This window comes from Lepisma saccharinum, chromosome 11 (genome assembly GCF_977018435.1).
Source record: "Lepisma saccharinum chromosome 11, izLepSacc3.1, whole genome shotgun sequence".
Taxonomy (NCBI): domain Eukaryota; kingdom Metazoa; phylum Arthropoda; class Insecta; order Zygentoma; family Lepismatidae; genus Lepisma; species Lepisma saccharinum.
Window position 1 is genome coordinate 21,775,822 of NC_139239.1, and position 288,358 is coordinate 22,064,179.

Genomic DNA, 288,358 nt, shown 5'->3' on the forward strand with positions numbered 1-288,358 from the left:
GTGAGGCGACTGTCAAAAGAAATGCAGTGCAACTTAATTTGATTTTTGTTATTAAGCGTCGTTTTATGCCACTTGTGGCTACTCGCGAGAGGTGATAATATGATTAAATTGATGGGCTTCGCACTCGGTTTATGCAAACCAGAATTTTCATATGGTTAGAAATAAGCGACGGCATTTTTTAGTTTTCCAATAAAGGTAAGGTAAAGTTCCCCGTGCATCGTGCCAATTGATTTGGTGCTGGGTGAGCCCTGAAGCCGCTTTATATTTAGATCACCCACCCAGGAATCGAATTCAGGTCTCCCGCGTAGCAGTCAGACGCCCTACTGACTAGACGACCGCGGTTCACTACCTTCCAAGAGCACAGTTTTAGTGTATTCAAACTACAAATGAAGGGGTGGAGCATACGGATGTGATTCTAGTTACTTCTAATAGCACCATCTGTAGCTAAAAATTGTTAACGGAAGAACCGAAACTAAAAAAAAAAGTTTTGAAAGTAGCAACCGAAAAATGGTTTCACGAAATAACACTTTTTTTTTTTTCACATACCGATTTTCGATACACATAGCAATAAGCCACCCCAAATTCGTACGCCTTAAGGCCAAAATCTGGCCCTAATTAACACACAACCGTAATATATAATATTATGTAATATGCATTATATTATACGTATATTATATTGAAAGAATATACTGTAAAATATATACTTTTATAGAACTTAAAACCATACAGGACAGTTCTGTAAATGCAGTCTGCCATCCGTTGACTATGGACATCTTTTTACTCGTATTTTATTACTGTTTTGTGTAATGTGTAATAGAAATTGAAATCAATAATTTGTGTTAGAAATCGTTAGTTGATGCTTTCTCGAGTCATTAGACTGTTTTAATATTTTACACCGTACTTTAGATAGTTTAGGAAGTCAAGTAATCAATATTTCAGAGTAAGAAACAAAGAAAGTTCACCTTTTTGGTGTCCCGACAAAATGTGCCACTTGGGTTTTCTCGACGAAACGTACCACTGAGATAAACAGCTACCTGTGAAGGATACACTAATAACTTTAAAATATTTACTCCGCGACAAAACGTACCACTTCAAGGAAAACGCTTGAACTTGCCCTTGGCATGTCAGACATTACAACACGGTGCGCTATCCAGCACCCAGCTAGGTTATTCGTTTTACCTCATTAGTCATTAGGACTTTGATCTCTTAGGTTGGGTAATGTTAGGTTAGGTTCGGTCGAGTATCGAGAGAATGAGGAAATCCGTTTGCATACGCATGTGTGCCGTTCTGGACTTCTTAAAAACGGAGGAATTTTATGATGGATGGCTGGAAATACACTCTCAAGCCCCAGAATCTGTGAAGCTAACTGTTTTCTTTGATTACTTTGTGAATAGTTGGTTCCAAAACGCGGAAATTCCAATAAGTGTTGAACTGTCCAAAGCCTGGATAAAGTGTGATGGTAATCAGGAAAACTAGAGAAAATCGTAATTTCGGGAAATGATTTTTGATGCCGTCCCATCAAGTGGTACGTTTTGTCGCATCGCAAGTATTTCAAGACTCATCAGAAGACCCTTCGCAGGTAGTCGCACAGGTGGTAGGTACGTTTTGTCGCGTATTTCACCTTTTTAAGACCCACGGTCCTAACGGAACACACCGACAGACAGCTAGTGGAATCCACTACTAATTTCTGTGAGAGATATGAAGAAGATGCATCTTGCACTGTAGCTACAGAAATTGTTTGTTTTCGGAATGTAGTGTCAGCTGAAATCAAAAGAAGAAACATGTCAAACATCAGCGAACGAGCGAAGTTGCAGAATTCCTCTTGATTGAAAACAAAATTCTGACTATTAGTTTTCCTGACATGTGCACTGCTTATACGCTGTATTTGACACCACGTGTGTCGTCTTCATCAGCTGAGAGATCGTTTTCCAAGCTAAAATTAATAAAACATTACTTGAGAAGCACAATGACCTGAAGTGAGTAAAATGTGCTGTTAAGCATCGAAAGCAATCGGGCTCGAAGACTGACTTGGATCAAACTAGCACAAGAATTTAATACCATCAAAAAACGCAGAGGACTGGTAATGGACATTAACAATGTCGTAATTTTTGTAGTAACAGTGTATTTTATAATATATATATATTTTTTAAAGTTTGTCTGTTGTGTTAACCTTTCGTACCAGTTTTTATATTGATTTAAATTACATGTATGTATTTGCATACGTGTATTAACGTAGGCGTGAATTAATATTTTAGAAAATAAAGTTAAAAAAAAACAAGTAGGGGCACACAACTGAAGGTTGCGGGGGAGTGCAGAGCGTGCTAGTTATGCTACTGATACCAATCATTATGTAATCTTATCTTATTCAGATAAGAGACATAAGTGCTGCAAGTGCCAAACACACTCTCCCCCGTTTCTTTCTTGTAATTACCGCCCTGAGATAATTATTGGAAACAGTGACATGGAACTTTCTGACGTCATAACTCAAAGTTTAGGAAATCCGCAAACAAAACATCAGAATCACCGCCCTCTTTTGCTGAGTGGTCAGCGTAAAACGCTACAAGACTGGAGTTCAGCGATTCCACGTCTGTTCATTCACGGATATACGTAAATCAATGTGTTCCTTCCATCAACAACTCAATAAATTCATCGTGTTATTCCCATTGTTTCGATTAACCCCAAAAAGTAGAAAAAAACGACGTAAAATAACCGAAGAAGTAGGAATATTCTGAAGATAAATGGACATTACCAGTAAATTAATACATAGTCACTCCTCTAACTGCTTGATTCAACTTGTTTATTTTACTTCGCATTTCTGCCACTGTTATATTTGCTGTCAACTGTAAATGCAGTGGATTTCAGTGTTTTTAAAGAAATAATTTGGAGAGGAAATGTGTACCAGTGTAATAGAACTAGAAACAGTATAGTCAGTGGCGGCGATTGGATTCCAAAACTGGGGGGGGGGGCAAAGACAGTATATTTCACCTCTGTAGCATAGTTCGGGGGCAAAAGCGGCGAAAAGTGTGGAGGGAACTGCCCCCTTAATCGCAGCAACTGAGTATAGTGTGTGTGAAACAAATGTAAACACTACAAAGACAACTGGATTCAGTGATGCGCTCGGAATTTTCGAAAGGGGATGAGTTATGTAGTATATACGTACTTACGTACTTGTTTTTAGTAGTCAGTCCTCATTTTGCTATCTTTCCCAGATTTTCTTTTAGGAATACTGGGCAAAAAAGGGGGGATTGTTCTCTTGTAATTGATGAATATAGTGGATGCATATCATCAATATAAATGACTAAAAAATTAAACTCGGATAAGTTTGGAACAGCGAGCACGGTGACCAGATTTCCATCACGGAACGTGGTTGGATGAATAAAATATCCGTCTCCCCCATCAACCAACAGAATACATGTATTGTTAATTTATACTGTTAATGTACCACATATCTGTCTTGTGCATTATCGTTTGTAATCCGTTCTATTTCAGCGCGAATCTCTCAATGGTATATTCTCTGCGTATCGTGCATGATTCGCGATGGTACAACTGTAAAATTCCACGTTAGCGACTAATGTTATTACTGGAAGATTCTCACAGAAAAACTTTTCAAGTTGCTTCGAGTAACGTCAATAACAACTGTCTACGGGGGTTGAGAGCCAAGGAAGGCTGCACTTTCCTCCTGGGAGGTGATCTGATCAACGGAGAGCAGTACACGGTGGGTTTTTACAGCTCACAGTCTCTCCCCTCCCCTCCCCCCACACCTACACTTTGAAAGGAACTTGGATCTTCGAGACTGCTACGGCAATCTTCAGTCAAGTACAGCAGAATTTATCACCCTCCACCAGCCATGAAAAATCAGCCGCCAGTTAGTCCAAGAAGTACAAAGTGCACTCGCCACGTACACATTTTCGTATGCTGTCCATGCGAGCACAATATTGTTTTCATGGATCATATAACAATATAATTAGTTCCGAAATCCAATAAATATCCCACAGCACAGCAAAAATTAATTATAATTTTTCTGGCAGCTCTATTACAATTTTATTTCGTACATAGCTTGATTTTTAATGCCACGACAATTTTTTACGTGTTTCTTTGTGTCTGCTTGGGAACTGTACGTGGCGAGTGCACTCCGTGAGTCCATTGCGCTTTGCTTGTAGGAGGCCCTTGCCTGTGGATACGCATTGGGATGGACGCAACGCGACGAAGTAGGGGGCCATGTCGGGAAGAGACGAAAATTGCCGAACATTTCCGAAGCTTTCACGAGGAGGACTGCGGGACTGTAATCCTGGTAGTGTTAGCGGACCTTACATCTTGTGTTATATGAAAAGTACTGTGTAAATGGGACACCAGTAATAGCCACCGTATTTTTTTAAAGTATTTTTTTTCTTTTGGTGTGTTACTACAAGCCAAGAACTCTGTGGATAATATGCAAAATGGAGGCACATGAATCACGTATTTGGAGGTTGGTGTTCGCTTTGCTATTATACGTAGCTACAGCTATCGTGTAACGTTACCGTGTGTGCTTAACACAGTAGTTGCCTGTATTGTTTTCTTTTTCTTTGAAAAAAGATATATATATATATTTATATATATTCTGTGCGTCCGTTCCTTGTGTTCTTCTGTTGCATTGTGTTTCAGGTGGATTATGTGTTTGTGTGTGTTTTTGTGAGTCAATGTTGATTAGTACATCGAGGTTTGTTTTACTATTCAATCTTTGTGTTTCCACTATTTATATTGGATATGGTGAACCCTGATAGCTGTGGATTAGGGTCAACTGTGATAATTACCAAGAGCAATTACGGATACTTGGTCGTCCATTTACGAGGAAGGAATAGCTAGCTAGCTGTGTACCTACCGTGCACTGGCGAGTGAAAAAGTAAAATGGCTGGAGCGGGCCGAACTTGGATAGTGGTGGTTCGTCGTGAAAGAAAAGTGTAAAACACCTAAATAACTACCAACACAGTGAAGTGAAACAGAATTGTAACAATACTTGGTGTCCAGTGCATAGGAAATACAACATTTTCACAGTACGTTTGTCCAGAGAATATACGGTTCGGGAAGTGTTTTTTCAGTGTTTGGCATCAGTATTTTATTTCTGATGTTCGTAAAAAACATTGCTGGAGAGGAGAAGGTGAGGACAGCATAAAACTAGTGATTGGGATATCTTCCAGTGATAGGAAGGAAGCTGCTTCGTGTTTGAGGTGGAGTGAAGACGTGGACGCCACAGGGTATGTGTAGATTTCCTTTTGTGTGCTAGAACATGGACGAATCTACGTCCGTTTAGAGGGAGACGGGTAGTTTATTCTGACTCTCCCCCTCCTCTTTGTCTTTGGATCGCACGACCCGTAGAAGCAGTTCTGTTTGATTCAGGGAGCAACACCAAGTAGTTAAAAGGCAGTTGAACTTGTTAATTCAAGAAAGGGAATGCATAATCAAGTGTGGGCGCGTACGTAACTGGTCTAACGCCCTGAATTGAACATAACCTGCCAGGAGTAGGGAGTCGTCAAACGTTAAAAATATGAGGAAACGAAGTATAAATTTTAATTGCATGTAAATTACACAAGTACAACCTTCTCTCCCCCCTTTTTATATATATATATATATATCCCTTGTGTATGTGTGATTGATTTTCCCAGCATTTTGCAAGAATTTATATTACTCATAATATCTGAATGCTATTCACAGAATGCATAATTTGTACCATATATAAAGATGCTGAAACTCGCCAATTACAGGAATCAGGTAAAAGGTACATATTTTTTAATGTACAATTATCAAAACATTGAAGTGGGTAAGTAATGAAATGCTGATTGAACGCTGTTTCAGGGAACTTGTAAATTGTAAAAATGAAAAATATGTACCCCCTAAGAATCATTGCTGGAACCTCGCTGAAGCATTTGTTCATTTCATGAGATTTGTATTTGTTGTGTATATTTTTTGTTGGTTAGATTCTGTTTGGGTGCAAATTTTTCATTCTCAACCCTAAATTTGTTTAATTCAATTTCTATTATAGACACAGGTATATTGCTGTTTGTTAGAGTTTCCACAAACGTCTTTGATTATTAGATTTTCCACAATTGTTCTATTTTGTTCCTTAGATCAGCATCAGAATGAATTTTGTAATAATTAGTGATTCAGGTTCAATGTTCATAATGTTCTTGCATCTTGGTCGTCGCGACTCTCGATTAATTTACGGAGCTAGAGTAGTGACGCATAATAAGAGTGAGAAATTAGATATGATCCTTGGTAGGGGCTTGGCTTTGTATAACATGCTGTAAATTCTGTACGTCTCTGTTGGACCTTGGAACTACCGAGGGATTTTTTTATTTCAAAACTGCCTCGGATGTCAATAACCTTAGAATTGCTCTATTTCATTCATTTGTTGTGCCTGTTTAGATACTTGCAATAACTTTCTGTAGTGTTTCAATAACCACATCGATAACCCCAGAATTTCTAAAATGCATTCAGATAATTGTTGTTGATGTTGATTGTTGTTGAGTTGGTGTTTTAAGTCCACTTTACGCACAGTAAGGCTAATCGGGACTGGACCTACAGTTTAAAGTGGGATCCGAACCACTTGTGCCTCTACCGGGTATCGAACCCGGGACCCCTTGATTACAAGGCGACGACGCTACCACTGCGCCATCGGAGAGGCCCTCATTCAGATAATTTTCGTGTGATTGTTGTGCCTGTTTAGATTATATGTAATAATCTCCTGTAAAGTGTGTTCATGTTCTTCCAAACATCTAATCAGGCAGAACAATCAAAACGAAAAATTCTGTGAATGGAATAGAGCAATTGTAGAGTTATCGACATTAAGGCAATTTTGGGGGGAAAAAAAAACTAGGCAGTTTCAAAGGATAATTATTTTTAAATGGATGTAATTTTTTTCAGATTGTAGAGTATCAGTGAGATATTTTATCGAAAAAGTGATTGCTAACCCTATTTCTACTACGTGATTTATATGAGCAAAAATATGTGCATAAGGACGCCAAGGGTCATGGGTTCGAATTGCGCCCTGGGTGCGGATGTTCTTTGTAAGTGTCCCTTCATCAATTTCATAATATATCATCACTCGTCATCTTCGCGATGAGCCAAGGGTAGAAGAAATGCGAAGTAAAATAGACCAAATCATATGTGCATAAGAAAACTGTGATGCAAAATGTTCATGGTTTCTACTGGCCAAAACAAACGTTTTCAGAAACGGGGGATATGTATGCACATGCTCATACAAATCTCATAGTTGAAATGAATGAAATTATAGTTTTAGAGGCAAGACAAGCAGAATCCTAAATGACTGATAAGTGAATATTGACAAATCATGACTGACAACCAACCCCTCCTTTTTAATGACAATCAACAAGAGTCCTTGTAGTACCTCACAAACAATTCAACGTCTTTGTTTAGAAAGCCTCTTCGAAACACAATTGTCTTGACTCTCCTATGCTGGAGAAAGGTTGGTCCTCCCAATACAATTGTCATTTGCATTTGAAAGTCAGGCTCTGCTAATTATGATGTCAGTACCTTCTCTCAAAGGAAAGCCGCCAGGCCTCTTGTCTTGACATTTGCCAAAGGGAGGAGGGAATAGAAGAGCAAAGGCAGAGGGGAGGAGAGCGCTTTTATTGACACTGTTTTTAAGGCTTATGAAATCCAAGGAAGTATTTCACGGTTCAGAACTATGCAAACTACGTTTTCGTGTTCATCAGCCTTGTTTCATGACACATGTTGAATGTAATCAGTTGTGTGCCCAGGAATATAACCAATACTAACTTTCCTGTATGTTGAAGAATTTGAAACTCGCAGTCCTGAATATGTGTCCTAGGGAGGGTCTCTCCTTTATTTATTTATTTCTCTCATTTCTCTTGCCTACCTCTTTGACGGAGTGGTTGGCGCATTTCGCTGCAAGGCCAGAAGTCCCAGGGTCGAATTCATCATATCCTCACTCATCCTCCCAATTAGCCTAAATAGCAGATATCAAATCAAATCTGTTTTCTCTTTCGCTTCATCTCCTTCTCTCTCTCCTCCTTTCGATCCTTTCTTTTGTTGATGCTTAAACATGACGTCATTATATCCAAATGAATGACAACGGTAGCCGGACAATTGCGATGAATCAAATTGAAGTGTGCCTTACCTCTCCCCCACCCCCTTCCTTTTCGGAAAATGTTCTCTAGGATGCTATGTTTATATAAAAATGTGCGATTTTATTAAACAGTTTGAACTTTTTGTGATTTAAAATGCACAACAGTCAATAGAGCTGGTGGGGAAAAGTGTTCGCAAATACAATGTATGACATGTTTTATTTGTTCATAAGAGTATATATGTTCCTGTCAATGTTCAGTTCACAAATATATCTGTCTGTAAATGTCAAATTAACTTGGATTTACAGTAAAATTTGACTTTGTGAAGTTTGCCTACAATACACAGTCAGTGGCGGCGGTTGGGTTCCGAAACTAGGGGACAAGATGCCAAAACTGAAGGGAGGGGGTCAAGGACAGTTAACTTTCCCTTGGTCGATAAGGTTTAGCATAGTGCAGAATTAGTGACAAAAAATCGCCGCCACTGCACACAGTTTAGTCGAAATAAGAATATTTCGCTCACTGATAAAAGGGAAAAATGTTGCCTAGTGGGGTGGTATAAAAATAGTTTTTTTCACCGTAGATAAAATTCCTCGTAATCACGAAACCAACAGGACTGAAAAGCAGTATAGCTGGAGATGACGCGGCATAATGTTTCACTGTTTCAAACCTTTTGCTTGTTGTCTTGTCCGAACGGTGACTTCAAACTCAAGTTGTGCTACGATGCCCCGAGTTCCGTGGTTCAGGTTTTCTCGATGGTGCATGAAAAGAATGCGCATGCTAATTATACACTGGCAGAAAAAATCATCCAAGGGAGATTCCAAAGATCACGTGACTGGCTACGTCAGCGATCGCAGTGGCAGGTTTGTTCGGTGTGAAGCGCCTGCAGCTAATTCACTCGTGACTTAGCACTTCTCCTGCTCTTTTTCGACGTAACCCAATACCTCGTTTACATGCGTGCTTGCCTTGAGATGAAAGAATGCGTGTACTCCACTCCCGAGCAACCTGCAGGCAAACGTTGCCTCTTTTAATTATTATTTTTTTTCCAAATAAGCGGTACTTGCATTTATTTTGAGTCTAGTGTCTGCATAATTTGTCGAGAGACAATGACAAAATAAGCAGTACGTCTGCTGAGATTGCATGGGAAACCAAGTGGTCTTTCCTTGCAACATTATCAAATACCAGATCTCTCGAATTTTTTGTTGCCGAGCTTTTTCTAGCAACAAGAAGAAAAGAAGCTTGGTAACCGGTTTTCAACAGTGGGATAATAAGCGAAACCTGGGTACACATTTTTATCTATCCTGCACTTAGAACGAAGTGATTAAACTAGAAACAGACTGACCATAGTCCGAAAGCTGCTCGTGATAGGCATTCATTTCCTTATTTTTTTAATCAGCGAAATGTAGGCGTTTCATGCCAAGTAGTGCCTAAAGGCGTGCTTTTTAAAGTACATGTGTTTACTTATTTCCTGACTTTTGTATATTTAATACACATTTTTAATGACTTCTAAATGTACACTAAGGAATGAATGGCTCAAAAGAGGCAGTCTTGAAATTGTTTATTCAGCAGCCGCTTCTCTGGAAACTGTGGAGCAGTTGGAGATGAAATGAAAAAGAGTTATTCCGTTGTGGAGAAAACCACAGGGTGCAATGTAATTGTATCTATCAACAACAGTGCTTAGTGGAGGCAATAACTTAGGTGCCTTGGAAGCTGAATGCACACCAGAGGATTTGTTGGAGTTAATTGTACACCATTACTTCATGCTAAGTGTAAAGATAATTTAGTAAACACAAAGCCCTATTACGCGATAAGAGGAGAAGTTTAATTTTTGAACATTTGAAACACATTTTGTTCCTTATTGTTAGTGGAATTATGGTTTGAAAAAGTAAGTGAATATGTCAAAAATTGTAAAATATTGTATTTGAGATATGCTTCTGTTGGTTTCATCGACTTGAGCACTCTTTCAAGAAAATAGGACGGAAATCATGATTTTTGATGGTGCATATTTTTTACTTTTTGAATGGTTTCAGTACATAATTATGGATTTTTTTAACACGCATGTTTGATTGCTTTTAGTACATAATTATCCAGACAATAAGACTCATTGAAACTCCAAGCAGTTATATGTTTATTAATAATAAACGTAGTACTGCACACACTCAGTTTGCGAAAAACAATTAAGATATCCGATAGTTCCAAAATTGGGTGGGTACCCAGGTTCTGTCGGGAGGAAATTGCCATTCTTATGAAATTACTATCTGATTGCCCGGCGTTGCCCGGGTATTTATTTATCCCAATCTTCTTCTATTAGACAGGAAAGTAATGAATTCTAACTATAGTGTAAAATGAACTTGGAGTTGAATTGCATTAGGAGTGTCACTAATCATCTAAACGACCCCGAAAACTATGATTCCACACTAATATCGGTCGTTTTACATGTCTCCCCCCCTTCCCACCCACTACCCCTAGGGGTGTCTTACCCCCACAGTATTTCTTTCCACATTGTAAGTAATATGTCTACCAAGTTTGCTTGAAATCGCTCGAGGCGTTCGAGAGTTATGCCGTAACAAACAAACATACATACATTTTTATATATATAGATTATAATGCAGACAGAAATTCGTATAATTTATTTGTCTCGCAGGCCAGGCAATTGTAGAAATCATGAGCATTACACGAGCCAAGGCTGCTTTCAGCATAAGGTGTAAGTTGTGGGAATTTCAGGGTGTTATTTTAATGACTCCTTAACAATGGAGCACACACCATATGTGATTATGAATTTCGAGTTACCGCTTGAATTAGCCCCTCTCCAACACAATTATATTTGATTTGCACACACTGGTAAATTATATCGCATTAGAAAAAAAGGGGGGTCAGTGTTGCCAGACACTTATTTCCAGCGAAGTTTCTCTTTTCTCGGAAGGAACAAAGAAAGCCAGCCTACTCATCCACTGTGGTGCACAGATCAAGAATTGAAACAATGGAGATTTGGTCTTTCCAGAGGATAAAAAAAAATAATTTCAATCAACTTTCACCTTCCTCAAGGGTTGGTTGCTCTTTAAGGTTCTTGGGATGACGCTGAAGCAGACTTGCCCAAAATGGAAGTTTTATGATACACAGAATGCTCCCAGGAAGACATACCGTGACGGAAAGTTTGCTCGAGGTTCAGAGATAATGCAGGCTTGTTTGCTTCCTTCTCAGTCCTCTCTGTTGGTTTAAAACCAGCCGCACCCACAGCAAATATTGTGATTTCACTCGACCTGCTAGGTTATGTTTTAAAGCTTGTTCATTCACTTGTATGTATTTGCTCATAACGTGGTTCATAACTCCCCGAACATGTGTGGTCTTTCCTGTTAGGTAAATACGTCTTTGAAAGATAAAAAAAATAAAAAAATGAAGCGTCCGGTTCGTGAAAATTATAAATGCCTTCCTAACAAGTATTTTGAAAACAGTCAAGCGAAATAGCAAGTACCGTTGTGACATTTATTTTTCAAAATAGTATTGCATTCTCGAAAGAAAGTTACTGTTGATTGATTGATTTTATTTATTTTTCTTCGCTTTTCTGCAACTTTTGGTTAATCGCGAAGGTGTGGATGAATGGTGATAAGGTGACATTGATGAGAGTAGGATTAGAAAACCCACATGGCTTCAACACGGCACAACTCCCACCCCCCAGAGGATGATACTGGTTGAGAGTCCAGACGCCAGAGCATTGTTAGCTTGCAAAATGCAGTCCAGGGTGTACTGCATCTAAGAGAAGTTGATAGTTAATGACGTAGAAAGAAAACAAATAAATTATTATTTGAAATACCATTGTTTGCAGTACAGTGGAAAATCATGATGTATCTATCCATTGTAAATTCAACGGCACCGGTCTTGTGTTAATCAATCAATATTCAAGATGAGCATATTTGACCAAGGCGTTTGCAATATAAGTATGAGGAAACGCAACACTGACATATCTGAATTGTATCGTGTAATTACATCCTATGCGTTCTTCCTTTTGTATTAGCTGATTACAGAGTCCACGTTTGAAGCGTAAGTGGTATCGTCATTATGTGCTACTTCCACAGCACATTAGACTGCTACATGATTGATCGGAAAGAAAAGAAACTGCCAGTATTGGCCACACAGACACAAACTAGTCTCTGTTCGCAATGCATGATGGGTAATTTATGTGTGCAACGAGTTATCTGGGACAGGTGAATGAACTTTCAACACAAAGAACTTGGTGGGTGATCTATGAAACGATGTGTTTGCAGCATAATTAACGACGAACGCCAGGCGTTTGTTTTGGCACGGCTACGCGCATGCCTACGCTATCTATGATTTAATTGTAGCCCCCCGATTCCCCATGTTCTTTTAGATAGATACTTCGGTATCCTTCCGGACTGTGCCAGGTGCGATTCTTGGCCGACATCCGCCAACACCAGGTGCAGCTTAATGTTCTCTCACTCCTCTCTACTTCCTTAACACGTCCTCATAATCATTCACCTCCTCTTTTTAAACGTTTATGTTTGGTTTCCAAGCAGAAATGTTGGAAGTCTCTTAGCTCGAAAATATCCCGCAACCATTTCCCTGCAACAAACGGTTTCTGTGTTCTACTAATGACTGCTCGCTCTTCGCTTCCTTGCACATTTCCGTATGGCGACACGCAAAAGAGGCATTTCGGAATGCAGTTCTGGCCGTACCTAGCTTGATGAATGCTTTCCTGGACGTTTACCGTACCTTTGTCCTGAGTTCTTTTTTTGTCCCCAAACAACTGAAGCAGTGTTAATTTACTCAGGTTTGTCGACAGAATGTTTTAGTACAAGGGCTTAACAAGCTTGCAGCATCAGTAGGCTTTACAAAGACCTGTGAATGGAATTTTGCATTTAACGTTCCTTTATGAATACTTCTCGAATGTCGTACAATACTTTTATACACAGAGGTGGAAATTAGTCAGTGCTTTCATCTGTAATTTGCCAGTGTCCTTTAGATGGTTCAAGTTTTTGTGTTCATGACAATTTTTTTAAAACTTGCATTTTGGGTACCCAGTAAGGTGACATCTTTTTTCAATTGTTAAGACATTTTTTTTCATAACTGTAAAGTGTTGAGCATTAGGTTTCCACAAATGCTGAAACATTAAAATATTATGCTTTGAGAGTCATGTTTTCCCCTGCTTCGTACTATGTTATTCACCACGTTGTTACCAAGCTCACCTTTTCCCCTGATTTTTTTTAAAGTATGAAATAAACATTGCCTTATCATAATGCCATGACTGGTTATGGTGATGTTGGATGTCAGTTTCAATTAGTATTTTTTAATAAAATGGAATAGCAGTTTCACATTTAAAATACTAACTTATCGATAGGTTATAATTAAACTGGCCAGTTAACTCAGTAATTTTTACCATTTGACTACTTTCCATTTTTGTATACATCAATGTTGTGTACTCCTAGGACATGGAATTCAAAATTACCAAAGCTATGCAATAAAATGCACATGTTAATAAATCGTTGAGACATCTTAATAGATTGGGATTACACAGTTTATGGATTTAATCTAAAGGAAGATAAAGGTCTTACACGTTGAAAGTACACCTATACTTTACAAATCCTTATAAAAGTATCTCACTGGTGAGATAATGTCGATATGCTGAAAATGCGCTTTCAATCAGCTCGAACTCGTTACTATTGCTTGGTGTGGCAGTTCTTTTTATGCCAGAGAAAATACTTCAAGCACTGATAACGGCATGTATTAATTATTGATCTTTGCAGAAAAAGATCATGATTTGATGGATTCAGATTATCCAATTTTTGCGAACAATGTGAAGTTTTATGTAACTTTAAATTTCTAGAATCATCACTGTATTTAGTCTTATAAAGCCATAACTCATATTTGGACAACCTTCTGCTGTAGTTTGTTGGTATAATTTGCTTTGTTATACATTTGCAGTACTCCATTGGAGGCAAAGTTTCCTGTTTCAATAATAATTTGGTCACTTTCAAACGACCAAATTTTCGATAAGAATTTGTGTATTGTGTATTGAAATATATTTTTTTTAAGTATCAAAGATTGAAGAAAGTTACAAAGTTGTACTTGGTGTATACGTGGTAAAATGGAAGTAGGAGCTAATGTAATGCTGTTTTGTCCATTTATGATAGTATGGATTGTTCATTTATCTTTTATTCATCCGTCTTACCAAGACTGGTAGTGACCGAATCCATTTTGTGCTTGCGTGGAAATTAAATGGCAAATAGGCACCTGCCAAAAGAAAGGATACTGAATTTACTCCCTTGCAGCTTTTTCCTGTAACTTTAGTGTAATGCGAGGCAGTCGTTTTTGTATATAACAGTATTTTTCTACGGATATTCTAGGCATTGAGGAAAACTTATTTTTGACTTCGGGCAATGTGAAGTGGGAAAGGATTTTATAGTATCTCAGGATAGGTGTAGATTGTAGTTAATTTGACGTGACAACTGACAAGAATTTCCGCATTTTGTAAAATTAATACTTTATTGACGTTAGGCATTTGAAAGTGTTCGTTCTTATCTTCTGGCAAGCTCGTTAAAAACGGATGGCGCTGGTATCCGTACACTAAGGTGCTATAATTGTACAAGTCTTATCGGAAACTCATTCCTTTTAATCACGATAGGGTGAGGGACCGCGCCCAAATACCGAATCCAGTTTGGAACATGCGGGATTACAATGTGCAGGTGTAAAGTTCATGTTTATTATAATTTGGCAACACTGGTCTGCTGAAAACTGGTCATACCAGTGTGTGTGTGGGCGTGCCGAGTATCCAGTGGATGGTAAAGTGTGTGACCTGTTGAAGGTCAAGTTCAGCAGTCCGTGGGTGTTGAAGAAAAGGGTGCGGCACGTTGTGTTCCAATCAACAAGCGGCGTGATAAACAACGGAACCCCGCATGTGATTACGGGCCTCATGGTAGGCTATTGTAATGTTAAACAACGGCATTTAACTTTAACAAGCATGTTCCTTCTATTCGGTCGTTGATGTAGAGGCTCGGTATGTTTATCTGTTGATGGAAAGGGGATTTGTTGTTCATTCTTGAAGATATCCACTGTCTAGATGTGGGTGCTGTTGTGGGTTCGAATATGGATCAAGTCTTGAATGCTTATCAGTTTTCTCAATTGTAACATCGCAAAGCTACATAATTGGCTTTTCAAGATTTTTTTCCAGTGTAGCCTAATTGAGGTCGTCTCACCTTTGGTTTGGGATAACTTTGGTTGTGTTACCAGTATGATCTATTGAAAGATTGTCATAGATCCTTGAACGAAAAAATACTGAATTTGACGAACATTCTCGAAGGCCTTGTTAATTGATTGAATTGATCAATTTTTGCGTCGCTTTCCTACTACTTTTGGCTAATCGCGAAGATGAAGAAAGGTGATAAGAAGAGATCGATGGAAGGACAATTGCAAACAAGCATGGACAGGACACAAGTCCCACAGATGATTATATTGGATGTGCATACAGACGCCAGAGCCTCGTTAGTCTTCCAAACAGCAGTTCAGCGTTCTCATCACTTAATACAATAGTTGTACACCTTCGTTCAAGGCAAGTTCGACCGATATTGTTCGATTATAACTTCGTGTAATTACTCTTTAATTTTTCTTAATGAAAGTGAAAACTTTTCTTAAAATTTCTCAAAATGTAAAAGTTTGTGCATAATAGTTATGCTGTATTAATTAATTCATTCCTTTATTTGGAACCTAACAGCCTTTATGCCGTTTTTTGTCCATAACAATACACATATAAACTGTACACAATTGTTTTACATTAAAATTACCAGTCTCCCCCCCTATTTTATAGATATTAATTTCTTTTTAAAAAAAGAACACTTTGCCTTTTACAATTGTATGTTACACTTCCTTAAAAATGATGACAAACTATAACCAATCCGCACATCTGGATTAAGAACTAAACTTAACAAATTTATTGCAAACTGAACCTTTAGATTATTTAAAGTTTTATACAAGATATTTATCTCTCTATTATATTTTGAGCATTCCAGTATTATATGTTGTTCATCTGCACTTATGCTTTATTAATTACACGATTTGTTTGATTTAACACAACACGTTTGCTGAAGCTATGTGGTAACTAAGTCGCCCATTTGAACAAATATTTGGTTACGAGAAACTATTGTTTGGTCATTCCAAACATTTTTTTCTATGTGTACTAAATTTGTTGGCTGTACACACCACTTACTATTTTACATATCGCGAACTTATACGTATTTTTACATGCGCCTTAGTGGTATTTGTTTATGTAAGGATGGTCATTGACACATTTCTATCAGTTTAACGCGCTGTTTGCCAGAGCGTAAAAAGAGCTTCAGCCCTACCCAGTTGTACACTCACCTCACTTAGTACTCCGGCAGTTTCTTTATACAGCATATTTGCAGAACATACAATTCAACCTACAAGTGTATCAATATACGCTGAATAAAACACACTTTATTAGTAACGTCGTTGAGCCTGTACAAGTGATGTGTAAATTGACATGTTGTCCAAACAGAAAGCAATTTGCTGTCTATCGTGATTGCTTGAATATTGTTGGAACTATTGTTTTGCCGTTGCTGTCTTTAGTCTGTGGATTCTGAACAGTAGCCGCCTGTTCATTAACGCTTAATTGCCAGTTTCGCAACTGTTCTTGGGACCGAGTTGGGTCGCCGCACAATGGATTTCTTCCGCCACGAATCCGGGATGTCGAGTTTCTCGTTAAGTGTTTACTGCAATAAAAAAGAAGTCGTCGTAGAATGTGTCAACCATTTCTTTGTTGCGACATGGTCATTGAATGACGTGATCAACTACCTATTGTCCTGTGCATTGTGTGACGAGCACAATCTTCGTTTTTTTTTTTGTACTACTTCTCTCTTGTTGACCTGCTACACGTTGGCCTTAAAGATTTTATTTGTGTGGACGATGGGTAATACCAGGGTAGTAATCGAGGTAGTAAAGCGTGAATTACCACTGTTTGTGTACTTGGCCTGAAGAAGTCGCTTTCCCCAAAGTAAATTTCTGTGCTTTCTCCATCCACTGAAAGAACGAAGTTAATGTAAACAGAACACGTGATTTTTGAGAGATAATTTCTCCTTTGTCGTAGTTATTTTCCCCATGAATTGGTGGTAGCTGTACAGATTCTAACATAAGATCCCAGAACTTCAATCTTATCGTATGCGTTATATTCCTACGCGCTTGCACAAATGCCACTGGAACAACCAATAGCATTTCTTAGAAGCTACGTTTATTTGTTTATATTGACTTCCTTATTACAACGGACATAGAATAGATGTAGTTGTGACATTGCTGCTGCCAGTATACATCTACAATATGTAGCATTAGATACCCGATTCACGGTCATTCGTTCTTCACTTTGTTCAACATTTTTTTTGCGTATTTATACTTGTTTCACGTCATTTTCTACTGTCTCAATACAAATCGTGAAGACGAACAGACGGAATTACAATGCATTGGATTCCAACCTTCTTCCGACATTCATTCACTGTTTCTTTCTACTTATTCTTTTGGTTTGTTGTTCATTCTTCCAGTTCAAGCAAGGTTCCATTCGGCTTATATTCGCGGTTTTCCGTTCGCCTTGCCTTTGTGCCTTCTTCAGATTCTGGGTTTTAGTTTCCAAAGCCTTGTGCACATTCTTTCATATTCTGTCGTCCATTATTCTTCCTGTATCAGTCCCAGTATGTGCCTCGTGAAAAGAGGTGGACATTTTGGTGACGAATTATAGATTTCAAGAGCTCGAACGTAAGTAATCGTGTGATGTAAATGTTTATTACACGGTTCCCCATTTACTTATGAATAGAGCCCGGAAGTTCAGGCATTTATTTTCGTTAAAATAGGCAGGCAAAAAGGCATTTATAATGTGGAAAATAGGCACTAAAAATGAAAAAAAGGCAAAATAAAGCGAAGAAAGGCACATTTGGAAGTCACTTACTTTTATCTATAATCTCTGGCAAAATGTTAAAATCTACATTGGGAAGAGCATTTCAATTTTCTCCGTCTTGATTACACATAACTACAAGCTGTTTTTTTAAGTTCTCAACATTCATTGATAGTCGTCTGTCAGAGAGAATGTTTTTCATAATAGAAAATGATCTTTCTACTTCGACAGAAGTTATTGGAGCATACATAAAACAAGCTAATGTAGCTGGACTCATTTTGGTAACAGCATTTTCACCTTTTAGAATATCACATTGTTTTCAATTGTTTCAAGTCCTTATTTGCACTCACTACACGTTTGCACTTTTCCGCAACAGCTGACCCCTTTTCTCCTGGCACTTCCATCATCTGCTGCATAGATTCCTCGAAGATTTTCATGGATGCTACAAGAGTCTCACCTCTTTTTTCTAGCTTTGTAATTGTCTCTGGCAATGCACAATAATGTGCAAAAATAAACGACAGTTCATTCTTCAGTTCTGAATAGCACAGGAGTTTTTCACTTCACGAATTGAAGCCTCTTCATTTTCTGGAAGAGGATCGATCACCTCACTGATTTTTTCAAGGTTGTTAGCATAATATATAGCTGCTGATATCCAGGTTCCCCATCTTGTCAAGACTGGTTGCGGAGGTAAACTAAGCTCAGGCGCAACTTCCTGAAATTTTCGGGTTCGAGAGGGAGATTTCAGAAATATCTTCTTTGTGTTCGAAATCAACCTGTCCACTTCAGCAGTCAATCATGCACAAGGAAATGTTAACCGAAAGGCAATATCCTAACTGAGCATGAAATACTTTTTTCTCACACTTTTCTCCTTCAGCAATGTTGAAACATGCGTGAGTTCAATATTACTTAAATAAAGCGAAAATTATTCACATAATAAAGGGAAGAAAAATAAATGGTCAAATTTCATTGAAAAAGGCAAAAAAAAAAAAGGAATTATAATTAAAAATAGGCAGTGGGGTCCCAAATAGGCAAAATGAAAAGGCTTCTAAAACATTCGAAACAACATAAAAAACGTATATCCGGAAAAAAATTATCAATATATGCAGTTGATAAAAAGAGGCATTTTGCCAAACTTCCGGGCTCTTACTTATGAAAAAGTACTTCGGAATGACACGTCTAATTAAAAAATGCTTTAAGTTATTTGGAAGTTAGATTTGTAAATTTAGATTCCAGTGTGATTCATTGTATTTCTCCATATTTCTTCCAAGTCCTGCTTTAATCTAAGTTTCGAATTGTCAACGGGCTTTCGGAAAGCGTAGTGGCTAACAATGTCGCCTTGGAATTGAGGGTCCCGAGTTCCATTCCGGTGAAGGCACATTGTACAGGTCCAGCCCCAAGTAACCTTTCTGAACATAAAAGGGGCTCAACACAAATTTTAGGTATTCATCCGAGTATTGATGTTAAATTATTGAGAAAGAAAATGATCAAATTGGAAAATTGTCTATCTCTGATGGTAACAGGAGTGTGTCCTTTACTATACTTTGTAAAGAATGGTCAGATTGCAAACTTCTTAGCTGCCAATCGGGAGAAATGACTTCGATTCTCGGGAAGAGTGATCCAGCTCGGATTTTTTTCGGTCGATATTACGCGGCGTCAGGACGCCATCTCCACCATGGACAAGATCGAGATTGTTTGGAGCGTTACTTACAACTATACTATGATAATCATTGCAATAGTAGGGATGGACCATGGTGCTCCACATAACCTTACAAAAGCTTTACTTTTGTTGCAAAGTCATAACTAACTAACTAACTGTCTAGCCTTCTTAAACCTGAAGGTTCATGGCTGCAGCAACACAGGCATTCCATCTGTTCCTATCTTAAGCAAGATCTATATACTCTTTTCCATCCCTACCGATTTCCTTTAGGTCTATCTCAACGTTGTCCCTCCATCTTCGTCTTGGTCTTCCTACAGGTCTCTTACCATCAGGTTTCCCAACAAGAATCCTGTAAATTCCTCTTTCTTCTCCCATTCGTGCCACATGGCCTGCCCACCTAAGTCTTCTTGATTTAATCATTCTAATAATATCTGGACATGAATACAAATTATGTAGTTCTAAATTATGTAACCTTCTCCACTCACCTGTCTTCTCATCCCTTTTAGGTCCAAATATTTTCCTAAGGATCTTATTTTCGAATACTCTCAATTTATGTTCCTCTTTCAATGTAAGGGACCAAGTTTCACACCCATATACAAAAATAATTCATACATAAGATGCAAAACAATTCGTGTAAGAGACTGTATCCATGCGCGCCTCAATTCATTGCTTTATTAGCTGTATTTCACGTGAAAATAACGTGAGTCTTATACGTGACTTATTAAGTGCAGGAGGGGAAATAAATGTTTGAAACCCGGCCAAGAGCTCTGGATACGTATATGCGACACGTGATACAGGTAAATCTCATACTTAAAATGTTAAAAAAAGAAGTAGCAGTCGACAATTCGTTTTGCATGACGCGTTCATTCATTTTCATTTACGCCACCGATTATTATCTTGTTGTGAATGTTATTTTGTGCGTGTGTGTGTGTGTTTCGGCCAGAATGCTTTTCTTTGTTGTGTAGGTTACGATGTCGTTTCAAGGGTATTTGGTTGCACATGTAATCGCCTCCCAAGCAGACAGTCGCTCGTCGTCCGACACGCAATGCACGGTCTGGCGAGGGAATTAAACCCAGGCGTTAATAATGATGTTCTGCTTCACGCTGGCGTTCAAGCCAGAAGAGCCAACATCAAAGAGACAATGGAAAAGCCGGGCTGCTGGTGAGAGAATGGCTTGGGAATTAGAAGCGGGCGGGCATGTCGCTGAACTCTTCGTGGGCAAGAACAGGCAGTGGAAGAGGTTTTGACTCTTTTACAATAGCAGACATCCGTGGTCTAGCGCAGTGTTTCTCAACCGCCGAGCCCTGGCATCATTTATACCGGGGCTCCAGAGCCTGACATTTCTCGTTTTAATTTGGGCAACATTAATACTCGAAGGATCCCGGGTTACCCGGTGAAGGCACATAGTGGTTCGGATCTCACTTTAAACTACAGGTACCGACATCCGTGGCGCAGTCCGGGTTCGAATCCTGGTATAGGCATGGCGTTCTTTGTGTCCATTCATCAGTTTCATCATATTTCATCATTCCTCATGGTCGCGATTAGCCAAAAGTGGCTGAAAAGTGACGCTAAATAAAAAATCGAACTACGGGTTCAGTCTCAATTAGCCTATCTGTGCATAAAGTGGACGTTAAGGAAAAATCAATATTTAATTTCAAGGGTACATATTAATTAGTGTATAAAGTTAAAATTGTTGGGATCTGGGCATCGACTTTTTAAAAAAGTTCTAGCGGATATTCTAGCTGCTCCTACCTACAGTCGTGGACATAAGTATTCATACAAAGACATTGTCTGAATGAAACATGTTATTATACAAAGAAGACCGTAAAGGCAAATCAAGTCTGTAGCACATATGCTCCATTGGAATGGCAAGAATTGGAACGCAAAGCAATTGTGTGCATACAATTGAAATTGTCGTGAGAAATGTGGATAATCCTTAGATAAACTGCTTTCTGGATGGTCATAAGTATTCATACGCCAGGTTATAAACCCCCAAAAAAGTTCGTGAAAGAACCGTTTCCATCATTCAGTGCCAGATATGTGTTTACTGCAGTTGCACCTGTGTAAGGAAGTGGTTGGTTTGGTGTTGGCGTGCTCCAGGAAGTCAAGTGGGCCGCAAAGGGAAGGAAACCACGATCGAAGAGAGGAGAATTATGATATCATTATACCACAATAAGAAATCATATTCTGAAATCGCAGACATAGTTGGGAGAAGTCGTGCGACTGTGCAAAGTGTCATCAAACGATATAATGACACAAACGTGCTGATTAATAGGGAAAGGGTTGGGCGTCCTCAGAAACTTACTTCGAGAGAGAAACAAGGACTGTTGAGAATGATCAAGAAAAACCCAAAATTAACATCGTCAGCAGTGTTGGCACATGTTCATGAACACTTGGGAAAACAAGTGTCTTCAAGAAGTATTAGAAGGCTTTTCAACCGAGCAGGGTACAGAGCTAGGGTACCTAGAAGGAAGCCATACATCAGTAAGAAGAACAAGAAGGCCAGATTAACATTTGCAAAGGAGTATGTGAGTAAAAGTTTGGACTTCTGGGATAAGTGTTGTTTACGGACGAGAGTATATTTAATATTATCCATAGTGATGGTAGAATTTTGGTGTGGAGAAAGGCCAATACTGAGCTTGAGTCTCGAAATCTCTTGGCCACAGTTAAACATGGAGGTGGTGGCGTTATGGTCTGGGGCTGTATGTCAGCCTCAGGTGTTGGAGAACTCGTCTTTATTGAGGGAACTATGGATAGATTTGTCTATTTGGATATTCTGAAGAACAATTTGCAGCAGAGTATCGATCATTTGGGTCTTGGGAATGATTTTTACTTCCAGCAGGACAACGACCCTAAACATACAGCTGAGATTGTCCGCCTTTGGTTGTTAGATAATACTCCCCACACACTCAAAACTCCACCTCAGTCCCCCAACCTTAACCCCATTGAACATCTTTGGAGCCATTTGGAAACCAGACTCCGAAAACATGACATAACAAGCTAGAATAGACTGAAAGAGGTCATTTTGCATGAGTGGCACAGTATTACATCTGAAATAACCACGCGTCTTGTTCATTCTATGCAAAAGAGACTTGACAGCTATTCTCCATAACAGAGGAATGCATAGTAAATTATGACGACATGGTATTTGTTTCTTTCTTTTCTTCAAAGTGAACTTTTATGTTGGTGTATGAATACTTTTGTCCAGCCAAAGAAGCGGGTATTGAGAATGTTTTGTATTTTATTTTTCTACAAGCAGCATCTGTTATTTATTTTTGTTGTCAATATATCGTTTGGTGCATACATGGTAAATCATTAACAGTTTTGACTTCGTTATTGTATTCCTAGCTGCTGCAATTCGTTCTTTCTTTCTGTCAGGTCCACTGTATGATTACTTTTGTCCATCACTGTATGTATGGCATGAATATTCCTCTTATTTCATCGTTCGGTCTTACATCTTCATCATAGCGCGCAGAAGAGACGCCGTAAAAAAATACAGAAACTGTTGAATGTGTGTCCAATTAGAGCATAGGTAATTTACTTTTTTATATATAATACTATTTACTAAATCAGTTGGCTGTACTTGGTTATACACCACGATATTAATACTTGTAGTAGTTCTTGTTTTCAGAAAATTAAATGATGGTGTGGTAGTTTTGGAGTCTGGTTGGTGGTAAAACTGTTTTTGGAACAACCACTCTGTTCCTGAAGTCTCCTCCTCGCTTGGATTCAGCTGCAGGGGAAAGGCTAGCAAGAACGGGGAAGGGAGGGGGTTAACACGTTCCACTCTCGTAGCCCCTGCCAGCAGCTTGTACTCTGCGAAGAAAAAAAGCCATGAAAGCGGGAGGCCCCGAAGATCAGAGAGGAGACGTGGGCTTGTCTAAATGCGTGTTGGCTTTGTTACTGTTCCCGGGTTGGTTTTCAAAGCGGAACAAACCCGCCTGTGAAAGTTTGCACCACAAAAGAGCCCCATTCGCCGGTTTTGGAATGAGGAGTTGGAGGGGAGGGAGGGCCTCCACTCGACAATCCTCGCCTGAAGAGCACGAGGTTGTGCTTGTGCCGAATGCGTTTGCCAGCATTGGAGGTAATTGTGACAGTGTTGCAACAATATGAGAGCATATTTTCCCTTTGCAAGGACCGAAATGCCTCGATTTCGACTATTTTTCCCCCTCATCTAAGAAATAATAATCAATGACTAGAGGCATGCATATTTCGTTTTTGACGAAAACACGATATGTGAAATAACACATTCTAATGTTAATTTTTCATGTTTCTAAAAGGTGTGAGGTGCATTTTCCCACCCTGTTTTGTCACGAAATGATGCGAAATGAACTGCAAAATGCGAAATAGACTCTTAAAGACGAAATTTACCGTTTATATACCGACGTGACACTTTCTGAAGTCTGAAGTATCCTGTGAGTTATGCAATGCACGGAAAATTGATTAATTCTGCTGTAAATATTTGAGAAACAAAAATGGACTTCTTTATGCAGGAATAAACTTAATATTCTGGTAATGATTTAATGTGCTATTAGAAGGGTTATGTTTATTTTGTGTAATAGAGCAGTTTTTAAATCAGATTTTGGATTACATTCACATCTTTGAAAACCAAAATGTCATTTTATATGGCGCTTTTTCACCGCTATAACAGCGAAATTTCATTTTATTTACCGCTTTTGAACCCGAAATTGACTCTGTTTTCGTACCGAAATTTTGCTTTTTTATTTACCAAAAATATGTGCCTCTTATCAATGACACATGCTTATAACCAGCCTCACAACCCTGGTCAGCCATGAATGTTAGACTTGCGCGATGAAAGAACCAACCCAGACTTGTCGTCTCCAGGTGTTGTAGTGATGTGCAAAAGAAAGGGGTCACACTTCATATTTAAAAACACTAAAGTTGCTGACCAAGGCAGTTTATTAAGAATTAAAAACACTTTACAAACGTTTCTACCCTCTATCAGGGTCTACCTCAGACGAAGAACTAAACTAAAAAAAACAACTTGGTTTTTGCTCAATCGTAAATGACATCCATCTCCTGTCAAAACACACCTTCCTTCGCAGTTCACGGGTTAGGCTAAGCCGCGGCTTGGATTTCATACTGTTGCTCTGATGCATAAGTTTGCAATGTAGTATACAACAAGAATTTTCTGTCTCCGTGACAACTGGACTAATCTGTTCTGTTCAAAGCTTTATGCCTTCAGACGAAAATTCCAAGTTGGTTCTTTCATTGTGTGGGCTTTACGCCTGAAATTGTGTTTGTTCCATCACCAACTTCGCAAGTTTATCATCAATCCTTATTGATATGGTGAAATCAGTGGTCGGAAGTAGCGTGCTATGTGAAATGAACAAAATATAAATAATAGGCTTGGAAATAGGCGTAACTTGGCGGGAGCAAGTTTCTGGCACCCTCGCCCCCAGTTACAAATTTATTAAAATTTACATGTTAAACCTGCTGAAAACCTGAGTTTCATATGGTGCCCTCATCTCTCTCCAAAGTTAGGTCCGAAGTTAGCTGCTGAGCTTGGACTCAAAGGAGTGGAAATAAAAAGTAACAAAACAAAATTATGGATTTGAAACTGGAACTAATGTAGTCTGTAGTAATACTGAGCCTGGTGGCTTTACATTTCCATTAAGTTTTGGTATTTTTAGTCGAATTTCCTCAGGAGGGAAATTTCCCTTCGAGTTGCGACACTGCGTCGTGGTTGTAGAAGGACTTCCAGAGTTGCAGGCCTGGTATTGCCACGCGAAGGAAATTTTTGTTCTTTGTAATATTTTAAACTGTAGATCCACCAGTCCCGATTAGATTACTTGAGCATAAAGTGGACTTGGAAGGCCGCTAGAATCTTTGGACTTCATTTTCGTGAAATAAAATAGAGTAACATACCTACTTCAATCCTTAACCCCTTCCGTCCCTATTTTTAAGGAACGTCAAGTAGGGGCAAAACGAATAGACGTATCTTAAATGCATCGAATTTTATTACATATCATAGTGATAACGTTGTCTCCTTGTAATCAAGGTGTCTCGAGTTCGATTCCCGGTGGGGGCACATTTCACAGTTGGTCGGATCCCACTTTAAACTGTGATACAATAATTCAAACAAACAAATCATTAGACACTAGTTTACTTTATCGATGGCAAATAACTAAGCAGCAGTTGGTTGCATTTTAGCGGTGTCAAGCGCATGAAAGTATGCGTGCGAGACTATATTGTCTGAACACAACCTCGTCACCCATTTGATGCCAAAATTGCGCGTTTGGAAGAAGTTGCCGTGCTGGTCCCAAGCCCTCTTGTTGAAAGAGCAGGCAGGACATTCCCTCTGTTACGTGCCTCGGGCGAGGCAAGGGCGACATCAAGGTCAGCCGAGCATTCACGTGACTGGTTGTAGATGTGTGTGTGTCTGTGCGTTGAGGGGGGAGGGGAGTGCAAAAGTAGCTCCTCGTGAAGATAGATCATTCAATCAGTCTGGCGGCATATTTTCTGTTGAAGAGTCGATACGCCATGCATTCCTACTGCGAGATGGGTGTGTTACCACCATCAGTGAGTGGAGAGAACTGGTACCATTATGCAGAGTATTGATGTGATACGTGCTGCATGTAATAAAAACTCTAGGAAATTGGTTTGCATACTGTTGCGTATCGCAATATCCAAAGTTGGACGTTTATGCACGGATAAAACAGCTTAAAGTGGGACACACACGCTGTTCGTGTAGTTAGCCACCTCGGTGGCAGAGAGCGTTCAGTTGTCTACTCACGATTTCGCTTCCGAAGATTTGAGTTCTTCCCAGACAAAGGCGTTTCGTTAATAGTGTGTTTCATAAATGTAATGTAATCTTCATTGAGTATCGCCGCGATTAGCCAGAACTGACCGAGAAACAACAGTGCGAGAGAGAAAGAAGGAAGAGGCGGGGAAAGGAGGAGAGCTCCCCCTTCCCATGATCTTTATGAGAGAGAGGGGAGGAAGGTGTCTCCACTTCCTATGCCCCCACATTCTCTATATTTCTCTCTGCTCCCTCTTTCGTGATACGTGTGTGTCTTATTGTTCCCACCCCCATAAATTTTCAGTGGTACGATATTTTAGATAGGGGATCTTCCCTTCATACACTGAAAGGTGCTACAAAATGGCCATGCGCGCCGACGCACCCCAAAATTTTAAATCAATCAATAAGTAAATGAGTTTGTACCTTGCCTTGGAGTAACTATTGCAATCTACATGCTGACTGTAAACCAAATTTTTTAAATAGAGAACGTGAATATTCGGAATATACACACTTTATTTTTGTTCATTTTCCGGGATATACTATGATGTATTTTTGTTTATTTTCCGGGATATACTATGATGTGGTGCTTCTCCAGGCTTGGTAACTCTGGGAAGTCAACCTACGAGTGAAAAAGTCATGGACTTTTGAAATTCGTCCAAAAACCATGAAAAGTGGAGAACAATCAAGTGTACTTTAGTTTTTGTACTTTTCAGCATGAAAATGAAAATAAAATCCACTTTTTTCTTGAACCAGCTTCTTGATGGGAGACATATTTTTTTATAGTACACTTTTTTTTTCATTTTCAACAATATTGAATAAACTTTATTTTTATTCTCTTGAAGAGAAAGTGCAGTTTAATACTCAAAGTTTTGTTGTTTACATGTTAAAATGCCAAAGTATAGTCAGGAAATTTCTTTCACAATTGCCTTGGAAAGCGGGAAAAAGCGTTTTGTCTTGCTAGAATGAGAGGGACCCGTCTTCAAAACACCATAGAAAGGTGTTCCCCTCTACGAGGGTCACTATTTATATTTTGAGCTTTGGCAACATTGATTGAAGTTAGCCGCGATTTGACGTTTGCACGGAATCGTCTGGCATTATTGACCATAACGTACTTCAAATGTTTTGTCAATAGCTTGATTTGTGTTGTTTATGTTGCCTTGGAGATTGCGCGACAACAATAAAATGGAATTAACTCGTGAACATTTTCGTGCGATGATTTTTTACGATTTTCGACGTGGATTATCAAGACAAGAGTGCATCGATCAACTTACTTCCACATTTGGCGATGAAGCCCCATCCTTTGCCACTGTGAAACGCTGGTATAACGAATTTAATCGTGGCCGCCATTCGCTCACCGACGAGATTCGCGAAAGTCGTCCAAATATCAGTTGTTGTTCAAGAAAACATTGATGCTGTGCAAAACCTAATACTGCAAGATCGTCATGTGATATACTGTGAGATTGACGCAACCATAGGCATTAGTTCCACCAGCATATATAAAATATTACATGATCATTTAGCTGTGAGAAAGGTATGTTCTCGTTGGATCCCACACAATTTGACAAAAACTCAATAAATACAATCGTGGTGCTTCAAAAGACGTATATAAGATTGTAACAGGTGACGAATCATGGATATATGCATATGAGCCGGAACGTAAACAGCAGTCGACTGTATGGGTGTTTCAAGATGAACCCAATCCAACAAAAGTTGTTCGCGCTCGAAGCACATCGAAACAAATGGTCGCCTGTTTTTTCGGGAAAACTGGTCATGTGGCAACTGTGCCTTTAGAGGAACATAGAACGGTCAACTCTGAATGGTACACAACAATTTGTTTGCCAGAGGTCTTCGGTCAAATACGGAAAACAAACAAACGCCGTCGGATCATTCTTCATCAAGAGAATGCCAGCTGTCACACATCTCGTCTAACAACCGAGTTTATGAACAGTCAAAAAATCGAATTGATGGGTCATCCGCCGTACAGTCCTGATTTGGCACCCAATGACTTCTTCTTGTTCCCGAATGTCAAGAATAAATTGCGTGGACAACGATTTTCGTCGGCGAAAGACGCCGTTGATGCGTTCAAAAACCATATTATGGAGGTGTCTCAAGAAGATTGGAAAAACTGCTTTGACAAATAGTTCGAACGAATGCAAAAGTGTATTGACCATAAAGGAGAATACTTCGAAAAACAATAAAGCAGTTTTCAATGCCAAATTCCTGTTTTTTCATTGATAGGCTCAAAATATAAATAGTGACCCTCGTACATGTGCTATCATTGTATATATTCCAAATGAAAGCGACAATTTTCAGCTGTTTATTTTTCCACAAATGAACATTTTATTTGATTTCGGTGCATATTACTTACTGTTCAGCCCTGCTTAGTGTGTGCGAAAAAAAGATAGTGTGCGTTTCGTGACGAATTTCGACGTAGCTTTCTATACTTTCTCCTATCTGTTCCTAACCTGCTCTGGAGTTCATTGGGTACAGAATGTCAACAGTCGTATCACGTGTCAGGAGAAAAGTGGTTTGCCTTTAATTGTCCATTACTACTTCTTACCTTTCTGTAATTCATTACCCGTCGTCCAAACGATGGAAGAGAAGTCCTGAAAGTGGCGGTTATCAGCTTTCAATATCTAAATAGCGTAAATAGAACCTCATTCGAGGTTCCAAACTGGACATCGTAAACTGTCAGACAATTTATTTTATTATATTTTGTTTTGTCGCTACTTTTGGCTGTTACACATGTTGCGATGGGGCACACATTTTTAGTTAAAGGAATGTTGAGTATTTATTGCTTTTAGGTAGGGCTAAAGTGTTCAATGTGTAACTTCGATTCATGGGGCAATCAATATTTGAGGCTTTAACAGTTCATTGAAAGTTTAATTCACTGGTTAAAATTAAAGTTGAACGATGTCTTTAATATACTTACAATCACTTATAAGCAGTATCGACTAGTTTTGTTCGTTTATGAACCTTCAAATAGATGTATGTAATTATCATGATGGTCCTTTGCTTTTGTATTCAGTAGTAGTAATAATAATAATATCGTCTTTATTGAGTGGCTGAATTCTTAGCCTAAAGACTTGAACGTCATTTGATAGGTGCTATAAATGAACATCCAGTCGTTTTTCGATTTATTTAGAGGCCAATCCATGAGTTCCGGGTATGACAATCGCACACTTCAAATCTAAATATTTTGTGAACAAAGACATTGAGCTCATCCATATCATCATTATAGTTCAGAATGACATTTTTACTGTCCTGAAGAGTGAGGTCTGTGAACAAGGTTGTTTTTAGGCAATTCAAGAATAACGGGAGTCCCGGGTGTGACTCACATGGCAGTAAAAGCTTTACCTACCACCACAAAACTTTAAAAACTCTGTGAATTTTTACAACTTTTTTATCCATCATATTTTTGGGGGAAATGTAGGTTGCAACCTTTCATCTCATGTATTTTATTCCAGTGAAAACATTCTTATATTTACTGTTATCAATTTTTTAAAAAGTTCCGGGTGTGGACTATGTGAATACCTCATTAATTAACTCCATTTAATACCATATTACTCACCTAATACTGTAGCTGAACAATATCATAGGGGAAAAGAACCTCAACTCGTAAATTTTGATGATAACCAAATTTATTTGTGAAAATTACAAATTTATTGAGTATTACTTTACACTCCAGTCTTAATGTAAAAAAGACAACCTTTATCACATTTTCCACTTCTCTTTGTTAATCTGAATTCTTAAAGCCATTAAAGGACAACAAAAAATTTAACTATTTAGTGTTCCGCACTAAGCTAAAGGTAATGTTTAATGCTGATTAATTGCTAAGCTGAGAATAAGTGACGATTATATGAAATTGATGGTCGGTCAATCACAGTTGAACACACTCGGACGGTATCCAACAACAGTGCTGAGATCGCGAGTCGAGTAGTCTGTGCTCTCTGCCACCTAGCGGTGAAGTTGTGTGGTTGCAATCAGGAAATAATATGCACCCTTCTCAATAGAATACTTCCCGGAACTGATTGATCTTGCCGTATGACTTTTACTGTCAACCAGTCAGTACGTGGTTGATGCACACAGATGAACCATGTTAACTTTCCAACGTGCCACGCGCCTACTTACAACTTTCACTTCACCTTCACGGTTAATTGAATTCGATATGAAGCCATGGTGTCTCGATTGCTGCTGCGATTACTGGCCTGAAACTCATTATGTGGTCATTACGTCAAAAGTGACGACTTTCAAGTCTTAACAAGCCAATAAGCATGTTCATTTTTCACTGAATAGCCGTCGTTCTCAAGCCTTATTAACGTATTCGTGTTTTTTATGGACCTGCCGTTCCACAATCTTGACCCTGTTTAAAGCGAGACCACAGTGAAGCGGAAACATGCTGTTCGCTTAAGTTTGTAACAGGGTTCGAAATTAGCGGAGTGACCTAATAATATAGTCGTCAGTAATAATATTTTAATATTTAAGAACGAGTTGAAAAATTTGCAAGCGATTATGACCATTTCAGTGTAGGAATATAGAGAAATCATTAATTTCAAATGACTTGCCACGTACATTTTTTAAACACTGAACTAATTTATTGTTTATCTTTTTGCACTTCTGATTTTTTGGAGTGCTGAGATTCTAATACATAGGGTTCGGATCAATGGCGTGCCCAAAGGAGACAGGGTTTGTGGGTATCATAACCCCCCCCCCCTTCCATCCTTTGTCCCAGTATTCCTATAAAAGAACGTAGGCTGGACAAGATGGTACAATGAGAACTGATTACCAAAGAAAGTACAAGTATCTTCGAAAATCGTAGGCATGCTACTGGTTCGGATTCCTATGACCTAAAATGTTTAGAAATATGCGTGTATTTATGCTGTAGAATTTCCAAAATATCACATAGAAACATATTTACAAGGAACCAAATATTGCTAAAAATTACAAACTTCAACTTTTATTAAGCATTTCACAAAATGCTTTTCTTTTGCAGTAAAGTCCTCTTTACAACATATTGTTGATCCTGTGAGAGAGGAAAGTTAGGAAAGAAAACAACTTTCACACTCATGCTTTTTCACAGTCCATTCCTGGCAGACTTCGTTATGTCCTGTAGGTTAATTTAAAATAACACTTGTTTATAAAAAAAAGGAAAAAGATCAAGTAAAATTCCTGTGTATTAGAAACACAAGCATGATTTTATGAACAGTATCAACTGAAATATTAAAAAAGGAGAACGCTAACTTGACCAAAAATATGTATTTGTATCTTTTTGACCAAAGCATTACCTCGAGTAATGTACAATAAAACAAGCGTCATTATGCTTGCAGAAGCTAGAAACGTGTCAAATTAACTTAAACACGGAAAAAAGGACCATGATAAAAATATGAGAATGGCGTTAGCTCCCTTCACCCGAAGGTCGGGTGAGAACGACGTTAGATCCCTTCTCCCCTGAAGATGAATGTGACATTAGCTTCTATCTACCCCGAAGATGAGAGTTCTGAAGCATATTTGACCTGGGAGAATCTCTTCAGCATTTGCCGCCACAAAGCGCCAGTGTTTCAGTTAATGTTAATCATGCAATATACAATATTTATAACGTAGTTGCTTTCCCTTATATAGTGTACAACTTACTCTTCAACTGTACAAGGCATACATTAAAACGCTGTTAAAAATTATTACCGAGTAGTAATTGTTTGATAAACAGCGAGATAAGAAATCTTGCAGTACAATCTGCAAATTGAAGTTAGACAAACTCAATTAAGATTGAATAAGATGACTGCTTCTAGGTCCCATGTTCGGGATTTGCACTTTCGAATGTCTTTATTTATCGTAAATGACGTGTTAAGTTACAACCAGGTCTCATATTAGAAGTTTTAACACTTAATTTCTCTCATTCTCTGTTTCATGACCCTCTAATGGTCTTGATTAATGGCAACGAGTCATGGCATTTATTCGAAATCGCCATAAGGATGAGTTGTAAAACCAGTTCTTTGTGTTGTAGAGGAAAATAAAGATGTCAAGGTGAGCTGATAGTTTCAACCACTAATTTATTTTTCAATAGTAGGCACGACCTTTTTTTAAAAAAGTCTTGAGAACAACATGTAAATTAGGTTTGTTAAAGGAGTGGAACAATTTTCATGGCTGCAATGCAAATTATATTAGTCTTGTTTTGCATACTTAGCGTGGCTGTGCGGGTCGGCGGTTAAAGTGACAACTGGCCTAATAATGCTTTTAAAAAGGTTTTGTAAAGACTTTATTTTCTAGATGTGTTGTCAAGGGAAACATCTGCAGTATACAACGTTTTATCAAAGTGCAATAACCCCCTTCGCCTCTCTTACCTTCTAATTGTAACTTGTAGAAGGCTCAACTTCCAATATACTTTTTTTTTGTTCGCAGAATTTTAAATTCATTTCTTATCCTTCATATTCTAGAATCAAAATACTCCATTAAGCCAGGCTCACACGCACTTCTGTACGTCCTTACTTCCTGTCGACACCCAGCTTGAAATTAAAGGATTTTTATGTCTTCTGGAAGGCAGCAAGAGGGGTACCACACGGTCCTTAAAAATGCAGTCTTAAAAATTACGACTGCACAAACACGATGTATACAGCATTTGTGCAATGAGCGCGAGTATATACCAAATTTTATTTTTAAGTTGATATACCACTTACGAACACAGTAGTATAAAGTTGTTTTATTATGTATTACGATAGGCTTTGCTCCCCAATACGAACTAGTCAAATAAACGGGATAACCTTTAATGCAAATTGTATAAAGTAAAAATAAAAGTTCCCCGTTCATATAGCACAGTGCCTTGAAGGCATATTTAGGGGATGTGGGGGGTAGGGCCTCGCATATTCTCGATGTCTGACATTTTGGAGATGATGTGATCAGCACCACTCTCCGGCCGCCTTTTCTCCCCAGGTTTGCCCAAAGTTACCCATTCATTTGAGGCTGGGTGAGACCCAGACCCGCTTTGTACGGGAACAAAGCCGGAAAAATTCCGACCGTAGATCATCTACTCCGGGAATCAAACCCGGATCTCCCGTGTGCATTTAGACGCCATACAGACTTTTTTATAAGGAACATCCCTATGCGGTAGTATCCCGCGACAAACACAAACATCCATGGCCTAACCGGGATTCGAACTTCGTAAGCTACTGTGAAGGTAAACAGCAGTAGGAAATTTATACATGATGAAATAAAAAGTCGAAGATGCACTCTTCTTCTTCATTTTCCTGTTTTCAGTTGACTAGTGCACTCCTTATTTCTGGTTGGTAGTTGAATCGAATTGAGGATAATTTTAAAGACTTTCAAATTGTGACGGGAACTGAGGACATGAAAGCTCTCACACGGATCCCGAAATAGGAAACTTATAGGGTTTATCCGGAATTTAGGACGAACATGAGTACCGTGTTTATCCAGAATTTTTCCTCTTGGGGTGTAAGTGTAAATTTAGAGCCAAAATGACCATAAACTGCCCCTTTATGAAAAATCTTACGGAAATTTTGCATTTTCATGGATAAACATTAATTTAGAGTGCGCTCTTTACGTTTTTTGACAATTGTAAAATTACTGAAATCACATTGAGATAAAGAGTAATATTACAGTGAAAATTATCACTGGGTTTCCGCATCAATGTTGGGAATTGCGGGTACTACACGTGTATATATGGGTGAGCCATAAACACCTGACGTTCTTGAATATAAAATAGCACTTCAGGGGAAAGTGTAAAAAATTATTTATTTTTTCACAGTTACATTCTTCTTTTCATGGAGAATTAGTGTGTATCACTATTTCTTGAAAATAACATTTTTTAAGTGTCCACCATGCAGATTAACACACTGCGTAGTCTGTCCGGAAAAGACATCATAACTCGCCGCAACATGTCGTTTGGAATCTCCCGAATGCCATATTTTAGCTCGTTGATACTGGCTGGGCGTTGCACATAAACTTTGTGTTTCAAGTAGCCCCACAAAAAAAAATAATCAGATGGTGTGAGGTCGGGCGAGCGAGCAGGCCAGTTGACGTCCCCAAAGCGAGAAATGACTGCCTGGAAACATATTCTTCAGAACTACCATGGAAAGACGTATAGTATGGGCTGTTGCTCCATCTTGCTGGAACCATAGGTGACAACAGGGATTGACCTCATGACGCAGAAATGCAACGTGGCTGTGTAGCGCTCAGCATTTACTGTTACAGTACGGCCCTCATTTTCAAAAAATACGGACCGATAATGCACTCGGAGGAAAGGGCACCATACTGTCACTTTTGCCCTATGCATAGGACGTTCCGTCAATTCACCTGGGTTGTTTGCAGCACAGAAATGACAGTTCTGTTTGTTTACATACCCGGATAAGTGGAAATGGGCCTCATCTGACGATCAGTAACCTGTTCACAATGTCATGTTCAACTTGCAGAAGCTCCATGAACTCGTTGCAAAATTGAAGTCGTCTCGTCTCGTCTTGTATTGTTCAGTAAGCTCATGGACTACTTGGATCTTGTAAGGATGGTAGTGAAGTTCTTTGTGCAAGATTCGGCGAACGGTGGGCGATAGCTTGCCGCCGTGCTGACCGTTGAGAACTACCATAGACATACTACTACCGTTGAGAACTACGGACGATCGCGTCCCATACACCGATTCGCATTTTCCGGTGTACGTACCGAACGAGGACGTCCTGCAGGTTTGCTGTCCTTCACAGTTCCGTCTTCAACGCCATTTCGATACGCATAGCAACAGAATAATACAACTAGGGGCAGAGGAGATTCCAAACGACATGTTGTGGCGAGTTATGTTATCATTCCCGGACAGACTACGGCAGTGTGTTAATCTGCATGATGGACACTTAAAAAGGTTACTTTCAAGAAATAGCGATACACACTAATTCACCATGAAAATAAGAATGTATCTGTGTGAAAAAATAAATTTTTGCTTTTTCCCCTGAGGTACTATTTTATTTTTAAAACCGGCAGGTGTTTATGGCTCACCCCATATATAAACTTTTTGGTAGATTTTTTTTTCACTTACCTAGACTTCAGAGAGACAGTATTGCTGTTAGTCGTTATTGAGTAGGCTGAACGTTTTATTTCTGACGTGCTCAAGAACTTTAAAAAAAAACATCAGAATATGTCCCTGAAGTTTACAATAGACAGTTGTAAGCTTGTTGCACATCGTAACCAGGTGTCCAGGTCGACCGTAACGACAGGAACAATGGATAAAGGCTTAAGAAAGCTGAGGCATTACATCCATTATCCTTCATAATGAATATTCCCAGCTATTCTCTTGTGTTCAGCGTACGTGCATGAAGAAGAAAGAGTTTGCACATAAAAGAAGTGAAGACCTTTTGTTCCTCAGAGGAGACAGATTATGAAGGGATTACCATGCACGCTTTCAATGATAAAAAGGATGGGAGGATAACAGCATTCTTGCGATGTGTTCCTGCGAAATGTAGCATTACTAGTATTCAGCTCTAAGTAAGCTACCACTTGCTCAGTCAGAACACTAAAAACACACAACTACTTACATATATATAGAATGAGAGTTACAAGATTGCTGTGCTAGACCTTTACACCGTGTATGTTGAAATCCTTGAAGTTACAGTATACCTGGCGTGTACTGCCTTGTATTCCACAAAGAAGCAGTAGACACATTCCTTTTCGGACACCATGCGTAGAATAAGCTGGAATTTGATGCGGTCGTACAACAGTGAATATTTTACGTTTTACGTATCCTACATTACTCCACATGGAACAATTGCTCGGATTTCAGTAGATACCCGCAGGATAATTAAAATTATTTCGGGTTCATAGAATATTGCTGCTTTAACATTTTAAATGCACCCAATTTTACGAGATAGAAAACATTCACAGATTCACATTTTTTACCACCATTTGTGCTGCAGGTTGTACCATTTATTGATACATATAGAAGGTAGAATCGTAAAGGACTCGAATCCCAGACCTCCATACTACTAGGAAAATATATATCAATTTCAGTTTGTGTTGAACAATATCATTATTTTAGTGCATTAAAGACACTGTTCCCCTTATAAATAGCATAAGCAAGGAATTTGATCGAAATGTTCTACTTACTTTTCTAACCTAAATATTTAAAGTGTGCTTAAGTACCCCCAAATTGAAGTTTGAGCTGGTTGATCGTGGTTTAGTCTGAAGTGAAAGTTTTGGCTCCCAATATTTATTTGGTTTACTTTCGTTAACATTTTACTTTACTGGATTATTAAGCAGAACGAAGACTTTTATATCGGTAACACAGTGTTAAATAATGAAAGACCACTATAAAAGTTTCGTTAGAAAACAATCGGTTCATACCCAATTTACATCTCGACAAATGATTCAGTTACAGGAACATTGTTCGAGTAAGTTCCGATAAACATGTAAGCTAAGATTTAACGACTTCCATAAAAGCAGAGTTCTATTCGCCGACGCTATGCTATTGTACAGTAATATTAAATTTATAGTCAACATGACATCATAGAATTACTATGGAGCTCAGACTGCTTTTTACAGCGTCTCCAGGTGCGAACACACCACAATACAATCGAGTTTGCTGTAACTGCCATAGTTTTAACATGCTGTGGACAACTTTTATAGGACTGCTTTGCTCTTATTTCGCGACTGTTTGATAAAATACACAGGCGCTCGAAAGTTTGACGATTTAATGGTATTCATGGTTTTGTCGGCCATAACATGTAAATTACAAATGAACCTGTCGTGAAATGTTTGCGCAGCCAGCCGATGCGGCGGTGGAAAGCCAGCAGGATTTCTCAGTGTTGATAGCTCGTGCGATAACAAGGTACTAAACTACTAGAAAAGTTACTAGAACTTCGAATCGAGCATCCGTTATATATATAGAGCTTAATTAGACAGTGCGTGCTATTAGGTACTTATTAATTACGTGTAAGAGTTAATATGTTTTAGTATTTATCTAGTTGTGTTACTGGTCAGTATGTAATATCCTCATAACGTCCTTATGACGTGTAGGGTAAATTCACAGCTATGCCTTATAGAGAGGAAATAATAGTGATCGATGAGTCTCACTTTTAGGACACACTATTGAACTTTGCCCCGCCCTTCGTTACAAATAATTCAGCGTGTTAATGCTAAGAGCCCCTAACCAATAATAACACAACGAATGCACATACCGTGACGTCAGAAAGGCGGAGTGTGGGGCTTGTGTTAGAAAAGTGGTGCGACCAGTATACCTATACTTTAAGGTATATTATATTATCATTGCTTGTTTGACACAAATAAGAATGACGTTTTCAACGAACACTATTTCTTTGCAATGAATGCAGTTTCAATGAAACTAGGGCTAGACAAACATTGCTGATGCAACTATTGTAGCAATAGCAATAATAATAATAATAATAGAATAATGAAATTAATAATAGTATTGCAATTAGATTTAACGATATTCAATTTACAAATATTTACACATTTCCATGAAATGCCTGTAAGGGCATACAGCCACAGTTTGCATTTGCAGGCTGGTTAATTTAGCTATTTTTAGTTGTACGCGTGTAGTTGTATTTGTAGGTTAGTGTCGTGAAGTCAGTTAAAGAACTTTGATATATCGCTGTTAATCGAACCTTGAACCCATGCTTTTTACAGAATGTTAACTGGTTGCATGGTTTATTTTCATTTAAGCTAATTCATTAATCTGATGGTGTTTTTGGATGTACCGAAAGTACGCTACTGGATTCAGTTCCAAAGACACCAAGTTGGCACGTATGGTTTTTGCTGCCGTGATAATGTTGAATTCGAATGCAAAGTTGATGCTCTCTTATGCAAATTGAGCGAAGCGTGACTTTAGCCTTCGCATGAAAAAAAAAATGTGGAAAATTACGATTTCTCTTGTGTGACTGCCATTTGAACTGGAACAGAACACTCCCAGGGTATTGAGTAATATATGTGTGACGACAGCATCGCTGAACAAAATATCTCGTTTCCCGTTTGTCGTGAAACAAACAGTTCCGTGCTTGGAAAATCGCAGTTTCCGATAAAGCGCAGATTGCGACAACGAGAACGGTTCATGCATGTCGTTAACTGAGTAAATGGGGGTGTCTGGAGAAACATTGAAACGTTAGTTGTAGTTCCAGAACACCTTATGACAAAAGTTAAAACATATCTGTTTTGCTATGTAGACTGTCTGTTGAAATGTAGCGTAGATCATGTACAGAAGAGGCATATAAAAATTAAGAAAATAGTATATTGGCAGTGTCGGACAATACAAAGGACTAATTACAGCCTGTCTTTTTCTCTTTTCAGTATAAATATTTTTAAATGTTCGGCTTAAAGCAATTGCTTCTTAACATGTTGACTTTTTATTAGTCTAGGTTTCTATATAATCATTTCCAGATAAATATTCAATTTAATATCATTATCATGAAAGAAACATTGTTATTGGCTTTTAATGTAAGCGTTAGATTTGATGTTAGCGTCAGATTTGTTTCGCAAATCGACGCTAGACCGTTATTATACTTCATTTCTTATCATTTTTTTTCGTTAAATGGATATTTCCAATCTTGTTCACGACAGTGTAATGTTTTTACAAGATTCCTTGCACACACTGACATTCACTGGCATACGCAGGGTTTTTTCGGGAGGGTTTGTAATTGTAAAGGTGGACTGCTTTCTAAGAGGACGATGTGCTCAATAAGATATTTCGTGCATGTAGAGGTTTCTACTCTCAAAATGGCAATCGGTGTTAAAATAAAGAGGAGTTTGCATTTACCACTATGCCCCCCCCCCGAGTTCTTCAATTCTTTTATTTGAAAATGTTGATTTCTGAGTGGGCTGTAGCCCCATCAACCCCCTCCTCTCCGTACGCCAGTGTCAGAGTTGGCAGTCTACCTGTTACGGAACATGCCAATCGCAGAAGGAGGCCATGCGTTAACGGAGTAGCTTGTCAACATGTTCAGCTTTCACACAGAGTCTTGTCATGTAGCATCTGTGTCAGCTCTTTCTGCCAACATCGTTTAAAAAAGAGAAAGAAAAACAATGCTGCCATTGTTCGTGAGTCAGCGACTATCATAAACTTGCAGCTGGCAGTCTAACTATCGGATGTTGAAATGCATGTTTCAGTGCTATATGCATGTTCAACTGCCATTTTATACTTCGTAAACGTGCCTGCTGCGACACGTTAAACACACATTACTCTTGAAAAGTCATGCATAAGGGTTTTTCTCCTTCGACAGCGAAAAAAAATAGTACACGCATGCTTAATGCTTTCCGGTCTGTGTGTAGTTCCCTCAACTGCCTGCCTGGACAAGGCGATAAGGCGCGAGATAGTTAGCCACTCAGTGAGCATAATGACAGTGCTTAGCTTTACGATACTGTACTTTTAGATTCGTAGTCTTTGTTCGTGCTTCAACATCAGCCTTGTAACAAATGTGCTTTCGTGATGCTGCTTTTAAACTCTTCAGTCAAGTCACTGTGCGAATGAAGCATTTTGCTTTGGGGGTGATGTCTACTCTTAGGCGTAGCGGTATTTGTGATTTCATTCCAGGAGTTTTTTTTGGGGGGGGTATGCAAATTATATGTTACCACTCAGTAAACTAGACTATTGCCTTAAGGGTCTAGGTACTTTAGATTAAAATGCCATTCTCGACCATTAAATCTTATGATAACGTTTACATATAATTTAGAAACACTTAATATATTTACATTCTAACAAAACACAAACTCATACACAAAAAGAGCTATCGAAGTAATAAGACCGGATACTTGACCAAATCTCTATTGCGGAGTTCAAACTTAAATGTCCATCTAACCTGCCTAAAAGATTCTTGTGAACTCTTTAATACATGTAAAATATGAGCTGTCAGTTGCAGAATGGTGTCCTCTTCTCTAATCCACAATGCATACTTGTCGGCAGCGAAACCTTTAGACATCTGGACGGACTATTAATGGACATGAATGATTTTTCAATTGTGTTTGCTACATAGTCAGGAAATCTTTTATTATATGCTGTCAATTCCATTTTCTTTGAGTGGGAGATGAAGAACACATCACTGGCAGGGATATAAATAATTTTCTTTTAACGGGGATGTTTATTTTTTTTTGCGGGGGAAACCCCGGCATCCCCCTGTTAATTCGCACACTGAGTAAAGTATAAACCTAAATAACATTTAATCAAACTTAAATGACTTGTGCAATAAAACGAAGTCCGGGAAATGAGTTGTCGAAAATCCTGACTACCATATTTATCTTCGGGAAGAGCTTTTCAGAAGTCGCCATATTTCACTTGAATGCGCCTCGAGCTCTTCTTCTCCCACTCAACATTTTCCTGACTGCAGCACAGCAGCTGCTAAGCAGGCAATTTGGCAACGGAATGTGGCGGACACAAGATAAATAGGAGTGGGGAATCTTCGCCAAGTTGTTGGCGTTGAAGTGCACAGGCTATTTTAAATGTCGTTGTAATGGTTTCTTGTGGCCTACTATACGCCAGTGTGTCTTTTCGTTGGTGTCAAAGGGTATTTTCCAAGTATTTATCACAATTTCACCAATATATTTCCGTACAAGTGAACTTTCAATGTCGGTAAATGTAGTATTTTATCTTCAGGTGCTGCATCTAAATTTGTATCGGCCTTACTTCTTTGTATTTTTCAGGGTTGTTAAAAATGCAGGAACAACCATAAATTCTAATGGGTTCTATTGGGTTCCGCTGTAGGACCGAAACCTTTTTTCTCGCACAATTTAAATTCGGTCCAAGTTGCGTATTGTTTCATTGAAAAAAGGTTCCTGGACCGAATTGTAATGCCTTAAATATGAAAAGGTTAAACACTGTCTAGAACTCATTTACGTTTGCTGATTTTCTCTTCCAGCCAGGGATTGAATTTATTTACAATTCGTAGACCAGGATTGACCGATTGAAAGTTGTCTTCTAAAAATGTCCGCGAGTACGTTTACACTGGAATGTCACACTGCGGTTGTAGAAACCGAATCGCAGGAAATAATAAATCATAACGCTGTTGTTCTCTCGTGGGCCACGTTCAAATACTCCCTTGTCGAAGAGTTACTGTACATTGTACATAACGCAATAGACTATATAAGTGTAGCGTCACATTGAGTTCAAACAAACCCGTCACGTGTTGCTTCGGCATCCGATCCAGGAACCGCATCCAATAGAAGTCGTCGATGAGGTAACGTGCTGCTGCTGTGTTCCCAGCAGATATCACAACAGGGACGGAAAGTGTTGCTACAACCAAGGGAAGGAACGCGCGCGATAGAATGGGACTACATGGAGACGGGTAACGTGACTGCAGCGTTTGCGTTTCGCTCATTTCTACCTTGTACCTTAGATTTTCGAGACAGCCAGCACCTGGATTAGTCTTTCATGCTCACAAGTGGATAATTGTTTACCGTCAGATCCGTATTCGATCCCAGTTGCGTATTGTTTCATATCAATACGGAACTTGGACCCTATTTAAACTGATTCTGAAAAAAAGGTTCCTGGACCGTATTCAAATTGATCCTGGAATAAAGGTTCCTGGACCGTATTTAAATTAATCGGGGAAAAAAGTTCCTGAACCGAATTGAAATACTTTACAGATAAAAAGGTTCTTTACGATCCAGAACCCATTTACGCTTGATTTTCTATCCTGGACCGGAATTGAATTTATTTAAAATTGCTGGACCTTTAACAACCCTGCTTTTTTTCACTTGTTCCCATGCGACAGTATAACGCCTCCCCGTTGCGGGCAAGTCGTATCAGCCTTTGCTTTGTTGTTGATGCATATATTAAATGGTGTGCGAGCAAACTCGTTCATAATTGTGTAAAATATGAATTTGTGTATCCTAGAGAACAGCGTAAACTGTCTACACTAGGACTCAAACCCGGGTCTCTTGGCATACCGTGCCATTTCTACAAAGCCATCCCTTGTGTGGCCTGATTTTTCGCTGTCGCTGTTTTATTGCAGTGCTGGTACATCAGTTGGTAGATATTGTTCGAGTCTACAATTTTCGCTGAAATGAAACTGGTGTATCGCTAGATTGCTGAATTATTACCCTAACAAAGGCGCCTAGGCTGTGACTATGCGGTTAGAAGTTTTGTCGGATGCATTTTGAGAACGCTGGGGGGAGCAGTAACAGACTTCCGGTGACCACCCAACCCTTCCCCCACACAAAAGTTTGCTGTACCCTGGAGTTGACCTGATTTTTAACTACTGCGAAGGTAATAATTTTTACATAACTCTTTGCCACATTTTGTATGTAAAGGATATATGAACTGAATTTTCGTTTACCTATTTTCCGGTCCCCGTGGCGGAGTGGTTAGCACATAGCGCTACGACGGCAGAGGTTCCGGGTTGGATGTTTGTGACTATCCATTCATCATATCATCACTCATCCCATCTTCGCAAATTAGCTAAAAGTGGCATAAAAAGCGAAGTAAAATAAAGCAAATCAATCAATTTGTTTACATATTTAATATGGTAATGTTTAATTTTTTTTCCCGGCGTATCGTTAATTCATTATCGAGATGGTTTTGACGTAAGTGATGAACCCTAATTTCAGAGTAGAATTCATTGCGTTCAGTCGTTCTGTTTGGTGTAGCAATAAAGCAGCAACTAGATAAATAACTATTAGCAATTAAACCAAAAACTTATTAGCGCTTTTCACGAGAAGTGATTCAAACTTTACTCCTTCGAAGCACGGAGCGATCTCGAAGTTTCAGCTACTTGGAAATCGTTCCTGAAACACCACAAGGTAAGTTGTTTGCGTTAACAAACGCCCAGTAGTCCCTCCCCTCAATTCCCCTCCCGTTTAACTTGAATTCGTGCTAAATTTGCTCCCCAAGAAGTTGTATTTTGAACGCGACCGCTTGATTTCGCCCCTTTCATCGAAATTAATGGCAGACTTTTATTGGAATAAACGGTGATGTTACCGGCGAACGTAATGGGTTGTTTTTCAACGGGTGTTTTTAGGCCACCGTCCAGATCGCATCCAATTTGTAAGCACCTGTTTACATTATCGTGCCAACAGGGTTTTTTCACTTGAATAAAAACCGCCCTATGCCGTGCGTCAATGGATTATTAGTTCAAGGCTCTACGAGTCCAAATGATTGGTTTAACACGCGACTGCGTCTGTAATCATGGATGATGATTTCAGACAAGAATTTACCAAGGAAAACTGACAGATGGCATCCTATGTAAACTGGCTGTCAGGAAAGTGTAGCGATGGTTTTTCTTTGTCGGCAATCGTTGTTTTTCTCATTAAACTTGACTGGGTAAGAAATGCTCTCTGGAAGCGCGAACAAATAAGACGCACACAGTTAAATCTTACATTGGTCTGGCTTCACAAAGTTTAGGTGCTATGATCAGGAAACTTCCACCTTCCCCCAGGTGTCCATTGATCAGAATTTGGGGGTGGGGGTAAGTGGTGACCTTCCACGTAGTACACCAAATTGTCAACCCCACTTCCACGTAGTCTGCTTTTCGCAGTCTAACGAGGCTCTGGCGACTGGCCATATGGCCAGTATAATTCTGTGTGTTGTCCTGTTTTTTTGTCCTTATGTGCTGAGTGCCTCCTTACAATCTCAGCTTTTTAACCTAAGTCAAAAATATTTTAAGATTTTAGTTATGCGACATTACAGTTATGTTATACTTTATGGTAAGGGGCTGGACCCCGTATAACGCGACTGGTGCAAAATAGCCTAAGTGCTGATGCATCCAAAATTTTAAATTAAATCAGAAGTTGGGGTGAGCCCCAGAGATGCTTATCCAGAGATCAAAGGAAAATGGATTTGTTTGAATTTTTTTTTAAAAAAAAAAAAAAACGTTTCCTTAATCTTTTTGGTAACCTCAAACCAAAAATTTGGTTACTAAAAATATTTGGTAACTAATAAACAAATACTTGGTCACGAGAAACTATTTTTTGGCTATTCCAAACAAACTTTTTTTCTCTGTGCGAGGAGATGAGAATCGAACCCGCATCTGTTATGTGACCATGCGGTTCCCGTAAGTAGCAAAGTATGGAATCGAACTCTGGACCCTTTAAATTGAACACGAAAACGTTTCGAATATTGACTTTCCTTCCATGCCATCCAAGATGGATATAGGTGGCGAACTGAAAACTTGAATCCCTGATTTTGTAACATAGACATTTCGAACAATATTTTGTTCGTGTTTGGATAATAGGAAATACAGTCACTCGAGTGTGGAAAAAATTGAACACAATGGTTACCAAATACCGTTGCATATAATTCGTTTAGAATATAAACCCCCATTAACAAAAAATATATGGTAAATGTGGTGCTGCAATACTCTTAAGACAACGGGCAGAAGAATATCCTTGTTACAGTATTACTTTTGTTCATGTGTATTATATTCTAAACAAATTTAATTATATGGAACCGTGTTCGGTAATCATTTGTGTTCAATTTTCCTCCACACTTGAGTGACTATATTTCAATTTTCCAAGCCCGAACAAAGCATTGCTCGGATTGTCAGTCGTTCCTTCTCACCTAAAGATCTTTGATTCGGGCTCTTCCAGCATTCAGTCGATTTTGATAAAGAGCGATATCTCTTAGTGTTAAAGTATCTTTGATCTCATTATTACGTGTTTCGAGACAGAATAGCAGTATGAGTAGCACATTTGTTATGTGAACTATCTCATATTTTCAACATTTCCCCCTCACCGTGAAAACACGTTGTAAGCTTTAAAAAGATAAACGTGTAGACCAAACTTTTTCGTTTCACGGCGCCCTTAGTGATAAATGAATTTTCCGCGGCGCCTAAGTCAGATTGTAGGCCTATCTAACTCAACGCTTACGCTCAGTTAGTGTGATTAGTTATAGGTTGCTTGCCTTACATTTGTTACGTTCCCCAGTTTATTCTCAATTGTTCTACTTACTTTTATTCCTCGATGGCGAGTATGAGACTTTTCAGCCTACTTTGAAGCCCTCAGGTTGTGGGAAATCAGAGAAGGATATGTTTACGTAAACCTTACAAACTCTCGCACACAAAAAATATATTTAGATGTCAGTTAATGTTAATATATTACACTTGAACTCGCAATTAAACTCCTTATTACAAACAAAATTGTATTAAGATCATAATTGTTCTTGACTACACAAATTAACACATTCACATTTCCAAAATCACTTCCATTATCCAGCAACATTTATAATATCTCTCACCTCACAACCCACAATCAAATGTTTTAAGGTTAGTCCATAACCATAACAGACTACCCAATTGAACAAAACAAATTACGTCATCAGACAATCAACATATTAAACACTTAAAATGATACAATAAGTGGGTGCGTATCACATTTCAGTGAAAATGTTCGAACATTTGGCTGCGCACACTTTGGGAACCACTGGTGTAGACGGAAAAAAACAACAGACTCATTTAGCAGTCGTCAACGGAAGGGAGTTGACCTTGGATTTCAAAAGCCCGTTGTGCCAGTATTTATGGAATCCCTTTACAATGGTGTCCAACAATGTACGTTTCGACGGATGTCTGTATTTCATATCCGAAGTCAGTTTTTTAAGGGACAGATCTGGGTGACGGATAAATGAAACATTTTTGTGTAGGTACAATTTTATCTGGATTTAGCCATCGCTTATTTTCGAAGAGCTTTTCGCTAGAAGATCGCTATCGTATATCATCACATCACATGTACTCTATGTGCAAAGCCATGTATTTGTGGTTCGCATGTAATCAAAGTATTCGTGTGACTGCCCTCTTTCCCCGGAAATTACACGTCAGTTAATTGTCCTTTTTACATATTTTTTTCAATCAGATATGCCTTCGTCAGATTTTATTCTAGTTATTTTTGTCCACCTCGGTCTGATGTTTATTCAGCCAGGTTTCCTGTTGCAGGACATTTTCCTGATATAAAAGTGGTAAATTACTTTAAGGAAAAATACAGTATTGTGATGGTTCCATCATATCAGGAGTGGAAAATGGGTCAGTAATGTTGTTGTTGATTTGGTGTTTTAAGTTCACTTTATGCACAGTAAGGCTAATGGGAACTGGACCTACAGTTTAAAGTGGGATCCGAACCACTATGAGCCTCCACCGGCTATTGAACCCGGGACCCCTTGATTACAAGGCGGCGACGCTACCACTGCGCCATCGGGAAGCCCATCAGTAATGTCAATAAAATTAATTTTACATGTTCGTCTGCAACCTGTCAGCTTTTTAATGGTCAGTAAAGCCACTATTTTTTGTTGTTAACTGCAATTTGTTTTTCAATATTGCATTGTGAGCGCTACTTTGCAGTGAGACGGCATTTTTTCCGTTCAATTAAAGATAAGACGTAAATACTTTTTTAAGCCATTTTTTCTAACCAAGAAGTAACTGTTATTGTACAGGGGATGCATAAGTAGCCTACTGCCAAGCAAATTGTCCTGTTTTATGTAATGAGAGCTTTAAGAATTGGAACAAAAGGCCAAACAAGCTGCTGGCAACCTCTTGTCCTTAAATCTAGTCCTTAAAATCATGTACGATGGAAGATAAAAATGAATGAAAATAGTCATGGGAAATTTGCCGATGAATACTTGATCCCATTGTACTGACAAAGCAGTCCAATTATGAAAGCACTTCATGAGCAATGACCTTTGGTTTTTGCTGAAGATTACTTCGCATACAGGTCATCTTTGTTTAGACTGCACAAATCTTGGATATTTGTAAAACAAAATTAAAATATACAGTACAATATTGATAAGTCTAGTCTTAATTTTCATAAAATCAATAGTTGTGGATTCCAGATGATAGTTTTATTTTAAAAATTCAATCCGAGTTTCACTTGTAAAATGTTAATTTATCGATAGATTGTAAGCGAATCTTTGCATATGTGAGTTATGTTCAGTTCGTTGAGTTTACCACTGACATTCTCATTGCAACTTGTATTTAATTGTTCCGTGTGGACGCCCTTTCTGTTTACGCACACACATTCTACACGAAATGTGTACATTTTTGGAATTTTGTTGTCACTAAACGGTAAATGTTGAATTTTTTTACACTATAGCTTATATTAACAGTTATATTGTTTATTATGACTTTTTATAACTGAATTACTGTTCACGCAAGGCTCATTGAACTGTTATTATTGAGAAGAAAAGGACACAATTACTTTCAGTACAACAGCAAAACGTAAAGAAAAGCTTAGACGTTTCTGACACCAACCTTCCCCACCAAACCGTTTATGGATTGGCTGATTGCCTCTTCATGGTAAAGAAGAAGAAGAAAAAAGCACCATCTTTACGAGCGAATTTCGTGGTTCGATAATCTCTGTATTTTCTTGCCTGTCGATAGGAGTACCATGTTGAATTCCACGAAGGCTCACCCGCCTTGTTATTAACTGCAGCCTGTTATTTATCGCGTCTAACTAGGAACTGCAACGATTGCCGAGTTCTTTGTGTGGGCTGGGAAATCGTAGCGGTGAAGGAAAGGTGCACTTCGCTTGTAAAAAGAATGAAATTACATGCTTCGATAGCATAACAAGAGATTTTTTGTTAATATATAAATAAGAGCTCTTTCGTCTCTGTAATTGCAGTGTTAATAAGGAAACAGATCCGCTCAACTTCACGCATTCCATTGTCTTGATTGTTAATTTGTCCAGCAGGGAAGAGAGTTTTTTAAGTTGATGTCTAGAGTATGCTTGTTTTGGGGAGAAGAAAAGTAACTCACTTTTTAGATTTAGAAGTATTAGCCCCCCTCTCTCACGCACTCCTTATTGTTTCTAATTATAGTTTAGTTTAATATAATCATTTTATGTAATAAATGTAACTCTCTTTTTAATTTAAATTAATACACACACACACGGTACATCACCGACACTTCTGGGTTGTAACATTTTTTGGTTGGTTGATTGATTGAATTAGGTTATTCTATATAGTTTTCCTGCCACTGTAGCCAATCGCGACGATGAGGATAATGGTGATACGATGAGAAGAAAGGGATAGTCACAAACACACATGGGCGACATAACAATGTCATGCAGAGGATAATCAAAACTGCAGGTCCAAGCGCCATAGCCTCGTTAGTCTGTAAAATGCAGTCCAGGGTGACTATGTGGAAGAGAGGCTGATTCATTGATTGATTTGTTTTATTTTACTTCGCATTTCTGCCACTTTTGGCTAATGGCGAAGATGAGGATGAGATGATAAGAAGAAATTGATTAAGGGACATGCCCGGTCCGGAATTCGAACCCGGGACCTCTGGTGTCGTAGTGCGATGTGATAGCCACGGAGGTCGGCAGGAGAGGTTGACATTTGGTTGACGCCCCCTTACACCCCTCTGATTTGCAACAAATCCATTGACTTTCAGTCGGAACATTAAAGCCCAGAAGTGTTCGTGACTACGACATGATGTTTATAAATAGAGACGAGATCGCGAACGAAACAGACACATAATATGCAACTATGCAGTAGAGATTCACAATGGCCACTGATGGATTGACTTACCAGGTAGATGCCCAGTCGTATAGTAAATTAACTTGGGATAGGGTAAAATTTTCAATGTCATACCAAAATCTCGAACGAGACTGAGTGTCTCGGAAAAATAAATCTCGGGTCTCGTCTATGACTACTTCCCCGCCACAAGACCGTGATAAAAAAAAATAAAATAGAAAGCAGGAGGAGGAGGCTATTTATGATAGTCACGGTGCCTGGTTCTTCTTGCGTAAGGGGCTGTCTCCAGTAGAAGAGATGAATTATCTGCGAACAATGCCCAGCAGTGCAAATTGCTAGAGAAAGTGCACAAAGACTTTTAGGGTGGATAGTTTCTCTAACAACGCGAGAAGGGAACGTGGGCATTGGCACGGCAAAGTGCTCAACGACATGGCGACGTTGTATTTGTGTTCTTACAAAGCGTTTGGTACACAAGCTTGTTTCATTTGGCTGACGGCCAGGTTCATGCGAAGAAGATAAAAAGGATAGTTTGTTTACTCCATATGTGCTTTGGGAAGCAAGTGCGTTTCATTTGCCAGGATGACGAAACGTAATTTGTATTGGTGAAGTGGTGCAAATTTTCAAAACTGAAGGAATAATAATTCCACAATTGTAATCTTGGGATGAATTGCCTGCCCACTGCGCACGCGAAGTGCAATGCCCTTGATATATTGAACTTGGTCCAAAAGCCCTTTACAACCTTTCTAGATTAATGACTGACTGCTATTAAGATGAATGGTGAATTAGTGAGAAACAATGAAGAAACATGCCAAGAAAGCTTTTGGAAAAAGTGATAGGCGCTAATACAGGGTGTCGCGGCACTACTGTAATGAACGATACATATGATGTGTACTGGTTTTATGCGGGGCATCATGTATTTTTATTTTATGCGAGGTGGTATTAGGGGTGTTCTACAAACGGCCAGCAATTAGGCTTAAATAGGGTAATAGTTTTGGAAGCTCCATTTTTACTGATATTTTTCTCTTTTACGCCACTGTCTACCATGTCCCCAAATAATTCAGTGTGTTGTAGATTGTCTTGTCTTTCCCGAGGCGTTGCCCACCCTCAAGTAAATAAAACTGCATACGCCTGAATAACCATTTCCTTAATGAGTTAGTGACTATTGTATTTTTAATTTACTTACATAACAAGCCAACAAGCACTACTATGTTTTTCGTAGGCCATCATGAACTTGTTTTGCAAACTAATTCGTCACAACAAAAACATACAACTGCTGCAGGGTTGTTGTTGAGTTTAATCATTCTAAACATGCTTTAACGGTAATTTATAATCGGCATATTTATCTTCAGGTTAGCAGCGACACATGCCAAATGCAAGTAGACATTAACCATGCTTTGCGTCAGTGATTGCTGCAGGAAGAAAAAAAATAATGGGGAGGCAAAGGTGGGGCGAGAACATTTTCTTTGATAAATACAGACTTTAGTTTTTATCTGGAGAAAACTAAATACGTACGATGTATTATGTGCAATGAAAAATACAGTTATATATGTTAGTACGATTACGAAAATATAACGAAACCAGTATACTAATTTGTACATTTTATGTAATTTAATGCAATTTTGAATTAACAATTTGTTACTTTTGTTTAATTTTTATTGCATTCTGAAATAATCTACAAGTGAGGTCATTCGCCACGAATTGCCCTCCCCCCAAAACTGGCATTTGGAGTGGCAGACGCCAGTTGTGCGATTTGTTTTGTTCATAATGCTTGTGGAGAACTAATAAACTAATCACGCGTAGCTGTAAAGCGGAATAAAGAAGGTTTATATGTAGTTTGCGTACACTATATAACCAAAAGTCACCGGACACTCAAGTGAACATGGCGGTAGTGTCATGGTCTGGGGCTGTTTTTCCTGGTTTTGGGGTCGGGCCATTAGTTTCGGTCAATGCCAACATGAAGAGTGGTGCTTATGAGGGCATCGTGGACAATAGCATGTTGTCCACACTGTGTCAACAGTTTCTCTATCAGCACGATAATGCCCCTGTCCATAAAGCAGTGTCCATTGCATCGTGGTTTGAGGACAAGCAGGTGGATGTGCTTAGCTGGCCCGCTCAAAGCCCCGACTGGGACATCTTTGGGATGAACTGGAGCGTCGGTTGCGTGCCAGACCCATTCGACCGAAAACCAACTATGAACCATTCACGAGGCTACATGACGAATGGGAAAAAAAACACCAGTAAAAAGCCTGTCTCGAAGAGTAAATGCTGTAATAATAGCGAAGGGAGGTCCGACAGCTTATTAGTAACCTGGCTGGTGTATTTCAAATGAACAGCACTGGGTGTCCGGTGACTTTTGGATATATAGTGTATATCTGTGTTGCCTTATGTTGGATTTTTCTCACTATTATTGTCTGGAGTTGATTTACCTTGAATTCGTATTTCCTTGTACACCTCAATCTGAACCAAGTGTGTGTGTGCATCTCCCACGCGACATGTTATTATAGGACAATTTCGCACCCGGTCTCTATTTGGTCTCAATAGAAGCTCAAAAACATTTAGTTATTTGGAAACTGGGCTGCAATCTACAAAGCTAGATAACAGCGACAGTGGGACTGTATGCACTGACCACACCTCAAAAAACAGTTGGGGCATGGAGATTTGTTAAGTTTTATTATAGTGGTTGTATTTTTAAAAAAATCCACTAAGTTCTGTACAGATCGCCCCAATGGCGCTGTCCCCTGGAAGGTTGCAGCATCAGGTTTGATTCCATATAAAAAAAATGAAAAGACTGTTATGGAAGTCAATACACTGTGTACTCTATAAGATACACGCTCGCTGCTTTAGTCGTGAATGGTCCGCAGCACCACGGATTTTGGTTTGTAGGCTGGTTTTTTCCCCTAGAATACAGATTGCAACACTGACATTAACTGAGATCCATCAGTCTCGGAGGAACATGTTTTCTGTCGTTAATGTAAACTGTAATTACCTTGGGTTAATTATGAACCTAAGGTTCTGCCGGGAGATAAATGTTGTTATTGATTAACCCGAGGTTCAAGGTTGCACTTGGATGTTCAAACAGGATTCTGGGTAGCACGTCGTAACTGACTTAGAGGCTCGTGAATCGTGAGCTACACAAATAAGGTGTGTTGATTGTTTGAGTCTTTTCTACCTCACAAGAAACTAAATTGATGTGTTCATATCAAGAGCTACGCTCCCATTTGGTAACTCTGGGATAACTTGAATTGTATCTCCAAATGTTGGCTTATCGATATTCCTTTAGCACGTACGCTATCAACGACTAAAACATTATACGTATGTTTCGTACAGTGGGATGCACAAATTATACATGACTAATTTAATTAATTTTTCTTATCCATTTTTTAATTTTTTTTATTATTTTTACGTAATCATGTTTGTTTGCCGGTGCAGAAGTTGTCAGCAGCTTATTTGGCGTTTTGTTTTAATTCTTGAAACTCTCATTGCGTAAAACAAAGAGAATAAACATGGGGCTGGACAATTGAATGGTATACTTATGCATCTGTATTGTATATTGTATTTATTTTTGAGATTACACCAAGCAGCTACTTATCCCATAACTGTTATTATCCATTAAATAAAGGACATTTTTTTTAAAAAAAGTAATCTCAGCCTGATAAGATTGAACATAAAAATATCTAAATATTACAAATTTCTTTTTAAAATACTGTAATATATATTACATAGTATTTGAGTTGTTAAAATTAATTAATTTACAAACTTTTCTCCCATTTCCTTTTAAAAAGACAGCATCGTGTAAACATCTTGTATTGGGACTGAACCTACAGTTTAAAGTGTGATCCGAACCACTGTGTGCCTCCACTGTTTATGAATGATAATGGACATATTGGTAAATTATTAGTTTTGATTTGGGTAGATGTTGAACACTTCAAAGATGGCAGGTCCCAGATCTCTATTACATTTTTGTACCACTTAATTGATGAAAGCAATGTATTTTATTGTTGTAATTTTACAATAGCTTGTCCATGCTTTTTGTTATTCTGATCGACACGAACTTTTATTTCGACTCTTGGGTTAGTTCAGTATATAGTACTGGTAGTTCTAAAATTGAGGACAAATCGGTAACACTTCTGCATAATTGCCCACAGTACTGTAATGCATTCCTCAGCTTAAAACTCGCCCAATTACGCTTTCCTGACACAGATTCGTTACTGCAAGTTCACAGATTATATAGAACTTGAACGTGTTCTACAATTATTCAAACACTATTAACAGCAATGTAATGACCGTATTATTTTTGTACATTTACATTCCATACACAATTGACGACGTTCAGGTTAACTATTTATGTTCCATCTTCAACCACATTCTTGACAATTTATTCAAGATTATTAGATGTAGAGAGAATGGGTCGATGGTTTGTTTTCTGTAACGTAATGGCTGTAGAAGGTGGATTCATCCATGAAAACTAGTTATCTGTCAGCCAGTGTTGTCTTCCAATCGTTGGTGGCGCTAGTGATTTCCACATTCCCTTTTTCACATACTGCTTGGGCATCCTGACCTTCTTGTTTAGGTGTTTATATTGCAACACTGTCGTTTCACATTCCAGTGATATATAACTTTGCGGCCATTACCTCACTGTGCACGACGATCCAAAAATGTTACTTTGCAGATAGGCAGGCCAGGGTTGAATTACCCTTGAAAATTTTGTCAAGGTACTAGTCTGTGTTTTATGTTAACGTTGTTCAAATGTTCGTTCATCCAGCATGCAATGGATTAATAATCAATATCGTTGTATTTTATATGTAGTATTTATTTACAATGTGTTTCATTCATATACTGTAAGTATACTGGACTGTACATCAATAATTCGCCAATTGTTTGTCGACTATTTAAACAAATGGTTGGTTTACCTGAAACTGTTTTCTCGTTATTCCAAACAAACATAATTTATGTGTATGGAAACCAATATTTGGCCTTTTTTTTGGTTATTGCAAACATAATTTTCTTACTGTGTATTTCAATCTTTCTTTTAATGGTTTTTCGAGCTACGCAGCGTAAAAAAGACAAATACAGGGTAATTTCTTGTCCGATGCCCTGCTGTTTCTCTAGGTTAATAATAATGATGTGAATGCACTGATGAAAAGGTGAGAATTGTATTGAGACGATTACTCATCTTGTCTTATCTCGAGGGGGAACAACAGAAGTCCGTGCTTAGGCTAGATCGAATCCTGGATCTTGTGTCGGCTACATTACTGTAACCGCTAGACCACGGAGCGCAGCTGGAAGAAAATTGTAACATCGTGGGGGTGAATAGTAATGGAAAGGAGGGAGGACGTGCATCATAATACTTTTTTGCACTTATCGCTACGTTGCACACATACAAGAAACATGACTTGCTAAAGAAAGACTGAAGCAATGACACTTTTCTTTGTAGTCACAATGCTGGTAATTAACTTCAATTTTATTGCCCGCGAAAAAAAATACCTAAGGTTTCCTTTCATGAGATGTGTTGGCAGATACGTGAGGGGAAAAAAGCAAATAATAAATACATAAAAGAAATAGGTTGTCGAACCTGTTAGCATGACGAACATGAAACTCGTGTTCCGCTGCGCATAATGATCTCCCTTCCTTTCCACTGTTTCATCCGAGACTTTTGAAGTCAAGTTAACGAAGCGAATTTCAAGTAACTTGTACTTCCTGCTCGTTCGGACAGCTAAGGTAAAGACAAACAATGGAGACGCCACGCAGCTTTTTTCGCATTTCAATGAAGCAATTTGTAAATACTTCTCTTCAGGCATGCCAAGTTGAAACCCACGAACGGCCGGTTGTCGCGACATGCTCGAAAAATGTGCACTTGTTTTTTGTGGCAACTTGAGTGTGTTCAGTTTGAAGCGACACATTTTAGCGAATTTCATTTATGCTTTTTAGAAAAAAAATGTCCCCCCCCCCCCTCACCTTTTGCTGGTACGTTTATCACTTGCAAACACACACAAAAATAAATGCGCAAATTTAGAGCATTTGTAATGTGTATGTTGCAATCTTGAAGTTAGGTCAATGCTGTCGGCGCTAATTTTTTTTACAACAGTTTATATCATATTATTCTCCATCCACTGCGAGAACAAAGTTAATGTAAACAAAATCACGTGATTTCTGAGAAATAGTTCCTTCTCTATGTGTTAGTTCTGGTGGTGTTATTTTGCCCATGAATATATTGCTCACAGCTGTACAGCTCTATAAGGTCCCACAACTTCAATATAGCAGCTACGTTTCTGTGGTATGGCTTTGTCACATGCACTTTATTCGTACGCGCAAGATTCCTGCACAGCTGCCATTCCTACAACCAATAGGATTTCTCAGAAGCCAGGGGCATTTGTTTACATTGACTTTATTGTTGCGGCGGACGTAGAATGGCTAATTGAAACCAGTAACTACTCAGTACTTGTACTGACAATGAGTTCTATTTTCTTTTCTGACAGTGAATTGCAAGATTTCAATGCTAGTATTGACATGTTCTTTCTCCATTTAACTAGTTTAACAACATGTGAGTTCGGAATGTAGTAAACAACAATCAGTATTTGCGTACGTATCATTCCTTTGCATTCGTTTCTATTCGGCAATTTACATTAATGTATATAAAGGGCATATAACGAACATATCGTAAAATGTTTTCACCCTAATTTTATAATATCCCAATTCGCCCTTCACCTTATTGTTTATCTGTAAACTTTCAAAATCAAATTCAAATTCTTTATTTGCTTGGGCGAGGTTCAGCCTGAGGCTGTTTTACCACCTAACCCGTGTCATTTCTCCTCATTCACTATGGTAGTGGTATAGTATAACACAACCTGTACAGTACATGCTTCCTTCCTCCTCTTCTCGCTGTTTCACATTTCCTACGTTTTATTCCCTGTGATTAAATCTCACATAAAACAAATTTCATGCCATATTTTAATACAATATGAATAAAATGTGAAACTATATTGAATCAAATCTGCTGGTCTTTATTTTTTAAATAATTATGAAATATACAAAGAATTAAATAACCCCAGTAACTTGACAACCAATAAGTGCCAATGACTGTAAATTCAGTACGATAAAGTGTGTTGTTAGAAAGATGTATTTTATACAGTGGCGACCGAGAGCCTTGTTCTATACACTGCTTTATTGTTGTATAAATACGAATAGTAAGTACTGCTTCAACTGTTATCTGTATGTCTTTGTGAACACAGTTTTACTTTCGCAATCCTTACTGTGCCGTTCCTGGTGCAGTTTTGTTTTTGTGTCAGATCCTGAAATGATGACGCTTACAGACCTGGCACAGCCTCGTCTCGGCAATGAAGGAATCTGTCTCGTTGTAACACTGAAAGAGAAAGCACAGAAGATAATTTCTTGTTGGCAAACCGTTCTTTTTTGTAACCACGACTCAAGGTCGTGTGGTTTTGATGATAGTGACGTGAGTTGCCTGAAATGAAAATAGGCTGTCTTCAGAATCTTCTTTCCTATTGTCCTTGAATTTATTGCTACATTCCTCACCTTGTCATCGGCACAGCTAACTAATCGTCAGATTTGAACGACATTATGAGATCATTTGATAATTGAACGTTGTTGCAGAAGGCATGCTATTTATTTTATTTTATAAGTACCTAGACAAGACAAAATAGAAGACATCTTGGTTTTTCAAATGTATAAGTGCTCAGACAAATGGCTTTGTGAACAGAAACAATGTCCTGCAGCAGAAGACGCGTGCAAGCTCAATATTATTTTACTATTTTTTCTAACATCATTCTTACTATTGTACTGAGCAACATGAGTGGCTACAATAGTTACAGTAATACTGTATATTCCACTTTTTACGAACTGTAGTTTTCTTGTTATTGCCCCTTCCGATTTTCCCTAGTTTATTCCGTACAGTCAATTTTTTTTTGCAATTCGAGGTAATCTCGGGCCTCGTTCATCTCGAATTATCAGAACTCTACTGTAATATTGAGGTGCATTATCCTTGGCTTGATATATTTGTGTCTAACTAGATAGGAGTTTATTTGAAAATGTAGGAGCTTTTGATCAATTATTTGAAATTGACTGTCGCTATGTACATTCTTTCATTCTCCATCATACGTGTTTTAAGAAAATGTGCAGAGGTTGTTCTGATCCTTTGCTTCGGCTTGGGCATGGATGTTCCTTTGTGAGTGGCATTCGATCATTTTCATGTAATTATCACTCATCCTCATCGTCGCCATTAGCCAAAAGTGGCAGAAAAGCGCCAAGAATAGTACAAATTCAAGTGATTCTGATTTTATACCGATTTATGGAATATTGTATTGCATAAAACAAAGTGAATGAACGGACAAATTTGCTACTATTACCATTGCACCAGGGTGTCGAACCGGTCAGTCGACCCCACTAGAAATTGGTTTTGGGATTGTTCATTCCAAGTTAGAAAACAAACTTACTATTTTTACAGTTAATGACAGAAACATATCAGTTAATTAATATTCCAACAGAATAACCAAAATAGAAAAATGTGTTAGATCGAGATTTTGACATAAAATGGCAACGAGCAGGTCAGAATTTCACAATCGTTCCATGAGTTTTAAAAAAAATCGAAATATGAGATTTGTTTGCGACAGGAGGCTTAATGTAAACGTTGTGACTAGAATTTACCCCTAATTTTCAGATTTTTCTTGAACAAGGTATACGAAAGTTAATAACAAAATATGACAACTAAGCATTTCAGTATATCAGCCCTATGAAATGTAAAGAGAAAAATATATATGTCAGGTATTCATTTTTTGAGAAGTATCTCTCCCAGTAATAACTATAAAATGGCTGTAGAAATAATAATTTATTATTGGTTTATAATAATTTTATTATGTCTACTGGTCAATTTTATGTCAATGGAATTAACAACCGTCCTACAAAAATTTATGTGGGCGTCCATACGTTGCACACGTTCAGTTAACGGCAAATATAATGGTAGGCAAATTGTCCACCGCTATTTTCATTATTTTTTTATTCTACATCCTGTGTTGTTTTAAGAAATGAAACTATGTTGGATCGAAGCAGGTATAGCCCTCTGTTTATTGACGTCATTGTTTCAATTCATTGTCATCACATTGTGTAATACAGACCGAATGAAAAAGGAGGTGGACAATTCGCCTACTGTTTCTTTCGCCGTTGGGTGTACCAATCTAATTCTAATGGAGAATCGATCGATGTTGATTAATTGCAAAGGAATCGATTTGCTCATGAAACTGCCGGCGCTAAGTTGTTTTTTCCGTGTCCAAATTTCCTTCCACTCGTTTCCACCCAGAACCACCTGCAAAGAAAGGACTGTGACAATCAGTAACCATTGCGAAGCATGAAGAAGAAGGAAAACAAAACGACAGGGTCTATGTTTGTAGGAATAATTGCATGCCGTTAAGATGTTCATTATGGTGTGTTATCGTTCGATCACGAACCGTGTTCCCACCCCTTCACTCCCTCCCCTCCTCGTAGTCGTGTCGATCACCGTCGACTTCCTATTTCCTGCCATTCCTCCACGTTCACCTTCGTGTAATTAATTTCCTCAGCAAACCTTAGTTTCTCTTCATTCGGATTCTTGTTGCGTGTAATAGTCAACGCAAAACCAACAACGTTCCCAAACACTTGGCTCTATTCCTAAGTCCTTTTATTTTTTCCTGGCTTCGTTTTGTCTGGTACAGCTGCGGGTGTTTTATGGGGAAAAAATAGCGGGAGGAAGCCGGGAGAAGGGGGAGGCTCGTGTTTGTTGCATGCGGGTCATTCTTTATTCCTCTTTCCATCTCTCTTGGTACGACAGGAGAAGAAAGGCCTTTGTCACGAGTTGCGGCATTTTGTAAGGCAGCCAGTACGAATGTCTTTTCTTTTGCTGGTGTCTAATTTTGGAGCTCTTTAGCGTCTGGTGGCAAACATCTCGAGCGATTTTTCTCTGGCACGATGGTGCTCTACCGCATAACCTTACTCCTCGCTCGCGTTGAATTATGAGAGGGAGGAAGAAAACAGTTTATAATTCACCAATATCGAATCATCTTCAAATATAAACTTCACCACTTTACCAATGTCCCATTGCACAAGTTTCCAACGCGTATATTGTACGAATTACTAACTCTATATACAACACTGTCAGTGACGCCAACTTCAAATTTTAAAATTTCTGACCGTAACACTAACATATTTTGTAAGTGTTCCTTGATTTAATCTAATGATCATTCATTTTCATCGTTGCGATTAGCCTAAAGAGGCAGAATTGCGGCGTCAACCTAAGAATGCATTCCGTAGAGGGCAAAAGATTACCACAGATTATGGTATAATTTTTTGCGAGACGCAAACAGGCAGATCACATATTCCAACATAAAGTAGCCAATAATAACATCAGAAGTGATCGCAGAGTCTTTGTGTCTTGTCATTAGTTTCATCAAATGGCTTATCCTAATCGTCGCGATTATCCAAAAGTGGAAAAAAGCGACGTAAAATAACAAAAATTCAACATTACTAACCCAAATATATTAAACAGTATAAAAGGATTCTTGTCTGATAAAGTTTCTACGTAAGAAGAACTGGTACCATCTCGACGATGAGTTCTCACATGACAAAATGCCGAAAATATTGTTCACATCTGCCTCTGCTGGAACTTGTAGAAAATACCAAGCATCCTTCGCATCCAAAACTTTTTTTTCCTACCACGACACGTTTTTTTTTTGTCAAATCGAAGAAGTTCACAGAACAAACATTCCTCCAGCCACACAGCGAAAAATGCAGACTCGACCAGGACTCGAACCCGGGTCTCTGGCATACCGTGCCATTGCTCTATCACTTCCCCCTACGCGGCAGGCAGCCCTCCCCACACACCTAATTCATACATATCAATATAATTCAATTCTCATTTTTCATCAGGACAGGCGAACACAAACATACATGTCCGAGCGGGGATTCGAACCTGGGGCCTCTGGCGTCGTAGCGCGCTGAGATAACCACTCTGCCACGGAGGCCGACAACCACTGAGCTACCGAGCCAGCCTGGCCTCGCCGGATTTTTCGCTGTCGCTGTTTTACCTGCGTGTAATCGTCTCTTGTCAGTGCTACTGCAGCGCGATCTGTTGACTTTGAAACACGGTAGACGTCGACGTTGCCTGGATCCTCCCAGCGTAGAGATGTTATTTCGAGTACATCTCCTTTGTGTGCCTAATTTAAGAAAAAAAGGAACTGCTAATAGTTCGAAAATTTGAAGACCTCTTCATACTTGAAATTGTCCTTTCACATGCCATGCAGTTCTCAAATGGCAACAATTTCCGCTGGCCTTGAATGCAGTGCTCGTGGAACAAATGACTGTCCTCTCGGTGTTTTACAATTGCTGTACTAGGTTGAATCAAACCATTGTCGACATTCCTGCGTACATTTTCTTCCTCGTTAAAATTTCTGAATTATCTATCATTCTTAGTATTTGGATAAAACAATTTTCATATGAAATATAAGCCCCATTCTACCCATTAACTTAATTTTGTTGTCATAAGATGTAGTAACAATCTAACTATGAGTAAGGCTGTCATTTTACGATTTTGCTCATGTTTTCTATTAAGTCTTTGTATTTATTCGAAATATTTATTGCCACTTCCATTCTCCAAATACATTTTACTTCTACCATTTCCAGTTTATAGTAACGCATTCACAACTGCTGTTAAATTTGTTTTAAAATCCAACGTGATAAGTGTTATACACTACTAGACTATTATTTTCATGTCAGTATATCATTGTTTTTGGGTAAATATTTGTTCTTTTATTATACACTATGCCTAACATATGGTTATTTGCTCAACTTTACAACGTGACTCGTGCTAGAAATATCAACCTGAAAATGCCAGGTGTGCATGTTTTGAATAACTTGCATATCAAATAAGGATAATATATTTATTCGAGATACGAGTGCCAGTAATGCAGTTTTCATTTACATTGCTGTATAAATAATTGATTTGATTTCTATTGATGTCTTATTGCCTTTTACCTGAAAGTGTTTTGGGCTTCTCCAAAATTTTTGGCTCACTTGAAAATTAAAATTATTTTCTATTTATGACCTGACACGTAGGTAATCCGTCTGCGCAATGGCGTGCCCAGGATTTTCTAAAGGGAGGGGTTATGTATACTTTTTCTTGGTAGTCATCCCTCATTTTGTCATATTTTCCTGCCTTTGACGTTCGTGTTTTAAGGAATACTGGGCCAAAGGGGGGTTCTAACCCCCACCAACCCCCCTTGTGCACGTCAGTGCTTCTGTGTGAGTGTGCGTATAGTAATGTTAGTAACTACAGAGTGAATCTGAAGATCACACATCATTCTCTTAGATTTGTCCAATGTATATTGTATTGTTGCTGTTGTTGTTAAATATATTGATCCACTGTCCACTGGCGTACGCAGAGGGGAGCTGATGGTGCTACAGCCCCTCCAGAAATTTTGAGAAAATAAACATTTTCAAATGAAAGCCGTAAAGAACTATGGAAAACCCAAAGTGGTAACTGAACCCCCTCCCCTTAAAATGACCCCTGATTATTTTTTTTTTGTCCTTGAACACCCTTAAAGAAGAAACTTAAAAATAGTTGTCAGAAATATTTTATGGACTATTCCGCTCCCCGCCCCCAGAACGCAGCTATGTACAATACAGCCCCCTCTGAAAAAAAAAAAAGAACCTGCGTACACCAGTGATTCGTTGATTAGTCAGTTGTCTCATATTTCAATGCCCAACTTTGAGACAGGAAATATCCTACGTTGTTTTTTCGACCAACAGGAATAATTATTTACTTTCGAAATTTACTACTCTAGTACTATAACCTGAATAAATTCAATGTATTGTTCTGAATGTGTAAACTTGTTTATTTTATGTAGAATTCTGGTTAAAGTCACGATGGATATACCCTTAGCCCTCATGCCTGTGATATTTAGTTGAAGTCTGGGCAGAAAGACAATACAAAAGATGAAAGAAAGAAATAAAGCGAAGCTTCTACACATATAAAATAAAATACACCTCTGTGGTGTACATTCCTCGAAAATAACGTGTTCAGTCCAAAAGCATTACTTAAAAAGGAGAAAGTAATTTGCTAGTTAAAACTAAAACTGATGTATCCACTGATTTTTATGTAAACAGTGTGCTAATTGCCTACGTGACTTCCTTCACATACGATGACGAAGCATACTTTCTTCTTGACGTTCACTGTTTCATCGCTTGAAAGAACGTGATTAGGCAGGAGTCTATATGTAGCCTAGCATTGTCCTCCCAACAAGATTACCTCCGGAGAGTCTTCCCTTAACAAATAGTAAACGCAGGATCCGCCATACCTTACAGCACCCAACAATGTACAGAATGCAACCTTACGGGTTATTGCTTCATTCTAGTCACTGAACGAAACCATTCGACCTAGGGGAAGACTGGCTCTTTCATTTGACTTGTCCTTATAATTGGTTTCTGTGAATCATATACTCTTGGACTATTCAATTAATCGTTATTGTTTTATCCATTTCCAAAATTAGTCTTACGGTTATCGACTTGAGAAAATATTAACTGTAGATTTTAAATTTTGATTCACAGAAAGATTCGATCAATTTAATGAAGTAGATTTTGACAAGTTTGTTACTATATCCAGTGCAGTACTTCAGTCTGTGTAGATAAGGTATACCTGGGTAAATCTATTTATCATTTAGAGAGTTCGAAGAAATTGTCAGTTACGTGTTTTGTTCGATTGTTGTGATTTTAAAGTTTCTCATGTCATCAATTTTTTTTTCGTGAATGATAGTTATTTGTTGCACTGAATAAAAATGTATACATACACATTGTTGTAACAATATTGTTGAAATAAAATTGTGACAAGAATAGCAGTTTGTAAGAAAATAGCTTGCTGCTAAAATTGATAACGTGAATGTTTTTCGTGTAATATATTTTATAATAGGATAAATTGTTTCTTTTTGTTATCTTCAATCTTAGGTGAGTTATGTAGTGGAAGTTGAATGTGTTGCAATCGTTTCAGGAACATTTGAAGTCTTTGTAACCCGTAGGATTATTTATATTACTGCTGATATTCCAGCGTGCAGAATTATTTTCGGAAGGTTTCTCCCATACAAATAAGGGCATATGAAAAATACATGTCGATAGTTTAGATTGTTGCGAAGACACTAGTTATTTCAGTATTTATACTAAATACTGAAATGGTACATCTGTTCTAGTTACTGTGTATAAAATGTATAATTTGTTTAAATTGACTTCCTACCCAAGCTACTAGGGACTGGAGTACAGTTTAAAGTGGAAATGAAATCGCTCTACAACCAAAAATCTTTATCACAAGATCCCAACGTTAGCCACTACGCTATCGGGATAGCCCTTAGATGTAATAGAAAGTTGCACCGCTACGAAATACCTTGACAACAGTAAGTACAACCCAGCACGTACTTTCCTCGGAATGTCCTAAAACCATAGAAAGTCTAGGGTGGGCAAAAACATTTATGTATTCTTTGAAACATACATGTAAGAAGGTTCCAGGTTGGGGACCTGGCCTGGAGTCCAAATGTTTGTATACCTTTTGACACTCTTACGCCTTAGATGTTAGTTGGGTGTAAAAGCTGACTTTTTCGAGCGGCTCTGGAGTCTGGTCTCTGGGCCTCTGGGGTTTAGTTGGTCTCTGGGGTTTGTATTCTCTGTGTCCACGTGTGCTTGTCCCCTCACGCATTTCATATAATCACCACTCATTCTCATCTTCAAGATTAGCCAAAATGGCAGATAAACATGGTAAATCAAATCAATATTAGACGCTAGCTTGCATTTTTTGTTTGTAGACTCCTTGAGGCGTAAAACGACTGGAAGCTAATTTCTGTCAATCTTGCCTTGCAGGGACTAACATGGTGGTGTGTTGCGGGCCGGGGCACCCCTGGACCGGGTTGCCACGGAAGCAGTTTGTGTACAGCGGCTCGCCGCGAACATTGGCGGCAGGGATCCGCGGATGGCTGACCCAATGAAAGAGAGCCCGCTGGACGGCGGCCACCGAGGAAAGGTGGCAGATCCGAAGACGACGGCGGTGGCAGCGAAAACGGAATCGACGACCAACTTTGAATACGACGACAATGAGTGGGATATAGGGATAGGAGACCTCATCATTGACTTGGATGCTGATATAGAGAAGACTAACGAAAAGAGTGGCGGAGTGGGGACAGGTGTGTCTGGGGGTGGCGCGCTGCAGAGTGCCAACTTCGTGATGTCGGGGGCCGGCGGGAAGAGTAACAAGATGGCCGCCGCGACGGTCGAGCACTCGGCGACGGTGGACAAGGGATTGAAAATGAAGATAAAGCGCACGAAGCCGGGAACCAAGACTTCCGAGGCGAAGCACGAGATCGTGAAGTCGGATGGTGTCTCGAAGCCCGGCGGTAGCGTGCCGCAGCAGCAGCAGCAGCAGCAACAACAACAACAACAGCAGCAGCAGCAGCCGCAGCTACAGCAACAACAACAGCAGCAGCAGCAGCAGCAACCGCAACAGCAACAGGATGGTGTGCAAAACGGTGATAGTGGCGGTAGTGGTGGTGGTGAGGCGAACAGGGGGAAGCACCAATCGAGCAAACGTGGCTCTAGTGGACATCGGAGAGACAAGTCTCGGGACAAACATGGGGCTAAACCGGCGGAGGTGAACGGCGTGCTGCCTCCCCAGCAGCAACAGCAACAGCCCCCGTCGCCCGCAGTGAAGCTGGTGCCCGTAGCACAGCCTCCACAGAGTCAGGCCCAGCAAACGCAAGCGAGCAGTGGACCTGCTACCACGGTCCCTGTTCCCACGACACAGACTGTTGTGACGTCGTCGGGGACGGGGAACCATTTGAACTTCACGGGCCCCACGTCGACGACGGCGGGCCTTTGTAGTGGTTCACAGACTAGTGTTACGACTACTACCACTCCTGTCAGTGTTAAACTAGAGAACAAATTACCGATAACGCCGGTAGTGAATAACTTTAGTAGTGTGAAATCAGAAGACAGCCCCCCACCCAAGAAGATGAAAGTGAGCAACGACAGTAACAAGGTAAGGCTCGTTATTTTTGTTAATATTTGTAACACTAAATGCTATCCTTGATGATAGCTATTTGAACTAATTTTGTAACCATTTATTGTCAGACGTAGCAATACCTAGCCTGCTGATATCAGTGACAGCAAACGTGAATATTGGCGTAACAGTACTTTGCATATGTTTGCCAAATAGTAAATGTCCCTATTTCTCCTCTCAAAGCCATTGTTATATAGGGGAAAAAGCAGAAGTTATAACAATGTGATGAGACACTCGACCCACAATTAATTTCGGATAGAATTTTCCGTTTCTTTTTTCCCGTCTAGTAGGCTGCCTGCCTGTATAATAGAATAATTACTCATGTCTTGTGATATTTATGTTCATCATTGTGTTTTAATAAGCAATAAGTGTCTGCTTTGAAATATTTACTCCTGCAGGGAGGGGATCTATCTATTTATATTATTTAACTTTGATGGTCCTCCCGAACCCTTGTAAAGATGGAGAAACCAAAGCGACTCGCAAATAAGAAATCTAGGAGTCACACTAAGTACGGAGCATGTAAGCTATGTGCACTTAGGTAACTCATTACTGTTTTGTAAAGTGAATAAATAAATGGAAGCATTCCTCCCTTTTGCAAAAAGATATCACATAATGCTTTCGATCATTTTCACACTTCAAGCTTCTTGAATTTGTTCTCTGAAACTTGACCCATTCAAAGAACCTTAACAAATTTTATAAGTTCAAGGCATAATCCAATCAAGTAAGAAACGTAGATAAATATTTTCATTTCCGTGGTTAATTTTGCTGCAGTAACATGTTTGAAATCTTAAACCAAGAAGTAAAAAAAAAGTGATATTATTGTAACACACGATATTTTGCTGCCCTCTGGAGGTTCAGCACGGCTTTGAGTCTATGTATCATGTCCATGTTTTATGAGGGGATGCTGGCTGATTGAAACTACCTATACCAATAGGAATAATTTTAGCATCTTTCGTGTAAACTATAGTTCTTGTCTGAATATTTCTCAAGTATTTATTTTCTTAGTTCAGAAAACAAAATTGTATATTCACAAGTAAGCAGCCAACTAGATTAACCTACAACCGAGGAAAAATTGTGTTCTGTTGTTGGTACCGTGGGATCCATAACTATTACCGTGTCCATCACCATGTTCGCGCACTTTATTTGACCCAATAAGAGCTTCAAGAATTAAACGAGAACTCGAAACAAGCTGTTGACAACTTCTGCACCAGCATACATAAAAATCCATCGCTTAAAAACACTTAGGATGTAAGAGAAAAATTATTGAAAATAGTCATGGACAATTTGCACGGTAATACTCGTGGATCCCACTGTACAGATAGTATAGTATACACTCTGATTTCCTTGAAAGTTAGCGAAATTTATATGTGGTAGTAGCATACTTTCATATCTCTCTTAGGGCAAGTTTCCGTTTACTTTTATCACACATCGCTGAAGAGGTTTTGAGGTAAGATATGAAAAACCGAACTTCCGGTCAAGAGAACGTTCAAACATTACTGTGTGTGCTAAATTTTCTGCATGCACTTCTTGACACTTCCACGTTATCCTCTTCGTTACTTTTTCATCGTGATGCATTTATATTGGCGAGAAGTGCAGGAGGACAGGCAGGAGTGACCATCCCCTTAAGGCCAATGGCGCATCCCCCAAATCATATCATTCGCGCCCTCAAACCATATCGTAATCCCCACAAAGTATTTAATTACGACAGCGTGTCTACCCAAAGTAACTTTTTTCTAAACCCTACTTGATCTGCCCCTCATCCCTAAAAAGGGGTGCCCATTACTCAAGACCGCCCCTAAAATTGTTCATCATAATCCCCCCAAAATAGTTTGGATGAATATGTAATAATTGATGTCTATTTGAATGAAATACCATGTTAAACAGTCCATATTTTTTAAGTGTTCGATTTTCAAAAAAACTTAAAGCTAGCACCTTGATTGGTTAAATGTAGTAAATTATGTAAATATGCATATAAATAGATGTGGGGGTTTATAAAACTCCCAATTGAGTATTTAACACAAATTGTTACACAACCGAAGATAAACGTTTAATTCAGAATCCCCCAGAACCCACGTGTCAAGGATTAATATGTAAGAGTTGGATATTTCTCCCCCCTCCCCTTTCGATAATACCTTAAACACTTCCTTTTCTTCATGTAATGGATTAAATATGGTGCATGTAAGGTGTAAAATTTTTACATATATATTGAAAAATAAAATGTTGAATTTTATATTATTTGAAGGGACCCTCCCAAATCTCGATGGCGCAACCTGCGCCATAATCCCTCCATGTGGGCACCCCTGAGGAGGGGACCAATTGGCTTGTGATCTGTTGACATAAATGCAGCCTAAGAGCTGCCAGGCTACATTCCAAGGGTGTGCATGGCTCACAAGCTAAAGGCTACATGGCTCACAGACTACACTCCAAAATTGATACATGGCTCACAGAATGCACTCCGGGGTGTAAGGGGTGATTTTCCACGTAGTACACCCAACTGTCAACCTCACTTCCACGTTAGTACACCCTGGACTGCGTTTTGCAGACGAACGAGGCTCTGGCGACTGGCACTCTGGCCAGTATAATTTTGTGTGTGTTGTCCTGTTTTTTTGTCCTTGTGTGTGCTGAGTGCCCTTTACAGCCTCAGCTTTTAATGGAAGTCAGAACATTTTAAGCTTTTAAGATTTTACTTATGCAACGTTCGAGTTGTTCTTTGTAAAGATAAGGGGCTGGACCCCGTATAATGTGACGGGTGCAAAATAGCCTAAGTGCTGACGTACCCAAAATTTTCACATCAAATCAAATCAAGAATGCACTCCAAATGTGATACATGTCTCACACACTACGCTCCAAAAGGGTACATAGCTATCGGGAAACATTCCAGGGATGGACATGGCTCACAGGTAACATTCTGATGGGGGAGTTCAACAATTATATCAATTGCAAAAGCGTAGGAACGCTGATGATGCTTCTTTTTTAAAAGTGAAACTTTTTTGTTTGCGAATCCCGTCCTCGAAAGTAAATATTATTGCTCCCTTCGGTTCGGGTTCTGTAATTGCAGAAACGAGTAAAGAACCAGGCGTATAGAGAGGGAGTCGGTCGGTTATCTTGTTTGTTCCGCGAAAGCGCTCTTCCGTGTCCCTCATCCTGTCAACCGCGATAGGGCGTGAGTCGTTCCACTGTAGCCTCCACGCAGAGGGGGGGAATTATGCCATGGCGGGCGGCGGTGGAGCTGTATCCACGCTACGCTTCGGTGAACACGAACGTTCACTCCACTTGGTTTTGTCTCTTCATGATGAACAACGAGCCCCGGGGAGACTTAATTGAACAAACATGTCCCGCGGCCCCATGGCCAGCTGCACGCGCTTGAAGGAACGCATTAGATAGCGCTTTTGGATTTGCTTTATTATCGCAATTGCTTCTGAATTTTCGAAGTGCTTTCCTTGAATATTTATATTAATGGCAAAGGTCGTGTAGATTATATTTATTTTTAGATTTGTCTCATTTAGAAGCAACAATACGAGGACGTAAACAAATGCCACAGTGGTTCAGTCGTAAGGTGTCTGCCACTCGGGAGATCCAGGTTTGATTTCGAGCTGGGCAGTTGTGGGCAGACATTTTCCTGTCGCCTTGTAAGCGTCTTTGGGAATCGCCCAACCTCTCATCAATGCGTACCTTAGGCTATCCTGGGAGGTAGCGGCCATTTCTTTGCTGCATTATCGAGAACGCGAAATGCTTTTTTTGTTTTGTATTTTTATTTCACGTCGCTTTCACGCAGATGTGTGGCTAATTGCGGTGATGACGGAGAATGATTATGGTTAGGTGAAACTGTTGAAAGGGACATTTACACAGAAACACCCATGTTCGGGCTTGAACCTGGAAACTTCTGCAGTGAGACCGACCACCAGGGCCGTTTCAAGGTTTGTGGAGGGCCCTGGGCAAAATGTTTCGTGGGGCCCCCCATTTTTTTTATTATTTTTTACTAGGAGCTTTATTAGCTCAATATGTTGATCACCAATTTTCAGCAGTTGAAATGGTAGACCTGATTTTAAAATCCGTAGTCATTCACAATCGAACATATCGCAGATAGGTTTGCAGGGAGAATAGTGCAGTAAAATAAAGTTACAGGACGAAAATTCTGCGTCTAAATGTTTACAGAATATTATGAAGAGAACTCCGTATCTACAATATACAGGGTGTCTCATAAGTAATAGACCAAACTGACACAGGTGAAAGAAAGTACACGATAATAGAAGCAAAAAAGCCTCAGTAAACATGGCTCCGCAAACGAGCAGTTTTCGAGATAATTGCGAATGTGTTGTTACAAGCCGCCACTGACCTCATTGTTTGTTATCGTCGTCCTAGTTCGTAAAATGCTAATAATTTGTGCGAATGTGTGGTTAGAAGCCGTCACGGATTGCATTTTGGAAACACTCCTTGCGTGTTCCGAGGTTTGCTCTTTTCTTACAAAACAGAACATTTCGATAGGTGGCAAAACAGAACATTTCGATAGGTGGCGTTGTAATCAAGCAGGATGGATACAATCAGTACATATAATTGTACGTACATGCTTGTGACCAATTCCGAAATGAACAGGGGTGTTCGAAATCATTTTACCAACTAGGACGACGTTTACAAACAATGAAGTCGGTGGTGGCTTGTAATCACACATTCGCGATTATCTCGAAAACGGCTCGTTTGCAGACACATGTTTACTGAGACTTTTTTTCTTCTATTATCGTGTACTTACACCTGTGTCAGTTTGCGCTATTACTTTTGAGACACCCTGTATAGTAAATACTAAGGGGGTTCAGACGGAAACAGAGAACTGAGCAGTAGAATGTACTTCCGTACATAATTTATTATAAATGATATTTACAATTAAGAGTAAATATGTCGCTACATATGCACGGTCCATCTACTGGACAATTACCGGCGGGTTCATTGTAGAAATTGTAGTAACTACACTTTCTTCTAGAAAATTCCCAAAGGCTTAACACTTATAGTATAGTGGAACCACAAGCAAAAAAACCTGCGCAGAAGCACATCGCGCCGGCGGGTGCGGGAAAGGGCAGGGGGGAAGGAACATTCAGCCGGCTCACGTCAGTGTTGCCAAGCCTATTGATTTCTCGGGAGAATTCCTTAATAAACTATTGCTATGGAACATCCAACGGCCAGCTCAAAAACAAGTTTCCTGCTCATCTTTACTCGAACATGGAGGGGAGATGTGGAATGGAACTCCACTCAGCCGTGAAAAGTGCTGTTTGAACTGTGGAATTATGTCAAACGCTACTAAATTGTGCTAGGAAATTATTTTATTACTTTTACTACATTACTATTTTTAGATGGCTGTATTTTATCCCACCCTAAACTCTATTTCTATTTTAGTTATTTTACGTCGCTTTTGTGCCTCTACGGGCAAGTACGACAATATGGATGAATGAAAAACTGATGAAATGGATGAAATGACACACACAGTGAAAAACGTCCTTGCCTTACTAGGTAGAAACACTGACTTCGTAGCGGGGGCAAATTATGTTATACATGTATGTGTTTGTGGGTGTGTGTGTGTGTGTATTTCTACCAGATGGGGAGGATGGGTGGCACCCTAGCATAAGCGTTGCTATCTTGAATTATTGAGGAAGACATGCTGTCTAATTCACCAAATATATTTCACATACGTAATGCATTTTGTCATTATGGTGCAGGATGCGTGCCCACCCCTATCGATAGCTGTACACCGAACACCAGCAGAAGGGAAATTGATTTGTTATTGTTAGCATTCGACTTGAAAGATTGTGGAAAATCGCCGACAACGAAAGGCGACACGTTAGCTTCATCTGTGAACACAACTTTCTACCATTTCCTGTCATAAAAAATCCTCGCGATAATAGAGGCATCGCAAACCCCTTGTGTCGGTGCTGAGAAAGGGCAAATTTGAGGGTGTTTTCCAGGCACCCTCTAACCGGAAAATGCGGAAGAGATGAAAGATGTTGGACGGTTCCTTCGGGCGGTTTACTTTTTGTTTGAAACATGTCCACTCCTGAAATGGAGATCTTCGGTATATTTTCGTCAAACACAGGGTGCTGGGTTTAGCACCATTGTTACAAAAATATCTGTGACGTTTACACCGTAAACAATGCGCGCCACTCCCCTTGCCCCCCCCCAGTGCGCACAACTATGCCGCCCCTCCCCCCAAGAACGTCGTTCATCCGCTACTATTAGATCATCTGATTTTGTAGCAGAACTTCTGGTTTCCAAGGAACAATCTCCCGAATTTTTCAAATCTGACCTGGCAACCCTGCCCCGAACACCGATAACGGCAGGGAAGTTGCGCGAACGCTTTGGACGGAAGGTTTTTTTCCTTGTGGTCAAGCTATAGATACACTTTTCTTGCCTTTTTCGCCGAAAATTCATCTACTATATCATCGAAGTCCAATTCACGAAGAAGTTCATTTTCAATGCTTAATAAGCAAAGATTGGATAAGCGATTCTGTCCCATGGCAGCACGAAGCATGTTTTTTCACTAATTTCATTTTTGAGAAAGATATTTCTCCGCTGCAGTTTGTTATCATTAAGACCAAATACATTCTAAAGAGAATTTCGACATTGGGAAATGTACTGCGGAACGGGTCCTTACATACAATATTATACATAGGTACATAGACAGTTCCATTGGGATGCCTTCCTGATGTTTGACATTGCTACTGCTTACTAGGTGTGCAAACTGTATCAGCTCATTCTCTAGCGGGGGTTCCAGATCCTCCTCGTAGATGCTGACAAGCTCGCGAGCTGCAGATGTAATTTCTAATTTGTGATGGAGTTGCCACTGCAAGTTCATTTAGAATACTGAACCTCTTTGCGACAGTTTCGTGGGGGAAAAGTCTGTCTGTGAGTGATGAGGGGATTTGATCACTCACTGGTAGAAAACTTTCCACTCTGAAATATTCACTACGCGAGATGGATTTGAGGATCAATTGGATCCAGAAGAGTGTAGACATACGACAATATTGAAGTCCTTTTAATTTTTAAAATACAACTTCTTTATGTAATTTTTCACAAGCATAGCCAGCTGGTTAAAATAATTTTTTGGTGGAGGCCCTTCAGAGCTTCCTTTTGGTGGGGGTCCCGGGGCAATTGCCCCAGTTGCCCATAGGTTAATCCGGCCCTGCCGACCACGCTTGTATTCCCACATCCTCACAGTACAATGAACAGGAGAAAACTTTTTTTAAAATGAGGTAGGTACTTTAAGAAAAACATAACTCTAATTTATGCACTTTAATGTGTTACTGGAGTGAAAAGAAGGAAAAAAAGTTGGAGATATTTGTGCCAGTTGACACATTTTGAGTTCTGCAACGAAGTTAAAACACTACCACCATAGACAATGTAAAATCCTGCTATGCGCGTTGTAGAAAGAGCCAACCGATTGTAGGACACTTTCTGGAGATCAGGAAACTTCTGAAGTATCAGATCAGCAGATGTTCCTGTGTTGTTTGGCACAAAGACACCCCCCCTGATACGTCACGCGCAGGAAGTTGATTTGCGTGGGGTCCGGTATGTTCAAATATAGCACGCTGCGAATAAACTAGATTCCTGCACCTTTTTTATGGCTGTTTATAATACGTCCCCGTGCAAACATTCCCAGCGAACGTAAAATAATCCGCGCTTTTCCTGCCCGCAAGTATACAGCGTGTTTTTAATTACACATTCCACACTCCAAGATGGAATTTATAAATATAGGTTGGACCGTCGACGGTTTTTTTGTTTGCGATCGAGAATTTTCCTCTGGTGTGAGTTGGAAGTACTTAATGAATTTGCACGAAACCATAGCTCTGGAACGGAGACGTCACATATTTTCGATGGTGGTTGGTTCAAGGGTATCTGATACATTTACAGGTGAATGGATGTCATTCTTCTCTATCTTCCTCTTTGTTTCGCTCTCTGTTCCTCCCTTTTTAGTGTCATTTTTCTCGCCGACCTCCGTGGCGGAGTGGTTAGCACAGAGCGCTACGATGCCAGGGGTCCCGAGTTCAAATCCCGATCTGGACATGGGCTTCCTTTGTGAGTTTCATCATATCATCACTCATCATCATCGCGATTAGCCAAAAGTGGCAGAACATCACCGAAAAGTAACAAAAATAAATCAATCAATGTTCTCTTTTTTCCCACCTATCTCTTTCTTCCCTCTCTCGCTTCATTCTCCTATTCTCTATTTCTTCCAGGTCAACGAGGGGTCCTGGGTTCATGGACACATTGCACAGTAGTTCGAATCCCACTTTAAATTGTAGGTCCAGTCCCGATTACCTAATCTGACCCTAGGCAAATATATATATATATATATATATATATATATATATATATATATATATATATCCCTCCCTCCCTCCCTGTCTCTTCCCGCTTTCCTTCTTCTCGGTGTGTGAATTTAGCATCACTATAAACGCGACGATTGTCGCATTAAAATGTTGTTGACGTTGTTTGAAAACCTCACGCAAACTATTTAGGTCGACAGGGAAATTAACGATAAGTGTATTTGACAGTGAGCTGAGCCAACCTTCGCCTCTACCTGGGACGTGCTTTTGCCCAATCAACCTCGTAATGATAATTCAGCACATGTTATTGAAAACATGGATTTTTTTAAAGTGCTTAAAGTTGGCAACATTATATTATTATTCACAAACGCATGTCACAGGTCTCACCTCTATGAATTCTGCCATGACCATACTCACTGTGCTGCAGAACCAACTTTCACGTAGCCTACATGGCTCGTTGGCTACCACATTATCTCTATATCTGCAACGACAGCAGAAAGTGCCTTTAGACTTTCCGGTGTGGTTTGTTCACTGGCTTACTGTCAAATATTTGGGTGGGCCACATCTTCACATAAAATATTTTTTGATGGTAACAATGTTGTTACGTGATTCAAACGAGGATTTATTTTCCAGTTTTAGGAAGTTTAAATAAAGGAGTAAAAATAAATTACACAAATTTAAACATTGTGTTAAATTTCGGCCCGATTACATTTCACAACATGATATAATAATATAATGGTGAAATATGGAAACGTGTTTACATTTTACTGCAGACCTCCATGGTCTAGATATGATCCTGAATTCCGAATATTCAATGGTTCCCACCATACTTTCAATTTTCATTTTATTTTTATTACGAAATTTGCCTCTGCATTTTGACTGTCGAAATGATAGCCCACTTAGAGGAGACGGTTTAAGAAAGGATAAGTCATGAGCATCCAGGCCAGTGTTCGGTCGCAAATCGGAAAATGCGATCAGGGGCCTCCCCTATGGCGCAGTGGCAGCGTCGTCGCCTTGTAATCAAGGGGTCCTGGGTTCGATACCCGGTGGAGGCACACAGTGGTTTGGATCCCGCTTTAAACTGTGGTCCAGTCCCGACTAGCCTTACTGTGCATGAAGTGGACTTAAAACACGAACTCAATCAATCAATCGGAAAATGCGACCACAATTTTTAGTGTACGCCAATCTAAAGGCATTTAGGAAATTCTTATGCTTATAAGCACGTCGGATTATTAACTCTTCATGTATGAACGTTAACTTTTGATGTTTCCCGAGTATTTTGTGACTTATAAGTCCACTTTATGCACAGATAGTCTAATCGGGACTGTACTTACGGTTTAAAGTGGAACCCAAACAACTGTGTACTTCCACCTAGTGTCGAACCCGGAACCACTTGATTACACAGTGACGACGTTACCACTACGTCATAAAAAAAAAGGTAAAGTGTTCCCCTGTGCTTAGCACCACGCCATGAAGGCGTATAGGGGGTGTGGGGGTAACGCCCCACACTTTCTTGATCCGGTCGTGAGTGGGGGTGATGTGATCAGCATCACGCCCCTGACCGCCTTTACCCCCCAGGGTTTCCCCCAGGTACCCATGTTATTCGACGCTGGGTGTGCGCCGGGGCCGCTTCCATCGTTAGAAAAGTTCCCGGATTTGAACCGGCCGGGGATCGAACCCGGGACCTTTAGCATGGTAGTCAGACGCGTTACCGACTGAGCCACCGCGGCCACGTCATCGGGGATGCTATTTTCCAGATAGCCTAATTGTTTTTTTTTTCCCTTTTCGATCTCCATGTTCAGTCTCAACGCTGTAGATTGAATGCAAAAGAGAAAAGAACAAAATCAATACATTTTCTACATATGTGTGTCCGTCACCTTACCATTTACTCTATTTGGGTTCCCATCTATTTTGCCACACCGGGGCCTTCCTGATAACATAGTGGTAACGTCGTCAACTTGTAATCAAAGGGTCCCGAGTTCGATCCCCGTTGGAGACACACTGCACCGGATCCAACTTCAAACTGTAGGTCCAGTCTCGATTAGCTTCTGAGCATAAAGTTAAACTTTTTAACGGGATCATATTCACTGTGGAGTGTTGTGAACTGATGGGTTTTGAAGACACTTGGCGTGTTCACGTTTATTCTGTTTTGTCCCGTGTTCCTATACAACGCACAAGAGATTTCTTTTAATTATCCTCGCATGTAACTTCAACTAATTGGCTCAAATTTTGACTACGTTTTCACGTTTGTCACCCAACTGATATGCAGTAGACGCCAAAGGCATTCGAATGTCAAAAAGTTCAGATTCCATCCTTGGTACTGGCTGATTGTGTGGTATCAAATTACGCCAATCCATCAAACATAATAATATTATTCATTACAAACTGAAAAATGGAGCTTTTTTTGCTAGCGATCATGGAGTTATGTAAAGGAAAGATTACAAACGTCCCAGTGATTAAAGTAGGCTGTGCTAGTGGCGTAATAAATGTGCAATTTACCTATCTCTTTTGGCATCCGTTTATTTGTTAATGATGTACAAAGAGAAATGGGATTTTCTGCGTCGATGTGGGCATTCAATGTCAACTTTAGTACGTTCTCTATCTTCTCTATTTTCCCTTTCGGGAGTTATGACCGTTGCTCGAATAACAGGATGAGACAAGGTCGAAGTTTATGGTGCAGATGACACAGATCCCTGAACAAAGATAAACATGCCAAGGATACGAGTTGACTCCAAGCATTATCCACCCCCCACCCCCCCCCAGTGGAATGTTTTCCGTTTCTGCTTACGAAGTGCATTTCCAGGTACAGTTCATGCCTGTTCTTCCGCTGTGTTACCTTGGGGGAATTGTGAACTGTTGGAAAGCAAATTTTACTGTATTGTTTACACTTAACACGAACCCCTTCGTCTATTTTATTCCTGCCGTAAGGGTGAGGAGGTAAGCAATGTTAGTCCGGAAGGGGAGCTAGGGTGGTGTACCTCCCCTTTTAAGTCAACATAAAATATAGGACGGAAGGAGAAATGGGTTGGAAATTTAAAAATTTAGAAAAATTGTAAATTCATTCTTATTCGAGGATGGTTCTTATAGTTGTTGGTTCTATTTAGCATCCACCATATCATTATTGTTTCGGATAATCTAGCCATTTTGAGCGGAATTTCGATTCACTTATACCGATTGGTATCGAGATTTTACAGAGAGCTCGCCACGATCTTCATCCAACTTCCTTCCTCTATTCTACGAGATGTTCATCCTATTCAGGATATCATTCATACCCTCACGTGGTCTTTCTTCCAGTCTCTTCATATCCAATCCTCCTATTCTTGCCTCTGTTTACGTATTCGATATTCAGGCATTCTGTTGAGATGTCCAAACCATCTGAGTTGTTCTGCACGAAATGCATGCAGTTAAATTAGAGAAGGAAAAAGGGCCGATTTCATTCGTTAATTTGTACCTTGATTTCGTCGTGAGAGAACGTGAGAGAAATTTGCACGAGAGAGAGGAGATAATGTATTGTTAGGAAGATAAGAGTCAGTAATTTGGAGATCCGTGACTCCATCGTAGTGCTAAGTACATCGATCTGATTCTAAATAGAACTCTTCAGGGGATATTATTGAAACACAACTGACAACCGCGTTTTTGGAGTTACGCTCGTCTGGTTCTCACACGATTTGAAGTCTGGGAGTGGTTGGTTACCTTGGCGATACGACGCCAGTTGTACTGGGTTCGAATCCCGGTATGGGCGTTCTTTGGTAATTTTCACTCATCGTCATCTTCGCAATTAGCCAGAAGTGAAAGAAAAAGCGAAGTAAAACCGAATCAATCAATGAACTGAAGTGTGTGAAATCCCATGTAAAATAAAAGGTTTTAAACCAGATTTTATGATGAAGTTGGCTTGGTTTGCTTGTCGATCTTAACGTTAAAATTATTCCTTCTTGGGGGTTCCTTTGAAGCATATACTTAAAATGATGTTGAGTATAATTTTTGTATTTTATAATTCCACGATGCCATTATACCATTTTTGGGTAATCACGACGACGAAGATGAATAATATTGAGATGAAAGAACACTCACAAGGACAGGGGTTTATCCGGAATTTTTCATTTGGTGGCGGATGTAACATTAAGTGCGTGTTTAGGTGGTGTAAGGGTATATGTAGAGTGGGAATGACCCTAGGGCATTTTTGAAGGATTGTATAGGGGCGTTGAGGAAATTTGGTGAGTTTGGTTGAGTTGTTTTAAGTCCACTTTATGCACAGAAAGGCTAATCGGGACTTGGCCTACAGTTTAAAGTGGAATCCGAACTACTCTGAACCTCCACCGAGCATGGAACCCGGCACCCATTGATTGCAAGACTGCGACGGAGGGGAAGGGGTGTTGGGATGTGTGGATAAATCACTTCACAAGGGAACACGCGTGATATATTATTTGACAGACATTAATTGCTTACGATGAAGATGTGTTCTCGTTATAAAACCAGATGATTTCCGGATAAGCTTCAATCCTTGAAGATGAAAATATCGTTAGCTCTCGAAAGCTCGGAAGCCTATCCGGAAATTACCTGGTTGATATCTTGAGAAAACATCTTCATCATTCGTCGACAGGAAATCTTCAAGAATTGTTTCATTGATTGCTTACGTTTTTATACGCTTCGACGCTAGCAGGCCAATAGCTTGGCTTTGCAACAAATGCATTCGACATCATGTGAAGGGATTTTTGTCGTGGTTCGTAGATAACTTCAGTTGAGCTTTTGTTTCATGCTAATTGCAAACCTTTGTGAGAACGAAACGTGCAGACATGGTAATTAATGGTTATATATTGTGCCATAGACATGTAATTACCTAGGTATTATTAGACAAAAGTGAAGCAGTGACTCGCATTTCAACAACGCCAGCCTCATTGTCCTCAATAGTATCATTTGTGTATAGGGATTGTACGTATACACAGTTTGTGTTCAAAGGCACTGTTCACATGCTATTGATAACGAAGATAATAGTTGCTTTCGAAATTCACATATTGTGACGCACGACCAATTGATATGTTGTTTGGATTCCGGAGATATTCATTGGTTTTCATTAATGAACAACCTATCATAATTCATGATTGTCAGTGACGCTAAAGCATACTAATTTTGATATTCAACACATTCCATATTTCCATTTCTTGTGCACAAGATAATGAATCGTCTTGGATTTTTTCGTCATATTTTAAATATTTTTTCCTTCCACCTATATAAGGATTTTTACTCAAATTAGACTTTTGTACTTGATACAGAGTCTGAAGAAGACCTTGCTAGAAGGTTGAAACGTTACGTTTAGTTTATGTTTTTAATAAAATAAATTACTGCCTTGGTCAGCATATTTAGTTTTTCATACTCAAATTAAGCATATTGTAGTACTGTACATTTATTGCGTCAGTAACTAAGGAGCATATGCGATATGTGTATGTGCGTGACTTAATACTGGCCAAAGTGAACTTATCCAGGAAATGTGAAAGACCTGAACACATGAATAACACACACAATGCCCGGCACGAAAAATGTATAGTATGTTTTTGAGATCGTTAACAGTTAAATGTAACGATTTAAGTAAATGTATTTTAGCAATTATTTTTTGTTTCGTCCGTTCAGTTGTGTAACATTTTTATAAGATCTACATGCAACACTGCCGCATAGAATACCTTTCCAGTTATCGTTGGTAAGTTTACCTTTGGCTAGGACTGCGTCATCGGATCACAACCATATAATTATACATTTATTCCGTAGTAATGACTTTTTTTTTTTTTTAAAAAAAAAGGTATGCATAAAACTGGTTAAACTTGTTGACAGTTGTAATAATGAAAAGGGCAAAATTTAAACTTCCTTTCGAAAGAGCAGAAAATACGATTTCCGAATCAAACATTTTATGTACAAAAACACATATATATTAATGTCCCGTAACTATTGCACTTATTTTGATAACTCCGTACGCAAGGAAAATGTTTTCCTACGATATCGTATTTTGTTTTATAAATTCTTAATATGCAAACTCGCACTCGCCAACACAATTTTTTTTTCAATTAATTGCAGACTGATGCCACAAAACAACTTCATTATGTATGCAACTGCCTTTTTCTTTGACTATACAAAGCAGAACTTGGCATTTTTCATTGCGTTTATAAACAGCTGCGAGACAGATTTTACATTTTATCCAGCTTATTTTGAACCTCTCTTGCTAAGTGCTAAGAATAAGAGGAAACAATCAGCTGTTACCATTCTTCTGTTATTTGTTGTGGTTATTTGTTGTGGGTTATTGAAAGCGATAAAAGAGTATATCATTATTGTGGCGATTGTTGCTCTTGTTTGAGAAGACAGCGCAGCATTCGTACGTGGCGTGGCGATATTTTCTGGGTTGGCCTATTCAGTCGTGAGTTCTTGATGTGAGAGGTTGTGTGAAGTGTTTTCATAATGGTCCGAAGGAGGGGGAGACCCAGGAAGGCCGGATTGAGACAGTTGAGGCGTGTGTTTGTAGAGGTGAGTGAAGTGTTTGTCGGTTGAATTTTGTTTAATTTAGTCTGGATCTCAAATTAGTACGTTCATACTTACTCTTGTGCGAGGCTACTGATTTTTTGTCTAGTCTTCACTGTGAAGTAGTGCAGTTTCTAGGTACTACTGTTGATCAGTTTTTGATGTTGCCGAAAGCTCTGATACTTTCTTGAATAACACACTTCAGGATGATGTATAATCAGTGAAAGACAGGCTGGTATTTTTGGGGGGCTACAGCTCCGTTTAAAGTGACCTCCACTTAGGAAAAAAAAGGGCTTTGATCACAGTCTATACTGTAGAATGGCAACGAAATGATAACATGTGATATTTGAAATGTAAAAGAATATATAAATATTTAAAGAAACATAATTAACCATCTGACATAACTTTGTCTGAAAGGTAGGCAGGGTATCACTGAAATTGTGCGCTGACTCAGATGTGGGCAGTTGCAGCCCTCCATATATAGTATAAATGTATTGATTGAAATACGTTATTTTACGTTGATTCTGGGCCTGATCTAAATAAATGTAGCATTTTGATGGATTTATAAAAATAAGGCTTGGCTTTAACAAGATATTGTGTGCAATTCTGGGGTTCGAATCATGGTTAAGAAATGACGTTGATCACTATCCCATCCAATTTATCATTCTTTGTCATCAACGCAATTTGAAAACAATAGATTCCCTCGGAATAAATATATCGACGGTCTGCTTTCGTTGCTCGTGCCAAGTACTGGTGCTACCAAGTGACAAAAGACTTTTCTTTTCTCGATCATTTTAGATCCAAATTAAGCAATCATCTTCTGGAGTTGTCTTACCAGTACTGAAAACAGAAAAATTCAAGAAAATAAAGCCTTATTTATGTCCAAACTTGTACGAACGTCGTTGTCTTTTCTGTGTATTGATTATTGTCTGTTATTGTTCATCTTATTTTTTTAAATTTTTTTTATTTAATTTAAAAAGAAACCTTCCTCAAACTAATAGGAATTATATTCATCAATTTGTAAAACCTAAAGTACAAATGGCTAAGTAGAAGAAAACATTTTTACCTTAACTTCGCCATTCAACTCCTTTTTAATAGCGACACAAAAAATGGTGGGGGATAGATAATTCGATTGTTGGAATAGCTAGGATACGTGGGCGTAATTATCAAAGCATTCGCCGAGGAGGGGAAAGGGGGGGTAAGTTCATTATCAGGTGGAATTTAATGAGGTCTGGAAGCCCTTGCTCCGGCGACTTGGGTGTAATCGGGTTTTCCATGGAGGAAACTTTGTTGCCCGGAGGAAGTCTTTCAAGCGAGACGCGGAGACTGGTGGCGCAGATTGAACTGGCCTTTGCTAATTCAATTCACGAGTTTCTGCCACGAGGGGGCGGGGGTATGAAGTTGAAACTTCGCAGATAACTGAAATGGCTTTTGTGCAGTTGGAGAAATGTTGAGAAGTATAGGGGAAGTCTCTTTGTCTTGTCGTTTTTTATGCAGGCGTTATCATCCTAGGAATAATTCCGTGAAGAGTGAAACCCAAATGTCAAATTCTCAGATGCATCCAAGTTAGTAACGTTGACTGCTTTAATGTCAGCAGATAAGTTATCTCTGTACCGTGAGAAGTGTTACGTACGAAGAATTTTGATTGTGTTACGTACGAAGAATTTTGATTGTGCTGTAATTAGGACATAAGAACAGCTGGTTATTTTTATCATTCCAATTTATAAACGCTTGATCTTTTATCATTGTCGCGTATCAGAAGTTTCCTAGTTTATATCACAAAATTATGACAGTTATTTAGTGAAAGTGTGTTCTCTTTTGATTTTTGAGTTACGTTCGTAATAGTATATTTGTATCAATATATTAAGAATAATTACAGCATATTAGGAATAATTACATCCTAAATAACCAAACTAAAATGCATCCCAGTGCTCAAGTAAAAGCTTTCATAATAATCACAAATTGCAGACGCAAATGATGCAGGGAAGAAAAAATGCTTACAGAAGCAGTGAACTATTTGTGAAATGAAATAAATTTTCTGGCAAAAAACAGTGTAAAATAGAGAAGAGTTACCATGCAGTAATTATATTTTTTCTTAATATTTTGTACCATAAATATTTTTTTGTGCAATAATGAAAGCACATTTTTATCTTCATACAAACATTAGTATTGCGTTCAATAAAAGGTGTACGAATGATGTCTACGGAGAAGGGGAGGCAAGAAATATATATATTTTTAATGGAATTCCAACTTTTTCTTTTAGTAATTTGGAACCGTTGACTAGTTTTCATCCTCGCATTAGCCTCTCAACAAAGGCACATCTAACCCATGATACACGTATCTTATCACAAGGGAACAGCCATCAACACTTGATCTTCTTCTCATGAAGGACTTTTGTATAGTCGAGTCATATTTTAGTTTTCGTCTTCATATTTGATAAGGTTTACTTTTCGAATTCTTCTCTCTTTTGATCGAACTCGTAGCGTACATATGTTTATGGTAACATGTATTATTAAATGAGTGTTAGTTTTGTCTACTGTAGATATTATGCACCTTAACATTTATGTCGTATGATCAAGTACAGTAGAAGAGGAGTAAAGAACACGAAAAAGAGAGAAATCCACATTTTGCTCTTTAGAGGAAAGGGCGGTAGCGAAACCCTACTGTTGTAGACCTCGGTGGAAGCAACGCGAATCGGATCGATAGAAACGAGCTTCAGGGCTGACAACTTCCCGGTGATCAACCCCACGTTATTTCCTCTCTCTTTTTTTTCCGTTACAGTCGTTTTCATTGCATAATCGGATTAGTCGGAACTCCAAAAGGAAGGATCTTTTTTTTTTCCTGGCCACCAATTTTAATCTAGCCCCTCTCGTTGTTTTTAAAAATGCGTTAAAAATAGAATGTGAAGATATCACCCGTGAATTGTGAAATCCGCGTACATTAAGTGTTATTAATGGCGTATGCTTAACGGTGGTTGTGTGCAGATTTAACCGGTGTGTAAATGAACGCTCGTTTTCGACCGCGTAATGCCACACATTGCAAAATATATGTTGTCTCTTTTTATAAAGCTCCTGCGGTAATGTAAAGCAGGATTCAAGATACCCTTCCCCTCCTCATTAAAGTTTATCTCAGGTTTCCACGTTTTATTCATTGGCGATGCGTCATACTTTGGGCATTCGTAGTGTAGTATATAATTTGGTCGTAATATTTTATACACGCTAGCGAACATGCTTCAGTGATCAGTAAGGTAGTCAGTCATCCGCAATAAAAGTGAGATACCTAGATCCTGATTTAGTTGCTGTTGAAGTCGGCTAACAACGATGCGAGTATTTCAGGATCTAGGGGTCTCACTTTTCTAGCGGATGACTGCACCAATTAGCTCTAATTTCTGTTCCATATGGAGCGGGATGCAGTGGCGTATGTTGAGCCAAAGACGTGGACTATCTCCCTATTACACGTGGTTCTAGGCTATGAAAGAAAGAAGAAGAAGACTAGGTCCGCGTAAACGCCAGTATAAGTGATTAGACACATCCATTTTGTTCGATTTCAGCGTCTTTCAAGAAAGCTACATTGCCATAACAGCGGCAGCCAGGTTACAAACTACTAGTAAATCAGGTTTATAACTCCAGAAACTCCATTACCTTCTTCTTAAAATGAACAATTTTATTTAACAATTTATATCTAATGTTCCGTACTCAAGTCTCCAGACTTCAGGCTTTGCAGATAGCGTAGTTAGCCTAAAACGCTTCTGGCCCATTGCTATTTTAATTCACTTGATTTTTCGCAATACTAGGTGCAAGAATTGAAACAGAACAGTAACGAAGCAGTTGAAAACCTGTCCAGAAAAAGAACGATATAAGAAATAAATAAATTAAAGTAGCAATGTACAATTTAACTGGTCATTACATATAAATATTTTACGTACCACACCGTACAAGATGTTTATCTTTCGTTATTCCCTTCGCATTCGGTGCAACCGACATTTAAAAAGGCAATGGTACAACCTTTTATCAGGAATGTACATGTACCTGTGATCTCGTGTATGGATGTGTAATAAATCGCTGCCCGCCACAAGACATTCTCAGCCTTATCCGCCACCCAACTCGCATTTTCAAGGCGACGTTATTGTTTGCATATGTGCGCCATTGTTAGGAATAAACAGTGTCTGGTTTAGCATTGTTGGCTTGTACCTACGTCTAATAATTGTTAAGACACGAGTTCATAGGCAGTGGCGGCCCCAGGATTATTAATCTGGGGGTGCTGAGAGGGTGCGGAATACAATTTTGGGGGTGCGATGTTGAAAATAAAGCATGCATGTTTTAGCAGAGGCGCAACCACGATTTTTTTTTGGGGGGGGAGGGCAAGTACCAGGATAAACGTGCCAACAATAATTTATAATAATTACTAGGGGCCGGATTTATAAGCACAATCAAACAGCAAAATAAGCAAGTTAATAAGCACAAAAGAAAAGCATAAACAAATACAGAAAAATCTAAAAAAAAATATTTGTTTATTAGATCTCTTATCTTATTCAAAGCTGTTACAGTATGTAAGGAAGGTCATCCTGAGATTTTCTTGTGTGAAGCTTCTGTTTCTGTCAGTGAAGAATGATTTGTACAGTGAAAATGTTCTTTCCACGTAGCATGACATCACAGGCGCATGTAAAAAACACCACAGTTCTTCGGTGAATTGCTCTTCAATGTATGTTTCTTCACCAGAAATATTTTTTATAACATTCGGGCCCTCAATGTGACTACGACATATGACACTGTAAGAGTTAATGTTTTCAACCTAGGTTTTGAATAGGGGGTGCTGAAGGGGGTGCGGAAGAAAATTAGCCCCTTCGCCCCCCCCCCTCGTGCCGCTCTTGTTCATAGGAAATAAAATCTCTGGATGTGCAGACGCGTCGAAAGTAGTGTGTTCTTTGTTTATAATAATAATAATAATTTCTTTATTTGACGGGCGAGGTTCAGCCGTAGGCTCTACCTGGTTACAGTTAACATCCATCTTTCTCATATAGAAATATCTATACAGGGTGTTTCTAAAGGTCGTTTACAACGCTTGGGAGGTGATTCCTCGCACGAAAACAAGCAAAAATTCTAAGTTCCATTTTTACGACTGAGGCTTCGTTTCCGAGATAGGAGCCTCGCAAAAGGTGACAAAGTGAACGTCACACCTGACTGGGACGAATACTATAACAGATAGACAGGCGGTTCCAAGGGAATCATAAAGGAATCGTATGTACTCAGTCCGGAAGTCACTATGAAAAGTTCACTGCACGCATGCGCAATGGAGTCCTCAAAGGAATTGGGGATTTCCAGCAAGAACAATACATGGAAAGGGTATGTAACGCAGCAAGAAAGACCGTGACAATGAGAAATGCGTTAAAGACAACACATCCCGACCTCAAACATCAAAACATGAGCACGGAACACAAAATCCGAAAAGTTGAGCACGGTTGCATACCCCAGTTACACGCGAGGAATGAACGAATCATGTCATGTGGCATACGAGAGACACACTACTCCACCAGGAGGAGGGAAAGAAAAACACAATATCAGATGATTGCGACAACGTGTATTTTTACACGCGACAACTACGTAATATCCCCCCACACACAACAAACAACAAATGCTACAATATCTTACGCACAGACAGTCCTGTCACTGTACACCAACTGAAGATGTCACTTTCACCACACAAAGGGGGTGGGGAGCAATACCAAGAGTGTTCTCACTGAGATTGCCGAGGATAATAATCACAGACGGTTTTCAAAATGTCTGCCGTTTACTTCTACGCAGAGATGACAGCGACGAATCAAGGATTGTCGAGTACGAGCAAACAAGCCAGGTGTATCTGCTACCGTCGCGGCGGCGACGTTGATGCGAGCAACGAGGTCCTCAGCTGATGTGACAGGTGTGTCGTATACGAGGGTTTTCATTTCTCCCCAGAAGAAAAAATCGAGAGGGTTGAGATCTGGCGACCTCGGTGGCCAAGGCACAGGCTCATCCCTACCAATGAACGTATTGCGAAACACGTCATGCAGGAATGTCGTACATTACAATCGAAATGAGCTGGTGCACCATCGTGTTGGTACCACATTTCTTGCCAAAGGTACGGTCTCCAACAGTTCAGGCAGAACCTCACTAAGAAATGCATGATACGTGCGACCATTCAGGCGAACAGGGAGAATGTATGGTCCAATTAAATGATCATGTACTATCCCGCACCACACATTCACTGAAAACCTGTGCTGGTGATGGGCCACAAAAAGTGCATGTGGGTTGTCAAAGTCCCATACATGACTGTTTCTACTATTGAAGACATCCATCCTGGTGAAAATGGCTTCATCTGTCCACAATACGTTTGCCCCGAAGTGAGGGTTTGTGTCCAGCTGATGCAACAACCATTGGCAAAACTCCATACGAGGGCGAAAGTCACGAGGTAACCGTTCTTGTACTTTCTGCAGTTTAAAAGGGTGCATTCCTTCCTCTGACAACACTCGCCACAAATTCACATGAGACGTGTTTCGTGCCCGAGCGAGCACTCGCGTACTGGTGCCAGGATGTTCTGCGACCGCTGTTAACACATCTTCTGCAAACTGATGTGTGCGTACACTTCGGGGTCTTCCAACTTCTTGCCGCGGTGGTAACACTGACCCTGTTTCACGCAGTCGACTGTCCACTACCTGTACTGTCCACTACCTGAAAGAAGGTGTGAGACGGTAAACGTCTATGTGGAAAGCGTTCTCCATAAGACGCCTTGCCTCACGGCTATTACCACGTGCCTCCCCATACATGAGATGCATGTCTGCTAGCTGCTGGGTCGTATACGCAGCCATCTGTGTAATAGGGAGCTGGAACTGCAAAGTATTGTTTTTGTTTAAGACTGGCCCACTGCACAAATTGGCCGTATCACCGTACGAACACAACTGCTGATCATATCCCAGCACCTGCAACACGACTGGAACGACTGCCGGAGAGAACCAACCCTTCGAGCATTTGTTGTTTGTTGTGTGTGTGTGTGTGGGGGGGGGGGATATTACGTAGTTGTCGCGTGTAAAAAAACACGTTGTCGCAATCATCTGATATTGTGTTTTTCTTTCCCTCCTCCTGGTGGAGTAATGTGTCTCTCGTATGTCACATGACATGATTCGTTCATTCCTCGCGTGTAACTGGGGTATGCAACCGTGCTCAACTTTTCGGATTTTGTGTTCCGTGCTCATGTTTTGATGTTTGAGGTCGGGATGTGTTGTCTTTAACGCATTTCTCATTGTCACGGTCTTTCTTGCTGCGTTACATACCCTTTCCATGTATTGTTCTTGCTGGAAATCCCCAATTCCTTTGAGGACTCCATTGCGCATGCGTGCAGTGAACTTTTCATAGTGACTTCCGGACTGAGCACATACGATTCCTTTATGATTCCCTTGGAACCGCCTCTCTATCTGTTATAGTATTCGTCCAAGTCAGGTGTGACGTTCACTTTGTCACCTTTTGCGAGGCTCCTATCTCGGAAACGAAGCCTCAGTCGTAAAAATGGAACTTAGACTTTTTGCTTGTTTTCGTGTGAGGAATCACCTCCCAAGCGTTGTAAACGACCTTTAGAAACACCCTGTATAAGCAACATACACAGCGTAAGGTTTTGTTTTACGCCTCGGTTCGAAGCTACGAATCCTAAAAAATAACCAGACAGATATTCTCTTGGTATCTTTGAATACTGTCATAGTAAAGTAATAATAGCTTATTAAGGTCTCGAACTTACTACCCGTAAGCATAAGATGTGGCGTTATGTAAATATATATTTTTAAAGTTCACATGGAAGTAAAAGTTTTGAGTGGTTTTTAGTCCACTTTATGCTCAGATAGGCGGTAAAAGTTGCCAATCGGCCGAACGGATTTCTTCATTTTTACACAAGAAAGTACTTACTGGAGTGACATTTTCTAGCATTTGGATACTTCGTGGAGATATTTTCTGTCATCGTAGAATCTGCTGGAGCTGTAAATTATGCGTTTTTCACGATATTGCTACGACCACTATGTTTGTCTAACCTAACCGAACCTTGCCGTGAATGGTTCGTGGGGCTATCCGTGTATGGTTCATGGGGCTATTTATAAATGGTTTCTGGGGCTATCGTGAATGGTTCGTGGGCCTATCCGTGTATAGTTCATGGGGCTATTATTGACATTATTTACGTCACAAAACGTCAGAAAAGCAATATTTCACCTTAAAGAATGTTTCGCAATACACAATAGGTAAGTACCAATATAAAAAGTGACGAAATAAACGAGTGAGAGGTGTTCGGCCGATAGACAACATTTAATAGATAGGGCAACCGGGACTGGTTTGAATTGGGGTCCAAACAACTATGTGCCTCCGTCGGGTATCGAACCCGGTACCCCTTGATTATACGGCGACGATGTTACCACGATGCCATCGAGGAGGCCCACAAGAAAAAGCGAAAATAGTGATAATTTGAAAGAAGAAACAATAATATTTTCAGCTTTCCACGAAATAAAAACACTAAAACGAAATTGAAATACAACATAGTACAGAAGATCTATATATACACTAATATTCAGTTACAGAGACACGGAAGCGTTGAATGATACGCTTATAGACTTAATAAATGTTTCATCGACGTTTGAATAATATGCATTATTGCGTGAAAACTCACAAAAGCTCTTTCATAATGCAAAACGGAGATAGGTGTTGACGTAATTGCGAACGATCTCTGATTTTATTTTTCCCAAGCCAACTCAATCTGCCGCGCTGTGCCGTCTCCACCTCCGCGGAATCATGACGGAGATCTCAAACACTGAAGTTGGCAGCCGTGCCTTGCGACACGAAAAAGGGTCATCAGGAAGGGAGGGATAAGAGGGAAGAAAATGGAAGGACAAGTTCCTTAGATATTTGCGCGGGTTTGCAGTCACGTAGTCCTATGCTTCGTTTAATTTTGTAGTGACAGGAGAGGGGAGGGTTCGTCCCATCATGGGATTTAGCAGAGGCTAATGATGAATTTATGGTGAACGCGGTAGTTGCTTAATGCCCCCAACGAAGTTCTCATTGCGGTATTCCTCTGTTGCAGGGGTCGGACAGTGAGCAATAAAAATCGTTGTTAGGGATGGCCTAACGATATCCGGATTTTAAATTATCCGTTTCTGATGCAACGGATAATCGGATATGCGAATACGAATATCAGGATAATCCACATATCCGACTGATACGGTTATTCCTGATAACTCAGTATTCAGATAATCTGTGTATGCAGATCGCTATTTACTTTTTGAAGTTCAGTATGTTATTGTGGTAAGAATAATGTCTGAAATTAAGGAAATAATTACCAAATAAATTATGGGGACACTAAAGTGAAAATGTTATGTTTGAAACTGGATCTCATTTTTTTTTTTTTGGTTATGGCTGAAAACTTAATGCATTTATACAGAACCTAGTAATGCAGAGGTTTTAGGCCCAAAAAAGTAAACATTTAAAAAAATAGCGGGGAATACGTAAAACGGAAACAGTAAAACTCTCCGGATAATGCGCATTCGGATATTTCAACATCCGATATCCGGATAGAAAATTATCTCATATCCAGATAAAATTTATCCGGATTTGACTCTTTTTTATACACCATTTTCCCCTGTCGTGGAAGAGGATGATGTTCACGAGTCCTCTCTTGCTTTTCGTTATACAACATTCTCAGATTTTTCAACACAACTTTATGCTTAGCCTGCAAGCACACATAAACTTTGTTGCTACAACACAGTGTTCATTATTGCCAGAGCTACTAAGAAAAGGAAGAACATTCCAGGTTCGAACGCCTGAGACAGCACGAAAATAAAATTTCATGCAAACTCGTCAGGCAGTAAACAAATCGCAAGGAAAGAAAAACTTTTTCGTGTAAAGCGCGGATTAAGAATTTATGGCCACCCTCAGAAATAGAGGTGTTAGAATGTGGAGAACAAATTTTCCTCAGTTGGTGGAACTTTTACAGTTTTCGTTGCTCCTTTTATAATCCGTTGCTCCTTTTATAATCCATTTCTGACAAAACGTCTCTTGAAACGTAGAAAATGTCCATAAAGAAAATTATTACCTAGAAAGAGAGCGTTTCGAACTAAAAAGGTACCACTGGGACATTCACGGGACCCTTGTGAAAATTAGCTTCCAGCACTAACTAACTTATCAATCATGATTAATAAAGTGCCGCTGGGAAGTCAAAATATATACGGGGCTGTTGATGACTTAATTCATGAAGGTAGCTTTTGGTTGATGATTCTTTATTAGTGAAACAACGCGACACTGTAACATTATTTTATTCGAGAAAAATTATCTTGTGTTATATTATACTAATTATCTCCCTCCCCCTGCAAGCAGGGCCGGATTAAGACGAAATTGGGCCTGATGCTTGAAATCTTCGGTGAACAATAAACACAACGACGTTATAGTTACGTCACAGCGCAAAGAATAATAGTAACTGTATAATAAGTAACGCTGTGTCTAGGCGTCCGAAATTTGGGCTCCAAATTTCATTCTAAGATTTATTTTCAGGTTAATATAGCAAAAGAAAACTGTTCAGCTTTCGGAAAATTCTCGTCTGTTTTCATCTGGGCCTATTTCAGGAATGGGCCTAATGCTGCAGCATCAATAGCACCCGCCTTAATCCGGTCCTGCCTGCAAGTAGTACACGGAAATTACTGGTCTATTATTTTCGACATTTCATAGTCTTATTGACAACATGGAACAGAGCCACAGCACAGAGAAGGAAATAATTTGTTCCATTCGTTCTTTTCTGCAGTGAGTTGCCAACTAACTGTCACAGCACAACATATTAATTCTTGCAACTTCCCTCGTGTTTGTGTCACTTCAGACACCGAGTGGATATGACAATTAGTTCAGTGTCAATATCTCACTTGTGTTAGGATTGGGTGCTCGTTGACAGTTCTTAATTTTTGAAAAGGATATTGGAAGGATCAGGTTTTCAGACGTATTGTATGATAGGGGGCGTAATGGCGAACTGAATTAACGGGGATTATTTATTATTTAATTATTAACAAATCCCTTACAGCCCGTGAATTCGAAAAAGACTGAAACCTCGGTAAATGTGTGAACTGATACGAGGGTTTCAAATGCGGTGATGGATCTACGAGTATATTTTCTGCATAGCAGACAGTGATGTGTCGTAGACAAGTTTACATGTAATCTAAGCGTGGTATATGGTTTACGTAAATTACACTAAATATTAATTAAACAACTTTTTTTTAAAGGGAAGTGTATTTTTTCAGTTATTTTGAATCGTTTTCAGCTGAAAACAATCCTATATGCAACAAAATTTCTCCCATTCTCTTCAAGCAAAGTGTTTGTATGATTGATTTGGCTTGTTTTACTGCCACATTAAGCTAATGACAAAGACGAGGATGAATGATGATATGATGAAATTCTTAAAGGGACAGTTACAAAGAACGCCATGCCCAGGCCGGGATTCGAACCCGCGACCTTCAAGCAACTGTTGAGGAAAATGCAAACTCGTGACAGTCGTGAGATAAGCGTAATATTCTCCAATCACGAGAATAATAAATTGTGTTTTAATACTGAGCAGAAAATTGTTCATAATTGCAAGAGAAGTGCCTGCCAGTTTTGAAATTCCTTCAACAAAAAGCAGGTGACGATGTGTTGCGTTTTAATGCATTACTGGTGTAGCGTGCCCTTTTTGTTGTTGTTGTTGCAGTACGTGTGTTAGCTTTGTGCGAAGGCGCATGTACTGTTAAATATGTTGTAAAATGTACACGAGGTTTGCCTCCCAATTCTCATGCATACAAAAAAAAAGATGGAGAACGTTATTTATTTACCTTGCTGTATCTGATTTCTAATTACAACGCGAGCTGATGTGTTCATTTAAAAAGAGAAACATTTGCCAGGTTGGGGGGGAGGGGGAGAGGGGACTGCAGGCCATAACACACATTTCCGGTTTTAATTTCTGCACGTTGTTTACAAAATACCTTCGTATCGCGTGTTTATTTTAAATGCCGATCTCATTCCCAGTTATTCCCGGACGAATGAACATGTACGCAAAGAGAGAGAGTTGGGAGAAGGGGGAGGAAGCTGCAGCATCAGTAAAAAATGCACATTGTAATATCCTCTGTCGAAAAATTGATGATATGAACGTGCAGAGAAACCGAGGAAGGCTTTTGTTTATGCACATTTTTTGGTGGATTGGAAGTTACGCATTCCTCCAATGGAATGAGATTCAGCAACGATCAAAGGGGATTGCTTTCAGCTGAGCTTGTATCGTTGGTTATACATTTTACGTAGCGTTTTGAAACCCACAGCTCAGTTATTTTAATATGTTGTGAAACTGTTCATGTGGTTCCCTACTGCAGTGGGCAACTTGGGCCATCTCCCTCTTCCTCGTTTTCTGAAACGCCAATCTGTTTAAGCGCCCGTTATCTTCAGATAGGCTAATCGGGATTGGACTACAATTTAAATTGGGATCAGATACCACGGTACAATTTGCCTTTAGCGCGGATCGAACTCGACTCCTTGACAAGCCCGGGCAATTGTAGAAGTATGAATTATGCTGAATTCTCTGTTCTTGCATTGCGAATTGCAAAATAATATGTATGAACAGTACTCGCAGTTCTGCGTATCCTTTGTATTTAAAGACTGTAGAGCGACCACGAGGAAAAGAATCTTCGACCAAAAATATCCGCGCACCATTCCCTCCTCGGGCCATAAGTAAGCCTACTCCACTCTGCCCCTCCCCTCTATTTTACGTGGGAGTACGATGCACAGGAGTCTCGGGTTTGCGCATGCGCTTCCACTATAGTACTAGTTTTGCATGTCCAAATTTGTTTTGTAAACAAGATATCTGGCGTGAATGCTTATTTCGGGTCACTAACGACATCACATATATGGTAACTTTTCAGTTATCATTCAGTGTCGTGTGTGTGTGGTAGTTTGAAGGGGGAGGATGATATGTGAAAGGTCGTACACGGAAAGCTTTACCCCCTCATTATATGTTATTTGCGTGTGTGTTTTTCGTAGTCTCACAAAACAAATCTTTCAATAGAAACACCTTATTGGTCCAGATATTGTACACATTGTGTAGAATAATTTGCACGTCAACTTGATTAAACAATCTTTTGCTTACATATTGCTATCATGAGTTTTACAGTTAACATACCACATTTTTGTTAAACACAAATGATGTGGATATGATTTAAACATACATCTGTTGCACGTAAAATTCTTTTGAAATGGACCGTACTTTGAATAAAAATACAGTAGAGCGTCGATTATCCGGAGTAATTGGGGGACATGGGTGTTCGGAAAACTGGTTTGTTCGGATAATCGAACTGTACATGTTTATTTGCCAAAAGGAAGTACTGTACAGTAAATTTATTAAAAAAAACAGGCATCTCTTTAAGTATTACAAAGTAACGTACAAAGGCAACTTTAGTAGGAATATATAGTATGTGGTACAGTTTATTAAACAAAAATATGTACATATTACATACGCATGGATGATGGACGGTAGGGTGGGAGAGTAACAGGTGCGAGCGAGTACACAGTTCGGTTAAGCGGTCGTTCGGTTGACCGACGTTCGGATAATCGACGCTCTACTGTACTATCAAAAATGATTTTGCCTGTTGTGAAACGTGAATAGTTGTATATTTCATTCCATGGCAAGCGTTATTTAATTTTCTTGCTTTGTATTTTCAGGAAGCACCAGGGGTAAAACCAGAAATGCTAGATGTGTGCGTTGGAACGAGTGTTGGCACGATTACGGAGCCAGACTGTCTGGGTCCGTGCGAGCCAGGAACCAGCGTTACTCTCGAAGGAATTGTTTGGCATGAAACTGAAGGAGGTGAGTGTTATTGCAAACTCCCATATTTCTACAGACACATGATACGATTAGCACGTTCCTCGAGCTTTTATGTTAACGCATTTCATGCCATGTATGTTAAGAAATAAAATTACATCAGGTGTTATTTTTGCTGCGTGCACATAATTGACGAATTATGAATTTCCCATTGTACAGGAATGGGAACTATTTTTACCCCCCACATCGTGAAGTATAAGAACTTATTCACTCTACAAAGCGTGGAAGCCTGGTAATTTATCGTCTGTAAAGTTGTTATTGTATCAACCAAGCACATCAAGAATTTGTCAACGAATGAATGTGGTTTCTGTCTTTAGTCAGGCTTCTGGCACGCAAGCAGATATTCTTAGATCAGCTATTTGTGGATAGAAGTCTTCTTCCAGAGGGCGGAACAGTGCTGCCAAACTCAGCAGGAAGTTCTCACGTGTTGCAGGCTACGCATAGGACTGACTTAATTTTACGATTTATTACAGTTGGTAATACTTGTGATAATTTTTAAGACAAGTGGTTACAACTGTGCTTTTTGGGTTTAAAATCATGTGCTAGGAACTTCAACTGGCGTCTTCTAACTCATATATTGGGTGGCAGTTATGGTAAATGGAAAAACGTGAACATCTTTACACTTGGTTTATTCCAGATATACCCGAGATATCAACATGTAGATGAGGAATCTCGGAGATCCCTGTGCTGCTTCATTGCTTATTTTTCGGCCTTCTAACTGTTCTGGGCAATGATCATTGGTAGAATGCAATAAATACTTATTTTTGTGTGAAGACTGAATTGGAACTAGACAATCTCTTAATCTGTTTATTTGGCAGAATTTGAGGATTCCTTTGAAGTACATCATCTACTTATTTAAGTATTGTTATGCAAGTATTCATTCTGCGTGTAGTTTTTATTTCAAACAAGGCAGTACTGAAGTGAAAAATTTTAGGTGGGGGTATTTGCTGAAGCCTTGGGGAAAGCAGGGGATGCTTCTATGGTTTAACTTACTGACAGTGAAGATGGGAGGATGCTTTGTGTAAATTTTCCTAGCTGCGAAAAATCATTCTCCACCATGAACACTGAAAGTAATTTAAAAATATGTTGTTGAGGCAATTTATGTGCAAATGAGTGGTTTCAAATTGTTTATAAACTGGGCAACGAGAACAACCCTTACAAAAGGAAACAAAAGTAGTTGATTGACACTTATAAACCAAAGGTTTACACTAAAACAAATGTAAATTTATTTTTATGGAAGATGAGCTTGTGAATAATGAATCAGATTGTTTCTTTTCTTGTATGCTCGTGAGCATTTTTATCTGGAGTCTCTTTAATCAGAAAACTCCTTGTAGCACAGAACAGAGAAATACTAGGTTCTGAAGTTAATTCATGTAATTATGAGCTAACAAGTAAAATTATTTCAGTTGGTGGCTTGCTTGAACAGTGTATTCCATGTAAAAGTTGTTGACATTTAATATAAAATACTTTATTTGTAATCAGAGAAGTAATGTAAAACTTCATAATTAAATTGACAAGCGCCATACAGCTGGAATGTTTAGGTGTTGTAAGGGTCCTCCTTTCCCCTTCTGAGCACCTGATGGCGACGCCAACTCCCGTAAAATCACGTGCAATATCTCTGCTAGGGAAACTGCTAGCTTCGAAATGACTTCAAGTAATTACAGTTACAATTACATTCAAAATAAGCACGTTAATTGTCACGGGGGTGTGGAAATGTTATCCTCGTTGTCAAGATACAATATAACTCACGTCTGTCTATCTCTCTCTGTGTGTGTGTATTCTAGATAAAATATATATCGTGTAAAAGTGGGTTACATGGTGCAACAGCCCATGAGGTCGAGGGCCTACCTACCAACTGCCGGCCTCACTCCCATCTGCTAAGGTGAGAGATCATCCAACCATTTACAGGGTGACATGTAGTCAGCACGACGAACCTCCAGAACCCCCAGTTGTTGTTGTAAGCTTTCCATGGAGATGTTATGCTACTCATTCATATCTCCCCAATTTCCTTATGATGGTGTGTGGCCAACGGTCCCATACACAGGCTGAAATCTCAGGAGTTGTTACACTTCCTCCAGGAGACTGTACGTGTCCCGTAGCCTTAGCCCAAAGCATAGTGCCTTAGACTGCACGGCCATGGTGTAGGACATATATCTTGTGAATTGTAAGGGGCTGCTTTTTTTTTTTTTCACTGATGGTCATTAACATAAATTTCCTTTCAATTGATTAATAATATAATCTAAAACATAAAAAATATAAAGGTAATACAATTCAAAGTAATAAACCCATGTAGAAAATGAAGATTTATATTTTAATTTATTTTATTTGACAAACCATAATTTTGTTCATTACTGTTGAAGATAGAAGCTGTGACATGTCTTAAGATTATTGTCTGGTGTGAGGATGATTGGGAGGGCAGCACTATTAGCTCTTGTATTTGTTTATAAACATGAATACACTTGGGACACACACAGTTCAGATTTCAGTGATAAATTTTCCCCTCCAAATTTATTAACCAACATGTCCTTTGAGGTAAACATTTTGTAAAAGATTAAAAGAGGGAGGGACCTGAAGAAAATGTCCTTCAATGTGAAGATGTAATGAACAATAACTGTAAATTTTGTTAAAAAAAAAAACAAAAAAAAAAAACGGATTACAAGTAACTTGTTAGTTAAAAAGATCTGTAATACATAATTAGTTTGAAGGTGAATAACACTTTCACAACTTTCATCTGCAAATTGTGCATTTCATAGATCTTGGATGCTGTGTTTTTATGTGTCCATTCTTTTAAAGTAACATATAAGGCAATGCATTATAAGTAGTTTTAATAACTCATTACTTTTTCTTACAGGTGTTCTTGTGGTGAATGTGACGTGGCGAGGGAAGACATATGTGGGAACTTTGTTGGATTGCACAAAACATGACTGGGCACCACCAAGGTAATTATTTTCCATCATTCTCTTGCCTAACGAAGTATGAATGCTAGATAAGAATTGTCACATGCCCACTGCATTATTACAGATTTTCATTGCAAATCCTATTATTCAGAAATATTTATGTTTTTCCACATAATATTCATATGCTTGTTTGACAGGACTTTACACAACAACTGTAGGGGAAAGTGGGGTAAGATCGGGTAGTGGGGTGAAACCGGGTACCTTGGTTCTGGCGTCATTAGTTCTCCTCTCTAGCTGACAGATGGTGAACTACACTCCACTAGTCAAGAAGAAGGAGCCGCCATATTGGGATGTTGTTTCTGTTGAATTCACCGCTGTGTCTGTGTAGGAGAGCTTGTTTTACGATGTGATCTCTCTAATATTCTTTTGTTTTTAAACCATCCTTATTGAATAGTCACTACAGTTATATAATGCTCTTTAGTCCAGCTTATTATATGTTTACTAAGGATTTATACACTAACAAACATCTACGGATTTAGTCCAATAGTAGCGTGGTTCTGTTTCTTTTATATAACCTCTGCATTTGGGGTAAGACCGGGGCAAGACTGGGCACTACCCATCATTGTCCCATCCTTTAACACTAAATTATATTTTTTGTAATGATGCATTTTCTAACTCAGAACAAGGAGAAGGGTGGATCCAATGTGGAAAGTGTCTTGGCTGGGCCCACGAAAGCTGCAGTGCAGCGGAGTAAGAAGACAACTACTTTACTTGTGATTTCTTTAACTAATATTCTTGAATTGTTCAGCTAAGGCATGAACCAACTTGTCATAGGTATAAAATAATTTTTTTTGCTACTGTTCCACTGAAAATCTCTTTTTTTCTATTTTTCCATAAAGTTAACATATGCACCCAGTCTTACCCCACTAGTGGGGTAAGACTGGGTGATTGGAATTTTTTCAGAAAAAAAGTAGTGAAACTATGACTTTCCAGGAATGATATATAGTGTACTCAGTTAAACAATGCATATTTTACTTAAATCTGACACACTCTAGGTCGAATAGTTTAGCTCCAGCAGGCCTTCGAGTGTTAGCTACCTGGTCTTACCCCACATAATTTTAATTTCATATATGTGCAAGATCTGGGAAATGGAAAGATAATACAATTTGGTGGTGGTGGTGGGAATGGAGAGAATGCATGCAATCTCTTGAAAATATTTCTATTTATGTGGACAGACATCCTTCTATAGTGAATTGTTTCTATAAAAAAAGAAAAATTTAGTTTAATATTAAAAAAAAATGTCATTCAATAGGGAGCAGGTGCTCTGTAAGTGAGCATAGTTTACAACCTTGCAATTTCTCATTCATTTATCAACACTTTTGTGGCCTGTTCAAATTCTGAGAATGTACTTTCTTTCATATCAGGACATCTTACTGTGGGAACAGGTATTGTGTTCACTTTGTGAACCTTTTTATTTATAGGACCCAATGTCTATAGCTCTTGTTGAATGTGCTTACAAAACTGATGCTGAGTATATTGATGCTACTTTTGAGGATATCTCCCCATCACCACGTGGTAGCAATCCCCCCCCCCGGGGGGTCTCTTGTTTGTTTTTAAGTCCACTTTACTTGTTTGTTTTTAAGTCCACTTTATGCACAGAAACGATAATCAGGACTGGTCTTACATTTTAAAGTTGGATCTGAACCACCATGCGCCTCCAATGGGTATCAAACATGGAACCTCTTGATTACACAGTGACAAAATTGGTTCTACATCATCGGATCTTGTGGGATCCAATTTTTTCTTCAGTGTAAATCTTCCATTGTAATTTTTGTAAAATAAATGTACTTTTATTTTGAGTTATTTATTTGCATGCAGAAAGTAAAATCTTTCATTCAGAGGAAACATATGCAAGAAAAATATTGAAGTTTGACACTGTCTAAAAAAAATAAATTGTAATTACAAATAATCATAATTTATCTGAGTAAGTGTTCTTAAATAGAATATGACTGCAATTGTTGCTTAAAATACACAAAGTTACACAAAAAGTTATTCTCAAGAGCAGTGGTTCTCAACAATCCTGAGACAACAGCTCAGAATTATTATTATTATTTTTAAGTCAATGCCCCAATTCCAATAATTTTTCTACCAAATACCTTTCTATTTTCTGAACTAGGAAATAGTAGTAGTAAATAAATTATGACATAATCACGAACAGTAATGGTTCGATTATATGGAGGATTGTTGACAAATATAAGATTTAAATTAGTTGTCAAGTATTGGATCTAGTGAACCTCTCAGAGCCTGGGATGATTGTTGGCAGGGCCTGATGGTTGAGAAACCCTGCTCTAGAGAAGTTGCAACACATTCAGTTATAATGTTTTGTGTGTATGTTGTCTCACTCATCTCATGCCAAGCACTCTGGAAAACAATGAGGGCTTTTCATACATGGGGCACTTGCTTGATGAGTGACAGCCTGAGCTCTTGGAGGAGCACCTGCCATTTCTTTTTTTCATTTTCGGCCATCAGGCTCTGTAAAATCATGACATTGAGTATTCCGATACATTTTTCATACCATACCATCAGTGACCAGCACTTGTGACTCTAAAAAGCTTTTACATCCTTAGCAGACCCTTTGTACCAATTAAATGAGTTCTTATGGCTCTTCTTCCTGTTTGCTTTTATTGCAGTCATTGACACCCATTCTTACCTCTAATTATAATAAGAGATACTTCTAGTTTCCCGGTTGTGTTCATCCTCTTCTTCAATACTGATTGCACTTGACTGTTGAGACTCTTCTACAACAAAATGAGGATTCTCATCTGTGTCATCCTTCCCCACTACAATTATCATTTTGAAATTACAAACTTTGTATTGAATTTGTATTACCTCCTCTGCCACAGAGTGAAGCATTCTGAGGCAAGTCATTATATACATGCCTAATGAGTGCTGTCAATTCCATTTGCATGGGGGAGAAAATCCCGCCACTATGTCACGAAAGGAAAAAAAAAGTATTGTGGGTCTAACAGAGCCAAGTGTGGTGATAGCAGGTTAAATGTAGTTGCATACATTACATGGAAAGTACACGAAAGAACAACAAAATGTGAAATATTGGAAAAAAATAATATAATGTTCCTGTAATACAAATTTAAATGGATTTGGTTTATGAAGTTCTTAGTCCAGGTAACAATCAGGTGGTTTCAGACAAATACACCAAAATCTAAAGCACTGTAGCACAAACAGCAGTTGTTTGAATCTCGGTGTGTTCTTTGAAGCCACTGCAATTTGGCAAGTGCATGAAGTTTCACCAATGCTTTTTTGTATGCATTCCCAATTCATTTTTTTAAAAGTTTTATGTAGTTTAGTCATATATTTTGTCCTATAGATAAAATTTGTCATATATAAAATTTACATTATCTGCACTATACACTACAATATCATAATAAAAAAAATGATTATGAATTCATTCATTTTGTTTTTGAAACAATTTTCTTCCATGGAAATGTGTTTTACTATTTTATGCTCTGTACAAGCACAACTTAGACAAAACAATGTTAAATCAGTTTGAGTATAAGTTGTGAGAATTTGTTCATACAGTTGGAATGAAACTGTTCTGGATTTGAGATCCAGGTCATTTATTCATGATTCTTGCATTCTGAACTTAGTCCAAATCCAGAAATTTGTATGACATGACATTTGAATCAATTTAGATTTGGATTTTTGTTTGTTTGCATTTGAGTTTTGAAAATTTTAATTTGTTTGGTATACAGGCTTTTTCTTACTTAGAAAATTATGCAATTTTTCTTTTCAAATTTTCAGGTTCTGTGATTCCCCTACAAGTGACCTTGAAGCGCGGACACCTAAGGGTAGGGGCAAGCGAGGCAGGGCTGCAGCAGCAACACCTGTGAATGATCTCAGTAATTTTACAGAGACGAGGTCGTCTGTACATAGCAAGTTGAGAAATGGAGCAAAGGGAAGGCGGGGAGGTGGAACCACCGGCACTGCATTTGTCCCCCCGCGGCCTGAACCTGGCAAAAGAAAAGGAAGACCGAACGAGGTGGAGGAAGGAGGGAAAAGGAGCCGTTCTGCTTCCAGAGGTCCAACTTCGAGTCCTCCATCCTCGCCCGTGCTGCTCGAATGTCCGGAGCCAAATTGTTCGAAGAAGTATAAGCATATCAATGGACTTAAGTATCACCAGTCTCACGCCCATGGTGGTAATAATTTGGGTACAGAGGAGGATTCGTTGGACGTGAAGGATGTGAGCATGTCTGAAAACGACGAGAGCAACATGGAGGCCACACCTAGTCCATCTCCTGAGAAGTCTCCACGGCCGAAACAAGCAACGGATAGAAAGGAAGACGTAGCGCCAGCATTGTCCGAGTCAAGTACACCATCTGTACCTCCCCAGGCTCCTCCGCCATCGTCATCTGCAAGCACAGCAAGTACTAGCACTGTCACAACAACGGTCACTGTGGCTGCAACTTCAGTTACAACTACCACTTCCACAACAACAACAACTGCAACCACAAGTCCGGTAGTTGCGACGCCATTGTTGCCAACTACTCAGACGGTGGCCCCAACTCCGATAGTCACTATGCCAAGTCAGCCACCCGTGTTGCCAACAGAGACTGTGTCGACGCCGCCAGTGTCGGTATCCGATGTGAAAAGTAGTGGAGTGAAACCTAACAGTGGGACTGGAGTTTTGAGGTTTGGCCCATCGGAGGAATCTGTGCATCCACCATCAGTCATAACTTCCACGGCTAGTGTTCACCATCATCATCCTCAGCCTCAACCGCAGCAACAAGCACCCCCACCACCACCTGCCCCAATACAGGCTCAACAGCCTCTGCCCCCGACACAGCCACCCCAGCAGCCAAATTTCCCAAGTACATTGAGTGTACCAGTGACTTTATACTGTGCACCCACGACCGTGAACGGTCTAGCAAAGACTACGACTGTGTCAACAATACGGGCAGTGAACGTGCCAATAGCCAGCACGATGGCTTCCAATCCTCCTGGTGTGGTGACAAATGCCAAGCAGGATCCAAAATTGAATGACAAGTACAAAATTAAACCAAGCACAAGACCTTTAGTTCCTGTACCCTCTCCTGTAGTGAGCTTGCCTGTGAGTGTGTGTTCTTCAGTACCAAGTGGTGTTACTACAACCAGTCAGAATCCAAACATCAAGCCAATTCATCCAAAACCGCTGGCTCTCATCAGCGACGCCTCTATTGTGGATAGTGTGAAGAAAGACAAAAACAAACACAAAAAGAAGAATAGGGACAAAGATCGTAAGTCGCCAGCTGCAAGTCCAGGACCCCAGCCCGAGCCGGGTCTTGTAAATGGAATTGTGTTTGGAATGGATGCAAGTAATCCACATTCAGCCTCTCCACTGCCAAGTGCTTTGCCAGGATCTGCACCCCCTACTCAGGTGCCCCCACCCCCTGGTGACGGAGGAGGTCGAGAAGATGTACAGAGCCCTGCGTACTCTGATATTTCAGACGCGAATGACACTGCTCCTGTGTTAGAGTCGGAAGTTGGGGACAAAGGTCAGCAAAAGGGAGAGAAGAAGAATGAGGGACAAGTTTCGTCTTCACATAATTTGGGTCATTACGGCATTTATCCATTCTATGGACAACCACCGTACTTGGTACCATCAGTACCGACGTCAACTGCGAACATGGTGGCAGAAAACAAAGTCAAAGACGGGGAGAAGAGAGAGATGGGAGATCCAAAGATTCCTGAACGAACTGACAAAGACAAAAAAGACATGCCAGTGCCTACTTCATCTTCCTCTAACAGTGGGGTCAATGATTACCAACAGAAATTGATGCAACAGCACTATTATCCATATGGATATGTTCCAGGTTATCCATATAACATAGATCCAAATTATCATGTGTCCATGATGGCGACAGATCAGAATCACAAAGCACCATATGAGAAATATGTTGAAGACCATGAACGGATGTACAAAGAGCAGTTGGAAAGGCAGAAACAAGCTGACAAGGAAAAGATGGTGAAGGAACCTTGCAAGGAAGAGAAGAACACGCTGACTCCTGGACCAAGCCCAAGCTCCATATCCATACAAGGATCTTCGATAGGACGAGGTCCGAGCCCTGCACAGAATCCAGTGGATCAATCGAAAACAGTACAACCAATTCCTCACCACATCTCGCCAAGCCCAGTCAAGGAGAGACCTCCAACGCAGACCATCAAGACAGAGCCAGGTGCACCCACTCTCAAGGACAAACAAAACGAAAACCATCAAATCTTAAAGGAGAGCATTGAAATGAAAAGCCAGATGAACGACAAGAGTAAATATGTAGCGTACGATCCATATTTGTATCAGAGGCAGCAGGAAGAACTCAGACGATACTACCTTTATCCTGAACACAAGATGGGAGGTGACCCACGACGCAAGGAAGGCCAGCCTTTAGATGCAACAATTTCTAAACCACCTTCTGAGCCTAAACCGCAGCCTGCAGCTGTTGTGACTTCTCGGGAACCGCAAAAGCCTTCCACACCTGCAAGTTCAACTATGCAAAGTCCGAAACTCACAAGTCATGCAAGCAATAGGGAGCACAAGGACACCGACCGGAAGAGCGAAGATAAAATTGAGAAAAAGGAACACGACAAAATTAAACAGGAAGGTGTGAAGCCGACGATGGAAACTCAAGGCCCACCACCTCCGACATCTTCATACGCTTACATCCATCCAAGCTATATGCAGTCACCGCACTACGGTGCCATTCCATTCGACCCCAATCATCCCATGTATCGTAGCATTAACCCAATGTTAGTGCCTGGCCCCTATGGGGCTAATCCGTATCTTCCTCCACAGATGCGGTACCATGTGCCTCCTGGAGGGCCAGAGGACTTATCTCGCCCAGGTGGTCCAAAAGCCCTAGACCTGCTACAGCACCATGCAAATCAGTACTATTCTTCCCATAAAATCCACGAGCTTCAAGAGCGAGCCTTGAAGTCACCGACTCCAAACCCTGCTGTCCGCACTGCGGCGTCACCATCGGCTCCAGGTCCAGGCGTAACGGTAGGCTCCAGCAATTCGACAGTCCAGGTCCCTGTCACGACTGTGCATGCAAAACAGCCCACAGATGGCAAAGAGCCACAATGTGGAACCGAACGGCTGCGTTCTCCACCACCTCAGCGCCACGTCCATACCCACCACCACACGCACGTCGGGCTGAGCTATCCCATTCTGCCGAGCCAGTACCCCACACCTTATGGAGGTAAGCCTCTACTCAGGCCCTGACAGTGCGGGATATAGTGGGGCACTCTCTCATGCAATAGTAAGTGTAGGATCTAATCATAGCATGTGGTCGTTGTAGTTAGATGTATGGTTCATAACTTGATCTAGGCACCAAGCTTTAGACTGTAGTTCTGTTTCTTTTTGAGCCAAATGAGGTTATTTTTTATAAAGCACACAACTTGATTATGCATTATTGATACATATACATAATTATTTGTTCAGATAATAGAATTTATAATATTGCTTAGTGTTAAATTGATTGTAACAATGTAATCATCAGTGAGTGGTACACAGTCCACATTAAATTTGTTAAAAAAAATAAGCATAACTTCAAGATATATATTCATTGAACTAGACAACTTTGTTGTTCATAAAAAGATTAAAAAATATGAAATTGATCAACAGTAGCTTCATTTCATTTTAAGATCTGAGCCACTCATTATATAAGAATGCAATCCAGAGCTGCTTTCTGTAGAGCATCAGTTCTGAAACTTTAATTTATCACAGACTCTATCAGTTGTTGTTGGGGACCCATAGAGCTTAACTTGATATCTAAAGTCCTAAGGTGCATCTTTTATTATAATTATACTCAACCTTTTTAAAGGCTGCATTCTGAGTTTGGACTCTACGTGTTTGATCTATATTTATAAATGAGGTGGAAAATAATTTTTCACACAAGTATGGTCGTGGGCACCAATACCTTCAGATCCCTCTAGATATTTTGGGAAAGTCTTCTTGTAAATGAACTCAGAAACATGGAAGGGACTTTTCTTTGATGTTCAGGAAATGTGGATTTTGTAGTAGAGCATTTTATATGAATAAGTTTATTGTAAACAATCTCCAACATCAATAAAAAATGACAAAAAAATATTGTCACTTTGACCTATAGCAACCAGTGGAGAAAATATATTTTTAAAATCAGACTAATATAACATTGAACAGCCACTTTCCATGAATTTTCAAGGCAAATATAGAAGTCTGGCTCCCTGGGAGTCTGTGGACCACAGGTTAAGAACTGGTGCTGTGTCATGTAAATGTAAGCACTGGGCATTAGGAGACTATATTTATAAGGCCCCTTTTTATGAAAAAGTTGCTAGAACCAGTTAATCATTTCCCTGTATCAAAAGTGGCCAAAAAGTAATGGTGTGTCAGTAAAAGTACAGATAATTTTATTGATCTGATATAAATTACCTGTAATCAGGTGAATAAATCTGACAGTTTGGCTCATGGTAATATCAAGGTGTAAGTCAGTTTGCCAGGTTTTTGTAAAAATACATGCAGGGAAACATGCAAGTTTAGATACACGTGGGACATAAACATTAATTTATTATTAATTAACTTCGACTGAATCAATCACATGCATTCTTCAGAAGATGATGTCTATTTTATCAGTATAAATTGTGTATAAGTTTTCAATCATAATAGTTTGTATTCCTCTTGAACATGCATAATTATGATGATAACATAGCATGGTATTTTCAGTTCACATTGTATAGTAGTTACACAATCAAATATTTCTTAATACCTACAAGTTGACAATTAAGAAAGCAGAGTGTTTCTTGTGTACTGTCGCTACAAGTACAGGTGGTGTGGCAGTCATGGGCTTATTTTTCATTAATGTTTTTTTTATATTTTAAGTGCTATCTGTGTGGTCACTATTTTTTCCTGCCTAATCCTGAAAATCTGTCTCCTCAGTTTCATAACATGTAGCATAACAACAGAAAAACTTGCTACAAAAAGTAAATTAGAACACTACGAAGCTCACAGGGCATTGTAACAACTAAGATATGTGTATCAGAATTCGCAATAGCATCTCATTATTTCGATACAAGACATTAGGAAAGTTTCCCCTTTACAGTTGTATGCATATGCCGACATTTCCCTTACCAGTGATGTTTATTATTTTATTTGTTAAATTGTACTTTTTAGTAGTTAAATGAAAAAAAAAAGTAGTGCCCCTCTTTGATGGCATTATTTCATAACTAAACCCTGTATGGTCAGTAAAAACCTGTTGTTTTTCCCTTTCTTTTCCTACTCTTCTGGGAAGTTCAAATTGGTATGGTATCATGGGCACACAGAATGAATTGATTTTATATCTAGAGTTGACAGTTTTTTTAAAAAATCTTTGAAAAGGAATGAAGACATTTCATACTTCACAGAATAAATATTGGGTCTCTAGTTATATTTGTGATATTCTTACTACTAAGCTCCATGCTTGATTAGTATTCTACTCAAGTTATGCAAATCTAAGTTTGTGCTTTTTTTTGTGTTTGTTAACTGTACATGGAGCTCTTTATAATTACAAAGCTATAATATTAAAACTTTTGTAGCATACTGGAATTTCTTTGATTTGATAATGATATCTATAATATTTTTGTAACTACATTGAATTTTGGCAGTGATTTAGAAAAAAATTAGAACACATACTGTGATTACAGTGATCTTTGATATTGTTACATGTCAAAACAATGTGTCTTATTTTCATATAGCTCCCTCTTCGAATCTAAAGTTCTTAATATAAATATTTTCTCTAATTTTGATACAGGATATCTATGAAGTCTGGTAATGCTTTTCTTAATGTATTGCAGCAAGACTACAAATGATACAGCTTCAGCATGCATATCATATGAAAGAGAAACTTGCAAAGTTTTTTTGTTTTTTTTTCAAATCGCAAAGATTCGATGTGGTAATCATGCGTTCACATGGAAATAAAACTCATGCCATACCCTTTCCAGCATATTGTTAGTGGTGGCACATGCTCATAATCTTTGATGCAGCTCCATAGGAGGAAGTTGCAGGAAGCCGCATGCAGTGACCTTGGGGGGTATTTTTCTAAATTATCAATATCTACAGTTTGTCTGATCCAATGTTGAATAAACCCAGTGCCCAGGCAAGCATGAATGAAAATGGAGCGGAAAAGGAAATTATCAGAGTGTACTGTTGCTGCAACAATCCATAAAGTTTTGGCATGATAATACATACAAAGCATTCACCTTAGGTGAATTATGCTCATATTCAGTGATTTCATTATGGTTTGGGGCACCCCCAAATTCAAGAGTTATGTCTGTTGACTTTGCCATTTGTGGGAGTATCACTTTGCCACTGAGAAATTAGTGATAAATCTTTTTTTTCTTTCATCCAGTGTTGACTTAGACACACAACTGGCAACACTTTGTTTGTCACCTGGTTGTAACTGGTGCAATAGCTCCAATTTATGTGGCTTCATACAAGTCTCACACGCTCTATCTTTCACTGTCATACATAGCATTTGGAGCTCGAACTGATTTTTCAGGTTTCTTACGAATATGTCTCTGACCCGGTGAACATTGTCTTCACTCATGCTAGGATGGCTGCTCCTTTTCTGAGGACACAAGCATGAATTTGGTTTACCAGGCATTTCTCCACCTCCCTTTGGAAGCAAAGTGAAACAAAGGAAGACAGAAGGGTTATTAGGGGCCACTTGTCCCTCTGACATATCCGGAAAGTCTTCATATAATTCAAATGTTGAAATTGTAGCGCAAGAACATCAATGAGTGCTGTGAAAGACAGCAGATTATGTGCCTATGGAAATTATCCTAGTACTGGGATGCTTTATGAGAATTCTCTTAACCTGGAAAGCATCACTCCAAATTCCTCCCCCCACTTTAAAAAGAATCTTGCTGGCGGTCTTGTCACACACAAAAGTATTTGCAGGCGAAAGCAAAAGACTTCTTTATGCTAAGAGATAGTAGCTCATTTTAAGCCGATTGTTATAGTTAATGTCATTGCCTTGTAATCAACAGGTCCCAAGATCGATACCCAGTGGAGGCACATAATGGTTCGGCTCCCACTTTAATCTGTCGGCCCAGTCCCAATTAGCCTTACTGTGCATAAAGTGGACTTAAAACACTAACTCAATCAATCAATCAGTCAAGTTATTGTTCACAAGACTTAAATAGTTATCACAGATTTCAGCAATGAATAATGCAATATTTCTTAAAGGCACTCTACAAAACCTACGTAAAGCTGATGGTATACGAAACCAGATTCTCAGACACTATTGAAATATGTAATTACTTGTATATAAAAATTCCTAGATGTTCCTTCATGGCACGGTGCTTTATGCATGGGGAACTTTACCTTTTTCTTACCTTATTGAAATTCCTCAAAAGAAAAAAGTCTCTCTCTGACTAAAGCCCGATTGTATAAAGCAGTTGATCCTCGATTAGCCAGTAAAATTGATCGATCTGCAGTCATGCTGAACTCTGATTTTGTGTTGTATAAAAGTTGAACTGAGATTAAGTCCATGGGATCTGCGGTGAAAGTTGACCCGCGATTTTTCTCCGATCAGCATTGACCGTTGTTCAGCTGTTGTAACATGGCTGAACTAATAAAATGTGTTGCAAATGAACGTATACGGCAAGACGGGAGAATGAATTCATAAAATCCTGTTTCCATAATAAAGAACAAGCATGCACAACGAGGTAAACGATGATAAATATTTCTTCCATTTTTCTTTCTTTCCATATATCGTGTGTCATTGTTAATTACTGTTTGAAATACCATGTATTTTTTTCTTGAAATTTGCCTTAAATGACTGCAAGAGCATATTGTAACATTGTTTGATTTCACGATCAGAGAATGGTAACTTGAGAACAATCAAGTGTTGATGGATACAAACAGAAAATATGACCCGCTTAAGTTTTCTTGTTGATGTCATTGTTAAACTTGCGTTGGGATGAAGAGGGGGGCCAGGTTCATGGACGTTAAAAATATTACAATTTCGTTTTACTGCATCCAGGAAAGTGTCATTGCAATTCAATTTTGTCCGCAGAATGGAACAGAGCATGTAACTTTGGCTGTAGTGTATATACTGCTTTATGAACCGAGCACGTTGCATTTTAGTTGGTAGAGCTTTCTCTCCTCCTGATATATAAATAACGCATATCTTATTTTATTTAGAATATTATTTGTTTTGGGCATAATTTACATCTGAGAGGGCAAACGCCATTGTTGTTTCAATATTTATTTCCATTCGGGAAAACGCAAACACATGTTACATTTCACAAGTCAATGTAGGTTATTCAATTAAGTGCAAGGAAAATTTTGAATACTACTTACAGGAACTAATGGTCCACCTGTAACACGTTATTGTGTAATCACAAAATAAATATAATAGACATCTCCTAACATGAACAATAGCTCCAAATCAGAGTATAAGAAAGTTTTTATATCTCTTTTTAGCATTAAAAAGAAATAGATTTTTTTAAAAAAAAAATCAATTTATGCAAGCATATTTTCTCCCCTTTGCAACCGAGAACCGATAGTTGCTTTCGTTGTCAATGACAAATCATCCACGTGAAACTCACACAAGCAATAAATGACTGTCTAGTATGTAATTTACGTGATTTAACTAAATTTGTAACATGTTCGAATATTTAGTACGTTTAGCACCTCAGATTTATTCTTTATTCAAATATTAAATACATGCATTTTCCGAAACCGACTTTAAAATGTTTGCTGTTCAGTGCTGGACAATTGGCAACATCACAGGCACACTAGCGACATGTCTGGATTTGCCACATTGCCAAACGTATTTCTTTGAGCCAAGATCAGGATTTGATCTAAGATCGACAAATCGACAGTTAGCTTTATACAACATGATAGAAGCTTGAACTTAGTACATTCCCGGATCGTAGGTCAAATCTGATCTCCAGTTAGTGATGTTTATACAACCGGCCCTGACTAGATAATACGTAACAAAATTAAGTCCAATTCAAATCAAAAGGGGAAGAATTCAAAGTACACTTTGCCCCTTCCTTGACTCACTCGTCAGCAGCAAACTGTAAATGTGGTGAATGCAGTGGGCAGGCTAACCTAATGCAGAAGATATCAGGCTTATTTCTGCTCAGTTAATTGTGTCCGAGACTGAGCTACGTGCTAAAGTCTGACTTCTTCTAAACAGTTGTAAATCGATTTCCATGGGGAAATGCTTAAGTGATTCTGACACTTCCTCAGATGCAACATATATATTCTTTTGCAAAGTGCTGAAGATGTTTTCTGTTTTTCCTGTGACAAGTTGTTCGTGCAAAAGAGTTTTTTCTAAGATGTCGCTTGTAAAAAATAAATTATGATCAACATGAGTTACCCTTGTCGTGCAGGTTTGCGTTAGTAACATAGTAGCATTGTTTAAAATCTTGTACTAACAAAAAGGAGACACGTTGTATTATAGGATATTTTTGTAAGACTGCAGGAGTTCATTCTAAGGTTCAGAAAAAGTGTTTACGCTATTATACACGTGTGTAATGTGTGTATAATGTATATGTATGCGCGCGTGCATATAGTGAAAGTTTTAGTTTAGAAAGAGCAATTATTTACAGATTTGGCTTTCCTTTACTAACAAATAAATATGAGTTCCATTTCTAAGTGGGGGATATGATATGACACATAAAACAATAAGATGAACTTCCATATAGGCTTTTGCCCCCCCCCCCCCCACCTCCCTAATCAGACGGTCTGCATATGCATATGTTCCTTTGGTCCAATTATAAAATACTGCTTACCATGCCGAGACTCCAAATATGATAAATTTATTAAAATAATTACAATCAATATCTTAAGGTATTTTACTTTACAAGACAACAGTGTAAATTACCTTCCGGCTTGGTGCTTCTTTGCCATAGTTAGTCTGGAAATCCCATTGCAAATCTGTAGCACTCTTCTTTTTATCAAATTCCAATACACTCCCACACCAGAGGCTGCCATCTTTACAAGAATGCCAACTGTGGCGAATGGAGAAACTACAAGCATTGGCGGTAAAATTCAGATAAAACTATTTCTTTCACATGACATGCATATGAAAGCTCTTGTCGTTCATGTAATAAAGCAAGGAAACTGTTACCGGACTTTATGGACACTGGCTCATGAGAGAAAACAAACTGGTCATAATGTATGTGTAACTTTGTTATTCTTTACATGTTTTTAAGCACTTTTTGAATTTTCATCTACAGCTACAGCGACAGCTGCTGTTCTGGCCAGCCAGCAGGCGGCTGCCATAGCAGCTTCGACAGTCATCAACCCATACACACCAAAGTGAAGTCCTGGGGCCAGTGTGCGGTATTGTTAGTGTAGATGTAGTGTTGATGTGTTGCGAGCAGCCATCGTAAAGGAGGTGTGCGAATACATAGGAAGGGATGCCCAGGGGACTTAACTAAAAAGAAAAAAAGTGTGCGATTGTGATGGAAAGTGCTTGTTGCAGGGGTGTGTACACGTCCCCTTTTGCATCGATCGCAACAAGAAGCACCAAAGTGGTGGAGAAGCTCAGGGCATTTGGTTCACAGACACGATTCCCACAGCGACAATGAATTGTGGTTGCTGATCTCATGTGAGTGCAAGACCAATTTATGTTGGAGAAGAGAATTTAAAGAAAATTATATTTGCTTAAGTGTGCATGTGTGTGTGCATGCGTGCGTAGATGCGAGTGTTTCCGTGATCATATGCGTAATTGCTGCATTGAGTGGTGTGAATTTCGTTGATCAAAGACTTCTACATAGTGTTAGGGGCTTGAAAGTTTACCTCTCCTTAAAGTTCATATAAAAAAAGATGTGTTATTTAAGGGTGCATAATATGAATGTAACCTAGTATTAATCTAGCAAAGGAAGTACGGGACCTGCTTGATATGAGCATTCCATGTGTCCCCCCTGCCCCTCTGTTCAATGAAGTTTCATTTATTTTAAGTATCTCACAGACTGTCTGTTTTACATTGCATATAAATATTATATATATATATATAAATATATATACAAATTTTTGTGTATATAGTGTAAAGACAAAACTTGTCTTTTTAAGTCATAGTGTGGGTAGGCACAATGGGAAATTTAAACTCAATGTGTATTTTTAATGTTTTTCAACTTCTAGAGTGAAATATCAAAATGTTTATTTGTGTTTTTTATGATAAAAAAAGAGAAAGGAGTCTTTCTGTATTGAAATTGGCATGTATTAAGCTATTTTGAAGGGTATAACCATTCCAGTTTTAGTGGAATGGAATTAAGTTTAAAAATGACATTGTAGGTAATAACTGTGCCCATTTACCTCTTAAGAATTTAAAGTAAAAAAAGAGAAAGAAGAGCCTGTTTGTTGTTACACCCCCCTTCCTGTCACAGTGTTCAGAAAGAGCTATTACTGCCCAGGTTCCAATGTTCCAATATCTGCTCTATGTGCGATCATATTGTATAGGCAGAACATTGCAATTAAAAACTACATGCTGGTACAGTGACTTTTTATGTATTGCTCGTTATCAAACCTGGTTTTAAGTTGCAATTCTTACTTGTCAGTTGCTCGAACCTCAGGTATTTTCGATGTCAAGACTACAGAAATCCTTTGATCCTTTTGACAGCATTGGAAATAAATTCAAATGGCATTGTATCTTTAGATTATGCAATTTAATTCTTGTGGAAGAGCAAAATGTGTGAGGGATTTCACACTGAAGTAGCAAGAGAGAGAGACGTGGCACATCACTTGGGAATAAACCAATCGGCAGCAGTACTGCAACACCATCACAAGTGTGAATTTGATGGGTGAAATCTTCAAGGAATACACTATATTATACTATACATATTGCTTTGGTGTGAAGTCTACCTTGAGGTTTTTGTGTATTTAACTATAACATATTACTACTGTCATTATACTACAGCCGGAAAGGAATAACCTGGCAGTGACGTCACTCCCTGCTAAGTCAGCGTTGCCAACTACTATGAAAGGAACCATGGCACAAGTAAGAGTACGAGCAGTAAGGATCACGGTGCAAACTACCAATCTTCAATTTCATATGTTTGTTTATTTTAATTATTTCATATAATTTGGCTTTCAGCTAACCTTCTGCATACAGAATATTGTGAGATGACAGCCACGACTTCATTTCATCCTTCCTGCTATTTGATGTTGGTATTTTTTCCACTAACTTGTGGTATGGACCATTGTCACACACAATAACAGAGTTTGGGGCCAGATTGGGAAGAAGCTGTTCTTCGAACCACAACATAACATTGTTAGTGTCCATCTCCCCATGATAGTCCCCAGAAGTTGTTTTTGAAAGGAACACTAACTTCGCCCCCTCCACAAATCCACTTTCACCACTGGCATGCACAATAATCAACCTGTTGGCACTTTACCTCCCCCCCACCCGAATCTTTGGAATCCAGCAACACTTTGGGGACAATGTGGTGTGTGTTCACGAAACTTTCATCCATGTAAATGAAAGACTGTCAGTTTGCTCTCTGCGCAGTTCTATAACTTCACGCAAAAATGATCACCGCCCGCAACGCAACGACGCTGTTTCGTTCAAGGAGTAGCTTCCTGCTGCTTAAGCTATGCTTTTTAAATCTGAATCCTAAATTTCTTATGATCATACGCAACAACCAACGCGAACCCTTAAAGTTAATATTTTCTTGCAGTTCCTTCATCAGTTTATGTACGGTGACAACAATGCCTTTCGTGTATAAATCATGGATTGTTCAGCGCACTACTGCTTTATCAAAAGAATCCGGATTTGTGACACGTTGCTGAGCGTTCGGGCAGTTTTTGCCCACCGTTGAAAAAGGTTTCCCGCTCACACTCGCAACACTTTTGTCTTTCTCCTTCAAAATTCTCCACACAGATCTTTCACTGACACCTGTCACCACGGACGTTCTGTGAACAGCTGTGGTTTTGTTTTCATCGCAATCAAAGTTCTTATACACATTGGAAACTTATTTCTCTTGCATTGCTATGCAAGGGCTTATCTTTCTTTACGCCACTGCTCATTGTACAACAATGACAAAACAGCAAAAAAAAAAAAAAACCTCCCTAACAAAGAAACAAAATAGCCTGCAATCCCTCGCTCGTAGCTGCAGTTTGTTAGACTAAGGTAGCAGTGTGGGGGTTTGCATGCCTGCATCACCCTTCTCGGAATGATTTCGATTGGTTTGCACGTTACCTTGTCGTCTGCTCTAGCGAATGAGCCTTCGCTTCTGCAAGGAGAGGTAAAGGTGGGAGATGACGTCACTGTCAAGTTATTCCTTCTTTGCTGTAGTTGACAATATATCTTGGCAGTGACATACTAGCAGAATTGCCAAGAGCCCACCTTTAAAAATGTGCATCATTTGCATTTGTAAATTTTTTCAAGTTACCGTATTGGAGTGATACTTTAGGGTAATTTTATGTTAAAGAATTTATAGCATACATAGGAAATTTTTAACTAGAGTGATATACAACATTATAAAATTATCGTGAGATTGCGATAGTCTCTTGCATCCGAAAATATAGTTCCGCTCTTCGAGCTAATTGCGTAGCACTATGGGAAGGCTTTCTACATTCATGTAAAGTACAAGGGTGTGCTGGATGGTAAAAAATTGCCATTTTGTAACTTGGAAAATTTTTCAATTGTACATACCACCCGAAAGTAGTTGTTTTTGGATGTTCGAAATAAAAACTGATAATTTCAAGAAGTTTCAAACAGAAGCAGAAAACATAGATAATTTACCACTTTTGAACAGGATCATTTGGAATTTCCTGACTGATTGGGATGGGAATTTTTTTTTTCCAATCCTGCAGGTCCTTAGGCACTAACATTTATTATAATTCAAATCATCTGCTAAAAGCCTCAGGATCATGATTTTGTGCCATTCATAAACCCACTGAAGCAATATACAAGGTGAGCATAATGTTTTCCCCTGATTTCAAACATTTATTACACAAAAGGTATGCTAGGTAGAGACAGTAATGCTTTACAAATGGCACCAAAACTCAGTTTTTCTCTCTTTGTGGCTCTACAGCCCTTTGTGGGCCTTGGCCTCCTCCACAATCAGCCTCCATTCCAATCTGTCAATTCTTCTCCTCCATCCTTTAATTTTCATTGTTCACAAGTTTGCAGCGACGTCGTCTATCCATCAAAGTCATGGTCTGTTCTTTCTTTTTACATGGTGAAGCTTTTATCTCAACATTCTTCTTGGCATCCCCATCATTTTTTCCACATGCCCCAACCACACTATTTTCTGAGCTTTGACGAATCTCACTACATCCTGGCCTTTTATTAAATCACCTAGCTCTGCATTATATCTTATTCTCCAGTCTTCATCTTCCCTCACAGGTCCATATATCTTTCTTAATATTCATCTCTCAAATATTCTGAAGGAATTTTCATCTGACAATTTCAAAGTCAAATTCTCTGATCCATAAGTGACAACTGGTCATATTAGTCTCTTATAAATTTTAAGCTTTGTATTTCTTGTGATCAGTCTATTTCTGAACAGCTGCTTATTTGCAAAATATGCACGATTGCCTGCCCGTATTCTTTCCTTTATTACTTTACTCATATCATTGTCCCCAAATATTTAAAACAAGGGACTCGCTCAAACTTATTCTCTCCAATTGTCAGATCTTGAGATGCTCTTCTGATCTCAGAGTTAGACATTCTCATGTACAGAGTGTCCGAAAAGTCACGCAACCCGGTGTTTACGACCGTATAACGGAATAGCGAAACGGAATGAGAAAAAACGCTTTCTGCCAAGAGAATGCCTTGTATATTGGGAAAATTTAGAGAGACAAACATATGTAAGAACATGCATGTTTTAATAACAAATAAGCAAAGTGTTGCCAAAGGCGGGAAAAAAATATTTGCAAATCGTGTATATTGATGCACAGAACTCACTGAGGTAAATTATTGCAACATTTCACAATACCAACGAACAATTTGGATGGCCATCTAATGAATTTGACAGAAAAATAACTTTGACGAAGTTTCAAAAACATTGCAGAAGGGAATAAATGGGCTGTTTCAAAAATCGATGTTTTCACAATATTACGAGGGACACTGGCAACACTGTTGGTGTCACGTGTCACTAACAGACGTGTTTCACCTCAGGCTATCACACTAAGGCACTTTTAACGACAAAGGAGAAAGTTGGTTATTCTCGAACATATGCAATAAATTACATACACCTTGCAACCCTGAAATGTGGTTTCAATTGGATAGGTATGTCTACAGCCAAAATTCCAGGCATTGGTCGACAGAAAACCCACATCAGTTGCATGCACTACCCTTGCACTCTCCGAAAATCGGTGTATGGTGTGGAATATTGCGACGTCGTATTGTGGGACCGTTATTATTTGAGACAACAGTGGATACCGCTGTGTACGGGGATCTCATAATGCAATTCGTTGCTCTCCTGGAAGAAGACGAACGTGATGTTTGGCTACAAAAAGATGGAGCAACTTGCCATACATCTAATGAATCTCTTCGTATGCTGAGAGAATTTTTTGGTGATCGTCTAATATCCAAGGATTTATGGCCCAGTCTCTCGCCCGATTTAACATCTGCAGATTTTTTTCTGTGGGGTTACTTAAAGGGGAAAGTATACCAAACGCGACACAAAACATTGGAGGAGCTGAAACGAAAAATTACACAGGAAATTGATAATATCGATGCTGCAACCCTCAGGAAGGTATCTGAGAACATGATCAAGCGAACCAATTTATGTATCCAAGAAAATGGTGGACACTTCAAACATTTGCTTTAATTTGTAGTGATACCAACATTTCAGGGTTGCAAGGTGTATGTAATTTATTGCATATGTTCGAGAATAACCAACTTTCTCCTTTGTCGTTAAAAGTGCCTTAGTGTGATAGCCTGAGGTGAAACACGTCTGTTAGTGACACGTGACACCAACAGTGTTGCCAGTGTCCCTCGTAATATTGTGAAAACATCGATTTTTGGAACAGCCCATTTATTCCCTTCTGCAATGTTTTTGAAACTTCGTCAAAGTTATTTTTCTGTCAAATTCATTAGATGGCCATCCAAATTGTTCGTTGGTATTGTGAAATGTTGCAATAATTTACCTCAGTGAGTTCTGTGCATCAATATACACGATTTGCAAATATTTTTTTCCCGCCTTTGGCAACACTTTGCTTATTTGTTATTAAAACATGCATGTTCTTACATATGTTTGTTTCTCTAAATTTTCCCAACATACAGGGCATTCTCTTGGCAGAAAGCGTTTCTTCTCATTCCATTTTGCTATTCCGTTATACGGTCGTAAACACCGGGTTGCGTGACTTTTCGGACACTCTGTATATTTTATTGTATCAATATGTTGTACAGTTTAGATCTGATTTTTGTGTGAAGGATAAATCTTATTCGTAGACCTAAAAGCAACATGAGACTTTTCGGACACTCTGTACTTAGTCTTCTTTTCATTTACAGTAAGCCCCATTTTTATTGCTTCTCTTTCCATTTGCTTATAAATTTGTTTAGGTGTACTTATTGTTCTAGAAATGATTGTAATATCATCTGCATGGATTTCTCAAATATGGTTCCCTTCTGGTCAACTACTTGTATTACTTTGTGCAATGATAGATTAAATACTACTGCCGACAGCCAACCCCTTGTTTCACTCCGGTGTTGAATTCAATTCTTCACTCAGTTTACTATCAACTTTCACTCTTGCCTTAGTACCACTCATAGTCATTCTTACTAGTCTTATTATTTTGAGTGGAATATTCCTCAAGTACCTTAAACAGTTCATTCCGATTAACACCGTCAAAGGCCTACCTGAAGTCAACAAATAAAAAATGCAAATCCACGTCATGTTCATAAAACTTCTCCATCTTCTGTCTAATAATAAAAATTCGATCAGTAGTGCTTCTGCCAGGGCGAAATCTACATTGGAACTCTCCCAGTATATCTTCTGTGTAACATTTTTTTCTCCCATATTAAATTAATCACATTTCTTATAAATTGTGCATATTATTCCAGATTTCCATTTCCGGGGCATGTTTCATTTTCCCCATATCATTACGATCAATCTATGTATTGCTTCCAACATGTGTTACCACCAAGTTTAATAAGTTCTATTACCAATTCATCCTTGCCTGGAGCTCTATTATTCCTAATTTTCTTCATTACAAATTCAGCCTCTTCCATAGTAAGTACTTGTACCTCATGATCATCCCTATTTCCTATTATACTGCTCTTCTTGGTCTCCCACTTTATTCAAAATCTCTTTTTATTGAGTATCTGATTCTTTTCTACAATTACTTCCCCATTCTTATCTTTACATCCTTCTATTCTTGGCTCAAATCCTATTCTCATTCTATCTATTGCTCTATAGAATTTTATTTCACTTTGTTGATTTAATTATTCTATTTCTTGCATCTTCTTTTTATACATAATTTTCTTCTTTTGTTTGAATACTCTGTGCTTTCATTCTTAATTCCTCATACCTCTCAGCATTACTTTGAGTTTCCCTCTGTAGCATTTTCTCTAGCTTTATTCTTCTCATCTGTAACCTGTCTGCACTCACCAAACCACTCATTCCTTTTAGTTTTCTCTTCTCCAAAAGTTTCTTGTGCTACCTCCTTTATCACTCCTTCCCATCATTTCCCATTCGTGCTCAACCACTTGTATTCTGCCTTTCTCCTTCAGTTTACTCTGTACGTTACTTACATATTCACTAATAACTTCATCTTTCATTTTTTTCATGTTCCACTTCTTTCTCTTGGCCATCTCGTTTCTTTGAACCGCTATCAATTCCCTTATTACTGCTTTTACCAGGTAGTGGTCACTATCACAATTGAGTCCTCTGCAGCTTCTCACATCAATAACTGATGAGGCATGACACAAAAAGTATGCTAGGTACACACACATGGCATTTTACAAATGGCTCTAAAACTCAAAAGGTTTATATCCCTCAAAATCACAAGTTTGTTGTTTTATTCATAAACTTCAACACATGGGCCATTTGTTGTATGGAGAATGTACCTAAATGTAACACTTTTGTTCATCAATATACCACCCAATTTCTCACTTAACACGTTCACTGCTGATCTAAATTTGAATTTTTTGTTTTCCACATTATGTACTTTTATGGTTCCTTGTAGTTACTAGACAACATAAAACACGTTTTTCTTGTTATGGATGTAATCATGAACAAATATGGCGGTGGATGCCTTTCAGCGCCATTAGCACACAGCATCAAATTTCCTTGCTCTGTGCTGAAGATGCCGAAAGGCGCCCACTGATACTTTTGTTTTTATCTACATTCACAACATTCAATTCTGAGGGAGTTGTTAAAAATTATTATTTATTATGTTATACAAATAATTGCTTTCGTTTTTAGAGATAAAAATTTTACATACGTATTACTTGTACATACAGCAAACAAAATATTGGTACATCAAAACTTCTACATATTCTTTACATGACATACAGACATTATTTTCAAATCATTACTTTACTTGTTTGTGATAATTATAAAAACATGGATGCAAAAACAGTCCAGGAGTACCAGGACAGATTACACAGTTGTAAATAGTGTCGGTTCTCTTTCCATTTTTCTTGCATTCCCGACATTTCTTCCGCAGTGTTCTTCCCTTTGGTCCTTGCTGACACTTTGTTGGTAGATGATCTGATTTTCTTGAAGGAGTTGGAAGAACTTCTGGTCTGGCTGATTTGAAGGACAGCAAGTGTCTAATTATAACCAATGTGAAATCATATAGGTTCACCGTTTTGTTTACAGTGTATTTGTTGTGGAGGTGGAAAGCATTTTGAACCATAAGCTGTGCGTAGTGGACAAACCGTTTTTTATACCACCTTAGTGTCTTGCGATCACTTTGGTAGTAAGCCATCATTTGGTCCTGTCTGTCTACTCCCGACATGTAGCAATTGTACTGTACAATTGGAAGTAGTTTCATGTGTTTTTCATTTCTTTTATTTATGATCTCAACTAATTCATTTGGAAATTCTGTAGATATATAAAGCACTTCTCTTTTATCGCGCCACTTGCCAATCATGATGCCTCCATCAGAGTATTTCCCTGTGCTTTCCCCCTTTTTGAGTTTCGCTCGTGTGACTGTCTGTGGGTTGTTTTTTTCTGTTAGCCCTAAGGGTACCTGTGGAATAAGTTTTTTTCTCCAGGAGAACCTGGGATAGTTCATGACTGTTGTAGAAGTTGTCCATGTAGAGGGAATTGTAGAGGGAATGTCCATTGTATAATTTTCCCTCCATGAGATGCAGGACTACTTTACTGGAGTGACCCTTTCCACCTAGTTCATCATATGCACCACTGTATACAAAAGGCTTTAGTACAAGACCATCAGGTTCTGTTAGTACATATATTTTAATACCATATTTATGTACTGCCTAAAGAAAAGCCTACCACGCCACAGAAGCATTGCTTCATCTAAGCTGAGCTCCTTTCCTGGATAGTATACCGAGTGCATCTTATTGTTAAAATGGTCTAACACTGATCTTATTTTGTATAAACGATCATCAGGCTCATCAGAACGAGGATTTCTGCAGAAATGTAAACAGCGCAGTATGATCAAAAATCTGTCTCTGCTCATAAATTGAGGAAAACAACTCAAGAATAAGGTATCAACTTTCCAATAGTCCTGTAAACGAGGCATAGCGACTCTCCCAGTATGTAGAAGAAGACATGAAAATACTTTTAGTTCTTCCACAGTCAAGTCCCTCCACATTGAAATACGTGAATTAACCTTCATACCTTCTGAAAGAAATATCTCTTCAGCGTAGTTGTTTGTATATCTGACAATTTCCTCAAGAAATAAATCATCAAGCAATAATTGGAAATAATCACATGGGTTATTGTTACCAGGCAGAGGAACTAGAAGCACATTACCTTTAGTAAAATGAATTAGCCTTAGACGTGAAGGATCATCAGTCCAAATGGTCGTGTCTGCTTCGTTTGAATAGGCATCGCTGGCACCTTCTGTTGCAGATTCACTTTCTGATGAGCCATGCTCACTATCAACACACAAAACACAATCATTTTCAGTCATTTCACATTCATCACTAGAATGTTCAAATAAATCACTCGAACCTACAGATATATTATCCAGTTCACTAATCGTCATGCTCTCGATATCAATATTTTTAGCCCTTGATGAAGTAAGAGGCCGATTCATTTCCCCGCATCTTTCACGATTCATTTTCTGCAGTACTTCGCAACGAATGCAACAATGAACTAAATCTAAACTTCATCTACCGCCACATTCAGTACGACAATGGCTGCAGTAAAACGGCAGGCTGATCTCCTGCCAAAATCAACTCTGCACGAAGCGAATGCTAAGCGCCAATCGGCATCCAACGCATATCGGGAGAAATCACCCAGATGCCGATCGGTGCTTTCAGCAGTGAACGTGTTACCCAAGTTGTTGAGTGGTTAGTTCCTTACTACTACTACTTTAGTACTTCACTTGTTAACTAAATTTAGGTGTTTTTAATTGATTAAGCATTCACTTTAGAAGCAATTAATTTCTATGCATGTCTCAATTATCTTTTGAAGTTTTAAAACTTGTTTTTTTGTTTCTCTCTTGTACGGTGGCTTAAACGAGATCAATATTAACCTACGTACACAACTTTTGATATAGAAGAGATACAGTCATGGCTTGTAATAGTGACGTGGCAAAATGACTACCATCGGATTAAAAATTATAGAAAATAATTTGGACTTCTATTAAAAATTAACCAGTAGACCTACATAAGAACGAGTTACATCAAAATTTAACTTATTCAATTCTGCGTTAATCTATGCTAACCATTTTTTTTCGTGTGCCTTATATTTTTGCCATGAGAACAAAAAAAATGGCCTTTTTTATATTTTTAAAATGATCACTCTCTCTGAAATTCTATAAATAAAAACAGATGGTCTGATTGTGATGAAATTTTAGTATGGTGCAGACAAAGGTTTTAAACACAATTCTTTTCAATTTTGCGAAACAATCTTTTCGTAGTATTGGGTAGTCCTATAAATAAAATAATAAAATATTGGCCTTGTTTTGAAGCTCTTTGCTTCAGTTTTTAAAATCTTGTCAATTCACATTGTGAACCTTATTTTATTCAGATTTTTATACAACGGAATAAAGCTGTACGTGGAACATGGCAACACAGCAAGCACAGACTTCCAGTGCTAGCCCGCAGGTTCTACATTTCAATGAATATCGCTGTGTGCCGTGTTGCCACCATAGTAAAATTCTATCACGATCGGACCACACATCGACAAAACATATGAGGCACACTAAAATAATAAAATAAAATGGTTAGCATAGATTAATACAGAATTGAATAAGCTAAATTTTGATGTAGGTCTACTGGTTAATTTTTAATGGAGTCCAAATTAGAGTATCTATTCTTCTTTTGTCCAACTATAAAATAGACTGTTTACCATACTGAGAGGATGAGAAATACTCCTTGTTCTGGACAACCCCAACATTAAGTCTCAGGAACAACAGATACTTGGATAGATGCTGTTTTATGGGTATGTATTTTGTTAACTGAAAATTTATTAAAAATAATTACAATCAACATTTAAAATTATTTTACTTTACAAGATAACAATGTAAATTGTTCCCAAAAAATTAAGTACAAATGTAAATAAATGCAAGCAAACAGCACATAAAATTTCAGATCTCACTTATGTACACTGCTCAATTAATAATAAATCTTTGTTTACAAAATAGTAATGGTGTGCTGCAGAATAACAATCTTTAAAATATATTAAAACCAATTTCTCATATATATATTATTCAATGTAAAAAAATCACTATAGGTACATAGGTTTCATTCCCCTTTTTTATATATATGAAAATAATTAACCAGAGTGTTGACAGCATACACTGGACAATAGTGGAAGCATTTATGATAGCAGGATTATGCAGGCACAATTTAGAATAAAGAAAACATTTTTTTCATAACTACATAGAAGTAGTTAGCATGTAAACAATTCCAGCTGACATGTGAATTCTGTCCTTGCAATTTACACATGGACATGGAGGATACTCATTCAAAGAAAGGATATGAAACCAAATTTATAAAGAAGGCATTTCTTGTGATGACCCACAGCAAATATGCCCTTCTCCCATCTGCTAATTTTATACTTGATCAGGCTCAATAAAATATAAAATGAACCTTAAGTTCCATTGGTGCCACGTGCAATTAGAAGCAACTGGCCAACATGATGAACAGACACAAATACAAGAAGAAATTTTCAATGTTTAGAATCCACCTACATGGACGGAATTACACTTGGCTTTCTATATTTGTGTGTACACTTTTAAAGTCCCGTACACACTCAGCAAATTTTATGAGTTCACGAAAATAATGTGCAAGTATTTATCTTCGAGAACAAACACCTTACAAGCTGCTTTCCCAGTTCATAAAATATTTAACTAAAATGCATCACAGCAGATCTTTGAGAGTGTACCAGGTTGCTAGTTTTCTAGAGCTTGCAAATGCTAGGTCAGCATGTGCCTATCCTAGACTTTATCACATCTTTTAATTTAAGAAACACTAAAGAATGCATTTCTGCTCCTATGGATTTGGAACGTTTCTCATTAAAGCATCCTGTAGTCTATGGTTAGAATAACAAGTACCCTGAACAAATTATAAAAATTGAAAACAGTATAAAAAACTTGGCACATTTGAACATTAACTTTGTACCTCAAATGATATGTTTCACTTATATAAAAATCTATCCCCAAAATTGCTACCAACAAAATCCAAATGCAAAGTGAAAATGACACTTATCATGCATCAGGGTACAGAACATAATCTATTATCTTATCATGATCTGTAATAGGAATATCTGGCATTATTTGTTCTTTAAAAGCCACAGCTATTGTTGCAGGAGGCTTTGTCTGCATGTCCATACATTTTTTCAAGAAACTATCGTAATAGCCTTTTCCATGACCTAGCCTACAACCTGAAGCAGTGAATGCAACACCAGGAACTATGACCAGGTCAAGATCACCTGCAGAAAAAAAAAATCTATAACATGTTGCACAAAGAAATATATAATACATTTACACATTAACAAAACTGCACCACTTGCCAACAAGAAAAATATAAACTTACAACTGTGGATTGTTCCTGTGTGCAAACTGATATTTCTTTGTTTTTGTTTGTGAATTTTTCCGACATCAGTATCTCAATGCAAATGACTATCAGTAGTGAAGTATGACTATACTTTGGGAATGCTACTGATAGTTGGTCACTTATGTCTGTAACTTTGAACCTTTTGACTATTTTTGAACCCTGGTAATGGGTAAAATCCTGGATATAATGGAACAGATGGTTGTTGCATCATATAAAGTTAGGAGAATTGTTAGAAATAAAATAATTCACGAAACATCATCTTTGAGAAGGAAGTGAAGATTGTAACAATGTCATGTTGTGCAGTTATATTGTTACAGTGTGTATATGAAAATAATATTGCACTTGAATCTTTCCTAACACAAATCCCATCAAGTTTCATTATTCATTAACCTCAATCAAATTTAAATTGTGATTGGTTTGCAGGTGAAAGAACAATAGAACAAAAGGGAAAAGATTATAGGATTTGTTTTTGTTTCCAGTCCAATCAAAATTCAATCTCTCCCTATCACAAAAAGTCAGAGGGAACTACTGTTTACTGAACTAGAATACGCTGTGCATCTTCTTTATAAGGGAACATTCAGATAGAAGTGATAAGTGACAGATGACAAGACAACCACAAGCATTTTTTATTTATTGACTTGTGAGGAAAGTGCCTATTCTGGAATGTGAAGTTTGTGGTCTTAGTCTTGTCTAAAAGCTCTCTAAAGACCATAGCTGATCAAATAACATACCAAGGAATATGGCATTACCGAGGCTAACGGACGCACAGAGTATCAAAAAACCCCTCCAAAGAAATCAGGGTTGGCATTTTGCCCAGGTTTTTTCGAAAAAAAAAAAACAACCCAATTAAACCTGGGCAAAACTGTTTTTTTTTTCAGGCTATGTTTAAAAATATATATTTTAATTATCAAATACATTTTCCCCCTGGTAGTAGTGTATTTTCACATTCAATTTGTATTGCTTTATACCCTGTCCTTACTATCTCTTTAGCAAGTGAATTAAAACAAGTCTCTGTGCAAGTAGTGGTGCGAGACGGCTCCACCAATGAACATGTGAAAGGGAACTGGATTGCATAGAAGGAATTAAGAAGAATTTTATAGAAAATGGAATTCGGGAAGGGGGGGGGGGTGACTGCAGTTACCAGCCTTTTCAGCAGCATGTACTGCTTTGCTCTGCCCACTCGATTTCCTGCTTGTGGTGACATTTTCTGTTCCAAAATTTTTCTCCCTTGAGGGTGTAATAGGTAATGCTGTATCAGTTTTCAGGGTTGCATTCCCTGAGGAGGCACATATTTTGGAGTATACAACAAGCAGGCTACTGGGCAAGGGGGGGGGGGGGTAGAAAATATGTTATAACTAGGGCTGAGCCAATACCGATGCCAATGTATCTGTTGGAATTCATCTGCCGATACTTTTCCGGCTTCTTGGTCTTTCAAGGGGCCCGCAAAAGTGCTTTCGCAGAGTCTAATTATCGTGGAAATTATGCAAAATTCAAACTTTCTTTTTATTTTGCAGGAAAAACTATATTTTGTGATTATACAATATCTAATTTAATATTCTCGTGTAATTCTAAAATATTCTAAAGCAAATTTCTTGGTAAATTGATGCATATAATTGGAGAAGAATGTTTACACACCAATATTGGTCAGAATTTTGAACAAATTCTAATTGTTGCAATTTTCAAGTATCGGTATCGGTGGGAATCTGTAAGAGTATTGTCATCGGTATCGGTTCAGTGCTCTTTTACACTGCAGTCAACAACGGTACTCCATGCTGGCACCTTTTAGGTGAGGACTAATAACATTTTATTTTAACAAGTGAAATGCCTGATGCCACCAGAGGACCCAGGTTCAAATTGCGGCCTGAGCATGGGTATTCTTTGTGTGACCCTTCATCAATTTCATCATATATCACTCATTCTCAGATTAGTCAAATGTGGCACTAAAGAGAAGTAAAATAAACCAAATCAAACAAGATAAATGCATTTGTGTGTGTGTGTGTGTATACTTGGATGCATCATCGTTTATGAACAAACACAAGTTTGAGTAATTGTTATGACGAACACATTAACAAGCAACACAGTAACATAACAAATCAACTTGAATAGTGCTGTAACCATTCTTCCCAGAAAAATAGCAATAACTACATTTTTTTTAAAGTGAAACTTTTAATTTTATTAATCAGGTTTGTTACTTTCTTCCCCTTGGAACGATATTCAAATTTAAGCATGTTAAAGTATATCCTTTTCAAGATGCAGCACATTTTTAATAAATACCATTAGTGAATATTCCATTCTGAACTTCAGTTTATGAAACAACTTATTTTGTAAATGCAGTGTTGTTCCTGTGTTGGAATGAATTATGGTAAAGTTACAAACACATTTTTTTATCTCATTTATTTCATGTACCATAGACCATTAAATAATCCAAAAACACAGTGCCTTTCTCTGTCAAGTCTTCCGTTAAGCAGCAACTAACATGCTGGGTGGTGGTAGGGTGTCTGCCGGCATTCAGACCCACAGCTGTACGCTGATCTTGGCACGGAACGGAACGTGCCAGTGCTTCAGTATCCAGGTAGCTGGTGTCTACTTTGCATTGTGTTTGTGAATTGTTAAGGTGTTTACAAGTGTTTTAGTTTACGTATTACTGGTGCTTTTCTGCTGTCTAATAATACTACGCACAATTTAAAACTACGCATTTTTATGTACGACTCTTACGATCATTACGAATTATTGTAGGGAAGTCAGAATGCATTTGGCAGCAGAATCCCCAGATGTTCCGGTACCACACATAGACAATGTTCGAGAACTTATGAGCAAATTTAGGGAAACAGGGTCTGTTCTTGATAAGAAGCGGCAAAGGGTGAAACAGTGACTGCTTACTGGGGAGAAACTACACGATGTTGGAGCACGATCAGTACACACTTTTCGAAAATCCCTCCGGTGCCTTGCACAAGAAACAGACATTTGAATATTGTCTGCATGGCGAGCTACCAGGCTTTTAAGCCTGAAACCATACATTGGAAGAATTGACATAAAATATCAGAAGAGCAATCGAAACAATTTCGGAAGAGGAACTCATACGTGTTAGTGAATTTTTCCTTTAAAAAATGCCGTAATTTTTTGGAAGCTGGAAGACATCATTTCCAACACCACCTGTAACAAGGTACAAACATGCTCATTTTAATTTTAACTGTCCGTGTAATTGTACGAGTGTACGAGCTTATTTCATTACATAGCTAGCGGTTCCAGTTGGATGTTACATCCAGTTTGCCGGGAGAGACACTCTCGCTGCCCGATGTAACGGCCGCCGCTCTGTGGAAGACTTGATTGAAACACACAGTGGCGTGCCCAGGATTTTCGAAAGGGAGGGGTTATGTATACTTTTCCTTGGTAGTCTGTCCTCATTTTGTCATATTTTTCTACCTTTGACGTTCTTTTTTTTTTAGGATACTGGGCCAAAGGGGGGAGGGTTATAACCCCCATCAACCCCCCCCCCCTTGGGCACGCCACTGGAAACACACTGTACTATGCAACACAATATTTTCAATCTGCTTCATTGCAGTTATTTCACAGTTTATAACAGTTGTGTTTCCCCATTATCTTTCTGGATGTTTCAAGCATCCATGTATTAACCCAAATTACAAGTTTGCCACATTTAATTGTCTGGCTGATTTCATCCAAATGGAATACCTTATGCATCCTCCAAAATATCTGGCTGCTATGAAAATGGCAATTCCCATGGTCAAAACATCAGTGACCAACAATTTGGTCCCCAACGCTCCCTAAACTTGCACTATATTTAAAACATTTATTGTGAAAAATACTTAAAGGAGTTTCTTTTCTTAGTCTCCAGAAATATAGTTTAGGCATTTGAAAGTCACCAGAATTTGGTATCTACCTCAGCATATGAAAAAGCCATTTTTCATTTACAATCTTGAAATGCTTTGAACAAATGTAAATGCAAAATAAACGTTCGCAAGGTGTATCTAGTTGTGATTCATTTAAGCTAAAAACCTCTAAATTTGTTGCAGTTATCATGGTCTCAAAATTGGTGACTTATCCCCACCCTTCCTAAAACACACACTATATTACAGAATTTTATTAAAAGCTTAAAACTCAAGTGATGCCGTAACATTGCTGAGACTTGTTTTCTTAATCTACGAAAATGTAACCTAGTCAAATATGAGTAATTTAAAGCTCTTGGAAGACATGTCAAACCGGTCTGTCGTCTACTATATTTAAACATGATGACCAATTTTCTGCAACTAGAATGCAAGACTAATCCTTCAAGTTATCTTGCAACTATAAAAATTGCAACTCAATAGCTTTCCATTTATGGTGGTTATCATAAATACAACGTTTGTGACTTTACCACAACTCCTCTCCTATGCTATGAAATATTATTTTAAAAGTTTCACTGCAAAATTGTGGACCAATGGAATCTCTAAAATGACTGTTTAATTCCTTATACTCTGAAAATGTATTCTAGACAGTTTTGAACAAAAAAAATGTGTAGAGCATAGCATAGAGCCTGCAACATGGGGAAAATCAGTTTTTCATCCAACATCTTGTCCAATTTTACTCAAAAGTTTTCTAGCTGCAGAAATAATTTTACCTATATGATTGTAAATTTACTGCAGTTACCATGGCCACTAAACAGACATCCCTCTGCTCATCCACCCTAACTCGTGCTTCTCCTAAACCATGCACCATACTTTGATAATTTCTGGGATGTTTAGTAGGTTGTCGCAAATCAGGAAATGCCCTGGCATAAGTGCTGTCAGGTCATTGGGGTTACTTGACATGGCTGTGATTGGACGAGAGTTCAAACAACCTTCTATCTGCACTAATACTGTGTAAAGCTCTTCAAAATTCAACACAGCATTGCCCACAACATGTTTCAAATTATATTTAATACATTTTATGTTCCTTTCCCAAATTCCCCCAAACCAAGGTGAGGAAGGGGGATTAAAATTCCATTTGATTCCTTCACTTGTCAGAAAGTTATGCACAGTTTCTCTATGGTTCGGTTCTCTCAAAAAATACAACATTTTATGCAACAGTTTGTCAGTTCCTACATACTGAGTACCACAATCAGAATACAGGTTAGCAGGTTTTCCTCTACGAAATATGAAACATCTCAAACATGCAATGAAAGTATTAGTAGTTGCTGAAGATACAACTTCAATGTGAACACACTTAGTAGAAAGACATATAAACAAAACAATGTAACCCTTGATTGTTTTATGTGATTTCAAAAATCCAGAGTTAATTGAAATGGGACCTGCAAAGTCAGTGCCTGTGTTAACATAAGGTCTCGCTTCGTTTACTCTAGGAGGCGGTAAACTTCCCATCAATTGTTTAGCTGTAATAGCCTTGACACGTCTACAAATAACACATTTGTTCACTATGCTACGAACCATATCTCAAAGCCCAACTATCCAATATGTTTGTGTTGCAATAGCTTGTAACAGTTGCGGATTGGCATGAAGATTCTTCACATGTTCATGTCTCAATAACAGTTCAGTAAATGGATGATTTTTGGGTAACACTATAGGATGTTCCTTATCTGAAGACATATCAGCATTATGTAAACACCCACCTACTCATAACACAGAATTTTTGTCAATGAATGGACTCAACGAAAGAAGTTTACTGGATGAAGGAAGCTCTTGCTCTGTTTGTAAACAGTTAATCTCCCTCTCATATGCTTCCCCTTGGGTGACCTTGACCCAGAACTCAGTTGCAGATTGGTTGTCACGGTCTGCTCGTTTTGCTGCATGGAAGATGCTCTATAGTTGTTTATGAATCTACACATCCAAGCAGTAACACCTATTAATCTTAAGAAAGAGGGAGAATCTCTGGAGTAACTCCTTGTAGCTATCAGCACACAAATCCTTGTTTTTCTTTTCTCCTTTTTTACTTCTTCACTATCGACAGATGATTCTTGAATAGGCAACTCGGGCAAGTAAAGAAATGATGGACAATTCCACCATAAATGAGCTTCACACAACTGTGTAGGGAAAGCACCACGAGAACCAATGTCTGCAGGGTTTTCTTTCGAATGCACATGAAACCACTGTTGAGGATTCGTCATCTTATGGATGAGTGAAACTCGGTTCGAAACAAATGTACTCCATCTTGATGGATCTGATTTAATCCAACATAAGGTGATCTGTGAATCAGACCAAAGGAAAATATCATCTATATGCAATGACAATGATGACTGAACAACACTAATCAATTTGGCTAACAACACAGCAGCACATAACTCTAAACGTGGCAATGTTACAGGTTTTATGGGTGCAAGCTTTGTTTTCGAAACTAATAATCTGACTGTAACAGTGTTGTCATCATATACTGTTTGTAGATACACAATAGCACATGTACCTTCCTCACTGGCATCACAAAAACCAATCAGTTGACACAAAGTTGGTTCTCTACATTTTAAGCATCGTGGCAACTGTATGTTTTGTAACACACGTAATTCAGCACAATGTCTTTCCCATATTTCTCTTATGTCACTAGGAATAGGTTCTTCCCAATTTAACTGTTCCTTCTGAGCTAACATAGTGACTAGGGCTAATAATTCGAGTGGATCAAATATGCGAGCTACTTCAGACAACAACCACCTTTTGGTTAATACAGGGTGTTCACTAGGTGGGCTAATGATGAAACTCAAATGATCATTATCCGGGTGCCACACAAGGCCAAGTGTTCTTATGAATTCACTGTTATGGATGGAAGTTATTGTAGGTTTCTCTCGCAAATGCTCAGGAATACTGCTCAACACGTCAGCATGATTTGAAGTCCACTTATGCAACTCAAATCCACCCTTTCTCAACAATTGGGTCAATTGTTGCTGTAGTTCTATTGCTTCTGAAACACTGTCAGCTCCACTGCATACATTGTCCATATAAAACTGTTGCTTTAAGACTTCTGCTGCAATCGGGTATTTTTCACCTTCATCGTCTGCTAACTGATGCAACACTCAAATAGCAAGAAAAGCAGCTGGTCCTGTGCCATACGTGAGTGTATTTAAATGATAAACAATCACAGGTTGATTGATGGCCACGAAAACGTGACAAAATGGATAGTAATTCTGGCTGTTGTTTACCTCCATTCATTAACTCGTCATTCAAGGACACGCCTGTGCTAGTTTTGCTAGATGCATTAAAAACTACTCTCAGTTTCATACTTGTGCTTGTCTCTTTTGTTATAGAATCATGCGGAATGAAATAAGAATCAGCAGGGGTGCTGGGTGGTTCACAGTCGCCACTGGTGTCATATGATTCAACGCAATATACTTTTGCATGAATGACTGGTATTGTTCTAGTCTCTGGCTATCATCTCGAAGCCTACACTCTTGACTAAGTAAACATTTAATCGCCTTATCCTTTGAATAACTTAACTCGTCGTGGTTGACCTTAAATGGTAAGCAGACGACGTACCGACCATCATCCTCGCGATAATGTGTTCGTACGAAATGTTCCTCGCACAATTGTTCTTCTTGACTCGGCACTCGTAATTTAGGAATGTCCTCCGATTCAAAAAACTTCTTCAGAGTTTCGTTCAGATCATTTTCTTGTACAACACTGTGATAAGAAGACAAGAGATTGTTGAGGAGTTTTGCCACAAACAACCCATCCCAAGCAGGTTTGAATAGCCACGGGTTCATTCATTCTTCCCTCTCTTCTTCCACTCATTAGTAACAATGGGAAAAGATCAGCCCTGATAAGCAACTGAATAGTGTCAGGTTTGTGATATGAAGGATCGGCAAGTTCAATGTTACGTAAATGTTTAAAACTCAGGGTGTTTGGTACACACGGTTGTAGCACTGCGTTGGATATTTTCTTCACAATTCAGGGCAAACAATGATAGGATCTAGTATGTTTAAGTCCAATGTAGACTGTGAATTGCCGGCGTTTACATCCGAAATTCCAGTAACAGACACAAACACTTTTTATGTTTCAAGCATAATAATTGGGCTGCGTTCTCGCACAAAAAGGATTTTTCACTAGCACTATCCAAAAGTGCTCACAGTGAGTGAAGCTGATTTTGTTTATCTTTTACTATCACAACAGCAGTCAGTAACAAGACACGCGTTGCATCACACTGCATATCAGCTGTTATGTGTGAGACCACTTGCGGCATTGCCACATTTCCACTTACCTTAGCTCTTTGCGAAGTTTCACGATGGATAGACATGTGGTGAGACTTACTACAAGACTTACACGAGCCTGATGTACACTTATTCACAAAATGGGAATTATCTAGGCAGTTGAAACACAAGCCCCTTGATTTCACAAACACTTCCCTCTCTGGGACAGACAGACTCATATATTCTTTACATTTACTCAAAAAATGCGATTCTTGGCACATAGGGCAATAGGACGACACATGAAATGAATTAGCACTTCTTCTAGCACTGAGTTCACTGTGGAAGGTGGGGGGTTTGCTTTGGGATCCTGGTTTCAGGTCCTTGGAAGATGCAGATGCTGCGAGCGCTTTCACCCTGTTGTCCAGGAAGCTGCTCAGCTGTTCGAAAGTAGGAAGTTAATCAGACGACACGCTCAGCTCCCATTGTTGCCTCGAAGTACTGTCCAATTTCTCCACTGTATGAAACACTAGGATAGCGTCCCAATGCTGCACTGGAATGTCCAACACACGTAAAACTCGAACGCATTCTGTCGTCACGTCAACAAGCTTGCATAAGCCGACAGCAGGCTCAGTTTGTAATGAGGGTTGAGACACAAGCTGCTTAATTGTGTCGTTCACTAGTGCGTGTTTCTGTTCATATCTGTTAGTCAGAATGTCCCATGCTTCTTTGTAATTCAAATCAGTTATTGCTATAGCCTGTAACAATGACGTGTGACGTCACGTTTGAGAAGAGGTTTGTTTGAAAGTATTTGCTCCATATTTAAGTCTCAAAACACGTAAAGAACATACACAAAAATCACAATCACACCCGCCAAGGATACGGTGCACTGAATTGCTGGTAAGCACAAAAACACTGTCTCTCGAAGCTCAAACAAAGCCGTTAATAAGGTGCATTTTTTCAGCGGGAACACAATGGATGACTGGAGCGGAACAAATCGAATCAAACATTTATCCAGGCACAGGAGGACCATGTATAGTTTCCAAGTTCCTGATTGTGTTGTCTCGTGCATTCATTCACTCTGGCACAATGAAACATATATGTAGATTAACTTAAACTTTAATAATATGAAGCATGTAAATAACACTAAATATAATGAAGGGTTCCACACAAATGTACATGAATATGACGAGGCGTACAACACCTGTACATCGTCTCACGACTCGACTCGGATTCACACTGCGCATGCGTACATTGCATGGCAACAAGCTTAATGAGAATGAGAATTCGTCTGAACAACCTCCATTTCTGAAAATTTTCTATTCGTTTCAGTTAGATGAGTTTTTTCTTGCAGTGTGTGAAGAAGATTAAAATGTATTATTTCCTGGTTAGATTAGGTAAAGTTATTTGTTGAAAGTAGACCTACATATTACTTATTTGCCAAAAACTTCGCACACCATGCCTTAATGGTTTTCCCATCAGGTGCTTCACCCCATATTCTCTCCGATAATTTCTTTGTACTGTAATGATTGATTTGGTCTCTGCATACCAGAATACAGATTGTGCACGCTGCTGTGGAGTCGCCATTGTGCTTTACGCAATTGTGGCGCTGCATAGCGAGAGAATGGTGAACTTCGAGGTCATGTAATACATTTTTTTGACTTGTTCTTTCGTCTAGTTCCACTCGCATTCCCTATGTTTCATAACCTTTTAGCAATGATGAATTGAAATGTGGGAGGTTTGAACGGAACACGCTGTATATCATGGGCGGATATTCCGTGGAATGAAGGGAATGAGTCATTCCCTTACAAAGTAGAACACTTGCTAATTTATTAAATGTGTTTTTGTTATCAATTTACTTTTACAGTTTCATTCAAACCATTCTATCACATACCTTCTTCTAGTGATGTAAAATTCTCGAGAGGTTTCTCCTCGTCTGTACGAGGTCGCTCACCCTCGGCATATTTCGTGACACTTCGGGAGAAAAGGAGCCTTCAGCCACCTCGGCCATATGCTCCATGCCTCGGCATTCTTTGTAGATCTTCGGTATAGGGAACGCATGACCGCGACTCATTCCAGCCTAACAGTTTCTTGCAAGTTAAATGTGCCTAAAAAATATTTATATTGTAATATTTTCCCTTCAGTTACAGCAAATTTTGTGCTGTGTGTTGTCCCAGTGAATTCCATGTGCGCTATTCCTGGAATCTGTACGAAAAACATATGTTTGAAAATCACACTTAACAGTTGGCCAAATCATTGCACTTCAATGTACTCAAAGGGAATGAATCCGCATCTTGCGGCAGCCAGCTGATGGTGTGGAAAAAGTGTAGGCAAGTGCTGGACACACTCTTTGTCTAGGGCATGACATCAAGAAGTTCTGAGAGCCTGATTTAAACTCTACCGAGTGTAATAAAGAAAACAACGTGTTCATTTTAATCCAGACCAATGTGTAATAATAGTTTGGTTGCAGAAGAGCATTAAAACTACTGTTCGCTTTGCATCTTATTTTCAAATGCTTTTTTCTTTGAAGTTCACTTTATACATAGATAGGCTAATCGGAATTGGACCTAAGGTTGAAAGTGGGAACCGAATCACTATGTCTCTCCACCTGTAATTCCTCTGATATCTGGAAAGGAGTACAATAACTTTTGTTTTATTTTAAGAAATCCACTTCGTCATCTTCTGTTTTCTTTCAAGTTAATTGTTTTCAACAATTCCGTTCTCTAGTGCTAGTGTCATTTTCAGCACTTTGCCGAATTAACAGTTACCGCAGAAAGGGCAGCAATTGAGAAGAAGCTGAAAACTGAAAATAAAATGAAGATGGATTCTACAATCTAGTGATAGAAGAATGGATGTAACCAGCATTAAGTGATATAATGGTTCTTGCCTCATTCATGCACAGTGTGCAGAGTTGAGTACTTGTACTTTTTTTTTTTTACACAAAAACTTGGCCATAGGTTAGATTTTAGCCTAAACTACCAAACACAACAGCCCTTTGATATCCTAGGCATGGCAAACTTTTCACTGGATGACACATGGTCAGGCTGTTTTCTGGTTTCTGAGATATAGAGATTTTAGACCAGCTACTAAAAAAAATGTTAATCAGAAAGTTTGCATGTTCTGTAACATGCACTTGTATCAAAACTGCCAATTGCACAATAGAAAAATATAAATATCTTATTACTCTTTCCTTGAAGCAAACTAAAGGCTTGGGTCCATAATACACACATGTGGCACCTACCTGTTTCAAGGGCATTTTCCCTGACATCTGATTCTGATGGCTGCTTGATATTCCACTTTGTAACAGGAAGTCCCTCATAATCTTCGAGTGAGTTCAATTTCACCATCTCCATGTTTGGGCCATTATACCTGAATCAAATAATATAAGAAATAGATTCCTTATATTTAATTTTATGTACAGGGTTTTCTTAAGTCCTTCCCACATTTAATTTCACTATAACTTTGTAATGAACAGAGATATTTAAGTGAAATAAAGTTTGTACTGCACAGCAGTCTTTAAAGTTTTACCTGGCAAAACTGCACATTGAGAAAATCATGTGACTGAGCGAAGGAGGTGATTCCAAGATGGCGTCGATACAGTAGAAGTCAGTGCTTTTTGTGGTATGCAAAGCTGAAGTCGTGCGTTCTAGTGTGTGAATTCCAAACCTATGAGAGGGATAGCCCAAAATTGAATGTCTGGTGCACTGTGTCACAGGCCTTTGTTCTCAGAAGATGATATTGTGGCGGGCACTACCAAACTCAACATGCTGTAGACGTTCTTCCTTCCCCTGCTGATTGCACATGACATTATCAAGGATGACGTGCACTTTCAGCAAGACACAACACCTTCCCTTTTCTCTCCTGCAGTCAGAAACTTCCTGGATCAAGAATTTGGAAGCAGGTGGATTGGCCACAGAGTACCCACAGCATGGGCCACAAGGTGGCCAGATCTGACTTCATGTGACTTGTGAGGATATTTCAAGATGGAAGTGTACGTGGAGAAGCCAAGAGATCTGGATTACCTCAAAGCAAAGATATCTGCAGTCATCGTGGGACATTTTGGATAAGCAGCATCAGAAAGCCATTCTGGGTTTCAGGATGAGATTACAGAAATGCATTGATGTGAATGGTGCCCTGTTGGAGGTGGGGTGATGAGGACAACAGATATGCAGTGTTGCCAGGTGAAATGTTAAGAACTGTTTTGAAATACAAACTTTATTTCACTGAAATATCTCTGTTTGTTACAAAGTTATAGCATATTTATATGTAGGAAAGACTTTACGAAAACCCTGTATATAATATGTGAACATTTTCTCACATGCAATAATTTCCACAGTGGCATTGGAGAACCATATTTTTATGATGTTATTGTCCAAAATGGCTTCACTAATCATTGAAGAGGAATGAATGAAAGAGATGTAGTACATTCACAGTACACTGCATAGCATGCAGAAGTGGAGAGTCCGTAAATTTAATTAACAAAAATCACAGTCCAACGAGGAGCCATGGTGGTCTAGTTGGTATGGCATCTGATTGCCACGTGGGAGACCTGAACCACATAAACTGAAAGCAAAATGCATGTTTTAAACAACTGCCTTTGCTTAGTGCAGCTTGGGCAAAAAAAACTGTCCTTGTGGTGTTGTAATTGATCAACACGTGCGGGTGGAACGTCGACCAGTCAGCTGTTATTATTGTGTGCTTTTTCATGCATTGCAAAATTGTTGCACTATCAAAAGCTCGTTCTTTTTTAGTGCAAAGTGTTTGATTTCACAATGAAAGGGAAAACTCTACACATCGAAAGCATATATGTTATATTTAACGTTGTTGAATATTTGGAGGGAAGTTAGCTATAATACGTGCAGCGACTGCAGTAACAATACAGATAGGACAGAAGGGAATGAAACATTCTGAAGCACAAAGCAGGGCAGTGTTGACTGAGTGAGTACTGTTGTTTTGTTTAATATTTATTATTCTCTTGATTTCATTTTGGTCAGTCGGTCATTAGAAATAAACAACTGTTAGATAGATTACAACTGTTTTTCCGCATGTTGTCTTTGGATCGGCTACCTTGTTTGCAGGAGCTGCTTGAGATAAAATTTTCACCCCGGCAAGGTGACGCAGGGGGCAGGCATGCTCCTACTTTCCACCTTGCTCCAATGTAAATCATGGTCATGTTATATAATTACAGTTTTGATTGCGAAAAATTATAGCCCTATTTTAAAAATACTTTGAGTGTTACTGACCGTTAAAGAACATGTTTATTGTAGGTATGATGCATTTATTTAATACCGAAATAATGATATCAAAATAACAATAAACTCTTAGCTTAAATGATTTTACAATATGCTTATTACGTTATTCAAGCAGTAACTTCAATTAATTCTTAACAACAATAAATCCAACTCTTTTTTAAAAAACAAATAGCCACGTGAATCTTTAACAGACATGTGTAAATTTATGTATATCACAGTAATTTTGTTTCTTTATTTCTTACTTCATAGTTGTATCTCTTGCTTGAAAATTGCTTAATACGATTTGGGTGCACACCCAGAAGTTCAGACCACGATCTGCCACTGTCTTGGAAGTCATGATGATCCATCATAAACATAATTTTGAACACTGAATTAATTGATGTAATTTATATTCATGAAGTGTTTCCTTAAATATTACACGAGCCAACGTTCTTACCTAGGAATAAAGCAATTTCTGCCTGTCTTGAAAATGTCCTCTATTACTTTCCTTGTCTGGATTTCACTACTCATACTGAGAAAGACAGACACACGATTGCTTTCCTTATACTTGGGATGAGACAGCAACTAAAATGAAATTATAAACATTGTTTTTAAATATCAAAAAAATAAATCTTGATGTCAAACTATATATACACACTAGTGTACAAAATTAAAGCAACAAACATAAACCTCGGCCTGCAGGTAGAACTGTCCCAGATTGGTGGTAAATGTTTACAGAGTATTATTGTCTTGTATTTTAAATGGAAAATTGCAGTCGTTTCCTGCAGTATACTGTTACGACCACAGTCTGAATTATGACTGCAGTGCCCCTAGTTGCAAGTGAACCTTCTGGTGACTGCTCGTATCAGTCCATCATCAATTTGTAATGTGTAAACAATACACTATGGCACAGAGTAGACATCTGGAAGTCTCTCTGCGGTGGGAGAGTGATAGGTCGAATGGAGGTAGGACAGTTGCAAGTTGATGTGACCAGGTGGCTCAATGTTGCAGCAATTTGTCGACACTGAAAATGTATCCCAACGACCTGAGCAAGGATGACCATGAGTGACAACATCGAGAGATGACCATTATATTGCCCTCAGAGCAAGACCACACCCCCGTAGTACTGCACAGCAAGTGGCATCTGACCTTGCAGCAACCACTAGCACTGTTGTATCCAGATTCACAGTGTACAGGAGATTTCACTAGAGGACTGTATTCCAGGCGACCAGCTGTCTGTGTTCCTTTGACGTGACTCCAGAAAAGAAGACGTCTGGAGTGGTGCCGTCAGCACGTTAACTGCATGGATGGGCAGTGGGCCAATATTTTCTTCAGTGATGATTCAAGATTAGGTCTCCACTCGCATTCATGAAGATTCGTATCTGGAGAGAACCAGGAACAAGATTTGGACCCGAGAATATTGTGTATAGACGCCAATATGGAGGAGGCTCCATCATGGTGTGGACAGGCTTTATGGCAACCAAAAAAAAAAGCTCTGCATGAAGTGGTACGGCAAAACCAGCAAGGTTTAACTGCTATCAGGTACTGAGATGAGATCTTGCCTCCGTATGTTGGGTTGTTTCGAGGTGCTGTCAGCCAAGAGTTTGTCTTTATGAATGCTTTTATAATGCTCGTCCTCATAGAGCAGGGCTGTTGCATGACTTCCTGGCAGGTGAGGATATTTTGTGCATGTAGTGGCCTGCTCACTCACCCAATTTAAATCCAATAGAAAAGGTTTGCGATTCTCTAGGACAATGCACTGCAGCATGCAAGAATCCACCAACCACTCTCCAGGAATTATATATACACAATGCTCTACAGGAGGAATTGGCGTTACTGCTACAAGATGACATCTGTGTCCTAATTCACAGCATGCCACATCATTGTGAAGTTTATATTGCAACCTGAGATGGTCCCACACCATATGGAATGGACGTAATCAGTTTTGGTTTTTTGTTTGTACCATTGACTCGACGTTTGCATGCACACAAAAGTGTTTCTCTTTTCCCCCGAAGTCCTGTGAGTACAAGCGGTGTTTCTTTTGCTGTGGTTTGTAAGGTATATGTTAATAATTTTTAATAAATCAATCTGCATATATGTATGTGTTGCTATAATTTTGCACACTGGTGTAATTTATGTAACGTTATAGGATACAGAGTGAAAAGGTCAATGGGGCTGGTGACTGACCGTACACCCTCGAAAATTTCAACTTTATGTCCATTCGTGGTGTCCCAGATCAGTTTCACCACTTTTTAAAATGCAAATTTCGTTCTACATGCACAAAAACAACGTTCAAATTCGAAGAATAGAGTAAAATTACTGTCAACATCAAAAACTAACATTCCTACCCTGCCCTCCCCAAAAAACGTCAACATCAAACCCAACACTCCTAACCTAACAACGTAAAATAAAATTACCATTGTTTGTGAAGATTATGTTGGTTATGAAAGTTTTCAGTTTTTTTAAGCTTGTGGAGATGTGTTATTGTGCTTAGCCTGAAGCTTCGCAACCAACACGACAATCCAAAATTAACAGCTGGTGGTATCTTGCCTACCCAGCTGGAATTTTCTATTGGTTACAACTGAAATTTCATTTAGATTGAATTGGTCTCAATTGGAATGAATTGGATTCAATCGGATGCCTAATACAGCTATCGGAATGTATTGGTTTCAATCGGAATCTTAACTGAAACCAATTGGTAAACAAGACAAATTCCAATTGTTGAATTGTATCCAATTGTAAGTTTGTATATATTGTAGAATCAATGTTATAAATTCATTTATTGACTCAAAGCATAGGTGATTTAATACTTGACACCACATTTCCTGTAATTTAGAAGTTCTTTGGAAAAACAAAACACTTGATCTGAATTTCTTCTGAATTCTAATGCATACTACTAAAGTCAGATTTATCTTAATAAATACCTAATATCTATTTCATAATAACCAACTCAACCTTAAAGCAGCTAGTAATTGGAATAAATGTTCACATTAGTTCTGGTTTTTTCCAATATGGAATTTCCATGGCACATCTTATGTGTAGGCTATGTAATGCAATTGGAAAAATGAGCAATCTTTTGAGCAACTAAGTCAATCTCAACCGACAGTTTTTTTGTTTGTTCATCACCTTTTCAAGTGTTGTGGGTCAGATTCTTTGTTTAACCTAATTTTTTTTCTGTATAAAGGCAGAACAAGATGTAAATTTATGACTGAAGCAGCATGTTTTTCGATTTTCTATAAGTGTGTTAACTCAATGAAGCTACAGAGTTAAAAACGTCCATATATTTTAAAAAAAATTGTATGTGAAAGTTTTTTCTAAGTTATAAATTCCACATGCTTTACCAGATATATATTTTAGTTGATTTACATTTCTCCACTGCATTTACAGTTGTATAGATAAGAATTTTTCATAAGCAATATATTGAAAACAACAAAATACTTTCCAATAGAAACAAATTCATTACAATTGACCAATTGGTTCCGATAGACCAATCAGTTCCGACAGTGACCAAAAACTCATATTGGCTATCAGAACCAATTGGAAAAATTTCCAGCTGGGTACCCTACTGAAAATTCTGTCTACTGTTTTCAGTAGATGAACTGTAATGCTACTGTCTTCTACTGTTTTAAGTAGGCTAGTGTTTTCAGTAGATGAACTTACTGCTAATGTTTTCTACTGTTTTTGGTAGTCCAACTGTTTCCTCCAGAGGCACAACCACGCATTTTTGTCTGGGGGGGGGGGGGGGCAAGTTCCAGCATAAATTGTCACGTGCCAGTTTCACACGACACAATGAAGGTTGCAAGGAGGAATGGTTTCTCGGAAGCGACGATAGATGGCAGCACGCCATATAAAGAAGAGCAGAGCTCGTTGTACAAACTAGGAGCGGAGAAGAGGAATTATATATATTATAGTAAATTGAGAAATATATAAAAGAAGAGTTCAAATACTATAAAAGAAGTAAATAGAATGATGTATATAGTAAATTAAAAGAATTAAGAATATGGCCGCAGATGAAACGTTTACGAAAGTCATTAAGCGAGCAAATGAATTCAGAAATGTATCTCATCTCAATTTCTTTTTGATTCTCTGACGAGGAGAACATCGTCAGCTTTTGCATTTGTCCGTTCCCCGGTGGCGCTGTGTCAAATTAGACGCCCCGAAGCACTTTTCGGTTGCGCTTTTTATTAGTCGCACTGGGCCATTGGCAGCGCTCGTTATTAGCGATCCTGGTTATTCCCCTTTTGGTCGTCAAATAGGAGGTGGCGCTATTGTCAGTTTAGTCGACCCTACTCTTTCTACAAGTATAGCTTGTATTGTTTGACAAAGAAGCGGGGGGAAAGCGAGCACATAAATAAGATTACGCTTTAATAAAAATAATAAAAGAAGAAGAAATTCAAAGAAAAAGAAGAAGAAGCCATTTCCATATTAAAAGAAGAAGAAGCCGTTTTCATAATAAAAGAAGAAGAAGCTTTTTCCATATTAAAAGAAGAAGAAGCCTTTTAGAAGAAGAAGAAGCCTTTTAAAAGAAGAAGAAGCCGTTTCCATAATAAAAGAAGAAGCTTTTTCCATATTAAAAGAAGAAGAAGCCTTTTAAAAGAAGAAGAAGCCATTTAAAAGAAGAAGAAGCCTTTTCGATTATACATATACATATATTTTCTCTGTATTTTGTCAAGTTCTCAGAATATAGATCCGCATTTTACTATATCCTCTTGGCTATAAAACGCTTTCTTATTTGGAATTCTCAAACAAAGAACCTATCCCCCTGAGATTAAGATATCTGTAGCCGTGGTAAATAACATCTAAGTACGTACCCACAAGGGGCGTAGCTATTAGTGGCGCTCCTAACGTGGGGCATACATAAGCAGGTAGCATTAGTGGCGCCCAATAAAGTGGAGCTTTGCCTTACATTATCTTACCCACGAATGAGGCGTAGCATTAGTGGCGACCAACGTTGCGGCTAGCAGATTTGTGAATAAGAAAGCAAAGAGAGAAAGCCAAAATGGAGGAAGAAAATAAAGTTGAGGACGAGAACGGAGAAACTACAGTGAAGGAAAAACAAAAGAAAATAGAAGAAATGACCGTGATGGAAATGCTCCAGAGGTTATCTATGCAGATGGAAGAAAATACCAGAAGATTAGAAAGAAAGTTAGAAGAGGATCACAGAAGAATTCTGGGATTGTTCGACAAAAAGGAAAGCAAAATTGAGGAAACAATGCTGTCGATCGAGAGTACGATTTTAGATATGAATAGAAGAAGCGAAGATGAGGTTTCAGAGATTAGAGAAGAAAATGAACGAAGAAACGAAAGTCCGGAAAGGAAAATTGGGGAAAGCGATTCTCACACAGAAATAGCTGTTTCAAGAACAGAAGAAGATGACAGCAAGACAGAAGTAGATGTTTCCAGAATAGAAGAAAACGAAAACAAGATAGAAGTATCGGTTTCAAGAACAGAAGAAGATGACAGCAAGACAGAAGTAGATGTTTCCAGAATAACAGAAAACGAAGACAAGATAGAAGAAGCGAAGGTCTATATAGAAGATAGAAGTTGGAACACGAAAGAGGAAAATTCCAATGACAAGCATGACAGCAAGATAGAAGAAGAAGCTATAAAGTTAGGCAAAGTAAACAAAGAAGAGACAGATAAGAAAATAGAAGAAGAAAAAGAGGAAAGTTCCAATGACGATCATGACGGCAAGATAGCAGAAGTAGCTATAAAGTTAAGAGAAGAAACCACTCAGGAACTTAAAGAGGTCAAAGAAGAGGAAGATAAGAAAATAGAAGAAGATGAAAGAGGAATAGAAAGTGAGGAAAAATTTAGTTGTCAATGTAACGATGAAGAAATCCATGTCAAAAAGAAGATAAAAGAAGAAAGTTCCAATGACGAGCATGACGGCAAGATAGAAGAAGTAGATATAAAGTTAAGAGAAGAAACCACTCAGGAACTTAAAGAGGTCAAAGAAGAGGAAGATAAGAAAATAGAAGAAGATGAAAGAGGAATAGCAAGGGATGAAAAATGTAGTTGTGAATGTAATGATGAAGAGATCAATGTCGAAATGAAGATGATAGAAGAAAGTTCCAGTGACGAGTCTCTGACGGAGGAAGAAAATAAGCATAAGCCGAGCAGAAGATGTAAACAAAGAGGAAAGAGAAGTAAAATGAGATTTAGATATATTCAAGTAAAGACATGGAAGAAGAGGAAGAGAAAGAAACTAAAAATAGAAAGGAACCTGAAGAAAGTTAAGAATACGCTAAAAAGAGTCGACATAGATCAAATGGATTCTGATGCTACTTCGCCAAAGAGAAGGAAGAGGAAGACGAGACGGAAAAGACAAGGAGAGCATGCATTTGATGAAGATGTAGAACATAAGAAGAAGACTTGGCAGAAACCAGATTGGAAGAAGAGAGATATGAAAGTAATTTCTTTACTGGAAGAAAGTTGGAAGAGGAGGAAGAAGAATCTTGAGAAGAATAGAAAAGAAAATAGAAGAAAGAGAAGAAAAGAAGAGGAAGGAAAAGAGAAACAAGATAATAACAAGCAACGAGTATCTGAAAGAATCGGAAGAAACAAATATGACTGAATAGTGCAAAGGAAGGAGATGTTATGACTTATTTAGACTGGCAAGCAGACGTTTCTAGGATTAAAAAAGTTCTCTGAAAAAGTTCCAGATTACCAGAAGAAAAATTCGTGGAATTATTAGTGATCTATTTGAAGGAAGAAAATTTTAGTTCTTTAATGTTAGTTCCTGTAAGAAGATATATAGATATGATAGTCATCGTTGGAGAAAAATCTATTCTGCAAGTTATATCTAAAAAAGGAATAATGAATGCTAATTTATGTCACCACTCCATTAAACAATGAGACTGATAGTGAAAGATCAAACCTGTAAAAGAAGAGATGCCAAAGAAAGCAATATGAAAAATGGATGTAAACTTTTCAATCGTACGAACAGAAGAACGAAGAAGATAGAACAGTTAGGCACAGAATGAAGTAATTTATGAAGAAAACTCTCAGGAAAAAGGAGAAAACAATATGAAAGAAGATCGAATAGTATCAGTAAAATGAATTCTTTGTAAGCTTAGACGACGAAAAGTCATCGTGTATTTAGAAAAGTGCAAATGAAATGGGTTGTAATCCCAGAAGTTAAAGAAGAATCGGTTGTATTCCGAGAAAAGGGTAGTAATCCCAGAAAATAAATATATCTAGATACATGCTGATATGAAATTAAGGCTGATGTGAAGAATTAGTGTAGCTGATAAAAACACTTAGATGGTCAACTTAGAGAAGAGAGAGAGTTCTTTGAAACGGAAAAATCTGAGCTAACTGATAATCTGTAGAGAGGTTGCTGAAAGAAAAAAAGAGTGAAACGAAAATTACTATTTTGGCAGGACATCGTCAGGTAAAGACTATCTTGGAGAAATTAGACGAGCAGACTTGCAGGAGATGAACTATTGAAGAATTATATTTTGTATCTAAAAATAACTTAAGAGGTCACGAATATTTCCGGAATGGTGATAAGATATCTAGAAACGAAAATAGAAAGAAGAGATAAATCGAGAGATGAGAAAAATGCTGCATGCCAGGAGATATAATTTCACAGTCAAAGTAAAAAGCAATGTAAGCTGTAGAAATGAGAACCAATGAGAAAAGTCAAACGAGATGTAGAGAAAGTGGAAAAATTTATCTATTTCCAAAAGATTTTTTCCAATATATAAATTTTTATCCTCAAGGAGGGGGATATTGTGTCACGTGCCAGTTTCACACGACACAATGAAGGTTGCAAGGAGGAATGGTTTCTCGGAAGCGACGATAGATGGCAGCACGCCATATAAAGAAGAGCAGAGCTCGTTGTACAAACTAGGAGCGGAGAAGAGGAATTATATATATTATAGTAAATTGAGAAATATATAAAAGAAGAGTTCAAATACTATAAAAGAAGTAAATAGAATGATGTATATAGTAAATTAAAAGAATTAAGAATATGGCCGCAGATGAAACGTTTACGAAAGTCATTAAGCGAGCAAATGAATTCAGAAATGTATCTCATCTCAATTTCTTTTTGATTCTCTGACGAGGAGAACATCGTCAGCTTTTGCATTTGTCCGTTCCCCGGTGGCGCTGTGTCAAATTAGACGCCCCGAAGCACTTTTCGGTTGCGCTTTTTATTAGTCGCACTGGGCCATTGGCAGAGCTCGTTATTAGCGATCCTGGTTATTCCCCTTTTGGTCGTCAAATAGGAGGTGGCGCTATTGTCAGTTTAGTCGACCCTACTCTTTCTACAAGTATAGCTTGTATTGTTTGACAAAGAAGCGGGGGGAAAGCGAGCACATAAATAAGATTACGCTTTAATAAAAATAATAAAAGAAGAAGAAATTCAAAGAAAAAGAAGAAGAAGCCATTTCCATATTAAAAGAAGAAGAAGCCGTTTTCATAATAAAAGAAGAAGAAGCTTTTTCCATATTAAAAGAAGAAGAAGCCTTTTAGAAGAAGAAGCCTTTTAAAAGAAGAAGAAGCCGTTTCCATAATAAAAGAAGAAGCTTTTTCCATATTAAAAGAAGAAGAAGCCTTTTAAAAGAAGAAGAAACCTTTTCGATTATACATATACATATATTTTCTCTGTATTTTGTCAAGTTCTCAGAATATAGATCCGCATTTTACTATATCCTCTTGGCTATAAAACGCTTTCTTATTTGGAATTCTCAAACAAAGAACCTATCCCCCTGAGATTAAGATATCTGTAGCCGTGGTAAATAACATCTAAGTACGTACCCACAAGGGGCGTAGCTATTAGTGGCGCTCCTAACGTGGGGCATACATAAGCAGGTAGCATTAGTGGCGCCCAATATAGTGGAGCTTTGCCTTACATTATCTTACCCACGAATGAGGCGTAGCAAAATGTACCAATAATAATAATTTTAATAATAATAATAGTGTTATTATTATAACATTATTATTATTATTATTGATTTACTTTATTTTATTTTGCTTCTTGTGCCACTTTTAGCTAATTTGCGAAGATGGGGATGAGTGATGATATGGTAAAATTGATGAATGAACACTTGCAAACATCCATCCACAAGCTGGGATTCGAACTCGTGATCAACATTATTATTATTATTAATAGTAGTAGTAGTATCAAAGACTTTATTACCCTCGCAAATTATGCAAAAAGGTGGTAGAAGTTGGTGCTAAAGCATTTGTGTTCGAACAAATGATTTGAATTATTTTTCAACACTTTCAATTTCACATTAATAATGGAAAACAAGCACACAAATTATTTCTGAAAGACAGAAAGTGCTTGATAAATGCATTCGAAATATAATTATTTTTTACATTAACATGTATAACTTACATGCACGATATGTTCCACATATATGCAACATGGAGCGACGTGGACACTAAGATGTGTATGTATTCAAAGTTTCTTTAATATATATTCTATACAACATTTACAATGTATTTAAATACATTACACAACCTATTCATCCATCTCACAACATCCAACAGCAAAAATTACATAAATTGTCAGCTGGCCCCCGTGGCGGAGTGGTTTAGCACATTGCGCTACGATGCCAGGGGTCCCGGGTTCGGATCCTGGCCTGGGCATGGATGTTTTGAGTGTCCATTCATCAATTTCATCATATCATCACTCATCCTCATCTTCGCAAATTAGCAAAGCAAATCAATCAATGAATACACAAATTGGTCTCAAATGTGCACACTCCCTTCATGCATTTAGAACAAAATCAATTATTTCTCTGTCTGGTAATTTACAATGCATTACAGAGACAATGATAAATTTGCGAGTGAAGCTTACAAGAAAAATTTTGGATCCAATTTTTTTGCAGGCTGAAATTAATATTGATTTAATAGGGCGCAAATAATTTCACGGGATGCCAATGCATTCTCTCTTTTACAACTTTTGTGCCTCCCCGATGGTGTAGTGGTAACATTGTCGCTGTGTGATTAAGGGGTCACAGATTCTATACCCGGTGGAGGCACAGTGGTTTGGATCCCAATTTAAACTGTAGGTCCAGTCCCGATTAGCCTTTCTGTGCGCAAAGTGGACTTACAACCACAAACCAATCAATCTTAGATCTTATTTTCATTTAGATCATTTGGCACCCAGGACCGACTACTGCTGCTACCTAGCTATGGTTCTGAACTTGTTAAGGCTAAGAAAAGCAAGGATTGCGAGCGAAACGAGCAAGGAAGTTTTTTGAAAAGTATATTTATTTGCATAAAATTTGAGTTGTGGGCGGTAATTGCCCCCTGCAGGTACACTTTGCTGTCAAGGTTTGCCCCTTTTGCCCCCCCCCCCCCCCAGAACTCATATCCGCCCAAGGTTGGAGGTTGCGCCACTGGTTTCCTCCATCTTAAGTAGTTGAACTGTACTCTTAATGTTTTCAGTAATTGTACAACTAACATATTTTCTTGTGTTCAGTATATTGCTGTCTGAAAACAGTACTCTTGCCAGTAATGAAAATTTTCTTATCTATACAACTGAAAAATGCAATGGAAAAATCATATAAACAACTAAAATAATTGTATGGTAAAGCATGTGGAACTTGCTACTTAGGAATGCACTCGCACAACAAAGAAATCAGATAAAGTGAACACGTTTTTAAGTGTTTAGCTTCATTATGGTTAACGCACTTGCAGAGAATTGAAAAACATACTGTTTTGTACATAAGTTGACATTATTGTTCTTCCTATATTCACAAGAAAACAGCATAAAATTAGTTCATATGAAGACCTGACCCTCAATGCTTGAAAAATCAAAACAAGCAAAGGTAACAGTTTGATATAGGCAAAACACATTTCTTCAATTTTACAGGAGAAAATACTTATGAAACTGAGTTTCTGTAGACTTTTGAAAGGTCGTGGAAGTGTTTTCTCCCCTCGTTCAATTTATTCGACCGGTAAAACATGTATTTTTCGACATTAATGTCTATGATGCACAAAAGCTCTTGCCTCTATTACCTTTGACTACGTGAACCAAATGTTCTGTGCGTTCGATGACGTAACCCCCAGTCAGTGTTTCCAACGACGCCATTGTTTTCCCAGAACATGACAATTTTAACTGTTTGCCTAACCTAACCTTGCCGTGAATAGTTCGTGGGGCTATCCGTGCATGGTTCGTGGGGTTTTGGAACCCGGAAAAAAAAAATACAACATATGCAACACGAAAGTAGGAATTTGGTACTACTTTACTATACCTGAGACACCTGGGAATCATTTCTTTCGCACTTTTTTACATTGCTAACGTATTATCCTGCATTCCGGAACACTTATTTAGGTGAAATAATTGAATTTCTTAGGAAAGTAATGTATATTTCTTACATTTACGAGTACTTACTGTTCTTGTTTATTTCCACACACAACATGGCGATAGCTTACCGTTGATCATTCGTTGAGCCAGTGTTTTGTCGATTTGGAGTGTGCATGCAGTGTTAAAAATTCAAAACACTTTAGGAATTTTAAATTCACTTTTTTACTTACTTACGGGGATGAGGTATGCCTACTAGGTTAGGTTAGGCCTGTTAGGTTAGGTTCCATTAGCACTCCTTTCGTTCAATTTAGCGCAGCAATAGCACGTACAGTGCTCTCGTGTAAAAAGCAAATGGCGGGAGCAGGAATAGCACGTCGGAGAGATTTTCGTATAAAACCACATGGATTCACATTAAAATGGACCAAAACTACATTCCCGAACATCTACAACGCTTCAGAAAATGATTTCCATAAGTACTTTCTCCTGTAAATTTGAAGGAATCTGTCTCAGGTATAGTAAAGTGTTACCAGGAATTTTTCGGATAAGATGGTTTGAAATAGTGCATACCCATAGATGATAGACAATGCTAGTCAAGATTTGCACACCATTTTGCATGTAACGGAAGCGAAAAAGGGGCAGAAATTACAATTATTTCAGTGAAAAAAGCAAAATCCCACCTTAAATAATGTTTCGCAATGCATAATAGGTAAGTACGAATGCAAAAAATGAGTAAATGGACGAGTGAAATGTGTTTTGCCTATATCAAACTGGTAATCAAGCAAACACTGTTGACTACCTTGATAAAAAAATGGATTTTTTCTGAAATTTGAATTACACAGATATAATAATAACCATGAAAATTCCATGCTGAAAAAAAATCAACTGATATGATCATGTATTCAAACTGCTAGCTGTGGCTATACTGCACAATCAACTCTTGCGTTTACCGATTGAAAGTAAAAAAAATATATATATATTGTGCGCTAATAGTACGTATTTAACACTTCGAATTGCCACTGTGCATTTCTCAATTTGAAGTTACATTTCTATGAAATAATAAAAATAACACTACTACATTACTTGCCATAGCTGGTTTCCTTGAATCTAATCCATGTTGTAAACATACAGTATTGCCAGGTCGAACTTTGGTAACAATTTAGTATATCGGAAACACAATAAAATTGGATATTTTGTGTCTCGCATAGTTCGTACTTACCAATTGTGTATTCCGTAACATAGTTCAAGCTGCCATTATGCTGTTTACACGAAAACAAACACAATTTTTAACATACAGAGTAATTTTTGTGATTCCTTTCCTCGCTTCCGTAAAACACAATATGGCAACCACATCTTGACTCAAGTTGTGGGTATGCTGTGTTTCCAACCTCCTTCACCGAAAAATACCTATCATCTAGGAAATTGTACATTATGGATGGGTAACTGATGGATAGTCCCACGAACCATTTCCAATAAGATTAGGTTAGGCAAGCATAGTGAAAAAAAGGGGTTGGAAACACGGACAGGGGGTTACGTCATGAAATTTATGCTGCATCCGGTTTAGGTACGGGAGGCAAATGAAAACAATGGCAATTGTTCATCGGTGAGATATTTCTCTTGAAAAATACATGATTTCCCGTTCAAATATATTCCACGATGAAAGAAAATACCTCGACGAACGTTGTAAACCTTAGACAAACTCATTTCCATAAGTAGTTTCTTCTGTAAAAATGAAGAAATGTATTTCCGATATACTAAACTGTTACCGAGCTTTGGTTTTCAACATGAATATATATGCGAATTTCCATTAGGATTCAACTTTTTTTAAATCATTTTTTCATTCGTATTTTTTTATATTTTCATTCAAAGGGACTCTATAGAGAAAGGCAGGGCAGCGGTAGGTCAATCACCCCAGGGGCGGAGCCCGGAATCCAGGGGGGGGGTAATTAATACTACTTTTTTTCGGTAACAGTATGGTAGAGGGAAAAGACATTTCTTCAAATTTACAGGAGAAACTACTTACGGAACTGAGTTTCTGTAGACTTTTGAAAGCTCGTGGAAGTGTTTTCTCCCTTCATTCAACTTATTTGCCTGGTAAATCATGTCTGTCTGATGCACAAACGCTCTTGCCTCCATTACGTTCGACTACGTGAACCAAATGTTCCATGCGTTCTATGACGTAACCCCCGGTCAATGTTTCCAAACGCATCATTGTTTTGCTAGAACAAGACAATTTTAACTATGTTTGCCTAACCTAACCTTGCATGCATGGTTCATGGGGCTATCTGTGCATGGTTCGTGGGGCTATTAGAATGGTTTGTGGGGCTATCCATGAATGGTGTGTTGGGCTATGCATGCATGGTTCGTGGGGCTATTTATGAATGGTTTGTGGCACTATCTGTGCATGGTTTGTGGGGATATCCATCAATGGTGTGTGGGGCTACACGTGCATGGTTCGTGGGGATTTCAAACCTGGAAAAAAATATAAAATGAGTAACACGAAAATTTTTCGGTGAAGAAGGTTGCAACACTGCAAACCCACTGATCATCGACAAGTCAAGATTTCTCCGCCATATTGTGTGTGAGAGGAACGAACAATAATTACTCGATATGTGTAAAATTAAAGCTATTTTCGTGAAAGAAGCGAAATCTCACCTTAAACAATGTTTCGCAATGCATAATAGGTAAGTACGAATGTAAAAAATGACAAAATGAACGAGTGAAATGTGCTTTCCCTATACCATATTGTTAGCTTGTCTTCCTGAACATGCAAAATGGCGGCCAAATCTTGACTAGCGTTGTGTTTCAACCTTCTTAACAGAAAAATTCCGCATAGCCCCAAAAACAATTCCCGCATAACCCCAAAAAACATTCGGGATAGTATGACCATCCACGAATAGCCCCACGCACCATCACGGTAAGGTTAGGTTAGGTTGCTTTAGGTTGGGCAATATAGTGAAAAAACTGTGTTTGGAAACACTTACCGGGAATACTTACGTCATCAGATGCTCGCAACATCCGGTTCAAGTACATGGATGGAATTGCAAGCAACAGTTTTCGTGCATCGGACGGACATTATTATAGAAAAATACATGACTTAGCGGCCAAATACATTGAAAAATGCGAGAAAACACTTCTACGACCTTCCGAAATTACACAGAAACTCAATTCCGTAAGTACTTTCTCCTGTAAATTTGAAGAAATCCATTGGAACGAGTTTACAATACCGGACCACTCTCCAATTGCTATGAAATTTCGCCTACGTACTAGTTGATAGCAAGTATTATGGGTAAATGTCTGCTATATCGGAGACACTTTTCTTCAAATTTACAGGAGAAACTACTTACGGAAATGAGTTTCTGTTGCATTTATCAAACTTCGTGGAGGTATTTTGTCACTATGGAATGCTGCACAACAGAAAATAAGCACTTTTGATGCAATAAAGTAGCCTTTTGTGCGAAGCGACAACATTATGCCGTTGTTTCCATTATGAACCTGCAGATGGCGCGAGTGTCGAAAGTCACGCGGTCTCGCGAGGGAAAGAAGTGTTTCCAAACGTGCCCTTTTTTACCAGAATTTTTTAATTTCTTTAACTATGCTTACCTAACCTAACCCAACCTAACCTTGCCGGAAATGGTTCGTGAGGCTAACGTGAATGGTTTTTGGGGCTATCGTGAATGGTTTTTGGGGCTACCCGTCAATGGTTTTTGGGGCTATCGGGAATGGTTTTTGGAGCTATCCGTCAATGGTTTGTGATGACATAATGAACACGAAAGTAGGTATTTTTCGGTTAAGAAGGTTGCAGCACTGCATGCCCACTCCAAATCGACAAAACACAAGCACGACGCGTGATGATCCACAGCTGTGCGCGAAATATTCTATGTTCCGCAACGGAAGAAAGGACCCAAAAGAATTACTCGTAATGTGAAAAATCGAAGTTATTTTCGAGTAAAAAGCATAATGGCACATTGAAATAAGTTCCGCAATACACAATTGGTAAGTACGAACCATTTGAAACTGAAAATATCCGTTAGAAATGTGTCTCCGATATAACAGACATTTACCGTATTATGCATTATTATTCACATTGTTTTTTCAGTACAGTAGCTCTACAGCTCAGTACAGTAGATCTACAATAGGATTTCAGTAGAGTAGACAGTAGAAGACATTTGAAAGGAGTAGAATTTGTCTACTGAAACAGTAGAAATTTCCAGCAGGGTATCGCTCCATAATCTGTTTTTACCAATAAGAAACGGCAAAAATACTCTGAGGTATTGTTATCAAATAAAAATTACAATTATTATATTATTATTACTACCTTCGAGATAACAACTTCGGACTGCCGTTCCTTTTCTTCAAGAGTTAATTGAGCTAATCTATTCTTCATTTCCTTTCTTAACGCTGCTTTTGCTACTGTTATGGTCGACATTTTCGAAAATATTCCGTATTCGCACTTGGAAACAATGTTGATAACTGACAACAAACGATATTTACCAAACATAGGAGATTAAGCTCTGTTGTAGTCGCAGATTAGTTATGTCGCGTGTTTTTTTTTTTATTCTGATCAGCTGATTACTTTATCCCACAGAACTCCACATGGCTATTTAATGAAAAATTCTACATGACAAGCGTGTTCACTGTATCGCAGAGGGGAATGATGTTTGAACTTTCATACCTACTCCAAGTGGTAGTCAGCTGACCAAGAAGTTGGCCAGACGTTGAAAAACCAACCTTTAAATATTTTTTTAGTACCATTTAAGGTGTAACTTAGTTATTTTTTGTGGATCCGGTTTGACACCACTGCTGACCAGTGTCAACCAATGGTTGAGTTAGTTGAGTTACCATGAGAGGTAGAAAACGACTCGTGCTTCCTTGCAAATGAATGCCAACTGGGTATATCGAGGCGGTCTACCTGGCAACTGTGATAAAAACAAAACAAACAAGACCGTCTTGTTTACAAACATGCATCTTAATTTTAAGAATAAAATTATGTAATAATTTATTATACACAGGTATGTACAAGCTTAATTTTAAGATTAGTTAATAGAAATGTACAAAAAAAAATACTTACCTCAATACTCTGAAGAAAGTAATTTCTGCAGCGCTTTCATTCATTCCTTTATTTTGAACCTAACAGCTTCAGCGCGTTCATGTTTCCCACATGCAGCGCTGCCAGGTCAGATTTTCAAAAATCGGGAGATCGTCCCCTGAAAAATCAGGAGATCTGCTTAAAAAATCAGAAGAACTAATAATAGCGGATTATCAACGTTCTGGGGGGGGGAGAGTGGGAAAAGCTTTCTACTATCATTATTGAACGTTAATTATTAATTTTAGATGTCAAAAGATAAATTTATTACTGTTATGTCAATAGAAATTTTATTATGAATTTGCACTTCAAAGGGTACGATCTGTGGGTATGATAACCCCACCCCCTTAATTGACCTAAGGTAAAGATACAGTTTCCCCCATCCAGTGGCGACGATCGGGTGCCAAAACTGAGGTGGGGTGCAAGGATTGCCCCCCCCCAATCGCCGGCATTGCCCCAACACTTTGCAAAAAGCTGTGAATTACTGGAAAAAATCCGACCTCCATTTTCTGTTCATTTCTCAGAAATATTCGAAAATAAATGGTTTTGACTGTGCGTGGATTTATGTACTTGGCGTTTAAAACTTAATGGAAACATTTCGTGATTTTTGTGTTAACTAAGATTTAGAGCTTCAGCCACTACGCATTCGGGGATACATATTTTCAAATACTCTACCTGATAACACCTTAGATTGCTTATATTTAAAACTAGCCAAACTTACAGGATGTAATTTTTTTAACAACACATTCAAAGCATACTCACATTAATGGTAATGGAGGAGGGCTATCATGCCTGAACCCCCGAAATATCCTCGCATTAAAACTTTTATTTCAATCACGGAAGGTAACCAACCAGTATTGGACAGATTGGTTGATTGATTTGGTTCTATTTTACTTCGCATCTGCCACTTTCGTCTAATCGTAAAGATGTGAAATCGATGAAGGGACACTCACAAAGAGCTCCCATGCCCAGTCCGGGATTCGAACCCGTGTCCCAGTATTAGACAAGTCGCAGGTTTTTCATCAACTTTTTCCGCAGTTACTCCAGACAATGTAAATTTTAATTGAATCAGCTTTTTGCATTCGAGGATTACCTAGTATAAAATCGGGAAAGAGAATTTCTACCGTCACAGTATTGATTGTGTATAAAGGGACATAAGAGCAATTGTAGTGGTAGTTACGCTCAGAAATAGCTTTAAAAAACAACGCTCTAAAAACATGAACTATTATTTCTAAGTTAAGAGATCATTAAGAAGAAATAAAACTGCGACGTATAAGTTTGCAACAGCAGTTTACTAAGCCGACCTTCGTGGCTGAGTGGTTAGCACAATGCTATGACATCAGGGATCCCGTCTCGGGATCGAATCTCGGCCTGGGCATGGTTGTCCCTTCTTTAATTTCATCTTATCATCAGTCATCCTTGTCTTCGCGATTAGCCAAAAGTGGAAGAAATGCGCAGAAAAATAAACCAAATAAATCAATCGACAGTTTACTAAGAGCTCTTATAACCATAAACTTTGGCTACATTTGTAATGTGAACTCCCTTTTTTATCAGAGTTAAAAACCTGAACCTGTATCTAGCATTTGCTTGCAATGAACACTACTATAAAACTGAATACTTGTTTGTATGTGTGGGTGGCAACATTGGCATTTAGTTGTAACCAGTTTCCCCTTTGACAAAAACCGCACCAGGGGGAAAGTTTGGACACCGTCTTCTTGGAGTCCCAATGCACAAAGAGCTTAAAGCCGTGCGTCTTTCCCAATATCATCAAGCCTGGTATGACCCTCCTGCCCAACCTTTCTTCCTCTCTCTCTCTCTCTCTCTCTCTCTCTCTCTCTCTCTCTCTGGGGAATATTCATGGGTCTTTGCATTCCACCAGCTGAATATGTAAATTGTTAATCAACTTTCGATTTTTTTTAATAAGTGTTCATTATAAATATTTAAGAAAGCAAAAAATCAGGAGATTTCCACATTTTCTTGAAACTTGTCAGGAGATCAGTAGATCGTGCTGAAAATCAGGAAATCTCCTGCGAAATCAGTAGACCTGGCAACACTGCCCACATGTATACATCTTCTTCTTCTTCTTCTTCTGACCCTGTCAGACAAAACACTGTCGACTTTGGCCAACGTTCCTGTATTTGTACTATGGGACAGCAGTAATCTGTGGTATGGGATTTCAGTTACACAACTTTTCCTTACAATACACAACAGATGACACTAATCAATCTTCATTTTTACACTTTTACATTCTATATTCTGTTTATATTTCGATTTGACATTTTCGAGCGTATCCATATAAAATCCAAATAATTGGTATTGATAAATCAGATAAAAGAGAAAGTAAAGATATAGGAAATGGAATTTTTAATCTTATCAGATTTTTATATAATATTGGTGAGAGAATTGATCACATTCCAAAAATAAATGTTGGGCATCTGGATTATCTTTACCACATATACAATTTTATTGATGTATAATACCTATTTTCGCTAATGTGCTGGTGTACGTACGTGACCAGTTCGCAATCTATTAATAAAACCTATAACCTGTCTTGGAAGAGGAAATCTGTGGAACCATGGTTGACTTGCATCAAATTCCGCCAGCCATCTATATGTATGACCTACCATCGTCAATTGTTCCTTGCACCAAATTTTCCAGTGATCTTTTATTTTAATTTTAACTCTAGGTAATAGATCTGTATAAGGGAGTCTGATGAAAGACATTTGAGGTAAATCCCTTGCTCTCTTAGCGTACATATCTGCCATATTATTACTCTGGTTAATGTGATGTGCCTTGACATATGTAAACTGAACAGTAATATTTTTGGATTGTGCTTGTTGAGTTAATTGTATAATCAATATAATGAAAATAGATTGACGACATAGTTGGGGATATGATGATGTTAGTGCCTGTAAGACACTTAACGCATCTGTTAGAATGAGTATTTTTTTATAGTTATTTTGTATGGAATAAGTTAATGCACGGTAAATAGCATAGCATTCTGCTATAAAAATTGTAGTGTCTGCTGGTAACCTAAATATTTCGTGTTGATTCATTTCAGGAATATAAAACGCACAACCTACATCCTGAAATTTTTTGGAGCCATCAGTATAAATGAAAATTAAATCTGGCCATATTTCTCTATACCGAGCGTGCTGACCATGATCTAAAAATTGGACGTTAGCCTGAGCATAAAGAGGCAAATCTAATTTATATACTGGAGGTGAATGATATGTGAAAGAATTTTGGTACGCGTCAGGATCCATACAATAACAATGAAGAAAATAAAATTTCGGGTTGATCGGATCTATAACATTCATAATTGCCCACTGTTTTTGTGTTTCAAATAGCAAATTAAATGGGTGATTATGATTCTCCCAGGTTTGAAAAAGAAATATATTTGTTAATTGTTTGCGCCGATGAGATAGAGCCATCTCTCTATTTTCCATATAAACACTTACGTTTGGACTAGAGTTCATCAATCCAATGCTTTGCGTTGTAGTACATCAATTTTTTGTAACAGTTTTGAGGACGCACCACCGTAACTGAAAGACGCATATTCAAATAAGGAGCGAAAGCAGTTTTTGTAAAATAGTAACATAATTGTGGGTTGACTACCCACTTAGTAGTTACCAATCCACGAAGAATGTTTAGGACAGATTTTCCTGTATTTATTAAATAATCTATATGCAGTTTCCAATTATTTTTACGATCGAAATGAATTCCTAAATATTTACATGTAGATTGATTGATTGATTGATTTTGATGTTTTAAGTCCACTTTATGCACAGTAAGGCTAATCGGGACTGGACCTACAGTTTAAAGTGGGATCCGAACCACTTGTGCCTCCACCGGGTATCGAACCCGGGACCCCTTGATTACAAGGCGGCGACGCTACCACTGCGCCATCGGGGAGGCCACACATGTAGATACCACTGGGATGTCAGAAATATGATTAATATTATTAGGAAATACATTTTGGCTACGGGAATAAAAAAATCATAACTTGAGATTTATTAAGGTTGAAAGATAAACCTACTTCATAAAACCATGCTTGAAGTTTATGCAGGCTATTAAACGTGTCATGTCTATTAATCCCTGTGTTGCTTGTGGAGTAATTCTGTTAAAACAGAAATCATCTGCATACTGAATAAGTTCAAATTCCTCCAATTGTTCATAGTGTAGAGACTGTGTATATATATTAAATAGTATAGGACTGAGTGGAGTTCCTTGTGGAATTCCTGTAGTTGTGAATCTAGGCCCCTGGATAGAATTTTGAAACCAGACAAAAATTTTTCGATCAGCATATAAATTCCAAATTAATCTGGGAATCATAGGAGATATATCTATTCTTTCTAGTAATTGACAAAGTTGCATCAGTGGTACAGCATCATAGGCTTTTTCCACATCGATAAATAAACTATAACAATAGGAATTCATAACAATGTTATTTTGAATTACAGCGTTGAGAATTGCAATGGCATCTTGACTACTATGTTGTAATCTGAAACCAATTTGCGTTGGGGGAAAGAATCGTTGTTTTTCTAAAGTCCACATAAGACGTTTTTGTAGCGTGCGTTCGAATAATTTTTCTAATACTGAAATTAGAACTATTGGTCTGTAGGAACGGGCATTTGATGGTGGTTTATTCGACTTTAATATAGGAATTACTACATGTGTTTTCCATTCTGAAGGTATACTACCCCCGGTATATGTTTTATTGTATATAGCGACTAAAATATCAAATCCCCTTTTGGGTAAGCTCTTTATAGCTTGGTATGGAATTCCATCCATTCCTGGTGCTGAATTTTTAACTCTATGTAGTATATTATGTAATTCTATAACAATCACAGCTGGAAACTCTCTTGTAAAAGTTTGTTGTGGAACCAGAGGAGGTTGATATTCTATATTTACTGAAGGAGGCGCAATCATGGAGAGAAATTCATTTTGCCAGGTTACATCAATTGTCCGTTTCCTGCTTATTTTCGGGTGTCTTAAGGAATTAATTTTTTTCCAGACGAGTTTTATAGGTTCAGCATTTCCTAGACAGTTACAATAATTTATCCAGGCTATTTTTTTGGCTTTTTTGAAAGCTTTTTTAGCAAGAGCCTGACTTCTCTTCCAGGCAATTTTGTGGGTAATTGTGGGTCTGCTAGCAAATGTTTTCTCATCACGTTTACGATTCTGTTTAGCAGTCTCGCATTCTGGTGTCCACCAATATAATTGTGGGAATCTATGTGTATCTTGCCCTTTTGAACGTATTCCTATGATATCCAGAGTTTTTGTAATTAGTTGTATAAATTGAGAATACGAGATATCAGTATTAGATCGTAAATTTTCTGATAATATCAAAGAGTCAATTGTTGTGGAATACAGTGACCAATCAATAAGGTTAGTTTTCCAGCGTCTAAGGAGATATGCATTTCGCGGGATCTGTACATTATACATAAATCTTACTTGAACATGTATGGGTAAGTGATCACTTCCACGCATATCCTCATCCACAAACCAGGTAAGTTGGGGGAAAATTTCATCAGACACTATGGTTAGATCTATCACAGAAGAATTATTTCCGGATCGAGGAATATGTGTTATGGAACCATCATTAAGAGTAGATAGGAGGCACCTGGGAACAAGTTATCTTATCACTCGAGATAAGATAAGATAAGAGCGGCGTACTCTTGTAGGGCATGTTGGAACCTATGTATGACGTAATCATTGATAAGATTAGAGTAGCCTTTCATGGGTTAAGTAAACCTTACTGGTGATTAGCGTTAAAATTGGATCCGCCATTTTGTTTTTCCTCTGTATTCGGAACAATGTTTGTGTTGTGTTTGATGATATGATAGTAGCAGGTCATGGGATGAGTAAACCTCAGTATGACGTTGTATGCATGTCGCCAGTATGTCTGTATCGATGAGAGTTTTTGAGGTCACGGTGTGAATGAACTTTTGTAGTGGCGTCAAGCTGTCTGGGAGTTTCGATGCAGGTTGTATCAAGTTTTGTTTTGACTGTGACGTAGTTGATAATGTAAAATGGGGAGTTTGGAATAGACGTGGGTTGTTTACAAGTCGGTGGATGGAAGTTTTTAATGTTGTAGGATATGAATAAAGATGATCCGCCATTTTGTTTTTCCTCTGTATTCGGAACAATGTGTGACGTCACTTGTTGGTAAGGCTGTGTCTGCCACTGTAGCTGAGGCATGTTCCAGGTTGATGGGACGTTATGACGTCAGAATGGTGATGTGATTTTTATATCCTTCGCAATATGTGTATGTTTCCGCGGCCATTTTGTTTTCTTTTCTGAATTGGGAACAAGTTGTGATTGGCTGATTGTTTTGTATTGTTGTCAGGCTGTCTGATAGTTCCGATGCAAGTGTGTACAAGTTGTGTGACGTAGTTATTTCCATCTGGGTGTTGGTGTGTGCAAAGCCCAAGATGTTTTAATATGCGAGAGCATCGCTAGAAAGTGCAAGGCGGGGGGTTCACTTCGTATTTACCACTATGAAATGAACAGCGTGAGGAATTTTGGAATATGAAAGAAGAAATAATGGAAGATTTCAGTTTAACGTCAAGGAACCCGACCCTATTTTAAACTGTACAGAATATCTATGAATCAATCACTCCATCATGTTTACAACCAGAAATAATAATAATAATAACAACGATGATAATAATTTTGCAAATACGTTAATTGTATTACAGTGGGAATTCACAATGTGAACGGTGATAATATTTATTCTTGCTGTATATTCCCTATGGGGTTGTATTGTTATTTGATTGATTTGGTGTTTTCAGTCCATTTTATGCACAGTAAGACTAATCGGGACTGGACCTACAGTTTAAAATGGAATCCGAACCACTATATGCCTCCGACGGGGTATCGAACCCGGGGCTCCGTGATTACAAGTCAACGACGCTACCACTGAGTTATCTCGGAGGCCCAAGAGCGTCGTTAAAACTGCAACGCACGGGCAGTATTTTATATTTACCACAGCATGTTTCAAGGTGTTTTAATATACGAGAGCGTCGCTAAAAATGCAAGGCGGGGGTACACTTTGTATTTACCACTATGAATGAATAGCGTAAGGAATTTCTAAATATAGATGAGATATTTAGTGTTACTATGCATAAATTGAACTTAAAAACAACAAATACGTTAATTGTATCACGATAGTAATTGACAATGTAAACGGGGATATTTTTTTGTCGGATCAAACTTAAAATTTTAACTTAATAAATGCGTAAAAAAAATGGAGATATATATGAATTCTATTACAATGGAAATTCAAAGTGGACTTGGAACAACAACTCGAAAAATGAACTTAAAACAGCAATTCAATCAAAAATAATGATCTGTTCTACAGATACGTTAATTGTATTACAAGGATGAAGGTGGCTAATTCCGGATAAATAACTTCAATGTGAGTTCTACTCCGTAAACGTCTACTCTGTATTCACCAGGATAAATTAATGTGAATAAAACATGGGAATATTTTAAATATGTGTTTTGTTTTTGTCAACCTGATTTTAATATTATGACAGAATTTTATTTTATTATAGTTAAATCATGTACATAGTGGAGTGTGGTATTTTCAAGTGTAGCTGTCGTACAAATTGCCAATGGCTTCTAATTGTACGAGAGTTTCACTAGAAATTGCAACGCGCGGGCCCCACTTCGTATTTGCATTAGCTATGTAATTTTTACAAAAAAAGTAAAATAAGAAATAATAATGAAATAGAATGAAAGTGGGTGAAATCTTCATTTTGTAATTTTTTTGTGACGTTGATGTTCCTACAATTTGATTTTCCAACTATTTTGTAAATAGTTTTTTTTTAGTTTTTTTAGAAGAAAATTATATTTTACACTGGTCATAACCTTATTACCCTTTAAAGACAGCTTATATGTTGAACCGTAATTGTTTAGCAACAATATATATATATATAGAAAGTTGAAATTGTATAATTAGATTATATATATATATGTTTTGGATTCAAATAGAACACTCGAGTTAAGTTTTTAAATTTTTTATTTAATATACATATATAGAATATACAGAATTTACATATATGAAAAATACTCTACCATAAAGCAAAAGTCACATAGGTATTACAATTTAGCCGGTGCTGAAAGTCTTCCATGAGGGATTCATGGTAAGAGAGACATTTTCTCCACTGTTCAACATTGAGCGTGACTCCACCAGAGATATTGGAGATTTCCACTTTTATGTTTTCTCCGCTACCCTCGAAGTTGAAGTAAAGTTCTCCTATAATGTTTATAGATCACTACATTGTTTCAAGTTGTTTTTTCTCTTTTATAAACATACACACACATATAAGATATAATCTGTTTTTATATCTGCAACTCTGATGTTTTTTCCACTCTGGTAATTTTTCCTTAATATAATATTGTTCACTGTACACTATAAAATCTATATTTTTTATTTTGCCACAGAATATACATTTAATCATTCCACACTTTACAATTTATTTTAATATTTTTTGTCAGTCCACTACATTTTTTTCAAGTTGTTTTTTTTCTCTTTTATACACACACATATAAGATATAGTCTGTTTTTATATCTGCAACACTAATGATTTCTTCCACTCTGGTAATTTTTCCATGTATATGTTTATACTCTCCTGAAAGAAAAAGAAAACTTCTTAATAAAATATATTATTGTCTAAAACAGAACAAGTATTAAATAAAATATTTATATATGTAAATTGAAATATATGAAATACTTTACCTTATGGAGCAAATTTGAAGTTGTAAGTTCTTGAAACTGCAGTTCTGTTTTTTTTTAATTAGAGGTGAAACTTTGCTTTTGACATATGTATCATTCCATGATGTATTGTTTCTGAAGTGATTGAGAAAGGAGTTTAAATATTTGCCTCTTGCCCGGTGGAAAATGTAAAACAGACAATACTGACCACATACATCACTACCAACACCTTGTACTTGGATAGGGTTATATAAAAATGACAAAGTGTTGTTTTGAAGAAAGTTCCGCACATAAGTTGATTGTAGTGGTATTCCGAAACTATCGAAGTATTCTCCTCTTCTAAAACTATCTATGTAGATAGCAACCCAGTGTGTTCCAGGTTTGTAACTGGGATCTGTGTTTACAATAATAGCTGCTGGAGTATTTACATTGTGCGGAATCATGTTAGAGGGATATACACCAATGTGGTTATGGTTTTGAAGCTGTTTGAGAGATGATAGCAGTTGAATTGTATTCATGTTTCCAACGTGCAACCAAATAAGCGTTTGAGAGTGAACAAAAGAAATTAGATGTAAGATGTGCAGAATGGAAACAACGAGGTGCAGATCGATGTTTAAGTATTTTTAATGAAGGGCAGCTTACAAGGTCTTGAACTGGTCTACCAAGTACAAGTGTTAGAAAATTACTTTTTTCTAATCCTTTACAAAATACTGTCTGGTAAGAAGAAAGGTTATACCGTAGAAGAGTGTGCAATGTATGAAAGGGGACTGTTCCGTCAGACCAGGACAATCCGTGATAGTTTTTTTCTAACCAATGAACAGACTTTAAATCTTTGTCAGAAAGATAATGTGTAGAATATGGTGGCTCAAGTAACCAGTACTGACACTGGCTTCCATCACTACAGTATATAGCTACTTCTTTTGCTACGAAATTACCATTAACCTGAAAACCTTGTAAATCAACTACTACAAACACCATCTTGTAATACAATGAAATTATGCAATAATTACCTTACCTTTTATGCTTTCAACTTGAGTAGTCAATGATGATATTCCGATCCTTGTCCACTTCAAGAAGGTTCTGGAATTCTCCGTAAATGATGCTGTTGACGGTCTCTGGCAGGGCTGTCTTGAATTGTACCTCCATTCTGACGGTTCCATGTCGTACAAGGTTCCAGTGTGTTGATGTATGAGCAGACATGTCAGGAGTTAAATCGAAAGCAAAAAGAGTGTACCCTTTACCGTAGTCTTCTCTGGATATTCCATTTCCTTCATTATGGTATTGAATTCCAGTATTTTCAAACAAACCCTGATATGATCTAATAAATAGATTATTTTCAAAATCGGGTTGTAACGGTGTGGCAGGTATTTGTTTACCATCCACATACAAACACAGAAAATTAATATTAAAGTGGCTGAAGTTGAATGGGTTTTTACTGTAATCACCATTAAATGCTGTGTTTGTCACAAAACCGAGGATGATACGTTTAGGAATCTGTCCAAGAAACAAATTATCAACGGTTTTGTTTAGAATCCCTCGTGGTAATGTAATTACTTTCGTGTGAACACGATTTATAGGATACTTTGCTGTTGTTTTCTGTAGTATATGAGAATGAGCTATTTTAATGGTCGGATTCAATGATACTTTCCTTACAAATAAAGTAGCATCATCGATTTGAATCTTGACTGTGTTTCTGTCGGCCATAAGACAGAATGAATCTTTGGAGCGAATTAACTTCACACGCATCTCAATATTGTTTAGAAGCAGACGTTCCAGGTTAAAAATGTCACAATGTAGATGTCCTATAAGATCAATAGACTTTTTGTTTGTAATAAATAATTTCCTCTTCTGAAAACCTATATTTTCATCACCGATTAGAGAATCCATGTATCCTGGTGTATCTCTGTACCATAAACATGAAGTCAGATGAGATTCCTTCGCTGTATTGTTATAGTTGAGAAGATTTTCAATATAAGCTCTGTATGGATATGTATGAGAGGGTGATGAAACAAGTTTCTGATTAAGAAAAATATCTACTTGATTGAACAGTGAGTGTGTAAAATTATTGATCGGTGCAATCTGATCTGCTGTAGTTATTGGTGTATTATCTGCTCCCAAAATTTTAAGTTTCAAATCAAGATATGTGTGTGGAAGATCCAAGTAGTCCTCACCATGACCAGGAACTGTGAATTCTATAGGAGCATCAGCTGTTAGCGAGGCTAGTGGTTTGTAGGAAATAAACTGTCCAGACTGGACACTTGTCTGCGTCGGAGGAATAGAAAATATGTCCAATTCTGAATTCGCACACTCACATGAAAGATTGTTAATAAACGACATATCGTAGAGAACCTCACCCTTCAACAATCAAATTACTACTGAGTTTCTACTATATAGTGCTGAATGTTATGAAAAGAGTAATAATTTTTTATCCAAATATATCCCTATCTATTTTGCTGTGTTTCTGCTTTTTCTTTTTACTTGCACCTTTTTTCTTTCCTGTGGATTTTTTTACATTTAAGTTCCTTTGCTTTTTGTTTGTTTTACTATTCGATGTTTTTCTTCTTTTTCTCCCTGAACCAACCATTTTATCAATTTTTTCTTCAGCTTTACGTTTCAGTCTTTCTCCTGCTTCTGAGACTCTACTTCGGAATGACTGTTTAATTGGTTGGTTCTGAGAAATATCTCCTAATACATTAATACCGGTGGTAAGCATTTCTCTACCAACAGCTTTTGCTCCTTTTGTTATGAGTGGGAATACAGATCTGAAAAGTCCTCCAAGAAAACTACCAATACCATGTCCTCTCTGGAAAGATGTTCCTTGATATACATTCGAAACACCTTTTCCGCTAAGTATATGATAATGATGTACATACGGGTTCATTATTCCTGGGAGCGTTTAAAGTGTAGTTTTAATGACACCTCTCCAAACATAAATGGTACTTTTTGACCGGTATTGTCTCTAATATCTATTTCCACAGTATCAAATTGCTTTTTCATAAGTGGAATGTAGTGTGGAGAGGGAAATTCTGTGTGTGCATCACTTCCAAATACAAAATGTCGAACATTGGTTCCTACTATTTTAAGGAGAGGTGCGAAGGTGTCTCCTACAATCTGATGTTCCAGTATATCACAGTAGATAAACATTTGCTGGGGTACGCCGAGAGATAAATTTGTAGGAGAAGACGAATGTATACGTTGATCGTCACCAAGTTTGATTGTCTTAAAAGGATCAAACCCCAGTTGCGTGGCGAGTTTTGGTGAAAACCTTATCTCTGTTATTAATACCTGGTTTTGATCTTTAGGTAATTGTCCATTATGTCTTATAAGAATATGTTGGTCGTCTAAAAGAGACATATGAAAAGGAACATTTGTATTTTGGATAGCAGTTACTACTTGTTGTATGTTTCGATAATATCCTGCCTGTATTTTTACTTTTCTCCAATCATCTATTTTTTGGTTAACATTGTAGTAGATTACATTTTGTCTTTCTGTTATATTGTACATGAAATTAGGGTAATGAATTTCGACTGCAGCAACCTCCCATGTTCCTTCAAGCTCTATCTGTTTCGGAAGTTTCGTTATAAAGTTCGATAATGTATTGTTTGGAAATAAGTTCATGGAGTTGTTACTAGGTAAAGTTATGTAAAAAGATGACTTCATGGTATTTTTTTCAAAGTAGAATATGGGATCCAGGAATTGAAAGACGACGGATAGTTACTCCACTTTACAAATACTTTTTTTCTGCTTCCTTTTCCAGCTGTCTTTAGTATTTGATCGATTTTAAACTCCGTTGGTAGTTGAACTTTTTGAAGTTCTTGGCGGTAAAATGTTCCATCGATATTCTCCTTGTTGAGGTCTTTAAGTTTGTAGACATGTGGTGTACGACGAATAACATTATTAACTGTGAAAATTTCTTCAGACCATTTTCCTATATATCCTTTCTCGAATGGAAGACGTTCTCTGCTGATTCTTACATAATCACCCTCTTGAAGTGTGTGTCTTATTTTACCTACATATACTTTGGTTTTGATATTTTTCATATTTCTCCATACTTCAAGAACTTTGTCAGGTTTTACATCAATAGGTGCCATTTTAATGGTTCTGTGTTTAGATTTGTTGTAAGATGCTAGAATTTTAGGTAACACATTAATGTAACAATATGTATTATTTCCAGTGAAAAATTTCCACATTTTTTCTTTGAGTGTTCTATTAAATCTCTCTACAATACTAGCTTTGACATCTGGGTTTTTTGTTGTAAAATGATGAATGTTATTGTTTTTAAAGAATCTCTGAACTATTCCATTCACAAACTCTTTTCCTTTATCAGTTTGAATGGTAATTGGTTTTCTACCCTTTCCTTGTTTCAAGATATCCTCAAATGCTTTCACTATACAGTTGCTCGTTTTCCTAAGAACAGGAACTGCCCATGCGTATTTCGAAAATACATCTATAACAGTTAAAATATAGTTAAAATTATTGTTATGAGCATTTATACTTCTCAAATCAGTAAGATCTGCTTGCCATAAGTCGTCAATGTTATTTACAATGTATCTATTTCTTGTGAATTTTTTACGTAACGGTTTGTGTAATGTGTATGCATCTTGCCCCTGTAACCATTTTCCGACTTCATTTTTAGGATATTTCTTAGAAGTAGCTTTCCATAAATTATCCACTGTAGAATATCCAGCCGGATTTGCGACATCATAGTAAACGTTGTTTAAAGTAGATATCATGTTAGTACAATAATATAAATTCCTAATGTTGTGACGTTTAATATTTTACCCATGTACTTTTTCTTCCTTCTTCCAAATCGTTACTTCCTACATTTCCTGATTTTATCTTTTCTATTAATTCCCATCGTCTGAGATTCCCAATAGCTTCGTGTGGGATATTTATATCTGCAAGAAGTTTCGATAAATTTTTGTACCCTTTAGGGTTACTGGCTTGACGATTTCTGATCATATCACTAACAAGATCTACAATATTACTTCCATTGATCACATTATTGTAAATGCTAGTTTCTCCTTGAGAATCCCATTTTATATTACTGTTATTTTTCAATCGACGGTACAATATTTGTACTTTAGAATGAAATTTTTTTGGTATGGTAGCTAACATCTCATCGTAAATAGGGTCGAAAATCATAGTACTGTTTTCTTCTTTACCAGTCGCACTTACTTCAGTAGCTTGATTAGTTATTTCTTCTTGTTTATCTTCTTTTGAAATTATCGGAATTTGGATAGGAGTATTTAAATTACGTACAAAATGTAGGTAACGATTTAGAACTTGTTGATACAGATCCCATTTTTCCACATCAGATATGTTTTTCTTTTGTAGTATTGAATTCATTTGCTGATCAAGATCTGATAATGACGATGCAGAATACTGATGTTGGTGATGAAGTTTTTGAATAGTGTCCTGGGGTACGAGTATCATTTTCTTTGCGTGATCCATTATTGGAATAAACTTGAAAAGATTCCACTAACTAATGGTCCTATGAGATACGGTAAAAATCCACCGGACTGAACAATAAATTCCTTCTTTTTCTTCCAGGATATTCCACGCTTTACTAACTTTCTTAGCACATTCTTGTAACGAGACAATCTTCTTTTCTGAACTGGTTTTAATGGTACATTGCCTTTTAAGGTGTTATGTGCACATTCACATATATCATGTATTAGGGAAGAATCTGCATTTTTTAGTATACCATGTCGAACTGTAGGTTTGCACTTGGAAAGGACACGGAGTAAGTCAGAGTTCCTAATCATTGGAGACATAATAACAAAATGATAGATTCTCAAAAATATGCATATACTTATTTAGGAACATAGATGTAATTATGTTGATCATCGGGGAATACACAAGTCTGATATCTTAAATTTTCCGGAGTAGACTGTTTAAGATCAAAGAAGAGATAACCATAAGCTGGAGTAGTAGCATCCTTATATATTTCGAGCAAGAATTTTTTGTTCTCTGGACAAATTTGGTGTGAAAGATGTTGAATCTGTCCTTTATCCCTTGGATTCTTGAAACATACTAGGTAATGGCAATTCAGTGAAATATCACGTCGACCTTTTCCTTGATGAAATATATTCTGTGTTATAAATATTGTACTTATATTTTTATGGTGACATCCTTTTGTAAATAGGTCAACAACTCTGTTGTCAGCCTCCCTCATGAGATCATCAAGAATAATTAAATGAGGTCCTTCTTCTGTTTGATAAGTTTCCAAGGTTGGAAGTCCTTTATGGAAGTCAATATTTGATAATGTATATTGATACAATGGCTGCCACTCACTGTAACACCAGGTTATATTGTTAAAATTAACACTTACTAAATCTTTAAGATTTTCTAAAACTCTAGACACAAAATTGGTTTTGCCACAGCCAGAAGGTCCAGCCAGAATCATGGAAAATGGATGTATCCATGTGTGTGGCATATTTGACAATGATAGTTTTACATGAGTCGTTGTTTCTTTTGAGGGTGATGATATCAAAAGGGCACTGTGTTGAATTCTTCTACAATTCTTTTTGTGCTGTATACTACCCTAAATCGTTTGCTTTCGGGTTTGTTATATACTATAAAATCTCTGGTTCTGGATATTTTTCTTTGTTGATGAACTGTCATTGTTGGTGTTTCATAAAGTACCAAGTTTTTCAGTGAACACATATTGGTTAATTGTCTGTTTGCATAATTTAGTTTTAATATGCAAGAGCATCGCTAGAAAGTGCAAGGCGGGGGATCCACTTCGTATTTTACCATTATGAAATGAACAGTGTGAGGAATTTTTGAACATAAAAAAAACATGGGGCGTATTTACCATTATGAAATGAACAGCGTGAGGAATTTTTTGAATATGAAAGAAAAAATAATGGAAGATTTCAGTTTAACGTCAAGGAACCCGACCCTATTTTAAACTGTAGGTCCAGTCCCGATTAGTCTCACTGTGTGTGAAACGTACTTAAAACAGAATCTCGATGAATCAATCACTCCATCATGTTTACAACCAGAAATAATAATAATAATAATTCTGCAAATATGTTAATTGTATTACAGTGGGAATTTACAATGTGAACGGTGATAATATTTATTCTTGATGTATATTCCGTATGGGGTTGTATTGTACAAGAGCGTCTTTTTTTTGATTGAGTTGCTGTTTTAAGTCCATTTTATGCCCAGTAAGGCTAATCGGGACTGGACCTACAGTTTAAGGAATCCGATAAATGTATTACCACGAAAATTGAAAAATGTAAACTGGTATATTGTTGTCTGATTCAACTTAAAACGATAACTCGAGAAATGAATCAAATTAATGTTTTGGAAATATATGAGTTGTATTAAAGTGAAAATCCACAGTGGATATAAACAGCAACTCAAAAATGAACTTATGTGCGGAACTTTCTTCAAAACAACACTTTGTCATTTTTATATAACCCTATCCAAGTACAAGGTGTTGGTAGTGATGTATGTGGTCAGTATTGTCTGTTTTACATTTTCCACCGGGCAAGAGGCAAATATTTAAACTCCTTTCTCAATCACTTCAGAAACAATACATCATGGAATGATACATATGTCAAAAGCAAAGTTTCACCTCTAATTAAAAAAAAACAGAACTGCAGTTTCAAGAACTTACAACTTCAAATTTGCTCCATAAGGTAAAGTATTTCATATATTTCAATTTACATATATAAATATTTTATTTAATACTTGTTCTGTTTTAGACAATAATATATTTTATTAAGAAGTTTTCTTTTTCTTTCAGGAGAGTATAAACATATACATGGAAAAATTACCAGAGTGGAAGAAATCATTAGTGTTGCAGATATAAAAACAGACTATATCTTATATGTGTGTGTATAAAAGAGAAAAAAAACAACTTGAAAAAAATGTAGTGGACTGACAAAAAATATTAAAATAAATTGTAAAGTGTGGAATGATTAAATGTATATTCTGTGGCAAAATAAAAAATATAGATTTTATAGTGTACAGTGAACAATATTATATTAAGGAAAAATTACCAGAGTGGAAAAAACATCAGAGTTGCAGATATAAAAACAGATTATATCTTATATGTGTGTGTATGTTTATAAAAGAGAAAAAACAACTTGAAACAATGTAGTGATCTATAAACATTATAGGAGAACTTTACTTCAACTTCGAGGGTAGCGGAGAAAACATAAAAGTGGAAATCTCCAATATCTCTGGTGGAGTCACGCTCAATGTTGAACAGTGGAGAAAATGTCTCTCTTACCATGAATCCCTCATGGAAGACTTTCAGCACCGGCTAAATTGTAATACCTATGTGACTTTTGCTTTATGGTAGAGTATTTTTCATATATGTAAATTCTGTATATTCTATATATGTATATTAAATAAAAAATTTAAAAACTTAACTCGAGTGTTCTATTTGAATCCAAAACATATATATATATATATATATATATATATATATATATATAATCTAATTATACAATTTCAACTTTCTATATATATATATATTGTTGCTAAACAATTACGGTTCAACATATAAGCTGTCTTTAAAGGGTAATAAGGTTATGACCAGTGTAAAATATAATTTTCTTCTAAAAAAACTAAAAAAAAACTATTTACAAAATAGTTGGAAAATCAAATTGTAGGAACATCAACGTCACAAAAAAATTACAAAATGAAGATTTCACCCACTTTCATTCTATTTCATTATTATTTCTTATTTTACTTTTTTTGTAAAAATTACATAGCTAATGCAAATACGAAGTGGGGCCCGCGCGTTGCAATTTCTAGTGAAACTCTCGTACAATTAGAAGCCATTGGCAATTTGTACGACAGCTACACTTGAAAATACCACACTCCACTATGTACATGATTTAACTATAATAAAATAAAATTCTGTCATAATATTAAAATCAGGTTGACAAAAACAAAACACATATTTAAAATATTCCCATGTTTTATTCACATTAATTTATCCTGGTGAATACAGAGTAGACGTTTACGGAGTAGAACTCACATTGAAGTTATTTATCCGGAATTAGCCACCTTCATCCTTGTAATACAATTAACGTATCTGTAGAACAGATCATTATTTTTGATTGAATTGCTGTTTTAAGTTCATTTTTCGAGTTGTTGTTCCAAGTCCACTTTGAATTTCCATTGTAATAGAATTCATATATATCTCCATTTTTTTTACGCATTTATTAAGTTAAAATTTTAAGTTTGATCCGACAAAAAAATATCCCCGTTTACATTGTCAATTACTATCGTGATACAATTAACGTATTTGTTGTTTTTAAGTTCAATTTATGCATAGTAACACTAAATATCTCATCTATATTTAGAAATTCCTTACGCTATTCATTCATAGTGGTAAATACAAAGTGTACCCCTGCCTTGCATTTTTAGCGACGCTCTCGTATATTAAAACACCTTGAAACATGCTGTGGTAAATATAAAATACTGCCCGTGCGTTGCAGTTTTAACGACGCTCTTGGGCCTCCGAGATAACTCAGTGGTAGCGTCGTTGACTTGTAATCACGGAGCCCCGGGTTCGATACCCCGTCGGAGGCATATAGTGGTTCGGATTCCATTTTAAACTGTAGGTCCAGTCCCGATTAGTCTTACTGTGCATAAAATGGACTTAAAACACCAACTCAATCAAATAACAATACAACCCCATAGGGAATATACAGCAAGAATAAATATTATCACCGTTCACATTGTGAATTCCCACTGTAATACAATTAACGTATTTTCAAAATTATTATCATCATTGTTATTATTATTATTATTTCTGGTTGTAAACATGATGGAGTGATTGATTCATAGATATTCTGTACAGTTTAAAATAGGGTCGGGTTCCTTGACGTTAAACTGAAATCTTCCATTATTTCTTCTTTCATATTCCAAAATTCCTCACGCTGTTCATTTCATAGTGGTAAATACGAAGTGAACCCCCCGCCTTGCACTTTCTAGCGATGCTCTCGCATATTAAAACATCTTGGGCTTTGCACACACCAACACCCAGATGGAAATAACTACGTCACACAACTTGTACACACTTGCATCGGAACTATCAGACAGCCTGACAACAATACAAAACAATCAGCCAATCACAACTTGTTCCCAATTCAGAAAAGAAAACAAAATGGCCGCGGAAACATACACATATTGCGAAGGATATAAAAATCACATCACCATTCTGACGTCATAACGTCCCATCAACCTGGAACATGCCTCAGCTACAGTGGCAGACACAGCCTTACCAACAAGTGACGTCACACATTGTTCCGAATACAGAGGAAAAACAAAATGGCGGATCATCTTTATTCATATCCTACAACATTAAAAACTTCCATCCACCGACTTGTAAACAACCCACGTCTATTCCAAACTCCCCATTTTACATTATCAACTACGTCACAGTCAAAACAAAACTTGATACAACCTGCATCGAAACTCCCAGACAGCTTGACGCCACTACAAAAGTTCATTCACACCGTGACCTCAAAAACTCTCATCGATACAGACATACTGGCGACATGCATACAACGTCATACTGAGGTTTACTCATCCCATGACCTGCTACTATCATATCATCAAACACAACACAAACATTGTTCCGAATACAGAGGAAAAACAAAATGGCGGATCCAATTTTAACGCTAATCACCAGTAAGGTTTACTTAACCCATGAAAGGCTACTCTAATCTTATCAATGATTACGTCATACATAGGTTCCAACATGCCCTACAAGAGTACGCCGCTCTTATCTTATCTTATCTCGAGTGATAAGATAACTTGTTCCCAGGTGCCTCCTATCTACTATTAAGTATGATAAAATGATTATGTTCTATCCAATCCACTAAAATCTGGCCTAAATGATCTGATCGTGAAATGTCCCACATTGGATGATGCCCGTTAAAATCTCCTACACAAATATAAGGGCCTGGAATTTTGTCCAGAATACCTTGAAAATCTTGTAGTTGTATTTTTTGAGATAACGAATTCGAAGGTATGTAAAAATTAATAATACTGAAATAAATTTTTTGTATTTTTATGCGCACTGCTATGATTTCTACATGATATTTCAACCGTTTTCTTTTTTCTTTGTTACTTACTTGTTTTCTGATTTTACTTCTGCTTTGAATATAGTACCCTGCTTTGGCTTGCGAGCTCTGGGTTTATGGTACCAGACCGACCAGTCACTCGTAAGTCTTAAGTTAGCTAATTTGTGAAACAAGAAATAAACCACTGATATCTAATTTTACCTTGTATTGGAAAAAATACACATTCAAATTCAATAGTCGCTACATTTTACAAAACCGTGATATCAACTTTTCTTCTAATGCTGTTCTTGTGCCAGAGAATGTGATGTGTGATTATAAAATTATTTTAGCGACGCTCGTATAAAGTTTTAACAATCGCGGGAAACTCGCAACGCGAAGTCCGACGGCACTACTCCTAACCGAGGAAATCTTTCCGCGCCGAGAAAGTTAATGTTACTCCTTTTCTGTTACCAACCGCACTGTTCTCGTTCATTTTGCACCACTCCCCCATTGCAACTCTAAGTCTGTGATTGGTCTTTGCATAATCACACTATGCAATGTTATGCCAATAGCATTCAAGCTCTTAACTGCCTAGCGACAGCTTCTATTGCGCCACTATGCAAAACACGTTCACTGTAATCCAACACTCTTCCTACGCACTATTCCTGTTCCTTCAAATCACCCTTTCGTCCTACGTGTGCGTTATTTTACGTGACCCAAAGTAATCGGTCACAATCTGCCCCTCCCTGGGCAAAAATAAAAATTTCGAGTCAAATGAGGAATTTTTATTTCTGTAGGTTGGTCCTAAATGATCAGTTCTATTTACTTTGGTCACTTGACTTCCTCGGTTGGTTATTCACTTTTTGAACACTCCTCGTATAATCACTACACACGCATCATCATTCCCTATCACCACATTGTGTTGGCAAAATTTATATTTGAATTTGACATTTATTTTATACAGCACAAGATATAAAAGTACAAGAGATAATATAAAAGTACAAGAGATTATACAATATTAGGTAAATCCCTTATTTTCCACCATCCTTTATCCTTTGAAGTAGTACATTGTTTACCTAATTAGAATTAATACATAATAATATATCAAGTTCTTATGAAACACTTTTCTCTAAATACACCAATAATATAACAAATACATAGGAACCTATATTCCAATTTTTATCTAAAATATAAAATTATCCTTTTTTTTTTACATACAATAACTCTACAACACCCTTCTTTCATTACACTTAAAAAAAACCTAACATTCTTATCCTAAAAATTAAACTTTAAACATATTAACATTTATACAAGCAACTACACTACACTTTTCTTTTCTAATCAACTAATTACTAAATATTCTTCGAATTCTCATTGAAAGCTCTAAAACTTAGTACCTTCTAAATCCAAATTAAAAGTATTTTTCGGTTTTCAAAACCTAGCCTATTACATTGTAATATTCAATTTTTTACAGTACTCAATTTTCTTTTCCCTTGAACATCTCCATAACTTAAGGTTTTCTACATGTTGGTCAGTTACCAACTCCTCAGTATCACAATCCAGTAGATCAAAAACTCCATTTCTAGTTTGTTTCATACAATAATAAGGCCCTCTAAACAAGTCAAAATATTTAGCAATCTTTTTATCAATTAATGAACTATGCTTATGAGTCTTCAAAAATACTAAATCACCTTCTACAATTTCAGTTCTACCTACTTCTTTTTCAGCATGTTTATCTACAAATTTCTGTCTTTTTTCACAAGTTTTGACTTTCACCATTTTTAGTTTATTACTCCAGTTGACATTAATTTCATTTTCGATTCCAAATGTAGCTTTCAAATTTCCATCAATCTGTTCATTTAAATGTACTGAGACAGGAGCTTCTCCTAAAGTTTCATTTATGGAATAATTCAATAAGTTAACAATTTTACTAACATACAACGGCCAATCTTTATGCATGTCTTCACAATATATTCTCATGAGTCGGTTAATCTCCTGGTGAGCACGTTCTACTAAATTGGTTTTAGGATGATAACTGCTACAGTAATATATCTCAACACCAAACTCTTTCATTTTCTGTTTGAACTGTTTACTAATAAAACAAGATCCTCTATCGCAAATCAATCTTTTCGGTATACCCAAATGAACAAAGTAACAATTAACCAGCTTATCCAGAACTTTTTCTGTAGTAGCGTTTGGTATAGCGTAAGCTACTAAATACCCAGAAAACCCATCCAAAACTGTTAACAAAAATTTCTCTCTATGCGGCCCAGTAGGCAACTGGCCTTGCAAATCTACAAATACTTGCTCCCTTACGGTATTAATGACATGCATACCCAATTTGGCTTTAACAGGGTGTTTATCTGGTTTAGTTTTAGCACAGATAACACAGTCATTTATCCAATTTCTCACATCCTTTCTCATCCCTCTCCAAACAAATGATTTTATCAGTCTATTTACTACTTTATCAACACCAAAATGTCCACATTCATCATGATAAACCTTAATCACATCAGCTACAAAAAATTTTGGCAAACACAATCTCCAATTTTCCAGAATTGGTAATTTCTAGTCAACAGAACACCCTCTTCTAGTTTATAAAATTTGTTTACATTTATTATTCTTGATCTCATAACATTTCCCTCTACATTTTCCAAAATACTAATGATTTCACTCAATCTCTCATCTTCTCGTTGCGCCTGTTTTAATTGTTCCTTAGAAAAAGGTAAATTTTCAAGTTTCAAGTTACCAATTGTGTTAACAAACACTTTTTCTATTTCAAATTCCGGGTTGTTTCTTGACAATAAATCAGATAAATTATTATCCACTCCTCTAACATTAAGTTACTTTAAATTTGTGTTTTCCTAATTCTAACGACCATCTACACAACCGCAGATTCCAGTGTTTAGCGGAATTCAGCCATTGTAGTGCTTTGTGATCAGTTAAAACATCAAACTCCAGACCTGATATATACATTTCAAATTTCTTTATGCAAAATAACACTGCTAGACATTCTAATTCAGTAATGCTGTAATTTTGTTCAGTTTTAGTCCATTTTCTACTTACATAGTGTATCACCTTCTTACATTCACCCTCCATTTGAAACAAATAACCACCAATAGCGACTGAAGATGCATCACAACTAATATAGAATTTTTTGTTAAAGTTGGGGTGACATAACATGGTTTCATTAGCAATTACCTCTTTCATTTTACCGAAACCTGCTTGTTCTATGGCTCCCCATTGCCATTTCTTATTTTTATGCAACAAATCAGCTATAGGAGCTATAATATTGGAAAAATTAGGTACAAATCTCTTCAACCATGTGAAACTTCCCAGTAACTTCTGTATCTCCTTTTTGTTTCTAGGTTCTTGCAATTCTAAAATGCTTTTTACTTTTTCAGGATTGGCCCTCACACTAGAACCAGAGATAAGGTGTCCTAAGAACATAACTTCCTTCTTACAAAATTCTGTTTTTCTTAACTTAACTGTCATTCCAGCTTCGTGCAATTTTTTCAATACAATTTGCAAATGTTTTACATGCTCTTCAAAAGTACTATCAAAAATTAATAAATCGTCAACATATATTATACAAAATTCTGACACATTTCCCAAAACATGATTCAAGGCACTAGTAAAGGCAGAAACGCCTGTCGTAATTCCAAAAGGTAATTTCTTAAATTTGTACATTTTCCCTTCAAAAATAAATGCCGTACATGCCTTACTATTTTCTGTAAGTGGTATCTGAAAATAACCTGCCGACAGATCAAGAGAGGTAAAATACGTCTTTCCATTGAAATTTAACAATATCTCATCTAATTTAACTACTCTGTTTTGTTCTAGTCTTATCTTTTGATTGGTTGCACGAAAATCTACCACAACTCTTTTTTCATCACTTCGAGGCTTAGGCACTACCAAAAGTGGATTTAAATATGGCGAGTGACCTAATTCTACAATATCATCTTTCTGCCACTGCTCAATTTGTCCTCTCACTTCATTTTTCAATGTAAAAGGTACAGAATAGAATTTTCCCACAACTGGTTCATCGTCTATTAACTTGATATTATATGTAAACTTATTACAAGTACCCGGTCTATCAGAAAAAAACATCTATTAGAGGAGACAACGCATCCAATAACTTCATCTTTTGTTTACTAGTTAATTCTTCAGAAAATTGTATTCGTTCCCGCAGATCATTCACTGTAGCATCTCTTTGGTCTTTAACTTTCGCAGTTGGCAACACTTCAGCTCTCTCAGTATATTTCAAACAATCATTTGTCTCCACTTCTACGCGACTCACATTGGCTTCCTTTTCACATTCTTCCTCTTCATACTGTGTGTGTAAAAACTTAATAACGTTTCTTCCAACTTCTGTATTAAAAAAACATCTTCTTTTCTTGAAAGTCTAACACCCCTTCTATTGTAAACAAAAAATCGCTTCCTAATATCACTGGTAGATTAAGATCTTTAACCACTACAAACTCCATCAATAATTCAGCTCCTTCCAGGTTAAGTATAGTCACTGTTTTTCCTAGCACCCTAGATTTCTTTTTTCCTGTGTAGTCAATCAAAATTAAATTATCTACTTTTGTTAATGAAGGTCTTGTCACCTCAGATGTGACCTTTTTCCATGTCTTCTCGGACATTATCGAAATCATACTTCCGGTGTCTACTAAGCATGTCACTTGAAGTTTATTGACTTTAGCTTTCACGCAGACTGAATGTTTAATCTTTCTTCTGTTAGCCGAACTATTCAAAATTTCTTCATTAAATGCACTATCTTCATCCACTAAATCTTCATACCACCTTACGTCAATTTCACACACTTGTAATAAACTCTTCTCAAAAAGCATTACAAATTCTCTCATTGCTAGTTCATTCCAATGCACCAAGTCTTGTCGATAATTATAACCATTTCCCATCGTCTTCTCATATTTATCTAAGTTAATTTCTCCGTTATCCTTCAAAAACAAACTATCTAGGCTGAGCACTTGAACTTTTTCTCTTTTTCCCAACTCTTTAATCACTCTATTAAAGAATGTAAGTTTTTTCCAATGATCATAACTGCTATCATTCGCCACTGCAGGCACAGGAGGAACCGTACACAAAACAATCTCTTCACTCTTATTCTCCAGTAAGTCTACTAACTCTACGTAGGATTTCTTAAAATCTTCCTTTTCTCCTCTTTTTAAGACATCATTTGTACCTATTAAAACTAACACTTTATCGAACTTCGTGCTGTGCTCTATTTTCCTTAATTTTTGTAACAAGTCATCAACTTTACACCCACTCTCACACAAACCGACATATCTTCTTCCTTCTCGGTTAAATTTCACTGATCTGTTTAACACAACGTTCGCAAATCGCACTAACTGACTGTCTCCCATCAATTCATAATCTTCAAGTACACATTTTTTCTCAACTTTCTCCACTGCTGTTCTTTGTATACTATTCTTGCATTGATTAGCACTAAAACTCACTTTATTATCTTCTTTCTTAAACTTATTCAGTGTTTCATCTACCACTGATTTCTTTGATTCGAAGTCAACTATAGTTGGTGAGGTGCAACTTTTTCTTTTACTTCCATTTTCCAGTTTATTTAGTAAAATACGAAGACTATTCCCGACTTTCTCAAAATTAGGAATACATTCACTACACAAATCACTAGGAGACAATTTCTTATTGTTAACTTCCTCCAAAAATTATTTCAACTCGCCTACTTGAGTTACTAACTTCTCCCTCAATGGAGGCTCATGAACTTCAGCTTTCACAACTAATATATCATTCATTTCTTTCTCGGGGTTATTTTTACTATTTTTCACTACATCACTGTAAAGAAACTTTTGATTTACTATCGCCTGTCCGTTATCAGTTCTATTTTCAGTTCTTATTTTATCAGTCACTATCCGAGAAAAATCACGTGACTCTTCCATTACTCGTTTTTTGAACTAGTATGGCTTGCGGTAGAGTTATTAAAACCTTGGCCATTAACAGGTACATTTCTAGAAATTTCCTTTCCTTCCCTATTTGCTAAACTATTTCTAGTTTGATCTTCCTGTCTTCTCTCAAAGTATTCATTTCTTCTAGGTGTCGGGGAGAAACGAGCTTGCTGTGCAAATCGCCCTTGGTCAGGAAATGGCGCTGTTCCAACATTAGTAGTTACACTTCCATTATTTCCCAGTGGAGTTATTCTATTTTGCCCATAAAAATTTCTAGTGTTTCTTTTGACTTCTACATTCCTCAGAGCATATCTCCCTTCATTCTGCCTGGCTCCTCTCACTTCACCTCTTCTTTCTTCTGTCATTCTTTGTCCTGAGTTTTTCTGTCCAGCCCTTAAAATTTCATGCCTTCTTATAATGTCTGCAGCCGAATTCAAAGTTTGCATTTTGCTGCCAGCAACATTTCTCTTAGTCTAAAAGGTAACTGATTAGCGACCAAACTAACACACTTGTCTTCTGAAAGTGAAGATTGTAGCAATTTCAACTGTCTCACATTATCCCAGTAAAATTCTTCCATCGCTTTTCCGCGTCCAGGTATAAATTTCTGCGTTAATATCTCTGTCAATTTTGTAGATTTCACATCTTCAGATTCAAACTTCCTTAAGAACTTCTTTTTGAAGTGCTCATAATCACTGTACTTAGACTTAGTTCCTAAGAACCATAACTTTGCTGTCTTAGTTAACACAAAAGGAAGTACATGTAAATACTGATATTCCTTCACTCCCATTAAAGTTAAACTTTCTTCAAGATCTTGCAAGAATTCAGACGGTAGCAAGTCATCCATTTCACCTGAGAACTTTTTCAACTTTGTTATATCACTATACTTGATAGGGCTTTCCTTTACTTTCTCTTTTCCTTTCTTCTATTTCTTTGTTTCTTCCTTCGAGACGTCTTATTATAGGAATCGGAGTCCTCTGAGCTGGCACTCGTGGAAATACGTATCTTACTCCTAGCACCTTTCTTCAAACTTTCTTCCTCACTTTCATCACTACGAGACGACTCGCTTTCTTCGTCACTATCACTTATTCTTTCTTTCTTAATCACCCTTCGTACTGGTAGCTTAACAACACTTCCGCTAGACTTTTCTACACTACGTCTATCTCTACGACCCCTACTTTCACTACTTTCACCGGCAAATTTCAAAACTTTCTCTACACTTTCACCCCTCATTTCTTCATTTCCCTCAAAAACTAACCCTTTAAAACGCTTCACTTCTTCCTCAAGAGCATCGATTCTCTTATGTATTTCTCTCTCACTTTCTTCCAATTTCTTTTCAAACACTTCAACACTTTCTTCGTTATTCCTTTGGAACAAAAGTATTCTTCTTAAAATAACTTGAACCTCTTTCTCTATCTCTCTTTGTTGCACTTTCAACAATTCATTTTCACTTCGCAGAGTATCACATTTTAATTCAAGGTCACCTCGATTTATTTTACACTTATTCTTAACATTACTCAATTCTTCCACTTGTATCTCTAATTTTCCTTCTGACTGTGCCACTGCAATTCCCATTTCTTTCTTCATCTCTTCATGCGCCTCGTTACACCATTCACGATGCAACCGCACCTCTTCCCTAACACTTTCCACACTAACTATTTTACTTTCTAACACTTGAAAACGCTCGATCATTTCACTCTTATCTTCTTCACTTTGTTTCACCATACATTCTAACTTCTCGTTTTGTTTTTCAAATTTCGCATCCATTTTCTCGGAGTTCACTAACAACCGTCGGAGCATTTCCATCACATTTGCATTAGTCATATCATCCCTTTTTTGATCTTCCGACACTACATCCTCCCCCACGGATTCAATTTTCTCCGCGCCACTGCACTTTGCACATCTAAACACTTTTCCCTTCTCATTCACAAAAGACTCGAACTCAACATCAGTCATACTTTCACATGATTTGTGCTTCCAAAGTTTACACTCGCTACATTCGATGCTTCCATCTTCGCTCAGCATCTTGCCACAGCACTCTAAAGTAATGTCCCAGTTAACTTCAGGGGCGTCGTCTCTTAATTTAGGGGCAACAGACTTTCTTCTAGCCATTTCTTTTTAATTGAAAAACAGCACCACAACACGCAGGACAAAAAAAAAACATATCGCTCTCCTGGCTAGTCGATGCACAACGTCACTTTTCCTCCAGCTGTGATCGAGCACAACAAGGTCAACGCAGATATAAACAAACCTCCTCTCAAACACAACACAGTTTATCCAACTCACTAGGAAATGTAAGGCTCTTACCCGATGAATTTAGAAAATTTAGAAGTAAATTTGGGATAATTTAGAATTTAGAAATTTAGTGAGATTAAAACTAACTTTCCCGGGTTTAAAAGGCACCAATTTCAACCGTTTTCTTTTTTCTTTGTTACTTACTTGTTTTCTGATTTTACTTCTGCTTTGAATATAGTACCCTGCTTCGGCTTGCGAGCTCTGGGTTTATGGTACCAGACCGACCAGTCACTCGTAAGTCTTAAGTTAGCTAATTTGTGAAACAAGAAATAAACCACTGATATCTAATTTTACCTTGTATTGGAAAAAATACACATTCAAATTCAATAGTCGCTACATTTTACAAAACCGTGATATCAACTTTTCTTCTAATGCTGTTCTTGTGCCAGAGAATGTGATGTGTGATTATAAAATTATTTTAGCGACGCTCGTATAAAAGTTAATAAATCCAAATTAATTTTCACTTCGAATACCTCACAAGAGGTATTTTATAGTCAAACACGTAATAACTACGAAATAAAACCGGATAACACAATCACGATCCGAAAAACCTCGCAGCCGAAGACAAGCTCAACGCCATTTTTCCGCGATTCACCACATGTATACATTAACTAACTAACTAACTCCCTAGCCTTCTTAAACCCGAAGGTTCATGGCTGCAGCAACACAGGCCTTCCATCTTTCCCTATCTTGAGCAAGTTCTATATACTCTTTTCCATCCCTACCGATTTCCCTTAGGTCCATCTCAACATTGTCCCTCCATCTTCGTCTTGGCCTTCCTACAGGTCTCTTACCATCAGGTTTCCCAACAAGAATCCTGTAAACTCCTCTTTCTTCTCCCATTCGTGCCACATGGCCTGCCCACCTAAGTCTTCTTGATTTAATTATTCTAATAATATCTGGACATGAATACAAATTATGTAGTTCTAAATTATGTAACCTTCTCCACTCACCTGTCTCATCATCCCTTTTAGGTCCAAAGATTTTCCTAAGGATCTTATTTTCAAATACTCTCAATTTATGTTCCTCTTTCAATGTAAGGGACCAAGTTTCACATCCATATAATACTACAGGAAAAATTACTGTTTTGTATATTTTAACTTTTAGTTTCTTAGATATTAAACGAGAAGACAAAAGTTTATGAAGAGAGAAGTAACATGCATTTCCTGAATTAAGCCTACTTTTTATTTCCTCTGTAATATAATTTTCATTTGTTAATATTACTCCTAAGTATTTGAATTTGGAAACTCGTTCAAACGAGTTGTTATCAATAATTAGATTTTGATTATTACCTAACACTTGGTTTCGGCCTGTAAGCATATATTTAGTTTTCTCTTTGTTAACTTCCAAACCTATCTCTTTAGCAGTTTTGAAAAATATTTTAGCATTATTCTTAATTGTATTCACATCATCCCCCAGTAAGTCTACATCATCTGCATATGCTAACAACTGAGTCACACCATTTAATTTTAGTCCTTCTTTAGTTCCTTTTACCTTCCTTACAGCATATTCTAAGGCAAAATTAAAGAGCAATGGAGATAATGCATCTCCTTGTTTTAACCCATCATGAATTGTAAATTTGTCAGACATATTACTACCCACACGAATTTTACTTTCTGTTTCACTGGTGCATATTTTTAGCATACTAACAAGCTTCTTAGGTATTCCAAACTCTACTAATATATTATATAATTTATCTCTTTTGACTGAATCATATGCTTTTTTGAAATCAATGAATAGCTGATGGACATTTTGATTATATTCCCACTTTTTTTCAAGTGTCTGTCTGATGTGAAAAATTTGATCTGTATTTGATCTGTTACGTTTAAATCCACATTGATAATCACCTATAATTTCATTAGCATATGGGGTTAGTCTTGTTAAAAGAATGTTAGATAATATTTTATATGTTGTTGAGAGTAGAGAAATTCCACGGTAATTATTGCAGTTCATTTTATCACCTTTTTTAAAAACAGGAACAATTATGGATTCTTTCCACTGTTGAGGGATTTCTTCTTTATTCCATATTAAACAAATTAATTTATGAATTTGACATATTAAGGAATTTCCACCATATTTAATTAACTCAGCTGGTATTAAATCAATGCCAGGTGCTTTGTTATTCTTTAGCCTTTTAATAGAATCTTTAACTTCAGTCAAGTTAGGTTCTGGAACTAAAGGTTCTGCTGTGTGGACTTCATTTACTTCTGATTTATCTCCTACATGAACATTTAAAGGGTCATTAAAGTAGTTCTTCCATCTATTTAGAATATCGCTTGGGTCAGCTAGAAAATCACCATCATTATCTTTTATCAAGTTTACTTTAGGTTGCCACCCCTTTCTAAACTCATTTACACCTTTATATAAATCTCTGATATTTTTATTTTTGCTGTTTGTTTCAATTTCGTTAATTTTGCTTTTCAAGTAATCTCTTTTTTTACTTCTAAACGTGCGGTTAACTTCTCGCTTTATTCTATTATAATTGTTTAGATTTGTATCATCAGAGTTATTTAACCACCTAAGTCTAGCCTGATTTTTTATTTCTATTAGATTATGACATTCATTATCAAACCATGGCTTACTTTTTCTCGGTTTATGGTATCCTATACTTTCTTTAGCTGCTGATTCTATTGCATTACGTATGTGCTCCCAATTCTTATTTACGTCAGTTTCATTTATATTTTCATCATCATTTAAATCCTGCAAAACAGCAAATCTATTTGACAGTTTAATTTGGTAATCTTTCTTAATTCTTTCATCAGTAAACTTTCCTGTATCAAATTTTAGAACTTTTAGATTTTGTTGCTTATGATTTATCACTGAGAGTCTTTCTCTTAATTTAGCAATTACTAAATAATGGTCACTGGCACAGTCAGCACCTCTATGTGTACGAACGTCAATTATACTAGTATGCCTTCTCTTATCAATGAGAATATGATCTATCTGATTATGAGTCTTACCGTCTGGAGAAGACCAGGTATATTTATGGATATTTTTATGTTTAAAAGTGGTACTTCTCACAATTAAATTCTTTGAGGTTGCAAAAGTAATCAATCTTATACCATTATCATTACTTAATTCATGAAGACTTTCTTTACCAATCGTGGGTTTAAATGTCTCTTCTTTGCCAATCTGTGCATTACAGTCACCTAACAGAATTTTCATATCATACTGAGAAAATTTATCAAAGACCTGTTCTAACTCTGTATAAAAATCATCTTTAGTATTATCATCTTTATCTTCCGTTGGTGCATGTATGTTTATTAAAATAATTTTACACCACCTACCCTGACACCCGGAGATCCGAACGGGGGACTATTTTACCTCCGGAATATTTTACCTTGGGAACATCCATGGCCTTATATTGCTGTTTCTTGACATTTTTTTTTACAGTGCAGAGTTGTCAGCTCTACGCCTAACCCCCAATATGAATGGAGGAACTACTACACAAGACAAACACAAACACATTAGACAGCACAATTACTACACAAGACGAACACAAACACATTAGACAGCACAATTACTACACAAGACGAACACAAACACATTAGATAGCACAACTACTACACAAGACACACACAAACACATCACAACTATAACACAATGTAAACACAAACACACCACAACTACTACACAATATAAACATAAACAAACTACACACCACAACTACTACGCAAGACAAAATAAACATACTAGACTGCACAACTACTACGCAAGACAAAACAAACATACCAGACAGCACAACTACAACACAAGACACATACATACACATCACCGATACTACACAAGACAAACAGAAATACATTAGACAGCATAACTACTACATAAGATAAACACAAACACCTAGACAGCACAACTACTACACAAGACAATCCCAACCACACTAGACAGCACACCTACTACACAAGACAAACCCACATACAAGCACACCACAAGTACTACACAAGACAAACACAAACACACTAGACACCACAGCTACTACACAAGACAAACACACACTACACAGCACAACTACTGCACAAGACACATAAACACATAACAACCACTACACAAGGAAAAAACAAACGCACAACTACTACTACACAAGATTATGAATTATTATTATTATTATTATTATTATTATTCCTGAGACAGTTGGTTCAGAACGCCACCCCCTTCCCAAAACATTTCTAGATACGTGATTTCTCACATATAATATATTATTTTATGTTATATTACTGAAATAACATCTGGATATGTTGGGTGCTTTTGATGTTCTTAATTGAACTCTCCTCACAGTACCAATGTGTTATAAAGTGATGCACTTTTTGTTATTGCTTATAGTGAGCTATGGATACACCACAGAATAATAATGCACTGATAATCCTAGGAATAAATAAAACTCTTATTCTCTTAGCATAAGTAATACATTGTTGATCAAGCCCAGAAAAAAGGCAGAGAAGGCGAAAATTGGGGGATGTTGGTTAAATTCATTTTCTTGCACTTATTCGTTTCACTGCGTCATTAATTCACATGAGTGGTTTACTTCAAATGGACTATCTGTTGTTCTTATTAATTTGCTGATAAATATGTGAAAAAGTTAAATGAAGCAGCAGGTAGCTTTTAATACTTTCTTAATATATTTATTTATTTAGACTGTTAGTGTAAAGAAGCAATTAAGATAGTCTCCTTGTCTTTTCAAATGTTTATGCATACCCATGTGAGAGGAAAGCAGTAACCTAATTTAGTACATTCAAAAAAGGAAACATTACTCATAAATCCCCGTGGATTAATTGCATTTTAAGAATTCAAAACAGCTTTGTATATCTGGAAGCAAATTTATAAATATTCCATGCATTTTATTGAGTCAATTTATTTATTTATTGAAATTTCCAGTACAGCAGAAGCCATTTTAAACCAGAAAGAAACAACAGTAAAACAATAGACTAAGATTAAAAACACAAAAACGTATAACATAAAATACACAAAAATAAACAAGCCAAAACAGAACGAAGGTAAACAGATCAGTTTCACAAAAGCATTACTTATATACATTTTTTTCTATGTTGGAGATAATAGATAAATATGAACTGAATATATCTATTTCGTTTAAGATTATGTATACATTCCATCTTGAAAGATAGCCGTCAGTCGTCACGCCATCACGTGACCAAGGATTATTACAGGATTGGACACTGAGCATATTCTCCAGTGACTTGTGCGAACACTTTTCTAAGGCCTTATAAACCACAGACTATACTTACCCAGTACAAGCAGGGTCATCTGGCGGGGGAAGATAACGTACTGGAACAGTGAGGAACTATATACGTATATCGAAATTTGAGCTCGGTACTTGGAAAGCAAATCGACTTTTCTCATTGGAATGTAATAAATTAAAAAAAAAGGAATAATTAAAATTTTGGATTCTAGTCTTGGATTGTCCAAAGAAAATATCTAGAAAATATTCTAATCTCTTTTCGTAAAATTCAAGACAAGAAACAACATTTTAATTCTTACACTAAAAATCTTACTTGATGGTTCATTATTGTAATTGATTTCAGGATTTTTCTAGTATTTACCTTGGAGTTTAATTATTGCAATCCACGTGATATGCAATGAGATGAACAATAATAGAACCGAAATATCTCCCCCTTGCACTAAAATAACAAACTACCCGTAACGCAGCACATTCACCAAAGAAGAAATATTGTACTGTAGAGTTACAAGGAAAATTCATCGTATGCAAATATAGAGGAAGAATTAGCCACATTATGTCAAACTGTAAGAATTTGTAACGTTGACTATATATGTTTTTTTTATTTGATTTTGGTCAACGTTGACCTTGCACATAGTCTTATTCTTACTGGCATTAATTAAAAATCATTTACTATTCCTAAATGTTGTAAATATGTTTAGGTTTTCCTTTAAAATAATAACTATTCACGTATGCAGCCAAAACTCATTTCTAGGATACAAGAAAAAATTATTTTCCAACTAAACTTAAAATTTAATTCTACACGAATTTAAATTACACACACACTTAAAATATGTAGAGTTTCTACTTTTGCTTAGAACGATCAAACTCATTCTTCTTCTTCTTCTTTTTATGACCCTATCAACTGGTAGTCGATTTTAGTCATCTTTCTGAGTTACGATCAAACTCAACCTGTGTGCTTTGCGACTTCTTAGAGGGTGGTATTTAATCAATATAGAAGGTAAACGACTCGTGTAAAAGTTTTGTAATGAGACTTCTACGTTAAACACAAATACCCAATTCCTAGCCTATTCTATTCTTCTTCTTGTTTTCTGACCCTATCAACTGTTAGTCGATTTTAGTCATCTTTCTTAGTTTTTTGCAAAATATATTTAGTTCACTATGCACTTATTTTTCACAAACAAAAAAAACAACACACACACACACACACACACACTGCTTGCTAGATCGTCAAATTACATCTTCTTGCATATCCATAAAGAAACCATGTAGTGGGAGGAATGGGATCCGTGAGCAGGGCAATTAGAGATGTAGGGAATGGAACTCCATGGCGACACAAACCAGTGGCGTACGCAAGGGGGGGGTTACGGGGTTTAAACCCCCCCCTTGAGCTTGTGAAATATTATGAAAAATGCTGTGGAAAAAAATTTAAATGGCCAATTTACCACAGTCAAAGATCTGGGACAATACTATTACTATTACTACATCTACTACTACTACTACCACTAATAATAATAATAATAATAATAATTTGAATTATTATTTCCATGTAGCATGGAGAAAAGCACAGCATTCCAAGCACACGCGTCTTTCAGAGTGATGCCTTGCACAAGTTCTTGAAAGTGAAATATGAGGGTAACTATGATTTAAAAGAGAAATAAAATGTTTTGTATTTCAGTTGCAACAATGTTCAATACTCTGGCGTACGCAGTTTTTTTTGGGGGGGAGGGGCCGGTATAGTAAATGTGGATAACACACGGCTTCGTTTTGGAGGGCAGGATGCATAATAAAATATTTCGTATTTTTGGAGCTTTTCAGTCTATTAAAATTGTATTCAAAGACAAAAATGGTAATCGGGACTCACTTTAAAAGAGGTTTCGTATTTACACATTTTGATTTTTTTAAAGCTCTCAACGGATTTTTATTTGAAAATTCTGATTTTCTCAAAATTTTGGTAGGGGCTGTAACATCATCGGTAGAGGCATGCATATTTCGTTTTTGACAAAAAGAAAACGAAATTTGAAACAACACATTGCAATGTTAATTTTTAAGGTTTCTGAAAGGTGTGAGGTGCATTTTCCTACCCTGTTTTGTCACGAAATGATGCGAAATGAACTGCAAAATGCGAAATAGACTCTTAAACACGAAATTTACCGTTTATATACCTACGCGACACTTTCTGAAGCCTGAAGTATTTTGTGTGTTATGCAATTCACGGAAAATTGATTAATTTTGCTGTAAATATTTGAAAAGCAAAAATGGACTCCTCTATACAGGAATAAACTTAATATTCTGGTAATGATTTAATGTGCTATTAGAAGGGATATGTTTATTTTGTGTAATAGTGCAGTTTTTAAATCGGGATTATATTCACATTTTTAAAACCAAAATGTAATTTTATATACCGCTTTTATACCGCTATAACAGCGAAATTTCATTTTATTTACAGCTTTTGAACCCGAAATTGACTCTGTTTTTATACTGAAATTTTGCTTTTTTATTTACCAAAAGTATGTGCGTCTAACCATCGGCCATGCCTCTACGTACGCCAGTGTTCAACGAACATGTGTTTTTTTGTGTGAACAATGAGAATTAACTAAAGAAAGTTCTTGGTTCGTTGTTAGAGGCTAATGTATAGACAAAGGCTAGGCGGACAAGAATACAGTCACCAGTCTGCCTTCCCATTGTATTATTTACCGCAGCACGTTTGAATGTCTCTCTTTAAAATGTCTCACCTTGTTGACTAGACAATTATTCAAACGACAATAAGCTTAACTATTGGAAAATGTTTTGTTGGTAAGAACAGTGAGACAATCCAGATGTGAATTATCGGGGGCATTTATGCGGGGAAGAAGCCGGAAAAATTCCAACCAATTTAGGGAATCGAATCCGGATCTCCCGCGTAATTGCTCTACCGACCAGACCACCGCAGCTTCTTGGATGAGTTCCATACTTTAATTATTTCAATTTATTTTAATATATTTTCTTGTTTTATGGATTTTCTTCACCCTTAAAATGTCTCACCTCGTTGACCAGACAAAAAACAAAAACAAAAAAATGCTCCCAGGATTTGATAAAAATTGAATGATTAGAAAGTAATTTCTTTCTATTGTTTTCATAAAGGGTATATTTATGTAGCTCTACTACATAATAGTAGTAGTGGTATTAGTAGTATTATTAGTAGTAATTCAGCTAATTAATTAACTATAAGTATTATTCATTAATTGTGTTTATTATTATTTAATTAAAGTATAATAAATCAAAGGTAATGTGAATTTGGAGAAAGTTTTAGAAATAACCCCCCCTTGACGAAATCCTGCGTACGCTACTGACACAAACCATTATATAATTTATCTCGTTCTCTGTCGAAATTAGGACATTGTAACAAAGGATGTGTGGCATCTTGATTAACTTCTCTACATGTGCAGACTTGTTTTGTTGTAATATGTAATCGTGCTAAATGATCATTAGTGCGAAGATGACCTGTACGTAGACGTATTATATAAATAACTGATCTTGGAAGATTATATCAGTAGTACCAAGGTTCATTTTGTGAATGTTCTGCAAACCATTTATATGTATTGCCCGCGGCATCTTTCACAGCACCAACATGGACGTCCGCAGGATTTTTTCCAGGGAGGAGCAAGGAAGATATTTTTTCCAGGGGGGGGGGCAAACGAAGGCAAATTTTCACCAAAAATAGTGTTGTTCCATAAAAAACATTGCTTTAATTTGAATTTATGGTGTTCATGCAATAATTAACACAGATTATTGTGGCTAAAATGAAATTATATGTGTGAAATGCTTTTTTTTTTGGTTGACTTTCATTTTCCAGGGGGAGGCCAAGGCCCCCCTTGCCCCCCCTTCCGGACGCCCATGAGCACCAGGCGTAATCACAAAACCAATCACCACTGAATTCCTAAACATTCCAGGAATAGCATAAAGGGAATCACAGAAGCTTTAAAATTCTCCACAATGAACCTAAATATTGGTTCAGAAAGTAAAATATAGCCACACTAAATCGAAATGTACTTATAACAAAAACTTGATCCCCAATGCGTTACCATAGGTTAGTCAATAACCAACTTTGAGAATAGTGAAATGCGTCACAATCTTCCATGAAAGTCTAAAATCTTTACAACAGCTTCATTAAAAGTTTGAAGTTCTTGAATATGTAACATGTAACACAGTACATAAATTTAATACAAATATACTTTATAATGTACATCCCTTGAATTTATACGATCGTTTTATGAGTTAGCCTCTGATCATGGACTAATGGCACCATAAGTTTAGGGCTGTAGTTTTACTCCAAGCTGTTAGATAACGCTAGCAACTTCCGTCTCCAACGGAAATGTCGTATAGCAACTTTCGTATCCTCTAAGTGATCTCCGCGTTCGCCATGGCTTGTGGGGCTGGGTTATCCTCATATATACTATAATCCTTGAGGTGACTTTCAATGTCAGTGTTGCCCCATTCTTAGAGAACAAATTCCTTTTTCCTTGTGTAAACGTTTTTCCTGCCCAATTTGTGATCACAACATTTCAACACGAGGTTTCATTCAGTGGCGCCGATTGGGTTCTAAAATTGGGGGGGGGGGGGGGGCAAGAACAGTTTACTTTCCCTTGATACATGAAGGCTGGTTTACATTGGTCGAGTGTGCGGGAGAGTTACTGGGACGAGTTACTGGCGTGTCTGCTCGACTCGACCCTTCTATGACGAACACACTTTATACTCAATCCAGCAAAGTGGGATAGTAGCTGCAGCTGTTTGGTGCTCTTTTCACAGAATGAACCCATCGACGTCGTTGTCGATTAAAGAAAAAGTTCTGAAACGGTCTACACACTTTTTTCACGAGAAATGAATACAATAATGCACAAGGACATATCTGGAAATAAAATAAAATAGTTAGAACTATTACTTTGCAAACTGATTATGCATATTATTAATTAAACATAGCGACAGTATCCCACGATGTTTACTCTTCACAAACTTGCTTTGCTCGTTCGTCGTTCATCTTTACCTCAGCACATGCGCCCTGCCCCCCCCCCCCCCGTTCTAGCTTCAGTTAGAAAAAATACATGTATAATTTTAATAGTTCTATGTAGCGAGTGAGTTCCAAATTCTGCTGGTGTTTTCAAATTTCTGTCTAAACAATGATTCACAAACTGAAATAAAGTAATGAAACTCTATATATTTAGAGCATGGCCATCAAGACTATAAGATATAGTGGGAAGTTGGGATGCACGTTTGATAGATACCTTACCTGGTATTGCTTTTGAACGAAATCGGTCAAGGAATTTCATATTGAAGTCTTATACCTTTACAAAACTTTGGAAAATACACTTGGCGCTATTCAGAGTGTATCTTTCAAATACTGAACAAGAAACTCTAGGAAATTAGGAGTCATGTGCCTCTTTGCCTTAAAAGAAAACTAAATAACTCTTTTACAACTCTCTTTCTAATGTATAATTTCTTTAACATAGGTAAGAACTCTTAGAGCCACAAAAATGGTCACATACATCAACTATAGACGTGAATGAATCACTTAGGTTCTTCATGAAATTCTTGCCGTTTTATATCGAATACTGAGTCAGTAAATTTTATATTGGTACTTTATGAATATCCGTTGGAAGAAATTATACTTACATAAAGTGTCACTGCTTTTCTACTCGCCACTTTCGGTTTCTTTCTGGTGGTTTCATTTTCTCTACCTTCTTCACCCAGTTTTGCAGTAAAGTTTCAGACCTTGTTACACTAAGCAGAACTGAGATGCTACACTGAGGCATTTGACTGTTCTCTTCTCTGCCACTTCAAAATCATCCATCTCGCCCAATTTACAGAAAAATAGTGTTGCTAATCATAGTAACAGAATTCACTACAAGGAGATATCTGTATCTTTCAATTTCTTCTCTTACTTTTATACTACATTGTTCACATGAAAGAATCGAAAGGAAAATGTAACATCATGTAAATTTCATTGACTCAGGGATTGAATTTACAAATCTGTAACGTATTTAAGAAATATTTATTTAAGTATTCAAACTCTGAACTATTAACACTGTGTGCGGTATGTACTCCTTGCAAAGAGGGCGAAAGGTCAGTTTGACATTTTCCAGATGGCAATGTCCCTTCCCTAGAGCTGACCGAAACCTTATCAAGCAAGGGAGCTAGTGTTTCCAGGAAATGACCATGCTGCATATTCCACCCTCCTTCCTTGACAATTTGATTTTAGTTGATCGAAAGGTCCATTGGACTACGCTTCTTGTAGAGCTACATCGTCCCTTTCTGTTAATGTTGAAGCATTGTCATTCTATTGTTGTGATATAAAAATCCATATTTACACCCTCTTGTAGGGAAAGTTGCCACTTCTCTGCTTGGGAGGGGGGTGTTCGTCAAAATTTCGGAGGATGTTTGTGGGTGTTAGGGGTGTGTGGATAAATCACTGACTGAAAGCATCCACCTGTACAATTCCAGCCCCTCCTGAAAAAAAACAACCCTGTGTAAGCCAGTGTTTAGCATAGTGTGGGAGCAAATGTGGCAAATGTGCACCCCACCTAATCGTCGCCACTGGTCTCATTGTTATTATTAATGAAACACTAATACACAGGAGGAAATGAATAATGATACATAATAAGGACTATTTTGTAACAAATTAGAAACGGCGGAAAATGTATGAAATATGACTTTCACCATCTAAAGGCCTAATCATACGGAACTGGATTTCGAGTATTATGTGATATGTAATAACCAGTGATGTGCGTCTACGCGTAAACAACGATAGTCTACATTCTACATGTAGACTATTTTATACACGTAGATTACGTAATCTATGTAAACAACATGGCGAAAGTTGATAACTTAGCAAAGGGCGCCGTGGAATTAAAAAAAATTATACTGCGTATCAGTTGCTGATGTGTAAGGAGAAATTTTCATACTATTTCTTCCAAATTCGAACAATTTCTCACCTAGGAAGAAACCTAATGTAGGAAATATTCTAGTGTTTTATGGGAAAAAAATCACTCTTGCCTCACGACTGCCATCTGTTGTTGTTTTTTGCATACTATTCATCTTCTTCCATAGTTGGTAATAGAAGAGAAGAGAAGTTTTGTTGTAAATAGGGTTCTTTTCATTTCGTTAGGAACCAATATAGTTGAAAATGTCACTTTCCTTTCATGAAAGCCTTGAAAATTAATTTTAGTGCAATTTAGATTGTCTACGTAGTCTATGTAAACTACAACCTTATGTAATCTACGCGTAGATTACGTGTAGACAACGCATGTAGACGTAAACTTATAGTCTACGGCACATCACTGGTAATAACATATATGTGTAATATGTATAGAATTGTAGAATATGTGATTCACGTTGACATGCAAAATAGAGATTGGGAGGACGGCTATGCACGTATTATATTCTCCCACGTTAATGCTTTGCGCTATATGTAGATGCAGATATTTCGAGAATTCCCTCATCCGAGATAGAACATGTGAATAAGTAATAATTGTGAGTGTAAATATTAATATTAAGTAGGTATTATGTTAGGGAATCGGTAGATGGCATTCGGTGTGATTAGGCTGGACATGGTACTTATGTTTGAAAACTAATTAATTAAATAAATAAATACTGTGAAATTACTTACATAATATGGTGATACTCCAACCAAGCCATTCATTGATATTTTGCCAATGAATGGAACCCCACTGCAGCGAATTTCTTTTGCCGCGTGGTACCCTATACCCCCTCTAAAAAGTGTTTTTTTTTTGTATTTTATGAATGTTTTCCTTTGTTTTTGTAGCTCGCGGGGATGTGTTGTTATTGTGAAGTACCGTACTACCACAGAGAAATTTCTCTGGAATCCAAAACAGCAGCAGACGGGAAGTTCCCTAGCGCTGTTAGTTTTGACACATTGCAATTTTGGACGTTTTTGTTATGTTCTTAGTGCTAAGTTTGATGGCGTTATCATTTGAACGTGTTTTTTCTTTTTTCACTATACGAAGTTCTTCTAACCCGGATGCGTATTGGTCACAACAGTCTATCGCATGGTCACTTTCTGCAAGGCCTGGACCCTCCGATGTATCGTGTTTCTAATGTTGTTTAAAGCGTTTGGCATATTCTTATTGAATGTGCCGACTTTGCTATCCTCAGACAGACTTTTAATCTTCCCAACTGTTTGTCATCCTTGTTGGGTGATGACAACAATGTTTTATCCAATGTTTTTAGATCTTTGTGAAGAAATGGACTCTTCCACCGTTTCTGAGGAAGCTTTTAATACATTCTGACTTTTTAATGTGTTGGGCTTGTCTTGTGCAGGTTTTTTTTACAACCTTGTACTTTTAATTTTTTAACTTTTTCAGTCAGAAATTTAGATAAGGGGATATTTCCCCGTATCCATAGAAGGGTGCAAAATGGCCTTTAGTGCCGACGCCCCCAAAACTTTTAATTCAACCAATCATTCAGATGTGAATGAATAAATGTGGTCCAAGTCCACTTGTTTAAATTCCAAATTAATTGTGGTGTACAGGTATTTTTTTTCTTCGTTCGATTTCCATTTGTGTCTGTTATCACATACTTCATAGTCTTAATGATCAGTTACAGCATCTTTCCTTGAGAATAGTTCTTCCCTTTGTTTAGTGTCGTTTTGATTATGGACTGCTCCTGCCATCTAGGTTGCATGTGTGGGGTACGAAATATCGAGGCAGCACGATGCACGGCTTTGAAAAGGGGTTCAGTCCGAGCGATGTGTTAGCGACAAGCAATTGAAGGTTTTCGTGTCGATTCGGTTCGGAAGGTTGCATTTATTACTGAGCATTCGCTTCCAAGCAACACGGAGATTTCACATCGAAGCGACAAGCGACACGGGCCCCTTTAGTCTAAAGAAAAACATTCACGGAGCAACACACAAGGCGACACGATCCATAGTATGGAGAAAACGACTCAGTCCAAGCTACACATGTCTCTTGGAAACCAGGCTTCAGAAATAAGCGAAACCTTCCAAACGGAAGCTCTTTATCAATGCCATCATATCATCACTCATCCTCATCTTCGCGATTATCCAAAAGTGGCAGAAATGCGAAGTAAAATAAACCAAATCAATAAATCAATCAAGAAGGAATCCAATATTGAATGCAATATTTCATAACTGTTTATTTTTTGAAGTTCAACGTTTTACATTTACGGATTATATCAATGAATGACAAATTATGCAATAAAAATAATTTTATTGAGTTTTTAAATTATACATTTACATTCTATTGAAATATAATACTAAGCATTTTTCTTGTACCACAATACAGAGATATCTGCAATGTTACACACGCAGAAGGTAGTTACGACTAGAGATACATCCTATTTTGCAACAAGCACTTTCTGCACCCCTACTTAAATCTTATTATCCAACATGATTCCTTATTCTTTTTTTAAAGAAAACTTCGAACATAACAGAAAACTGTTTCCCAAACACGTTACCCTGTACCAGTAAACTTATGTTTCAAATTCATACTTTTTTTTTTTTTAAATAAGTATATCTTCGACTTTGTTCTATTAGCACTTATTGGCCTACCTACTTTGTTCAATATACATCAGAAGTAATTTCTAGGCGAGAAAGTCAACACAAATTTTTTTATTTCTTTCTGATCAGTAGGCTTAAATTACGACCACGACACAATCAGATACTGGAAAAGAATAAGAAAGGTTAGAGCATATATATATCTTCAATTAATTATTTCTTGAACTAATAATTCCACACAACAAATAACTTTCAAACCAAAACGAACACTTATAGTCAAAGTACTTGTTTTGTGTTAAACACTTAGTCTCATTAAAAGTTCAAACTTTACAAAAGTTACAAATAAAAATCTAGACACCCAACATCAGCCCAAAGAGTGCACATGTTTTTTTCAATAAAACTTCATGTGAATAGCGTTAGATACAAAGACCAAGATAAAATATGCAAGAACATTTAAATGTCAATGAATTTTAGAGTCAACATATTTTTCAATCATGAATTTATAAGATGACCGATTATTCATAACCATAATTGGATCAGCCAATGAAAGAATAAAAGTTAAAAATTCCATTTTGATTCGTACATATCGATCAAATCAACAACACCTAATGGAAATAAAAAAAATCAAGGAAATGTTTATCATTTTAAAAATATTTTACTGTAACTATATTCATTAAAACTATAATTTTTAAATTTATTGCCTGCAAGTTCAATAATCGGGCATGTTATGTAATTATGAATTAAATGACAATTATAATACCATTAAGACTTGTTTCCATGATTTATGAAAACTAAATATGCTGACCAAGGCAGTAATTTATTTTATTAAAAACATAAACTAAACGTAACGTTTCAACCTTCTAGCAAGGTCTTCTTCAGACTCTGTATCAAGTACAAAAGTTTACGTTTAGTTTATGTTTTTAATAAAATAAATTACTGCCTTGGTCAGCATATTTAGTTTTTCATAAATGACAATTAAAATTATGCAACTTCAACGTCCCTATAACTCGACCTCTTTACGATGCGAACTAAAAACTATTTTTACTGCGTATTTCTAAATTGAATTTTATGTTATTTTACCTTCATCAACAAAATAAATGCTCCATGCATTGGTAAATTAGTAGAAAACAATATACATCTTGAGATATTTCGAAATTTGAATATTCACCCCCAAACGTTGCTTTCACAAAACTGGTTACAATCCAAACTTAAGTTGACATACGTCTGTATATGTATTTATAAATTAACGAAATATTTGTTCTTTTTAAGGGCAATTATTTTATTAACATTGATGGCACAGTAAGGTAATTTACTATTTTTATGAATAAACATATTCTAGAAATATATACTACAACATAACATTCATTTCGCTAACTATAAACTATACCTATACCTGAAGCTTGTTACAACAATAGGATCAACCTCTGTATAAATAATTAATACTTAAATAAATAGCTGCGAATATTATTTATATTATATTCAGTTCTTTGAGCTTCAGTCGAGTTAGTTTACTTTGTTAGATTTTCTTTTGTGTAACATAATGAATGAACATAAGGTATGCATTCATATCATATTCATATCACGCAGCATCCACACAACACTAGCACGCAACACCTCACTGAGGCATCATAATATACTATGCTTCTGCAACCAGCAGATAATAATTAAAGTGTTTAGATTTGCAACTGAGAGTTTCAAATGGAACCAAAAACTCGTTGTCCTCGCGTGTAAAACAAGCTGATGGCCATCACGGATAGGAGGAACACCAAGAGTCCCAGGAACGAGGTGATGAATCTGCACCAACAGCGCCTCCGTTTTCCCGCCCTCATCTGCTTCATCAGGAGCTCAGATTTCTGGCCGTCCAGTGTGAAGTCTGGTCTATCAGTCAGGGTCTGAAAATAAAAAACGGAAATGTGTAATTGCTGGTGTGTAATGGAACCAAGTTTACAACTTATTACAAGAAATCGAAAATTGTAAATCTGCAACTAATGCACGTTAATAATAACCATAATGATCTTTCACCGTTGTAAGTCAAGCTTCTTCATCTCCCTCTCTGGAAGAATATTAAAAATTGTGTACTTCTTTACTTTTCAATTAGATGTGAAAAACTGAAAACAGCCTCTATACAGTACAAGGTGCGCGGGCTAAAAGTATCCAAAAATAACGAATTGCAATGCGAGGACCGTACTATATATTTTGTCAATCTAGAGCTCAGTCCACAAGATTTATTTTGTCACAATTTTGAGGTCACTGGTGCAGGCGCGTCGCGCATGCGCAAGAACGGCTATTGCCTCAGTCGAGATGTGAACACCACAGGGGAAGGTTTAGTGCGTGCTTTGGTTAGGAGGTTTGGGGTTTCATAGAAAATTGGGCGTACTAGAGAAAATTCGAGACGATTTGAAATATTGTTCAGGCAGTTTCTCTAATAACGCCGCAGATGCTTGAAAACATTTGGCGAGAGCTCGTGTATCTTTTTGACATCTGTCGAGCTGCAAACGATGTCAACATTGAACTTCGTAAACTTCATAAAAATTTGGCGAATTAACTTGTGTAATAATAGTGTGCATGTAACTTGTGTAAACAGAGTGGTAATAGCTGCTGAGATACGTGTGTGTATTATGGGATGCTTTTAGCCCGGACACCGTTTTGATTGATTTTGTTATTTGACTTTTCTGCTACTTTTACATAATCGCGAAGATGAAGATGAGTGATAATATGATGACATTGATTGATATGGCGTTTTAAGTCTACTTTATGCATAGTAAGGCTAATCGGGACTGGACCTACAGTTTAAAGTGGGATCCGAACCACTATGTGCCTCCACCGGGTATCGAATCCGGGACCCCTTGATTACAATGATGAAATTGATGAAGGGACACTCACAAAGAACACACTCACCCAGGTCGGGATTCGAACCCGTTCCTTGCGTTATAGCACGCTGTGCTAATCACTCGGCCACGGAGGCCGGCCGGACACCCAATCATAGATATTTTATTTCACCAATACCAACAATTTTGGTCGGAAAATATCCATTATTCTATTTGCGTCCCTGACCGCACACTTTCAGTTTTGGACTCACGATCTCGCTTCTTAAAGTTCTGTGTTCGAATACAGTCCAGATGTGCGGATTACTTCGTGTTTTTACTCTCGCAACTTATATCTAATCAACATCATAAACCTGGTCATCATTGCATACAGTAACGTAAAATAATTTAAATATAGAAGGAAAATATTTCGCACACACACACAAATACAAACATACATGTGCGTTTTTGAAACTTGCCACAGGAATGAAGAAAAATATTTCCTCTTTTCTACGTTTTAGTACGCGTACTTATCCTGACCTTGATGTTGTTTCTCACCAAGCTGAGATGCTGAAGAAATATCTAATAAAGTGTAGACTGAAGATTGGTTCAGTTCAAACTCCATATAGTGAATGCAGCCCCCTCAACTGCGATAAAAGAAAAGAAAATAATAATAAAGAAACAACTGAAAAGTATGATGATCTTTCTGCATCGCTTACAGGGCAAAATCGAATAGTTTCTACTTGGTTTGCTCGAGAGCTGGTACAAATTTGGATCTTTATTCTTATTACTTGATTGAGTTTAAAGTACATAAAAGAAAGATTTTATTACAACACAGTGAGGCCAACTTTTTTATCACTTCTGTAACCAACGAGCAAAGAAATTCTTTTTCATGCTTTATCTTACTATTTCGAAGTTATTTCGGGTAAGTGAATCCTCACTCCCCTTTCTCGGCACACCCTCGAAATTTATCTTGTCCGACTTACACATGTTGCTTTTAGGTCTACGAATAAGATTTATCCTTCACACAAAAATCAGATCTAAACTGTACAACATATTGATACAATAAAATATATAAGAGAGTTCCTGTAGATATATCACAATAACGAATAATTTGTTAATATAAGGAAAACATTTTTGGGTAATATATTAATGTATTGACATTTCGTTGCGAAAGCAAGTGTTTCTTAATGTACACATTGTTACTAAATCAACTTACGACGGGATTTTAGAATGAAAGATCAGTTTGAACATTCGAATTGAAAATTACTAGTAGTGTGATGAATGAGTAGGTGTAAATAACATGAGAATTAAAGTGTCTGCTTCTTATATTCTGGATTGACTTTCGGATTCATTGGTTAACGGGCACAGATTAATACAGTCTATGTTGCCATAAGGTTTTTTGTCTAAGTAAATAGTACTGAGAAGTTTGTTTTCATAAGACATTGCATTTTGTTGAGCGGAATGCGGGCAAGTGCTCTTAAAAGATTACACCTAGCTTTGCAGACAAAATATTTACTGCAACAAGGATTGGCGTACCCTTTATGTAATTTTTGTTAAAGTCAGTTTCGTGGACACATTGTCTTCAAACTCAACTCAACTGCTTGTTAAATAGAAAAAAATGTGTCACTCGTGTATAAACAAGACTTCGACGGTAACAAGTTACTCCCGAGTAATGTTTGTGTGTTTTGGAATGAGTATAACAGCTTTAAGAACATTGTGTAACCATATTTACAATTCGTAATATCTTTACTCGTTTACAAGCATCTATTTGCATTCTGGGTGAATTCTCCAAATAATGACATTTTACAATACTTTGCTGGATTAACTTTCTCATTTTTGTTTCTTCTATGAACTTCTTCTCAAAGCTTGGAAGTAGGTAGTGCTTAAAATGGTTTCAGTCAAAAGCCGGAAAACCACAAATGAATAGACACGAGTAGCACTACTACTACTACTAATTACATATTATTATTATCCTTGCTTTTTTTCTGGGAAGGAAAGTTTCGAAACTCTTCTAGTAGTTTTTTTCTATTATTGTTTGTTATTGTGTTCATCATAAGAACCACTCTAAATATTGTGGTATGTTCGTAAATGATCGTGCATCCACGGAGGCACACACACACACAATTCTTGAATATGTTTTTAGTTTCATTTTAAAAAAAGATGCGGGTATGGCGTACCGTTGCGTACCGCCAGAAAAAAAGCACTGATTTTATTATTATTTATCACGTGCAATATGTTTGAGAGGGGAGGGGGAAATTTGCATATATACTCGTATAATTACATAACTTAATATGGCTTAAAATTATATATTCCTTTCTACATATTGATAACATTCACTCCCTAGACATAGAATTTCTGAACAATATTAAGTTTTCATTTATATATTGTAGTCATTTATAAATACCTATATATTAAATTGTATAATAATATTTTATATTTTACTTAGCTACATTTCCTACCAATAACTATGAAATGAAACCGATCGTGATCTATAAGCAAAGTTTTCTAAAAAAAAATTGAGTTTTTTAAAAATTTGATAGTAAAATTTCCTCTAAGCGCAACATTTTGGGGGCTGTGGGGAAGTTTCGGGGGACAGTGACCCCCTCAAAAGACACTCCTACGATGAATCGAAAACACAAAACTACTTTGAGCGAGACTGAGCGACACACACGCATCAACCAGTTGCTCCTTTAGCTCCCGACTGTATGCCGTAGACATCTGGTGTGAAATTCTAGAACTTCGTGAACCCGAGCTGGCACTACACCTCCAAGAGCTCTTAATTGTTTAGAACCCTTGAATTCACGGGAACATTTTTTTGGAATATAGCTTGGCACTCGCAAGGTGGCATTTGATGGGGAAATTCGTACCCTCTGGTTGCTATTTTTTGGTAGTTGGAGGAGAGAGTGCTTCAAGAGTAGTTTGATATTTATCCGCACTGGAAGTTTTTTCAAATACCCAAAGAAGGGGTGTGGGGTGATTACAAAATTTGGGCCCTTAGGCTATCATTTGGCCCTGTCGACATTATTATTACGTATCATTATGAACAGTTTTGTTATGGTACTACGTGCATACAATACGCGGAGCATATAACAATTTTTTTTTCAGAGGTTAGATATATTTGTCCCTAGTCCGAAGTACAGGTGTCATATATAAACATCATTACAATTATATTTATGTGTTACTTTGTTGAGAATATGATTTCAGTAATTTTGGATATTTAGGTTTGTCAAAACAACCCATGAAGTCACGGAAAATCTGATTAGTTGCTTAATTGGAAGCACCAGCGCCTTGTAAACTCGTAATAAACAGAACATGATTATTTTTATCTGGCGCGGGACCTCGGACGAGTGCCCGAGTTGCGGCTCCCTAGTACTGAGCAAGGGGGGCAGCCCCCCCCTACTGGAAAATTAATATTCATCTAAAAATTATATATTTCACACATTATTTCATTTGTCACAAACCAATGGCTCGACAGCCCTGGAAAGGGCTTGGTCCTATCTCCCGACTGACAGTCTCCCTCCCACGATCCTCACTAGAGGTGTGGAGATCTTCAACCGGTAATGGGGTGACGTGGGGTTAGCACGTCGAACCCCCAGTGGTTGTAGGAGATTTCCGAGACCGGGTTACGGTCACTCGTAGCTCCCCAATTTCCTCACCATGGTGGGTTGGCACCGGCCCTATACACAGGCCGAGAACCCAGAGACTGAACCCAGACGGACTCGTACCCATGTTGTCCCGCAGTCGGAGCCCAAAGCACAACGCGGAGGAGGGCTTTTTATACTTTATGTTAATTAATATGAGAACGTTGAAGAAACATGATAATTTCAGACTGAATCAGTGTCTTTTGAGGGGGCATCATTATTATGGGGAAAAATATACCCCCATGAAAAAAATACTTTGCATGCCCTTTTTTGTAAATAATCCTGGGGACTTCAACTAATTGCATGCTCAGTATTAATAGCACTTGTAAACTTTAAAATACAGACACATCTGATTAAAAATTATTCATTAAACTTATGAAACAATACACTTAGATTTAACAAGAGAACATCACCGAAAACTGTAAAGGAAGAAACTCCTTCCTTTTACCTTCTTTCATGAAGTAAGGAAGTAAAGGGACTTGACATGATGAAATTGATGAATGGACACTCGCAAACATCAATGCCCAGGCCGAGATTCGAACCCGGGACCCCTGGCGTCGTGGCGCGATGTGCTAACCACTCCCCCTGATTAGGTGGATTCGCTTTCGAGAAATTGAGAGTTCCTTCATCTATTTCATTTTTTCATCACTCATCATCGTCACGATTAGCTAAAAGTGGCAGAGAAGCGACGCTAAACAAAAATAAATGAAATCAATATCAATTCTACAATCGATAACATTATATTTTACATACGAATAGATTATAATATTTATAGCCGCTTCGGTGGCTCTTGTCGTTGATCGGTCGACTACAAATTTTATCATCCAAGGTTTCAGGTTCGAATCCTGGCGTGCGCATGTCGTTGCTCTTCACCAATTTCTTCTAATCATCATCTATCCTCATTGTCGCAATTTGTCAAATGTGGCAGAAAAACGATGTAAAAATAAATGTAAAAACGAATATGATTGTTGAAAAATCTGCAGGCAACAAGGTATCATATTACCAGTGTCTGATAAATGCTCAATTGCTCAGTTCCAACTTGATTTAGAATTACACCGTTAAGTGTGGTATTATTTCACGAACTACATGAATATTGGAAATGATGTAACATATTACACATAAGCCTATAATATGCACATTTTAAGTCGGCCTTGTACTTAATGGATCGCGGTTCTGTTCTTGATTTGATTTTTGTTATTTAACGTCGCTTTTCTGCAACTTTTGGCTAATCGCGACGATGAGGATGAGTTATGATATGATAACATTGATGAAGGCCGGGATTCGAACCCAGGACTCTTGGCATCGTAGAGCGCAGTGCTAACGACTCCGCCACGAAGGCCGGCAGAATTCCGATTTTGATCCTGGGTGCAGGAAATGTACCCCCCCTACGTTAGTTTTCCATTGCTTCGAAAATCGAAAAAAATACTCTAAATCTCCATGGCAACGACTATAATCGCACACAATTAGATTCATTTTTTTGTTATGATGGTTTACACTGTAAAGTGGCATGACAATTATACATGGGTATAAAATTTTTGTTCAGGCACATTGCAGAGTGGATCTCATTAAACTGTACGTCCAGTCCAAAATTAACCTATCTCAATATGAAGCAAACTCAAAACAAACGTCGCGAAACTATTTATATTCGCAACACGAAAAGAGATACCCGTCCTCAAATCTGAACTAAGAATGCAAAAAGGTTTTAGCAGAAAAGTGCAAATTTCAAGGCCATTTAGTGCTTTTCCCAACACATGGTTACGCCCTCTGTTTCTTTTCACCAGATTTACGACGTATTCTTCACACACGTGGGAGGAAATCCCAGAGACATTGGGTAACGCAGTCTTTTCTGATGCAGCAGCCTTATTCTCGTCGTTTCAAAGCGTTACGTAATAGAAAAAAATGTAAGTATATGGAGGCGGAAGTGTCTGAAGCAGCAACGTGGAATGGCTTGTATCTGAAACAAACCACCCACCAGGAAGAAGAAAGAAGAAATATATGAATGGCAGTCTCGGTAGAATATGTTTTCTTCAGTTTTACGATGCTTATGAAATATTCTGGTAACCTTCACGTGCCTTCAAAAAATTGTCGTGCTGGCTTTAATTATGCTATTGGTAATTTGTTATGTCAACCAATGACAGTTATGAGGTCTGCTCGAAGAATTTATACAGGGTGTTGCGGTACAATATAGATAAACTTGGACAGTTTGTAGACGACAATTTATCTTTGTAATTTTTTGTTCGTGACGCCATGAAAACATTTTCCTATTCAGTGTTTTCATTGTCTGCTACAGCAAACATTATCCCTTCTTCAATCAACCCCCAACATGTGTGCGTGTGTGTGTGTGTGTGCATGGACTCCCGCGTACCCAAATAGTCAACACTCTCAGCTTTGGTGTGGGCGGTCACTGGTTCGAGTCCTCAAAATGATCCAGCATCTTGAGGACAATTGTCGAGCTACATGACAAGGGTCCTGGGTTCGAATCCCGATCGGGCTTGGTTGTTTGTGAATGTCCATTCATCAATTTCATCATTTCATCACTCATCCCCATCTTCGCAAATTAGCCAAGAGGCACAAAACTCGAAGTAAAATAAACTAAATCAATCAATCAATCAATCGAGCTACATGAAAGGAAGCCGTATCGCTCTGCAGTGTCGAAAGTTGGAATAGCAGCAGCGATGGACTTGGCGATGAAACCACGCGTCGGTTGACTGGTAGAGAGCTCTCAGAGGGCTGTTGTGCCATGTGTGTGTGTGTTTGTGTGTAAATGTGTTCTACACCTGAATATTATGGCAAAAACCCAATCTTTGGTTTAGATTCATCATGCATTTCCTGAAATTAGTTAATTATCCGTTGTACAATACAATAAAATATCATCAGGGCTATTACAAAACCACTCATCGTACACAAGAGCAAAATAGTACAACACTGCGGATTATCTTGACAAAAGTTGCTTGCGACGTAACATCGTAAACTAACAATGATGTAGTGTCAATAACTTGTAAATTGCAGTGGGGCAGAAATGTACCTAAATATTAATATAATACATAAATTATTGTTTCTCATGATCCATTTACAAGAAAATAAGTCCGTGAGATGGGACGCAAGATTATGATTTATCTTAACCTTAGTATTCTGTGAAAACATAAAACAAATATGCAGAACATAAAAAAGTAAAAGGTGAAAAATATGTTAAAATGCGAAATATTGTCGAATATTACGCAGTATCAGGGAAGACAAAGAAATAAAGATCATCCTCTCGAGAAAATTCGAAAACAAAGGAGAAATTAATTCTAAAATAATAATAATAATAATTTATGTAAAATTAAATATTTGAATAAACGCGCACAATGCTTGCAATTTGAATGCTGCACAATTATCAAATTACGTTTATTATTATAATGCATATACCAAAGTAAACAGTGGAGACTCGGAGGAAACTTGATTCAAGTAAACACTGGGATGGCCACCTGGAAACTCTGTGGAAACTTGATTCAAGTAAACACTGGGACGGCCACCTGAAAACTCGGTGGAAACTTGATTCAAGTAAACACTGGGATGGCCACCTGGAAACTCTGTGGAAACTTGATTCAAGTAAATACTGGGATGGCCACCTGGAAACTCTGTGGAAACTTGATTCAAGTAAACACTGGGATGGCCACCTGGAAACTCGGTGGAAACTTGATTCAAGTAAACACTGGGATGGCCACCTGGAAACTCGGTGGAAACTTGATTCAAGTAAACACTGGGATGGCCACCTGGAAACTCGGTGGAAACTTGATTCAAGTAAACGCTGGGATGATCACCTGGAAACTCGGTGGAAACTTGATTCAAGTAAACACTGGGACGGCCACCTGGAAACTCGGTGGAAACTTGATTCAAGTAAACACTGGGATGGCCACCTGGAAACTCGGTGGAAACTTGATTCAAGTAAACACTGGGATGGCCACCTGGAAACTCGGTGGAAACTTGATTCAAGTAAACACTGGGATGGCCACCTGGAAACTCGGTGGAAACTTGATTCAAGTAAACACTGGGACGGCCACCTGGAAACTCGGTGGAAACTTGATTCAAGTAAACACTGGGATGGCCACCTGGAAACTCGGTGGAAACTTGATTCAAGTAAACACTGGGATGGCCAACTGGAAACTCGGTGGAAACTTGAATCAAGTAAACACTGGGATGGCCACCTGGAAACTCGGTGGAAACTTGATTTAAGTAAACGCTAGGATGTCCACCTGGATACTCGGTGGAAACTTGATTGAAGTAAACACTGGGATGTCCACCTGGAAACTTGATTCAAGTGAACACTGGGATGGCCACCTGGAAACTCTGTGGAAACTTGATTCAAGTAAACGCTAGGATGGCCACCTTAAAACTTGGCGGAACCTTGATTGAAGTAAACGCTGGGATGGCCACCTGATGAGAATTTTGTCAAATATTTATTTGAAAATGGTATATTTACGAACACTCGCCTAATATGTATATTCTCTAATTTTGACGAGTACTATAATTGTGCAATTGTGAATATAAGTTGTTTTTTAAGAAATCCTTGCACGTTTTGTAATTCTTGTATCTCTTTGTGTTCGATAACTTTCTCAATTACAAGGCCTATCTGAAATTTTTATAGTTTTCTTTTGGGATAGCTAGTTACATGAGAGTAAATAATTGATATCTCAAGTCTATGCTCTGGTTACATAGTGAACGATCAAGTGACGTTTGAATTCATTGGCAAAGTTACTCTACTGTGGCCTTGTATTCCCTTCGTCGGCTTTCTTGATGTTTGTTTGAAAATATGCACAGTGAATGGTTATAACTGTGAAGGGACGTGTAGTGGCTAGAAAATGTCCATCGGTTGGCGCCAAAAGTGGATGAATTTTTTTAAGGTGGTCACTGCTTCGGTAATCATGGTTACTGAGTTTCTTTCTTCTTTCCCTTACTCTCCCTTCAAGAAAAGAATGCCCATGCGACTCTGTAGTCGAATTAATAAACTCAAGCGAGCGGAGGTAGCGAGGGCGATGCAATCAGCTGCTTCCATTGTTCCCGCGTTCCTACGTTGACAAATTGTGCAAGACAGACACAAGGCACGAGAGAATGTGGAGCGAGAGGAGAAAACAAATGACTATGCTCTTTATTTCGCGATTTTGCAGGAGTCATAGATATCTTGGTAAAAGTATTTTTCTTCTCCAGTTTCGCTTCCCCCCTCGCTCTCTTCCTTCCTCTGTTACACTTCCTTTATTATACTGTATCTACCTAACAGGAGCGTATATTCTAGGCTAGTTAGGCTGTCTGCGAAGCCTGGAGTCTAGAGAATAAAATAAAGGAGAAAAATTGATCAGAAATTGTAAACAAAATTATTCATATCAATGAGATAGATGGTGATTCTGGAGTTGGCAACCTGATTTCTTAAGAGTTGGCAGCCTGAATTATTATGAGTTGGCAGCCTGAATTATTATGAGTTGGCAACCTGGTTTCCTATGAGTTGGCAACCTGGTTTCCTATGAGTTGGCAACCTGGTTTCCTATGAGTTGGCAACCTGGTTTCCTATGAGTTGGCAACCTGGTTTCCTATGAGTTGGCAACCTGGTTTCCTATGAGTTGGCAACCTGGTTTCCTATGAGTTGGCAACTTTATTTCTCAGGAGTTGGCAACCTTAATTCTTAAAAGTTGGTAAACTTATTTCAATTCATAGCCTAGGACCACGTGACAGTGAGAAAGCCCAGATCTTGGACTCAGTATACGCCACTGCTACCTAATGTCTCTTTATTCCACTTTTTTTCGTTTATGCCGACCTTCATGGTGGAGTGGTTAGAACAGCACACTACGACGCATACAGTTTAAAGTGGGATTCCATCCATTGTGTGCCTCCACCGAGTATCGAGGCCGTGACCCCTTGATTATAAGGCGACAACGTTACAACTACGCCATCGGAGAGGCCTCATTATTATTGTTACAACTATTATAGTCGTTACAATGTTTCATTGTATTATTTATAATGGTTTTGGCTTTGTATATTTTATACATAACAGAGCAGACGCTTCCGGAGGGGCCAGACAGGATCAGTGGCAAAAGAGGAGGACATTTTTAAGAGTCCAATTTTCTCTGCTTTAGATTCGCAAAGCAATGTATGGGAGAATCCAAAGAACACAAATTTTTGAACCTACTTAAAAATAATGACATGCAAAAAAAAAAAAGAGTTGTGGCTTCGTGCATAGATATAAGAAAATACTCCAGAAAGAGTTTATGAATGAAAATCATTGTAATGTCTTCACGTGCCAGATATCTTAACCGGCTTTACGAAAAGCAGTGTCCGATATACCAAACTCCTTCCTCGCATTTCCGAAAACAATTTTACGTTACGTGAAGACTATGTTTTGAAGACGCCACATTCTGAAAATTTCTGATTTTGCAGAAATTTCACGTGATGGAGCTACCAGACTAGGAAATCTTGATTCGTTATGAAAACGAGAAGAAAAATGTTATAATTTTACTCAGAAGGCAGATAAAGTCTACAATTTTCTCGGTGAGTTTAATTAAGGAAACACAGATAATAAATATGCTTACATATAGAGAAGGGCACTTAAGTGCAAACACTGCGAAATCACGTCAGTTTGAAAGATTATTTTCCCTTTTTCAACAAGGTTTTGTTCATTTGTACTAATTGTGTTCAAAATGCGTTGCTATGGCTACTTTAGTTCTCTACCTTGATTCTTGTCTAACATATTGTTGCATTGACATAAAAACTGGTTTAACAAATTCAACCCTATTGTATTCACATAGTTTTAAAAATTATTTTACACTCGTCAATGTACCGGGTGTCCCAGAAGTCTTTCCCTGATTACAAACTTTATTCATATCCGCTATATGCAAGATAGAGATGTGAAAGTGGTGCCAAAATGTTGGAAAACTAACCAAGTTTATTTGTTGCAGGTTTGAGTAATGTGGCTGTAGTGGAGCAGTGTCAGTGCCCATAAAACAGGAAATGTTCACAAATCAGGAAAAAGCTCAGCATGTCCTCTGGTATCACGAGACCCGGTCACCAATAACAGTGCAGGGGAACTTTCAAATGTACAGAATTCTTTCGTCTAGAATATCTGCCATCAATAAGTTGGTATTTTAAAAATGGAATTTATCTTCATTCCCAAATCCTGTCAAGTCCAAGAAACATTGTATGGAAAGATGCCACCCGATGTCAAGAGCATTAATTCCGGATTCCTTGGCACTGACACTGCTACACTACAGCCACATTACTGAAACCTGCAACAAATGAACTTGGTTAGTTTTCCAACATTTTGGCACCACTTTCACATCTCTACATTGCATATAGCGGATATGAATAACGTTTGTAATCAGGGAAAGACTTCTGGGACACCAGGTATTTCCAAAATGTTCTTACGGTAGGTTTCAAGTTTGCCGTCCTCGTGCTGTGAAAGGCGTCAAGGAGTTCCTGCTACGGGACGCGCCTAGGTTCGAGTCTCCTGAGGGAAGAGTAACAACTTTTCTCCTTATATTTCGGCCTGTGTATGGAACCTGTAGCCACCCACCACTGTGAGGAAATTGGGGAGCTACGAGTGAGTAGTGCGGTGCATGACCGCCTGCCCTAGCTCGCTTCCTGCTTTATGTGAAGTCAGCAGATGAGAAGAAGACTTCCGCAAGGACGGAGAATGAAATAGGCAAGGAGTCGGGGGAGAAAGGGGAGTGCTTGATTGGATTATGTGGAGACAGCGAGTGAGGGTTCGATCAGTGCGAGCTTGTGTGGAGGCGACCTTGCACCATTAACGGCAGGCATGTGTTTTCCATACAGGGCCCCGGTTCGTTATTAAATAGCATCAGTATAGTGCGAATTTCTATCTTTCACCTTTTACTTCCATTAATTGTGTAATTTTGCGCAGGGTCACTTGGGGGTAGTTCCCGAATAGCATGGGTATTCTCTTTTAAACCTTCAACGACTGGGGCTCGTCGTGCTGACTACCACGTCACCCAGTAACTGGTCGGACAATCTCCCACCTCGGCAGGTGGAAGTGAGGCCGGCATTCGGTAGGTAGACCCTGGCCCTCACGGGCTGTTGCGCTACGGAATATCTTATATATGTGTGTTTGTGTGCGGTGTGTGTGTACTTTATGCACAGATAGTCTAATCTGGACTGAACCCAGTACTGGAAGTGTGGTGGATGCGGGGCGTTGGTATTCTCCCAAATAGAAAAAAAATCGCAAAGCATCCCCCAGCTGCTGCCTCACAGTCACCATGTTAAACCATATAAGCATCCCCCCCGCTAATTCCAAGACTCGACCAAGCATTTCTTCAGCTAACATTTTTCATCAACCGGGTACTGAACCCGAGATCCCTTGATTACAAGGAGTATTATGTTACCACTATGAAATCGGTGTAAACACACATTGAGTGCTCTACTTTCGATCTCGATACCTAAGTTTCCGAGTTCGAGTCCCAGCATAGGAATAGATGTTATTCATGAGTGTCCCTTCATCAATTTCATCTAATTATCACTCAATCCTCACCGTCGCGATTGGACAAAAGTGAAAGAAAATAGACTTAAAATACCGAAAAATATAAAAAATAAATTATTATATTTGTTATACTACACGTGGCAGAATGGCGCTAATCCCACCCGAAATATAAGATATACGCGTTCCTAACCTAATCATCTTATCGTAATCAGAATTATAGAAAATGGGGCATTCATTATAAGAACCAACCAGGCAAGTTCCTTTCCAGTAGACCCATTGAATGAAGTAACCCAAGAAAGAAATGGTTTCATTAGGTTTTGCAATATGCTGCTGCGTGCTCAAGTCCTGCATTTCGTTGGACAAAAAGGAACACAATCAAGATAGCCATCTCCACAAGCCACAGAGGCAAAATCCACCGAGTCATTTGAAACAATAGACGCATTTAGGTTGCACTCACCCCATGCTGTCACAGCTGCATTCAGTTACGTGAAGAGAATCAGTATCAACAATGAGATAAGTGGACGAGCACAGTAAAGGGAAGAAAAAGAGATTTCTGATTGTTTCGTTTTTCCTTCGCGAGAAGGGAAGTCTTCGGCCAGGTCATGTATACTTTGCCCGCTGTGGAGCAAGCGAACAAAAACGAGTCATCTGCGCAAGTACTGACTCGAGGGCAAAGGGACTGCAGCTACCAGCCGTTTGCAGCAGCGCTACCGCTTTGCTCCGCCCACTCACTTCCAAATTCTGGAATTGCTGTAAATCTTATGATAGTCAAATATCTTAGGCCAGCCGCACAGCGCATCCGACACGACACGACGCGACGAGCCATTCTTGTCGCAAGCCATATCGGGAAGGTTTTTACCATAGTCTCCTATGGGAGGCCGCACACAGGACGAAACATTTGACTCGCGTCGCCTTGCGACAGGTTGCAACGGTTTGCGACAAAACAACGAAGGCCCGTGGAATTTGGAGCAGCTTGCGACAAGACGATCTGCGCATGCGCCAATCCATTCACTTCAGGCACAGACATCTAATCACTGACCGAAAACGGAGACAACTTGAAGCCAGCAATTAAATGTAGTCATTGCACCTTACATTAAATGGTTAATACTGTATTTTCTAACCAATTATTTGCTAGAAATATATTCAATTTACAACATATAGGGTCTACCAATTTGAACGTCAGATCTTGAAAATTAGATAGAATGAAATCCACAAGTGATAATGATATATATCCTATGTGTGTGTGTGTGTGTGTGTGTGTGTGTGTGTGTGTGTGTGTGTGTGTATATATATATATATATATATATATATATATATATATATATATATTGAAGAGCAAACAATGGCATTATGTTTTGAACAATATGTCGTTCAAATGTCCTCCTCTGCTTTGGTGGGTGGAATGGATTCTGAATGTCCAATTTTCAGCAAGTCTGCATACATATTGAGCGGTATTAGCCTCAATGGTTCGTTCGATGTTCCGTTTCAGGTCACGAACTGTGCGTGGCTTAGTCTCATAGATCTTAGATTTGACATAACCCCATAGAAAATAATCCAGGGGGGTTAGGTCACATGATCTTAGTGGCCAGTTCACATCACCCTTTCTGGACAGAACTCGTCCGGAGAACTTTTCCTGCAATAATTCCATTGGCGAGCTGTGTGGCAAGTTGCACCGTCCTGTTGGAAAAACACATTGTTGATGTCCCACTGTACATGGAGGACAACATCTGCTATCAGATTTTAGCCAACAATTTTACTCGTCTTGCTGCTTCGTGTCGGGTCGCGTTGTGACTCGTCGTGTCGGATCCGTTGTTCGGCTGACCTCAGAGAACTAATCCAGATTTTCTTTAGAGCAAAATTCATCCACGTATTTCAACATGGCTGACTTTAAACCTACCACAAACGAACTTTGTGAAAATACACTTGGGCTTGAGATGTGCGGAGAAATATTTACCTAGGTAGTATATTTACCTCGTAAAAATACGAGGAGGAGTCAAATGAAAACCTTAAAAGTGTCATAAAATGTTTAATATTTATGCTATTGTGATGAGATTTGGTGATGCTGTTGCTCGTACTTTACTTTCTTTCCAATATGTGGTAGAAGAGTGTTGGTGACCAGACGTCGTTGTATGAGCAGTTTCAAGATGACCGCGTCACTAACAACATGCACCAAGGAAGAACAGCGTTCTGTGATCAGATTTTTGACGAGTGAGGTTATTAAACCTATGGATATTCATCGTAGAATGAAGACGCAGTATAGAGAAGCTTGTGTGTCACAGCAACAGGTACCGTGCGTCCATTTCGATCTTCAGCCGAGAGATCGGGAGAAGCGTGGCGGGTGGCGCTGACGGAGATGCCGACATTTGTGGCCTGTAATGCCCGCTTATTTTTATGGACATATGCAGACATTTATATAAATATTGCAAAACGAGCACTAACCTCTGTTATAATTCATCATCTGTAATTCATCCAAGTTCTGCCTTTATATACACACAAAAAAATACGCTTTAGAAACGATGTTAAGAGCCACAGATAATAAAACATTTTAATCATAGTTTTGACCAGTAACGTCCTGCTTAAGTTTATATCCTTGAAAGAGTTTTGTGTCGATGGGGATCGTTTGGAGGTTTCGAATGTGCAACACTGTATCAAGATTACGCTGCAGACAAAACCGTTAAAAGTAAATGGTTTTCGTGAGCTTCCTTGCAATCCGAAATCTCCGAGCTCGAGTTTTTTTGTTCCTTCACGACTAGATGAAGACAGAGCTGTGAATATAGTGGCGAGCAGATGTAAACCAAGAGCGTGTTAATTTCGTACTGTGCACAAGTGTGTTATTCTTGGTTACTTGCCGTTACTTGTTTGTGTTATTGCAGTGTGTATGTGTGTTGTGTCAGTGAGACTATTGGAATGCCAGCCGCAAGGTTCACGTTAGAACAAAGAATTTTTATGTATGACACTTACGTGAAAAAAGACTCGTGTCGAGACGTGTGTAGGCAATTTGTACAGAAATTCCCAAGCGTTACACCTCCACATAGAGATACGGTTAGACATCTTGTCCTTAAATTACGAGAAACTGTATCGTTAAATTTTAAAACACCTAAGCAAAAACGACGGATTCTAACCGAAGCAAAACTCGATGAAATTGGTGCAGCGTTAGAACGTTCTCCAAACAAACCTCTACGCCGTGTTTCACAGGAGATGGGCGTGTCAAAATCATCAGCACATACAGCCACTAAGCTACTAAAATTAAAACCGTACTTTTATAACACAGGTTAGTGCTCGTTTTGCAATATTTATATAAATATCTGCATATATCCATAAAAATAAGCGGGCATTACAGGCAGCAAATGTCGGCATCTCCGTCAGCGCCGCCCGCCACGCTTCTCCCGATCTCTCGGCTGAAGATCGAAATGAACGCACAGTATATGAGTGGAGTAGGAAATTCAGAAATGGTGTGGCATCTGTTGCAGATGCTCCTCGCCCAGGACAGACCATCGAGTTGTTAAGCCAGAGAATATAGCGAGCGGCTGTTGAGGCCGTTCTACGGGATAATTGCTGAGTGATTGTGGATGAAATATCTGCCATTATAGGTATTAGTCATGGTTCAGCACATAACATCATTCATGACGTGGTCAAAGCGACGCGGACTGCTGTCGTCAGGTGTCATTTTGCAGCATGACAATGCTAAGCCACATACTGACCGAATGACTGTTGCGACAATTAACGACTTGCATTTTGAGTGCCTACCCCATCCTCCTTACTTCCCAGATTTGGCCCCAAGTGATTACCGCTTGTTTGGACCACTTAAAGAGGCCCTAGGAGAAGAGAAGTTCCGTTTTGATGACGAGGTCAAAGAGTGGTTACGCAACAAACCAAAATACTTTTTTCCGGGGCATACAAGCACTTTGTAAACGATGGTAAACTTGCATTCAACGCGGAGGGGATTATGTAGAAAAATAATAACCATTTGTTTCACTTCAACTGAATACATATATTTTTACAACACTTTTAAGGTTTTCATTTGACTCATCCTCGTATATATTTCTTGTACATATATTTCATTTCAGTAACATTTTAAGGGCCTCCTTGAAAGTCGAGTTTACTTAAAATAAAAACTGAAAAAATAACCCAAGCAACAATTTTAAATGTTTGATGATAATAACCAACGGCGCTTATACACAATAACCAGTAAAACATGAGTTTCCTTTTCCCTGCATAAACTTCGGCGTCATGGTTGAACACGAGGCTTTGTTTCTTCACACTTAATAACTTAATAATGCAATTCCACGGTGTGACGTCACAGTCGCATTTATCCGCATCGCTTCGTCAAATTATATTAATTGCTGATTACATCCCGCCTCATTTTCAACTTGGTCAGCCTTCCAGTGTATCGCAGTTTTTCCTGCCTATTGTCACACTTTGCTTGCTCTCTGACGTCATTTCAAGAAGATATAATTGCGGTGAAATGACGACTTGATTCACACTTCAAGTATTGATTCATTTCTCTTGTTCTTGAAACTGAAATTTACAATTACCTGCAATTTGACCTTGATTTGGAAGCGACTTGGGGAAGAAAAAGTAAAGTTTCATGCGATTTATCTAATACTAGCTAATTACCCGGGTATTTATTTATCCCAATCTTGTATTAGACAGGAAAATAATGAATTCTAACTAGAGTGTAAAATATAACTAATTTTAAGAGTGATCGTCACCAATTAGCTTAGCGACTCCGAAAACTATGGATTCGACACTAATCTAGGTCATTTGTGGCATTTTATTTTTCACCCTCTCTCATCCCCATGCCGATAGGTGATGAACTTGGAGTTGAACCGCGTTGGGAGTGTCTCGAAAATTATGGATTCCATTCGCAACACAGCCTGAATGTTAGACAACCCGAGGAACACTATCGTTGTGCGGGATTGCATAGAGTCATAGAGTTCTGTTCGTGCGGAATTTAATATCGGTGGTTCTCGATTATTTTTACATGCCACCCCTTCCCGCTCCACCCCTAGGGGTTCCAGGGGTGTCTTACCCCCACATTATTTCTTTCCAGGTTGCAAGTGATACGCGCACCAAGTTTGGTTGAAATCGTTCCAGGCGTTCGAGAGTTATTGCTGAACAAACAAACACACACATACACTCATACATCCATTTTTATATATATATAGAGAAGAGATTTTCCATTTTCATTGCCATTTGCTACAACTGGAAACAATTAGGAAAAATAGGCGACCATTAGATTAATCTAATCCATTGTCTATATACTACTCCAAGATATATTACGATGGATTTTTAGTAATTTTATACGTAATGCTATGTTTATGATTTCTTTAGAAATTTTGGAATGCACAATCTATCCTTTTCTTTTATGCATACAATAATTTTATATATTTCTCTTCTTAAGTAGTGTTAATAGTAAACTATTTTGTTTTCTCAATTTAAGCTGACATGACTTTATGTTTCTAAAAATTTGTCCCGTTGCTAACTTTATTTTAAAGGAAACACAATTGACGTTGGACAAATACGTTGCAATAATACTTAATGGTGTATTGTGTATCATTTCTATTTCGATAGGTACATGTTCCTTTAAAAAAAAGAATATTCAGATGTTCTTCAGCACACTATACTTGAATAAAATTATTTTACACACCCTTGGAAATATTCGCAGCTATGTCAGGGTCAAAATCGTTATTCCACTTGCAAAAATAGCCACGTGGACTGCTTCCTTCTTATGTTGCCGATATATCCTGTACAGCAAGAAACGTCTGACAAAGATGACCGTATCCAATCAGAAGGAAGCAAGGATTATAAAACACTAATTGGCATGTATACACATAATATTTTTTGTAGTTTGAAATACTTGTGATAATGGTGTTAGTGCTGTGGAAAAAAACACACACACAGAGTTAATATAAATATGGATGTACAAAAATTAGCCTCATTAACGTAAAAGTATACTGTTCTGGAATTTGAAAGGCACAACTCGACAAGAATAGGTTAAGGAGACAGAAAACGAAATGAATATTCATTCATGTTTTGTTTCCTATTCTGGATGATTTTACTTTCAGATGACACGTTTTAATTAAGAACGTTAATTGCTTTTCGAAAGTTTCCTTTTCTACATCTTTTTCTTCCACATTAGAATACCCAAAGTGCTAAAAACAAGTGAACAAAGCAGATTTGAATTTTAGTATGTCAGCGGTATTGCGGTAGACCGTAGACCGGGGATTTATTGAGTAACAAGCGGAGAAAGTGATGGGAAGAATGGATCGCCTCAAGGAAACACATTAACCACTTTCATCCATGGCAACAGTATGATCAGCACATACCGTTGTGTCGCCCCTGTCAACACATGCTTTTTCAAGCAAAAACTATTCAATCTGTATTGCATTAATCTATGTTGGAATATTTTCTTTAAGAATGTGTTATTGTTAATAGGTAATGAATTGTTTAACTTAAATCAGGAAAAATGATGAAACTATGGAAATACTAAACAACTATGTAGTAACCTTGGTAAATTGTAAACAATGTTATGATATAAAAGAGCTAGATTTTTGTAAGTCTACGGGACATTCTCCTGGTTGCCGAAAGGTTGATGGTTCAGGGGACGTTGGGGAATATCTTGCTTCAATCTTCGGATTGGCTGGTGTACTTGTACTCCATTTTGGCGGATATTCACAAACCCAACTCTGAATAAGGTGTTCTCCTGCATCATCAAAAGACCAGGGTTATAAACTTCGGTATAACTAATAGGTTTAGGCCTACAAGTTATACCGGGTGAATTGTCTGTTTGGAAAAGTGTTTGTATAACATCGAAAGTTTAAATAAATCTTCGAGTAAAAGATCTTAAGGATCTTTCATTTCAACCTACATAGGTGATAATTAAAAATAAATCCTACACCACAGACCTCGCAAGGGCTTGGTCCTACTAACCCTTAGAAGCCATTGAGAAGTCCGATAAAAGGGTTGTAACCGGACTAAACTAAAAGCCCTAAAGGCAGAAGGTGCGTGTCACCGTTGTCTTAACAGTACACACAATTGTTTTGAAACTCAAAAATGACATTTAGGTCACATTCATAGGCGCTTACAGGGCGGGCCAAGGGATGGGGCGGGAGTTATTTGACATTGGGAAAATTGCTTATTAATTTTTTTATTATGTTCGCATTTACTTTCTTTCTCTAGATTTTTTACTTTTTCCTATGTCTTTGAATCTCGCTTACTACTTACTTACTTACTGTTTTCTCCTATCTTATCAGACACTCTAGTTTTATTTTTCTTTCTTTTTCCGCCGCTTTCCTTTTGTATTCTATCTTTATTTTCCCCTCTCTTCTTCTCTCTCTGTTTTGTTTCTCTCTCCACTTCTTTCTTTCTCTCTTTCTCTGTTTCGTTTATTTTCTTTCCTTCATTTTTCTCTCTCTCCACATCGATATTGTATTACCTTCTTTTCTTCCTTCTCTGAAAGCATTTCTATTTTACGCGATAACCCATAAACATGACGTCACAGGATTTTCAGTATGAGTATATCCCACTGCAGAACACAACTTTCTTTATTTTTTACCCCCGTCCCTCCTTAGAAAATTATTTGCACGTGTTCATAGTCACATTCCAGTACTTCATACTTCAAAGCAATTACTCCATTCAAGTGAAAGCGCATTGGTAGATGAAGGGCGTCGATAGAGGCTCGGATTTAGTGAGCGCTTGTGGGAGGGGTCCACATTTTTCAGGCCTCCACAAGGGAAATATTGCTCTGAAAAGAGCTACAAGATGAAAAAATGAGAGATATATAAACAAACATAACTTACCACCGGACAAACGTGACCTACAAGTGGTAACTGAATGTGTATTCTGGGGAGGGGGCTTGTGATGCACTCAGCCCCGAACCTCCACATTTGTAAATCCTGGCGTGTCTTGATGACAAATTCTTTTTTGAATACCCACATTTTTATTCTACGTATTCAGCTGTTTTTATAAAGTCGTCCATTCCTCAGGATGCAGCTTCGGTTCGATTTAGAAGAAAGTTACAAAGATTATGTCTTCTATAAACGTAAGCTTTTCAATCATAGTGGCGCCAGCGTTCCTTGCCAGATAGCTTAGCGAGGAAAATAAACTGCGGATCTTCGAGGCTTGAATCTACAAGTAGCGCTTTAATTGAGAGAAAAAAATGTCAAGGCAAATGCAAGTCTGTTCGCGGTAATTGTATAATAAACCCAGTTCGCACAGCGTTGCAGTCTCCTTTCACGAGTGTATGCGTACTCCCCGACCCTGACTCGCAGATCGCAACGAATAACAATAAGATAGCGGTTAATAAATGACGCTTCAAATCTCGAGTTGTGTGATGAGGATTGCGTGGGAGGGACTGGTCGTTTTTTGTATTTGCTCTGCTGTCTCCAGCGCCGCCGTCTGCTGGCTACTTTGAGTTAAGTGAAAACTTCCTTCTTGGATGAGGAAACGAGCGGCCTTGGAATTCCGATTATGTTAACAAGTACTCGTGTATCGCCAGCTCTCTTCTTGCACCAAGAAAACGAGAGATTTTCCCCTTAATATATCCCCGTGGCTCGATTCTCGCCATAACAGGGAGTGTACGAGATTTTGCTACTCTCAATCAGAGGCGCAACCACGAATTTTTGTCTGGGGGTGGCAAGTACCAGAATAATACCAATAATAATAATAATAATAATAATAATAATAATAATAATAATAATTTTATTAATAATAATGTTAATAATAATATTATTGTGAGATGGATGAATTGGTTGTGTAATGTTATTATTATAACTATTATTATTGTTATTATTGATTTGATTTATTTTACTTCGCTTCTTGTGCCAATTTTGGCTAATTTGCGAAGATGGGGATGATGAAATTGATGAATGGACACTCACAAACATCCATGCCCAAGCCGGGAATTAAACCCGGGACCAACATTATTATTATTATTATTATTATTGTTGTTAGTAGTAGTAGTAGTAGTAGTAATATTAGTAGTGGTAGTATCAAATATGTTATTACCCTTGTAAATTATGCAAAATGGGGTAGAAATTGGTGTGCTCAAGCATTTGTGTTCGAACAAAAGATTTCAATTATTTTTTCAACACGTTCAATTTAACACTAACAATGGAAAACAAGCACACAAAGTATTTTTTGAAAGACAGAAAATGCTTGATAAATGCATTCTAAATATAATTCTTTTATACATTAACATGTATAACTTTCATGCACGATATATATTTCACATATATGCAACATGGAGCGTATTCAAAGTTTCTTTAATACATATTATATACAACATATATTATTTAAATACATTACAGAACCAATTCATCCATCTCGCAATAAACCAACAGCAAAAATTACATAAATTTTCTCTCTATAGTGCATGCTCCCTTTCCTCAAAACAATTGTTTATGCATTTAAAACAAAATCAGTTAAGACAAGTCTTATTTCTCTGTCTGGTAATTTGCAATGCATTACAGAGAAGAAAGATATATATGTATAACATATATGTATTCTCACACTGGAAGGGGGCCTGGGAATGAAAATTCAGAGTCGAATTGTCCGAGCTCTTTCAAAACAATGCATTTAAATTGATAGGTCCACAAGTGGAAACATAAACATCGCCTGGTAGCATTTATTCTTGCTACTGCATAGGATTTATTGCATATATAATAATAACAGCAATACATGCTTGTACAAAATACAACTTCACCTAAATATATCAACCATAAGCAAGAGTAAAGACATACCAACAGATCGCAATAAAAACATAAATATTCAGATTACCTTCAATTCACATGCCAAAGTGTTTTTACAATCATGCCTCGTTTTTAATGACAATGTTCTGCCCTTGTACCCATTATTCTTTATTTCCAGGAAAAAGCATGTTAAGATATGGCAAGTTTCCTTACTTCGCACATATTCAATATCATTCTTTAAAATTTAATGTGGTAGTCTTTACGATTGTTCGCAAATGCATGTGTGATGAAGGATTAATATTTATGGTTGAGTTAGTTTAAAATTATGGGCAACCACAAAATACGAGAACAAGTTCCTTAAACAGGTACAAAATGTGGGGTGTAAGGGGGTGACTTTCTGGTAAGGGACTCAAATGTTAACCTCACTTCCACGAAGTACACCCTGGACTGCATTTTGCAGACTAACGGGGCTGTGGCGTCTAGACACACAGCCAGTATAATCCTCTGTGGGACTCGTCTGTGTGTTTTAGATTGTCCTTTCATCAGTCAGTCATCCTCATCTTCAAGGTTAGCCATAAAGTGACAGAGAAGCGAAGTAAAATAGAACACACCCACCTATCATCTAGTTTCTTGTGAATACGATAGCGGCAGGGGTTTTTCCAGAATTTTCTATTTGGGGTGGAATCCAAATTTAGGGTAAATTTCGAGCCAAAATGACCATAAATTGGGTCTTCGTTAAAAATTTGGAGGGGGGTGTTAGGGGTGTGTGTTGATAAATCCCGGGAAGAGGTATCCATCCCGAAACAAACCCTTGATCTTGCACACACGGTTAGAGATCGGTTAGTTCACTTGAACTCTCCAGCCTAACCATTATCAGTGTGTAGTTACAGATTGGTTAGTTCATTTAACTGTCCAGCCTAACTATTACAAGTTCTTGCCTTGACTTATTCTCATCCAGCAGGTCGGTAGGTGCCGGAGCTTGCCCCGGTTGACACCCTCCTGGAGATGAGGCCTGCTCGAAAAGGTATTTAAAGTCCATCCCGAAACAAACACGGTTTTCCCTTATACGTCGTTGTCACTTTCATCGCACAAGATTGGTCAACTTCTGAAGAACTGAGGGGTAAAAATGACCAAAGGTATCCTTTTGAAAAGGTATCTGAACTTGGGTTAGCCAATCAGGTAGCCAATAGTACGTCTACTGATGATTAACTGATCATCTTTTCCTTTACGCTCATGCTACGATACCTGAATGATTTTTTTCTTTTCCGCTAGGTCTACACCCCCTCGTACCACGTAACCGAAATTCCTACCAATGTGTATCTACTATTGTATTATACGTAGGTATTTAAGAAGTAGTCAAGTGTTTACTTGATAACTCGAAACATGATCAACAGATTCCTTATCAACCATTATTCTCAGTAGAAAATAAATCTTCTTGGCATTATGTTCTAAACGTTTTATTTGTCAGTTTTGTAGTTTTAGAACGACAGGCATGTACGGGAAGCTTATTTAAAAAAGATTCAACTGTTTTCAATACAGTTATGCATATGATTTAACTTATATATTCAAAATTGACCTTTGTTGAAGTGACATCAGTTACACAATCTGAAAACTCCGTTCACATGTTTGAAGTTTCGTCAAAGGACAGAGCTCAATTGTCGATGAGACTCGATGGAGTGACGAGATTGTTGAAGAATCGCATACCGAGCTGCAACAAGAGGATGAAGTGTGTAAATTCGCAAGCGGTTATGTTTTTTTTACAATTATGTCACTAGCGTTACGATCACTGTTTGCGCACGGTAGCTAACTTACATAACTTATTTTCCCTTGCTTTTTTGGACCAAACACTGCTAAGGAGGTGAAGTGCAGGGCGGGGAAACCACAACCGCTGAGAGGTAGGTTAAGGGCAAGGGTTAATGGTTGCGTGATTCCTCACGCGATGGATCATCGACAGGTTCGTTTGCAGAAAGTCACGACTGATCAATAAAAAAAGAAGATACTGCAATGCTCATCCTTAATCATTCTCCTTGAGTTCGATAATGGAAAAAAACACAAGTTGAAGCTTTATGGCTGAAGGGTAAAGACGTAGTTGACATCTTTGAAACAAAAATCCAACTTGTTTCAAACCTTTAAAAACACACAGAAAGTTTGTCTCGTCTAATCGAGACTGAAAACCTCAAACGCAAGAGTATGCCTCCATCGGAAATCGAATTCCTGACCCATGGATTACAAGGCTACAACGATAGTCACTTTGCTATCGGGGGGACGTTTAAACAATACAAATGTGTTTAACGTTTCGAAAACCATTAACTATGTATAATTAATGGTTTTTAATTAATTTATACGGAAATTATATTTGCTATTGTAGTACTGAAAAGATGGAACGAAAAACTTTCACGGCAGAAGTACAATAATCTGCGGTAGCGGTACTGTACTATTTTGCTTCATTTTCATTATATTACATAACTTAATCCTTTTGAGCTAGGCTTACCATATTTTTTTGGGTCCAACCCAGACATATTTTCGATCAACTCGTTACTGCTGAATTTCAGTTTTCTTTACAAATATAAATTGAAATGACTTAAAAGCCTTAACATTTTATTGGAACATTACACTATAAATTGTACAAGAAAAAATATTAACATTATTTTCTAAAATCAATCAATTAATTTTCAAATGTTTAATTGAATAATACATTGTCTGATGTTTAGGAAGCCTCTCAGTTCTCTGTTCTGTTAGTTGACTCAGTTGAACTTTTCACTAGACATGACTTTTTTCAGAAATGGCTTGTTTGTTTTAATAACATCATAAAATTCACAACATGAAAGTTCTGAATTAATTTTAACATTCAGCAGATGTTTAACAGTGGATACTAGAAGTCTACCTCTTTCTGCTGACCAAATATTCCCCATAATTGAAAATGCTCTCTCAACTGGAGCAGATATTCCAGGCAAAGACATAGCAAACGTAACCATTTTAGAAATGTTGGTACATGAAATATCAGTCTTTTGAAACACCTTAAAAATTGCTCGTGAATATTCAATACAAAACCCCGGACATTTTGAAATCCCGGACATCACCCCGGACAGCACTAAAAAACCAGGACTATCCGGGCTAATCCCTGACGTATGGTAAGCCTATTTGAGCAGGCCTAATGAATCCATCAACACTACACCAGCCCAAGAACGTGGCAACCCGTTGAGTGAGCATATTCTAAACGCATTTTATTACAAAACAACGGTGGCCGGTTAACCGTTTGTGTTCAACCTTCATCCATACTCGGCTATTTTCTAAACACAAACAAAGCATCGTTAAAATCGTCCATCGTTCTTTCTCCCTAATAACTTTCATCTTTATCCTCCCAGCATTCATCCGATCAAGAATGACTTACGACCCTAGGGCTGTCAGTACACTTTATCATTCATGAGCAGATCAAGATATTATCATCCATTAGACTATCTTCTGTTGATCTAGTTAATATTCATTTGAAGATCTTTGTAAATTTGTTAACTACTATTTTTGTTCATTGATTGATTGATTAAATTGAAAATGTTGGGTGTGTCAGCACTTAGGCTATTTCAGGGTGCGAAATCCTGGGGGGGACGGTGGGATTTCCCCCACCAAAAATTTTCAGGGGGAGAGTTTTTGTTACAACAAAAGATAAGCAATTACTTTTAATTTAAAATATACTGTACTAAGAATAATATCGAAAACATACACAAATTAATGTAGTTGTGAGGGTTCAATGCTTTCTCTCTCGCAAGACATCATTAACAAATCTACATCAATACGCACAATAAAAGTACAACAAGAATGGAAAACAATAATAACTACGAAATCTAATTGATTTATATTAACATAAAGCAAAAACTAAATAAAAACTTCATAATTAATTAACATCTTTAACCAGTTAGTAAAGGAAGTAGTTTGCTACTTTATAATATCTGATAATATATTTTTAATTTAGTAATATATTTATACTTTTAATAACATTATAAATATGTATATCGTATATGAGGGGAGGGGGTTTATAGATTAATATATTTCTCCCCCCCCACCAGTCTAAAATGATTTTGAACCCTGGATTTTGCACCCGTCACACTATAACGGGTCCCACACCTTATAATTAAATCAACATGTATCTCCGAGGACTAAAATCTCCTTACCTAATTAAAAGCTGAGACTGTAAAGGGGCGCTCAGCACATTAAAGGACAACACACAGCCATACAGAGGATTAAACTGGACGTAGGTCCACACGCCAGAGCCTCGTTGGCCTGCGTGGAAGTGAATTTGACTTTTGGGTGCCTTCACAGAAGTTCACCCCTTATTTTTGCTCATTTTCATTAGACTCTATACATATTAGATTATACTATGGTCAAGTTAGCTATGAGTCATGTTTAGAGCGCGGATTGCAGACACAAAAAACTGGCCAAATAGGCATGAAAAAGGCACTAATATGTGGAAAATAGACACGATAACAGAAAATAAAAGCAAAATAGGCATTCACTTTCAATAATGTGAATAATGAAAGACCTAATATTAAAATTCCATCATCCCGAATTTAATTTATTAACGGCTGTAAGTTCGTAATACATGCAGACGATTGTATAATTTTTGATTGAACGAAAATACTATTACATAGTCATCCATTATTTAATCATTTCCAGAACAGGAAAATTTTCAAATTATTTATTCTAAGCTCAAACAGTTGGAAAGTTTTATAGTGCATAACAACAATTACTCTGCATTCATGATGACGGACCATTCACGAAGGAACAGCCATTCTCCGGTCGGGATTCAAACCTAGAATCTTCGGTACAGAGATTGCGGGCCGATCGTTCAACGCGCTCTGTCACAAGGGCTTCTACTAGGCCAAAAGCAGTTATAGACGAACATCCTCTCGGAGCGAGGGAGGATGAACCCTTCTAGTTTCCACTTACTATGCACATTGAAGATGACGTCAAGAGGACAATCGCTCTTTACTCTCATGTTTATTGAATATTGATTGTCAAGTTCTAAAAGTCTAAAGAAGGGGGGAGCACCTCCCTTTGCTCCCTGAATACACATGTGGCGATATACGTGCCAGAAACTTATTGATTCCCAAAATATCTAAAACTCAGAAGAGTCCATTCACAGTAGAATGTGTGATTTGTACAATACGCTTACAACAAACATCCACTCTTTAGGTTTCTCATTTAATTGCCATTCAAACTTTATTTAAAAATAATAGAATCAGAATTATAATTACCAATACATTGTACTCATTCTGATACTACTAATATTTACCTTGTAGTATATTTTCCATATACATGTATGTATTCAATATATAAGTATATGTAATTATTACACATCTCTTTGTTCTTGTATGATGAATCACAAGTGCGATGTCCCGATTGGTTAATTCGATTTTTTGTGATTATCTAATTGAATTATCAGTCTATGTATGTTTGTATGTATTCTAATTGTATTGATTCTTTTTGTGTTTTTTGTGCATAAACCAATCTATATGTAATTGTGGTTTTATCTCTGTTGAGGGGAGGAATTCATTAAGAAATAAATAAATTAAAATTAACTCGCTCGACTGTTTATTTACATGAGCTTTGTTTTCTTTTGTAGTCCACTTTATGCACAGATAAGTTGATTGATTGCCTTTATTTTACTTCGTTTTTTGCGCCACTTTTGGCTAATTTGCGAAGATGGGGATGAGTGATGATGTGATGAAATTGATGAATGGACGCTCACAAACATCCATGCCCAAGGCGACGACGACATGAAGCTTGGTGTCATGATATTTAAACCCATTCGTTAGGCGAAACCAACGAGGTGGTGTGAGACGCATCTTTCTCTTCCAGAAGCATTTCCCGACATGCAAATTACTTAGAACGGAAGAAGACGACGGTACGCACACATTTCAAGCCGACGCGGAAGTGCCCCGGGCTGCATTGGGCTCCTTTCCTCGAGTTGTTAGCCCCAAAGAGGGTGATGACGCTTCGAAAGGCCTGCTTACGTGCAGTCACACACATGACACGCTGCATTGTTACGCTATTGCGCTACGGCTTGGTGTGAAAAGGAAATTTGCATTTTATTACAGGCTCTGTGAGAGAAGAAAGGTTATTTTTTTGTACAGTGCTCCCAAGCCAGGATTACTAATGTGATTTCGACTCATCTTCTTTCGTTTTCTTCCCACGGATGCATTTCGTTATCAGATATCTCTTGTAATGTGAGTCGCCTGAACATCTACAAAATGGCGCACGTGAAAACAGTGTTACCAACCTAATTTGTAAAAAACTGTTCCTAGCTTTATTTCGTGACATTGATATTGATGGGAATGATATTCACCAACACCGCCAATATTCCATCAGAAGATTTAAAATGAAATAATCCTCCATGAAAATTCGGAAGTTCTGCCACACTTTGTTATTTTGACAAAAATATATTATTTTTACAGTTTTCTTGCATTTTGTGTGTCTCGTATATTCGTGTTCATAATTTTTCTGTCACAATGATTTCTACTTCGATTTTTCAAATCGCTTTACTACTTCCTAGGTTAATTGCGACGATGGGGATGAGTGATGAACTTGTGAAATGGATGAAGAAACAAACACAATGCTACATCCATGCTTTCATGAGGATTCGCGGCTGAGTGAGATGATGATGAGATGAAAATTGATGGAAGAAACATCTTTGAACAGGTAGGGACTCGAGCCCGGAACCTACGACAACCTGCTCAGGCGAGGAGGGACAATTTCCCCTTGGTCTTTCTCGCTGGGGCAGCTGCTAATCACTGTTGCCAACTTCGCTCTTTTGAAGCCAGATCTGGCTCTTTCGTGCACTCGTTTGACTGTGAACTGTGGCACCCGCCCTCTGCCCCACCATGATGCCACCACTGGCTCCGGCCAAAAAATACCAACTTTTGCCATGAGTGTACATTTTGCACGTGACGTGATATTCGTAAAGCTATAGGCTGCGTCACCCACCTTTTGTTTCCTCCCCATGTATTTTTATATATAGCGTTGTGGCTAAGATGAAGATGACAATTTTGTTATCCGGGAACCCTTTATTTTCGATTTTATATTAACATTATTGGATTATTGAGATGGGTGATGCCACCAAATCTAGGCGGTGAAAACTAAGAAAGAATAAATTGCCATCACTTTAAAGCTAACGGTAATAGCAGCACCCCTACCCCTCTGACAACTAAAATTATCCTAGTAGGCACTTTATGCAGCCTTCGTTAATCTAGCTCCTTGAAAGTCCTCTTTAGCTATATTAATGGTGAAATTTAGCTCTATTATGCACATCAGGTTTGGCAACACTGCCAGGATGGCCGTAGGAGGCAAGGAGAAATGCACTAGGCTTATGGGACCATTATTTTATTCGTTCTCTCGGGAATATCAAACATGCGATGACGTAGAAAAGTACATGGACGGAAAAAGGACACGTAGAACTATGTCATAGCAGTAGGAAAAGTCGAAACTCCCATTTGATGAGCCGTAACTTGAAGTTGAAGTTGATGTCCCATAAGGAATACATGGGATTCGGTAAATACTAATTCATCATATTTTTCAAAAATCGTATAAGGCTTAATAATCAACTTAGGAAACCGCTTCCACTTGCCACATGGGGAGAAATTCATACTCTTCATTTCTGCCGGAGATCTTTTTAGTAGCATTGCTCATTCCGACGATATTGGAATAAATGCATGCCTGGTGCGTAATTGTCCCTCTTCGCCTTAACCACTTATAGTTTCAAAAAATATATTTCAACAGAAAACCCATTATATAGGTCAACTGAATCAATACAGACTGATATGCCTTATTTCAAAAATAATAACCATGAATAACCAATTACAATGTGAATGACAATAATGATAATCATTCCGAATTTAATATAATTTACATTCATGTTACTTCAATAATTAAAATCTCAAACTCAAAATTCCATGCAAATTTGTTTTGTATTTATAAATACATTTCGTAAATACTAACACTTGTATTACAATAAGTGTTAGTATAGCATATGTACTTCTACGTGTGAATATAACATAACCCGCCCGGGTTCGATACCCAGTGGAGGCACATAGTGGTTCGGATCCCACTTTGAACTGTAGGTACAGTCCCGATTAGCCTTACTGTGCATAAAGTGGACTTAAAACACCAACTCAACAACAATAACATAACCTGCGGTTCTAAAGCCATTGAAGAGCCTTGGCCTTTCTCCCGACTGTCAGTCTTCCTTCCCACAATCCTACTTAGAGGTGTGGAGATCTTCAACCGGTAATGAGGTGACGTGGGGTCAGCACGTCGAACCCTCAGCAGTTACAGGAGATTTCCGAGACCGGGCTATGCCAATTTCCTCACGATGGTGGGTTGCCACCGGTCCTATACACAGGCCGAAAACCAAGAGACTCAACCCTTTCCGTCCAAAAGTCGGAGTCTAAAGCACAGCGCCTTAGACCGCACGGCCACGGAGGACATACGTGTGAATATAGGCTACGTGAATTCGATTTGAAACAATGACACGATTAAGTCCTACGAAGGGAAAGTCTCATTTCCATGATTTAAATTCACAACTTTCCTTCTAGGTTTACATTACTATTTTATTAAAACAATCTATCCTTGAAAGACGACAAAGGTCAACCTTGAGAGTTAATGAAATATGTACCTATATATCTAGAAATATTCGCGAGTGGTAGAGTCACAGACATCAACGATCAGATTGACAATAATGATGGACAACTCGCGGAATACTGGCAATGATGCGTTCCTGAACGAAAAACTTAATTCAAGAACATCTTATTGGCGTCATATTACAATCAGTCTTTTCTTCTTTTGTTTTATATAAAAGTAAGAACGTAACTTCACCTGCGATATGTCCATTAAGATATGCGGTTAATAGTAAATTTTAAACTGTAGTTGTGCATAAATTGGACTTAAACTCGACATTGAAATCGAATTCTCGCATTAAAAAATAACTTGTGTTTTCATGTAAATCCGTATTTGTATGTGGCAGAACTAGGATAGAAGATAATTTTACTGACTTGGAACTGCTTTTGGGTCATGAAAATTGTATTTAAACTTAAGAAAATTTTATTCTTAAATGTGTGTTGATAACTCAGCACATTCTTAATATTTTTTTTGAAGTTGCTTCTACTATTAATACAACATATTAGTAACATAATAAATAAATACATAGATAAATAAGATAGATTAAAATAAGAACAGATTCAGTCTGCAATGATGTATTGACAGTTTCAATCTCTATTACGGATCTCAAGTCACCCTCCTTGTTTACGAATTAAATTTGATAGCAGTGTCCAAATATAAAACTTATTTTTATTGGCTCCCCCCCCCAAAAGTTTGCTTGAGCTTCAAAAATGTACTTTAGCCTTTACTAAATTCCAAGCAAATAGGTTCGATTTGGTCAATTTTTTTTAAAAAATAATATTTTAGTGAACAGTGTCCATTCTATGAATATTCCATTGTGTGTTTGTATGTTACTGTAAAGATGTGACCATTGTGGAGAATCAACGAATAGGCTACACCTAAACTTCACTTTGATAAACATGGATTTGTGAGTGATAATATTATTATAAGTAACAGTTTTATGCACAACTATTTTCCGCGTATGGGGGACGCCTCTATTACGGCGTGACAACGTTACTAATACGTCATCAGGAAGTACCGTGCATACATTCACGACTCATTTCTGGTAAGACCACAAGGAATTTGCACGAAAGAAAAAATAACATCTGCTCCACGAGGAGACTAGTACTAGTAAGATAAATAGAAAATATTCCAGCTTTATATGATATGGAAAAGGATGATAGATCTTTCCGATGAAACGTTAAGTATAGCTGTTTCTGTGTTAATTTTGGTAGACCACGGAATTAATGCATGCTTCGTCCGACCATTGTAACGAAACAAGGAGGGACCATTATCTGTAACGATATTCTCAAACTTTATCGCCACTTCGACAAAAATCTTCAACAAATCCATTCCAAATCGAATTTATCATTATGAAAATGAAAAATATATTTTTAAGAAATATTCTCATGCTTTAAAGTAACAACGAAGCTGGAATTTAGATGGAAAGATTTGGTTGATTTGGTGCTTTAAGTCCACTTTATGCACAGTAATCGGGACTGGACCTACAGTTTAATGTGGAATCCGAACCACTATGTGCCTCCACCAGGTATCGAACCCGGAACTCTTTGATTACAAGGCGACGACGCTACCTAGTAAGAGACATATACTGTGCGTCCATTTCGATCTTCAGCCGAGAGATCGGGAGAAGCGTGGCGGGCGACGCTGACGGAGATGCCGACATTTGCGTCCTGTAATGACCGCTTCTTTTTATGGACATATGCATACATTCATATAAATATTGCAAAACGAGCGCTAACCTGTGTTATAATTCATCATCTGTAATTCATCCAAGTTCTGCCCTTATATACACAAAAAAATATGCTTTAGAAACGATGTTAAGAGCCACAGATAATGAAACATTTTAATCATAGTTTTGACCAGTAACGTCCTGCTTAAGTTTATATCCTTGAAAGAGTTTTGTGTCGATGGGGATCGTTTGGAGGTTTCGAATGTGCAACACTGTATCAAGATTACGCTGCAGACAAAACCGTTAAAAGTCAATGGTTTTCGTGAGCTTCCTTGCAATCCGAAATCTCCGAGCTCGAGTTTTTTGTTCCTTCGTGACTAGATGAAGACAGAGCTGTGAATATAGTGGCGAGCAGATGTAAACCAAGAGCGTGTTAATTTCGTACTGTGCGCAAGAGTGATATTCTTGGTTACTTGCCGTTACTTGTTTGTGTTATTGCAGTGTGTATGTGTGTTGTGTCAGTGAGACGATTGGAATGCCATCCGCAAGGTTCACGTTAGAACAAAGAATTCTTATGTATGACACTTACGTGAAAACAGACTCGTGTCGAGACGTGTGTAGGCAATTTGTACAGAAATTCCTAGGCGTTTCACCTCCACATAGAGATACGGTTAGACATCTTGTCCTTAAATTACGAGAAACTGGATCGTTAAATTTTAAAACACCTAAGCAAAAACGATGGATTCTAACCGAAGCAAAACTCGATGAAATTGGTGCAGCGTTAGAACGTTCTCCAAACAAACCTCTACGCCGTGAGATGGACGTGTCAAAATCATCAGCACATACAGCTACTAAGCTACTAAAACTAAAACCGTACCCTTACACAGGTTAGTGCTCGTTTTGCAATATTTATATGAATGTGTGCATATGTCCATAAAAATAAGCGGGCATTACAGGCCGCAAATGTCGGCATCTCCGTCAGCGCCGCCCGCCACGCTTCTCCCGATCTCTCGGCTGAAGATCGAAATGAACGCACGGTATATATAACCACATCCGCCAGCCTCTTCAAGAATATCGTTAATCCACCTCTGTTAAGGAAGGATATTAAACTTTAGTTTCGAAGAGTCCTCCCCCCGATGACGTAGTGATAACGCCGTAATCAAGGGATCCCGGGTTCGATACCCTGTGAGGGCACAGAGTGGTTCAGATCCAACTTTAAACTCGATTAGCCTAGCTGTGCATAAAGTGAACTTAAAACAACAACTCAAACAAACTCAAACTGTACATCTAGTCCCGATTAACCTATCTGTACATCGAACTCAGGCTTGTGCAGCCTGTCATGCCGCGCTACGGTGTGCAATGTTGCTCCTGATTGATAGGCTTGTTCCCAAGCAGCATGTGTCGCGTGTCACTTGTTGATTCTGTCTGAAATCTCCTTGAAAACAAAAAACTTAAAACTCTAGTGTGGAGGCAGAATTATGATGCAAATGCGTACCTTTTCGTGCTTCCCCAATGTCATAGTAGTAACGCCATTGTCTTGTAATCAAGGGGTCCCGGGTTCGATACCCTGTGAAGGCACACAAAACTTTGGATTCAACTTTGGGCTCAGTCCCAATTAGCCTAGGTGTATATAAAGTGGATTTAAAACAAAAACTCAAACAAGCAAAGTGTACCTTCCTGCTCAAGAGTCTAGTTTTGTAATTTCAGGATTTGCAGGAAAATTGACTTAAAATAGTTGCCAACACTGCGAAGGAACATACCCAGAACCTTCGACAGAGAACGTGCAAGCACGGAGAAAGGAGAAAGTGAAAAGAGGGGAACATTTCAGGAGGGGGATAAAGTGCGGGGGGAGTGGAGAAAGTAAACGGAAGGATTGGTGAAGCAATTGTGTCGTCAGAGCAAATACGTAAGAATAACTGAACCGAACGTAACGCAAATATTTCCACTCGCAAGGGGCTGTGTGTGTGTGAATTATGGCCGAAAGTCTTGTTATCGTCGAAGGATAGCGCTAACACCGTTCAAGGCTATTCTCACTTCGTGCCAAATTAGGCAACAGCAAATTTTCAGTGTATGATTCACGTTGTTTAGGTTTGACATGCGAAATGCCGAAATATTTGAACATGATTCAGGCAACGTATGCAATCAAAGCCAGTTGTATACGTTTCCTATTCCCATTGACCTGTGGGCGGGGGGCTTAGTCGTCAGCCCTATGGCATTGTCAAAATATGACATCTCTACTGCCACATATGTATTTTCCACATTCTTGTGTATACGACGCCAGGGATCCCGGGTCTGAATCCAGCCTGGGTATTGGTGTTCATTGTGACTATCCCTCCACCAATTTAATCATCACTCATCCTCATCACTATTAGACAAAATTGGCAGAAAGGCAACGCTAAAAAAACAAAAATGAAATTTTAAAAAAATATTTGTGAACATAGTGTGAAATAGCATGCTCAGAAACTTAATGACAAGAACATGTAGTATGCAGTACTTGAGTGGGATGGTATCACCCCAGCTAGCAACATTTTCGCTAAATATCCCCCAGATGTCTCACTGTCCCCTTGTTAAACCATAGGAGCATCCCCAAGATAGCCCCAAGGTTCGAATTTCCTCACAGTTTTAGCCTTCACAATGATTTATCATCCACTTTGGGAAACGATGACAGTGTTTTAACTATTTTTTTTAGCTTTTTGAGCACAGCGGTCCTGTTCTACTATCTGCGAGGAAGTTTTTTTTTAGTATGTGTGTGTTTGTTCTGTGCAAGTCCCTTGACAACCTTCACCAAGGAGTCTTTTAAACCCCTTTTTTTAATTTTCAGGTAAGGATTTTAAGATTTAGATAAGGAGTTCTTTCCCCGTATACTTTGATGCCAAATACGCCCACATACACAAAAATTTTAATTCATCATCATCAAACATCCCCCAGCTAATACTTTCCGTTTCAAGCGATAGTAATATGCGGTTTATTATTTATTCTACATGTAAAAAAGAAGGTAAAAAAAAGGTAAAGTGTTCCCCTGTGCATAGCACCACGCCATGAAGGCGTATAGGGAGTGTGGGGGTAACGCCCCACACTTTCTTGATCCGGTCGTGAGTGGGGGTGACGTTTCAAAATATAATATTTATTTTCAAGATAGTTTTGCTAAGGGTAATGGGGACACTATATATAATTCTGTAATGAATTTGTAAATATCCCGTACATAATTTTGTAATTTCATGGCATGGGAAGATATTGGAACGTTACAAAGAAAAATACTGTCATAAGGACCTTGCCTCTTTCTACACATTTAATTGATTGTAAGCGAGGCGGAAGCCTTTGAGCGTTCAAACGTACGATTATTTTACAATGTTATATAAGAAACCACTTCCTAGTTTGAGATCGTTGCAATGTCATTCCAAGGTAACATACGCAATGCGTATAACAACCGGAGCAAATGGCATGTTGTCCTTTTGCAATGTCAAAGACTGCTGCTACAAGTAATAAAAAGAAAAAAAGCTAAACGAATATTTCCCACTCCAGGAAGATTAATCACATGGAAACAATGGCCTCCATAATACCTTCCTGGGAATTTTGACTCAGAATGAGAGGACGATCTGCTCTTATTATAAAGTGTTACGCTCGTATATTTTCGTGAGTGCAAAATACGGAATAAAAAATGTGCACATTTCCGTTCATGGAAACAGAAGGGCATGAGACACACGGAATTATCTTCGATTGTTCATTGGCGCAGACTATAATGTACTTTCGTCAACTTTCCGTTTACAGTTTTTCTTTAATTCCAATGCTTATGTTTCTAAAATAGATTACGAATGTGATTTCTACAAATGTCAACGTCTTGCATGATATTAAAAAAAAAAATCGATAGTTAAAATACTGGTAATTATACAATGTCTACTTTAATGTCAATTACTTTAAAACAAACTGAACGCGCAAAATTTACAAAATGTGAAATAAATGAATTGTGTTTTATAAGAGTTGTAACATAAAAGTGCAAGTATTGGTATTTATCAAAATTAAATAAGACGTGTAACTCAAAACACAAGACATGGTTATAAAAGAGGGGCATGTAAATTATATTCATTTGTGGGGGGGGGGAACTGTTAAGATTAAAGTAGATGGAATAAACGTGTTTCGATTTTTCTCTTTTATATTTTTGGTTTATTTGGTGTTTTAAGTCCACTTTATGCACAGTAAGGCTAATCGGGACTGAACCTACAGTTAAAAGTGGGATCCGAACCACTATGTGCCTCCACTGGGCATCGAAAGGTCCCTTTTCTCTTCTATATTCCATCTACAAATTAATATAGCGCCACCTGTTAATATGAATTTCATATTTAATTTGTTAGAGCATCGCATTCATTACATTACATACAATACATTCTTGCGAATATCCTTTTATCAATTTCATCGATTCATTCATCCCCATCGTCGCGATTAGTCAAATAATAAGAGAAGCGACGTAAAATAACTACTTTTTTTGTACAAAATATGTGTTTTAGAAACCCATGAAAATATTAGAATTCTCGATAATAACACCATTAAGCCTTGTTTCCATGATTATGAAAAACTAAATATACTGACCAAGGCAGTAATTTATTTTATTAAAAACATAAACTAAACGTAAACTTGGAAAAATGAGATGTTTCTTCAATCAGTGCCTACACATCCATACATAACATATTCTAATATGTTCATCATACTCTTTAATGGTTCCTTTCCCATCTTCTAATTGTTATTGTTGTTGTCGATACCATGGGTGGCTAATCGCAAGTTAAAAACACTTCCGTTAACGTCCTACAGAAGCTGCTCTGAGGCTAACTCAGCCTCTCATGACAGGATATCATGATCACGCCACTTCCACCATGGCCGTGCTCTGGAATGTGTGCAGCGCTATTTCCCTGTGTACCTTCATAGCATGGGAGAGAGCTGTTATTATTATGTATTTATGCATAGTTCAGAACAGCGGTGACAATAAGTTTACGTTCTGAAATTACATTTTATCCATGTCACGTGTCGTCTCTCATACTCGCCATCACTTTTAACAAGAAACTTGTAAAGTATAAATAAAGCAGCACACATATATCAACACGAATCCTGTATAAGACGCCATAATATAAATAATACAATAGCGACAATAACAATGTTAACGAGATATGTTTCTTCTTAGCGAAGTTCAACGTAGAATGTACGTACATGGCCAAAAAAAAAAAAATGACAGTCTCACGTTACAGTACAGCGACTTTACTTAGATCAACTAAACAAAAATGAACTAATATTTGACGATACAATGGCATAACTGTATTCCAACGGATGAATAATTCCGTTGCTTTCCTAAGCGTTTCTTGAACGACACACCTCTGAACTTAAACCCATTTCCAAACAACGATTTCAGGCCGCGGGAGTCATGTTACATGCCGTGAGCAAAATGGAACGATCAGATTTCAAATGTCACGAGATCGTCACTTCGTGAATTACGGTATCCTCCTTTAATCAACGGTTACGTAAACCTTTTGTTTTCCCACCAGTTACGATCGGCGAGTTCTCTTCGTTGTGTTTGAATTCTCCTCAAAAATTCCTTCCCGCTGATTGGATTGCACAAAAGTACCACTTGAACTTTTCCGTACCGTTCGCAACCTACCTTTTCTGTAATTGAATTCTGCCATTGCGGTTATATAAAGGGGAAAGACAATCCGCGCTGCGTATCCAAAAAACCTCAGCATCACTTTCGAAATTCAATGGCTCGTGAATGTCAACAAAGCATTGCATTCTACCGATGAGGATCCTCTGGATGGGAAGTTGCCAGAATTGTTCGGTCATCACTCATCATAATATATCAAAGTCCACAATTCATGACTTTTGCTTCGAGATAATGTCCACGTCTGATAAAAATTTATGGCAGTAAGATATTGACGATATTTTCGATCATAACCGTAAACTTTGAGGAGGGAAAGGCGCTTTCTGCACCCCCTCCAATACCTCAATAAGGTGTCCGAGTTCCTCCCACCCCATATCCACACTCAGTTAAATCCATGCTGAACCTTCAGCCCACACCAGCCAAAAATTATTCTCCTTAAAAAAACCCATGGAGGCACATTGCACAGTTGTTGCACAGATCCCACTTTGAACTGTAGGTCCAGTCGAAATTAGCCTATCTGTGCATAATAAAGTGGACTTAAAACAACAATAATTCAATGCACAATTCAACTCTCCTTTAAAAACCGATATGATATTCCAAATTCTGAAAATTTGAATTTGAATTTATAATTTTGCTATTTTGCACCCGTCACATTATACGGGGTCTAGCCCCTTACCATAACTAAAAAAGCATAATTGCAGTGTCGTGTTACTAAAATATTCTGACTTTCGTTAGAAGCTGAGGCTGTAAAGGAACACTCAGCACACAAGAAACAGGACAACACACACAAAATTATACTGGCCATAGTGCCAGTCGCCAGAGCCTTGTTCGTCTGCAAAATGCAGTCCAGGGTCCAAATACTGAAAAATTCACCTGTTAGGAATTACTCAATATTTGAAGATCTAAGTGGCATGAAACACTTCTTTAAAGTTGCTCATCAAGGGTCTGATTACATTTATACAACACTATTTATTACAATACTCAGCAACACTTTGAAGCATTCTCAGAAACATACATTTAAAATCATGCATTGTAACGCCAGACTTCGAAACATTTTCAGTCACCGACATTTCAAAGAATCCCCAGCCCACGACACTTTCAAGTATCCTCAGCAATATACTCTGTCCCAGGTATCTCTGGACCAAGGCCACGCATATCGACAGAGAAGGGGGTAAATCGAGTGGGCAGAACGAAGGCTAGTAACGCCAGTCGATTTTCCCCTCCACGCAATCCCATTCCCTCTCACGTATCCAGTGGTGGAGCCGTCTCGTGCCACTACTTGTGCAGAGACTTGCTTTCGTTCGCTTGCTCCAGAGATCCCCGGGACAGAGTATAGACAATAAGAATCATCCCTAGGCACAAGCAGTTTGTATTATCTTCAGTCAGTGATATTTTTAAGCTAACAAGTATGAATATAAACTTGATCTGCAAGGTGGAAAGTGTATGAAAACAAAGCAGTTTGCAGGCAATATTTAGCCTTTGTTAGTAAACATTACTTTCATGCTCTAATGTACAATAAGGGTGTATAATTAAACTTTAGCGTAAAACTGACAAATAACACATGATGTTCAAATACGGATCGCACCAGAGCAAATTTAAAAAGAATCCCTCTTTCAACAAAACATGCCGGAACGACACGGGGTTCAAACATCACGTATGTCGATTTTCAGTTTATCATGAACGCCCTTCCAGCAAACAAGAGGCGTTACATGCCGTGTATTTCACATTAAGCGAAAACAAAAAGATAATAAATATAGGCATGGCAACCTAGATCCCGAAGGACAAACACTAAGATAATAAACGTTATCCACGAGCATGAACTACCGTTCACCAAATTATCGGCATCTGGGACGTGACTCGCCCTAAATCTTACTTCGGCGCCAAGACTTGCTTCACTCGAGCTTCCAGACCTCCTTAGGCAGAGCCGCCTACAAATCTCCACGAAAAGGAATTTGAATAACGAGATTTTAATGTGAGAACGTAAAGCGTATCAATTTCCGTGACCGTCAACACTACATGATTTGTACTAAAATCTGAAAATGATGTTATCACTTGAAAAAACAAGATATTATAGGTGAAGGCCAGTACATTAAATTTTGAATGGCGCATGTGCTATGAATGTCAGTAGTACCGCTGTTAAACTGTCGAATATTTCAGGAATTAGCGAATATGAAGCTAACTTCTGTGGACTGATTACATGGACAATTTTTAAAGAAAGAAAATGCTGTGATTCACATTTTGATAAATCCATTTTTCTCACAATATGTCAATGTTTCCAAATACATAAGCGTTATACACAATGTATTACAGGTTTAAAAGAAGTTATTTAACTTTGTACATTAACGAAACATACACATTTGAAGTTTAAAACATGCATGACTGAGATATTTCAAATTTACAACGTTAACGTAAGGAACATTGTTTTGTGCTGGAATCTAGAGAACAGTCACATGCACGATTTTAATACTATTGGTTTATGGTTCGTTAGAACTTAATTGTTGTTTTGAATTGTATAAGAATATTTATATTAATGGCGAGGGATACAATTTTCTTTCCTTAGAAGGGGAGCCCGAACCAGATAAATATAAACGGGCTAGTGTTATACTAAAGCTAGATTTTTACATAGGCACTTATGGAAGTATCCCTTCTTAAGTACTCTTCTAGGAACATGTTAGATAATATAACTTATACATAATGCACATGAACGGAAATGTGGGAGAAAATAACGTCAGTGAAAATATTAAGTTAAAAAATAGCTTTCATTCTTCATAAGAAATACACGGAGTCTAGACATATTTGTCGAGGTTGTTTTCAATAGCCTTTATCAAGCTTAAAACTGGTATAAAAAAGGGGGCGGCTTGTAATAGCCACACGAGGATAATTACACGTCTGAAGCTTTTCAGAAATATTGTGACGTTTTTTGGACAGATTGAAATAAATGTGCACTTTATACGTATTTGTACCCAAAGTTTTATTATGTAAATTCCATGTTGAAGCAATCAATTTAGCCAGGGCTGATATCGACATGCGTCTCGAGCTGTCTTATTCTCGGTCTCGTCTCGAGTTTCATATGCATGTCTCGTTCTCGGTCTAGTCTCGATCTCAAAGGCCGTCACTGTCTCTATCGTTGTATTTGTATTTGCAATATTATAAATTGTAGCGCTAGGCAGCCATAATTTTCTGTCCAGTACATTCATGCACGACAATCGGTGGTTATTTACAAGAGCACTTTGCCTTGACGTCATCCAATTTATTGTTTTATAAAACACCTCAGTTTGGTGAATGTGAAGGCTACATGTGGTTCATAGTGCTTTCTACCAGCTGCACGCAGAATCCTTCAAACGCACGATCTGATACGGAATTCTGACAGTACTTAACGCACCCATCTGACAGGCTCTTCAACTGTCTATCTCAAGCAAACTGTAAACAAGCAGTGCGAGATTTGAATTCGTGATTAGCGCTCTTGACCACATTATACAGGGTGTCTCACCTAACTCTGCGACCTCAACAATTTTCGAAATGAAACAAAATGTGAAAAATCGAGTTGCGCGGGAATGTACCCATGTCAGGGTACACAATGTCAGAGTATGCACAATCCAGAGAATTAAAAAAAAATATCACTTCCAACTCAAAGTTACATTTTTTTTAATGTAACGTGTACGTGTTTCTAGCGAACTGAAAACTAGAGGTACAATTCGTGAGAACAGAATTGGTTTCACTTTCCAAAACAAAATTACGAGTGGCCTATAGCTCAAATAAACGTCATGTTTGTAACGTACATCCAGCACAGAAAACGCACTCACAAATCATCAGTAACGTCTTATCTGATGAAACTGGGTCACTTCAGCAGATGTTCAAAGTGACCACCGGTTGCATCTATACACTTGTGGAGACGGTGAACAAGCGAGCGTTGCACAGATTGTAGTGTTTCTCCAGATATTGCCACACACGCCGCAGTAATACGATGTTCCACATTCTCTAGTGTCGTTGGGACTTCCTGATAGACTCTATCTTTCACTGCGCCCCAGAGAAAGTAGTCTAATGGCGACAAGTCGGGGGACCGAGCTGGCCATCCTACAGGACCACCCCGTTCTATCCACCGATTTGGAAACTTTGCATCCACAACTTCTCTGGAAACACGTGCGAAGTGTGTGGGGCACCCATCATGCTGGAACCACATTGATATACGGGTTTCCAATGCCACGTCCTCCATGAGAAGGAGTAGAGTGCCTTGAAGAAATGATTCGTATCGCTGCCCGCTTAATGTTCCCTGATAAAAATAGCGTCCTGCAATGCCTCGCGAAGCCAGTGGAGATTTTGCATGGACCAGTAGTGCATGTTCCTCAAATTCACATTACCGTGATTTGTAAACGAAGCTTCATCCGTAAACAAAATATTACTCAGGAATGCATTAATATCTTGCAACTGCTGAAGTGCAAAACGACAGAATGCAATGCGGGCTTGAACGTCATTCCCGTACAGTTCCTGGTGCAGTGACATATGATACGGATGAAACTTATGCCTTTGCAAAATTGTCCACACACACTACTGCGGCTTATTCCAGAACCGCGTTCAATCTGTCGTACAGTAACGGACACTGCCGGCTTGTAACGATTCCATTGAAAGTCAATGTATTCATTACAAGCCGGCAGTGTCCGTGACTGTACACTCACCTGCGGATTGTGAGCTACAGCAGCCAGAACAGCGATTTTGTTTCCGTTGTTATAGTTGCTGTGTTTGTACGTTGACGCTTTCTGGGAGCCCAGCTTCCTGTTTCGACGAGACTTGTGCAGATGTTGGCAATGGTACGAGGCGAAGGGCACCGCCGATCTGGGTAGCGTTCAGCGTGGTTGTATTTCTTTGACATTCGACGTAAATTAAAATAATGTCTAGTTTTTCTTCATTACTGAAGACCGGCTTATCTACGTACTAGACGAAATAAGAGAACGCAGTGGTAACAACGAAACAGGATTCCAAATATCAATACGACAAGTAATAGCTGAGAATATAAACCGTCAAATGCGTTGCAGTACGTACGATTTTCCTGTTTGACACTTACAGCAGTACAACACACCTGGTCGGGAGACACCACTAAACTGAGACGTGACCCGTGATGTGTTGTTTTCTTTAATCCTCGCAGGAAGTACAGTGACGCGACAAACGGTGTCCACGCTGCCAACCTTGAAATGTTTCATTATCTCTGCAGATATTTGGTGTAGGAAGGTGAGACCAATTCTGTTATCCATAATTGTACCTCTAGTTTTCATTTCGCCAGATGTTCCCTAAAAAATATTAACTTCGTGTTGGATACAATCATTTCTGAATTTTCTGTATTGTGCATATCCCCTCATTTTGTGAGCCCCTGACGTGGGTACATTTCCGTGCAAGTAGATTTTCCATATTTTGTTTTGTGTCGAAAATATTTCAGGTCGCAAAGTTAGATGAGACACCCTGTATATGCTCTATGAAATTTGTTTATTGTTGATGTGAGCTAAGGTGGTAACATTGGTTTGTATAACCACTAGCTTAGATTGTTGTCAATCTAGTGGAAGACAAATTGTGTTCATACCTGTTGATTATATACCTGGAAGGAGATGATATTATTTTTGTTCCTCACGCTAACAAATTAGATAATATTATTTAATGTAAAGTCACTTCCAATAAAAATGGGATACGTAGATCCTGAAATACTCGCTTCCCGGCATGGAGTTATGTGTGTTGCCCAACTCTACGGCGGTGATAGAAGTTGCCATTTGCTATTAAAATTCACTTATTGCCGTAGAGTTAGGCAATACACATAACACCTTGCTGGGAAGCGAGTATTTCAGGATCTTGGTGTCCCATTTTAATTGCCAGTCACTGTACATAGGGTAATGCTTCTACACTTATTTTTACGTTTTGGAAACTTTAATTTCTACTTCTACGACAATTCATAACAAGTTATACAGCTAAAATATTCCTCCATTTCCCACTTTGAGCAACAATCATAATATTTTTATATAATAATGTTTATATTTGAGATATGTTATAAATAATAATGAGTGTATTTTGTGACTGACCCAAAGATGTTCGTTTATTTCATTTATTATGTTTTGTTTAATTTTGTGCTTAATACGTACGATGATATATCTATGTTATCAATTTCTGTTTTGTTATATTTTGGAAAACGTTGTTGCATTAATATGATGTATAATTAATTATTATCACATTCTTGATAATGTAAAATTACGATGTATACATTTATATATACATTTTTGACCATAGCAACGATAAAGAAACAAAACACAGTAGATCAATAAGTGAAAAATATATTGAAATTATATATAGTGACGTCCGAGTTTTCTTTGAATTTAACAAACTGTAAGTAGATTTGGATAAAGATAAATACTAGGATGTTTCGTTGAAGTGTGTGTGAAAGACTTGCTTCAATAATTTGGCGACCCAGCCAGGATTGAAAAAAAAAGGACAATCTTCTGATGCGTGGTGAGAAGTTTGCGCAATGGTAGTTATAGATTTTTAAAATTTTATTTTATCTTCGAGTTTCAATTTGTTTAACATGTTGCGAAGGCAAAATTGGCGACCCTAAATATTTTATTTATGTTTATTATTATTCTGTGCAATCATGGCAGATAAATCTAAGGAAACGAAGCCTAGACATTCACGTAGGCTAAAATCTAATGTTGCATATGAAGGAACCTACTTAAATAGTAGTAATTCTCAGGATGGTGATATTTGTGATGTACAGTCAGGTAAGATTGAAGGAGTGACGTGTTGTGATAAGCTCGATAATGACCTGAGGTATGTGCAATGTTTTGATTGCCGTTCGTGGTATCATATTTCATGTTTGAAGCTTTCCGTCACACATTGGACAATTTATTCCACCACTAAGGAAAAATACTGTTGTAACAAATGTGATTCCAGTTACGATCCTTACCAATTGCCGGTGTATTTGGAAAGTATAAATCCTAATTTAAATGACATACTAAACAGCATTAGAAGCATACAATTAGCTGTTGTAAGTTCTAATCAGGAACTTAAGGCTCAGTTTGAACAGTCTAATCAGGAAATTAAGACTCAGTTTGAACAGTCTAATCAGGAACTTAAGACTCAGTTTGAACAGTCTAATCAGGAACTTAAACAGTCTAATCAGGAACTTAAGACTCAGTTTGAACAGTCTAATCAGGAACTTAAAATGTCTAATCAGGAACTTAAACAGTCTAATCAGGAACTTAAGACTCAGTTTGAACAGTCTAATCAGGAACTTAAGACTCAGTTTGAACAGTCTAATCAGGAACTTAAGACTCAGTTTGAACAGTCTAATCAGGAATTTAAACAGTCTAATCAAGAACTCAAACAGTCTAGTCAGGAACTTAGATCAGAATTAAATCTGTCTAATGAAAATATTCAGGTTAAACTTGACGTTATATCTTTAAAACAAGCTGAATTATCTAGTGCACATACACAGTTATCTTCACAGCTTGATGTCAAATTTGAAGCTGTTAATCATGATATTAGTCATGTTAACAATCGGCTCAATATTTTAATGTCTGAATTTAAGGACAAAATAGATTCGGTTAGTACAGCGTGTTTACAATCAACTACACGTCTTGAATCTGTGTTTGATAATAAATGTCGTAATGTTGATGTCAAACTATCTGAATTTGAAAATGTGCAATTATCATTGAAAGAACACGTTCTTGATTATGACCAACGTTTAGATAATCTCAATTCAAATTGCAATGACTGCTCTGCTAATATACGAGGGGCGATCAGGTTGCTCCGACCCTAACATAGAAGGAATGACGTCACGATTGATTTTTTATTTTGTTATTGTTTAGTGATCCTTTATATGCTTTCAATCTGAATTGCAAGTCTAAGTAACGTACAGTTTTCTTTTTACAGGGGTTTAACTGAGTGAAGTTGTGTCAATGTGCCAGAATGGAGAAAACTGAGGTGAGAGCTGTGATTAAATATTTTGTGAAGAAGAAGTGGACGGTATCCAAAATTCATGAGGACTTGGTGGATACATTAGGGGACAGTGCTCCTTCATACAATATGGTGAAGAGATGGTGTCGTGAATGTAATTGTGGGAGAGAGTCGTGTGAGGATGAACATGCAGGTGGAGCACCAAAAACTGTCATGACGACCGAAAACATTAACAAAGTCCACGATATCATGCTGAAGGATCGTCGAGTCACTATCCGTCATGTTGCTGATATGTGTGGCCTGTCGTATGGCACTGTGCAAAACATAATTACCCAGGAATTGCAAATGAAAAAAAATGCTGCAAGATGGGTCCGTCGAAACCTCACCCCAGATCAGAAGCTCACCAGAGTGCTCATCAGTCAAGAACTTCTTGACAAGTTTCGTGCTGATAGAGACGATTTCCTTGCCCGATTTGTAACTATGGATGAAACATGGGTCCATCACTTCGACCCAGAAACAAAATCACAAAGCATGGAGTGGAAACACCCACATTCTCCACCAACGAAGAAGTTCAAGGTGCAAACGTCAGCCAAGAAGGTGATGGCCTCAATTTTCTGGGACTGCAAGGGTGTCCTTCTTGTGGACTATCTACAACGAGGCCAAACCATCACAGGCACATACTACAGTGACCTAATCAAGAAATTACGTGATTCCATCAAGAAAAAGAGGCGTGGGATGTTGACCCGTGGTGTGCTCCTTCACCAGGACAATGCACCTGTCCACACCTCACGCATTGCGAGGGCCGCTATCGCAGATGCATCGTTCGAATTGCTGCCCCACCCACCCTATTCCCCAGATTTGGCCCCCAGTGATTTCCATTTGTTCAAACATTTGAAGAATGACATTCGTGGGCAAAAATTTTCTGATGATTCTGAGGTGATAAGGGCTGTGGACTCATGGTTGGAGGACCAGTCGGAAGATTTTTTTTTGCAAGGTGTCCACGCGTTGGAGCACCGATGGGAGAAGTGCATTGGAGTTGCAGGGGAGTATGTTGAAAAATAAAAATAAAATTGAAACCCTATTGCCGCTCTTTCTATGTTAGGGTCAGAGCAACCTGATCGCCCCTCGTAGTTGATCTTATATCTAGAGTCACTATTTTAGAAAGTAAAAGCGATGTTAATGCTGATGTACATAAGCATATTTCTCATTGTACAGAAAAGTTCCAACAGTTTAATTCCCATATTGAAGGTATAGAACAAAATATCAAAAAGCTTCAAACTGATGGCAAGGATTTAACAGTCAAAGATAATTATAACGATAATGATGAAGGTAGCGTAGCCCTTGCACATAATTCCTCTGCTCGTAATTCTGTTGTTACAAATAGTAATAGTAGAACAAAATCAATTGTTGTGGATAATACAGAATCTAATACATGTCGGAATGGAAGAACCCAGTGTGATATTGGACTCAGTACTTCGTCTAGTGATGTATCAGATGATTCTTCTAAGAAAGTTTCCGGTAACAAGAATGTTACTAATACTCGTACTCGTAAACATGTCCGTTGGAAGCACAAGAATAATAAATCTGTAAGATCTAGCTCTGACGAAACTTCCGTAAAGAAATTCCGAAGTAACGACGCAGAAGGTCCATTCCCAAAACGAGAGTTAGGTGCTGAGAAATATAACTACACTGATGCTTGCTATCAACTTTTTGGTACAAATACACATCTTACTTCTAGTTCTGTGTTTACTAAGAATAATGACAATGTTAGTAATGTACATAATAATCCACATTGTCATCTGGATCAAAGCGTTAATTCTCCTTGTATGTGGTGTGATTTTAACCCACAAATATCAGAACCTAACCCACAAAATGATTGTGTTAGTAATATATATCGTGATGCACGTGTACCATGTTCAGTTTCGAACAATCACGATGATCTTCATTCTTCTGTAAATGGTTCGAGATTGCATAACTGTAGTAATACAGGGTTAAACGGAGCAAATCATATTTGCTATAATCAACCGTATAGTTCGAGAGGAAGAAGTGATCATCCTATTACTAGAAATACATGTAGTGGAGAAGGAAATGCAAGAAGTGGACGTTTAAAATTAAGTGAACTATCTCAATTGCCTAAGTTCTCGGGAAAGATAGAGCAACAATCAGCGAGAGAATATATTGAACAGCTGGATAACATTTTAAATGTTGTAGGAGTGCCAACAGATATGAAACTGCAAAGTATCCAACAATGCTTCACTGGGAGAGCTGGTTATTGGTTTCGGACTCATAAATATTACTTTAATTCTTATGATCAGTTTGTACAAGAATTCATTAATCAGTTTGCTTCTTCGGAAGTTATCCAATCACAACTCTCCGTATTGAGGAATCGCAAATACGATCCCAGTGTACATGGCAGTTTAGAGACTTTTGCTTTAAAAACTCACTCTAGTTATTGTAATTTGGTTGAAAATCCTCAAGATATAGATGTTATACAGTTAATACTTAGCCAATTACCTGATAATATTGCCAATCACATTACTTGTCACGAAATTCGTTCAGTAGATCAACTAACTAGCATGTTAAGAAGAATAGATGTAATAAAATTTAGTAGAAAGGGGCTTGTTGTTCTTCCTAATGAAGACAACGAACGTGAAAATATTCCAAAGATTTTTAAGAACTCTGAACAAAATAGAGGCAAGTTAAATGTGCGGCAAGTTAATGTTCGACGTTCGAAGACCACTAGTGTTTGTACTCAGACTCCAACTAGTAGTGAGTTAGAAGCCAATACTGTTATCAATCAAGGTTACGAAAATCGGCAGGGAAACAATCTTCGAGGTCGATATTTCAACAATTTTAGGCGAACCTCTAATAATTATGGACATCATGGAAATTTTACTGCACGAAACAATTATAATAGCTTCAGATCTAGAAACGGAGGACAATTCCGAAATAATTACAGACAAAATAATTCTCGTTCACCTACAGGACAATTTAATGATGAAAATTTGCTCAATCAATCGCGATTCTATTACAGGAATGAAAATCGCAGTGCTAATAATAATACAATGCCATATCAGAGTTTTCCTGCAAATTCAAATTCATTAAATTCTCAACCTGAAGCAGCAAGTTTGGTATCACAAATTAATTCTGATTCTACAAGAATGGCACATCGTGAACAAAATACTTCACAAATAAATCAAGTACAAGGTTCTTTACCTTTAACACAAGTTCCGGTGAGATGTTAAATTAAAAGGTTGAGATGATTTACTTCAAGCAAGTTTTTTTTTTTGTACAAGGGCAAAGTTTTGCTTAAAATGACATCAAGAAATGTATTTATTAAATATTTTCACTTTAATTCAAAGAAAGGTGGAATATTTTAATCTATGCATATTCAATGCAACTTATGATATTGGAAGTTCTTTCTATTGCTACGAGAATTGTGGCTGCATGCAAGTAAGAATGAGAACGTACATTCTGTTTCTGCGCGATATTGTTTAAGAATTTGTTCAGAGAATAATATACTCTGCATATAAATAATTGATTTATGCCAATGTGTTGTATCTAGTAGGAATGAGTAATGTAATTATCCACTAGATTACATATGGTTATTATTTTATTTGAGAATTGATGTGTCTACAAAGTACATGAATAAATGTAGACAATACTTTTATGAAAGGCCATGGATGCCCTGACGATGTGATGATTATCTTCGTCTAAGAAGTTTATATGCGCGCAAATAAGTATGATATTTGAAGAAACAGTCGCAGCATTAATTTATTACTTGCAACTCAATTGACAACTTGATGTATTTGTTGAAGGAAATTTGTAATCAGGTAGCCAGCCATATTGAAAATAATTACGGAGTTTCCAACTGAGATAGTGAATTGGAAGATTTGAAGAACAGAAGATATAAGTGCATATGTAGTATTTCTTGACTGTCCTGTATTATCTACATCTATAAATTACTATTGCTGAAGAAATTATCCAAGATTTAGTGAAGAAGTGAAGTAAGAAGGTATGAAGATTTTGAGAATTACATCGGACAATGGGAAGAAATCTGTAAATAAGCAAAATTTGTCTAATGTAAAGAAGTTTAATTGTTCAGCCGACAGAAAAACAGAGTTGCTTAAATTTGCCTAAATAATTCTTGAATGTAGTTAGGTTAAGGTAACTACGGACACTTCTACAATGAAAAATGTTGGATATTTGCATAGTCAATGATATTGTTTATTCATTTAATGTACTGAATTCATGCAACTAAAACAAAATGAAGAATATGTCAGTCAAGTTTGATTCACGGAGTTCATAGTGAACTGAATTAATATTGTTTGAAAAAAATATAATTTATGTTGTAATTTAAAAATGCAATGTTCACAAGTTTGTAACTAAATGTAAAATTTTCGATATTTACAGAACTTAAATAAGTCGAAAATTTTCATCCGGAAGGGGTGCGTATTGTGACTGACCCAAAGATGTTCGTTTATTTCATTTATTATGTTTTGTTTAATTTTGTGCTTAATACGTACGATGATATATCTATGTTATCAATTTCTGTTTTGTTATATTTTGGAAAACGTTGTTGCATTAATATGATGTATAATTAATTATTATCACATTCTTGATAATGTAAAATTACGATGTATACATTTATATATACATTTTTGACCATAGCAACGATAAAGAAACAAAACACAGTAGATCAATAAGTGAAAAATATATTGAAATTATATATAGTGACGTCCGAGTTTTCTTTGAATTTAACAAACTGTAAGTAGATTTGGATAAAGATAAATACTAGGATGTTTCGTTGAAGTGTGTGTGAAAGACTTGCTTCAATTTCACTGCCGTTTCTGTTGTCGAGCACGTTCATTGGTGAACGCACAATATTGCCACTCGAGGTTTCACGTTCGAGTCCCACCATGGGTGTTTCTTTGTAAATGTCCCTTCGTTAATTTTATCTAATCACCATTCATTCTCATCGTCGCGATTGACCCGCATATAAAATAAGAAGAGGAAACCATGCATGTAGATAATGGTACGTCCAGTCAGGACAGAAATCCGTTGGAGGAGACTTGGGAAAAGCACCGAAACCCATAAAACCCTAACCTACAGTGCGAATTAACCTTTTTGCTTTGAGAGGGATGACCAAACCGCTCATTGGCGCATTTGTGATTTCAATTCGGAAGGTAGGCTTTTAGGTATGCAAATATGTATATGATACGAGTCGGTAACTGAACTGTTGTCTTGCTATTCTGGTTCAAACCTGATAACATTTACAAACAAACTCATGCGCAACCAAAGCTATCGAACTAGTGACACAGAAAACTTGAACAAATTTCTATTGTCAAGTTCAAAATCTCATCAACCAACTCCGTTCACCCTCTCCATTATTTATTTTCAATAAAAGGTTTTCCAATAGTATTTCGTCTATCATTTCGACACATTCTGCACGTCTATCAGCACACTGACGATTGTAGTGGTGCAATGTGACCACAACATTGCCAGAACGTGCATCAGTCGAACACGGCTGACAGGAAGAGGGCACGGCTTTGAAAACGGAGTTTTGGAAGGGACTTCCCGCGTGTAGTAGTAGGGTGTCCTGTAGGTATCGACATGCCAAGGTACTAGCGAGCACTAGCCACACATTTGTGAGAAAATGTATTTCAAAGTTTCGAAGATTTTCAAGTACGTCTCATGATGCGAAGACATTGTAGGATTTCTAACTGTCCCGGTGGCTTCGTGGTAGCGTATAAGTCTCACACACCGAAGGTTCTGTGTTCGATTCCAGTCCGATTGACCCTACTATTGTGTCGAACATTTACGAAACATTTATTTAATAATTTATTGAAAAAATGAAATAAAATTTTATTACATTTTTGGGGAAAATTATCTTTCCAGATGGTTGCCATCTCGGGCTGCAAGTGGCTTCAAACCTTCCGGCCCTAAGTTGCGAACGGCTTCACGGTTGTAATTCAAATTTGGGGCCTGCATGGGTGACAGTCCCCTCTCTGCGGCTTTGCATTCTCAACAGCACTGGAGAGAAAGAATTTATTCTTTATCACTGGCGAACCCCGAAAGAAAGGTCCGGTACCGGACAGAGGCCCGGTGGCTGAGGAACACTGCTCTACATCAAAGTACAGTGTCGACTCGTTGGACTACTTCATTACTAGCAAGACATTTTAAACCTGTACCAACTTTATATAGTTGAACACGAGTAAAAAAAGAAGTTCCTAGAATTCTCCTTGCCCTGTACGAAACTTGCACCATTCTAACACAAGTGTGACTAAACAGTGACGTACTATCTACACGAGGGAACATAAGACAGTGACCTTTTAAAATCTTGTAAGTAAAATATAGTTCACTGCCTTAATTCTACTGCGGGATTTCAATGTTGCCAGGTTATTGTCCCGGATAGAAGCAAATCCAAGGAGGACCATAAAACGTAGAAAACGACTCTTTAAAGGAATGCGTTCATCTGCATTTACCCGGAATGGCGGCATCAGCCACAAGCATGTGAAGCTGGGGGGACTAAATGAATGTTGAGCAAGATGACAGTTGCGACATCTTTACTGTGGAGCAATGTACTAAGCTGCACCTTCAGGTTCAACATTCCAGGCATGGACATTTCGCCTGAAAAATTCTCGTCTTAAACAAGTAAATCTTACTCTTTTTGTTTTATATTTGTTTTTTAGTTCTTGACCCTAAGAAATAAGAACACTTGTGTTTTATTCGAAGCATATTTCAAATTGATGTGAAGTATGTCAAAAGTTGTAGTTGAAGCTTGTGAGGTCTTAGTTTTTACACTCCACTAAAAATATTATTTTATATGAAAGCTCAATATTTTCCATTCATGTTTAAAAAGGGATACATTAAATTTCATGTGAAATATAATAAAAAAGGCTAGACATTTAATGTATCCCTTTCATATATGAATGGTATATATTGTGCTTTTATTTAAGTTAATATTATTAGTGGAGTGTAAAAATAAACTACTATAGTCTTTTTTCATTTCTTTTTTTTTCTTTTGAAGGTGAAGTACAGTGATTAATCTTATCATTCATATACTTTCTGCTTAAGCCCAGATCGCATTGTTGCAAAAATCGCTGCAACGTGCTCCCAACACTCATGGACGGAAGATAAGGGGGAAGGAAGACGCTTGTTCTTTCTTTCCTCTACGCTGCACCAAATAAGACAATTGTTGAATGTTTTGTTTATGGAGAATCCAGTGGCACAAAATATTTGATATCTTGTCAATAAAGGGACCAAGGAAGATTTCTTTTAAAAAGGAAAAACAAAGGAGACTCAAAAACTAGTCAATAAAGGAACCAGAGAGGAAAATTATTTTTAAAAAAGCAAAAAGAGAACGTGGGCTGAAAAAGGAAAACAATGGGAAGTCAAAACCATGTAATCTTGTTGGTGGAAGATAATTATTAACACTGTTTTTATTTATTCCATGACCCGTGTTGAAAAATAAAAAAAAGAATTCCCTTTAATATCCGGTCTCTACACATGACCATTGATATTCCTATTTCCTTCTTTTACAGATGTTAATGACAACATTTATAAATTGTTTTTCAATTACTTAATAAAAAATATTAGGATGAAGACCACAGGCGTATTCAGCTGAGCGGGGGCAAAAGGGGTACTTGTCCCCATGGAAAACAAGTGATGAATAGCCAAAAAATAGTTTCTTGTAACCAAATATTTGGATACGTAGACGACAAACAATTGATTGTCCACCAGAACCAAATTATTTTAGTAATTGTGTATATTTGTTCAGTTACCAAAATCAGCAGATGTCGTTTTTTGTTTACGGTTATCAAAAAACGTGTTTTGTTAATTCAAGCAAATCAGTTTCTTCTGTGTAACTATTCTCTGTCCACTTTAAGAACAAAGTTAATGTAAACATATTGTCAATAGATATCTACCAATTTGCACGCAAATATTTCTCACAAGTAACATGTTTTTCTTTACATTTACTTTATTCTTTCAGTGGACGGATAATAGCATTACGAATCGAAATAAATGTGTGAATGACGGTTTTGTCTTCCTCTGAAACACACATCGCCAGTGGCGTGCAAAAGGGGAGGTCGGTGGGGGTCATAACCCCCCTCCCTCGGCCCAGTACTCCTAAAATAAACATCAAATGCAGGAAAACATGACAAAAGGAGGACTGACTGCTACAAAAATGTATACGTAACCCCTTCCTTTCGAAAATCCTGGGCACGCCACTGCACATCGCACCCCTATGAGATACTAGCGCCGTCTATGAAATAAACATGCGGGCCAGTGTGCCAAGTACTAAGCATTTCTACGTCCAATGCACAAAGACATGTCCTTGATGAATATATATTCATTCGTGGCTGGCACAGGGAAACACGGAATCTCTGATCGGAAAGCTGTCGAACATAACAAGGTTATCGCTTGTCTGGCGTTACCAAAACAACTGCTCACCATCCACAGGCGTCGCTAGAAGGGAATTTCAAGGGTTAACTTGCGCATACCCTGTTTTAACACCAGCGCCCCCTCCCGACTTTGTTTTTTAGTAGTAACACAACTAATAGTGTCATAAAGTGATGTGCTTCATATTTGGGTGGGGATTAGAATGTCCAAACAGTTTATCAAGTCCAAATCAGCCGATAAACAACACTATTAGTATATAACTACTATTCAAAAACCTTACAAAGCAGTCAGAAATGATATATTTTTCTCTTTCATGAGGACTCATATGTTAATACATTATAAACATTGTGTTATCATTCTTATCAATATACTACTATCTCGTTTCACATTCATGATATTGGTCATTTTCTGTACTCGTGTTCTATTACCATATAAAATAGTATATACATTTTAGTAATGCAACATTTTTATGTATATAGAGCGAAAATATTGTTACAAATTATTAAAACAGATGCAAACATTAATATACAAGCTTAAGTGTGTTCCGCAAAGAATAATTTAAATAATTTGATGGCGATTTTATAACGCTAAAATGCTCAATTTAATAATAATAATAATAATAATTGTGATTTACTATGTTTGAGGCTAAGTAATATTACTGATGAATACACACCGCACTCCTTAGAGCATGCTAGATTGAAGAGCATAGCGGCTCCGTCACCATATCAGGAATGATTGCTATGAAATAACAGTGTATAATATAATAATAGCATCGAGTATGAACAAACTTGTAACATCTTTATTTGCAATTACTTGTTTCTTGCAGTATTTTTAGAGAGAAAACAGAAACCTCACCGCGGACCGCAAAGCCAGAAAATCGTAGTGAACTCCCTCCCACTTTGTGCAAAACAAGCCAATTCTCGCTATTTCGTAATGCATCAACAAACCACAAAAGAAATAAGAATATGATACTATAAACCATAAACTAGTGATTCTAATATCACATCCCCACAGAAACTTTCTCTGTTGTTTACGAAAATATTTGTTAGACGGTGAATATTAAAATTTATCTGATTGTTGGAAAGCTATTCCATATTCTCTAGAGGTCAGTTGTAAGAATCCTTACACCAGAGAAATTTTCCGAGTATGGAAACACGTTTTCAAATATTGTTTTCCTCTTGTAAAGTATGCCAGTTCCATCTAGTAATCAGAGTGTGAATTAAGCTTCTTGCTTTCTGGGGAGAAACAGGAAATGCAATTTCAACATGGCCTTTTACTTTCCATTTCGAATAAGGAAATTTGGATTAATACCTAGCAAACCATGAAGATGAATGATGAACTAATGAAATGGTAATAGGAGAAAGACAAACGGGCAGGGCTCGAACTTGCGACCTCTGGCTTCTTTGGATTGGATTGATTTGGTGTTTTAAGTCCACTTTATGCACAGTAAGGCTAATCGGGACTGGACCTACAGTTTAAAGTTTGATCCGAACCACTAGTGCCTCCACCGGGTATCGAACCTCTGGCTTCTTTGTGCATTATGCAGACCACTCTCCACAGAGGACATCCATGGACATCCACAGAATTTTTTCCCAGGGAGGGGCAAGAAAAGTACCAATTGGGATTGTGAACGAGGCTAATTTTCCTCCATAATTGTGTTGCCTCTTGAAGAAAAACCAATTTAGTTTGAAGTTATCACGTTCCTCCATAATTGTGTTGCCTCTTGAAGGAAAAACTACTTTAGTTTGAAGTTATCACGTTCCTCCATAATTGTGTTGCCTCTTGAAGGAAAAACTACTTTAGTTTGAAGTTATCACGTTCCTCCATAATTGTGTTGTCTCTTCAAAGAAAAACTAGTTTAGTTTGACGTTATCACGTTCCTCCATAATTGTGTTGCCTCTTGAAGGAAAAACTACTTTAGTTTGAAGTTATCACGTTCCTCCATAATTGTGTTGCCTCTTCAAAGAAAAACTAGTTTAGTTTGAAGTTATCACGTTCCTCCATAATTGTGTTGCCTCTTCAAAGAAAAACTAGTTTAGTTTGAAGTTATCACGTTCCTCCATAATTGTGTTGCCTCTTGAAGGAAAAACTAGTTTAGTTTGAAGTTATCACGTTCCTCCATAATTGTGTTGCCTCTTGAAGGAAAAACTACTTTAGTTTGAAGTTATCACGTTCCTCCATAATTGTGTTGCCTCTTGAAGGAAAAACTACTTTAGTTTGAAGTTATCACGTTCCTCCATAATTGTGTTGCCTCTTCAAATAAAAACTAGTTTAGTTTGAAGTTATCACGTTCCTCCATAATTGTGTTGCCTCTTGAAGGAAAAACTAGTTTAGTTTGAAGTTATCACGTTCCTCCATATTGTGTTGCCTCTTCAAGGAAAAACTAGTTTAGTTTGAAGTTATCACGTTCCTCCATAATTGTGTTGCCTCTTGAAGGAAAAACTAGTTTAGTTTGAAGTTATCACGTTCCTCCATATTGTGTTGCCTCTTCAAGGAAAAACTAGTTTAGTTTGAAGTTATCACGTTCCTCCATAATTGTGTTGCCTCTTGAAGGAAAAACTACTTTAGTTTGAAGTTATCACGTTCCTCCATAATTGTGTTGCCTCTTCAAAGAAAAACTAGTTTAGTTTGAAGTTATCACGTTCCTCCATAATTGTGTTGCCTCTTGAAGGAAAAACTAGTTGAGTTTGAAGTTATCACGTTCCTCCATATTGTGTTGCCTCTTCAAAGAAAAACTAGTTTAGTTTGAAGTTATCACGTTCCTCCATATTGTGTTGCCTCTTCAAGGAAAAACTAGTTTAGTTTGAAGTTATCACGTTCCTCCATAATTGTGTTGCCTCTTGAAGGAAAAACTACTTTAGTTTGAAGTTATCACGTTCCTCCATAATTGTGTTGCCTCTTCAAAGAAAAACTAGTTTAGTTTGAAGTTATCACGTTCCTCCATAATTGTGTTACCTCTTGAAGGAAAAACTAGTTTAGTTTGAAGTTATCACGTTCCTCCATATTGTGTTGCCTGTTCAAGGAAAAACTAGTTTAGTTTGAAGTTATCACGTTCCTCCATAATTGTGTTGCCCCTTGAAGGAAAAACTAGTTGAGTTTGAAGTTATCACGTTCCTGCAATGTCCTTCTAATAAATAATGATTGATTTTTGAATTTTAAATTTTGGGTGCGTCAGCACTTAGGCTATTTTGCACCCGTCACATTATACGGGGTTCAGACCCTTACCATTACTAAAATATAACTAATATAACATAACTGTAATGTCGGAGCACTAAAACATTCTAACCTGGGTTAAAAGCTGAGACTAAAGGGGCACTCAGTACACATAAGGTCAGAATACAACACAACACACACACAAACAGTCATACAGAGAATTGTACTGGCCGTAGGTCCAGACGGCAGGGCCTCGGTAGTCTGCAAAATGCAGTCCAAGGTGTACTACGTGGAAGTGGGGTTCACATTTGGTTGGATTCTAGTAAATTACATAAATTACTATGTCTGAAATGTCATCATATATGTGAAATTTATAATTTTAGGTGACATCCATTTCTCCGTAGTAATCGTAAGTCAATTTATATTTTGAACTAAATAGAGTTTATTTTTTCAAATGAATAACCGTCACTGTAACTATTACTGTTTTTGAAATTACGGTTAACAGTTACTTTACGGTTAACTTTACAAAAGTAAGTTTCCAAGCACTGGTTGTTGGGCCCAAACAACGACAGCGGTTCGGTCACCCAGCCGTTTGCAATTAGCCGAAGCGAAGACTTTCACTGGGAGATACCAGCGTGTACTACAAAGACTGCAGCCTTGAGGTACTCGGCGGAGCGTGGCCATTTCGGGGGAGTAGGTTAGTGGATTGAGGGGGGAGGGGGCGGAATGCACGAAGACCCAAACACCTGAGACGCCCTTGAAGGTCGAATAACAGTTGTTGTTCGGTTACGTCACACGACTCCCGACTCCTTGGAAAAACACCGAAGGAGAAAAATGACAGTCAGTAAAGCACTTAAATAACGGCATAAGGTTGTTTTTTTCGTGAATCACTGACCACGCGGATCCTCATTGAATGGCGCAACTGCAGTGATGTGCAGCCATTCATTGTTTCTCCCTGTTACCCGGGTAGAATTCAAACCTAGGACAAGAGACCGATTCTCAATTGGATTTACCAGTATTTCTGTTTTAGGCATTGCTGTCGTAGGTGCCCCTAGAAAATTTTGAAAGCGATGGGGAAGCACGGGGTTGTCAAAATTTGAAAATTGTGTTTCGAAATATGATAAATATTGAACAACCGTGTTTACGGGACATCGTAAAATAAGCAAATATTTTCAGGGACATTCCAGGAAAGTGGTCATACTCCATGTAAATAACATAATCAAATAATGTGAAAATTATTGTTGTTCTCAATTGCATTAAGGCTTAGATATTTGCAAATGCATATCATTTGCACATTTCATCAATAAAAGTTACTAGCATCTGCAGCCTATATGCTTCACAGATAAATGAAGTCAAAATGTGCTGTTTTTAAAGCGTCACGCACGTAACGCACTTTTTCAGGCATTCAGCCTAAGCCATCATACTCATTTTTATTATTGTTAGCAGACACCACAAAGTATTTCATAATTTTATTAAATCAGTTCATTGGGAATATTTTAATCCAATGTCATGTCAAGAAACTTAAATTTTGTGTGTAAAATGTCACACACGTAACGCTGGAATGGCTCTTCGGTTGAGTTTTTAAGGTTTAAAATTCACATGCTAATCGGGAGTTAACTTACAGTTGAAAATGGGATCTGAACGACTGTGCACCTCCATCGGTTATTCGTATTTCGGCCTGAGCATGGGTGTTCTTTGTGAATGCTCTTTAATCATATTATCACTCATCATCATCCTAGCGATTAATCAAAAGTGACAGAAAAGTAACACTAAATAAAATAAGGACGTCTGACTCTACATTATTACAGTTTATGTTAATTTCCACTTTCATATCCACATTTTAATTTTTTAATTTTTCCTGTTCCTTTTTTTTTTTTTTTGTTGTTGTTGTTGTTCCTTTGAATATAATCCTGTATATATTTTTTTGTCCTCCTCCTCCGTAGCCGAGCGGGTTAAGGCATTCACTCGTTGAGATCGTTGCGGGACGGCGTATGTTCGAATCCGGCTCTGGTCGGAATTTATTCGGCCTACGTATAGGTCGGGCCGCAGATAGTCTGGCTGCAGATCTCCACGCCCCCTTGGTGGCCCGCGTGGGAGGGAGGCCAGCAGTCGGTAGGTAAGCCTTGGCCCAATATTGGGCTGTAGCGCTATAGGGTTACTATATATTTTTATTTCTTTTAAGTTTATTGTACGTTGAATGCATCTTCGGATAATAGTAACAATGTCGATTACAGAATTAATGGATTCCTGACCAGGATTCAAACCTGGGACAGGATTCAAACCTCTAGCCAGGAAGCGATGAGGCTGACATGTATGTGAAATATTTAACATTTTATTTATTCATACGAACATGGACCAACGGAAATACTACTAGGCCTACTACTGCTGCTAGCACCACCACCACTAAAAATAATAATAATTACAGCTCCTGCTGCGGGTGCTACTGCTACTACAAGTTATTATTATTTGTATACGTGAAGGGAAAAATTGGTCCAAAAAGGGAAATTTTGTCCCTTGGAAAGGAAAATTGTGCCCTCATATTGTGGCAACACTGCCCTGGTGTCGTAGCGCACTTCTGCTCTCTCTCTCTCTCCCTCTCTGAAGAAAAAAGCAGCAACAAAATATAACAAGCAGTAAAAGAAATAATAATATTTTTAATACAATAATGGATAAAGAAATACAATTTCAATAGAGCCAGCAGTAAAACAGCGAATATTCCAATGTGAGAAAATTAATGATTTATTTCATAGTTAATAATTATCTTAATGATAGTAATAATAATAATGTCGGTGCTGACAAGAAAGATATCCATCCATCGCTTCAACAAACAGTTGATTAATTGATTCTAATTTTTCTGGCAATTTACTGATAAGAAAGAAGAAGGGCATACATCTCCTCTTCCTGCCTGCTGTACCGTGGCGGAGAGGTTAGTACATCGCGCTACGACGCAAGGGGGTCCCGGGTTCGAATCCCAGCCTGGGCATGGATGTTTGTGAGTGTCCATTCACTAATTTCATATCATCACTCATCCCCATCTTCGCAAATTAGCCAAAAGTGGCACAAAAGCGAAGTAAATAAAGCAAATCCTGTACTGGGCACACCACTACCTCGAACGGATCAACTGATGTTTATTTACAATACAAGCAGAATGAGTGAAGCAAATCTCGGTTACGAACCATGACAACCTCAACATATCATATGAATAAAATCACTATTATAGAATAAGGTCCTTACGACGAGAAGAAACCAACTCGACCTTCCTCCGTTTCCCACGTATTGTGCAAAAGCCCAGAAGGAAAGCAGGAGTTGCCGATAGCAATCGCTGCCAGCATAATGCAGGAGGGGGGGAAAACAAAAGGGAAATGAAAAGTGTCCTACATTTCCCTGCAAGATCGCAAACCTGTGGTCCCAGGCAACGAACGAGAACTCCATTACACAATAAACGAGACCCATAATCTGCTTCCGTGCGTTTTTTTTTTTCAGCGGCTGCATGCTGATTTCAATCTCTGCAATTACCATTCCATTCCATTATCCCGTTTACGAAAGTTCCCTGGATCGTGTGTCCATTATGAACTGGATTCCATGCTTTGATGTCACGGTCATTGAAGGATGCCGTTTGAGGAAAAGATTTTCGTTTCCAATTCGATTTATAGTGTGCTAAACCGACGCTACATTAAATACCAGTCAATCATTCTATGAGAAATGTATTTCTAGCTGTTGATTGAAATTAAAATGTTGGGCAACTCAGCACTAACTCACAATACAGGGTGATTCATGAGTGATGGTCCAAACTGTGAGAGAGAAAAGTACGCACTAGTAGAAGCAGAAAGTCACTGTAAGCATGAACCCCCGCAACCCCCGCAATGCGAGAGGGCTCCGAGGTGTAGGAGCTCTGCGCTCCTGAAATTTTATATAATTTCAGAAATTCAACACATAGTGTCGGTTATTTTCTTAAAATACGAAATAGACAAAATGTAGGTCAACAATGACAAAATTTGAATTCGAAATTCACTGAGGTGAGCACTAAATAGAAACGCCCGATCGGTGAACTTAGAATACGTATCGAAAGAGTTACTGTAATTTACGAGTCAGTGGACACCACAAATAACTTCGGGACTGTTTTATTTATATATTTATTTTCATGAGGAAGGTGGTCAAGTGGGTTCCCAGTAACATATCATAAGACAATGTCTGCGATAATAAGCAGGGGCGTACTGGCTCAATCAAAGGGATCCTGGCAACTTAACCTCAGAAATGCCGTATTAATTTACTTGCTCGCAGATCGCCTAAAATAGGAAAAAAAGTCCCTCTTCTCACACCTTTATAGATATACCTTGTGTCGGAATCTTTTAGAGTATAAATTGTCTACAGTTATGAATCCAGTAGGAAGATTCAGTTGCTCGGTTAGTAGGTTTTTTATTGCCACACAAACAAGAAAACTTGGTAATTCATGAACTTTTACCACTAATATTATTTTTATTTGTGGTATTTAAAATGTAACTTCCCACCAAATATTTTCAAAGGGGGCCAAAGCCTTGTCATATTCAAATAAGAACAGACATATTTCCAACATAGTCCACACCTGTTAGCTAAATGTTAGAGATTATTTTAGATTTTTAGCTGTAGTGTGACAAGGTAGTTCAATTTTCTTTTAATTGTTAAATACATTGTACGTCTGTTACCCTCTGACGTCATCGATGATACATATACGTTGTAGTATTTTCAATATTTTTTTTACCAAGGGGCCCCCAATATTTTAGTTGCAAGTGAGGCAGGAGACTGCGCTACGCCACTGGTTAGGACCCACCACTGATGTGGTTTATGCATGATGTTGCACCGGCACATTTTGCTGTAACTGTGCAACGGCATTTAAGTCGCAGATATAGTCAACAATGGATCGGTCCAGGTGGACCTGTATCTTGGCCTCTCAGAACACCCGACTTGAATACTTTGGATCCTTATTTCTGGAGTCGTCTGAAAAGCGTAATGTACAACTCACCCATTGCGCCGGTTGCAGAATTACAGTACCATATTGAGTTGCCAGTCACCAATTAACAAGTGAACCGTGTGTGTTTGAAAGATTTCGGAACTCAATCCTGAGAAGACTAAAATTCCTCATACGGATGCAAGGACAGCTTTTATGTAACACATAACATGTAACATCTTGCTCTGTACAATCCTCTGCACTTGAAATCGTAATGTTTAATAAAAACCGTTCTTAGCGAGGTGTGAATTTTTTATTTGGATTCTCCCAACAAACACGTCAGTGCCTTTTCTTATTTTATGCCATTTTCCTGTCCATTTTGGCTAATCGTTATTATGATGTGACGAAAATTATGACAGGACAAACCCCAAGCCGGGACTCAAACCCTCCTCTTCTTGGTGAGGTCATGAGTCTCATTTTGGGTATTCTACGTCGCTTTTTTACCTCTAGGGTTAATGGTAACAATGAGGATGAATGATGAGTTTGATTGAGCTTTAAGTCCACCTTATGCACAGATAGGTTAATCGGGACTGGACGTACAGTTTAAAGCGGAATCCGGACCACTATGCGCCTTCACGGGGATCGAACCTTGAACCTGGGATCTCTATTTTCGCAGCACGTACTGGTGTCCCTCTCGTTCTGTGTGTGTGAATCAATGTCTTCAACTTGTGTGTACACACACGCACACTAAATTGTAGAGGATGGTTCGATATTGTTTCTATGCATTTTGTTTCCTTCCAGTTTCTTGCAGTTAGTGTTTGTGTACAGAATCACAAATGTTTCATAGTCTTAATAACGTTTCTATTCATAGAACTTCATTATTCACATTTCTTGGAGGTTGGTAAGAATTTCTGATTCTTGTTCACAGTAGCAGAATCAAAATTGTTGCATTTCGGTTCAATATTGGCGTTACATTTTTCATTTTCTTCGATATATAAGAATTGTCTCCAGGACCGTAATTTTAGCATAGGTCGAAGATCTGTACCGTGCATCAACGATCAGGTCCATAAGTTGGCAACGTTGGGTCAACGAGATTTATGAAGAAATCAAGACAATGACCGGAGTTAATACAAGATTGCATGGTTTCTGTTCTGTCCGAATCTGATTTCTACAATAACTACTGCTTGCTGCTGTCAGCACACTGGGAAGAAATAACGGTTTCTTTGCAATTTCTACCTGCAGTTATATAGCCTTAATATTTTTTTAGGTTAAGACATCATGCTTATTTTCATTCACCCAGATTATATGCTTGGAAGGTAGTTCGTTGCCTTCTCACCATGTAATCATATTGAGTTATCCAATAACCCAGTTTCGCGTATTCGGCACTTTAAGGGAGCAGATTGGGCATTTACCATACGCATGATTTCACAATCTCTTCATTTGCACATTCCTAATTTCCTTTCTCTTGTCCATGCAAAAAAATATATATACGAGGGTTGATCAATAAGTCTGTAAATCCAGGACTCGTTTATTAAGCTGAACGAAGCAGACGACTAAATAAATAAATATAACATTTAGTTGAAGTTTCAAATACAGTACAGGACGATAATTTTATACTGAAACTGTAACAGCAACAGAAACAACATGAAACAACAGACGCTAGAACGGGGGGGGGGGGGGGGAAATAAACAGAGAAAACAAAGTTACACATTCTTTGGCAGAAAATATAGCAGCGCCATTGTTTTCTACCTAAAGTCGTTTCCTAGAAAACGCACTCGGCCACCATTACACCTGCACATGTGACGTAGAGCTTGCTTCTGATTGGCTACGTTACGCGAGATGCTAAGAAAATTAGGACAGATTCTATCTGTGAAATATGTGATGGAATATGCTGTGACAATAAAATTTCTTCACTTTGCACTGTAGATTTTGGTCTAAAGCGGGCCTAAGGGAGACTTACCACCGAGTGATAAGCGACACATGTAACTTGAGAACAAACCAATCAAAATAAATCTAAGAAATGTGTTCTGGATTAAGACAAACCTATATTGAAAATCTTGTAACGTCATGTTTACGAGTAGCCACAGAATGCGAAGGACAAACACACGCCCTGTAGCATCAGATCTTAATAGAAAATCTTGACGTCATGTGTGACCTTTCGTGTTAGGTGGCTTCGTACATCATATTTGACCACGATAATCTGTGGAAAACCAAGCGATCATCCCAAATGAACAGAATCGCCTGATAACCATTCGTTTCACATGCAGTAAATTGCTTGATTGGTCTTTGGGAGCATTGAGTTTTCTTTAGAGGACCTTCTCAGTTACAGCAAACACCGAAGACTTTCATAACCCTTGGCTTCTTGAGTGCCTTTCATTCTCCTGCCTTTCCCCAACGGGAAGATAATCTTCAGCTTTCGATTCCGGAAGTAAGGGAACATTTGAAGTTCACAATGTCCTCTGGACATAATCGTCGAATCAACAATAGGGTTTTGTTAACAACTGAGATGGTGCGTAGCCAAGTTAATGCCAGAATATAATGTTTTGATTTATTGTCCGCTCAGAGGGCAGGCTATCCAATATCATGATACACTTTCAGCTATTGTTCAATTAGGTCATAAATAACGACTGTGGATTTACATAAGTTTGATTATTATTTTATTCAAAATGTAACAACTTCTTTACGTTCTGAAGAATAAGTAGAAATCGTTTTAAAACATCGAAGAATATTTCTTCTGAAATATATGTAATATCAAATACCTTGATCACTATGAGCATGCCGTACGCAACATTCAAATAAGAGAACCTCGGCTTTCCGTTTGAGTGAGATTATTGATTCTACATTGTTGAAGGTTTCCGTAAATTTTACAATATTCTACCGCCAAAATTTAACAGTATGCATGTTAATAAATAAATAAATAAAACGGACGGAACTGTTTTTATTTAAATTTGAATATTTTTGTCATGAATAAAGATAGGTAATGATTATAAATTACACTTGCGTGGACAGAAATATGTTTTCAGAAACTGAATAATTTTTTTTCCCATGGTATATGGGCAGTCCAACATCATAATTTCTCCTGTTTCCATAAACTTTGGGGACGCCTGAGTGAACAACATAACCCTGCAATACAACGCATTGAATGCGATAATCCACATCGTTAAACAAAAACTACCACGATTGTGGGTTTCTAGAGGGTGCCAGCTTAACGTCGCTCAGCACTTGCAAAGAAAAAAGCTGATGGATGAGTGCCATTAGAACACTCTGCTTACTACTGCACTTCCACTCTTTTGTACAAGACGTGAAGACTTTTATACAAGATGACACAGAGACAGTAGAAACGTGTAATGGATGACGTTACTTTAGTCCACAACACATCGGCAACACCAGCTGTAGACCTCGCACCTTTGGTTTGTCATCTACACCTCCTATAGTTTCACTAATTTTAGAGGTAAGAATATCTCAAACTCATACAAGCAGAAGCATGAATCACCGGATTTCACACAAGCAGAGGCAGGGATCACGGAATTGCACACAAGCAGGATCACAGGAAGGATCACAGGAACTCATTCAAGCAGAGGCAAGGATCACAGGAACTTCTTCGAGCAGAGGTAAGGATCAAAGGAACTCATACAAGCAGAGGCAAGGATCACCGGAACTCCGCACAAGCAGAGGCAAGGATTACCGAAACTGCAGACCATCAGATGCCAGGATCACCGGGACTCAACACAAGCAGAGACAAAGGCCATTCGAACTCATACAAGCAGAGGCAAGGATCACCGAAACTCACACAAGCTTAAAATACATCAATGCCAATAAAGCCTAAATATACAACACGTATCAATTTACTACTGATCCACTTTCTGACTCATCAAATTTATTATAATTCTGATCTCAATATAGCAACAGAAAGAACTTTACAGTTTATACATTCGTGAGCTTTTGCTTTGTGGAATGGTGCTGACATCAGTGGCAGGGAGATTAGCGCTGCACATTACGAACTCCGAATTTGAATCCTGATTAAAGCATGGGTATGCTTGTTTTATGTAATGAAAATAAAACTGAAATTTCGGAAATTCGTGCTCGCCATATTTGAGTTTCTTATTTTTGTAGATTTTAAAATTGGTTCTTAAATATCTTCCTCTAATGTACGTCCTTTGCCCAAATAAGGCAAAATTTAGAAAAACAACAACAACGTCCGTTCAGAAAATTGAAAAAGGAACAAGGAAAGTGCAAAGAGAGAAATATAGAAAAGAAAATCGTGCTCATGAGTACAACTGAGAAACTACGTAAAGGGAAGTAACAAGAGCATGTGTAGAAAGCTACAGAACGGCGGCGATGGGATTCGATGAACTGACCACACGTCACTCGATTATAAGCCCTCAATGGGCTGTTGCTCAACGAAGATCATTTTAGTTCATACACGCATCTGTGTTAAATCTTTTGTTACCCCTATGAGGTAGTATTCCCCGTCATTCACGCATTTTCTCTACTTTCACTCATATCAATATTACTATTTTCTCTGTTTTTCTCATTACATACAAACACAAACATCCATGTCCTAGCCGGGATTCGAACCCGGGACCTCTGGCATTGCAGCGCGCTGTGCTAACCACTCCGCCATAGAGACCGACAACCACTCGGCCACAGGGTCCGGCACACTGTTACGTGAGAAAACACACAACAGAAAACAACTTTATGCACAGGTAGGCTAATTGGGACTGGACCTACAGTTTGAAGTGGGATCCGAACCACTATATGCCTCTACGGGTGTCGAACCTGGGACCCCTTGATTACAAGGCGACGACGCAACCACTGGTCCATCGGGAGGCCCTCCCTACAATTTAAAAACAAATCTCATGTCCTGTCACTTGTTTCAAAGAGGTGACGACATGAGCATCCGCTCAGGAAGAAAAACGGTTCTCTCTGTAAGTTAACAGGTTTATTGTTAAATTTTAATAGTAGATCATTGTAAATTTTACGGTAACTTTTAACAGTGTGGTACTGGGATTGTACTTGGAATTCCTTCGTTGTTATGAGGTCTTCATTTTAGCGAGACATTAAGTGTTATGATACACTAGCGTTGCAAGAGTGACAGTAACTTCAACGTACAATTAGGGGCAATATTTTATGGCGAACATGAAAATAATTGTCGGTTTCGAATGAACACCATTCAATTCAAAGTAATTGTTCGTGTTCCTTACGCAGACTGGCGCATCTAGATCAGAGAGAATGCACATGACACCTGCTTATTACCATTCTTCCTGGTGCTAGATTGAGAATGTGAAGAGCCTAACCTTGGCATTTATACATATGAAACCGTTGTGTGTTACAGGCTTCGTGTCTTTTGCTGTGGAGGTTCAAGAAGGCGTGTCTCTATCAATATTATGTATACGTTTCGTGTCGTAAAGCGATACGTGAAGCTACAAGGAGATTCTGAAGTTGTTGCCAACCTGCCACCACTCCCAAATTGTCGCCTCGGAGCAATGCCTGCAATTGGTATGCAAATGCGGTTAGGTTGCTGAATGATGGAGAAAATACAAGGAGAAGTGACATAACGTTCCGTGCGCATGCCAGGTGTGTACATAAGAAGGGAACAGCACGCCGTCTACCTGTAGATGAACTATTACTTTACGACCGCCACGTTAAATTTGTTTTGTGTATTCCAATTTTGACAAGGAAGCAGTCTCAATTTGTAACTTTTCTTATTTCACGACCCCCAATTTAACTCATTGCGATGATGATGATGAATATCATGAGATGAAACTGATGCAGATCCACTGACAAAACTGCAACGCCCGGTCGGGGCTCAAACCTGAAACTTTGAGTGTAAAAAACGTGAGTCGACCTCTCAACGCTTAGCTACCGAAACAAACTAACATTACATAAATAAACGAATAGTGCTAATGTACCTACTTATTCAGAGTAAATTTTAAGTGTAAAACTTATTTTTAGAGCATTCTGCTATTATTTCAAGTATAAAAACATCTCCTATTTTTTGGATTTTCAGGGACCTCCACGATGTCGTTGTGATAAAGCTTATTAGTACTTTACACATGTTACATGTTGGTGGGAAGACTCATCACTACGGCTAGGAGTTTTATAACCTAAAAATCAACAAAATATGCTAAATAAAATATGCTCTTATGACCTAAAATTGTACAAAATATGCACTATAATTTGAAAAATATGCCCTTATAACTGGACTGTTTCAAACATCAATATCTATATGCTGGGATATTTTCACATACATACTATTTTTACGTAGGTCACTTTATGGGTCCTGAGTTGCAATGCACAATGAATACTTTCTCTAAATTTTCAAATAAAAATAAAAAAGATTTTGCTGCAGTCCAAAAAAAACCCAAAAAAAACTCAAGTGAGCATGGGAGTAAGAAGCGAATCCACTTCGAAAATGACTATATGTCTTGGAAAAGCGAAAATATGCTGAATATGACCGAAAATCCATCAAAATATGCTCTATCACGCAGAAATGGCCATATATGCCAAAATATGCCCTTAAAAAGCACCGTAATTTAATTAGTTTCTTCATAATATGAATTTATATATGTTTAGGGAACACATCACCTTACCCAAAAAAATATGCTAAGTCATGAAAATCCTAGCCATAGTTATGACAAATCACAACAAATAGTGTTCTGAAAAAGAAAAAAAACAGTAACTTTTGATTCTAATTGACTTTCATGTAAGCGTTATCTCAAAACAGGATGATAGTCTGTAAACGCAAGTTGGCAAATCATTCCATAGGCTGACCATTGCCAAGAAGTAACTGGAGTGACTAGTTGAAAAAGTCCTACAGTTGTGCCCAAACAAATGTCTATTTCACACGAATTTTCTTAATGTCGGCATGGAAAACTACATGATTATTAGAAAATTCAAAATGATCGACCTATCTTGATCCACAATCTGGTGACCAGAAACTCTCACACACGAGGATTAATGGTGAATATGTGAAATTGTTTTGAGAATAACAGTGGGAATATGTGGGAGTCGAACCCATATTCTTACGAGGTTTTTATATGTGTGTGTGTGTATATATATATATATTTATTTATATATTGATTTGCTTTATTTAAACTTTTTTGTGCCACTTTTGACTAATTTGCGAAGATGCGGATAAGTGATGATATGATGAAATTGATGAATGGACACTCACAAACATCCATGTGCTAACCACTCCGCCACGGGACTGGCACTTACGAGGTAAAACTGTGAGTCGGATACTGAATAGCAACCAAAGCAGCTATTGCAATAATACCAGGTGTCCGAATTGAAACACCCTAATTTCAACTGTCTGTAACTCCACATGTGTTCGATGCATCCAAATGAAATATACATTAATAAATATACACAGTCCTAAAGTTTCTGTGAGCAAAGTAGTAATTAGTACATTTAGAACATTTGGTACATTTTTAGTACATTTCTACATGCACCCAAGAGTCGCACGCAGGATGTCCAGCCGATACTCGATTTCCCACCAGGTTCCCTGTAGCATGTTGGTTGTCATATGTAATCCTCTATCACGAAGTGGTACCAGAGTTGTCTCTTTGGTTAAATACACCATGTCCTTGACATGTCCCCACAGAAAAAATATAGTGGGGTAATGTGAGGCGCATGCAGAAATGTACTAAATGTACTAAAATGTACCAAATGTTCTAAGTGTACTAATTACTACTTAATGCATAATTCATTTGGATGCATCAAATATATGTGGAGTTACAGACATTTGAAATCAGGGCGTTTCAATTCGGACGCCCTGTACTTTGCCGAAAGTGTGCATATATGTCTGAGAGAGAGAGAAGATTAAGATAGGAAAAATAGACACAGAGAAAACTGTAGAGAAGAGAGATAAAGAGGAGAGTAAAGATAACGAAAAGACGGGAAAAGGGAAGAGAATATGGACAGGGGAAAGAATAGAGAGAGGGTACAAAAAGAAGAGAGACAGAAAAGTGAGAGGAGAGAGAGGATATAGAGTGAGAAAGAAAGATAACGGCAGAGAGAAAAGTGAGAGAAAGGTACGAGACAAGAGAGAAGAGAGTGGGAAAGAGATATAAAGGGAAGGAAAGAGAAGAGAGGGAAATAGTCAGAAAAGAGATAACAACAGAGATAAAAGGGAGAGATATACGCAGATAAGACGTGTAGTGAAAGAGAAGAGAAAGAGAGATAAAGATAACATGTACAGTACATACCTACCCGCCTTCTAAAGAGTATAGCTTTAATTCAACGCAAAGTTTTCTCTCTATCCGAATTTTACTTCGCTTTGCTAGCTACTTATGTTAACCGCAACGATGACGATACATGAAAAAGTGATGAAATAGGAGAAAGGTACAAAGAAACAATCATGAAGTACTGAGGATTTGAACCTATTTCGAATCACGTTATACACACACTGTGTTGAATTCATATACTGTATATGACTTTTGCAAATAATCGTGGAAATTGTTTTCGGTGTTTTAAAAAGAAACGGTTCTGGGTTTATTTGCCTTTTCCCAATTGGCCTGATGTGATGTAGTAATGCTAGTGGGTATTGAATCGACCATGTCGAATAAATCATGTGTCGAAATACTTGTAATATTTCTCCACAGATCTTTTGCAATGGTTTCGCTAAATTAGTCTTTACACTCAACAAAAATGATTGGAAATTCTGGGTAAATCCCGGTTAATGACGTCAAAAGAAACGGTCGCGTACAGAGTAGATTTTTGGATACAAATTTCCGCCTCGAAGTTTCTCAACCGAGGCGTTAATAATACCATGGGAAATTACCGAAAGTGGCGCCGTTACAAGGAGACTCTTCCATGCAATTCTAAGCGATCTACCTGCCATAAAATGGAATTACTAACGGTTAGCATGTAACAGTACACACACAAGAGTTTGAAGAAAGATGTACTTACATTGATCATGTTATCCGCTTGGACACCCTTCGACACCGAGCTCGTTCCGCTTTTGTAAGCCTCCCACATATCTTGCTGCATGGCACTGCTTCCACTCTGGCTACCGGGCAATTTCCCGTACGCACCACCCTTCACACGGTACATGGTCCCGTACATCATCGCGTTTTTCACACTGTTAGGAACACTGGCAAAATTCTCGTGAACGAAGACGGGATTCATATCACACACTTGCCTGTCCACGGGGATGTTGGGAGGAAGAAGGTTCGTGTCGACGACGACATAGTCCGAACTCGTCGTCGACGTTTCGTGGTCCTCCTTCGATTCCGGATCCGTCTGTCGAGAGTCCGTCCTCTGACTAGGATCCAGGTCAGAGAATCCGCTGCTGGAGGACGTCGACAATCGCTCGTGAGACGTGGAGTCGCCGGTTTCGTCGATATTGTCCATCTTGGCGTCGACGCTAACGCCCTCGCGCACAGCCACCGAGAACACACCATTTCCGGAGTTGAGCTGCTTGGCGTTCCTCACCGAATCGTCATCGTCGCTGCTACTGCTCTCCACCAACAGCTTCCGGCCGTTGATCTTCATGCCGCTCTTCTCCCAGAGGTCCTTCACGGCGTCGATGCCTCTCAGGTAACGCTTGTTCGGGCGTCGCGACGGGACGGATGCCCCGCTGCTCTCGATATCGTCCTCTGAAGTCCCGCTTCGTATCCTAAGAGAGTCCGACTGCAGAACCCTGTTGACGGTCGCCACAGGTTTGCTGCGACAAATGGTCGCCGAGAGTTCCCTCAGGACCTCTTCCGGATGCTCGTACACCTTCTCCGTCACTTCCTCCGCAGCTTCTGAACTCTGAGAAGGGTCATAGCTGAAGCTCGTGTACAAGAGAAGATTCTCGTTGAGTATAGAGTCGTCCTGGCCTGTCTTGGTTCCTCTGCTGACATTGATGCTGTCCACGTAACGGTCGTCCTTCTGCACCAAAGACGCCGCCGAGCCTTTGGACAGGTCCTCAAGCTCCTTCGGCCAAACCGGCGAAGGGATCGACAAATCCGCGCCCCTGGACCTGCCGGCAACTAACTTCCCCTCCGGTATGGGAGCGAGCCGCGACTTCTTCTTCGGATTCCTGACGGAGACGACAATGCTCTTAACATACTCAGTGTTCTGTTCAACAATGGTCAGAGCGTCGTCGAGCACGGTCCTCAAAACCTTCTCCTCGTTGTCCGTCTCCTGGTGCACGATGGCCGTGACGATCTGGCTGCGAGCGCGGTCTGCATAGCACTGGCTCTGCCTTGCTCGCGCGTCGATATCTCCGGCCTTGGCCGCGTGCGTTTCGCCACCGCTGGCAATGAAGATCCGACGGCTGGAAGCGGGGGGCGTGCCATCGCTGGACAGCGAGTTCCTATCAGTGGGATTGCTCTCGTAACCGGAACTCGCTGACTTACCCGGAGATTCCGGGACCCGGGGCCTCCTCTCTACGTCAGCGGCGGTTCTTATGTCGTCCTCGTCATCTTCAAAAATAGGATTGACTCTGGAAAATACAGAAGAAGGGTGTCAGCATATTTTTGCAATGAGTTTTCTAAAGATAGGCATTACACATTGCACGATCACTCTGACCAACAGAATGGAAATTACCCTTTGAAACTCTACTTAAAATTACTTATTTGTACAAGAGTCAGGGAATAAAGAATTTTATACAGAAATTATCTTCTCTTATGACATAAAAGAAACACACGCGTCAAGAATGGAACTTCATATTAGCTCATAACCAGTGTGGCGGTGTAAGGAGTGACCCAAATGTCAACCTCACTTCCACGTAGTACACCTTGTTGCAGACTAAGGCGGCTCCGGCGACTGAGCTCATGACCACTATAATCCTCTGTGAAGCCCGTGTTGCTTGCTGTCCATTTGTGATCGTGATTGTACTTATCACCATTCATCCTCATCTTCGCGATTAGGGAAAAGAGGCAGAAAAATAAAGTAAAATACTAAAACAAATCATAAACAGTGTGGATGCACAGTTATGCAAAGACACATCTAAACGAAGTTCATGTTTGCTGCTATGCACAGACTATTGCAGTTTGTCGTAGGTACCAGTAAAAGTGCTCCCCTGTGCTGTGCACCACGCCATGAAGGCCTATAGGGGGTGTGGGGTTAGGGCCCGATACTTTCTTGATCACGGCCGAAGGTGTGGGTGATGTGATCAGCACCACGCCCCTGGCCGCCCCCCCCCCCGAGTTTCCTCCAGGTACCCACTTTATACAACGCTGGGTGGGCACCAGAGCCGCTTGAACAGGTGGAAAAAAATCCCGGGTCTCTCGCATGGTAGTCAGACGAGATACCAGTTCATCATGTATAAGAATACATTTACGATTTCATGTTATGAAATATTGCAGATGCGTTTTAAGTCCACTTTATGCACAGATAGGCTAATCGGGATTGGACCTACAGTTTAAAGTGAGATCCGAACCACCATGTGCCTCCACCGGGTATCGAACCCAGATCCCTTGGTTACAACGCATCGACGTTACCACTACACCATCGGGAGGTCCAATAGAGGAAAGAAGCCGCCCTTCAATATGTATCATGGTCATACTTCTTGTTGTGCATCACCTCGATTTGATTTGGTTTATTTTACTTCGCTATTCTGCCACTTTTGGCATATCGCGATGTGCATCTCCTCGATTGATTTAACGTCTCCTCGAGAACGTAGTGGCTGACACTGCTGATTGATTGATTTCGTTTATTTTACTTCGCTTTTTTGTGCCACTTTTGGCTAATTTACGAAGATAGAGATGAGCGATGATATGAAATTGATGAATGGACACTCACAAACATCCATGCCCAGGCCGGGATTCAAACCCGGGATCCCTGGAGTCGTAGCGTGATGTGCTAACCACGGGAGCCCGCGACTGACACTGTTGTCTTGTAATCAAGGGGTTCTGGATAGGATTTCCACTACAGTGGTTCGGATCACACTTTAAACTGTAGGCTCAGTCAGATTATAGTTGATCTGTGTATAAGGTTGACTCAAATTAAACCTCAAACTCCGACCCTGTTAGCCTTTTTGAGAATGAAATGAACCTAAAACAAACGTTGTTCTTGACATTATTCTTATTCGATTAAAAACAGTGTTGCTAACTCGTACTGTCAAGTTTGAGAAGGGTTTTCTGTATGTGCCAGACGCAGATATTTAAAAAATGTTCATGGTTTCGAGTTATCACGCTAATAGAAAATTCGGAAAATTAGGACTATTTGGAAATTATCCTAGCCCACTGAAGGATATTTTCCTGTGGTTTCAATACAATGTTTCCTTGTTTCTTGTAATAGCTTTACTGTTACCGGTGTCATAAATGCAACCACCAATCACAACTTAACTTTCAATAATGTGAACATTGTAAGAGAAAATGTGCATCAACAGGCTAGGGTGATAAATAGATGCACAAGCGGCTCTGGGACTCACTGAACTTCTCATATGATACATCTAAGGTAATCTTGTGAAAGAGGGGACGAAAGTGACCGGAGTGTGTTACTGACATTTCACCTCTGGCTCCATGATTCTCAATGTGCCTGCCTGTCCTTTATACCTGTCCAGGTTAATTGTGACAATGAGGGCGAATGCAGAATTGATTATGGGACAAGTACAAGGACATGTGTACATTTATCCAGGATTATAACATGGCCCCCTGACTTCGTATCGCAATACAGTAACCACTTCGCTACAGAGGCTGGCCGGAATGAACTGTCAACGTACCTATTGTAGTTCTTGAGATGCCCATTGTGATAGACTTATGGATACACGGACATAAAAGCGATCCGTATTATCGTAAAGGGACTGGCGTAGGCAGGATTTTTGTGAATAGTGCATAGCTGCTCTCTAGGGGCGGGGCATACATAATAATATCCTATCGTATATTAAAAAGTTTTCAGTTTAAAAAATTGCAATGGGGGGAATTTTAAAGCGATTTTGCATTTTCCACTCTGTTTTTTTCCAGAGTCCTTCACTGCTTTTCCCAAAATTTCGGTGGGACCTGTAGCCCCTTCAGGTCCCCCTCCTCGTACGCCAGTGAGTAAAGGGAAGGATTGTAGTGCACAGTTTTGCAGTTTCATTATGTCTCCTTCGTATGTTTTCGCGTGATGTCATCAGTGTGTGTGTGTGTTTTTTAATATTCCAATTACGTAGACCTCCTGCAATGCTAATGTCGTCTTCTGTCCATGGCGATTCCCACATTCTCCTTGCGAAGGTCAGCTCGCGACACCTCCTTGTGAAAATCCATGGCTGGCGTCTTCTTTCAGAACCAGAAGGAAAGAAGCCTGAATTTATTACAGCCACATTGCCCATATCTCTCCACGTTGCGCAGGAAAGTTCTCAGAATTTCCTTATTAGCGCGATATACCAAGTAGGCCAAGAAGCTTTCTTCCTCTATCACGGTGGCCTTCGTTATGGAAAACTTCAAACTTTTCCATTTCTTATTCTTGTGCTCAGAGGGAAAGATAGAGAGGGGAGAGGAGGCTTGGGTGCCAAGTATTTAAAAAGGTCGAGGTTTTGTTTCGGCAATCAACCTTGGGGGTGGAAAAATTTTTCGGCGAAACTGAGGGGAAAGTTCAGTAGAGGCCGCTCCGGTGTCAGATGATATATCAGACAGCAATGACAACGTTATACGCGCCCCGAAGTATGGCCGCCCCTATGGTTTTCATTCTTTGGTAGGACTAGCACGTACAGCCGGCGGCAAATGTAATATTAGGCAAATTGTTCATCACCGCGGGCATTTGCCATCTTGTACTCAGAGCGAGGTTTTGAGTTTTATAAGAAGAGAAGCGGAGAACAGTGAAGCCGGCAGCAGGCAAGAAGAAATACGGTAAATGCATACTTTGTTGTGTACTTAGTGCACTGTGCGAGTTAAGCTTTTTTGCTTTCGCGGGAATTCTTACTCAGCGGCGTATTTGTGATTTTGTTTAAGGAGGTAGGTACGCAAACTTGTACATACGAGGAGGTGCTGCTAAGTATTGAGCTTTACACAGAAAAAATTGACCTAGGAGGCTGAAATTTGCAGGGTGTACTGACCAATTCTTCTATATGTAATGGTACAAAAATCTACTTTCTATGATTTCAACTTCCCTTGGTTTTTTAGGTCCAAAATGAAAATGGCAGCATCTCCAGAAAAGCTCTCCAAAGACGTCATCCTGTTGCATGACAATGCCTCGCCACACACTGCAGGTGAAACAATGGCGACACACACCTCCGTAGGCTTTCAAGTGTTGCCCCATCCACCCTATTCGCTGACCTGGCTCCATCATCTGTTCCCCCATCTGGAATAAGCACCTAAAGAGACAACGATTTGCAACATGATGGCGCCTTTGGGGAGCTTTTCTGGAGGTGCTGCCGTTTTCAGTTTGGACCTGAAAAACAAAGGGAACTTAAAATCATAGAAAGTCGATTTTTGCAACATTACATATAGAAGAATTGACCAGCACACCCTGCAAATTTCATCCTCCTAGGTCAATTTTTTCTGGGTAAGGCTCAATACTTATCAGCCTCCCCTCGTATGTTACCAGTCTGTAAACTAAACTATTACCTTGCGGTTCTTAGAAGTGGTTCTAACTTAGGTCATTCAATCTTATAAGATTTACACGTAATTTAGAAACACTTAGTACTTTTATGTTCGAAGAAAATCCAAACACATACACAAAAAGGGCCATGGAACTAGCAACACTGAAAACTTGACCAAATTTCTATTGTCAAGTTCAAATTTAACGTCCATACAGCCTACTTTCAAGTTTCTTGTGAACACTTTAATACATGTAAAATATCAGCACTATGCCCTGCCCTGAAAATTTAAGTGGCGGCTCTATGAGATTGGTTAGTTGCAGAATGGTGTATACTTTTCGACAGGGAATCTGTGATGACTGGACCATTAATGAACACGAATAATTCTTGAATTGTGTTTGCTACAAATTTAGAAATTATTAGGCCTACTATATTCTTTCAATTTCATTTTCTTTGAGGAGGATAAAAACATTTGTGTCAGGGATAAAAATAATTTTATTTTGTTGGGGATTTTTTTTTGTGGGGGGAAATCCCCGGCATTCTCACAGTTTATTCGCACACTGACTTACAAGGGAGGTTATCTAAGTGTCCCCCTCCGATTTCCATGAAACTTGCCAGGTGTATAGAGGGGCCCAAAGGAAGAAATACGTGTTTTTTTGTTTCGGCTAAAAAACGGTTTTAGGGGCAACTCCCCGCTCAAATGTCAAAATGAGGAGAAATTGAAGTGGGGATCTGACCCCTAAAACACGTAAATATGGCATAGGAAGAAACAGGGGGCATAGAGCCCCTCTATACACCTGCCAAATTTTATGGAATTCGGAGGGGGACACAGGGGTCAGATCCCCACGTCAATTTGTCCTCATCTTGACATTTGAGGCGGGTTTTGCCCCCTAAAACAGTTTTTTAGCCGAAGCAAAAAAAACCCACCTATTTCTTCCTTTGGGCCCCTCTATATACCTGCCAAAGTTTCATGAAAATCGGAGGGGGACACAGGGGTCAAATGCCCACTTCAATTTGTCCTCATTTTGACATTTGAGGGGGGTTTTGTCCCCTAAAACAGTTTCTTTTAGCTGAAACAAAAAAAAAACACTTATTTCTTCCTTTGGACCCCTCTATACACCTTCCAAGTTTCATGGAAATCGGAGGGGGACACTTAGATAACCTCCCTTGTTAGTGGCATGTTCAGTGCGACTGCCCGCAGTAAGTATTCCCCTTTTCTGCCTCTCTACACATCCACCCCCCCCCCCCCTTTCTGTCCATGGCACAGACATTGGTATGCACCAAAGATATAGATAGACCTATAAGAAAATCAGAATGAACAACAGTAATGAACAACTTTTCAACTCGGTACGAGCAGGGGCGTCCACAGGATACAATTTTGGGAGGAAGCGGTCTTAAGTTCTTGAAGCGCCTTCTTGAAGTCGATTTCTACGCATGTAGGCTAATTGGGACCTAACTTCCATTTAAAAATAAAATTTATTCCCTCAGGGATCGATTGAATTATTGATTTAAGTCCACTTTATGCACAGAAAGGCTAATCGGGACTGGACCTACAGTTTAAAGTGGGATCCGAAACACTATGTGCCTCTACCGGGTATCAAACTCGGGATTACAAGGCGAGGACGCTACCACTGCGCCATCTGGGAACCCTCAGGGATCGAACCAAGTCCCTATCAAACTGGGAGAAATTGTAATTTTTAATATGTGTGCGTGTGTGTGCACACGCTTTCCAATACCACGTTAAAGTCAGAACAAAGAATACAATTTACAAAAAAATGTCATAACACAGTCAAATTTAAGTTTAGAATCATCAGTAGTTTTCCCCTGTACTTTATATCATTTCAACACAAAACATTATAAAAATTAAAACAATAATTATTAAACATTATTTCTTTTGTATTTTATAGTCTTTCAAATATTATGTTCCTATCGCACTTGATTTGTTTATAACACAAATACTTCGAAACTGAATTTTCCTAGCAAAGATAACAGTGCTCCATCTATCTATCTCTCCTTGGAAAAATGGCAAGATCAGGATCATAAATGGCTTGGATCCTTCCGTAGGATAGTAGCGGGCGTGCTATTCCAGGGTCGCCATGAGGACAACTTGTGGCGTGTGCAGATAACTATAATCGATGGTTCCCACAGAGACAAAGTGGTGATAGCGAGTGCATTTGCACCTCCATGGAATATGGAAAAAGGGCCTATTTCTTATAAATTTCTTTGTATTTCTATCTTTCTCTATATTGTCCCGTCTTTTTGTCTTAGAACCCATTTTTTCTTGCTTACTCCCTCTCTTGTTGATCATTAATTTCTTTCTCGAACTTCTATTCCTCCTTTTTTTCCTTCATCTCTTGCTCTCTCTATTCTTTTATTTATTTATTCTCTGCGACTTTCTTTTTCTTCCTCTCTCTTTCTTTCTTTTATCTCGATTCGTTTCTTTCACACTACTTCCTATCTCTCAAAAATTTCAATTTCTATTTTCCTTGACCCGTAAACCTGACATCACACGAATTTCAATATAGGTATGTCCGCTTCTGAACATACTTTCCTTTACTCTTAGAAAATTCTCTCCGGGACGAACCTTACAAACCTGACTTTCAATTATCAGTACTCTTAGTACTCTAAGCAGTGTTTTGTCACTGAAACAAAATTACGTGTACGAATCATGAATAATGATTGCCTGACATTAAATGTCGAGGGTGCCATGGTACTTCACATACTCCCTTCGGAATGTGCGTGGATTGAAATATACTTTATGTTCCTTACCAGCTCATTTAAATTTATTCTTTCTTTCTCTGTCTCTCTCTCTTTCTCTCTCTCTCTCTCTCTCTCACACACACACACACACACACACGCACGCACACACACACAGAAAAACAAATATTACACACAGATACTGGAATGACAGTGTAGTAACAACATAAAACAGAAATGAAACTGGTCCATGGCGAACCCGATGTACTTTCTGGCAGCAATACAGAGCGTGAATATAATTAAATTAAATATCACTCAAAGAATACTTTATTAACATTACACCCCTTGATTCATTTATATGGGGTTCCATGTATGTTAAAAACTTAATGTGCGCTGAGGAAGTTCGTGACCTTCGTCAAATCGCAGCTGACAAAGACTGCAACTTCCGACGGAGATTGAGTATCGTTTGGATATATGCAGAGCTACGAACGAACCACATTTTGAAACTTAATGAATGCCAGAAAACTTCAGTGTATGCTCTTTCATGTTATCTATTCCTGTAAGTTGTCTCTTTTGTTCATGACGTGTCAAATTTCGTGTAAAATCTCGGAGTTATTTTGCAGACACCCTGTATTTAGATTGATAATCAGAAATGCTTGTTCTTATACAATGACATCAATGCTTTACTACCTCTGGAATCGTGCTTAAGATCCTGACAATGAAGTGAAAGGACCGTTTGTCAATATTAGCATTTCTTAAATTTAAAATGTTGTATCTTATGAGAAACCAAAAGATTATGTGTACATGAGCAAAATATGTCATGTTCGTATATTGGAAACTTATTTTTACAAGCTAAAGGAAAAATAAAAATGAAATTCACCCCTTAATTCATAATTAGTAAGCTGACACAGAAGGTAACATTAGAACAGCTTAACCAAGCTATGAATGACTCCGGCAAACTCGCGAACTAAAGGACACAGACATTTGTTTCTCCTCTCGTATCCCCTTTTCGCGTGCTTTCTGACAGTGCTGCACAATTTGTCAACACGGGAGAAAATGCAAGCAACTGATTGCATCGCCCTCGCTACCTCTGCTCGCTTACGGTTGAAAATTCGACTACAGCCCCACAGGGGCATTCTCATTTTGGCCAAGCTGTACCTCACCGGTGGTCTACTGGTAACTGTGTCCCCTTGTAATCGAGAGGTTCCGAGCTCGATAACCGGCGGAGGCTCATAGTTGGTCGGATCCCACTTTAAACTGTAGGTTCAGTCGCGATTAACCTTTCTGCACGTAAAGTGCACTTAGAAAATTATGAAAATACTTGAAGAAGACTGAAATCAAGGATACAATCGTGAGACACTAGATTGCTGCATATTTTCTATTGTAGAACTTTGAATATGATTTGTGTACATTGTAAAAAGTATGTTGGAAATTAACGCCAGGCACAATCTTACACACACACACTTGGGGTTGGCGTAACAGAACCCTTCATTGGTGTTAGTATGGAACTGACGTTATTCAGCACCATCTATGTTGCCTTCTTACAGCAACGGCTTTACGACCTACGCACCGAAGATTCTGGAATCGAGTTCCGGTGTGGGTACGACTGTTGTTCATGAGTGTTCATTCATCAGTATCAATAGGCGAATCACTCATCCTCATCGTCGCGATTACCCGAAATTTAAAGAAATTCGACGCTACGTAACAAAAATACAAATACTACTGGTTGCCACTGGTTGATGGAAAATTAATAGCATATTTGATAATATTTCAGAAAAATCCAATACACACACATAGCTACATGCATGCGTACATATATCATCGCACCATTTCCAAAACTATTATATATATATATATATATATATATATATATATATATATATATATATGGATAAATGCGGTGAAGGTAAAGTTCCCCGTGCACAGAGCACCGCGGCACGAAGGCATATTCAGGGAGTGTGAGGGTAGGGCCCCACACATTCTCGACATAGAACATTTTGGAGGTGATGTGATCAGCACCACGCTCCGGCCGCTGTTACCATCAGGTACTCATTGATTTGAGGCTGGAAGGCTGTGCGAGCTTCGTAGCCGCTTTTTATGCGGGAACAAGGCCGAAAAAAATATCGAACTTAGATCACCCACTCCGGGAATCAAACTCGGGTCTCCCGAGTGGCAGTCAGACGTCCTACCGACTAGACTGCCGCGTCCTCTGGATAAATGCTATCATCCGTAAAACATATACAGTGGCGTGTCAAAGTGGGGGGGGGGGGCATGTCACAACCCTATCCTAGTATCTATAAAAATCAAAGGTAGGAAAAGATGGCAAAGTGAGGACTGACTTCTAACAACGAACACGACTCCCTCTCCCAACTTTTCGAAACTCCTGCGTACGCCCCTGCTGCTTATGGCTATTTATTAGGTCATATAAGTAAGCATAGTTTTTGTCACTACCAACAAAAAGCAATCAGAAACTGCATTACACTCTCTCCCAGGAGTCTGTGGTGCAAGCGAAACAAAACGATTCCTCTGCTCAAGTAGCGACCAGCGAGGACTCGATCAATGAACAAGTGCTGGGAAACGGGAAAAACTACTGCAGTTGCCAGCCTTTGCGGCAGCATGTATTATACAGGGTATCTATACAAGAACTCCGAGGTTTTGAAGCTAAATATTTTATTAAAAACTGAAAAACAGGAAAAAGTTAAGACATACTTTTGAAGGTAATGTTATCGAGTTTTGTTTACAATTTAGTAAATTTCCATGTGTGCCCCACTTGTAGCACGCCACACATCCATACGATAATCGACTTCTTGCGACGTCCTGGCCAGCATCTCTGGGGTGATGGTTGCCACAGAAGCGATAAATCTTTGCCTTAGATGGTTGACATCTTGAATTTTCTCCGCATAAACCATGTTCTTCACATGTCCACATAGGAAAAAGTCTAAGGGAGTAAGGTCCGGACTTCTTGGAGGCCATGGAATAGGCCGTTTCCTTCCAATCCACATTTAAAGTTTCTTAAAACGCCTTAAGCCATTGACGAATGGTTTCGTCCGAAGGCTAAACACCACCATACTCGCGTCGAAAGTTCTGCTGTACAGTAATAACAGATCCAGTTTCTACAAGCCATATCACACACTGCGCCTTCTGTTGTGGCGTCACCGTTGCACTGAACTGCACTGACTGTGTTCGGCTCGGCTCGGCCACTTCAAGGTCAATGCTGTGCAGCGTTGCCAACCTTTGTTGGAATAAACTCCAAACGGCGCGAATAAAACTTGACGAGCTACTGATTTCAAAGTAATTAACCTAATACCCTTTGCGCGCTATCATTGTTTAAAACCCCGGAGTTATTTTATAGACACCCTGTACTTTCTCTCGGGAATCTGTGGATTAAGGTTGCGCATAACTGTAGAGAAGGGGCGAAAGAGAGTGAGCGGTTCGAAGTACAACGCCCCTCTGTTAACAGCTGATAGCTGCAGATGCATTATCCTCTTCATGCACTCACTTTCCCTCCCACGTATTCACTGGTCGAGCCCTGTCGAGTCACTACTTGCGCAGAGACTTGTATTCGTTCGCTTGTTCCAGTGATTTTCGGGATAGAGTATACCTCGCTTATGCGCGGCCTTGCTCCAGAGATTCCTGGGACAGGGTATACATGAAAAGCAAAATTTGCACATTAATGGTTTTGGCATTGGTTCGACGATATAAGATAAATTACAGAAGGTTGATCTGTGGCCATACCTGCTGACAGCATATATCTCGAATGGGCCCCCCTCCTTGGTGACGTGGATGGTGGCCAGGGGATCGTCGGTGACGATCTCCTCCGGGGGTTTGGGCCGAGAAGTCAGCCACTTGAGCATCCTCTGCTGGGGGACACTTGTTCGGCATCCGCGCCTCTCCCTCTAATCAGTGCAATCGCTCCATTCTGCCACCTGGAAAAACAGAGAGAACAGTATTTAACTTTGGACGTCAGACAATAATAGCATTGAAATCATTCTTTAATGAGTTACAGGTACGTTCATTACCTACATCGGTTATAGATGACGCGTTTACTTAGTTAACGTCCAAGATCTGAAGAGAGCTGCCGCCACGAACGTAGGTGGGGATAAACGTAGGCAACACACATAACGCCTTGCAGGGAAGCGAGCATTTCAGGATGTAGGTGTCCCATTTTTTATTGCCGGTGACTGTACATATTGTCTATCTTCAGTTGACGTTGAACAATGGTAGTAGCGTCGTGGTAAATGTACGGAAACAGGCGGCTCGGTGGCAGAGCTTGTTAAGTGGTCGACTAACGATGTCGCCACGGCAGGTTCCGTGTTCGAGTCACGGCCGGGGCATTGATGTTTCTTGTGAGTGTCCCATCATCAGTTTAATTTAATTATCACTCATCCTCATCGTCGCGATTAGCAAAAAGTGACAGAGAAGCGACGTTAAGTAACAAGAGATACAGTACAAATACGATTCATTGAAACAGGTTCGGAATGATGGTGGTTTCAATGAAGAAAAAATTGAAAGAGGTATGTGTGTGTGTGTGTGTGTGTGTGTGTGTGTGTGTGTGTGTGTGTGTAGAGTGGGATGCATAATTATTACCAAACACATTGTCCATCACCTTGTTTACCCAAAGAGAGCTTCAGGAACTCAAAGAAAAAGCCAAACACGCATCCCACTGTACACTCCTCTTCCTGTGCAAGTGGTACAAATATGCAGAAAAGATAATCAGGTTCTATTTTTAATATAATTGCCCAATTTACCAAATTATCTGAGTGGGCAAGACCGCAACTCCACCCATGACCATGCCCGAACGAGCCTCGTGACTTGTCGCCGAAGAATGAATGCTTTGAGCATATGCCAAGGGTATAACTTATCGCACCAAACTCAAACACCTTCTTGGTCAAGCGCCGTATTCCATCGTCTGACGCAAGTGCGGAATGCTTTTAGTGTTAAGTTAAGCTCTCTAGGTTTAAATCTCTTGGGATAAATACAAAGGAAAGTATTTTAGCCTGCCGGGTATGACTTATCGCACCAAATTCAAACACCTTACGAAATCGCCCATTGAAGACGATTAGTTATGCGGTGTTCGCCGAGGCGTGGGCAGTAATCCGAGGGTCAAAGACATGTCCAGGGATCCATCTCAACAACAATGATTACGGAGGCATGCAGCGGGAGTCAGCTGGTAGTTTGCGAGCGGCGGAATCCCGGTCTTGGCCGTCCAGAATGGCCAGTTTATGCGCCGCTGGCCACGAGCTGGCCATGACCCGCAATCCCTTTGTCATCGGGCCCAAGACGACACGGCACATGTACGATGGCTCTCCCAGCGGTTGAGCCCAAGGATGAGGCTGCAAAAGGTGAGGGAGGATGGGTGTTGTAACAACGCATTGTGTGTTTTCCAAAGAAAGGTGCTGTTTTGATGGTCACCTCCGTGACCGAAAATCGTCAGCGTAAACTATTATCAACTAAGATGACTCCAAGTATATACGCCGCAATGATTTTTTTTTTTTTGTAGGGATGGTGTTACAGTTTCTGATAGAAAATTGATTACGTAATAATGTAATCAGTAAAAACAATTATTATTATTTTATTCCTGAGAAAACAACCGTACTCGGAACATCAGATGAACAAATATTTGGCAAAAATGTTTTTCTTGGAAAGAGTTGGTGAAAGAAGATTGATTGATTGGGGTTATTTTATTTCTCTTTTCTGCCACCATTGGCTAATCTCGGCGATGAGGATGAGTGATGATATGAAACTGATGAAGAGACATTCACAAAGAACACTCATTCCGGGATTCGAACTCGGGACCTTTGGCGTCCTAGCGCAATGTGCTAACCACTCCGTCACGGAGGTCCACGGTAGTCATTCAGTTCAGTTACACCTAAACTAATTAAAGAAGTTATGTGCCTATATTAGAGCTGAGGCGATACCACTTTGACCCGAAGCTGATGCCGAAACATCTCACAAATTCCCACCGATACCGATACCGATGTTTGAAAATTGTAATACAGTAAAACCTCGTTAATGCGGACCCCGATAAGCCAGACCTCCCCCAAAGCAGAATTCAAGATTTTAAATGTGGGTAGAAGTCAACTAGAGAACTTCCCCCAAAAAAGGCAGTCAACCACTGATGAAACTTTGTTTCCCGCAGACTTTGTACTGTACTGTATAGTGTATTTAGGCCTATGCCCTTTAAATGCATCATAATAAACGTGTTTTGCTGCTATAAACGGATTTTTAATGCACTTTCTACTGTTCTTATAGGTTATTCCAGTTAATCCGGACTTTCGTTAAACCGGTGAACTTATCCCCCCTCCCTATTAGTCCGGATTAACGAGGTTTTACTGTAATTGAAAGTTGTTCAAAATGTTGATTAATATTAGCGTGTAAGTATTCCACTCTTATTACATGATTTTTACTTTAAAATATTCAATAATCAGTGTTATCACAAAATTCAGTTTTTCACATAAAATTGGGGCAAAATAAAATGAAACTTTGAATTTGCATAATTTTCCGGGCAAGAAGACTCCGCAAATTTGTCCCGGGGCATTTTTTTCGGAGCCTGTGAAAGACCAAATTGGCGGCTGGTATCGGCAACTAAATTCCAATCGATACTTTCCGATACCGATACATCGGCATTGGTGTCGGTTCCAGCCCTAGATTGTATTGAAAGTAGCTGTGCAACGTCAGATACCTTAAAATGCCGGAGACCAGTTTTATCTTCGAGGGAGAGTAGCACAGTTACTAAAAGAGAATCTGTTGAAAGCTCTATAGTCAGATGGCATATGCAGCACAAGTTTAGTGAAGAGGAGTGATCGGCCAGCTTGCCAAAAGACATCCAGAAGACACCAACTACAGGCAAGATGACCAGAGTCACACGGAAAGAAGCCACTTCAAAATTGAAGCCCAATACAAACAACGACACGGTTTATCATATTTTGTAGATATGGATTTTATCAAAGAATCAGCACGTAGAGCCCTTTGGCCTGTGCCAAATTACAATTGTTGAGAATTCTTTCTAGAGAATTCATGTGAAGCTTCTTGTGATTTTCTACATATCTATGGTAGAAAATCGAGATCTACAGTGCCATAAAATTATCACAAATATATAGGCAACAGTAGCAAACTACACGAAGGTTCACTTCAATGGCCTAGAAATAATTCTAACCAGATGTAATTTTTCAGAACTTGAAACTTTACAGTGATATTTCCAAAGGAGATAATTTTCCAAATAGACATGGCCAATAGGGTCATGGCTGCATAAGGAGAGACGCCAGGAGACAGAAGAGATATGACGACTGTTTATGTCAATCACAGTAATTTGCGTTCATTATTATACAGTATTGATAATTACACGTAAGACTAATCCAAGTCTTTGCAGGAAACTTAATCAATGTTTCTGGGCAACACATTCCTTTCTTGTCGCACCTGGTAAGAAAATCCTTGCTTGCCTCCTTCCTGGACAAAATCCTGCGGACGCCCATGGGGTTGATTGCAAGCAATGACAGCGATAATTCTTACGGGTAACTCCAAGGCCATTCAACAGGAAGAAGAAGAAGAAATGCATGTTAAAATGCAGGTCAAGTATCCGACGTACATATTTTTCGGGAAGATTACCAGTCCGCTCTGTTACGCTCGAGTTGCTCCAAATGCTCATCGAACCTTGGTTCTGGCGAGGAGTCATTGCTTTCCACGCACTAACCTTGCTGCCTAATGATGCACGGTCGATAGGGATCTCGACAGTTCCTCAAAATTGCATCTCGAGGATTTTTTGGAAAGGACGGGAGAGTTTTTGAGCGGCGACAAAAATGAACCGTCGTGAGAGGAGCGAGGTCCTCCTGAGTCGAGGCATCTTTGGCCCTAGGTGAAGGTCGTCGTTCAGATTTGCCTATCGCACAGTGAAAGGACATGACGCAAGGACCACCAAGGAAACGTAAGGATGTCGATAATTGACTGTAATGTATGACCAATCGGATGTGCATAAGCAACCCCTAACATTATCGGGGAGAAGGCATCCAAAAGTCACTTCCACTTAGAACACTGGACTGCATTGTTTCACTTCCAGACCGGTGAGGCTCTGCTAACGAGCTACATGTGTCCCATCTATCTCAGATGCAAGACCGCGCATTTGGTGGTGGTGGTGGGGGGGGGGGAGTCGAGTGGGTGTAGCCAAGCAGTACATGCTGCTGCGAAGGCTGGTAAGTGCAGTCGCTTTCCCCCCTCCGCCCAATCCCATTCCCTCTCATACGCTCATTTGTGAAGACGTCTCGCGTCACTACTTGCGCAGAGATTTGTTTTCGTTTGCTTGCTCCAGAGTTACCTGAGAGAGAATATAGAGTGACGCGAATCCTGTTTTCACGTTGACACTAGCGCCGTCAAGCCGTGACTATTTTAAGATGCGGCAGCCATATTCTAAGTGGTCAAGTCAAAACATTGAATCTTTACGAAGGAGCGCGAGATTCCGCGTATAACTGCACGAATTGAAGCGATACAACGAAAGGAAAATCATATTTTACCTATGGTATTACTGTTATTTATTTTTATTATAGTTTCAAGTACAGCGTGTCTCGTAGAATTCGCACAATAAATACGGGCTTTCGTCTGGACTCCCAGCCTCAAATTTGTCGGTGATGACGAAAGTCTTCCGGAGGATGAGGTCTACCCTCATGGTAGTAGACTATCTTCCGGATGTACTGGGGTGTACCAAATCGTACCAAATCTGTTTATCTCCAATGATATCTGCAACCCCTGACAAGAGTGCAATACCTGAACATATATCTGATGATTTGATGACGGCGTCCCTACACGAATGTGGTTCATTGTCTCCTGATGAAAATTTCCTTTTTTACGTTTTAGCTATATATCTCATCCGCAAGTTCGTCCTCGCCCTCACGGCTCGCACTCATCCCCATTCTTACACGCTCTAAACCCCCCCCCCCCTTTCTCCACAGATCTTCCAGAGGGTGAGATCGTCCCTCGTCCCCGATGTCGCTGATCGATTGAGGGTCGAGGTTGAAAACCAGATGAACGCATTGCAAGGACGTCCACGATGGTTCCGGGCTCGAATCCCGGATTGGGGGCATGGATGTCTCTTTGTAAGTGTCCCTTCATGAATTTCATCTAATCATCATTCACCCTCATCATAGCGATTAGTCTGAGGCAAGAGGCATACAATCTAAACAAAAATATGAAGTTGAAAACTAACGAACAGGAAAGTATCCACAGGCAGACAAGGACCTACTCATTTACCAATCGGGGCCTCCCCGATGTCGCAGTGGTAGCGTCGTCGTAATCAAGGGGTCCCAGGTTCGATACCCGATGGAGGCACATAGTGGTTCGGATCCCACTTTAAACTGTAGATCCAGTCCCGATTAGCCTTACTGTGCATAAGTGTACTTAAAACACAAACTCAATCAATCAAAACTCAATCATTTACCAATCTTTGGAAACTCTTAGAGTCCTCTTGGGAGCTGACCAGCCTACGCCCATGCAGGACCCTGAGCTTCTCGTTGCAGTCCATTGCGCACGCGTGACCTTTAACCCCAGCAATTGCTGGGTGGCATTCCACCCATTCCTGCACGTCCCGAACCGTCCTTGCCACTCGGCATGTAGGTCGCCGCTGGTCACGTAGCGAGCGAGCGACCAACAAAAGAAGCAATCACCATCGCGATTCCGACGGATCTGTTGCCGTTACCGCCAAATTATCCGCGTGTCCCCGCGCTTATGTCAGTTTATTGGCAATTTCGCTTTCCATCCGTCCTTGTGCGACCACTGACGGACGTCCCAGAGGGATTCGTCCACGATGTCCGAGGCTTGCCGCAAGTAATGTATCAATAGGGTCGTGAATCACTATCAAATGACCATGAACGATGCAAAGCATTCGAATTGAGGATTCTGTGAACGTTGGAGGCCTTCCCATAAGCTTCTACATAATTCATCCAGCGACGGAGATATCTTGGATTTACCATTGACAATGATCATGTGATGAACGAAGAGTTTTGGGTTTGATTGAGTTGTGGTTTTAAGCATACTTTATGCACAGATAGTTTAATCGAGACTGTACCTAAAGTTTAAAATGGGATCCTAATCAATATGTGCCTCCACCGGGAATCAAAACCGGGATTCCTTGATTACAAGGCGGTGACGTTACAACTACGCCATCAGGCGGCACTGATGAACGAACAGAAGAGAATAAGCTAATATTCACTGCAGAAACAGTAAATTTGTACTTAATATGCCA

General features: G+C 38.3%; 3 protein-coding genes across 6 annotated transcripts; 1 reads left to right on the forward strand and 2 right to left on the reverse strand.

Annotated features, from left to right (window-relative positions):
• The first annotated feature begins 4,243 nt into the window (after nucleotides 1-4,243).
• Nucleotides 4,244-111,961, forward strand: LOC145994674 (uncharacterized). 4 transcript variants are annotated; one of them, XM_083130812.1, is made up of 6 exons: nucleotides 4,244-4,465; nucleotides 63,667-64,837; nucleotides 93,387-93,531; nucleotides 96,398-96,485; nucleotides 100,263-103,753; nucleotides 110,703-111,961. In XM_083130812.1, the coding sequence occupies exons 2-5, from the start codon at nucleotides 63,776-63,778 to the stop codon at nucleotides 103,714-103,716; spliced, it is 4,749 nt and encodes a 1,582-aa protein (XP_082986938.1). In that variant the 5' UTR covers nucleotides 4,244-4,465; nucleotides 63,667-63,775; the 3' UTR covers nucleotides 103,717-103,753; nucleotides 110,703-111,961. The 4 variants fall into 4 exon arrangements, with proteins under 4 accessions (XP_082986938.1, XP_082986935.1, XP_082986936.1 ...); XM_083130809.1 differs by having other exon boundaries at nucleotides 100,263-103,693; XM_083130810.1 differs by lacking the exon at nucleotides 4,244-4,465 and adding an exon at nucleotides 4,483-5,231 and having other exon boundaries at nucleotides 100,263-103,693.
• Nucleotides 111,962-121,977: 10,016 nt separating this feature from the next.
• On the reverse strand, nucleotides 121,978-152,752 carry Mthfs (methenyltetrahydrofolate synthetase). Its single transcript, XM_083131725.1, has 4 exons — nucleotides 152,533-152,752; nucleotides 137,406-137,533; nucleotides 134,959-135,086; nucleotides 121,978-123,494 (listed from the first exon to the last, which is right to left on the reverse strand). The coding sequence occupies exons 1-4, from the start codon at nucleotides 152,713-152,715 to the stop codon at nucleotides 123,271-123,273; spliced, it is 663 nt and encodes a 220-aa protein (XP_082987851.1). The 5' UTR covers nucleotides 152,716-152,752; the 3' UTR covers nucleotides 121,978-123,270.
• Nucleotides 152,753-195,639: 42,887 nt separating this feature from the next.
• LOC145994675 (uncharacterized) lies at nucleotides 195,640-282,055 on the reverse strand. The gene is made up of 3 exons (XM_083130813.1): nucleotides 281,866-282,055; nucleotides 269,895-271,416; nucleotides 195,640-197,892 (listed from the first exon to the last, which is right to left on the reverse strand). The coding sequence occupies exons 1-3, from the start codon at nucleotides 281,982-281,984 to the stop codon at nucleotides 197,695-197,697; spliced, it is 1,839 nt and encodes a 612-aa protein (XP_082986939.1). The 5' UTR covers nucleotides 281,985-282,055; the 3' UTR covers nucleotides 195,640-197,694.
• Nucleotides 282,056-288,358: the final 6,303 nt, after the last annotated feature.

What these genes read in the sequence shown, in the direction of transcription:
- LOC145994674 (XM_083130809.1), top strand. Translation starts at nt 63,776, where the DNA reads ATGGCTGACCCAATGAAAGAGAGCCCGCTGGACGGCGGCCACCGAGGA. An exon ending in TGAGCAACGACAGTAACAAG is followed by an intron (nt 64,838 to 93,386) that starts GTAAGGCTCGTT and finishes TTGTATTTTCAG; the next exon opens with GAAGCACCAGGGGTAAAACC. An exon ending in TTGGCATGAAACTGAAGGAG is followed by an intron (nt 93,532 to 96,397) that starts GTGAGTGTTATT and finishes TTTTTCTTACAG; the next exon opens with GTGTTCTTGTGGTGAATGTG.
- Mthfs (XM_083131725.1), bottom strand. Translation starts at nt 152,715, where the DNA reads ATGTTTGGTAAATATCGTTTGTTGTCAGTTATCAACATTGTTTCCAAG. An exon ending in AGAAATTGCTTTATTCCTAG is followed by an intron (nt 135,087 to 137,405) that starts GTAAGAACGTTG and finishes TATTTGATTCAG; the next exon opens with GTATAATGGCCCAAACATGG. An exon ending in GGAAAATGCCCTTGAAACAG is followed by an intron (nt 123,495 to 134,958) that starts GTAGGTGCCACA and finishes TTTTTTCTGCAG; the next exon opens with GTGATCTTGACCTGGTCATA.
- LOC145994675 (XM_083130813.1), bottom strand. Translation starts at nt 281,984, where the DNA reads ATGCTCAAGTGGCTGACTTCTCGGCCCAAACCCCCGGAGGAGATCGTC. An exon ending in GAGATATATGCTGTCAGCAG is followed by an intron (nt 271,417 to 281,865) that starts GTATGGCCACAG and finishes TGTATTTTCCAG; the next exon opens with AGTCAATCCTATTTTTGAAG. An exon ending in AAGCGGATAACATGATCAAT is followed by an intron (nt 197,893 to 269,894) that starts GTAAGTACATCT and finishes TTTTATTTTCAG; the next exon opens with ACCCTGACTGATAGACCAGA.